A 272,611-nucleotide genomic window follows, 5' to 3' on the forward strand; every position below is an offset into this window, starting at 1 on the left:
TATATTATTATTGATAAAGATGGACCAGATAAGATGTGTGGATGACGATAATGAAATTTAACCCCCCTGTTCGGCCAGTTGGTTTAATCTATTGCGGACTTTCGTAAGTGTGGTTAGACGGTTAGAGCTCCAGGTTAGTGTCTCATTAAGTGTACTGGCAGATATTTTAATGATTTAGTTAGGTGGATTGTGTGAGTTGTGGCTAGTGTTTAAAATAAAAACGATAAAAAATGCTAGTAACTAATAAAACATGTCTTGTAAAGATAGGCACGGGAGTAGAATGAGATGTCACCGCTTAGCGTTATGGTCATTATTACACTCTTGGCCATTAAAATTGCTACAGCAAGAAGAAACGCAGATGATAAACGGGTATTCATTGGACACATATATTATACTAGAACTGACATGTGATTACATTTTCACGCCATTTGGGTGCAAAATCCTGAGAAATTGGTACCCAGAACAACCACCTCTGGCCATAATAACGGCCGTGATGCGCCAGGACATTGAGTCAACCAGAGCTTGGACGGCGTGTAGAGGTACAGCTGCCCATGCAGCTTCAACACGATACCACAGTTCATCAAGAGTAGTGATTGGCGTACTGTGACGAGCCAGTTGCTCGGCCAGCATTGACAAGAAGTTTTCAATTGGTGAGAGATCTGGAGAATGTGCTGGCCAGGACAGCAGTCGAACATTTTCTGTATCCAGAAAGGCCCGTAAAGGACCTGCAACATGCAGTCGTGCATTATCCTGCTGAAATGTAGGGTTTCGCAGGAATCGAATGATGGGTAGAGCCACGGGTCGTAACACATCTGAAATGTAACGTCCACTGTTCAAAGTGCCGTCAATGCGAACAAGACATAACCAAGACATGTAACCAATGGCACCCATACCATCACGCCGGGTGATACGCCAGTATGCTGATGACGAATACACGCTTCCAATGTGCGTTCAGCCCGATGTCGCCAAACACGGATGCGACCATCATGATGCTATAAACAGGACCTGGATTCATCGGAAAAAATTAAGTTTTTGTCATTGGTGCACCCAAGTTAGTCGTTGAGTACACCATCGCAGGCACTCCAGTCTGTGATGTAGCGTCAAGGGTAACCCCAGCCATGGTATCCGAGCTGATAGTCCATGCTGCTGCAAACGTCGTCGAACTGTTCGTGAAGGTGGTTCTCGTCTTGCAAACGTCCCCATCTGTTGACTCAGGGATCGAGACGTGGCTGCACGAACCGTTACAGCCATGCGGATAAGATGCCTGTCATCTCGACTGCTAGTGATACGAGGTCGTTGGGATCCAGCACGTCATTCCGTATTACCCTCCTGAACTCACCGATTCCATATTCTGCTAACAGTCGTTGGACCTCGACCAACGCGAGCAGCAATGACCGCGATACGATAAATCGCAATCGCGATAGGTTACAATCTGTCCTTTATCAAAGTCGGAAACGTGATGGTACGCATTTCTCCTCCTTACACGAGCCATCACAACAACGTTTCACCAGGCAACGCCGGTCAACTGCTGTTTGTGTATGAGAAATCGGTTGGACTTTCCTCATGTCAGCACGTTTTAGGTGTCGCCACCGGCGCCATCCTTATGTGAATGCTCTGAAAAGCTAATCATTTGCATATCACAACATCTTCTACCTGTCGGTTAAATTTCGCGTCTGTAGCGCGTCATCTTCGTGGTGTAGCAATTATAATGGCCAGTAGTGTAGAGGCCCTGAGTCAGATTAGCATTATTTATATGTTGCTCATAATGATGGAAGGTGGTGCCCTCGACTAACGATAGCGGGCTACAAGTCGCTCCAGCAGGGAGACTCGCCGTCGGGCGATAGTCCCTTGCTGACGTCACACGGTTTGGGCGGCTGGCCTGTGATGTGGCGGCGGCGCGTCCTGCAGCCGCAGTTGCAGCTGGCGATGGACTTCAGGGCGGTCGTGCTGTGGGCGGCGGTGCTGGTCGCCGTCTATGCTCAGGTTACCTCGCGTATCACGCACATCATTCATAGCCTTCGTTTAACTGTTATTGCAACTGTTGATGACTTTTTAATCATTTATATCTAAATCTACTTCCATACTTCGTAAGCCGCCGCAAAGTGTGTGGTAGACAGTATTTCGCGTACCACTGGATTTTGCTGCCTTTCCTGTTCGAGTGGATATAGGTGGACGGAAGGAGGCAATTGTGCTAAACTTCCGTTTGAAATCGATTGTCTCCAATTTCGCCTTCAGTCTTTTCCCGAGGTAACAGGAAAAAACTGTTGTTCGATTCTCCTAGGAACGACCGTTCTTGGTTTTGTAGCAGCGAACCACACCGTCGTGCACGAAGTGTCTCTTGTTGCGTGTGCCACCGGAGCTCGATGAGAGTCTGTGTGACGCTTCCGCGCAATGGTGACGAAACGCTAGCGCTTTTCCTCTGTCAGGAGGACAAGGGTACCAGACTGAGAAGAAATGCTCACGTCACGATAGAAAGAGTGTTTTGTAACCTTCCTCCTTCGTGTGTGATCTGTTCCTCCTCGTGATTCTTACAATGAATCTCAGTGTGGCATATGGCTTTTCTACGCTTAGTTTTATATGGTTGTTCTACTTTAAATCGCCTAGTACGCATACTCCCACATAATTAACGACTGCCACTGTTTTCGATGATCGTTTGGCAATTGCATAGTCCGTGCTTACCATACTAATGTTGTAAACAGGCTAAATAACTCTCTGTCTTACGTTTTCACAAAAAACAGTTGACCCAATTTTAATGACATTTGGTACGGAGATAGCTTGAAGCCGAGGAAGAAGACAGCCTAATTTAGGAAGTGTCTAGTAGAAGACATTCATTGATTTGAAAAATTTTACGCCCGGTGCTGAAAAACATTTCTTCCTCGAGTATAATGTCTTTTCTGGAGACTAGAAATCTACTCTGTAGGAATCAGCATGGGTTTCGAAAAAGACGATCGTGTGAAACCCAGCTCGCGCTATTCGTCCACGAGACTCAGAGGGCCTTAGACACGGGTTCACAGGTAGATGCCGTGTTTCTTGACTTCCGCAAGGCGTTTGACACAGTTCCCCATAGTCGTTTAATGAACAAAGTAAGAGCATACGGACTATCAGATCAATTGTGTGATTGGATTGAGGAGTTCCTAGATAACAGAACGCAGCATGTCATTCTCAATGGAGAGAAGTCTTCCGAAGTAAGAGTGATTTCAGGTGTGCCGCAGGGGAATGTCATAGGACCGTTGCTATTCACAATATACATAAATGACCTGGTGGATGACATCGGAAGTTCACTGAGGCTTTTTGCAGATGATGCTGTGGCGTATCGAGAGGTTGCAACAATGGAAAATTGTACTGAAATGCAGGAGGATCTGCAGCGAATTGACGCATGGTGCACGGAATGGCAATTGAATCTCAATGTAGACAAGTGTAATGTGATGCGAATACATAGAAAGATAGGTCCCTTATCATTTAGCTACAAAATAGCAGGTCAGCAACTGGAAGCAGTTAATTCCATAAATTATCTGGGAGTACGCATTAGGAGTGATTTAAAATGGAATGATCATATGAAGTTGATCGTCGGTAAAGCAGATGCCAGACTGAGATTCATTGGAAGAATCCTAAGGAAATGCAATCCGACAACAAAGGAAGTAGGTTACAGTACGCTTGTTCGCCCAATGCTTGAATACTGCTCAGCAGTGTGGGATCCGCACCAGGTAGGGTTGATAGAAGAGATAGAGAAGATCCAACGGAGAGCAGCGCGCTTCGTTACAGGATCATTTAGTAATAGCGAAAGCGTTACGGAGATGATAGATAAACTCCAGTGGAAGACTCTGCAGGAGAGACGCTCAGTAGCTCGGTACGGGCTTTTGTTAAAGTTTCGAGAACATACCTTCACCGAAGAGTCAAGCAGTATATTGCTCCCTCCTACGTATATCTCGCGAAGAGACCATGAGGATAAAATCAGAGAGATTAGAGCCCACACAGAAGCATACCGACAATCCTTCTTTCCACGTACAATACGAGACTGGAATAGAAGGGAGAACCGATAGAGGTACTCAGGGTACCCTCCGCCACACACCGTCAGGTGGCTTGCGGAGTACGGATGTAGATGTAGATGTAGAAGCTCTTTATCCATTGACTTTTGAAATTAATCGCTTTATCCTGTTTGTGAAAATGTTTTTATTGGATGAAATGTTCTACGTGATACGATTCAACGTAACGAATACAATACTTATTCCATCCTCAATTTGTTGAACCCATTCTCTTTCCTTTCTTCTTCTTTAGTAGCGCTACAGGCCTTGGTGAGCCTCGGCTCCTTCAACGATTTTTCTCCACATTTCTCGGTTGTCCCTTTCGCATCATCGGACTCCCATACTGGTGAGATCCAATATCACGTCGTCAATCCATCTTCTTCTAGGTCTCAGAAAATGGCTCTGAGCACTGTGGGACTTAACATCTGAGGTCACCAGTCCCCTACAGCTTAGAACTACTTAATCCTAACTAACCTGAAGACATCACGCGCATCCATGCCCGAGGCAGGATTCGAACCTGCGACCGTAGCGTTCTTCTATGTCTCCATTTTCACCTAGCTAAATGGATCGCACTTTTCATCATTTTCCTTGGATTTGTATCCTGTGCCATTCTCTTCACGTGTCCTAGCCGTCGTATTCGCTGTGATTTCACATAATTCACTATACCACGACCTTGTCTTAATACTTCTAATTCGGATTTCGAGCGTATTCTCCAGCCTTCGTCCTGCCTTGTTTGACCACCGATACTGTGTAGTAATTTCCGCTGAAAGGTTGTTAGTGTATTTTTGTTATGTTCTGTCCATACTCCTGACGAATATGTGTTAAATGGGAGGACCAGGTAGTTCTATATTGGTAGTTTTGTTTTTCTTGTAGCAAAACTCTTTCTGAAAAGCTACACATTTGCAAAGGAAACTCTGTGTTTATTTAAACCATTCTTCCACATTAAAATTACGAAACGCGAAAGCAATTCTGCTACTTCTACGCTACTAAACTGCTACATCGATTTCGATTAAATTTGCTCTGAACCATAAGGCAGAAAATAACTGTAACTGCATTTCATCTGGCCTTCACCCACCGTACTACCCAGTATCATTATGGCATTGATGTGTCCGGGAGTCACCCATGTTTCTTCGTAGACTTCATGTTTAATTTTGTTGATAGTTGCAAGTGTACAGCGGATAAGGCTGATGAGCGGGAAAACCATTTTGATTCCCGAACTACCGTTAACGATCTGTAGTGCTCTGCTAAGGTCTTTGCTAACCCGCGCTGCCTTTTGCTGATGCCACTTGCACATTCTTGCTCTATCGTAGTGACATGTAGATTGTGTCTTATCGCCGCTAGTATGTTAGTAGAATTTCTTTCATCGGCTGCTGTTCTTATTAGGTGGTGTTTTTTTATTCGCACTTCTAGTCTCTTGCACATTCTTTCTCTATCGTAATGACATGTGGATTGTGTGTTATCACCGCTAGTATGTTAGTTGAATTTCTTTCATCGGCTGCTGTTCTTATTAGGTGGTGTTTTTTTTTTATTCACACTTCTAGTCTCTTGCATATTTGGGGAGCAAAATAACTGATGATGGTCGATGTAGAGAGGATATAAAATGTAGACTGGCAATGGCTAGGAAAGCGTTTTTGAAGAAGAGAAATTTGTTAACATCGAGTATAGATTTAAGTGTCAGAAAGTCTTTTCTGAAAGTATTTGTATGGAGTGTAGCCATGTATGGAAGTGAAACATGGACGATAAATAGTTTGGACAAGAAGAGAATAGAAGCTTTCGAAATGTGGTGCTACAGAAGAATGCTGAAGTTCAGTTGCGTAGATCGCATAACTAATGAGGAAGTATTGAATAGGATTGGGGAGAAGAGAAGTTTGTGGCACAACTTGACCAGAAGAAGGGATCGGTTGGTAGGACATGTTCTGAGGCATCAAGGGATCACCAAATTAGTAGTGGAGGGCAGCGTGGAGGGTAAAAATCGTAGAGGGAGACCAAGAGATGAATACACCAAGCGGATTCAGAAGGATGTAGGTTGCAGTAGGTACTGGGAGATGAAGAAGCTTGCACAGGATAGAGTAGCATGGAGAGCTGCATCAAACCAGTCTCAGGACTGAAGACCACAACAACAACAGTCTCTCGCAGTTACTAGTAATATTTGTAACGTCAGATTGTGAGGGCTTAGCATGATCACGATACTTTGCAACGAACAACCGCGTCGCTGGCCTAACAGGTTAGCGATGTTCGCTAGAAAAGAAAATCATGTCCACTTGGTATACAATGTGATACTCTCAATGTCTTCTGGAGCGAATTGTCTCACCGCTACCGGTCTCAGTCTTTGCAGTCATGGACTGTGTGGCTGATCCCGGCGGAGGCTCGAGTCCTCCCTCGGGCATGGGTGTGTGTGTGGTTGTCCTTAGGATAATTTAGGTTAAGTAGTGTGTAAGCTCAGGGACTGATGACCTTAGCAATTAAGGCCCATAAGATTTCACACGCACTTGAACATTTTTTTTTCTCACCGCTACAACAAAAGGGCTCAAACTGATGGGCTTCAAGAGCATTAGTGAATACACTGTAGTGTGCTGCAGCAAGGTGGCGTATGTGGGACATCTCCTGACGGCAATACAGTGGTTTGCGGCACTGGTTTGTCTGTATTGTCGAAGGGCTAATCCGGTGCATCCCTAGTTGCAGGTTGCCTATCTAAAAGTCTTCCAGGTGCAACAAGAATTCGATTTTTGTCTTTCAATCAATTGCGGGCTGAATTTAAAACTCTAAAACGCCTTCGTTATCAGGTCATTAGGAGATACAGTCTTACGGTAAGCTTTAAATACAAGACAAATATTACAAACGTTGTATGTCTTGAGGCAAAGTAACTCATGATGTTCAAATCACGTAGTCTATATTGATACTCAGCAAGTGTTTGATAATGAGAGCATTTAGCGAATTTCAAAAAATTTTGCACAAAACTGCAAATCTTAGCTTTTGCTAGCTTACTCTCTTCACAAGTTAATGAAAGTAGCGTTTCCGCTGTTCACGCAGTAAAAATCAAGCACCAAGCAAGACGTTATTTTTTTTACTGCTAGCTCTATTCGAAACATATTTTGCAGAACGTGTCGACAAATATCATTGAATGTATCAGCAAAATTACATCACTGTGGACACATAGTTCAGCAGATATGAAGTCATAAACATGAAACTTCACAAATAATTTCGAACATTTCGAAATTTTTTCTCGCTTACAAGCTTAACATCAAACACTGAACTTATTAACTCATTTGTAAAGTAGTCACACCTTTGCAGCTGTTTTTTACATGGGAGTTCGATGTTTTAAAGAAAGTGGTTGTTAGTACTTCATCAAGCTCCAAACACATCATCTCGTTGAAGTCGTCTTGAGTGATCTTTCCATCATCATAGCCAAAATTATTTTGCATCGTTTAAAAAAAATATTAAGTATTATAATTCGGCAACTACTGTTTACGTACAACACAATTTTCTCCTCATTTTCTGCTTCACTTGGCGGAAACAGCAGCTCGGTATACTTTTTCGTTCTATATGTACTCTGTCAAGTCACATTAATGTGAAGACCTGTCAAAAGCCTGGATAACCATCTTTTACAGCAGGGACCGCTGCAAGACGTGTAGGAAATGGAAAATGGAAATGAGCTTTTGGTGTCATTGGCCGGGAGTCTCCTTACGGGGCAGGTCTGGCTGCCTTGCTGCAGCTCTTATTACATTCGACGCCACACTGGGCGACCTGCACGCCGGATGGGAATGAAATGATGATGAAGACAACACAACAGCCAGTCCCCGAGCGGAGAAAATCCCCGGCCCAGCCGGGAATCGGACTCGGGCCCTTTAGGACGGCTGTCCGTCACGCTGACCAGCAATCACCTTAAAGGTCACTTCTTTACACTTCCTTAAGATTCTTTCGATGAATCTGAGTCTGGTGTCTGCTTTTCCCACTAGCTGTTTTATGTGGGCATTCCACTTAAGGTCGCTCTGGATAGTTACGGCTAGATATTTTACGGCAGACTCTGTCTCGAGATGTTTCTCATCAATAGTGTAGCTGTACAGTAGAGGATTTCTTTTCCTATGTATGCGCAACATGTTACATTTATTTACGTTCAGGGTCAACAGCCAGAGTATGCACCTTTCATCAATTCTCTGCAGGTCGTTGTACAAATTTCTTCTGGAGTTGCTACCTTGTCATAAACAACTGCATCATCTGCGAATACGCTTAAGGAACATGCGATGCTTTCTACTAGATCATTTATATATATTGTAAACAACAACGATCCTATCACGCTTCCCTGTGGTACTCCGGATGTTACCTTGACATCTGTCGATTTAGTTCCGTTAAGAGCGACGTGTTGAGCACTATCTGCAAGAAAGTCTTGAATCCAAACGCAGGTCTGCTCTGATGCTCCGTAAGCTCGTACTTTTTACATTAAACGGCGTAAAATGCCGTACTGATATCGAGGAACACGGCATCAACCTGAGCGCTGTTTTCCACTGGGCTGTGGGTCTCAGGAGGAACAGAGCGAGCTGAATTTCGCAGGATCTCTGTTTGCGAAATCCATGTTAAATTTTATAGAGCAGAGTTAATTTTCCAAGAACGTTATAATTCTTGAGCGTGAAATATGTTCCATAATTCTACAACAGATTGACGGCAACGATATAGGTCTACAATTGCGTGGATCTGTCTTACTGCCTTTCTCAAAAACGGGAACGATCTGCGTTTTTTTCCCAGTCGTTGGGTACCTTTCGTTGCTCAAGCGATCTACGATGAATAACTGCTAGAAGGGGAGCAAGTTCTTTCGCAAAATCTTTGTATTATCTTATAGATATCTCATCTGGTCCTGAAGCCTTTCCACTGCTAAGCGATTGTATCTGCTTTTCAGTTTCGCGATCGGTTATGGCAGTACTTGCCATTTGGACGTTCGCACGACGATTGGAAGGAGGGACAGTGTTACGATCTTCGGAGGTGAAATACCTTTGGAAGGCCGAATGCAGTAATCCGACCTTCTCTCCGTTATTTCCCGTTTCGGTGCCGGTGTGGTCGCTGAGAGAATGAATAGCGCTAGCAGTGGAGCGTATAACATTCGTGTCAGAGGGACCCGGAAAACACTACAGTCGTTTAAATTTCCTTTACTTTACGTCTATGGTCACAATAGATGTAAAGTAAAGGAAATTTATTGTATTTTCGAGGTACTGTTTTATTCAGACAATGTCGCAATTGTGAAACTACAGTCGCTGTCGTAATGTGGAAATGGAGCGATTTATCTTACTTCCAAAAGAGCGTGAGCATTGGACGTCGCACCAAGATTGATATCCGAAACGGCCTAGTTTATAAACTGTTCACTTGTCGCAGTTGTTCAAGTGTACCGTGCATGGAAAAATGGTGCTGTTCAACACCGCCGCTGAGGCAACTGTGGTGCACCGCTGGCCATACATGACAGGGCTGAACAACGGCTTTCAAGATGTGTGCGTGCAAATAGACGTGCAACTGTTGAGCAGCTGACCGCCCGGATGAATCAAGGGGCCACCAACAGTGTCTCTTGAACGACTGTTCATCGAACGTTCCTGTGTAAGGGCCTCTGTAGCAGGCGCCTGGTATGTACACCCATGCTGACTGCTATTCGTGGGTGACAAAGAATTGAATTTACACCCCAATACGCTGTAAGACGTTGTGGTCTCCTGACCTTCATTGCTTACATATTCCGCCCTCACAATCATATTCCGCACATCAAGACGCTTCATTCGAACCTAAACTCGATAAGATAAAGTCAGTGTTGTATGAATTCATGTAATCGATATGCAAATAACAAGTAAGCGCACCGTGGTTGAAATACTCGAGGCTGACGTACACACATACATTCCAGACACGACAGTCGCAGGGCTTTTAGTTCAAGAGAGGCAACCGCACGCCAGGTGGCCGGTTCCAACCCATCTACGTCGGCCGGTGACCGCCAGTAGAGCAGGCAGCGTTTCGCCGAGTGAAAGGACGACCCCGTGTTCGGCTTAAAAGCAAATTCCGCTACATTGAGTGGGAGCGGCCAGCCTACGCATTCTTTACACAAAGCACGCAGTTTCAGAGATTTTCATAGGGAGACAGCAAACGCCAAACGCCGATACTACAGATTTCGGGATTGGTCGCCTTAAACGAAACATCATTCTCCCATTTTAGAAGAGCAATGCTGATTGGCAGACGATTTTTCTGACGCCTTGAGCTGAAGGAGTAATGGAAGAGACCCCTTCACGTCTGGCGTGAAGAGGGGCCTTTCCGCTGTCGCTCTTGGAGCGAGAACACGTAACGAGAGCGTGCGCGCTCATACGTGTACTCAAAGAGCGAGAACAAGTCTCTCCTCAGTACTTCACAGGGAGAGCACCTCTGTCGACAGCGAATCGAGGTGTGACTCTATATTGAGTCCTTACGATTAAGTATCATTCACTGTGTTGGCTGCCACACTTATTGTGCGATGTGAACGGACACAGTTATAGTTAAATGCCTGCGAGCGAATTTTGAGTGGCATCATGGTGGACTGTTTATTTGACAGGTGTACCATGCCAATAGTTTAAGATCGAATAGGAGTCCTTGACTTCATCAAGGCATAGGGAGAGTTTGATTGGCGAAGGATAGGACCCACACGCCCACAACGCCAATACCCCAACTGGAGACCCATTGAGTTTTGTGAACTGATGGCCGTTAACCTGTATGACCTGTAACGAATGAAATGAAACACTCTGCGACGATCAAGGAGCATTATGGTTTGAGGAATATTTTCGTAGCATTCACGGGGTAATCTCGTTATTCTGGAAGGCACAAACGTGCATGCAGTTTGTACTTCCTCCACACGATGACCTCTACACGCAGAACAATGCGGCGGGTGACACAGCTCGCAGTCTACTTGCGTCGCTCGAAGAGTACCAAGACGCATTGTCTGTACCCCCTTGGCCACCAAACTCACCGGTTTAAAACCCAATCGAGAAACTGTGGATCCTCAGCGAAAAAACCGAGCATAGGTGACCACGACAATGGGGTCGGCATGTCTGCACATCCCTGTCGGTACCTACCAGAACTTGACTAGTTATCCAGGATTCTGACAGGTGGTCACATTAATGTGACTGGACAGTGCCGTTTAAGACCTTCTCTTGGCTGTTAGTGGAAAACCTAAGACTACTGTTTCGCCTTGATGAAGTCACTTGTGGTATTAGGCGTGGAATGGGAAGACTGCTGCTAAAAACAGCCACTGGTAGAGTAGAAGTAGGTCACAGATGTATCGTAAGGAATTAGAAGTCTCCGAACGTAAACAAATTTTTATCGACTCTCTATCGCAGCGTACTTTCGTTTTAATGATGATATTGAGGTGGTGGACATATACACGCCTAAGGTTTCTAGTAGTAAACACTAGAGAACCTACTGGAGAGAGTCAACAGAATTGTAGCTCTGTCTTCCTACTGTAGTGGTTCTGTAAATCTGGTTTCGGTGTAAGACATCCATTTGCGTTCCTAAAACAACTCTATTAACAGTCTAATGGACTATACAACTTTAGCAGGGTATCCGTTGATTAATTCGATGTCTCTCATGCTAACTTGATAAGGACTGCACATAACGAAGCTAGTTCTGCAATAGGTCGCATTAGAGTCTTTTTTTGCTATTACTTTTATGAATACACTGCACATTCCAGTTTTATACGCAACAGAAATAAGTCTTCCATTCGTCAAGTTCTAGTTTAATTTTAACCAGTTGCTTAATAAAATGTGGCTACAGTTAAAATTTACTCTGGAAAAAAAAATTTCGAATTTTGCCCTCCAGGTACAGATATGGAACTGTACAGCATCTCGTTGACACCCCCAGTGTTCATATTGAAGAAACTGAGTAAGCGACGGTTGTTTGACCTCTTTTGACCAAGTCCTCTTCCTAGTATATTACATACGGGAAGATATCTGTGCGTCTTCCTTGCATTCACAGCGCCAGATTTGCAACTGGTGGGCAAAATTTGAACACATTTTTACCAGTGTGAATCGGTTCCGAATTAACGCATTAGAATATTCTCCAAGTTTCTCTTTCGTACGATAATTACAGCCCACAATGGAATTTACTCATAACCACATGGTATACCCGCCAATAATGTCGAAAGTAAGGAATCGGCTCTAGAAGATTACAAGTACTTTGGAAATCGTAAACTATAGGGTTCTTCCGTTTTGTTGTGGGAATTAACTTGCATTTACCCAAATTCAAAGAGAGCTGCTATTCTGTACGCTGATTTAAATTCGTTTTCAAGTCATTCTCCGTTGTCCTCGCACCAACCATCGGCGATGGTTCTCTATAGTCAATTGTATTGTCAATGAATAACCTGATAATGTTGTTGACAACATGATGAATCGTTTAGCAAACCCGTTTTGCTTTCCTGAGACTCTCGCGGTGTTACATTCTTTTACACTGAAAATTCGTACTGAATTCTGCTTGTAAAAAGTTATTCAAGTCAACTTATCTGTATTACTAAAAAGCTAACATGTAGTTAGGTTTAAGTAGTTATTAGTTCTAGGGGACTGATGACCTCAGATGGTAAGTCCCATTGCGCTCAGAGCCATTTGAAGTAAAAGGCAAACACGGGGACCCAGTTCCAGTTAAAAGTTGCGTGTCCAGCGGCTTCCAGGGACAACGAAAATGGATATTTAGTATTGCATATAACTATTGGCTGAATTTACAATTTTAAATTCTGGTACACTCTACTCGTTAAGAGGCATAGGCTAATCTTAGTTGAAACCCTGAACACGATACATTAGGTATTGCATTTAGGAACTGTGGGCATGCCTTGAGGCAGCTAACTCAGAGCGAGCAAATTACCCTGACGAGGAGAACACGACAAGTGCCACAAACCGATTACCCAGAAATTCGGCTCAGTGGAAAGTGAGCTTATCCTAGATACGGGATAATTTCCGAGAAAACGACAGTCAAAGTTTGCGAAGTAATTTAAATACACTACTGGCCATTAAAAATGCTACACCAAGAAGAAATGCACATGATAAACAGGTGTTCATTGGACAAATATATTATACTGGAACTGACATGTGATTACATTTTCACGCAATTTGGATCCATAGATCCTGAAAAATCTGTACCCAGAACAACTACCTCTGGCCGTAATAACGGCCATAATACGCCTGGGAATAGAATCAAACAGAGTTTAGATGGCGTGTACAGGTACAGCTGCCCATGCAGCTTTTACACGATACCACAGTCCATCAAGAGTAGTGACTGACATATTGTGATGAGTCAGTTGCTCGCCCACCATTGACCAGACGTTTTCAATTGGTGAGAGATCTAGAGAATGTACTGGCCAGGGCAGCAGTCGAACATTTTCTGTATCGAGAAAGACCCGTACAGGACCTGCAACATGCGGTCGTGTATTATCCTGCTGAAATGTAGGGTTTCGCAGGGATCGAATGAAGGGTCGAGCCACGGATCGTAACACATCTGAAATGTAACGTCCACTGGTCAAAGTGCCGTCAATCGAACAAGAGGTGACTGCGACGTGTAACAAAAGGCACCCCTTACCGTCACGCATTGTACTCGTGGTCTAGGGGTAGCGTCTTTGATTCATAATCAACACTTCTTCCGTCCCGGGTTCGATCCCCGCCACTGCCTAAATTTTGATAAATAATCAGCATTGGCGGACGAAGACTTCCGGCATAAGAAGTCAGCCTCATTCTGCCAACGGCCTTTTCAAAGAGGGCGGAGGAGCGGATAGAGGTTCAGGCCACTCTCTTGTCCTAGCGGTGGGAAATGGCCTCTAAAGGAGGAAGAATCAGCAATGATCAACGACATGAGGATGCAGAAGGCAATGGAAACCACTGCATTAAAGACACGTAACGTGTATCCACAGGACATGTGGCCTGTAGTTGAAGAAGTGTCATGATAATCTCTCCATTGGCAAAAGTTTACGGAATAGTCCCCCATTCGGATCTCCGGGAGGGGACTGCCAAGGCGGAGGTTACCATGAGAAAAATATTGAATAATCAACGAAAGAATAATGCTCTACGAGTCGGGGCGTGGAATATCAGAAGCTTGAACGTGGTAGGGAAACTAGAAAATGTGAAAAGGGAAATGCAAAGGCTCAATCTAGATATAGTAGGAGTCAGTGAAGTGAAGTGGAAGTAATACAAAGTTTTCTGGTCAGATGAGTATCGGGTAATATCAACAGCAGCAGAAAATGGTATAATAGGTGTAGGATTCGTTATGAATAGGAAGGTAGGGCAGAGGGTGTGTTACTGTGAACAGTTCAGTGACCGTGTTGTTCTAATCAGAATCGACAGCAAACCAACACCGACAACGATAGTTCAGATATACATGCCGACGTCGCAAGCTGAAGATGAACAGTAAGAGAAAGTGTATGAGGATATTGAAAGGGTAACGCAGTATGTAAAGGGGGACGAAAATCTAATAGTCATGGGCGACTGGAATGCAGTTGTGGGGGAAGGAGTAGAAGAAAACGTTACAGGAGAATATGGGCTTGGGACAAGGAATGAAAGAGTAGAAAGACTAATTGAGTTCTGTAGCATGTTTCAGCTAGTAATAGCGAATACACTGTTCAAGAATCACAAGAGGAGGAGGGATACTTGGAAAAGGCCGGGAGATATGGGAAGATTTCAATTAGATTACATCATGGTCAGACAGAGATTCCGAAATCAGATACTGGATTGTAAGGCGTACCCAGGAGCAGATATAGACTCAGATCACAATATAGTAGTGATGAAGAGTAGGCTAAAGTTCAAGACATTAGTCAGGAAGAATCAATACGCTAATAGGTGGGATACGGTAGTTCTAAGGAATGACGAGATACGTTTGAAGTTGTCTAACGCTATAGATACAGCAATGAGGAATAGCGCAGTAGGCAGCACAGTTGAAGAGGAATGGACATTTCTAAAAAGGGCCATCACAGAAGTTGGGAAGGAAAACATAGGTACAAAGAAGGTAGCTGCGCAGAAACCATGGGTAACAGAAGAAATACTTCAGTTGATTGATGAAAGGAGGAAGTACAAACATCTTCCGGGAAAATCAGGAATACAGAAATACAAGTCGCTGAGGAATGAAATAAATAGGAAGTGCAGGGAAGCTAAGACGAAATGGCTGCAGGAAAATGTGAAGACATCGAAAAAGATATGATTGTCGGAAGGACAGACTCAGCATACAGGAAAGTCAAAACAACCTTTGGTAACATTAAAAGCAACGGTGGTAACATTAAGAGTGCAACGGGAAATCCACTGTCAAATGCACAGGAGAGAGCAGATAGGTGGAAAGCGTCTATGAGGGTGAAGATTTGTCTGAAGTGATAGAACAAGAAACAGGAGTCGATTTAGAAGAGGTAGGGAATCCAGTATTAGAATCGGAATTTAAAAGAGCTTTGGAGGACTTACGGTCAAATAAGGGAGAAGGGATAGATAACATTCCATCAGAATTTCTAAAATCATTAGGGGAATTGGCAACAAAACGACTATTCACGTTGGTGTGTAGAATATATGAGTCTGGCGACATACCATCTGAGTTTCGGAAAAGCATCATCCACACAATTCCGAAGACGGCAAGAGCTGACAAATGCGAGAATTATCGCACAATCAGCTTAACAGCTCATGCATCGAAGCTGCTTACAAGAATAATATACAGAGGAAAGGAAAAGAAAATTGAGAATGCGCTAGGTGACGATCAGTTCGGCGTTAGGGAAAGTAAAGGCACGAGAGAGGCAATTCTGACGTTACGGCTAATAATGGAAGCAAGGCTAAAGAAAAATCAAGACACGTTCATAGGATTTGTCGACCTGGAAAAGAAGGGTGTAAGAGAAGTCTGTAGACTTTCGCCCCTACTCTTCTATCTGTACATCGAGGAAGCAATGATGGAAATAAAAGAAAGGTTCAGGAGTGGAATTAAACTACAAGATGAAAGGATATCAATGATACGATTCGCTGATGACATTGCTATCCTGAGTGAAAGTAAAGAAGAATTAAATGATCTGCTGAACGGAATGAACAGTCTAATGAGTACACAGTATGATTTGAGAGTAAATCTGAGAAAGACGAAGGTAATGAGAAGTAGTAGAAATGAGAACAATTAAGAAACTTAACATCAGGATTGAAGGTCACGAAGTCAATGAAGTTAAGGAATGCTGCTACCTAGGCAGCAAAATAACTAATGACGGACGGAGCAAGGAGGACATCAAAAGCAGACTCGCTATGGCAAAAAAGGCATTTCTGGCCAAGAGAAGTCTACTAATATCAAATACCGGCCTTAATTTGAGGAAGAAATTTCTGAGGATATACGTCTGGAGTACAGCATTGTATGGTAGTGAAACATGGACTGTGGGAAAACCGGAACAGAAGAGAATCGAAGCATTTGAGATGTGGTGCTATGGACGAATGTTGAAAATTAGGTGGACTGATAAGGTAAGGAATAAGGAGGTTCTACGCAGAATCGGAGAGGAAAGGAATATGTGGAAAACACTGATAAGGAGAAGGGACAGGATGATAGGACATCTGCTATGACAACTAGAGGGGTTGAGGGCAAAAACTGTAGAGGAAGACAGTGATTGGAATACGTCAAGCAAATAATTGAAGACGTAGGTTGCAAGTGCTACTCTGAGATGGAGAGGTTAGCACAGGAAAGGAATTCGTGCCAGTCAGTAGCCTGATGACAAAAAAAAAAAAAAGTCACTCCTGGTGATACACACTTCGAATGTGCGTTCACCGCGATGTCGCCAAACATTGATTTGACCATCATGATGCTGTAAACAGAAACTGTATTCATCCGGAAAAATGACGTTTTGCCATTCGTGCACCCGGATTCGTCGTTGAGTACACCATCGCAGGCGCTCCTGCCTGTGATGCAGTGTCAAGGGTAACCGCAGCCATGGTCTCCGACCTGATAGTCCATGCTGCTGCAAATGTCTTCGAACTGTTTGTGGAAATGGTTGTTGTCTTGCAAACGTCTCCATCTGTTGACACAGGGATCGAGACGTGGCTGCACGATCCGTTACAGCCATGCGCATAAGATGCCTGTCATCTCGACTGTTAGTGATACGAGGCCGTTGGGATTCAGCACGGCGTTCCGTATTACCCTCCGGAAGCCACCTATTCCATATTGTGTTAACAGTCAGTGGATCTCGACCAACGCGAGCAGCAATGGCTCGATACGATAAACCGCAATCGCAATAGGCCACCATCCGACCTTTATGAATGTCGGAAACGTGATGGTACACATTTCTCCTCCTTACACGAGGCATCACGACAACGTTTCACCAACAACGCCGGTCAACTGCTGTTTGTGTATGTGAAATCGGTTTGGAAACTTTCCTCATGTCAGCACGTTGTAGGTGTCGCCACCGTCGCCAACCTTATGTGAATACTCTGACAATCTAATCATTTGCATATCACAGCATTCTGCTTCCTGTCGGTTAAATGTCGCCTCCGTAGCATGTTATCTTCGTGGTGTAGCAATTTTAATGCCCAGTAGTGTACGTTTTTAGCGCGTTTTCGACCGTTGAAAGAATGGCATAGTGACTAGCATCGCGGTGTCTTATTTTTGCGAGCCCTGTTCGAAACGCGATCACATTTTCCTATTTTTTTATCTTTCTACTCATGGACATAGAATGTTATCACACATGAATGTTTCTTACCGCGTTATAGGATGCAAGTATGTTATATTAATTATAACATTACAAATAGGTTGCACAAAAAATGTTATACGTTTATTATATAATATATGTGTGTGGGGTATTTTCAGAGGTTACAATCATTTAAAATTATGATATTCTTATATTTCACTCTTACATGAATTCTTATATTTTATTCTTACATATATTCTTCAGGGAGATTTGATGCATTCCCTTGTGGGATATCGACGATAGAAACATATGAGAGATGGGAACTGAAACGGCTGAGCGATCTCGGAACGAAATTTTTTCTGCTCATTTGTTAGCCGCTTGGGCATAAACCTCCTTCTGAGGTCCTAATGCTCCATTAAAATGGAATGAATGACACAAGTACTAATTTAAACATGTCTGCAAGTACTCTGACCGTGATTCGTCGCTACGGTCGCAGGTTCGAATCCTGCCTGGGGCATGGATGTGTGTGATGTTCTTAGGCTAGTTAGGTTTAATTAGTTCTATGTTCTAGGGGACTGATGGCCACAGATGTTAAGTCCCATAGTGCTCAGAGCCATTTGAACCATTTGAACCGTGATTCGTCTGTCCTGTATCACGACCTCATTTGCGGATATTGAGGACGTGCCTAAACGTGCTTCACTCTTCACTGATGAACGGCCATCTTTGAAGCTGTTGTACCACTCAGTGGTAGCCATTGTTTCTCCCAAAACACTTGTCGAATCCTGTGGATTGTTTCACCTTGAGAATCGCCAAGCTTAAAATTTGGTGCAATAACGTTGTTCAGCTTTCTCATTTTGAGCACAACACAGAATCCGACAACTACCACCTACACGCGTTCAGTTGTCAACAGCTAGCCAATGACGAGCTGTTCCCGCAGTCATGAAAAAAATCAGGTTTGCACACAGCGTACGTCTACAAACATAGAGAGAATACGCACCCAGTATCTTTGTTGATTTCAACAGTAGATAGTAATGTAGGTTACTTTTTGAACAGTCTTCGTGTAGAGTGATAAAAGAGAAATAGCGACATCATCTGTATATGTTATTTCTTTATTTTAAGTTCATTCGCCAGTATGTACTTAGTAGACCAGGACAAAGATAGTTCAATATACACTGGAAAACATTCTAGTAGTAATCTTCTATGGATGTGGGTAGAAAAATGAAAAATAATAATCGGAGTTCGAACACGGTGCACAAAAGCACGAAGCTGCGATGCTTGCTATTGCGTCACCAGTTACTTGGTGAAAGGTTATGTAAAGCTGACCGCTCTGGGAGCCGTGTGGTCTGAGCGACTTGCCACGGTTCGCGGGGCTCCCTCCGTCGGAGGTTCGAGTTCTCCCTTGGGCATTGGTGTGTGCGTTGTCCTTAGTGTAAGTTAGTTTAAGGTTAAGTAGTGTGTAAGCGTATGGACCGACGAACTGAGCAATTTGGTCCCATAGAACGTACCACAAATTTTCATTTTTATTTATTTATTTGTTTGCATATAAAGCACCTGGAAAATTTTGACCGATGTTTTCTCAGAAACTGTCGAATACCTACAAATAACCCGAGACACATGTTAGCTTATATTGGCCTCTATAAGTGAGCTAAGTTTCTGAGAAATCTGGTTATGACACTTGCCGCGTTCTTCTTGTGAGTATATTCACCCAATATTTGAGGATGAGTTTTCATTTATTACTTCTTTACTATTAACTTCGTTTGCAAGAAATTTTGCAGTGTCCACATACGCGTATACAATTGAACGCACCTGTAAAATTATATTACTGTACAACAAGTAATTTATTCTCCAACACAGCGAAATTGCTTTCTAATTCTATGCATTAGTTTTTTTACCTTTTTTTACACATTTACAGTATTAGTCACGCGGGGCTATCTGTTTTTCGGGACGTTCTTGGTAAATACGACCTGGGAAAGGATCTAGTACCGCAGCGTATCAGGTGTGAATTTTATGCAGATAAAATCATATCAGCATGCTGTCTTTTTCGACTAGAATGATCTTTGTTGTTTCTCAGCACCAGAGGTGCTTATTTCAATACCTCCCATTAGTGAGTATGTGCAGTGGTCAAATAGTGGAATGCTATTATCGACGTTGTTCAGTATTTTTTTGGACGGAATAATAATTTGGCTTTCGGCCTGTTTTCATTTTACACTATAGACTGTCCTAAAAAAATGGATAAAAGGTTTGAATCTGTTGACTGTCGTTACATAGAAATAGATATATCCAAGTAATTTGGGCTTGCGGTACGATAGCAGCCATGGACGGTGTTACAATGTGTCTACTGCATTTGTGTCAAATTTATTTGACATGTTAACAAGGCTATTTTGTGACTGTGGAAAGCTACTGCATTACTTGGCCTGAGTCTCTGGATATACATTAAACGGTACATTGTCTGGTTTTCCTATTCGATACGTTTGTCCACGTTAAGGTGTCACGTATTCCCTTATATAGCTGGCAATATTGTTCGAGGTTATTAACTGCTAATTATATTTTCACGCAATGTAAAGTCAAAAGCTAAAGCTATACTGTATAGTCTATATGTTATTTTGCAAATAGTATCACACAAAGATTATTCCATTAAGTGACACCTTTCAAAATCCGACGAATATTATGCTAGTTCTACATATTTGAAACGGATATATGTCTTCAAATGATGTGAATCAGAATAACTGGAAATTCTGTCCATACCTGAATAAGAGTCCGTCCTCTGAAGGGAAGGATATGGCCCGATAGCTGTTTCATACATGCATTGCAGATACCTGAACAACTGTCACTGAAAACGATACAGTAAGCAATGATATGGTTCAAATGGCTCTGAGCACTATGGGACTTAACTTCTGAGGTCATCAGTCCCCTAGAACTTAGAACTACTTAATCCTAACTAACCTAAGGACATCACACACATCCGTTCCCGAGGCAGGATTCTAACCTGCGACCGTAGCGGTCGCGCGGTTCCAGACTGTAAAGCAATGATACACTAATACTCTTTCCACACACTGACATTAACCCTAAAATGCAACGGAAGCTTTCTTCACTCGAAAATATTTTTCGTAACTCGTTGTCCTGTTCTAGCATAGATGATCGGAGCGAGGATATCAGCTGACTTAGGATCCGATTGCTATCACCTCGTTTGGGAGTAGCCACTTCTCTCAAAGAACGAAATTAAAAAGACAAACTAAGGGAAAAGACCTTGAGAGTCAGATTTATTACACGTTGCTGTGTCCTCGAGGCAGCGACAGCAGTAATATTTACATCAATTAGTTTATTATAGTAAAGCCACATCAGTATGGACATTCTTACAAAATATTGAAAGTATCCTGTAGAAAACGCTGATGCACCGACTACTGGAGCTGGAAAAGATTGTCTGGCAAGCCGTCACATCTGCCTTGTACAGTTAATTGAAGTAAACAAGGGTATCAAAACAAATGGAACACACGAGTGGATACTAACCATGTAGTATTAGACCATCTTAGATCGCATGATACCATTGCCCATACCGCCTGTACCTGTATGAAAGTTACTAAGAAATGTCAGACAGATAAGAATGTGGTATCATAAAAATGTATTGAACTTTTGTTAGCTTGTCACATTGGTGACAATACCACTGTTGGTGTTAGCTTTCGTTCTGCATTAATGAATCCTTAGTACTGGACCACTATGAATAGTATTATCAACTGCACAAGGAGTTACTAGCTTCAGAGCGTATAGGATAACCAAATGAAGTGCTAACCACATGGCGTACCGATTACAAAAAATATCAGAAGTATTTTATTTTATGATATTAATTCAGTTTACTGTGAATTGATTAAGCCAGCCAGAGTGGGCAAGCGGTTCTAGGCACTACAGTCGGGAACCGCGCGACCGCTACGGTCGCAGGTTAGAATCCTGGCTTTGGCATGCATGTGTGTGATTACTTAGGTTAGTTAGATTTAGGTAGTTCTAAGTTCTAGGGGCTGATGACCTCAGAAGTTAAGTCCCATAGTGCTCAGAGCCTTTTGAACCATTTGAATTGATTAATTTCGTTTTATGTCATAAAAAGTGCAGAGAGGGCATAAAATTCAGACTAGCAATAGGAAGAAATGGGTTTCGGAAAAGTGAAATTTCCTAACATTGAATATAAATGTAAGTATTATGAAGATCTTTCTGAATGTGTTTATCTGGGTTTTAGCCTTTTGTGGAAAAGAAATTTGGACCACGAAAAATGCGCACAAGAAGAGAACAGAGGCTTAAATGTGCTGAAGATTAAATGAACCATGGACATTTTCGTTGTTGGGGAGACTTGCGTGCCACAACGGCACAGATAGCCGTACCACAACGGAGGAGCACCTGTTGAGATACAAGGATTTTCAGTAGTTGCAGGTTCAACAGTCTTGATGATTGACTGATCTAGCCTTGTAACATCAACCAACTGCGAACTCCTGAAATTTTTCCCGAGGGCATGCTGCTTTATGCTGGTTAAACGATGATCGCGTCATCTTGGGTAAAATATTCCGGAGGTAAAACAAGCCCCCTTTCAGATCTCCGGACGGGAACTACTCAGGAAGACGTCGTTATCAGGGGAAACAAAACTGGCGTTCCACGGATCGGAACGTGGTATGTCAGATCTCTTAATCGGGCAGGAAGGTTAGGAATTTTAAGAAGGGAAATGGGTAGATTAACGTTAGATATAATGGGAATTAGCGAATTTGGTGGCAGGAGGAACAAAACTTCTGGCCAGATGAATACAGAGTTACAAATACAAAGTCCAATAACTGTAATGCAAGAGTAGGTTTAATAATTATTAAAAAATAGGAATGTGAATAAGCTATAACGAACAATATAGTGAATTCATTATTGTAGCCAACATAGATACGAAGCCCACGCTTACCATAGTAGTACATGTTTATATGCCACCCGGCCGTTGTGGCCGAGCGGTTCTAGGTGCTTCAGTCTGGAACCGGGAGACCGCTACGGTCGCAGGTTCGAACCCTGCTTCCGTCATCGATGTGTGTGATATCTTTGGTTAGTTAGGTTTAACTAGTTCTACGTTCTAGGGGACTGATGACCTCAGATGTTAAACCCCATAGTGCTCAGAGTCATTTGAACCATTTGTTTATATGCAAACCATCTCCGCAGAAGATGAAGCAATTGAAGAAATGTACGATGCGATAAAAGAAATTATTCAGATACTTAAGAGAGACGAAAATTTAATAGTCATGGGGGACTGGAATTCGATAGTAGGACATGGAAGTGAAGTAAAAGTAGAAGGTGAATATGGACTGGAAATCAGGAATGAAAGAGGAAGCAGTCTCGTTGAATTTTGCATAGAGCATAAATTAATATGACTAACATTTGGTTTAAGAACCATGAAAGATGGTTATATACCTGGAAGAGACCTGGGAGACTGGAAAGTTCAGATAGATTATGCAATGGTAAGAGAGAGAGTAACCAGGTTTTAAATTGTAAGAAATTTCCAGGGGCAGATGTGGACTTAGACCACAATTTATTGGTTATGAACTGTAGATTAAAACTGAAGAATCTGCAGAAGGGTAGGAACTTACGGAGATGGGACCTGGATAAACTGCAAGAACCAGAGGTTTTGGTGAGTTTCAGAGAGACCATTAGGGAACGGTTGACAAGTACAAGGAAAATTACAATACAAGAAGACTGGGTGGCTTTGACAGATCAAATAGTGAAGGCAGCAGACGATCAAGTCGGTAAAAAGACGAAGTGTAGTAGAAATCTTATGATGACGAAAGAAGAGATATGGAATTTAATTGATGAAAACATAAAATATAAAAACGCAGTAAATGAAGCAGGAGAAAAGGAATACAAACGTCTAAAGAATGTGATCAACAGGAAGAGCGAAATGGCGAAGCAGGGATGGCTAGAGGAGAGATATAAGGATGTAAAACCATACATCGCTAGAGGTAAGATAGATACTGTCTACAGGAAAATGAAAGAGATTTGGGAGTAAAAAGAACCACCTGTATGAATATCAAGAGCTCAGATGGGAAACCAATCCTAAGCTAAGAAGGGAAACCAAAAAGGTGGAAGGAGTATGTAGAGATTCTATAAAAGTGCGATGTACTTAAGGGCAATGTTATGGAGATGGAAGAGGACGTAATTGAAGATGGAATGGGAGATATGATACTGCGTGAAGAATTTGACAGATCGCTGGAAGACTTAAGCCGAAACAAAGTCCCAGGAGTTGACAACATTCCATTAGAACTACTGATTGCTTTGGGAGAGCCAGCCATGACAAAACTCTTCCATCTGGTGAGCAAGATGTATGAGACAGGTGAAATACCTTCAGACTTCAAGAAGAATATAATAATTCCAATCTCAAAGAAAGCTGGTGTCGACGGATGTTAAAATTACCGAACTATCAGTTTAGTAAGCCACAGCTACAAAATACTAACACGAATTCTTTACAAACGAATGGAAGAACTGATAGAAGCCGACCTCGAAGAAGATCAGTTTGGATTCCGTAGAAATGTTGGAACACTCGAGGCTGTACTGGCCCTACGACTTACCTTAGAATATAGGTTAAGAAAAGGCAAATCTACGTTTATAGCATGTGTAAACGGAAAGAAAGCTTTTGACAATGTTGACTGGATTACTCTCTTTCAAATTCTGAAGATGACAGGTAGAAAATACAGGGAGTGAAAGGCTACTTACAATTTGTACATAAACCAAATGTAAGTGCAAGACTAGATGGGTAGGAATGAAACAATAGAAAACTTAGGAGTAGGAATAAAAAGCCATGGAGAAGAAATAAGAACTTCGAGGTGGCCGACGACATTGTAGTTCTGTCAGAGACAGCGAAGGACCTGGAAGGTCAATTGAACAGAATGGACGGTGACTTGAAAGGACTATATAAGATGAACATTAGTAAAAGCAAAACGAGTGTAATCGAACGTATTCCAATTAAATCAGGTGATGGAAGGTATTTAGATTAGGAAATGAGTAAAAGGGTTTTGCAATTTGGGGAACAAAATAACTAATGATGGTCGCAGTAGAGAGGATATAAAATGTAGACTGGCTATGGCAGGAAAAGCGTTTCGGAAGAAGAGATATTTGTTAAATCGAGTATAGATTTAAGTGTTACGATGTCTATTCTGAAAGTGTTTGTATCGAGTGTAGTCATGTATGGAAGTGAAACATGGTCGTCAAACAGTTTGGACAAGAAGAGAATAGAAGCTTTGAAATGTCGTACTACAGAAGAATGCTGAAGATTCGATGAGTAGATCGTGTAACTAATAAGGAGGTACTGAATAGAATTGGGGAGAAGAGGAATTTGTGGCACAGCTTGAGTAGCAGAACGGATCCGTTGGTAGGACACGTTCTGTGGCATCAAGTGATCACCAGTTTAGGACTGGAGGCAAGCATAGAGGGTCCAAATCGTAGAGGGCGAGCAAGGAATGAATCATTAAACCGATTCAGAATGATGTAGGTTGCAGTAGTTGTACTGACCTTGGAGCGCCAGAGAGGCTCCGTCCCCGCTGCAGCCGCAGTGGTTCACAACCCCACGACGAATACAGCAGTCCACTTCACCCCTCCGCCCCCGGACACCGAACCCAGGGTTGTTGTATGATTAGACCCTAGGTGGACCGCCCCCCCCCCCCCCCTCCCCTAGCCCCCCAGGGAACGTCTCACACCAGACGAGTGTAGCCCCTATGTTTGCGTGGTAGAATAATGGTGGTGTAGGTGTAGCCGGCCGGTGTGGCCGAGCGGTTCTAGGCGCTTCTGTCTGGAAGCGCGTGACCGTTACGGTCGCAGGTTCGAATCCTGCCTCGGGCATAGATGTGTGTGATGCGCTTAGGTTAGTTAGGTTTAAGTAGTTCTATCTCCTGGGGGACCGATGACCTCAGATATTAAGTCCCATAGTGCTCAGATCCATTTGAACCATTTTTTTAGTACAGGCATTCGTGGAGAACTTGTTTGGGCAGCAATCACCAACGTAGTGAAGCTGAGGCAGAATAAGGCGAAACAGCCCGCATTCGCCGAGGCAGATGGAAAACCACCTAAAAACCATCCACAGATTGACCTCGACGCAAGTCCGCCGGGCGGATTCGTGCCGGGGATTAGGCGCTCCTTCCCACTCCGGAAAGCCGTGTGCTGGACCACTCGGCTAACCGGGCTTGCATTAGTTATTCGGAGATGAAGAAGCTCACACAGGATAGAATGGCATGGACAACTGCATCAAACCAGTTCCTGGACTGATGACCACGAGACAACCAATAATTAAGCAGGAGGTATGGAATGGAATGGAGGAGAAACGCAAGTGTGGCATCTAGCTAACTGGAAGCAGAGAAACGCTAGCAGAAATTCTGACACATCAAGAAATTGTTGATTTGGTAATGGAAGGAACTGTGTGTGTGTGTGTGTGTGTGTGTGTGTGTGTGTGTGTGTGTGTGTGCGTGCGTGCGTGCGTGTGAGTTTGTGTATGTAGAGGGAGGTGGTTTAAAATTTGTCGAGGGACACCTTGGGGTGACTGCAGTAAATTACAATAATCATATTCAGAAAGGTGGATGATGTTGATATCTTAGCACAGAGACGAAGATGTCTGCGTATGACGATTTCAGATGGGTTCAAAAATAATTGCCAAGAGGAGGTGAGCTACCAAATTTAATAAACTCTAGAGGAATGTTGTCTGACCCAGTGTAGTAAATGTAGGACTTCGTTTTATTTTTGTGTGTGCTGTTAGAGTTGGCATCCAGTTGTTCAGGAAACTGACGAATATTAGAAAGAAAGTCCCGTGAATCAATAGAACTTCGTTTGGAAGAGTGGGGAAATTTTACCTTCAGAGTTCCAGAAAGTCATGACTGACAGGAAGTGGTTCTCAGCTTGTTTCAAAGTTCCTGTTGAATAGCGTATTGTATCGAATGTTTCTTCTAACCCTCCGTAGAAACTCCTGAGTTTCTGTTGCCACAACTCGTTCTTTATTTCACTGTTTAGCATTTGCAATTGAGTTATAAGAAAGTTTTAATTCCTCATACTGGGTTTCCCACTGCGCATCTATCGAAATTTAAATTTTGTTATTTTTCACATCGGACTAGTCTTACCTGTTCGTTTACACAGAACGAATGGTTTCCTTAGCAGCCAATGTGACTAACTTTCGAAATATCGTCCAGTGCAGTTCTTTTTTTTGTGTATTTTTGCGACTGCTCTATCCAAGGGGCAATGCGACCTCCTGCTGTACATCTGTGTCTGCAAGACTGCCTGCTCTGTAGACGTAAGCAGCGTAACTACAACAGAAGAAGGCGTCGGAGGATGTCACAAAGGAGCTCAATGAAGTCATCCCTTCACTTGGTGTGTTGACTCCCTCAAACGACATTACGCAGTGCCCTGAACAACAGTATGAAGTTATTGACAAATTTTGACACTACTGGCACACTCTGAGGTTGCAATCCCACGATGTCATTGGAGTAGGGTTGAAACTCCCAGGGGGTGATAGCAGTATCAATAACGTCGTTCTGTCAGCGTGCAGCGGCAAGACAATTTTCACGGACTGAATTTTATTTTACAGGGACTTCAACAACCGAGGGTCTACAAACTGCATGTGTCGTCCGAGGTCCGCAACCGTTATGCTAAAACGCTGATTACCAGCAGGATTGGCAACCCTGCAAATCAAGCACAAGAAGTATCTTTCGACGCTGTGTTGCCTGAGAACGCCTTTATCTCCCGCTTCGTTATGTGAGTACATAGAGACCTGGGCAAGTAACAGCAACAGAGTGCTGTGCGGAACTTCGTCCCTTCCCATTTTCTCTATATTGAGATCAATAAGAGGTTTCGAGATATTGACCAGATTTATTTACTGTAATAATAAACTTTATTATTAATTTGCTTACTTAATAAGTTTAGAGGGAGCAATGTGTTGACATTGGATGACGCATTAAGTAGGTCTGAGCTGCTTCATTCTGCAAATCGAAGAAACACAATTGCAAATATCTGAAAAATACCAGAAAAAACGCACCTGGTGGCTCTTCGGAGAGAAATCCTGTGTAATGTTTCCGATAATTCAATTTACATATACCAAAATAGTTTCCAATGAGGTCTCTTTTCTAGGAGACGATGTTACAAAAGGCTGTTGGGTGTGATGATATCTGCTACTGCACTTACTGATGTCATCCTTTCCATCTGTCATAGTAACTGTGGAAAGAAGTTAAAATCACCTGATATGAAATGAAGGCCTTGAGGTGTATGCTGAAATTGCTCCCAGCCAGATTTCAAGGTCTCTGAGCGTCGTATGTGAGTGTCGGCACTGATTTAGGCTTTCCGAAATTAACCATAACATTTTTTTGAAAAGGAAAGATTATATTTACTTCTCACTCTTGTTGTTCCCATATTTGTATTACATCTACACTACTGGCCATTAAAATTGCTACACCACGAAAATTACGTGCTATAGATGCAAAATTTATCCGACAAGAAGAAGATGCTGTGATATGCAAATGATTAGCTTTCTCAGGGCATTCACACAAGGTTGACGACGGTGGCGACACCTACAACGTGCTGACATGAGGAAAGTTTCCAACCGATTTCTCATACACAAACAGCAGTTGACCGGCGTTGCCTGGTAAAACGTTGTTGCGGTGCCTCGTGTAAGGACTGGCAATGCGTACCATCACGTTTCTGACTTTCATAAAGGTCGGATTGTAGCCTATTGCGACTGCGGTTTATCGTATCGCGACATTGCTGCTCGCGTTGGTCGAGATCCAATGACTGTTAACAGAATATGGAATCGGTGGGTTCAGGAGGGTAATACGGAACGCCGTGCTAGATCCCAGCGGCCTCGTATCACTAGCAGTCGAGATGACAGGCATCTTATCCGCATGGCTGTAACGGATGGTGCAGCCACGTCTCGATCCCTGAGTCAACAGATGGGGACGTTTGCAAGACAACATACATCAGCACGAACAGTTCGACGACGTTTGCAGGAGCTTGAACTATCAGCTCGGACACCATGGCTGCGGTTACCCTTGACGCTGCATCACAGGCAGGAGTGCCTGCGATGGTGTACTCAACGACGTACCTGGGTGCACGAATGGCGAAACGTCATTTCTTCGGATTAATCCAGGTTCTGTTAACAGCATCATGATGGTCGCATCCGTGTTTGGCGACATCGCGGAGAACGCACACTGGAAGCGTGTATTCGACATCGCCATACTGGTGTATCACTCGGCGTGATGGTATGGGGTGCCACTGGTTACACGTCTCGGTCACCTCTTGTTCGCATTGACGGGACTTCGAACAGTGGACGTTACATTTTAGATGTGTAACGACCCGTGGCTCTACCCTTCATTCGATCCCTGCGAAACCCTACATTCCAGCAGGATAATGCACGACCGCATGTTGTAGGTCCTTTACGGGCCTTTCTGGATACAGGAAATGTTCGACTGCTGCCCTGGCCAGCACATTCTTCAGATCTCTCACCAATTGAAAACGCCTGGTCAATGGTGGCCGAGCAACTGGCTCGTCACAATACGCCAGTCACTACTCTTGCTGAACTGTGGTATCGTGTCTAAGCTGCATGGGCAGCTATACCTGTACACGCCATCCAAGCTCTGTTTGACTCAATTCCCAGGCGTTTCAAGGCCGTTATTACGGCCAGAGGTGGTTGTTCTGGGTACTGATTTCTCAGGATGTATACACCCAAATTGCGGGAAAATGTAATCACATGTCAGTTCTGGTATAGTATATTTGTCCAGTGAATACCCATTTATCGTCTGCATTTCTTCTTGGTGAAGCAATTGTAATGGCCTGTCCTGTATAATATTTACTTTACTTATTCACGTGTGTAACTTGATCTGATTAGGGACATCAGACTCCTTTACATAGGAGAAGGGTTCCACACATACAGTAGATGATTTAGTCATTGTTACCTAACAAATAACGTTTTTAATATGACAACTGCTGTAAAATGATTTTAATGTCTGATGTGGCAATGTAAGTACTACTGACTACGAACTAATTAAGTTAATACTGGCAGTACTTGTACTTTTTCTGCTCCTGCCGCTATTAGTGATAAAAGGATCAATAAAAATAATGACAATAATAACAATGATGATAGCGGATGATATAAAAAGCATTTATAAATGTTAGAATATACGTTTACTAATATGGTGAAGTGTGAGGAAAGGAAATTTAAGGAGGCAGCATCGGCTGCAAACACTTGGGATGAGAGGAAGATTTGGTTGGAAGGAAGGATGTACGAGGGTAACGAGTGCGTATAGAGACTTAATGTTGCTTTCGTAGATACGTCATTAACTTGTTTCTCGCAGCCTCTTCGTTGATGACTCTAAACCATACTCGTCCTTCCTTTCTTCCTTCACAAGTACTGTAACGCGTCCGATACAAGTAGCCATTACTAAGATACTGTTCAGCTGTTTCTGACAAATTCCAAAAATTTCCGTCACATTTCTGTCATTCTTAAATTTTTTTATATTGCACTCATATAGCTGGCGACTAAATTCCACTGAAATTTGCTGTTGTTGATCTTCTCTGGGGTTATAAATATTTGACAAATAACAAATGTGGGAAAATGGTATTATTGATTTCCACGGCTGCGACGGATAAAAATATCCACTGTAGGGGTTGGGTTGTTTCGGGGAGGAGACCAGACAGCAAGGTCATTGGTCTCATCGGAATAGGGAAGGATGGGGAAGGAAGTCGGCCGTGCTCTTTCAAAGGAACCATCCTGGCATTTGCCTGGAGCGATTTAAGGAATCACGGAAAACCTGAATCAGGATGGCCGGACGCGGGATTGAACCGTCGTCCTTCCGAATGCGAGTCCAGTATGCTGAACACTGCGTCACCTCGCTCGGCCCACAGGAATGATGCATTTTATATGACTGGGTAATTTCCAACTAGCATATGCACGTTACATTGTACATTAAGACATGAAAGTAATTCACAAGTTGTTTCTTCATTATCTATAAGCATTAGTTACATGCACACTAAATACGATTAAAATCCTACAAAATATGTAAATAAAATATGCATGGTTCTTTACGTGAAATAGTAAACGAGACTGAATGAAACTGTCTTGTGTCCTCTACACACTACTTACGGAAGGGAGAGGGAGGTGGGAAAGAAAGGAGTACGGGAAATTGGCATTTTATTTACATCTACATCTACATCTACATGACTACTCTGCAATTCACATTTAAGTGCTTGGCAGAGGGTTCATCGAACCACAATCATACTATCTCTCTACTATTCCACTCCCGAACAGCGAGCGGGAAAAACGAACACCTAAACCTTTCTGTTCGAGCTCTGATTTCTCTTATTTTATTTTGATGATCATTCCTACCTATGTAGGTTGGGCTCAACAAAATATTTTCGCATTCGGAAGAGAAAGTTGGTGACTGAAATTTCGTAAAAAGGTCTCGCCGCGACGAAAAACGTCTATGCTGTAATGACTTCCATCCCAACTCGTGTATCATATCTGCCACACTCTCTCCCCTATAACGCGATAATACAAAACGAGCTGCCCTTCTTTGCACCCTCTCGATGTCCTCCGTCAATCCCACCTGGTAAGGATCCCACACCGCGCAGCAATATTCTAACAGAGGACGAACGAGTGTAGTGTAAGCTGTCTCTTTAGTGGACTTGTTGCATCTTCTAAGTGTCCTGCCAATGAAACGCAACCTTTGGCTCGCCTTCCCGACAATATTATCTATGTGGTCCTTCCAACTGAAGTTGTTCGTAATTTTAACACCCAGGTACTTAGTTGAATTGACAGCCTTGAGAATTGTATTATTTATCGAGTAATCGAATTCCAACGGATTTCTTTTGGAACTCATGTGGATCATCTCACACTTTTCGTTATTTAGCGTCAACTGCCACCTGCCACACCATACAGCAATCTTTTCTAAATCGCTTTGCAGCTGATACTGGTCTTCGGATGACCTTACTAGACGGTAAATTACAGCATCATCTGCGAACAGTCTAAGAGAACTGCTCAGATTGTCACCCAGGTCATTTATATAGACCAGGAACAGTAGTGGTCCTAGGACGCTTCCCTGGGTAACACCTGATATCACTTCAGTTTTACTTGATGATTTGCCGTCTATTACTACGAACTGCGACCTTCCTGACAGGAAATCACCAATCCAGTCGCACAACTGAGACGATACCCCATAGCTCCGCAGCTTGATTAGAAGTCGCTTGTGAGGAACGGTGTCAAAAGCTTTCTGGAAATCTAGAAATACGGAATCAACTTGAGATCCCCTGTCGATAGCGGCCATTACTTCGTGCGAATAAAGAGCTAGCTGCGTTGCACAAGAGCGATGTTTTCTGAAGCCATGCTGATTAGGTGTCAATAGATCGTTCCCTTCGAGGTGATTCATAATGTTTGAATACAGTATATTCTCCAAAACCCTACTGCAAACCGACGTCAATGATATAGGTCTGTAGTTAAATGGTTTTGCAGTCCATCACTGTGTCCGACATGAGCAACAACGTAGTGGACAAGTGATGTTCTGTAGTGGCATTGCATGAGGTCACCGTACGCCTCTCGTTGTTGTTGAGAACAATCGCACTGCTATAAGGAACAGGGAAGCGATTCTGCAACCAGCAGTGCGATCGTATCGCCAACAACTTGGTGACAGTTTCGTCTTGAGGGGTGATCACTCGCGTGGACATTGCGCTGTACTCGTGAACTCGTTGCTCCAGCATGTCGGATCACGAGAACGGAGTAGCCAGCGTGTTGCCCGAATGCGGGTCCAGTCGAACATTTGCGAGCTCGATTGAAACGATCTGTTTTCCCATGTCGACAACAACCACATACACTGTGCAGCTTATGCAGAATCGGCGTTCAAGAGTGGGTTAATTTATATCAGGATTGGTTACATGGTCGCATCGATGGTACGCCACGACGAATTCAAGCCTGCACCCGAGTAAGAGGACATTCCACTACGTGTTGATCCATTGCTCAGAAGTGGTGTAAAAAAAAAAAGGCCATTGGAAACAGACGATTTTGTCTTTATATAAGTTTCCATTTTTTTCTTTTTTGACTTGGTGACCTGGATATATTGAAAACGATTTTATACTCATACCTCAGAGCCAGTTTTTCTTTTTTTTGTGCAATGTAATTAGAAAAACAGATGTTATGCAGAATATGATGCGCCTGCCGGCTCACAAGGGCACTGCACTGTGGGCTCTGCTTGCAGTATTGATTGTTTCTTCTCTCTATGTTTCTGAATGAGTATGGTCCTGCAATAAATTTATTTTTAATATGCTCACGTATAACATCTTTGGTATGTCACACTACATATAATTTAACTTACAATGTTAGCTTAAACGCAGAAATTAAACATGACTCGTCCGGTTGGAACCATGTATAGCATTAACAAATTGTTGCAGCATCTGTGTGTAGCGCTCATTGTTCGCTGTGACGTGATAGAATATGACAAGGAAATGTGACCCAGAATCACCTATGTGGTATCATACACCAAACACTCAAATACTGGGAGTGCACAGAGGGCATGTGCAGCTGATTACGATTTTCAGTAGCTCAAATGCATGAAATCTGTACAATTACATATCCAATCTAGGTGAAATCGTGCTCAACAGGTCGTCATATGAAGACCAATCACCGACATGTTACCAATCCGAGTTGCAGATGACATCAAACGCTGGCAGGAAGTTACGAATTTTCAACTATCTTTGGGTAACAAGTCATGAAGAGTACTACTTCGGTTACGATGCATAGTTGAAGACTTGCACAATGTCCTCTGGTCATTACCAACAGGAAGGTCAGACTGGCAAGGATTGCAACCCACAGACTTAGCACATGTAGCTTCCACGTCGATCAAACTTCCTCTGATCGACACATTCCGTCGATCGCTTCTTGGTTGTACCTGCGACGTTTCCTCTCTTCTGGAATTTGTCGTGCAGTTGCTGGTGGTGGTCTTGTTAGGTGTACACTTACCATACTTTTCAGTGAAGACATTCTCAGTGAAAATATGACTGGCACATCGGGAGTACCGAAGGACACTGAGTACTCTCTGATATAATTAGTCACAGTTTCCACATCAATTAAACAAGCAGCTGACTGGCACAGGAAAGAAATATTCTTCGATAAGGTTGCGTCACTTTTTTGATATTCTATAGAATGAATACAGAGAAGAAACACTGAACAGTGCAGTGTAATTCTAGATCATTCAGGCCATTGCCTTACTATTCCAATAAAGAAATGGCCATGAGCTCTTCCAGCTGGAGAACGACTGTATATCGATAGATAACTGCAGTAGTAACACTCCGAACGCGTTTTCTGGAGGACGTACTTAAATTCCCCATAGCAATCGACTCGCTATTGACCCCGGTAAACTGAATGTCCTGTCATTGCGCACCCTATATGAGAGTACGTTTTATAATAAGTTTTTAGTTACTGTTCAAGAGAAATACTGTAGCCGTTACCCTCTGACTGAAAACTTCCTCGTATAAGGCTTCATATTCATTGCTACCATATGAAGAAGAAGAAAAATCCTCCAGAATATAAAATCATCAGTAATGTCAGATCATGTCTTTTCGCATCTCCAGACCATTCATGCTTGACTACATCTGTCACTAAAAGGAAGTAAACCTTGTTTTTTTTTACCAATTATATACAGAACAGAAATCGGTATTGAATTTGTACTGAAAGATGAAGTATTATTTCCTCTAAAATGGCAGGGAGAGCTACAAATAATTTGCGTTGAACCAACTGTTGAACTTGGACATGATATGACAGTACATGGTCATATGCAGGTATATTTATACGGAATGAAGAGCAAAAAAGCAACTCAGGTGTGTGTGCGGAGCTACTAGCACACCTATCCACGTCATACTACAATGTTTGCTTTATGAAACCATGATAGCAGAAGAGAGGCAGCAAATTTATTGCAATTCTGTCTATGGGGTATTGCAAAATGAGTATTTGCTTCTTCAACAAAATAGGCTCATAATTTTCATGGAATCAAAAGAGAGCAACCTGAAGAACTGCCCAGAACAGAGGAATGAGACTGGCCATGTGGAAAGGGTACGTCTCGATCAACAACCACACACATACTCCAGTAGTTACCATACGGTGCACGGTGGCGGGTACGTTTAAACATCTAGAACAGAATTAAAAGAACTAGCCCAGGATCTGCCTTCCTTTAAAAGTATCAGCAGTAACAAATACTCTGATAACGTTTGAAATTAGAACTAGCAGTTACACCAAATGACATTCGAATCAGTCGAAAAGAAGTATGGTAAAACACTAGTTTTAATGTCATCATGGTCTCTCAGTAGCCCACAGAAGGTAACATAAGGTCCCATGAAGCCGATTAATAATGAATGCCAGCATTAGTAGTAAACACGTTCACTTCGTGTCATTCGACAGCAGTGTACATAATACAGCTTGGCATGATATACTTTATATTGATCTACACTCCTGGAAATTGAAAAAAGAACACCGTGAATTCATTGTCCCAGGAAGGGGAAACTTCATTGACACATTCCTGGGGTCAGATACATCACATGATCACACTGACAGAACCACAGGCACATAGACACAGGCAACAGAGCATGCACAATGTCGGCACTAGTACAGTGTATATCCACCTTTCGCAGCAATGCAGGCTGCTATTCTCCCATGGAGACAATTGTAGAGATGCTGGATGTAGTCCTGTGGAACGGCTTGCCATGCCATTTCCACCTGGCGCCTCAGTTGGACCAGCGTTCGTGCTGGACGTGCAGACCGCGTGAGACGACGCTTCATTCAGTCCCAAACATGCTCAAAGGGGGACAGATCCGGAGATCTAGCTGGCCAGGGTAGTTGACTTACACCTTCTAGAGCACGTTGGGTGGCACGGGATACATGCGGACGTGCATTGTCCTGTTGGAACAGCAAGTTCCCTTGCCGGTCTAGGAATGGTAGAACGATGGGTTCGATGACGGTTTGGATGTACCGTGCACTATTCAGTGTCCCGTCGACGATCACCAGAGGTGTACGGCCAGTGTAGGAGATCGCTCCCCACACCATGATGCAGGGTGTTGGCCCTGTGTGCCTCGGTCGTATGCAGTCCAGATTGTGGCGCTCACCTGTACGGCGCCAAACACGCATACTACCATCATTGGCACCAAGGCAGAAGCGACTCTCATCGCTGAAGACGACACGTCTCCATTCGTCCCTCCATTCACGCCTGTCGCGACACCACTGGAGGCGGGCTGCACGATGTTGGGGCGTGAGCGGAAAACGGCCTAACGGTGTGCGGGACCGTAGCCCAGCTTTATGGAGACGGTTGCGAATGGTCCTCGCCGATACCCCAGGAGCAACAGTGTCCCTAATTTGCAGGGAAGTGGTGGTGCGGTCCCCTACGGCACTGCGTAGGATCCTACGGTGTTGGCGTTCATCCGTGCGTCGCTGCGGTCCGGTCCCAGGTCGACGGGCACGTGCACCTCCCGCCGACCACTGGCGACAACATCGATGTACTGTGGAGACCTCACGCCCCACGTGTTGAGCAATTCGGCGGTACGTCCACCCGCCCTCCCGCATGCCCACTATACGCCCTCGCTCAAAGTCCGTCAACTGCACATACGGTTCACGTCCACGCTGTCGCGGCATGCTACCAGTGTTAAAGACTGCGATGGAGCTCCGTATGCCACGGCAAACTGGCTGACACTGACGGCGGCGGTGCACAAATGCTGCGCAGCTAGCGCCATTCGACGGCCAACACCGCGGTTCCTGGTGTGTCCGCTGTGCCGTGCGTGTGATCATTGCTTGTACAGCCCTCTCGCAGTGTCCAGAGCAAGTATGGTGGGTCTGACACACCGGTGTCAATGTGTTCTTTTTTCCATTTCCAGGAGTGTATATTTGAACAAAATAGATTGGACCATTGCTCGAAAAATAGGTTGGACCATTGCTCGAAATCATATGCTGGCTGCAGAATCCTTGTGTAGGTCCCACTTCTCGCTCTGTCAGCACAGGCTCATCCATCGCAGGTTGTCGCCTCTATCTTAGCTCGTTGACCACTAGGCAGGAAGTGAGGCCACTGAGAAAGACAGAACCAATGCAGAAGCCATGGATGGCACCCTGTTTAGGTGTGACCAAGGTCTAAATTACTTCAGCACGTGCGCTGGACGTGCCGGACCTGCTGGACGGATATTCAAATATGCTCACGAATGTGGCAGATTTTAACTGTCATATATTTATGATTGTAAGTAAAAATTTTTCGTTGATAATTTCTAAAATACTTGAGTTGCTAATTGGATTGCCATAGAAATCTGAAAGGTGCATCCACCGAAGGGTTAATGCTTCAGAGTTTTCATTTCTATTTCATACCAGTTATAATGCAGACATCGTTTTTCATAATTTCGTCACCTCTTCGAATAACGAATGTTGACCGTGGGTGAAACAGCCAGCCAACACCGTGTTATAACTAATAAAATACAAACACATTTTGTTCAAATGTTGTGTTTTAGTGACTTTTATGAATATAATTTATGCAAATTTGGCGAATGTGTTATCAGTAGGCTACAATGAGGTCCAACAACACTGTTATTTCATGTAATACCTTGTGCAACAAATAACATGCCAATATTACGCTGAACCCATTTACCCAGACGCACACGGAATAATTACTATGGAAACAAAATAGAAACAAAAATTCAGAGTTCACAATCAAAATAGTAATGAAAATAGTTTGTAATATTTATAGTGTTACGAAAGACTGTGATGGCCTTCTGACTTTAGGACCAATAGTTACTTAGAAAGGACTACAAGAGTCCCTACTAGAAATTTTTATTTACTCTTGTGTGAAATTCATATGAAATACTTTGACAATTTTCAACAGTTAAATTTTCACAATTTAATCACAGATGAATTAATTATTTCGACTTCAGTAGATTTCACTGAAAATAATAGTCACTTTCAATTACTTCCGTTGAAGTGAATTGATTTAATAAAATAATTTTTTGCCTCTTGTGTGTTTGTCGATAACGAGACCGTTTGTTATAATCCTCTCTGCAGCAATGTACGCATTGGAATGTCTCTCTTTCCCCATACTGCAAATGAAAACAAGTGCAGTAAAAATCTTGAAAGAATAGTCAGAACAGTACATTTCAGTAATTAATACAGTTTTAGTGAAACGAAAATTCAGAGTTCAGTTTGTTCACAACAGACCGAACAAATTCTCAGGGGAGAGCACCTTCCAGCACTTGACTGCCAAGTGGTGTAGGGGGGAATCAGGCCGCTTTCGTCAAGCAATGCTGTCACCACACATGTGCCTACTGGTTTTTCACCGTACGGTACAACAGCCACTTCGTAACAGTTGCGGCAAATAAAGACACTGTATTGTCAGATCTTCGGTATCGGCAGAGGCAGGACACAAAATATTAGTTGACATAGGTCGCGTGACTTAAACCGATTTAGTACTAGGAGGGCCTGAATCAGGACATTATGAACAGACAGTAACGGTAGGGTATTTCAGTGACCTGTCGTTAGCCAGAAGAAAGTTTATGCTCCCACACTGACAGATAACGCTGTTGCAGTATTATCAATGACTCTATAGGTTTTGCCATGTGATGAAGTGGCTTCAGTCTTCTCACACACATTCATACGTCATATACATACAATCATATATTCACAAACAATACATATTCACACAATTTTAACTTAAAACTCATTGCCACAGAAACAAATTAAAACATTTCCAATCTGCGGTGTCGATCCATTGTTCAGGGAAGTTTCCCTCGGGCATCAAGCGAATGCTAGAACTGGAAATCTTCTGCCAAATATTTCCAATTGGGATTACTTCTGTCCCGTCCAATATTTGTATGGAAAAAGCCAAGTTCTACATTAACCCGCCTTGCTCGGACGAGTTGGATTGTTGTTGTTGTGGCCTTCAGTCCTGAGATTGGTTTGATGCAGCTCTCCATGCTACCCAATCCTGTGCAAGTTTCTTCATCACCCAGTACCTACTGCAACCTACATCATGAACCTGCTTTGTGTATTCATCTCTTGGTCTCCATCTGCGATTTTTACCCTCCACGCTGCCCTCCAATGCTAAGTTTGTGATCCCTTCATGCCTCAGAACATGTGTTACCAACCACATTTCGAAAGCTTCTATTCTCTTCCTGTCCAAACTATTTATCGTCCATGTTTCACTTCCATACATGGCTACACACCATACAAATACTTTCAGAAACGACTTCCTGACACATAAACCTATACTCGATGGTAACAAATTTCTCTTCTTCAGAAACGCTTTCCTTGCCATTGCCAGTCTACATTTTATATCGTCTCTACTTCGACAGTCATCAGTTATTTTACTCCGCAAATAGCAAAACTCCTTTACTACTTTAAGTGTCTCATTTCCTAATCTAATTCCCTCAGCATCACCCGACTTAATTCGACTACAATCCATTATCATCGTTTTGCTTTTGTTGATGTTCATCTTATATCCTCCTTTCAAGACAATGTCCATTCCGTTCAACTGCTCTTCCAAGTCCTTTGCTGGATATGAATGACGTAATAAGAACTGTCAAGAGTGGGTCATGGGATACCCCCTAACAATGTATTGGACCTCCGTTTGCCCGACGTAGTGGAGCAACTTGGCATGGACTCAACAAGTAGTTGAATGTCCTCTGAAGAAATAATTAGCCATTGTGCTTCTATAGCCGTCCAGAGAAACGAATGTGTACCGGTGCCGGGTTTTGTGCATGTGTATGAGGTGACTGAAGGCATTTCATTACATGGCAAAACCTATAGAGTTATTGATAATACTACAACAGAGGTATCTATCACCGTGGGAGCATGAACTTTGTTCTGGTACGATGGAATTCATCTCGGACTACTTGGGTAGCCAAATCATTCACTTGAACTTTCAAAACGGTCTTCTCACGAATTGCGAACAACTGTGGCTTGTTGACATAGGACACTGTCATGAATAAAAATTCCATCGTTGTTTGGGACTTGACGTCCCTGAATGGCTGCAAATGATCTCCAAGCAGCCGAACAACCTGAGGATCCAGTCCATTCTATGTAAACACAACCCACACCTTTATGGAGCTATCAGCATCTTGCAAAGTGCCTCGCTCCCAATCTTGGTCCATGGCATCTTGGGGTCTGCGCTACCACCAGCTCTTACCAACAGAATTCTGGATGCATCTGACAAGGCAAGGCCTTTCCAGGCGTCTAGGGTTCAACTGATGTGGTCACGAGCCCAGGAGCGGCGTTACAGGTGATGACATGCTGTCAGCAGAGGCACTCGCTTCGGTCGTCAGCAGCTATAGCCTATTAACGCAAAATTTCTCCTCCCTGATCTAACGAATATGGTCGTCGTACGTACCATACTGATTTGTGGTGTTATTTCACCCAATGCTGCTCGTTTGTTAGCACTGACAACTCTACACGAAACCCTATGCTATCGGTCGTTAAGTAAAGGCCATCGGCCTTTACGGTGTCCGTGGTGAGAGGCAATGCCTGAAATTCGGTATCCTCGACAAACTCCTGACACTGTGGAACTTGGAACATTCAATTCCCTAACGAATTTAGAAATGGAGTGTCCAATGCGTGTCCGCAGCTCGTGGTCGTCCGGTAGCGTTCTCGCTTCCCGCGCCCGGGTTCCCGGGCTCGATTCCCGGCGGGGTCAGGGATTTTCTCTGCCTCGTGATTACTGGGTGTTGTGTCATGTCCTTAGGTTAGTTAGGTTTAAGTAGTTCTAAGTTCTAGGGGACTGATGACCATAGCTGTTAAGTCCCATAGTGCTCAGAGCCATTTGAACCATTTGTCCAATGCGTCTAGCTCCAATTACCGTTCCGTGTTCAAAGTCTGTTAATTCCCGCCGTGAGGTCTTAATTACGTCTAAAACCCTTTGACATAAATCACCTGAGTACAAATGTCAGTTCCGCTAATGTACTAGCCTGTCATAATTTGTGTATGTGGTAAATACCGCCGTCTGCGAATCTGCATATCGCTATCCCACGACACATTCACTCCAGTGTACTACTGAATACAGAATTTTGTTTTTTATTATCGAATACAGATATTTTATGTTCAATGCATAATGCTGGTTGGTTTTACACGCCGCTCATCGGTGGCATCTCATTGCTATTGTGATTGTACATCAGCTTGTATACAAAATAAGATGATTTGAAGCAAATTTATAACAAATTAAGAGAGAAATAAATTGATGTACCTGTAATGAGGATTTACTGTGCCTTTAGATTCTGCATGAAGAGGGGTTTTGAGCTGATGAAATGAAGTTTATCGTTCATGCGTCCTGTTCTGCTATTATCCTTCGACACATAAACTGACTGCAAATTTTGTAGGAGGAAAGTGAGAAACGTGCGTGACTGTTGTTGCAGAGAGATGGACGACGTGGCGTATGAGGCGTTCGTGCGAGGCAAAGAGGAGGCCCGGCAACAGTACCAGGCAGCGGTGGCGGAAGGGCGAGGCGCAGCACACGTCGCTGTCAGGTGGGTACACACACACACACACACAGCTGTAGTAACGTCTCAGAGGCTGCGGCACATGCCAACAGCCAAGCAGCTGCCAGATTTTCATCCAATAATCGACTGCAATAACAATGCACTTCATAGCAACCTAGGGTCTTGTCATCATAAACGTGTGTGTGTGTGTGTGTGTGTGTGTGTGTGTGTGTGTGTGTGTGTGTTTGTGTGTTTGTATACGTTTCTTTATGTGCTTTATTTATCATATTCATGACCACCCGCTACGATGTGGAACATACCAGTGTATTCAAAAAGAAGATATTTTTTCTCTGTGAAGATATATCTGCATGCTGGCCACGTACAAAACAAAGTTTTTAAAGTTCTACAACTATTTTTCGTAAGTGCAACGCAATCACAAACGTATATTATCTGCCCAGGAGTTCATTTGTTGAGTAGAAAGAGCTGTCAGGCAGGAATAATCTCAACTTTTTTCTAGAACTGCCGGCCGCGGTGGTCTAGCGGTTCTAGGCGCTCAGTCCGGAACCGCGCGACTGCTAGGGTCGCAGGTTCGAATCCTGCCTCGGGCATGGATGTGTGTGATGTCCTTAGGTTAGTCAGGTTTAAGTAGTTCTAAGTTCTAGGGGACTAATGACCACAGATGTTAAGTCCCATAGTGCTCAGAGCCATTTGAACCATTTTTTTTTTCTAGAACTTTCCTTAGATCACGGCTCGTTTAGCAGACAAGGTTGGTGACATGATATTTTCCAATTGCCCCTGACTGGTAACAAAATAACTCCTTAAGCAAGTAAATCTGTTGTGAGTAAGTTGTTAGTGTTCCTAGTTTTTAAACGCTCACCTAAATGAAATATGAGAGCCAACATAAGATATTATTATTACAGGATGTCTCCTTGCAATGAATAATTTGTATCTACACGCGAAATTGCCCCATAAAATTATTTCTCATGACGTTAATGAAAAAACGTATAAGAAAAGTAAGCTACTTTTAAAATGCTTTTATATCGAAAATCAGCAATTAGACCAATAGAAACTGTCCCTGAACTCAAGCGTTTGAGAAGATCTATAACTCATGGTTAGATCAATCAGTTTTCCGTATTTCCTCTCCTTCAAGCTGTATTGTTATTTATGATTTGCCTCATAAAGAATTGAATAAACGGTGCTTATAAATTAAGTAGTAGACTATTTGGCCAGAACCAATCAATAATACATTTGAACTTTTCATTTATTGCTTCTTCTTCTGCTGTTGCTCATCTAGTGAGCTTCGTTATGCCGCTCATATTACGACGAAAGTTCACTATTTCGGCTTCATCGCTTCAACGTGGAGGGTCAGTGGGCCCCAGAATCGAGCCCTGCAAGTCGCCAGTAATAATTTCACTACCTGCGACATTGTTGTGAATAAAAACAGAGATCCAGGAAGTGTAGATTATGTTTATTTTATTATAGTCAGTGATCACAAATTCTTTCTTTATCCTCAGGTGAAGATCTTTCTTTGTTATGATCATGGACTGGATCAAGCGAAACAAATACTGCAGATCATTGATCACAAGTTTTCATTATGTTACAGCTTCTGACACTACCGCCATGTCTTGTTTACACAAGAGTAAAAGGCTCCGTGAACTAAAACAAAAAATAAGTTCCGAGATAATCAATATTAGGAGCAACAAGCAATGTATTGGAGCAGGTGCCGTAAGCCAAGGTGAAAATTAAACAGGATTCAACATTTTCTTTATCAGTTAAAACAAAAACTGAGATTAACAGAATGAAGGTCTAGTTACATGAACCGAAAAAAGGTATTTAATAGAGAAGTTTTTGAACAACATTTACAAGTAAGTAAAGAATATTTTTGTAACAAATTTCAACCTTTGTGACAAGAGATTTCTGATAGGGTTCAGAATAATGTTAAAAAATCGAAAAGAAGTGAAATAAAAATTTTAGAAAACTGTCGAAATTTCAGACTTCAAATATTGCAAAAACTAAGTTTGCCTTTGGTTAACATTGCTTCAATTCCGAAGTAACTGACTAAACAAATATCAAGCTGAATGATGGTGAACTTAGTTTGCTGCATAAATGTAAAGAAGAAAAAGTCAGGCGTGTCTTAGTTCAGACTAAAATTACATGTGAAGCAGCAAAGATGCACGGGGTTGTATTGATAAAACAGAAGTGTTATTTGCAAAAAATGAAATAATTGTTCACAAAGACACAACTATCTAAACTGAACAGCAAAACAGCAAACCAACTTCTTAAAGAATTCGAAAAGAAATCGCTGAAACTGATGAATGCGGAACTTCTACACCTTCTGTTTCAGATTAAAATGCCAGTCGTGAACAACGTATCATCACCAGACTATAAACTAAATAGATTTATTTGACGATTCCACACCGAATTTATTAATCAGGAAATGTTTTGAACAGGCGTGCTTCATCACATTTTAAGCACATATTTCATATGTATGACAGTAATGCTTTTCATTGTAACATAATACTTGATTACAAAGTATAGACTGTCCACAGCTGTGTTTGGCTTCCTTGTTTTCTGCAGATCTGAAGACGGTCACTACTGACAGAAATCAATAGTCTGAGGACAGTTTTCTTTAAATTGTAGACTAAAATAAAATTAAGTATTCAGTAGTAATTTTTGTCACTCGGGAGATTCATCGTAAAAGCTGCATGAGCTATGAAAAATGAGCCCTGCGTCTTATCGGTTAAATATGACGTGATCCACTTATTCATTTTTCCGTAAAAGCATTAAACTTTGAGTTTCTTCAGAATAGTGTTGCGAAATGCAGAGGCAAATTCCTTAGATAAATCTCAAAAACTCCTAGTAGGTGAAATCAGATATCTTAATACATGGTAAGAGACATGGTACGTGGTATATTCAGTGACGAGGCCCTTCTGAAACCACCATTGTAAGTGACACAGAATCTAATTTACAGACATGTTCATTCGGGAGGACGACGGTTCAAATCCTCGTCCGATCATCCTGATTTAGATTTTCTCTGATGTCACTAAATCACTTCAGGAAAATGCCGGGATGTCTTCTGTGAAAGGGCACGATCGATTTCCTTCCCCATTCTTCCCTAATCCGAGCTTCTGCTCACTCTTCCGTCTTTGACGACCTCGTAATCGACGGGACGTTAAACACTAATCTCCTCCACAGATATGTTCAACCATTCTTAAGTGCGTCACGTTTTCCGAACTTTGGAGAAAGAAATTGACAATGAAATGAATCCAGATTTACTGATATCTCTCCTAATAGTTATCTAGAAGAGGGATCTAAAAGGTTCATGGATATTTGTGTTTCCTTGTGTTCGTGTGTGTGTGTGTGTGTGTGTGTGTGTGTGTGTGTGTGTGTGTGTGTGTTTGTGTGTGTTTTTCCTAGCGTGCGCGGGCGCGGATGAACGAGTTTGTGACTTTCATTCACCATATTACAAATATCTTACGTTATTTTTACTTGTTAGCGTAATGTTACCATCGAATGTTGCAGTGCACGCGATTCCAAAGTGGTACACGTGTTGGTGAATGTTGAGGCGCAGAAAAAAGTAACCTTCAACTTGACGTATGAGGAGCTATTGCAGAGAGAAATAGGGGCCTACAACCTCCGCATCAACATCAACCCTCGACAGGTATGCCCACCACTGGCAACGGGGCGCAAATGCCGCTTCACAGGCGACTGTTACTTCTGTTATACTGACCATGATACCTCTAATGTGGAACTATGTTTGTACTAGGAACAGTAAGAGAGCTTCCTTGGTACTAGAGTGAACTTCTTTTTTGTGAAAATTTGGAAATTTGTGGTAAGCTCCTTTGGGACCAAACTGCGGAAGTCATCGGTCCCTAGGCTTACATACCACTTAATCTAACTAACTTAAGCTAAGGACAACATACAGATCTGTGGCCGAGGGAGGACTCGAACCTCCGACAGGGGGAGCCGCCCTGTTTTGTAACAGCAGTCTTCTGAATGGTGTGATGCACCTCGCCATGAATTCTTCTCCTGTAACAACCTCTTCACTTCAGAGTAACTCTTGCATCAGACGACCTTAGTTACTTGTGTTAGTTGCAATCAATATCTGTCATCATCTACAGTTTTTACCCTGCACCATTCACTCGAAGAAACAATTACGGAAATAAAAGAACGGTTCCAGAACGGAATATAAATTCGAGATGAAAAGATATCAGTGCTGACATTGCTACGAAGTGAAGAAGGCTTAAAGAATCTGCTGAAAGGGATGAAGAGTGTAAACAGTAAGAATATGGATAAGGACTGAGGGTAAATCGAAGAAAGACAAAAGTAATGAGAAGTAGCATAACTCAGAACAGCGAGAAACCTGATATCGATATTGGTGATCACGAAGCGTTGAAGTTAAGGAATTGTGCTACCTAGGCAGCAAAATAACACATAGCAGACAGAGCAAGGGGGACATCGACAACAGACTAGTACTGGGAAGGAGGCATTCCTGGTCAAGAGAAGTCTACTAGTATCAAACATAGGCCTTAATTCCACGAATAAATTTCTGAGAGCATATGCTTGGAGAACAGCATTGTGTGTTAGTGAAACATGGGTTGTGGGAAAACCTGCACAGAAGGGAATCGAAGCATTAGAGATGTGGTGCTACGGGAGAATGTTGAAAATTAGATGGACTTATAAGGTAATGAATGAAGATTCTCTCTAAAGAATCGCCGAGGAAAGGAGTATATGGCAAACATTGACAAGAAGATGGACTGGATGGCAGGACCTCTGTTAAAACATCAAGGCATAGCTTCCGTCGTACTAGAGGGAGCTTAGAGGATGAAAACTGTAGTGGGAAGCAGAGACTGGAATACATTCAGCAAATAATTGAGGATGTACATTGCATGTGCTACTCTGAGATGAATAGGTTGGCATACAAAAAACTTCTCTCTGGTACCATGCTGTCTTAACACATGCCGTGTACTTTTGTCAATACTTGTTCAGTGTTTTCCATACGTTCTTTTCTTCGGCGATTATACGAAGAAACTCTTCCTAACCTTGTCATCCAGCTAATTTTCAACATTTTTCTGTATTAGTATATCTCAAACTCTTCCATTATAATCTGCTCCGGTTTTTCCACAGCACATGTTTTACTTCCACACAATTCTGTGCTCCAAACGTATGTTTTCAGAAATTTGTTTCTCAAATTAAGACCAGTGTTTATACTAGGAGACTTCTTTTGGCAAGGACCACCCATTTTGTCTTTGCTATGCAGTTTTCTCTTTCTTGCGAGGTTTTTCAATCTGAACAGTGATGGCCATCGTGCAGAATTAAAGCTAGTGCAAACCTGCGAAGTCAACTTTTATCATCAGATAAAGGAGTACGCCAGAACTGGTCTTATCTCATTGAGGGAGAAAAAGAAATCATTCCGTCGTACATGTCCAGCTAGCTATCCTCGCCAATAGTTGCTGAAATAACGTTACAAAAGGTGCTACAACCTTTATACAAATAATTCTAAATTATACAAGAGACCTAGCGATCATAATAATACAACAAAAGAGATAAGTGCACGTACACAGGTATATATAGATAGCCATTTGATAGCATGGAGTTGCAGTGGATTGTCGATAGATACAGAGACTTTGTGGTAACAAATTTAACATGCCTCACAACAATCATTTGATAGCAGCGAACTGATGAGGATTGACGATTGATACAGATACTGGATGTAAATACATGTAACATGTTGTGCATAATGAGGCGAATAGGTCCAAGTCATTACACTATTGGTAATAAGCCATTAGAATCAGTAACTACTGTCCTGACTGTGCTTGAGTAGAATAATCACGTAATATAACTTGTAGGACAATAGGATACTCTGTAGCTGTTTGTTGTAAGACTCTTAAGTAAACGTAATTAATCGCCCATGAAAGAATCGGTTTATAAAACATCTGTTCGACCGATCTTTGTTTACGTGTATTTGCTCGTCATCCTGAGACCTTGTCGTTCATCACTAGTATTGTGATTTTACACTACTTGCACTTCACTGAAGGTACTAATTCATAATTAGATCTAAGTACAAGACTATTTGCTTAAGAATGAGAAGAAGTTGTTGACCAAGATATTCCCACCATCATCCCCCCACTTTCCTCCCCCTCCCTCTCTCTCTCTCTCTCTCTCTGTCTCTGTCCCCCCCTCACACACTCACTCACTCACACACACGCATACACACACACACACACACACACACACACACACACACACACACACACAGATTTTGGCTATAGGAAATGGCATATGAAGTGAAAGTAATAACAAATACAATGTACAGGACCCAGTATAGAAAAAAAAGGTAACCGATAAAGGAAGATAGGAGAATATGTCCCCTTGACAAGGAAGTTATTGGAAGCAGAGTTCAAATTCACATAAGTTAGGGACAGGTAACGAAATCCGTTTTGCTCTTTCCACATGAATTGCCTCGACATTTTCTTTAATTCATGTAGGGAAACTATATAGCCAGATGGAGATTTGTACCCAACTCCTCCTATACCTGAGTGAAAGAAGTGTGTTGGGAGACTATAGAGCGAGAAGAGAGTACTATCTCTTGCTTGTTGATAAAGTCAAGTAGATAATACTAACATAAACAAATACAGAAAATTCTCTGTCACCGACCAGGTTCAGACCTGTGGTTACCAGCTGGATCACAATGACAGTGACAACAAAAGCTCTGTCTGTTGCGATGGAGGAGATTGAGATAATGGAAGAGATAATCCAGTATAAAGATCCCTCTAGCCATTAAAGCGAGTAACAGCGCCGTAAAACCTCGGATTTTGCGTGACCACGAACTATGTAAATTGTCGGAATACATGACGAGGATGGTTTCTCCGGCCTTAAGAACCTTGTTCGATGCATGATTTCCATTCCCTTATTTCAAGAAACTGCATAGTGGGTGTTATGTTAATGTCAGATTCTACTACTAACGAATTTTAGTTTCAGCGTTTCTGTATAGCTATCAGTGTTTTTCGGTGTAACTAAATAATGACTCCCAACATTTTCTTGTTGCAGCTAGTAGATGACCTGGTGGTTGAGGCGCATATAGAAGAGAAAGCGCCTCTGCGTCTGGTGGAGGTGCCCACACTGCGACAGAACAACGAGGTCCTGGAGTCGCTGAACAATGATTGTAAGTCGTCATGAAGTGCACTGACCGAAGTATCACTCAACTGCAAGCTCAGCTTGGACGAAGTGTTCGGGAATATTGACACAAAGTGTTTCAGATGTAAGGTATCGTGTCGCTGAGCAGTTCAATACTGACTCTCTCTAACTGAGATTAACACCTGATGGATAATTTCAGCCCCAGTTTCCCAGCATCGTCGTAAATCACGTACAGGAATCCAAAAAAAATGTCTGCAGTTGCCTCACTAATAAACATAACACATTGTTATAATATAGACGGTTTTTAACCGTGCTGCAACTTACGTCCTTCTGAACCTACTTAATGTATTCATCTCTCGGCCTCCCTTTCCGATTTTTACTCTCCACGTTTCCCACCAGTACTAAATTAGTGATACCTTGAGGCCTCAGAACTTGTCCTACCAACCGATCCGTTCATCTAGTCAATTTGTACCACAAATTCCTCTTCTCCCCATTTCTATTCAGTACCTCCTCATTAGTTACGTGATCTACCCATCTAATCTTCAGTATTTTTCTGTAGCAAGAGGTCTGGAGAGCTTCTATTCTCTTCTTATGTAAACTATTTATCGTCCATGTCTCACTTCAATACATGGCTGCACTCCACTTCCTTAAAAATAGCAAGTCTACATTTTATATTCTCTCTACTTCGACTATCATTAGTTAATATTGCTTCCCAGATACCAAAACACCTCTACTACTTCTTTGCGTCTCATTTCCTAATATAATTCCATCAGTATCACATGATTTAATGCGACTACATTTCATCATCCTCGTTTTGCTTTTGTTGGTTTTCATCCTATATTCTCCTTTCAAGATGCTGTCCATTGCGTTCAACTGCGCTTCCTCATCCTTAGCTGTCTCTGACAGAATTACAGTGTCATCGGCAAAACTCAAAATTTTTATTTCATCTCCATGGACTTTAATTCCTTCTCCAAAATTTTCTTTTGTTTCCTTTACTGCTTGCTCACTATATAAATTGAATAACATCGGGGATAGAGTACAACATTGTCTCACTCCCTTCTCAATCATTGTTTCCCTTGCGTGTCCCTCGACTCTTGTACCTGCCATTTGGTTTTTGTACAAATTGTAAAGAGCCTTTCGCTCCCCTCACTTTACCCCTGCCATCTTCAGAATTCGAAAGAGAGACTTCCAGTGAACATTGTCAGAAGATTTCTCTAAAATCTACAAATGCTAGAAACGTAGGTTTGCCTTTCATTAACCTATCTTCTTATTTAATGCGTAGGGTCAGTATTGCCTTGCGTGTTCCAACATTTCTACGGAGTACAAACTGATCTTCCCTGAAGCGGGCTTCTACCAGTTTTTCCATTCGCCTGTAAAGGTTTCGTGTTAGTATTTTTCAATCATGACTTATTAAACTTATCGTTCAGTAATTTTCACACATATTAACACCTGCTTTCTTTGGGATGGAAATTATTGTGTTCTTATACAGGGTGTTACAAAAAGGTAGGGCCAATCTTTCAGGAAACATCCCTCACACACAAATAAAGAAAAGATGTTATGTTGACATGTGTCCGGAAACTCTTAATTTCCATTTTAGAGCTCATTTTAGTTTCGTCAGTATGTACTGTACTTCCTCAATTCACCGCCAATTGGCCCAATTGAAGGAAGGTAATGTTGACTTCGGTGCTTGTATTGACATGCAACTCATTGCTCTACTAGCATCAAGCACATCAGTAGGTAGCATCAACAGGTTAGTGTTCATCAAGAACGTGGTTTTGCAGTCAGTGCAATGTTTACAAATGCGGAGTTGGCAGATGCCCCTTTTATGTATGGATTAGCACGGGGCAATAGCCGTGGCGCGGTACGTTTGTATAGAGACTGATTTCCAGAACGAAGGTATCCCGGCAGGAAGACGTTCGAAGCAATTGATCGGAGTCTTAGGGAGCACGGAACGTTCTTGCCTATTACTCGCGACTGGGGAAGACCTAGAACGACGAGGACACCTGCAATGGACGAGAAAATTCTTCGTGCAGTTGACGGTAACCCTAATATCAGCGTCAGAGAAGTTGCTGCTGTACAAGGTAACGTTCACCACGTCACTGTATGGAGAGTGCTATGGGAGAACCAGTTGTTTCCGTACCATGTACAGCGTGTGCAGGCACTATTAGCAGCTGATTGGCCTCCACGGGTACACTTCTGCGAATGGTTCATCCAACAATGTGTCAATCCTCATTTGAGTGCAAATGTTCTCTTTACGGATGAGGCTTCATTCCAAAGTGATCAACTTGTAAATTTTCACAATCAACTTGTGTGGGCTGACGAGAATCCGCACGCAATTGTGCAATCACGTCATCAACACAGATTTTCTGTGAACGCTTGGGCAGGCATTATTAGTGATGTCGTGACTGGGCCCCATGTCCTTCCACCTATGCTCAATGGAGCACGTTATCATGATTTCACACGGGATACTCTACATGTGCTGCTAGAACATGTGCCTTTACAATACGACACAACATGTGGTTCATGCACGATGGAGCTCCTGCACATTTCAGTCGAAGTGTTCGTACGCTTCTCAACAACAGATTCGGTGACCGATGGATTGGTAGAGGCGGACCAATTCCATGGCCTCCACGCTCTCCTGACCTCAACCCTCACGACTTTCATTTATGGGGGCATTTGAAAGCTCTTGTCTACGCAAACGCGGTACCAAATCTAGAGACTCTTCGTGCTCGTATTGTGGACGGCTGTGATACAATACGCCATTCTCCAGGGCTGCATCAGCGCATCAGGGATTCCATTAGACGGAGGGTGGATGTATGAATCCTCGCTAACGGAGGACATTTTGAATATTTCCTGTAACAAAGCGTTTGAAGTCACGCTGGTAGGTTCTGTTGCTGTGTGTTTCCACTTCATGATTAATGTGATTTGAAGAGAAGTAATAAAATGAGCTCTAACATGGAAAGTAAGCGTTTCCGGACACATGTCCACATAACATATTTTCTTTCTTTGTGTGTGAGGAATGTTTCCTGAAAGTTTGGCCGTACCTTTTTGTAACACCCTGTATATGAATATGGATACGAGAATCATATTCAACAGTGTGTGTGTGAGCTGGTACTCTACATCGAGGGTCAGTATACAAAGAAGCATATCCCATATTACATGTCGATGGAAACTAAAATGCGGCTAATGACATTTAAGTGTTGCTGCCGGAGTCAACTGAAGTCGCAGTGTGTACTAGTGCATTAATTGCATCTGTGCGATACCGTATTCTGCGATAGTCAGTTGATTTCTTGACGAAGAAAATTGTGAATTTTGTCAAAAGCTCTTACTTTCACAGAGAATTAACGTTACAACTGTGCTGAGAATATCTAATACAATATTCATTAACAGTTGTGGAATCAGTAGGAATATGCTAGCTAAGGGAATATGTGAGAGCAAATTACCATTTAGTTTTCCTAAATATTTCTTAACATTCGCCTCGTTTGAATTCTTTGTTCTGAATATGGATTACTGCGTTTAACCTACATACTTGTTCCCTGCATACTGCGTTCACAGGGAAAAAAATCTATATCTTGGTCTTATACAGTAGAGTGATCCACTTCCCCTCGTACACCGTCAGTTAGCAGTTTACGAAACGAAAGCTCTAAACATGTGGGCCTCCATCGCCTAGTGTAGTGAGACAACGTTCTGGCCCCTAGTTGCAGCTTTCGGCTCCCATCTCGACATTATTCTACATTCATAACTGCAGAAGCCGAAAATAGAATTTGGGAAACAGTATTTTAAGTCATATCTCCACGTGTTAGGCCTGAATCGATAGCTGAGAGTCAGTCGTCTTACTTAAATGGTGCCTACAAATAAGCTGTTGCGTGTTGTTCAGCACGGCGGTGAGGATATCAATAACATCCCAGTTACCTTGCTGATGTCTGTGTTTTCGTAAAGAGAAGGAAGCGAAGACTGTCCATGAATATGTTTAAATGTCTTAGCCAAGACAATTATTGCGTAGAACTTCTTTTGCTGCAATTACCTAGACGAAGATGTCGTGCATAATGGCAAAAGTGTGCAGTGATCACTGGTGGAATACTACTGCACTCTGAGATTTTTTATTGGCCAGAAAACTTCCGAATTAATAAAGGCACAGTCCTATTCCTGTGAACGAAACGTTTAATTACCAACCTTTGATTGCATACGAAAGCCTTTACAGTTAAAAGAAACAGGAAGCAACAAATTTACCAGGAATACAGGATATAGAGTTGTTTAATTTAGTACTACAGTAAATACAGGATGCAATTGGTATATAAGCCGGCTGTGGTGGCCGTGTGGTTCTAGGTGCTACAGTCTGGAACCGCGCGACCGCTGCGGTCGCAGGTTCGAATCCTGCCCCGGGCATGAATGTCCGTGATGTCCTTAGGTTAGTTAGGTTTAAGTAGTTCTAAGTTATAGGGGACTGATGACCACAGATGTTAAGTCCCATAGTGCTCGGAGCCATTTGAACTATTTTTGCAATTGGTATAAAAGAGACATTGCTGTCGGTGATTAGGGAGAGGGTGCAGAATAACATTACATAATTTTTAAAACTGTTCTTTATAGCTAGTAGCTTTGCTATATTTTTAGGTTGGTTAGTGCCAAGTACATCTGGTAACAGTAAGCCATTAATACTTCTATTACAGTAGGCTGGTGGTCAGGTGTTGTGTGGACGACAAACAGCTACTATGTATTGAGAGGTGTAGTTCACTTAATGGTGCAGTTAATATAATGCTGAAAACATCAAGTAGTAAAGTTTGTGGGAAGACTCTTCAAAGCAGAGAAAAAACAATCAACATAGTAATGTATGTACATCTTAAGGGATCACATATAAAAATATCTGCACTTTTACCCACTAAACCAAGTATATCAGCATTACAGTTTTCATTTAATAAAGATAAAATGTTCTTTTCCTCATTCAACTAAAGGAAATGAAAAACTTCGTGGCCTGTTCAATACTCCACCATTTACTTTACTCCACAAAAGATCACTTCGTTCACAATAACACAAATTTTGAAAAAGATAGCACGATCTCAGGACGCAATCATATCTCAAATATGGTAGAGCCTTTACATGGACGGAAATTCTATCGCGAGAACAGAAATCCGGCAACAAAACTCTTATTTCCAATTTCGCTAATGGAATATTGACATTTTAAATCAAACACAATATCTGGAAAACCAGACTTGGGAACCTGTGTGAAGTGACTAACAGGTATAGCACTTAGGCACAATAGTATTGTGCGATGTTTCATCACTCTACGACGCAGACAGTTTTATGGGTTGTCTTCGTTAGAGTTAGGCGTAGCGCAGGTTTCACTCCAAACCAGTCCGTTTCTCGCGCACTGTCCTGTATGGCCCACGCGCTAGTGGTGCAGACAGTGGGGTGCTGTTGCAAGCTAGTCATGTCTGAAGCTGAAGTTTTACTGCATCACCAGTTAAATGTAATAAACAATTAACGCTTTTCATTTCACCTTTTTAAAGGCTTTGTGAGGGAGGAAATGTTTCATAAAACTTTGAAATTTTATGTGAAATTTGTTGGAAGTCGAGCTCATTCTCAAGTACTGCATGAGTATAGTCTGGATAATTTGTATGCCACGGACGGCCGGAGTGGCCGTGCGGTTCTAGGCGCTACAGTCTGGAGCCTAGCGGATCCTACGGTCACAGGTTCGAATCCTGCCTCGGGCATGGATGTGTGTGATGTCCTTAGGTTAGTTAGATTTAATTAGTTCTAAGTTCTAGGCGACTGATGACCTCAGAAGTTAAGTCGCATAGTGCTCAGAGCCATTTGAACCATTTTTTTTTATGCCATGACTTACAGTGCCTCAAGACATATACAGTTTCAAACGGTAGTACTTGACCTGTTGCGTTAAACATTTAACATAAGATTACAGCTCTATATAAGCAGATTATGACAGCAGTTAATTTTTACAAATTCGGTCAGTAGCGGTATGAATTATTGAAAATCAAATCTCTGTTGCCCTACAAGCCGTGAGACATGCAACCTACGAGTGTGACCGTTCTCCACGGACGAGGCCGCAGACGCCTGGACTAGGCGCGATTCCGGTCAGTGATCTTTGTTTGGCGATCGAGCAGAGTATAACCAATGCGACGTCGTCATATTTTGGACGAGGGAAGGCGCAGACCGGAACCCCCTGATTGTTGCCTGTTGCAGCGGACCCCCTGGCTCGCATCGAGCGGCCCACGCCGTCGTCTGCCATCGTGCGCTGGTCGCCCACCGAGGAAGAGCAGCGGCAGCGGGGCGCGGAGGGCGTCTCCGGCCAGCTGGTGGTGCGCTACGACGTGGACCGCGACGCCAGCCCCAGCCAGATACTCGTGAGTGTCCGCACTGCCCGCTGACAGTTGCTAACTTCTATTTGTCCCATACCAGTGTCACAACTCCAACCGAAAAAGAGAAAACTCAAGTACCTGCTATCAGGATCTAATTTAATGTCGCTATATGCGCCCTGCACTTACTCTCTTCTGAAGATACATCACAGACCCACGAAGATGGAAATCGAAAATTGATGCTAAGTAAGAGACGTGAATCGAGTATGAAATTACTTTACTGATTTCCAAGTGCGACGGTTCGCAACCCAAGTAACCTTCTCATTTTACATCCTACGATACTTGTTAGTATTAATACACATATCATGCAACATAAGTAAAAGTGACGGCCATGGTGGCCGAGCGGTTCTAGGCGCCACAGTCTGGAACCGCGCGACCGCTACGGTCGCAGGTTAGAATCCTGTCTCGGGCATGAATGTGCGTGATGTCCTTAGGTTAGTTAGGTTTAAGTAGTTCTCAGTTCTAGGGGACTGATGACCTCAGATGTTAAGTCCCATAGCGTTCACAGCAATTTGAACGATTCATGTTGTGTAGTATGACACAACGTATTCGTACCCACTTCCTTTTATAGATGCGCAGAGCCCCTAGAGGAAACACCAATAAAATCCATGTTCACTTGTTCAGGCTTCAGAATGGAGCTACATACTTTTGTGGTAAGATATTAAACAAGATCCTGTCTAACATAGAGCAAGAAATTGAGAATCCCTACCAATTAAAAAAGAAAACTGTAAGCTCATTTCATTAACCGTTCTTTCCACGTATTATCTGAATATGCGTCCAGAATGAATTTATCACTTTGCAGCGGAGTGTACGCGCGTATGAAACTTACAAGCAGATTAAAAATGTGTGCCGGAACAAGAATCGAACTCTGGAGCTTTGCATTCCGCGGGCAAGTGCTCTACCGACTGAGCTACCCAAGCACGACCTAGGACTCGTCCTCACAGCTTCAATTCCGCCAGTACCTTTTCTCCTACCTTCACAGAATCTCTCCTGCGAACGTTGCAAAATTAGCACTGCTTGCATGCAGCAGTGCTAGTTCCGCAAGGTTCGCAGGGGAGCTTCTGAAGTCTCGAAGGTAGCAGACGAGGTACTGGCGGAATTGAAGCTGTGATGAGGGGTCGTGAGTCATGCTTGGGTAGCTCAGTCGGTAGAGCACTTGCCCGGGAAAGGCTCCGACACACATTTTTAATCTGCCAGGTAATTTAATCTGAATACGTAGACTGACTGTCTTAAAATGCCTGTTACCTAGGTGACAACTAGCAGTTTTGTTATAAACTTATATGATAAATAATATTGTACTACAAATGGGACTCAGTATTGCTCATAGCAAATAAACTACAGCTATACCATGAAACTACGGAGGCAACAAACTATTTCAACGTAGCACCCTTACATCACCCCCTGGTATTTCTCTGAATGCTGTTTCCTGCTCAAGGCGAAACCAAAATCGTTTACCACGTACCACTCACCATCATGACTTCTGGTGTATTGCTTTAATAACGGTATAGGAGCGGAGTGGGTGCCTATAAGAAACTTCCTGAAAGATTAAAAATGTGAGCCAGACCAAGACTCGAATTCTAGACCTATGACTTTTGCGCACAAGTGCCTTACCGACTAAGGTATCCAGGCACGAATCACGAGAGGTCTTCGCATTATTACGTCCACCAGTACCTCATCTCCTACCTGCAGAGTGAAAATCTTACTATGGAAACATCCATCAGGCTGTGGCGAAGGCATGTTTACGCAATATCTTTCCTTCTAGGAGCGCTAGTCTTCCGAGAACTTCTGCGAAGTCTGGAAGTAGGAGATGAGATAGTGGTGGAAATAGAGCTGTGAGGAAGGGTGGTGATTCGTGCTTGCGTAGCTTAGTCAGTAATGTAGTTTCCCACAATAGGCAGTGGTGATTCAGAGTTCGAGTCTCGATGCGCCATAAATCTGCCAGGAAGTTCCATCGTATACACTACCTGTTCCATTTCTTACCATACTAATTACATTTCACTTCAGAAAAATAACGCCTCTCATCTACACTAATTTGACGACTCGTGTATCGATTTTACATTAAGATTAAAATTTACATTATTCTGCGACGTACACAGTATAGTGTGTACGCGAAGGTTCTCTGCTCACTCAACTCAGAAAACAATGGAGTTGCCACATTTCAAGACAACATATAAGATGATCACTTCGTAGCAGCGGACTTCTCTGCAACTGATATAACATAGGGCTCAAAAGTAACGTGATACATCGACGCAAAGCAGTTTGCCATTGTCCTGCCAATTCCCCCTCGTGTGCAGGTGAGCGAGGACGGCTACTTCGTGCACTTCTACGCGCCTCCCGGCCTGCCGCCGCTGCCCAAACACGTCGTCTTCGTGCTCGACGTCAGCGGCTCCATGCGCGGCCGCAAGCTGGAACAGCTCAAGACGGCCATGCACACCATCCTGGACGAGCTCAACGCGGGCGACGTCTTCTCCCTGATCCCATTTTCTAATGAAGTCCATGTAAGGAGAACCGCCAGCAGTTAGTCACAGATGGTGTAAAACTACGTTATGAGCTGTTGATGGATGGCTGAATGCTTGCAGTATGCTTCCGAGGGCTCTAACTAAAATTTTTCCAATGAATGTAGATAAACTGTTGGAGAGACCCATTTTAAACTGTAGTATCCAACATTAATATGTTGTCTAAACTTTCCCATGCCCATTCGCATCCTCTAGCAATTTTATTTCAATGTATGTAATACTTAATAGAGCAACATTCGATATTCACTGGAATTAGAATCTTTTCCTTCCGCTTGTTCATGGCAGTGGCATCGTACACATTATTTTTATTTTATTAAATTATTGGATTCATCAATATCACGTCTCTTTTTTCCATAAGAACAGGAGGCTCTCATTATACCTACGTCAAAGTCACCACCAATGAAGATTATCATATATAAAAATGTATGTATGTACACTATGTGATCAAAAGTATCCGGACATCTCCAAAAACATACTTTTTCATAGTAAGTGCAATGTGCTGCCACCTACTGCCAGGTACTCCGTATCAGCGATCTCACTAGTCATTAGTCATCGTGAGACACGGACTTTTAACGTGGTCAGGTGATTGGGTGTCATTTTTGTCATACGTCTGTACACAAGACTTCCACACATCTAAACATCCATAAGTCCACTGTTTCCGAGGTGAAAGTGAAGTGGAAACGTGAAGGGACACGTACAGCACAAAACCGTATAGGCGGCCCTCCTCTGTTGACTGTCAGAGACCGCCGACAGTTGGAGAGAGTCGTAATGTGTAATAGGCAGATATCTATCCATACCACCACAAAGGAATTCCAAACTGCATCAGGATAAGTACTATGACAGCTAGGGGGGAGGTGAGAAAACTTTCGTTTCATGGTCGAGCGGCTGCTCATAAGCCACACATTTCGCCGGTAAATGCCAAACGGTGCCATCCCCCACCCCCCTTCTGGTGTAAGGAGCGTAAACATAGAAGGATTGAACAATGGAAAACGCTGTGTGGAATGACGAATCACGGTACACAACATGGCAATCCGGTGGAAGGATGTGGAATGGCGAATGCCCGGTGAACATTTGCCAGCGTGTGTAGTGCCAACAGTGAAATTCGGAGGCGGTGGTGTAACGGTGTGGTCGTGTTTTACATGGAAGGGGCACCCCTTGTTGTTTTGCGTGACATTATCACAGCACTGGCCTTCACTGATGTTTTAAGCATCTTCTTGCTTCCACCGTTGAAGAGCAATTCGGGGATGGCGATTGCATCTTTCAACACAATCGAGCACATGTTCATAATTCAATGGAATGGTTACACAACAGTAACATCCCTGTAATGGAGTAGCTTGCACAGAGTCCTGACGTGAGTCATACTGAATACCTTTGGGATGTTTTGGAACGCCGACTTCATGCCAGGCCTCACCGACCGGCATCGATACCTCTCCTCATTGCAGCACTCTGTGAAGAATGGGTTGCCATTCCCCAACAAACCTTCGCGGACCTGATTGAACGTATGCCTGCAAGAGAAAAAGCTGTCGTCGAAGCTAAGGGTAGGTCAACATCATATTGAATTCCAGCATTACCGATGGAGGGATCTGATGACCTCAGAAGTTGAGTACCCTAGTGCTCAGAGCCATTTGAACCAAGATTCCTATCAAATTTGATACACATACATAGGAAGAGCTACTGTGGGCAGATAAGAACCACCTTGCTTCCCTAGGGGTAAGGGTGGACATGGAATGAGCTGGCAACCTGTGACATCTAACCCGTCCTGTAAGTCATGCTTCTTGATCAGATAGTTTTGGAATACTTTGCTGAGAGTATATATATAGATGAGCATGGCTGAGCAGACAGGGACGGGGGGGGGGGGGGGGGGGGAGAAGGAGGCGCTGGATAGTGAGAAGGGTGAGGATTAGATGGATAGAAAGGTGGAAGGTGGGGATGGGCAGGCAGAGAAAAGAGGGGATATGACGGTAGATAGAGATGGATGAGATGAATTTCAAAGAAGAGAGGCGGAGATGGACTGAAATATTGGGAGGAGGACATAGACAGAGAGAGCCTCAAGAAGAGCATGGACAGAAAAGCAGAGGTGGAGGAGATAGGAAGAGGATAGTGGACGAGACGGACAGAGAGAGGATAAAGGAGGAGATCTACAGAAGAGGGGAGAGAATGAGATGACAGAGAGAGAGGATAGAGGAGGCGGTGGATTGTGATCTGCGGTACGAGGAGATGAGTGGATTCGGGGGCAGGATGAGAAGGGATAATAAAAGGTCAGAATAAATAAATACACACGCAAAGGTCGCCACTCAGCAAGCCTCCTATACATTCATTTTGCTATTGTACATTCTGAAGACTGGTTTGGGACCTGTATATCAGCGATTATTTCAGTCTTTGGACACTACACGGTTGTTCATAAGTACCTTTTTCGTTTCAGAAGACAACTGTATGAAAATTAAAAGAAATACAGAAAACAGAGAAATGCCAATGGACAGAGCTCCTCTCCAAGTTTTAGTCACATTACATGTGCTCATTGTTTGTGATGTGGCATGTGAGAGTACATGTGTGTAATTCACTGAAGTCACTACTAGTTCTGCTGCCCTGGAAGGTAAAACAACAGGAGTGCACTTTGTTAATACGTTGCCGTGCGGGATTAGCCGAGCGGTCTATGGCGCCGCAATCATGGACTGTGCAGCTGGTCCCGGCTGAGGTTGGAGTCCCCGCTAGGGCATGGGTGAGAGTGTGTTTGTCCTTAAGATAATTTAGATTAAGTAATGTGTAAGCTTAGGGATTGATGACCTTAGCAGTTAAGTCTCATAAGTTTTCACACACATCTGAACATTTTGTTAATACATTCATTTGTTTGCCTTACTGTAGGAACCAAATGATTCGATACAACAACAAGGGTTGTATGCACGTTCTCACACTGCTGTCCCCTAGTAGTGCCCTCCGCATCACCGCCACGGCATCTACTACTAAGCGACATTCCACTCATATGTGCTATTATTCTGCTTGTCTTTTTTAGTGCAGTCGTCTCCTGAAACTCTAGAGATATTTATGAATAGCTGTGTGTTGTAATCTACATCAGCTTGAATCTGTTTGTTGAAACCTTGGTTTCCCTCTAAGATACTAATCCTGCACACATTGATAAGTTACCAAATCGACTATTCATTGAAGCTGTAACAGAAAAGCTCTCAAACAGTGTACACTGTCCGGTCACATTGTTACGACGCAGTTGGTACTGCAGCAGTACTTGGAGTAAGAGAGTCAGTGAGCTTCTGCAAGGTACTGTCAGAGACGCCTACTCCAGTGCTGTGGCCAGCTGCGTTGGTTTACTTGATTATGGTCCCAAAAATACTCGATTCTGTTTAATGAAGCGGAGTTTGGCGGCCAGGGAAGTGCAGGTAATCTCATACTGGTACTCTTAAAACGACAGACGTATACTGTGAGCTGTGTGACACGTTGCATTATCCTGCTTGTAGATGCCATTGCGACGAGGAAGAGCAGACTGCATGAAGATGCGGATATGGTCTCCAAATTTTTTTTTCGTTATTGTTTTTCAGTTTGCCCCGAAGGGGACGGGCTGGCAGCAGCTTAGTACGCTGCTCTACATCCTACAGACTTTTTTTTAAGAAATGGAAGAAGAAAGAACAACGAAAAACAGGCGATAAAATTATGACTTAAAGTGTAAAACGGCGTAAAAATGCGGAAAGTTAAAACAGAAAGCAAAAGGGGTTGGCAATGTCGATAAAATACACAGGAATCAGACAAGTAACATAGTAGACACACAACTAAAAAACATGGCGACAGTCTGGTTTCTGTTCGCAAGAGATAAAAAAATCACACCCAGCGACAGTATGATGGCTGTTCGCTACACTTCCCTAAAGACACACCACGGAACACTCACTGGAAAACACTGCACGAAAATGGTGGCACAAATATGACACTCCTGAGCCAAAGGCAGATGGGGGGGGGGGGGGAGTGACCTGGAGGAGGGGGAAAAACAAGGAAGGAGGAGAGTAGAAAACGAAAGGGGGGGGGGAAACAAGGAGGTAGAGGACTCATAAGGGGGAAGGGAGAGAGGGGCAGGGCAGACGCGAGAAGGTACAAGAAGAGGCAGAGGAGGGAAATGCAAAAGGACTCGGGTGAGAGATGGGGGCAGAGAGAGGAGAATGGTCCACATAAATAGATGCATACTTTTGTTGATTCAGTGTGTCTTCAGAATGACGAAATCACCCAGGGAATGCCATCCACCATGGAATGCCACGATAGTACTCTACTAACCATAATACTCTCTCCTCTGGCCTGAACACTTCCGATCATTCTTCCAGGAGTGTTTGCTTTCAGCCGTTCTACGCTGTACATGTCATCTGTCCGATGGAGCATATAAAGTGACTCATCTGAAAAGGGCCACCTGTCGGCACTCAGTGGGAGTCCTGTTGGCGTTAACTGCGTGCATATGCCATCCATCGCCACCGATGTACAGCAGTCAGCATGGGTCTATGAACCAGGGGCCTGCTGCAGAGGCTCAGATGCCGAAGCGTTTGCTGAACGATGGTTGAGGTGACACTGTTGATAGCGCTCGGTTACTCGGGAGGCTCAGTTGCTCAACAATTGAACTTCTACTCGCCCGTACACATCTCCGCAGCCATCGTTCAGCTGTGTCGTTTATGGCTCGTGGTGCACCGCATTGCCTTGCCGTCGGTGTTGGATAGCACCATTTTGCAACGCGCGAAATTATTTAACCACGGCGGCACGCGATCAATTTACAAACTTAGCTGTATCGAAAATGTTTTCACCCTTGTTACGAATTCTAGAGATAATTATTTTTAATTGTTTTTCGAAACGTGCCCATTCAGTCATCTCAATCGTTAAACGTGATGTATGGCGATACGAACGTCAGGACAACACAATACCCAGTCCCCGAGAGGAAGAAAACTACGAGTTGGCCAGGAATGCAACCCCGGCGCCTTCGCTTAGCAATACGCTGCACTGACAGCAGCTACCGAGGCGGACCCTATTTATCAGGCAGTTTTGGATGTTAGATAAATCGTTTCGTTTCTGCAATCTGACAACGGCTGCATTGCTTTCCGCGTCCTCCCTCCCGACACGCGTTAGATACTCTCCACTGGTAGTGCTGCCACCTGCCGTCTGTGAGTGGTTACTGCATGTGGACGTCGAACGTAGGCAGTAATGTGACTCGACCGACTATAATGTACTACACGATCTGTTTTCAGTAATGTCTCTTGCAAGGTATAGTTATCACAATATAAGAAACGCCTTTTTAAAGTAAAGCTTAATGCCTTAAAAATTTAATATTGTGAGCTATTGCTACAATTTGTGATAAAAAAGCCCAATTATAGTATTGCAGTGCACAGGAACACATTTGTTTTGGTCTCTCATCCGAAGGGTTAATTAATGAAGGCTGTCAAGTTATCGGGGCCGGATGGGGCGTGTATATTCATTATTAACATATAATCACACAAAAACCTACAAAAATTGCATAAAAATAACGCATACGACCTACAGAAGTGCAAGGATATGACAAAAAAATGTACCGTCATTTCACTGTACAAGTTACAAGGTGTAATACAAAGCAAACAGATTTAATAAAAATGGTTCAAATGGCTCTGACTTAACTGCTGTGGTCATCAGTCCCCTAGAACTGAGAACTACTTAAACCTAACTAACCTAAGGACATCACACACATCCATGCCCGAGGCAGGATGCGAACCTGCGACTGTAGCGGTCGCGCCGTTAAAGACTGTAGCGCCTAGAACCGTTCGGCCACTAAGGCCGGCAAACAAATTTTATAAAACACTTTTATATAAAAATGTAATTATGGAGTTAGTGGATACAAGTTAGCAATTCCGATCCATCACACCGGTTTACTCATAACACAGATAACGAAATGTAGCAGTATATTCAGTTTTACACTTACGACAACAATTCACACTGTATCCATTAGATCACAATCATCCTACACTGATAATAAATAGTTTGAAGAATACGCCCTACAGAAGTGCAAGGAAATGACGGTCATTTCACTGTACAAGTTACCAGGTGTAATACAACATTACTTTTGACGTAGTTGTCAGTAGTCAGCCATAGTGCCAGTAGTATCAGTGTCGCCCTAACCGCCGTCTGCTTCACGTCTTCTGTGCAGCGAGCTACCTTAATTTAAGTATTATCTGTATTTTTCTTACTTGTCACTTCTTCTTTTGCGTGTTTTTGCTTTTAGGAAGCTTTAATAGTAGAGTGCTATTAAGTGTTCCATAGATCTCGTGTTTGTTTTGAATACAGTCAGAGAGTCCCTTTAGTCAGCCATAGTGCTAGTAGTGCTAGTGTTTGTTTTCAATACCGTCCAGAGACAGGTAGTGCTATTTTCCTTGTTTCTACAAGAAGTGGTTAGCAATCACAGTTTAGTCAATAATCAACCGCCTTTAGTGAATTAGCAGTCTAGTTAAAAGCTGATTAACACTCTATAGTAAATTGATTTCTTAGGATGGCTAGGATGTGTGGCTGCTGTGTACGGACGCAGGAGGAGCTGGCCACTCTTCGCGAACAGCTGAGCGTGTTGATGGCCGCGGTCAGCCGTCTTCAGGCTGCTGCCTCGGAGTGTAGCGGCAGTGGGGAGTCTGGTGCGTCGCATGGTGCACCCCAGGTCCCTGCTGTCGAGACATCTTCGCGGGTACCGGGCGCGGTTGGGCCACCCTCTCCCCAAGGGGAGTGGCGGGTTCAGCGGCGTTCGCGGCGCACGAGGCGGAGGGTCAATGTGGAGGCTGGCCGTGTGGCATCGCCCGCTCTGCCTGTGAGTGGACATGTGGCTGCTCCTTCAGCAAGGTCCGAGCAGGCACACGGGGGGAGGGGTTTATTAGTTATTGGGAGCTCCAACGTTAGGCGGGTGATGGAGCCCCTTAGGGAAATAGCGGAAAGGTCGGGGAAGAAGGCCAGTGTTCACTCTGTCTGCTTGCCGGGGGGTCTCATCCGAGATGTGGAGGAGGCCCTACCGGCGGCGATAGAGAGCACTGGGTGCACCCGACTGCAAATTGTTGTTCATGTCGGCACCAATGACTCTTGCCGTCTGGGTTCAGAGGTCATCCTCAGTTCGTACAGGCGGTTGGCGGAGTTGGTGAAGGTGGAAAGCCTCGCTCGCGGGGTGGAATCAGAGCTAACTATTTGTAGTATCGTTCCGCGAACCGATCGCGGTCCTCTGGTTTGGAGCCGAGTGGAAGGCTTAAACCAGAGGCTCAGACGATTCTGCGGAGAGCTGGGGTGCAAATTTCTCGACCTCCGCTATCGGGTGGAGAAATGTAGGGTCCCCCTGAATAGGCCAGGCGTGCACTACACGCCGGAAGCGGCTACGAGGGTAGCGGAGTACGTGTGGAGTGCACATGGGGTTTTTTTAGGTTAGAGAATTCCCTCCCTAGGCCCGACAAGACGCCTCCTGAGACGCGGCAAGGCAGGAGTAGGCAAAATGCAACAAGGAATAACAATATTAATGTGCTAATAGTAAACTGTAGGAGCGTCTATAGAAAGGTCCCAGAACTGCTCTCATTAATAAACGGTAACAACGCCCATATAGTACTAGGAACAGAAAGTTGGCTGAAACCAGACGTAAACAGTAATGAAATCCTAAACTCTGATTGGAATGTATACCGCAGAGATAGGCTGGACAGTGAAGGGGGAGGCGTGTTTATAGCGATAAGAAGTGCAATAGTATCGAAGGAAATTGACGGAGATTCGAATTGTGAAATGATTTGGGTGAAGGTCACGGTTAAAGCAGGCTCAGACATGGTAATTGGATGTCTCTATAGGCCCCCGGGCTCAGCAGCTGTTGTGGCTCAGCACCTGAAGAATAATTTGGAAAATATTTCGAGTAGATTTCCCCACCATGTTATAGTTCTGGGTGGAGATTTTAATTTGCCGGATATAGACTGGGAGACTCAAACGTTCATAACGGGTGGCAGGGACAAAGAATCCAGTGAAATATTTTTAAGTGCTTTATCTGAAAACTACCTTGAGCAGTTAAACAGAAAACCTACTCGTGGCGATAATATATTAGACCTTCTGGTGACAAACAGACCCGAACTATTTGAATCAGTTAATGCAGAACAGGGAATCAGCGATCATAAAGCGGTTACTACGTCGATGATTTCAGCCGTAAATAGAAATATTAAAAAAGGTAGGAAGATTTTTCTGTTTAGCAAAAGTGACAAAAAGCAGATTACAGAGTACCTGACGGCTCAACACAAAAGTTTTGTCTCAAGTGCAGATAGTGTTGAGGATCAGTGGACAAAGTTCAAAACCATGGTACAATATGCGTTAGATGAGTATGTGCCAAGCAAGATCGTAAGAGATGGAAAAGAGCCACCGTGGTACAACAACCGAGTTAGAAAACTGCTGCGGAAGCAAAGGGAACTTCACAGCAAACATAAACATAGCCAAAGCCTTGCAGACAAACAAAAATTACGCGAGCGAAATGTAGTGTGAGGAGGGCTATGCGAGAGGCTTTCAATGAATTCGAAAGTAAAGTTCTATGTACTGACTTGGCAGAAAATCCTAAGAAATTTTGGTCCTATGTCAAAGCGGTAGGTGGATCAAAACAAAATGTCCAGACACTCTGTGACCAAAATGGTACTGAAACAGAGGATGACAGACTAAAGGCCGCAATACTAAATGTCTTCTTCCAAAGCTGTTTCACAGAGGAAGACTGCACTGTGCTTCCTTCTCTAGATTGTCGCACAGTTGACAAAATGGTAGATATCGAAGTAGACGACAGAGGGATAGAGAAACAATTAAAATCGCTCAAAAGAGGAAAGGCCGCTGGTCCTGATGGGATACCAGTTCGATTTTACACAGAGTACGCGAAGGAACTTGCCCCCCTTCTTGCAGCGGTGTACCGTAGGTCTCTAGAAGAGCGAAGCGTTCCAAAGGATTGGAAAAGGGCACAGGTCATCCCCGTTCTCAAGAAGGGACGTCGAACAGATGTGCAGAACTATAGACCTATATCTCTAACGTCGATCAGTTGTAGAATTTTGGAACACGTATTATGTTCGAGTATAATGTCTTTTCTGGAGACTAGAAATCTACTCTGTAGGAATCAGCATGGGTTTCGAAAAAGACGTTCGTATGAAACACAGCTCGCGCTATTCGTCCACGAGACTCAGAGGGCCTTAGACACGGGTTCACAGGTAGATGCCGTGTTTCTTGACTTCCGCAAGGCGTTTGACACAGTTCCCCACAGTCGTTTAATGAACAAAGTAAGAGCATACGGACTATCAGATCAATTGTGTGATTGGATTGAGGAGTTCCTAGATAACAGAACGCAGCACGTCATTCTCAATGGAGAGAAGTCTTCCGAAGTAAGAGTGATTTCAGGTGTGCCGCAGGGGAGTGTCATAGGACCGTTGCTATTCACAATATACATAAATGACCTGGTGGATGACATCGGAAGTTCACTGAGGCTTTTTGCAGATGATGCTGTGGTGTATCGAGAGGTTGCAACAATGGAAAATTGTACTGAAATGCAGGAGGATCTGCAGCGAATTGACGCATGGTGCACGGAATGGCAATTGAATCTCAATGTAGCGAAGTGTAATGTGATGCGAATACATAGAAAGATAGGTCCCTTATCATTTAGCTACAAAATAGCAGGTCAGCAACTGGAAGCAATTAATTCCATAAATTATCTGGGAGTACGCATTAGGAGTGATTTAAAATGGAATGATCATATAAAGTTGATCGTCGGTAAAGCAGATGCCAGACTGAGATTCATTGGAAGAATCCTAAGGAAATGCAATCCGACAACAAAGGAAGTAGGTTACAGTACGCTTGTTCGCCCAATGCTTGAATACTGCTCAGCAGTGTGGGATCCGCACCAGGTAGGGTTGATAGAAGAGATAGAGAAGATCCAACGGAGAGCAGCGCGCTTCGTTACAGGATCATTTAGTAATTGCGAAAGCGTTACGGAGATGACAGATAAACTCCAGTGGAAGACTCTGCAGGAGAGACGCTCAGTAGCTCGGTACGGGCTTTTGTTAAAGTTTCGAGAACATACCTTCACCGAAGAGTCAAGCAGTATATTGCTCCATCCTACGTATATCTCGCGAAGAGACCATGAGGATAAAATCAGAGAGATTAGAGCCCACACAGAAGCATACCGACAATCCTTCTTTCCACGTACAATACGAGTCTGGAATAGAAGGGAGAACCGATAGAGGTACTCAGGGTACCCTCCGCCACACACCGTCAGGTGGCTTGCGGAGTACGGATGTAGATGTAGATGTAGATGTAGATGTAAATGGATTTCTCTGGAACAACAGTGGCTCGTGATTCATGATTATAGTTCATGACATAGAAAACAAATTTAAGTTCGAGATAAAATGTTTCCTACGAACAAAAACACAGCTAAGCGTAATGTGAAGCAATGTAGGCCCCTTGTAATGTCTATAAAGTTAGTGAACGGTGTGACGTCCCTTCCCTCCTTCTTTACTCGCCGGGAAGAGGCGCGACTCGTAACGATGTTCGTCCGCGTCGGCGTGACGTGGAACAGCACCTGTAACTTTCGTAAGAACACAACTCCTCGCGTGGTTTAGAAATATTCTGTTAGCTGTCCGCAACAGTCTTCTCAGTTTGTGCGAACTAGTACACTGCAATCGTTCATTTTTATTTTCATGCCCGGTTAGTTCCGTGATGAAATAATATCTTGATTCGTGATTTCATAATTGCGGTCGTTTTTCACATCATACATAGCGAGGATGCAATTTGCTGTCTACTATTCCGTTGCTATGCCGTTGCTACGTCCACTTATTAACAACGGTCCGACGTAACTTCTGATATAACTGATGTTGGAGTAGATGTTTTTTGATACGCCGTAATACTGGTTTAAACTAATCATCTTCATTGTCCATTATTCATGCACGCACTTAGTCACTTAAAATGTTTAAAGAATTAGGTGAAACGTAAGATTTACCTTTTGACTCAGATTTTATTGTTCTTTCTGTAGTTAATTGTTTGTCCCTACAGCACACGCACACCGATATGTCATTCAAGAGTAACTTATGTTCAGTTCAGTAACTTTGTTCAGTTCAGTAATCGTGACGCTGACGACAACCTTTGACTAATCCGCGTACTTGTCTTTCTTCGCATCTTCATTTTATTGTGTCCTACTCAAGACTATGAATTGTTTTTCTGTCGTTGATCCATTGCTCTCAAGGTTTGTAACTGTTCGTCAGTACGAAGGCAAAGTCCGATAAACCAGTATCACTCAATCGAAGTCTAACACTTATCTTACTATACCATCGCGTTGAGAACGGTAAAGATTAATTTCATCAGTCGCATGACTGAGCAATACTTCAGTCTCTACCTCAAGAGTTATCAAAATTCCAAAACTGAAACAATCAAATACTTTTTGCGTCCAGACAACTATCGCACAAGTACTCTAGAGCGACTCAAGAGCAACTATCTAACTGAACATTTCCGTGTCCGAGTTGCATTGTAGTGGCATTACATTTCCTTTTCGATTTTGCTACAACTCTCTTCCATGGTAAATGTTGTCTTTGACTGAATTGCTTTCTTAGATTTAACCTTCCTTCATATGATTTTGAATTTATTATATAGATGTTTGATAGAGAATCTATGATAATTCTTTCCTTTTATCTCCCCTTTTTGTATGCTATTCTCAGTATCTAGATAATATACGTGTTAATCAAAATATTACCAGTGTAGTAGATTATATCGTCAATAGTTTCCCTCACTGTCAAGATGACTCACTTCCTTACTTTCAGTTTCCACAATGTTTGTTAATTGGGATTTTCTGTCCTTAGGGCGTTACAGTGGTCAGTTTCGTAAACTGAGTTGTGCATAACTGAGTTACGGTAGTTCTTCAGCGTGTTATTGTAGCTCTTGATATCTAGAAAGATGTTACAAGCACGTCCCGTTTCGTCGTTGAACAAATCCTCAGTTACTTTATTGCATTGTATTTCCTTTAGCAACAGTATCAACATCTTCTCCACACAAATAATACACTTGGTATTGCCCATTTACAGATGCTTAGCATTCTGTCACATGTCCATTAGTTTTCCTATTTAGCCACACATATCCTGCTCTGCATCTATCACGCCCCATACTGTTATTTCCAAAATTCTACAATTCTCTATAGACCACTCCAATATAAACTTTTCAATGTAAAGACTTCCATTTGCTTATGTTCTTTTATGGCAAATGATTCATATCTTGATTTACAAAAACTTAAACTTAGGTATAAACAGACACTAGATGGCTCTGTAAACACAACTCTGAAAAGATACAGGTAAAAGTAATAATACGTCAAGTTCTGTCCCATCAACCAAACTTTTACTCATGTTGTGCAGAAACACATTTTTCTTTCGAGTTCAGTTCAGTTGCTACTCATTAGTTGTTCAAAGTTTCCATCTGTAGCATCACATTTCAAAAAGTTTCAATTGTCCTATCGCGCATACGACGTATCGTCCACGTTTCTACGTCGGCATCTACACAGATGCTTCTTTCCTTTTCCATTCTCAAATAGAGTGTTGTCGTAACTGCCGTCTGCGTCACGTCTGCTGTGCAGTATTAATTCAAGTATTAACTGTATTTTTCTTACTGGTCACTTCTTCTTCCGTGTGTTTTTGCTTTCAAGAAGCTTTAATTGTTGAGTGCTAGTAATAGTATTCCGTAGATTTCGTGTTTGTTTTGAATACAGTCAGAGAGAGTCCCTTTAGTCATCCATAGTGCCATTAGTGCTAGTGTTTGTTTTGAATACAGTCCAGAGGCAGGTAGTGCTATTTTCATTGTGTTCTACAAGAAGTTTCTAGTAGCCACAGTTTAGTCAACTATCAGCCGCCATTATTGAATTAGCAGTGAAGTTAAAAGTTGATTAACTCTCTATAGTAAATTGATTTCTTAGGAAGGATAGGCTGTGTGACTGCTGTGTACAGACGCAGGAGGAGCTGGGCACTGTTCGCGAACAGCAGAACGTGTTGATGGCCGCGGTCAGCAGTCTTCAGGCTGTTGCCTCGGAGCGTATCAGCAGTGGGGAGTCCGGTGCATCGCATGGTACACCCCAGGTGTTACATGCTTCACCCACTATCGCTGCTGTCGAGACATCTTCGCGGGTACCGGGTGCGGTTTGGCCACCCTCTCCCCAAGGGGTTCAGCAGCGTTCGTGGCGCACGAGATGGAGGGTCAATGTGGAGGCTGGAAGTGTGGCATTGTACGCTCTGCCTGTCAGTGGACATGTGGCCGCTCCTTCATCAGGGTCCGCGCAGGCACACGGGGGGAGGGGTATATTAGTGATTGGGAGCTCCAACGTTAGGCGGTTGATAGAGCACCTTAGCGAAATAGCGGAAAGGTCGGGGAAGAAGGCCAGTGTTCACTCTGTCTGCTTGCCAGAGGGTCTCATCAGAGATGTGGGGGATGCCCTGCCGGCGGCGATAAAGAGCGCTAGGTGCACCCGACTGCAAATTGTTGCTCACGTCGGCACCAATGACTCCTGCCGTCTGGGTTCTGAGGTCATCCTCAGATCATACAGGCTGTTGGTGTAGTTGGTGAAGGCGGAAAGCCTCGATCGCGGGGTGGAATCTGAGCTAACTATTCGTAGTATCGTTCCCTGAACCGATCGCGGTCCTCTGGTTTGGAGCCGAGTGGAAGGCTTAAACCAGAGGCTCAGACGATTCTGCGGAGATCTGGGATGCAAATTTCTCGACCTCCGCTATCGGGTGGGGAAATTTAGGGTCCCCCTGAATAGGTCAGACGTGCACTATACGCAGGAAGCGGCGACAAGGGTAGCGGAGTACGTGTGAAGTGCACATGTGGGTTTTTTAGGTTAGAGAATTCCCTCCCTGGGCCTGACAAGACGCCTCCTGAGACGCGGCAAGGTGGGAGAAGGCAAAACGCTACAGGGAATAACAATATTAATGTGCTAATAGTAAACTGCAGGAGCGTCTACAGAAATGTCCCAGAACTGCTCTCATTAATAAACGGTCACAACGCTCATATAGTACTAGGGACAGAAAGTTGGCTGAAACCAGACGTAAACAGTAATGAAACCCTACACTCAGATTGGAAATTATACCGCAGAGACAGGCTGGACAGTGAAGGGGGAGGCGTGTTTATAGCGATAAAAAGTGCAATAGTATCGAAGGAAATTGACGGAGATTCGCATTGTGAAATAATTTGGGTGAAGGTCACGGTTAAAGCAGGCTCAGACATGGTAATTGGATGTCTCTATAGGCCCCCTGGCTCAGTAGCTCTTGTGGCTGAGCACCTGAAGGATAATATGGAAAATGTTTCGAGTAGGTTTCCCCTCCATGTTATGGTTCTGGGTGGAGATTTTAATTTGCCAGATATAGACTAGGAGACTCAAACGTTCATAACGGGTGGCAGGGACAAAGAATCCAGCGAAATTTTTTATTGTGCTTTATCTGAAAACTACCTTCAGCAGTTAAACAGAAAACCGACTCGTGGCGATAATATATTAGACCTTCTGGTGACAAACAGACCCGAACTATTTGAAACAGTTAACGCAGAACAGGGAATCAGCCATCATAAAGCAGTTACTGCATCGATGATAAAAAGGTATGAAGATTTTTCTGTTTAGCAAAAGTGACAAAAGGCAGATTTCAGAGTACCAGACGGCTCAACACAAAAGTTTTGTCTCAAGTACAGATAGTGTTGAGGATCAGTGGATACAGTTCAAAACCATCGTACAATATGCGTTAGATCAGTATGTGCCATGCAAGATCGTAAGAGATGGAAAAGAGCCACCGTGGTACAACTACCGAGATAGAAAACTGCTGCGGAAGCAAAGGGAACTTCACAGCAAACATAAACATAGCCAAAGCCTTGCAGACAAACAAAAATTACGCGAAGCGAAATGTAGCGTGAGGAGGGCTATGCGAGAGGCGTTCAATGAATTCGAAAGTGAAGTTCTGTGTACTGACTTGGCAGAAAATCCTAAGAAATTCTGGTCTTATGTCAAAGGGGTAGGGGGATCAAAACAAAATGTCCAGACTCTCTGTCACTAAAATGATACTGAAACAGGGAATGACAGACTAAAGGCCGCAATACTAAATGTCTTTTTCCATAGCTGTTTCACAGAGGAAGACTGCAGTGTAGTTCCTTCTCTAGATTGTCGCACAGATGACAAAATGGTAGATACCGAAATAGACGACAGAGGGATAGAGAAAAAATAAAAAAAGAGGAAAGGCCGCTGGACCTGATGGTATTCCAGTTCGATTTTACACAGAGTGCGCGAAGGAACTTGCCCCTCTTCTTGCAGCGGTGTACCGTAGGTCTTTAGAAGAGCATAGCGTTCCAAAGGATTGGAAAAGGGCACAGATCATACCCGTTTTCTAGAAGGGACGTCGAACAGATGAGCAGAACTGTAGACCTATATCTCTAACGTCGATCAGTTGTAGAATTTTGGAACACGTATTATGTTGGAGTATAATGACTTTTCTGGAGACTAGATATCTACTCTGTAAGAATGAGCATGGATTTCGAAAAAGACGATCGTGTGAAACCCAGCTAGCGCTATTCGTCCACGAGACTCAGAGGGCCATAGACACGGGTTCCCAGGTAGATGCCGTGTTTCTTGACTTCCGCAAGGTGTTCGATACAGTTCCCCACAGTCGTTTAATGAACAAAGTAAGAGCATATGAACTATCAGACTAATTATGTGATTGGATTGAAGAGATCCTAGATAACAGAACGCAGCCAGTCGTTCTCAATGCAGGGAAGTCTTCCAAAGTAAGAGTGATTTCAAGTGTGCCTCAGGGGAGTGTCGTAGGACCGCTGCTATTCACAATATACATAAATGACCTTCTGGATGACATCGGAAGTTCACTGAGGCCTTTTGCAGATGATGCTGTGGTGTATCGAGAGGTTGTAACAATGGAAAATTGTACTGAAATGCAGGAGGATCTCCAGCGAATTGAAGCATGGTTCAGGGGATGGCAATTCAATCTCAATGTCGAAAAGTGTAATGTTCTGCGAATACATAGAAAGATAGATCCCTTATCATTTAGCAACTAAATAGCAGGTCAGCAACTAGAAGCAGTTAATTCCATAAATTGTCTGGGAGTACGCATTAGGAATGATTTAAAATGGAATGATCATATAAAGTTGATCGTCGGTAGAGCAGATACCAGACCGAGATTCATTGGAAGAATCTTAAGGAAATTTAATCCGAAAACAAAGGAAGTAGGTTACAGTACGCTTGTTCGCCCACTGCTTGAATACTGCTCAGCAGTGTGGGATCTGTACCAGATAGGGTTGATAGAAGAGATGGAGAAGATCCAACGGAGAGCAGCGCGCTTCGTTACAGGATCATTTGGAAATGGCGAAAGCGTTACGGAGATGATAGATAAACTCCAGTGGAAGATTCTACAGGAGAGACGCTCAGTAGCTCGGTACGGGCTTTTGTTAAAGTTTCGACAACATACCTCCACCGAAGAGTCAAGCAGTATATTGCTCCCTCCTACGTATATCTCGCGAAGAGACCATGAGGATAAAATCAGAGAGATTAGAGCCCACACAGAGGCATACCGACAATCCTTCTTTCCTCGAACAATACAAGACAGGAACAGAAAAGAGAACCGATAAGGTACTCAAGGTACCCTCCGCCACACACCGTCAGTATGGATGTAGATGTAGAATGAGGTAGAACTACTGTCTTTACTGTCTCTAAGCCTCCGTAGGCTTATGTTCGCGGTCCTTACGCGGAATATGCGTTGGAGGCAGTAAAACTGATCTGCAGTCGGCTTCAAATGCCGGTTCTCTAAATTTCCGCAGTAGTGCCTCGTGAACAAAGAGTCGTTGTTCCTGCAAGGAAGTTCACTTAGCATCTGTTTACTACTTGCGTGCTGGTCGATCCTACCGGTAACGAATTTAGAGCACGCCTCTTAATTGTTTGGATGTCTTCTTTTAACTCGGCCTGCTGGGCATCGCAAATCCTTAAGCGGTACTCAAGAATTGGTCACACTAGTGTTCTTACGCCGTATACTTTATAGATGCGCTATGCTTTCCCAAAATTCTCCCAATGAAACGAAGTAGAGCGTTCGTCTTCCCTAGTACCACCCTAATGTGCTCATTCCATTTCATATGGCTTTGCAACGTTACGCCTAGATATTTAATCGGTGTGACAGTGTCAAGTAGCATGCCACGAATGCTGTATTTGAACTTCACATGATTCTTTGTCCTGCTAATCTGTTTTAACTTACGTTTACAGAGAAAGTTGCCATTTATCATACCGACTAGAAATTTGTCTAAGTCGTCTTGTACCTCCCTACAGTCACTCAACGACAACACTTGGGAATATACCATAGCTTCATCGTCAAACGGCCGCATATTGTTACTACATCATTTATCTGTATAAAGAGTAATAGCTGACCTATCACACTTACCCGGTGAACTCCTGACGATACTCTTCTCTTTGATCAACACTCACCGTCCAGGAATATGAAATGGGCTCTAATAGTTAAAAGGACTTCGAGCCCTCATGAACCTGGGAACCTTGTCGGTAAGCTCGTACCTTCGTCGACAGTCTGCAGTGGAGCACTGCGTGGAAGGCATTTCTTAAATCTAGTAAGATGGTATCTGTCTGTTGCACTTCATCCATGGTTTTTAGCATATAATGTGATAAAAAGGAGTTTCACATGAGCGATGCGTTCTAAATCCGTGCTGATTCGTGGTCAGTAGGCCCGGATATAGGGGTGGGGGGAGGGGACGCAAACTGGTGTATCTGCCTTGAGGTGGCAACTTCAGGGGGCGCCAAATTTATTTTCTTGAAGAAAAAAGCCTTGTTTAACAAAGTGCCTAGCATCCAGCGTACGTTGGTCTATTGATTATCCACATGATTTTGAAACGTATCCCCGTTGGGTTTTGAATATTTTGAACTCATTCTGAGTTAATTTCTGAACGAATCGTATGTTAATTTTTGAATGTGTGCATAGTGTACGTGATGTCTCTGCCGGGGGAATCCCCGTCGGATCTACAGATAAAAAACATTCCCGCAAACAAAAGGGGATGGCGCTATACGAGCTGAGTCGAATAACCCCAACGGGTGAATGCCAAAGGCTGTTTGTTAATGTGGTTGATTGGGTGTGCGAATGATCAGCGTTGTTATAATTACTAGCGAAATCCGTAGAATCAGACTATCAGAGTGCAATAAACAACTAACAGGAATCAAAGGTAAGAAAGATATTAGTCTTATCGGTGTATCCAAGAAAATGAAATGTCGGAAATTTTGCCATATCGCTACACTACTAAGGGCTAGTTCTACAATCCCTAGTTAGCAGCCGCTTAAGTTCTGTTCTCGGAATGGGGCGGTAAACTCGTTGTACATATATTATGTGGAAGAATATGACGATTCAAAATGTATATAAAAATTTCGTACTACTACTTTTCGATCTCATGCTTGAGAAACTGGAGCGCATGAATGAAATGTAAAACACAAAACGTTTTGCTTGTAAAGGGCCTAATAAGCATTTGACATTGGTAATTCGTGAATTATATTCTATCGTGTTATTTTAAATGAGGTAGATGTAAATGACCATTTGTGCCAAAACGGTCTCGTTTATTTGGAGTGTGTTTCAATTACTGTAATATTAGAAAGTCCGATTTCGTTTTATCTAGCAGACAGTGAGAAAATTGACGTGATCAAATCGAGAAACCGCACCAGCGTTGATTACTATTCGTATTAACCAGCTTTTGCAGTATTAGGCAATTACGTTTTGACTTTTTACGTAGCAAACCGTTCGACGAACTTTGACGACGTAGTACATTTTTTCGCAGAAAGTTAAGTAAGCCATGTAAAGCTGTAGTAAGACTAGAGATTAAAATGCTGCGACCTAAGGATTGACGAAATACGTACTGTCTTGCTTGTCTCTTGTCTTTACTGGTTTTATGCTTCCTGCATTTAATTTCATGACACACAAAAGAGAAAGTTATGAGCCAATAGGCAACAAAGAGTGCAAATTTTCTGAAGTGTTCTTATTCTCTCGGTTACAAATAATCCCACCCAGTAATAATTGTGAGTTTCTTTTAAAGAGGGGGCAGGATGTCAAACCGGCCAACTAGAAGCAGGAAAGACACCGCAGGACATTTTAATTTCCACCTACATAAATATAGGTTTGATGGCTTCCATTACAAGATATACACGGTTGAATTTCACAGAGCGTAATATAGTGACATGGTATAGAAGAATGCTTTGTGAAGACACCTGGCACTGCACTTTGTCACCCTTAAGCCCAAATAAATATATTCTCGAAAATGTCGTACATCGGGGCCTAGTGAACAGAAGTTTCTCTGTCTCATGGACATTTATTGTGTTCGAACTGAGAATATGTTCAAGAATTCTGCAGCAAACCGATGTTAAGAATACTGGTTGGTAAATGTGTGGGCCCCGTCACCTGCACCTTTAACCAACGCCTGCGATTCGCCTGGAGGGGGGGGAGGGGGGGGGGGGGAGATTCGCAACAAAGGCAAGCAAATTAAGAGATCAGTGCCGCAAGGTATTGTAGAACTGAACTAAGATTCCACCTGCACATGGCAACGTATTCGTTTTCAACTCTTTCAGTTGCTTCTTTACGTAAGAGATATCTATTTTTACGTCCTCCATGGGAGTCAGTGGGATTTGAAATGACTGTACGTTTTTGCATGAATGATAACTTGAACATGTGATTTTACTCCAAGTAAGGGTACAATACAAACAAGTCTCATCAGAGAATACTTTTTAATACTAAAATTTCTCCCTTTTAGAAACGATTTTATTGTTATGGTCAATTTGATTTTTTTGTCCTCTTTACTTATATTTATAGCAAGTATTTTGTCGCCAAGATTTTATTCTGTTACTTCCTAATATAATACTCTCAGCATCACCGAAAGCAGTTTTACAGCGTTTCAGTATCCTTGTTTCACTTTTCTTGATGTTTATTTTATGGTCTGTTCTCAAGTCATACATGTGTGAATATATACATATTTTGGGTCTGTGAGTGAATGTTGTAAACGCTTATTGAGGGTGAGAGTCAGATAATGATCCTCTGTTGCAGGTATGGCATCCAGATGTGACGCTCACATTTGAAGCTACGTCCCAGGAGATTCTGGACCCCGCGTTCAACTCCAGTGCCACCGTCGAAGCCACGAGTGAGAACATCGCCAAGGCCAAAAGCTGCATTAACTCTTTTGAAGCGAATGGGGGTATGTACTAGTCTAGTACAGAATTTTTAACATACAAAAATCAGGATACAATGAAGCAATTTCACTTAACTCTCAGATATCGCCTGCTGTGTTTTCACTATTAAATTTATGTCAAAACATGCTTTTCATTAAATAAACAATACACATAGTGAGCACAGAAACCCCATTGTCTCTATGTCAAACGTGGAACTTTCAGTGATTTAAAACGGTTCATTTCGCCTGAAACGATTCTTGCATCTCGTCCTTGAACCTTCTATGATGTCGGAGTCCCATTCTCAGCCAGATTCCACACACACTTAAGGTCGGTTCACACTAGAGTGCGGTGCGATGGCGTACTGCAGCAGCAAGCGCTTTCCGTAGCTTCAAAGCGGCACGCGGAATTGGCGTTCCCATCCGAAACGGCAATCAGTGGTAACCAGTGATAGACGGGACAGAGCTGTGAGGGGAGAATCAGTGACACGCGGTCAACAAGTGACATATCAAACATAGGTAAGCACGACAGTATAGTTCAGAATGGGGAGTTAGAACGTGTATCTATGACAATTTTAAATTCGATCATGTTGGTCGATTATTTTGTGTTAATGACTGCTGAAAGTATGTCAGTTTATGTGATTCACAGTACCATGAGACTACATGAAAGAAGAAATTGCTGGGAGAAGATACACAATTCTTCATTTTTTCACTATGCATACTTTCGTAAATACATCAAAAAACTTTTGAATCAACCAGGTTCCAAGAACTCCTAGAGATAGATGATGACCGTGGGTATTGTATCACACACACACACAGTCCCTTTGACAGTTCAGAGGTGTCACTAAAGCCGCTCAAAGATGTAAACCACCGTGCATGAGCAGCGCCTATTAGACGGAGGGGCCCGACAGCCGATCAGCTCCAGGCATTCCACGGCTCGTGTTGTCTGTAGTTCAGTCATGCCCAGACGGTCAATGCCGCGGTTCGATCGCGTCACCATTGTTACTTTGTGCCAGGAAGGGCTCTCAACAAGGGAAGTGTCCAGGCGTCTTGGAATGAACCAAAGCGATATTTTTCGGACATTGAGGAGATACAGAGAGACAGGAACTATCGATGACTTGCCTCGCTCAGGCCGCCAAAGGGCTACTACTGCAGTGGATGACCGCTACCTACGGATTATGGCTCGGAGGAACCGTGACAGCAACGCCACCATGTCGAATAGTGCTTTTCGTGCAGCCACGGTACGTCGTGTTACCTGTCAAACTGCGCGCAATAGGCTGCATGATTCGCAACTTCACTCCCGACATCAATGGCGAGATCCATCTTTGCAACCACAACACCATGTAGAGCGGTACAGATGGGCCAAACAACATGCCGACCGGACCACTAATTATTCGCATCACGCTCTCTTCACTGATGAGTGGTGCATATGTCTTCAACCAGACAATCATCGGATAAGTGTTTGGAGACAACTCGGTCAGGCTGAACACCTGAGACACACTATCCAGCCAGTGCAGCAAGGTGGAGCTACCCTGCTGTTTTGGAGTGGCATTATGTGGGGAAAAGTACGCCGCTGGTGGTCTAGAAGGCGCCGTAACGGCTGTACGATACGCGAATGCCATCCTCCGACCGACAGTGCAACCATATCAGCAGCATATTGGCGTGGTAATCGTCTTCATGCACGACCATTCGCGCCCCAATTATGCACATCTTGTGAACGACTCCCTTCAGGATAACGACATCGCTCGACTAGGCTGGCCATTATGTTCTCTAGACATGCCTGGGATGGATCGAAAAGGTCTGTTTATGGACGATGTGACCCACCAACCACTCTAATTGATCTACACCGAATCGCCGTTTGGGAGTGGGATAATCTGCACCAACAGTGCCTTGATGAACTTTTGAACAGTATGCCACGACGAATACAGGAATGCATCAATGCAAGAGGACGTGCTACTGGGTATTAGAGGTAACGTTGTTTACAGCATCTGGACCACCACTTCTGGAGGTCTAGCTGTACGGTGGTACAACAATATGTGGTTTTCATGAGCAATAAAAAGAACAGAAATGATGTTTATGTTGATCTGTATTCCAGTTTTCTGTATAGGTTCCGGAACTCTCGAAACCGAGGTGATGCAAAATTTTTTTGATGTGTGTATTTCATTATTTATGTTTTCTTGTTCACCGTCAATGAAAATGGTGATTTATCATTCATTTAAGTTTACATGCCTATTAACTCCACAGATGATGAAGAGAATGAAAAAAAATCTACGACGAGACAACAGAAGTAATTGAGGTCCTAAATAGAGAAGAACTAATTTAGTGGAGGACCAAAATTTAATAGTAGAGCAAGGACGGGAAGGAAATAGAGTAGTGTCAAAAACTGATTGAAAGAGGTAATCGTGTTAAGCATTTTTGCACAGAGTCGATTTCATTCATAACTAATACTTGGTTTAAGATTCGTAAAAGAAGGTTCATAGACGGAATATATCTGGAAACATGGAAGGATTCAAATGCATTATGTAATGATATGATATGGTTTTCAAAACCGGATTTTAAACAATAAAACATTTTCAGTAACAAATGTGAACTGTCCATAATTTATCGATTAAGACTGGCATATTAAAACTGATAAAATAGCAAAATGGTAGTAAATTAAGGAGATCTGACCTGGATAAATGGCAAAGTTATCCAGAATCTCAAAGTGAGCATTAGGTAATGACTGGCTGAAACTGGAGGGGGGAATGCACTACAAGACGAATGTGTAGCTTTGAGAGATGACATAATGAAGATGGCAGAGAACAAAAGTGGGAATAAGTACAGTATAAATCCTTTGATAACGTATGAGGTATTGAAAACAGTTGACAAGAGGGGATAATACAAGAATGGATCAAATGAAATATTCAAAAAGGAAATACATACGTCTAAGAATGAGGTAGACAGAAACTGGAAACTGGCAAAGCAATAATAGAATGAAATTCTCACTCTGCATCGGAGTGTGCTCTGATATGAAACTTATTGGCAGATTAAAACTGCGTGCCGGCCCATAACTCGAAATCGGAACCTTTGCCTTTCGCGGGCAAGTGCTCTACCAACTTTTTTGTTCGCTTTCGTTCATTGCATCTGCTTGGGACCGACGTCGCAAGACACCCGTTTTAGTTCGTTGTTGATCCATTAACTCAGTTCTTTTAATACATAGGGGAGATAATCCTCTGACCAAACACGCCGAGATACCGTGCCGGCACCAACTGAGCTACTCAAGCACGACTCACGCCACGTCGTTACAGCTTTAATTCCGCCAGTACCTCGTTTCCTACCTACCAAACTTGACAGAAGCTCTCCTGCGAACCTTGCAGAACTCCCTTACAACTCAGAGCCATTTGAACCAGAGCTAGATTAACATTGATGAAGTGTGTGCTTTGACTAAGCTACCCAAGCACAACTCCCGACGTGTCCTCACAGTCTTACTTCCGGCAGTACCTTGTCTCATCTGCCAGAAAGTTTCATGTAGGTGGACAGTCGGCCGGCCAATCACAGCTGTGACGGCAGTCTATGGAGTGGCGGTACGCCACCTATCCTTCGAACAACAAGGTGAAAGCCACAAATTCAGCAGGCAGAGTCATACGAAGGTCTTCTGTGACTCTGAACGGGTTAATCTGTTTGAGATCCTCCTCACGGTGCAACGATTAACCGCGAAGTGTTGTATGGTCCAATGAAGGATGCGCTTTGCAGGAAGCAATAAGTGGATGATGGAGATGTTATTGGTGAAGCAAGACAGTAGAGTGGTACAATGCGGGCATAGAGGAAATAATATCATGTATTGGAATCCTGAATAAGACCATCTCGCTTCCAGGACAAAAAAAAAAAATGGTCTGTTACGTATTGAACGCTTCTCTTACAGCCATCGCAGCCATAAAATGTTCTAAAGGTTCTTCATGCGGGCCGACGATATAATTAAGGTATGTAGCTAATTAGAGATGAAATCTTGTGCAGTATCAACAAAGGATTTAACTGAATCTCAGGAGCCCACTTTCAAGTTCGTAAATACGCTCTAAGACGAGAGAAAGGGACGCATCACGAAGAAATTACCCGAATGGAACGGAAATCGGTAGACATACCATAGATTTACGAAGAAAAAATTATTAAAATTCCAGAAACATTGGATGATTTATTCAAGAGAAAGACCTTCGCAAATTGAGCAAGTTAGTAAAGAGTTCGTCCTTTTTGTGTCCTTATTCAAGCAGCTTTCCATGTTGGATGTCCTCCCAAATTATGTGCAAATGGGCCTTTAGACCGTCAAAATCCCGAACTGGTTTGAGGGCCCTGCTCATAATGCTCCAAACTTTCTCAACCAGGGAGAGATTTTGTGAGCTTGCTGGACAGTGTTTATCAAGCACGAAGACAAGCAGTAGAATCTCTCCCCGTGTGCGGGCAGGTATTATCTTGCTGAAGTGTAAGCCCAGGATGGCTTGACATGAAGTGCTACAAAACGAGGCGTTAAATACCGTTCACCTACCGCTGTGCTGCATGGGTGCCGCGGATGACAGCCGAAGTGGTCGTCCTATGAAACTAAATAGTACCCAAGACCATCACGTCTGGAAGTCGAACCGTATTGTGGGCAACAGAGTATCTTCAAGCACGTCTTTTCTCGTTATCGGGGTTCATCTCGAAGCGGGATTCATCACTGAAGACAATTCTACTCCAGTCAGTGAGATTCCAGGCTGAACGTGTCCGACAGTACTGCAGACGGCCATGTTGGTGTACAGAGGGTGCAAGGGCGCTGTGAGCTCAGGACCCTGCCTTTGAGCTGCCTATTAATGGTCCTTGTAGTCACTGAAGCACCAGTTGTATGGGGTGTCGGATCGCTCATAATAATGAATTCAGTTCTCTGAGTGACTTTCTGACGATTGCTCTGTCCTGACGTTCTGTCGTCTCCCTGTGTCGAGTGCTTCCATCTTGAGGCTGTATTTGGCCATGGTTCACCCATTCCTGCCATTATCGTCGAATAGTGGCATCGACGGTATTGAAAATGTCGAGCGATTCGCCAATTACTCGAACCGGCGTCTTTGAACCCAATTACACGTCCTCTTTTATATGCATATATTGCTCACGGGCCTGTCTGTGAGGCATAGTTACTGTTCAACTAACCCATGGAATGAAATTTGCAAAGATTTTTTCTTCTGGTATCGACGTATCCTCTGTTTACTATCTTTGCCGGCTGTGTGGAGTAAGTGAGCTGCAGCATCACATATTTACTCATAGGGCACTGAAGTTTTCAGTTTTTCATTTTCTGTCGATACCTGTATGGATATCAACTTGTGGCCAAAATACATAACTACTTAGTTGTGCATCTTTTTTTTTTATTAACATGTCCCATACCACAGTACTCTTCGTTGTCCTTCTAGTGTTTCGCTGTAGCGTGCTTGAATCAAATCGTCTCGATATTCAAGCAGCGTCAATTCACATAAAATACTCGAGATTAAATGGCTATTTTCGCCATCGCCGTCACTGACAGTCAGTATTATTTCACTCCTGTGGTGGAAATAGCCATAGAAAGTTTTAGTATTTAATTCGACTTGACGTAGCTTTAAAACAGAGAAAATCTTATTCAATACTCTTCTTTGACTGGATTAACTAGATATTCAGTGCTTTTAAAAATGTGTATCACTACACCAAACAAGCTATAGGTACCTATATTACTTGATTTATAAAGTTTTGGGTGTCAACAATACAACACGATAATTGACGCTTTGTGTGCTGTAATTTGCAAAAACCTTTATGAGAGCTGTTATGACTATGTAGTTCACGAAGCACATGAACATTACTGGGCGCACTGCGTGCGAACTTTTCGTCTGAGATACAAATCAATATCTCGAGAATGGAAATAGATATTATTCTGCTCTCAGGTTGCAATACAGTTTCGATAAGTTAGGTACACTGAACGTGGTAGAGAAACTAGAAAATGTGAAAAGGGAAAGAAGAAAAAAGAAGACAAGGATTTCTGGTCAGATGAGCAGCAGCAATTGGTATAACGGGAGAAGGATTCGTTTGAATAGTAAGGTATGACGGAGGGTGTGCTACTGTGAACAGTTCAGTGCCAAGATTGTTCCATTCAGAATCGACAGCAAACCAACACCGACAACGATGGTGAAGGTATACATGCCGACGTCGCAAGCTGAAGATGAAGAGGTACAGAAAGTGTATGAGGATATTGAAAGGGTAATACAGTATGTAAAGGGAAATGAAAATCTAACTAATGGTCAAAGGAGAGTGGAATGCAGCTGTAGGGGAAGCAGTAGAAGAAAAGGTTACAGGAGAATATGGGCTTGGAAGAAGGAATGAAAGAGAAGAAAGAATAATTGAGTTCTATAACGAGTTTCAGTTAGCAATAGCGAATACTCTGTTGAAGAATCACAAGAGTAGGATGTATACTACGAAAATCCCTGGTGATACGGGAAGATTTCAGTTAGATTACATCATTGGTAAACAGAGATTCCGAAATCAGATACTGGACTGTAAGGTGTACCCAGAAGCAGATATAAACTCAGATCGAAATATAGTACTGATAAAGAGCAGACTGAAGTTTAAGACATTAGTGAGGAAGAATCAACACACTCACACAAAGAAGTGGGATACGGAAGCACTGAGGACTCACGAGATACGGTTGAAGTTCTCTAAGGCTATAGATACAGCAATACGGAATAGCTCAGTAGGCAGTACAGTTGAAGAGAAATGGACATCTCTAAAAACGGCCATCACAGAAGCTGGGAAGGAAACATAGGTACAAAGGAGGTAACTGCGGACAAATCATGGGTAACAGAAGAAATACTTCAATTGATCGATGAAAGGAAGAAGTACAAAGATGTTCCGGGAAACTCAGGAATACAAACAATACAAATTGCTGAGGAATGAAATAAATAGGAAGTGCAGAGAATCTAAGACGAAATGGCTGCAGGAAAAATGTGAAGAGATCGAAAAAGAAATGATTGTCGGAAGGACAGACTCATAATACAGGTAAGTCAAAACTACCTTCGGTGGCATTAAAAGCAAGAGTGATAACATTAAGAGTGAAACGGGAATTCCATTGTTAAATGCAGAGGAGAGAGCGGATAGTTGGAAAGAATTCTCTGAAAGCCTCTATGAGGGGGAAGATTTGTTTTATGTGACAGAGGAAGAAATAGGAGTTGATTTAGGAGATATAGGGGATCCAGTATTACAATCAGAATTTAAAAGAACTTTGGGGAACTTAAGATCAAATAAGGCAGAAGGGATAAATAACATTCTATCAGAATTTCTAAAATCACTGGGGGAAGTGGCAACAAAACGATTATTCACGTTGGTGTGTAGAATGTGCCAGTCTAGCGACATAACCATCTGAATTTCGGAAAAGCATCATCTACACAATTCCGAAGGCGGCAGGTGCTGACAAGTGCGAGAATTATAGCACAATCAGCTTAACAGTTCATGCACCCAAGTCGTTTACAAGAATAATATACAGAAGAATAGAAAAGTAAATTGAGGATGCGCTAGATGACGATCAGTTTGGCTTTAGGAAAGGTAAAGGCAAGGGAGAGGCAATTCTGACGTTGCGATTAGTAATGGAAGCAAGGCTAAAGTAAAATCAAAAATATATTCACAGGATTTGTCAACCTGGAAAAAGCGTTCGGCAGTATAAAATGGTGCAAGATGTTCGAAATTCTGAAAAAAGTAGCGGTAAGCTATAGGGAGAGAGGTGTTATATGCTATATGTACAACATCCTAGAGGGAATAATAAGAGTGGACGACCAAGAACGAAGTGGTCGTATTAAAAATGTTGTAAGACAAGGGTGTAGCCTTTCGCCCCCAATGTTCAATATGTACATAGAAGAAGCAGTGATGGAAATAAAAGAAAGGTAATGGGGTGGAATTAAAATAAAGGTGAAAGGATATCAATGATACGATCGCTGATGACATTGCGATCTTGAGTGAAAGTGAAGAGGAATTACATGATCTGCTAAACGGAATGAACAGTCTAATGAATACAAAGTATGGATTGAGAGTAAATCGAAGAAAGACGAAGATAGTGAGAAGTATTAGAAATGAGAACAGCGAGAAACTTAACATCAGGATTAATGGTCACGAAGTAGATCAAGTTAAGAAATTCTGCTACATAGGGAGTAAAATAACCAATGACGGACGGAGTGAGGAGGACATCAAAAGCAGACTAGCAATGGCAAAAGGGGCATTCCTGACGAAGAGAAGTCTGCTAATATCAAATATCGGCCTCAATTTGAGGAAAAAATTTCTGAAAATGTACGTCTGGAGTACAGAATTGTATGGTAGTGAAATATGGACTGTGGGGAAACCGGAACAGAAGACAGTCTAAGTATTTGAGATGTGGTGCTACAGACTAATGTTGAAAATTAGGTGAACTGATAAGGTAAGGAACGAGGTGGTTCTGTGCAGAATCGCCGAGGGAAGGAACATGTGGAAAAACTGATAAGGAGAAGGGACAGGATGTTAGGATATCTGTTAAAGTATGAGGGAATGACTTCCATGGTATTAGAGGAAGCTGTAGAGGGCAAAACCTGTAGAGGAAGACAGAGATTGGAATACACCCAGTAAATAATTCAGGACGCAGGTTGCAAGTGTTACTCTGAGATGAAGAGGTTGGCACAGGAGAGGGTGGCAGGCCGCATCAAGGCAGTCAGAAGACCGATGACCAAAAGGTACATTTCATACACTGCAGTGTATGACCTATAACATTGAGTGAATATTTGAAAGTATAAGACACGAAAAATCAGTGTTATTTACCAAATAGTTTTTTTTTTTAAAATCGACAGAGTATTTCATAGCGACTGGCATGTGTAGCTTGCGACACAAATTCGACAAAGTATTGCTGTGCAGCTATACTTGCAAACGTTTATTAGTGTACCAGTGTATTAGTGTATCTGCTATTACACTATTAAATCAGTCCATGGAATTGTCACCATCCCCGGCTTTACGTGCGAGACTAGGTTAGAACTTTGACTTCTCCCTTGCCATTAATAAATACCTGTACAAATTCAGTTACTTCCAGAAAGACAATCAGATCCAACCAGTCATTAAACTGCCTTCAGTTGATTTCTAGTAACTCCCAGCGATAATCTCCAGAAAACAAAACAGACTAAAGTGTCAAAGTCAAAAGGGAATTAATCACGAAAGTCATCAGACTGTAATCATGGATTGGCCGTTTCATTCCTTTTTTTTTACTTTTTTGAATTCCGTACTTACTAGCAAATTAAACAGTTAATTAGTTACTGGCTGTGTAAAAAAAAATTAAAATGAGTTACAGGCATATGAAATGTTTCTTTGTTTAACTCTGTAGAAATAAAAATTATTTAATTTTCTGTTGGATTTTGCCATTCTGGTAAGAAATTAATTTTTTGTGCTTTTTCATGTAAATAGTTACTAGAAAAAAATGATATTATTTTGAATGAAATTTGGGTGGACAATATTTTTATTTGCAACGCATGTCCGGAAACATTTTTGCTTCGTCGGTAAGTAGTAGGCAGTATGTCGGATAGGATGATGTCATTTTACGTCTATCCTACGTTTCGGACCTGGTTCGAGCCATATTTGCGTGTCTTTGAGCCTTAGAGCGACACGGTTAAGTACACGTTTGCAGAATATACCGACACGTTCCTTCTGTACGGCAAAGGTCACGGTAATGGAAAAACTGCCAGTCGCCTTTATCAAGATGGTTATCCACGACGTCCGACTCACTCGCATACTCTTTTCATCACAATTACGCAACATTTTTGAGAAAGGGATATTTTCACTCTCAGCAGGCGTGCTGTGGTGCTCAAAGGAGACGCCGCATACTCCAATTGAGAGAGGCTATACTACATCATGTTGAAGAGCACCCATCAATAAATACACGAGCAATTGCGCGTGAGGTAGGCATTGCTACAATTATCATCTGGTATGATATTAGGAAGAACTCCGCTTATAGCATCATCAGACGAACCTACACGGTGAAAAGCGAAGTACAATGTCCCCACGTTTTGTGGATATTAAAATTAGCACGGGAATGTCTAAAATATACTCCCAACGAAATTTACTGTTCAGAGAATATCATCAATACTATGGCGAGAGAAAGGTAAAGAAGACGTGCCCCATTCTTAAAAATTTGCCCGAATCCAAAAAGAAAATTTTTATAGTGAGCGGACGATTTTTTTTAAAGAGACTGGATTGGCGATAAATAATTGTCATTGTTATCACGATTGGTCGCGGCACACGCAAATTACTATGTGGAAAGAATCAGGTGGCAGTGTATTACCAGTGTGACAGCTCATTACAGGGAAAGGCAAAAGCGGCCCGCATGAACGACAAAGAGAGACTAGCTGGCTGGCGCAGGGGAAGCTATCCATGTGGACAGTGCGACGTCATATACTTATGACTAGGAGCGATATGTCGTTACCTTTACAACCGAGAATAGTACAGAATTTGATTACATACTAGCACCTGATCATACAAACAATGAAAGTTAGCCAGAATGCATAGTATTGATGATGTTCTCTGAATAGTAAATTTTGATTTGTGCCTACGATCTTTTTACGTTCTGAGTATACTTTAGACATTTCTTTACTAATTTTGGTATGTAGGTTCCCCTGATGACGCGGATTGAACCCGCGAAACCGTGTTTTAACTAACGACAATTTTACCAGCTGTAAGCGGAGTTCTTCCTAACACTATGCCTTTCAACAGCTGCGGTTGCCTGTAATATAAAGTATTTTGTGAGCGTCTATATGACCAATAACTACATCCATACCACATCCAAAGAGTACAATCATTAATGACAGCCAATTTTCCACGACTCGTTGAGTTCTGTATGCAGTTTCTGCGCCGCCCATAGTATTTTCACGCTGCACAGATCAACGTAAATTTACTAGGGAATGTGTCCTCGATTCTCGAAATATCAGGGTCTTTGCAGTCGAAAAGCCACGTTTCACACATAGGGATCCCACACAGTTTTGGTATCAAAGTGTGGGCAGGTATTCTGGATGGTCATGTGATGACTGTATTGTACATTCTTCTACACAGGTCCTGTGTACTTGACCTTCCTTCAACAATTACTGTGCGTGTTGTTGGGTGCTGCGACACTGAACGTCGGTCAATACATGTGGTTTCAGCATGACAGCGCATCAGTTCACTTTTCGAGTCATGTTCGGGAACATCTGGACCATCGATCTGCACAGATGGATAGGCCAAGGAGGTCCAATGACATGGCCTCAATGATCACTGGATTTGGCTCTACAGGACTTGTTCCTATGGGATTGAATGAAGAGTTTGGTTTAGCAGACAACTGTAGAGACAGAAAAAGATCTGGTGGCCTGAGTTATGGTCAATGCAGGACGGGTTGCAGGTGTGATGGAATGTGTGTTCCACAAAATCAGTCGTAGGTACAGCGCGTGCACAAAACTTTGTGGTCGCCAAATCCAGCCTTAGCTGCAGTGCATTAGAATGCTAGTCTTCCTTTGAGAAGGACAAGACCAATTCAAATTTTATTATAAATAATAGTGTTCGAGAAACCCGATTAAGTTTCATTTTTGCTTCTTTGGTTTCAATGACTGGAATTGTAAAACAAGTAATGTACTGGGTAACACTAATAAATTACTCGTAACAGTAGTCGCACTTCTAACTTGTTTTCAGAAAGTCATAACACATAAAAGGAACGTTTTCGGACATGTTTTCCAGTTCAATATATTGTCTAATCAGTCCCCTTCACAAGTCCTAGAAGTTTGTAAGGGGAATTTTAGAGGACCCTGTATTACCTTATAAACTGATTAATTACACTACTGGGCATTAAAATTGCTACACCACGAAGATGACGTGCTGCAGACGCGAAATTTAACCGACAGGAAGAAGATGCTGTGATATGCAAATGATTAGCTTTTCAGAGCATTCAACAAGATTGCCGCCTGTGACGAGACCTTCAACGTCCTGACATGAGGAACGTTTCCAACCGATTTCTCATACACAAACGGCAGTTGACCGGCGTTGCCTGGTGAAACGTTGTTGTGATGCCACGTGTAAGGAGGAGAAATGCGTACCATCACGTTTCCGACTTCGATAAAGGTGGGATTGTAGCCCATCGCGATTGCGGTTTCTCGTATCGCGACTTTGCTGCTCGCGTTCGTCGCGATCCAATGACTGTTAGCAGAATATGGAATCGGTTGGTTCAGGATGGTAATACGAAACGCCGTGCTGGATCCCAATGGCCTCGTATCACTAGCAATTAAGATGACAGGCATCTTATACGCATGGCTGTAACGGATCGTGCAGCCACCCACGTCTCGATCCCTGAATCAACAGATTTTGCAAGACAACAACCATCTGCACGAACATTTCGACGACGTTTGCAGCAGCATGGAATATCAGCTCTAAGACCATGACTACGGTTACCCTTGATACTGCATCACAGGAAGGAGCGCTTGCGATGGTGTACACAGCGACAAACCTGGGTGCACGAATGACAAAACGTCGTTTTTTCGGATGAATCCAGGTTCTGTTTACAGCATTATCATGGTCGCATCCGTATTTGGCGACATCGCTGTGAATGCACATTGGAAGTGTGTATTTGTCATCGCCCGGCGTGATGATATGGGATGCCATTGGTTACACGTCTCGGTCACCTCTTGTTCGCATTGACGGCACTTTGAACAGTGGACGTTGCATTTCAGATGTTTTACGACCCGTGGCTCTAACCTTCATACGATCCCTACGAAACCCTACATTTCAGCAGGATAATACACGACAGCATGTTGCAGGTCCTGTATGGGCCTTTCTGGATACATAAAATGTTCGACTGCTGCCCTGGCCAGCACATTGTCCAGATCTCTCACCAGCTGTAAACGTCTGGTCAATGGTGGCCGTACAACTGGCTCGTCACGGTACCCCATTCACTACTCCTGTTGAACTGTGGTATCGGGTTGAAACTGCATCGGCAGCTGTACCTGTACACGCCATCCATGCTCTGTTTGACTCAATGTCCGCCCGCATCTCGTGGTCGTGCGGTAGCGTTCTCGCTTCCCGCGCCCGGGTTCCCGGGTTCGATTCCCGGCGAGGCCAGGGATTTTCTCTGCCTTGTGTTGGCTGGGTGTTGTGTGTTGTCCTTAGGTTAGTTAGGTTTAAGTAGTTCTAAGTTCTAAGGGACTGATGACCGTAGATGTTCAGTCCCATAGTGCTCAGAGCCATTTGAACCATTTGACTCAATGCCCATGCGTATCAAGGCCATTATTAAAGCCTAAGTGGTTGTTCTGGGTACTGATTTGTCATGATCTATGCACCGAAATTGCGTGAAAATGTAATCACTTGTCGGTTCTAGTATAATATATTTGTCGAATGAGTACCCGTTTATCACCTGCATTTCCTCTTGGTGATGTAATTATAATGGCCTGTAGTGTAGTGTGTTAGCTGCCAGTGATTAGGAAGCTAGATGCTAAAAGTTAACTCACGTGTGTGCTGGGTAGCCACGTACATGTTCAACGCACTGAAGACGGCGTTGCGCGTGTTGGAAGCGAGGACCGCCAGCGGGGGCGGCAGATCGACGCCAGGGCGACTTCGGCACGCGCCCGTGCTGCTGCTGCTGACAGACGGCGTGCCGAATGGCAGGGTCAGGATCTGGGACAACTTCGTGGACCGCGTCACCGAGTGCAACTCAAAGACGAAGGCTGCCATCTTCACGCTGGCCTTCGGCACCGGCGCCGACTACGGCTTCCTGCGCCGCCTCGCGCTGCGCAACAGCGGCGTCGGCCGCAGGATCTACGAGGCCGCAGACGCGCACCTGCAGCTGCGCAACTTCTACCGCCAGATCGCCTCGCCGCTGCTCGCCGACGTCACGTTCAACTACGACGGCCAGCAGGTAGGCTTGCGCACAGCTCTCTGCGGAAGTTTCGTCACAGTTGTTACTCAGGTTGGAAGGCTGGTTTGATGCAGTCCTCCAGCTAATCTGTCGTTTGCAAGTCTCTTCCTCTCCTAACACCTACTGCAATAGACAACCATTTGAAACTTCTTACTTAGTACTTCCATATGTCTCACTCCATTATGAAATTCATGAACTCCTTTATAACTCAGCATCTATCTTACCTACTTATACTTCCCTTTATCCAGTTGCCGGCCGTTGTGGCCGAGCGGTTCTAGGCGCTTCAGTCTGGAACCGAGCTGCTGCTACGGTCGCAGGTACGAATCCTGCCTCGGGCATGGATGTGTGTGCTGTCCATACGTTAGCTAGGTTTAAGTAGTTCTAGGAGACTGATGATCTCAGATGTTACGTCCCATAGGGGTTTTAGTCATTTAAACGATTTTAGCCAGTTGTGCCACACATTTGTTTTCTCCCAAATCCGAGTAAGCCCCATTAGCCACTTCATCTTTGTATATCTTCCTGTGTATTCTTCTGTAACACCACATTTCAAAGGCTTCTATTCTCTTGTTGTCTGAACTGCACTATGCCACAAATGACAACAAAAGTCACCTGCTATTATCAGATGGAGGATTAGCTCAATTCAGAGATCTGCCATCAACCACCCCATCGCTCTCTACAGCTCTCTACTGATTTCTGGCCAGCAACAAAAGAGTTAGAACGACGACTGGGAGTCATGGAGATGAAGATGTTTAATGGCCAGGTGCCGACACACACCAGGATCACATTTCGAACGATAGAATCAGGAAACATTTTGGAGTCGGACTGATCCAGAAAAAATGTGAAAAAGAGTTCTGTGATGGTTTGTACATGTGGCGCACACACGGGACGATGCTGTAGCAAAGACTGCCTACACAGTGTAACTCATGAAAAAGAGACCCAAGGGCCAATCAAGACAGTGATGGCCCAATTCATTCAAATATGGCCCACGATCAAACAAAATGGAGACGACTCAGCGGACTCTGCCGCCAATTGGAACAAATGATAAAGGAGAAGAAGAAGAAAGAGAAGGAGAAGAAGAAGAAGAAGAAGAAGAAGAAGAAGAAGAAGAAGAAAAGCGTTGTTTTCATAGAAATCCGCAGTGATGCCTAATAGAAATATGATCAAGATGGAGGAAACAGAAATTCGAAGCATTACTGTAAGCATAGTCTATTACTGACATAAGCTGGCAATATGTGAAACAGCCTGGCTTAGCCTTATCTTTAGAATAAACTTAGAAAGCTTAGTAGTAGGTGTGATTTTGTGACTCTGTGAGCTGTCGAACAGTAATCCACTGTCAGTTAATGTGATATGATACAAATGCAAATGCAAAACATATGTACACACTGTAGTCTGGCTGAATAGAAAACTTTTCACAACTTATCCCGCACAAGAAGTGAGGAGATATACGACGCTAATGGAACCAGAACTATTTGTGTAGTGGATGAGAGTCTCCTAACATCGTAAATAAAAGAAACCTATGGAACGATATTTTTAGAAAGTGTTTTAAAGAGTGTGCACCCCTCCTCATCTCCGTGCTATTTCGGAAAGCTAAAAACGCTGCGCAAGTTTTTCAAGCTTTTGCGTGTTTCTGAGAGTTGAATCCAAGAGTCCACAGAGGCCGTCAGATGCAGAGTATGGAGTTGAAGTGTTACGAACAGAATGTGGGATATTGATGTCTCCAGTTCCATGCTTCAAAGGCATTATTTCCAATTGCATATCTGTGGAATGACACATTGCATTATATACATGAAGTACTCAATGATCATGCAGGAAGAAAAGCCTACTTTATAGGAAACAGACTTCACAATATGAACATTAATAGCCCACTTTATAGGAAAGAGACTTCACAATATGATCATTGATATCATGATATTTTTGCTGTAAGACACAATACATGGTTTGGCGTAAGTTGAAGGGATATGTGCACGTCTAATTCACTGTTGGAAGAGCATGGAAACCGAAATCGGTCCTTTGACAGCTGTCGATGTGGGTGTTTGAAGCAGAATGTTTATCGATGTGTGGTCGGGATTGGGAATGTTTTACGATCTTTTAATACCTTGGAAGATAGTAGATTGGACTTGTTGCGGATCCACACGAACCACAGCTGGTAGCGGCGCCCAATGGCCGTGGTCTGGTATTAGCCTGTCAATAAATGACCACAGTATGGTTTGGCTCATTGCGGCTCAGCATACACAGATGATGATTATAAAGAATCCGCCTCGACTGCAAACTGAAACCGGATGTTGACCTAGATTTCGGCGTGGATAACCACGCCTTCTTCGGAACACACTAAAACTACAAACTGCATAAAGAGGGCGTTCTGTATTAATGTTGGACCATGCCTCTTTAGGTAGTTTGTAGTTTTAGTGTGTTCCGAAGAAGGCTTGGTTATCCGCAACGAAACCTAGGTCAACATCCGTTTTCAATTTGCAATCGAGGCGGATTCTTTATAATCATTAAATTATTCACGATTGCTGACACGCTGCAATGTTAAAAGTTCTCATACACTGATGATGTAAGCCGAAAAATCTGGTATTGGGAGAACTACTTGATCTTCTCCTTTCTGTCCGCAGGACCCAGTCCTCTTGGTAATATGGCTCTCCATATCTGCTTAGCAGTTGTCTCGGAATTGTTCTGCAGCATCTTTCTCTACATAGCTCTAAGTCTCCTGGCTAGCCTTTTAACTTTGCCTTTGTCTATAGAGACCTGAAAATTTTCTAATTCCAAAGGGGAGCTAATCTTTTGTCCACGTGTATAGCTTCATAAGAAGTGTGGCAAGCCGACTCACCAATCTGAATGTTGTAGGTAGAAATGAGATACAAAAGGTAACCACCCAAATCATTGTAAGTTTTAACTGAGAAACCATCCTAGTGGTGGTCTTATGTTACCCTCAACCACCCCATCAGTCTTGCATCAGAATTACTAAAACGTAAGACCCAAATTTGTAACAAAAATTTTTGATAATATCTCCACCGATAAGAACCATGATTTGGTAATGAGAACTGATCAGTAAATGATCATGTATTATGGTTTTCTTGATGTCGTTGATGAAATGGTCCTGAGGTGTCAAAGGTTAGTATCTCAAAGGATCTGGAGGCCTCAGGTAGGGTTTGCAGGGGAATTTGGGGTTTAGTGTCATGTGCTCACTATGTACAAAGAATGCTAGGGTAAATATAATCTTCAAATATTTGGTTGCCCCCTGAGCATTTGTTGCTAGCTTTCGACTCTGGGAAGCTTGAATTGTATCATGTCATTTTGTAACAATAAGGTGCTGGAGAGCTATTGGTGTTATTAGGTAATTCCCTTGCAGTGTTTTATGATATACTCCAATACTATTTCCAGTACAAAAGCAAATCTTTGACTTCCTCATCTCGTTCCTGTGCCTTCCGTAATTCAGCAATAAGTGCATCATCTGCTTGTTTTATAAAGTCTTTTTGATTAGCATAGGTAATTTAGTTTATTCTGTTGGGATTGTGGTGGACCTCATAATTATACTCCATCATCTTTAAATTACATCATGTCAGACGACTACTTCTGTCTTTTACATTTAAAAGCCAGATTAAGGCAGCTTGAGCAGTGCCTTATGTGTATAGATCGGAGCAGTATTAGTTTACACCAAATTCCAGAGTTAACTCCTGTTTTTCAATGATGCTATAATTAACTCCTGATTCAATTAGATGATGGAAAGTATAACATGCTGCCTTCTCTACACCATCTTGCTCCTGGCTTTTAACATAACATGTGCTTTCAAGACAAAATAAATGGTTTTTCAAAGAATGGGTAAATTAATAGTGAGAATTTTCTCAGCAAATATTTAATTTGTTTAATTGCTGTTTCACATTCTGCAGTCCAGTTGAAAGATACTCTTTTTTTCAGTAACTTTGATAAAGGCTTCTTTCACAGGGTTTGATACAAGAAGAATTTCAACTGATTCGATGAGTTTCATATCCGGTTTTAGGCCACCAGAATTCGTGTCAACGTGACTCAGACATAGTAACCGAGATACCATAAAGGAACACTTGTCCAAATTTAAGCTTAAGTTAGCACCTAGTAAATTTGAAAGTCCACCTCTCAGCTATTTGTAATGTTCCTCCATATTCCACAAAAAGAGAGTCATATCATCATGACACCCTAATAAATCTACAACTTGCTGAAAAATATTTGTCACAACTAAGAAACTGTTAGTTTGATCCCTTAGGAGGTGCGATTGAAATTTAGTGATATCTTCATATATAGAGTAATAAATATTTGCACTTTCCTAATCAGTCGAGGCATCAACAACGCAAAGAAGCAGAAATGTGTCTGAGGTGGTTACGTGATTCACTGTTCCCATGTCAACACGAGAGTGGTAGTCTTTCTCACCACTAATATTTTTTTTTATTTACAGTAACAGTAGGTGGTGCCCAAGGGTTTGACAATTATTTCTGCATCTAATTGCTGTTGAATTCCTTCCTCCATGACCAGCTGTAGATGATAAGAAACGCAGTTTGCCATGCATTCCCTGCTGGGATTTCATACTGTGTAACATTTGTAAATGTTGAGTCTCGTTAAGGACGCAAGCACATTCCTCGAATATAAGATGTAGCAGGTTTTTGTCCGATTCTGACAATTGCAGTAATTTTTCTTTCAACTGATTTCTAATGGATGATGTGATTGCATACATTTCTCAGTTTTGCAGTGTCTTTTCATTCTTTGCAGGATACTTACTGCATGTTTTCAAAATTTCCGGAAGTTCTAATCCTCCTGCCTGAGCCTGTTCAATATCATCTATTTCTTGTATACGGGCCGGTACTGTTCTGCTTAGTACAGTAACCTCTTACATTCTAAAACTACGTAAACAAACCAAGATTTACTGATCTGATCTAATTAAATTTTCATTGAGACATTTGATTATTATCTTTATGTTCTCTAATGCCCGAAGCTTAATAAATAAATTAAAATGTGTGCTGTGGTTGGGACTTGAACCTGAGATGATCCTTGCTTACTAGGCAGTTTTTTTAAATAATTACACGATTGCAGCAGTATAGCATAGTAAGCATAGTATAAGGGCCCAAATTTTAATTTATTTCTTAAGCTTCTATCGTTATTGTAAACAGGGATCCCTTCAATTTTTTTTCCCTACAAAGACATCATTCTGCGTTAACCTGAAAGTGGTCTGTGACTTCCTTCGAATTAAGATGGATCAATGAAAAATATAATTTCGGTAAGTTCTAGATTTCCGGTTGCCTTTCAGAGAACTTTCCCTGTTCAGGGCCATTAGCTTTTAACACTAAGATACATACTTCAGCATTGTCTCGCAGAATAGGTCTCTTCCATGAGATAGTGGCGTGGTTGTCACGACGAAACTGGTACATTTCGTCACGAAATTGGTTGGTTTGCGACTAAAAGTCAAGTGCCGTGAAGTTGGTGCAGGAGTCATTCCTTGTATGACATCAAAATCCTGTCCCCTTTTTCTAAGCACCTCCATATTTTAAAACTTATTCCCTTGTTTCGGTTTCTAGCTTGGCCCAGGTTGTTCCCATAGGATTAATCATATCTGCCCCAGTCCACTAATGTGATGTGACAGTGAGAAAATTTCAGTGCCTGCTTCTCACCAGGGAGTGAAAATAGTTAGCTCACTTGAGAGCCGATGACCACTAAGGCCTTTGACAGGTTGCCTCTCACAATCAAATTTGCTATCACTGTTAACCCATTAATACCAATGATGTTGACTGCTATCAATGGGTGTTCGATGCAGTGTCCCTCTCCCATTTCTCAGTCTGTATCTTACATTACTTAATCATATTTGTTAGCATTGTTATGCCATGGATATCAACAGGGTTGACTGTTATTAATGGGAGTTTGATGCAGAGCCGCTGTCCCATTTCCCAGTCTCCATGTTACGTTACTTCTAGACCCTAGAAATCTTCTAAACTCTCGGTCTTACCTATTATGTGAACAGTTGCAGTTGGCACTTAACAGACTGACTTTTCTACAGAACGTGCAACAATGTGCCCAGGATGTATCATCAGTAAGACCCAATTGCTTGCAACGCTTGGAATCTTCCTTAGTTGTGAACAAAGGGAAAGGCCAAAAAACAAAGCAATCGGCCTTCTGTTGCAGCATGGAAATGGTAATGTGACACGATGCAGCGTGACAAGTAAGGCACTGGACGATGAACACAGGCCCGGCATGATGGCCAATAGGCAATGCAGTGTTAGACTCCGAGGAGTTGCAGAGTTATGGCTGGGAGGATTGGCAGGAGAGAGGGCATCCAAGGGGAGCTGTGCGAGCACATTGAGGAGACAGAAGTCGTGGGCTAACAATATCCGCATATGCATATCGCGGAAGAACTGCGTACAGAAATGGCCAGTGCATTGACGGAGCTGTGAATTGTACTCGATACATGTGAAAAGGTTTCCGACGTGATTATGGCCGCTCAATGGGAATTGACAGATTTTGAACGCGGAGTGGGAGTTGCAGCTAGACACATGGAACATTCCATTTCGCAAATCGTTAGTGAATTTAATATTCGGAGTTGCACAATGTTAATAATGTGACGAAAATACCAAATTTCAGGCATTACCTGTCACCACGGACAACGCAGTGGCTGAAGGCCTTCAGTTAACGACCGAGAGCACCGACGTTTGCAAAGAATTGTCAGTGCTAACAGACAAGCACGAAATAATTGCAGAAATAAATGTGGGGGTATGACGAACGTATCCATTAGGACACTGCGGCGAAATTTTTCGCTAATGGGTTATGGCAGCGGACGCCTGACGCCAAGTCCCATTGCTAACAGCACGACATGACAAGCAGCGGCTGTCGTGGAATCCTGACCATACCCTAGACGACTGGAAAACCGTAGCCTGGCCAGATGACTACCGATTTCAGTTGGTAAGAACTAACGGTAGGTTTAGAGTGTGGCGCAGACCACAAGAAGCCGTGGACCCAAGATGTCAATAAGCCATTGTGCAAGCTAGTAATGGCTCCATAATGGTGTGAGCTATGTTTACATGGAATCGATTGGATCCTTCAACTGAACCGATCACTGACTGGAAATGGTTATGCTCGGCTACTTGGAGACCATTTTCAACCATTCATGGACTTCATAATCCCAAACGACTGTGGAATTTTCGTAGATGACTACGTGATGTCAGAACACTCTGAACAATTCGAGCGAATGATTTGGCCGCCCAGGTATCCGGACATGAATCACATCGCACATTATGAGAGCTCCGTTAGTGCATAATATCCTGCTCCGGCAACACTTTCGCAGGTATGGACGGATATAGAGGCAGTATGGCTCCATATTTTTCCAGGAGACGTCCATCGACATGTTGAGTCCATGCCACGTCGATTTGCTGAACTATGCCGGGCAAAAGGAAGTCCTACACGATATAATGTGGTATCCCATGACTTTTGTCACAGCAGTGTAATAAGACAGAAATTTAAATGTTAAAACTCAAAATATATTCCATTGTATGTTTAAAGGTTCAAAAATTAATATTTAAAATCTATTCCAGAGTATGGATTATAATCGAGGGTGCTCCGGGGCTATAGTATAGACCATCAGCTTTTCAGGACGTCCATGGCAGATATCATATGGTAAGAGAACAAAGTTCGAAGACCATCAAGATAGAAAGGACAGGAAAAGACTTCAGACTTCGCTGAAATCTACTGTCAAAAAGCTCTTCTGGTTGTCATTTAATGCTGCAGCCGCGCCTCGGTAGCGGCACACGATTTATCTCATACACTCCACGGAGGGTCTGAGGCTTGTTTAGACTTGCCAGTCAGCGTGTTTATGGGAACAAACATCCCTGCTAATGCAACACTTTCACTTGGCACGCACACTGACAGAAACAATTCAAAACACAAAAAAATAATTAATGAAGAGTAATGACATTTCTGGAAAACATTATCTGGATAGAATATTTCAGTGGTTAACATTGCAAGATCACAAGTTAATGTAAGTGCAAGATAAGCAATTGTAAATCTGAATAGCTGATACATTAATAGCTGGTATAACCGTCAGAATGTTCAATGTAAGCATGCAGACGTGCATGTATTGTGGTGTACAGGTGCGGATGTCAGTTTTTGGAATGGAGTTCCATGGCTGTTGCACATGTTATTTTAATATAGGGACGGTTAATGCTGTTTGTGAATGACGTTGCAGTTGGCGTCCGTTTATGTCCTGTAGGTGTTCGACTGGAGACAGATCTCATGATCGAGCAGGCCAGAGCAACGTGTCGATACTCTGTGGAGCATGTTGGGTTACAACAACGGTGTGTGGATGAGAGTTATCCTGTTGGAAAACACTCACGGAATGCTGTTCATGAATGGCAGCACAACATGTCGAATTACCAGACTGACGTACAAATTTGCAGTCAGGGTGCATGGGATGACCAAGAGAGTGCTTCTGCTGTCATACGAAATCCGCACCCCAGACTGTAGCTCCCTTTATGCTGTAGGTCCAGTGCGTCTAGCAAGACGCAGACAGGTTGGTTGTAGACCCTCAACTGCGTCTAGGTAACACACGACCATTACGGCTACCGAGGCAGAACCAGTTTTTAAAGGAAAACACAGCAAATTTCCCACCTGCCCTCGAACGGGTTCTCACTTGGCACTGCTGAAATTGCCAATGACGGTGCTTTGGGGTCAGTGGAATGTACGCTAAGGCATCTGTCTCGGAGTTGCCATTGCAGTAATCGATCTGTAACAGTTCGTCGTGTGAATGTGGTGCCAACTGCTGCTCAGAATGCTGCTGCATTTGCAATACGACGCGCCAGAGCCGTAAGCCGAACACCACTGCTAGCAATCATGAACCGCGGGTTGGATTCCTGCCAGATCTTAGTGCAATATCGCAGAAACAACATTCAGCTTCTCGCAGCCCTGTTACACGACTCGTTCAATCACGGTGAGATGTTGGTAATAGTGTCTTTGTCGCCTTAATGACATTCTTCACTGACATCCATTCACTACTCAAAGGTAATTAATACTCACAGCGTGTATTTAAAGCGAAACTGATTTGTATCGCAAATCAGATTTGTATCGTTGTAGTAAGGTTACTAACGCAAGTCTTGTGCGAATGGGGCGAAATTTGAATAGACCTCGTCTTTGAGATATAAAAGGACGCCTTCCAACTTTCCTTTTTGTTGCTCAACTCTTTCTTGGGGCTACCATTTTCTGTTATCCGTCAACGTACGCCACAATAACCATATGAGTACTGAAAGCGATAACTGATGAAGTAGTTCCTTTAATAAAATGAATAATCAATATCATCAGACTGTATCATTAGACTGACAACGTAGCTGGTACGTATATAAAGTTACGCAATCAAATTTCTTTTGGATTTCAGCTACTTGTTGTAGCCCTGGTACGCACTGAAATCCCCGCACCACAAAAAATGGTTCAAATGGCTCTGAGCACTATGGAACTTAACTTCTGAGGTCATCAGTCCCCTAGAACTTAGAACTACTTAAACCTAACTAACCTAAGGACATCACACACACCCATGCCCGAGGCAGGATTCGAACCTGCGACCGTAGCGGTCGCGCGGTTCCAGACTGTAGCACTGGGAACGGCTCGGCCACACCGGCCGGCTCCCCACACCACAGAACCGTAGCAAGCATTTACAAGAGCCAAAAGAAAATGGCGCACTTTTTGGTAAAGTATAGACGGGCTGCACCATTGCTTTAGCCTCCTCTAGTGGCGTGCTAGGGTACTGACACACATGTATTTCAGTGCGTACCAGGCATATAGACATGTTGGTGCAGATATTGGATGTAAAAATTAAATTTTATTACTACTCCCGTAGAGTGACAACGTAGCTGGTACGTATATAAAGTTACGCAATCAAATTTCTTTTGGATTTCAGCTACTTGTTGTAGTCCTGGTACGCACTGAAATCCCCGCACCACAAAAAATGGTTCAAATGGCTATGAGCACTATGGAACTTAACTTCTGAGGTCATCAGTCCCCTAGAACTTAGAATCGGTCTATAAAATTCCTAAAACGTAGAAGCGTGCGTAAGCTGCTTAACAAAACGAGTTTTTTAACAGGTGGATGTGGACGCACTGACGAAGGTGAAGTTCTCGACTCTGTTCGACGGCGGGGAGCTGGTGGTGGCGGGCCGCCTGTCCCCTGGGGCCAGACGGCTGTTCTGTGTCGTGTTGAGCAAGTCCCATAACACGACGGACCGTGTACGAGAGCCAGCCGTGGTCAACGTGGCGTCAGCAGAGCGGCTGTGGGCCTACCTGACGGTGCGGCAGTTGCTGGACCAGGACGCCGCTACGCCCAACGAGACATTCCGCACCAGGGCCAAGGACATCGCTCTCAGGGTAACACGCCGGTCAATAGTATAGAGCAGGGGTTCCCAACAAAATTTTCTCGAGGACCCCCCTCATCGAGCATGATTGGTACCTTGTCATATCACAGTATCAAGTACATAAGAAAGTCAAATTGAGAGTCTTTTTACACGTTTTGTAGTTTCGGTACATAGAAAAAAAATTGACACAGTCATCATTGAAAAAATATTGAGTTTAAAACTTTTCCAATTTAGCCGTCATTGCTACTGTTAAATTTTTGATTTTTGCTCAAAATCTTGGCTTCAAGTCTGGGTGTTTAGTATAACAGACTCCTTAAACAATAATCACACGAAATGTATCATACGAAATGTATTTAAAATATTTTTTATTCTAATAGCATCTTGCGGACCCCTCTGGCATAGCTCGCTGACCCCAGGGGGTCCGCGGACCAGCTGTTGGGAGCCACTAGTGTAGAGCATCAACTTTTTAATCTAAAAACGTGACTGGTATTACCCGGCAATGCGAGCTGAATACCTAACTGGCACTACAGCATCGTACTTACGCGCTCCTCCTTGGTATCCTGCTTTGTATAAAATATTAATTTCAGCAACCTTCGCAAGAAACGGGTGATTAATATAATCTTAATTAATATTGTGTTTATACTAGTTGCTGGTGAGGAAGAAAGTTACTTATTAGTATTTTGTTAATGATCTCATTCATAAGCAGCCATATCACAGTCATCACAGTCGCTCAAGAAAGTTATTCTTAAGCTTTACTTGTTTAATCAGAATCCTTGTCCGCAGTCTCGAAGATTCGAAGCGATCTGCAATCCTGTGTAAATAAAATGTCTTGGTTTTCTTGCGTTGCGTAGTCAGTCGGGAAACCTCAGATCAAGCGGAATGTTTGCTCTGAAAGAGATTAATTATCCGATGGAATAAAGGACTTCTTGGATTTAATAATTACCGGTTCGTTTCCAATTCATGGGAAGTTCCATTCTGATTACCAACAAAACGACACCTCCGTGCCAATTTCCAATCAGACAATACACATATAATGAAATTCCTTACACACCTTTGATGTAAATGCTCAGTATATATTTTCTTGAGTAGCATACAATATATTTTCAATCTCTTTCTTCCAGTAATCTCGATAGCAAAATTACAATTATTTAATACAGCTATTCGGCACGGAGAAGATCCTAGAAGTCCACTCAACACACCAGAGAGAATATTACAAAGAGGAATTATGCACTCATGGAATAGTTATAGTACTGTACTACTTTGCGCATGTATTCCGCGAGTATATAGATGGTCAAGTAGGAAACGTAATTCACTCATAGAATTGTGCAGGGATAATTAGTAAAATATAAAGAGAGATTAAATTATAAATAAAAACCGAAGTAACTCACGGGGGTCCAGTGTGAACTGCAATTAACGTAAGGCAGCGAAATTTGGTAAGTATGCTAATATCCTAATGCGGAACAGATTTACGCTGGGAAACAAATTAGTTAAACTTGTGGCTACAAGGTGCAGATTTTTTGTTTGACGACATGGCATCCTTGCTATCATCTGACAAGCCATAACGTGAGTGAACAATAAGGCTGTCAAGAAAAAAATCCATGAGATCTCTGTGAAACTCTTTTACGTGAACGGCAGAAATTCCAGTGCTGCGCTGAGAGATTGTCGCCGACGGAAATATCTGAGGAGAAACCCAATATTATATGGTTTAATGAAAATGGTAATGAAATTCGAAGAAACGTTGAGTTTGATGTGGTACCTTTTAGAAGAAGGCGTCCTATTCCGATGGAAGTTACTGACGAGGTTGCTGTTGCAGCACGTGCCTTGGGTAGTGTTAGTGCTCGTGCAGTTGGACGAGAAGTGTCCATCTCTTGGTCAGTAGTACGGAAAGTTTTGCAGTTTATTTTATACTGGTACCTGTACAAGATCCAGACGGTGCAGGAACTGAAAGCTCATTATCAGCAGCAAAGTTCTGATTTTATTCTTCGGTTTCTACCACGGTCCGTAGATGGCATGTGGCCGGGAAATATTTTGTGGAGTGACGACGCATAGTTTACGCTACGGGATGCTGTGAATACACAGAGCTGCCTCATTTGGGGGTACTGCGCGCGAAGAACCATTGCACTCTCCGTATGTGACTTTGTGGTCTGGATTCATAAGCACGTTGTCCTCGGTCCGTTCTTCTTGAAAACATCACAGTCCGTCAAGTGTTCCTTGACAGCTGTACGTTATCGAGGCCTACTAGTGCAGCATGTCATCGCTCCTTTGGAAGAGAGGAAGTGTGTGGAAAGCACTGTTTTCATGCAGGATGCAACACATGTACTCGCCCGGTGAGAGATGTTCTTAATGCAACCTCCAACAACGTTTTATCTCCACAGAGGTTTCCCAGATTTATGGCTTCCAAGACCACCTGGTCTGAATCAGTGTGACTTTTACAAGGAAGACATTCTGTCTCTACCTGATCTGAAGACCAGCATACAGGAACAAGTTGCTTAAATTCCATTGGAACTCCTTTGGGAAACTGTTGATCACGTCGTTGTATGGCTGTGGCATCTCCACGACGCAATCAGGGTTCATATTGAACAAATTGTGTAATCGGCGTTTATTTATAAAATCAACATTATGCCTTCCTCACTTACTTGGTATTTTCTGCCCAAGTCCCATTCATAATCCATTATATACGGAAACATTTCTATACGTTTTTCTTGCATTCACAGACAGATTTGCATCTGTTGGGTAAGATTGGAACTAAACTTTATCCCTAGCTAAATCGGTTCTGTATTAACGTATTATAATATCTACCAAATTTCGCGGCAATGCAATAATTAATCCCCACTCTGGATCTCTGTGAGTTGCTACACTTATATTACAGCCATCCGCTACTAGACCAGACTCACTTTCGTGATACCAAGCGATGCGCAAGCAATCTGTTGTAAGTATCGCATAAAAATACACTATATTCGACACAGCAAGTAACAGTTAGTTGCACTGTACGAAAGTCAGCTGCAAATGACGCCATATGTTCTTTATTTGTGCAAAGTCCTCAGACAACATGTATAAGCAAAGAATCTACATTGTACTTAAAATATAATAGGCAGTTACGTTTCCACATTAATCCCTCTGTTCCCTCCCAAGTGTCAACGATGTTCCTTGCCATGTGTCAACGGTAGTTGTTGTTGAATCGTAGTTGACGGGCAGAAGCAGTTGTAACTGGAGGCAGACGACGAGGTAGTATACGACATGGTGGTGCTGGCGTGGTGATAATATGAAGGACAGTTGAGTATCATCCTGGTGTTCGCGTGGTGACGGATGGGCGATTTCAGGAACTGACGAAAGAAATCATTGTTGGTGAAACTCCATACATAACTTTTCGTAGGTGTGCATCACTAATGAATACCAGCAGTCAGGCATAGCACGTCGGAGACAATGAATCTCCATACGAATTCACGTCGATGATTGAAGTTGAGTTGCGAAGTGACATGGCTGTACGGCTATGAACATTCATTTGTAGCATACAGGTGATTGCCATCGGTTTTTCGCTGCGAAGGACGAAAAGAAGGACACATTTGGACATCAGCACCTGAACAACACAGGATCTGAATCTTGGTGGATGCTCTGTTATCAGCAGTCGACGACAGCACTAAAAGTTTCCGAACTGACAGCCTGTGGTCTATGTGTAAAATGTTTCCCGGAATTTTCATCGCCGGCTGCAGGAAGTGGCTAACTGAAATCAGAACTCGTGCGAGCTCCGAATACATAAGCTGTACAGAGGGCGCCACAGCCCATAACGTGACGCTGACTACAAGATTATCTCTGACAGCGGCAACATTCTCGGTTTAAAGTTACCGATCGTCGTTTTGTCGTTTCAAAGTCTACGTCCATATTTTACCTAATTTGACAACTATCTCTTCTCTGTTAGAATTGTGACGGTGTTTATGAATCTCAATAGCCTCTCTCTTCAAGCGCGCACGACAGTGCGATGTTCTCGGTATGACGCTCCTGGTACACATGTTCCGCTACGTTCGATTTATCCATACGTTCTAGACAGAGATTCATCTTACGTTCAACTAAACTGAAGAGCCAAAGAAACTGTTACACCTGCCCAATATCGTCTACATCCCCCATAAGCACCTGGAAGTGCCACAGCAATGTCTGAAGTAGTGTTGGAGATAACTGACACCATACATTCTGCAGGGGTGTCCATAAATCAGAAGGAGGACGAGGGGGTGGAGATCTCTTCTGAATAGCACGTTACAAGGCACTCCAGATATTATCAATAATGTTTATGTCTGGGGAGTTGGGTAGCCAGTGGACGTGTTTAAACTCAGAAGAGTGTTCCTAGAGCCACTCTGTAGCAATTGGGGTGTCGCATTGTCCTGCTGGAATTGCCCAAGTCCATCGGAATGCACAATGGACATGGATGCGTGCAGGTGATCGACCGGGTGCTTATGTACGTGTCAGCTGTCAGAGTCATATCTAGACTATTAGGCGTCCCTATCTCTCCAACTGCACACGCCGCACACCATCTTGAACATTCTCCTGCTGACATGCAGGGTTCACGGATTCGTGAGGTTATCTCTATAGCCCTACACGTCTATCCGCTCGATACAATTTGAAACAAGACTCGTCCGACCAGCAAACATGTTGCTAATCATCAAGAGTCCAATGTCGGTGTGGACTGGCCTAGACGAGGTATAAAGCTTTGTTTCGTGCAGTCATCATGGGTACACGAATGGGTCCTCGTCTGCGAAAACTCATATTGATTATGTTACGTTGAATAGTTCGCCCAGCATTGAAATGTGCAAGAAGTTGCGGAAGGGTTGTACTTCTGTCACGTTGAACGATTCTCTTCAGCCCTTGTCTGATCTTTTACCGGCCGCAGTGATGTCGGAGATTTGATGTTTTACCGGATTCCTGATATTCACGGTACAATGGTGACACGGTCGTTCGGGAAAATCCCCAGTTCATTGCTACCTCGGAGATCCTGTGTGCTCTCGCTAGTGCGCCGACTACTACACCACGTTGAAACTTACTTGCACGTAAATCTTGGTAACCTGCCATTGTAGCAGCAGTAACCAATCTGACAACTGCGCCAGACACGTGTCTCATACAGGCGTTGCCAACCGCAGCGCTGTGTTCTTCCTGTTTACGTATGTTGTATTTGAATACGTATGCCTATACCAGTTTCTTTGGCGGTTTAGTGTAAACAGATGTTTCGATTTATTTTTGTGGCAACAATATGTACTAGACCACAACTACAACGAATTCTACATAATTTATCGTGACAGTAAGACCACAGTCTGAAATTTCTTATTATATCGATAGATTTATAACTTTTACTGAGAGACGTTGCTAAATATTGGGCTTTACCTATCGGAACTGGTAAAACCGAATTAGTTTTAAAAAATTACCTTAGCATTTACTGAAACAGTTTGTAGTGATTAAATAATTACGTTACTTAAATATTCTTCCATGCCAATGTGCTTATAATGAACGGTGTTCCACACTGAAATTAATGAGGAATTTTAGAGTTGTACAAAAAACGCTATAAAAATATTACTATATGAATGTTATTTTTTGGTGCAACAAGTTTGGCTTTAGTGGCCTTTAGCATTACAAAATATTCAAGATGAACTGTGCAAGCATTGTTTAATTGAACACTTTTTAAACAGTTGCACTTACTGAAACCATGTCCTCCAACGGAAGATAGTTTGGCAACCACTTCCCATACATTAAATTCTTCTCTTCCTACTTCTTCGATGCTGATGGAATACTCCTTGCAGAATGGTTCTTAGTTTTTAATGAATTCAGTTTGCCAACTTTTAATTTTAATCACCTGTGCTATTATTGATTTTGCATCAGTTTTAGCCCAGTCTACTCCAATACTTTAATTCTCAGGTTCTGTACAGCTGAAGGTTTTGGAATTTTGATACATGAGGCTACTTTCATTTCTTTATTTGCAATAGAAGACGTTCTTTGGTATTTTACAAAACGTACTTCAAGCATCAGCTGTTTCTTTGTCCCATTAGTCATCTACAGGTTTCGGTTATTAACCATCGTCCAGGATGTAAGGTACAACAGATTTGTTAAAGCATTCTTTGAAGATGAACAATATCGAAATTATCCAGTGAAATTGTACAAACAGTTTGTCTTAGAATACTGAGAGTCATATCTTATGTCAAACATACAGGCATCAGACACCACACGAGCTTTGGTAGCCTCTTGGACCCGCTTAACTTTATTAAGACTGCTGGAGGTAGTCAGTGTCTCGTCAGAACTGTCAGTTGGAGCTAGTGTCTTGGTATTAACTGTTGTCAGGTCATGTGTTTCTGGTGCTTCTTGACCCGCTACTACCACACTTTCTACCTGCGGTTCTTCTGTTCCAATATTTGATTTACTTCAATCAATTCCTTGACCGTCGTCTTCCTGCTCTTGTGAGTCAGCTTTTGCGGTGTTTACCATTGTTTCCTCATCTTCTCCAGTGTTCGCATTTTTTTATTAAGTCACATGGAACAATTGAGCTGACAATGCCCATTTTCATTGGAATACCAAATATGTCTTCATGTAGTGACCGTCTGATCCCATCGTGATAAGCCCTCATTGCGTGCACAAATTTTAACCTTTCAGAAAATTTTGAAGTTGTATTTGTTTCCTTTCACATTGATAATATATTTCCAATGTCTTGGTTTGCTCTGTCGACAGTTTCCTGGGACTGGATATGCCTCGGCTTCCATGGGCATCAATCCACAATCCACATAAACTTGGTTACAAAACTCTATACCAGTGCAATATGGTGAAAATATCTAAAAGGTGACATGCTGCTTCGTCGGCCCTTTTCGAAGTTAGTAGTCAAAGGATAACAAATTTTGTCATATGAGCCTGGTATACAATTATGAATTTCGACATATCGTCTGGGTTCGCCAGCAAGTCGATTAAGTCAATTTGGCATCGTGAACTCATTTCAGTATATAAAATGTGTTTCACTACAACACCCCTTACGAAGTTTCTTGTTTTTTCTGTAATTGTATTACCTCAAACATGTTACGTTTGATTCAACAATCATTCGGCCGCCATGGCGTTTAGCAACGTGGATCTCCTGTATTATGTCTGTTGACATTAACGAACTAAAAGCAGAGTAAATTAGAACGTCAGTGGTGTTTGTTGTAGGATTCTCGTGCGAGTCGTTTTTTGACAAGTTTCCTCACCGACACTTGCTTTTGCCGTTCAACCTGCATAGTTGCTAGGTTCGATGTTGTTATGTTTGCTTACAGTATGCTCGTGTGTCCTTTGAGCACATTGCGACTTGCTAATCAGTTAGCGTGTAATACTCTGAGCAGTAGGTCGTGAGTGGACGATGGGAATTACCAATGCAGAAAAAGCCGACATTTTCATGCTGCATGAAGAGGAAGAATACAGTTCGTTCATGTACGGTGTATGCGACACGATATCCCAATATACGTCAATCATCTTGGCAGTTATTTATCAACCTCTTCAACCAGTTACGTGAAAGTGGTAGTTTAACACCTAGACAACGTAACGGAAGGAAGTACGTGAGCACAGAAGAAGGGGAATTAATGTTGTCGTTGCTGGTGCTGCAGTTGATCCTCACATTAGCTACCGCGCAGTCGCACGAGAAAGTGGCACTCGTCACGCAAGTGTTCTACGCATTCTCAATCGACATAGATTTCATCGCTATCACATCTCTCTCTGGAGCTGCACTGAAACGATTATGAGATTCGTGTTAACTTCTGTACATAAGCATTAAAACAAGATACTCAAGATCATCATGTACCTGGTTTAGTGATGAACCCACATTTACCAATCATGGTCCAGGTAAACCACTAAAACATACATTGTTCGTCTGTTGTCCATCCCCGTTGGCTTCCTCGGAACGACGTCTATGGAGTGTAAATGAGCTTTGTGGGATAGTGAACCACCAGCTCATAGGCCTGTGTTTCATAGACAGAATATTGAACTCGCACAATTATCGCAGCCTGCTAATAGAACATCTTCCATAGATGCTAGGAACCTGTCCAGCCCTTAGTGCATGAAGTACTACAGAACGTATCCACGAATAGTTTCCAAATCGTTGGACTGGACGTAGAGCACATGTACCTTAACTAGCCCATTCCCCGGATCTGGCGCCTGCAGGCTTCGTTGGATTACGTCATGCTCAGACAGAGATTCTGAAGTCAGAAACTGAATTGTAAAGTGTATCCAGGAGCAGATATAGTCTCAGATCACAATATAATAGTGATGAAGGGTAGGCTGCAGTTTAAGACATTAGTCAGGAAGAATCAATCCGCAATTAAGTGGCAAACGGAAGTACTGTGGAATGACGAGATACGGTTGAAGTTCTCTAAGGCTATAGATACAGCAATAAGGAATAGCTTAGCAGGCAGTACAGTTAAAGAGAAATGGACATCTCTAAAAAGGGCCATCACACAAGCCGGAAAGAAAACCACAGGTACAAAGAAGGTAACTGTGAAGAAAACCTAGTTAACTGAAGATCGATAAAGAAGGAAGCATAAAAATAATAAGGTAGATTCAGGAATACAGAAATAAAAGTCGCTGAAGACTGAAATAAACAGGAAGCGCAGGGAAGCCAAGAAGATATGGGTGCAGGAAAAATGTGAAGACATCGAAAAAGAAATGATTGTCGGAAGGACAGACTCGGCATACAGGAAAGTCAAAACAAACTTCGGTGACATTAAAAGCATGGGTGATAACACTAAGAGTGCAACGGGCATTCTACTGTTACATGCAAAGGAGAGAGTGTATAGGTGGAAAAATACCTTTAAAGCCTCTAAGAGGGGGAGGATTTGTCTGACGTGATAGAAGAAGAAACAGGAGTCGTTTTAGATGAGATAGGGGATCCATTATTCGAATTCGAATTTAAAAGAGTTTTGAAGGATTTATGATCAAATAAGGCAGAATGGATAGATAACATTCCATCTGAATATCTATAATCATTGGGGGAAGTGGCAATAAACCGACTATTCACGTTAGTGTGTAGAATGTATGAGTCTGGCAACATGACCATCTGACTTCCGAAAAAGATCATCCACACAATTCCGAAGATGGCAAGAGCTGAAAAGTGCAAGAATTATCTTAAAATCAGCTTAACAGCTCATGCATCCAAGTTGCTGTCAATAATAACATACAGAAGAATGGAAAATTGAGGATGCGCTAGATGACGATTTGTTTGGCTTTAGGAAAGGTAAAGGCACGAGAGAGGCATTTCTGACGTTGCGGTTACTAATGGAAGCAAGACTAAAGAATAATCAAGACACATTTACAGGAATTGTCGACCTGGAAATAGCGTTAGACAATGAAAAATCGTACAAGATGTTCGAAATTCTGAAAAAAGTAGGGGTAAGCTATAGGGAGAGACGGATCATACACAATATGTACAACAGCCAAGAGGGAATAATAAGAGTGGACGACCAAGAACGAACTGCTCGTATTAAAAAGGGTGTAAGACAAGGATGTATCATTTCGCCCCTACTGTTCAGTCTGTACATCGAGGAAGCAACGATGGAAATGAAAGAAAGGTTCAGGAGTGGAATTAAAATTCAAGGTGGAAGGATATCAATGATACGATTCGCTGATGACATTGCTCTCTTGAGTGAAAGTGAAGAAGAATTACATGATCTGCTGAGCGGAATGAACTGTCTAACGAATACAGAGTATGGGTTGGGATTAAATCGAAGAAAGACGAAGATAATGAGAAGTAGTAAAAATGAGAAGGGCGAGAAACTTAACATCACGATTGATGGTCACGAAGTAGATGAAATTATGGAATTCTGCTACCTAGGCAGTACAATAAGCAATGACTAATGACTGATGGAGCAAGGAGGACATCAAAAGCAGTCTAGCAACGGCAAAAAGGGCATTCCTGGCCAAGGTAAGTCTACTAATATCAAATATCGGCCTTAATGTGAGATTTCTGAGAATGTACGTCTGGAGCACAGCATTGTATGGTAGTGAAACATGGGCTGTAGGAAAACCGGCACAGAAGAGAATCGAAGCATTTGAGATGTGGTGCTACATACGAATGTTGAAAATTAAGTGGACTGATAAGGCAAGGAATGAAGATGGGAAATGCAGATGTGGAAAACACTGATAAGGTCAAGGGACAGGATGATAGGGCATTTGTTAAGACATGTGGGAATGACTTCCATGGTACTAGAGGGACCTGTAGAGGGCAAAAGGTGAAGAGGAAGACAGAGATTTGAATGGACCCAGTAAGTAATTGAGGATGTAGGTTGCAAGTGATACTCTGAGATGAAGAGATTAGCACAGGAGAGGAATTCGTGGGGGACCGCATCAAACCAGTCAGAAGACTGATGACCAAAAAAGAGAAGACTGTTTATGCCAGTGAAAGATGCTATCTACAAGGGAATACCAAGTACACCCGATGATATGCAACGACGTATTAGTGCATGCTGCTCGAACACCTCCGCTGAAATACTAGCACCTGTGGAAGAGTCGTACCATACCTGCTGATGGTCATCAAAATGACAACTTGTAATGGTCAATTTTCTTGTTACTGGTCAGAATTTAAATAACTAATGTATGCACTTGTGTTATTCTTTAGTGTGTGCCGCGGCAGGTATCGTACAGTCGTCGTTACAAAATACGATATCTCGTAAACGACTCGCACTAGAATCCTGCAACAAACACCACTGACCACTGAATTTCTAATTTATGTTCTTAGTGTCAATAGCCATTGTTCCTTTTAAAAAGTATGTGTTTTCACAGAAAGTACATTTCCTATGTGAGATTATATTCTGTTCGTTGGTTATCATTATAAGGTCCTGACGCCCAATCGATTCTGTGAAAACCGTACATCAATAGCACTTACCATTTTCACAATATTTTCCATGTAAGTTTTAGGTAATTCACCCTGTTTATTAGGCGCTCCGTCGAGCTCCGGTTGCAATTTCCGCCTAGTCTCTGAGGATGACTCCCTGAGCCAGAAATGAAACGTTACAGGAAAGCTTTACATGTCGACCACGTTCTGGAAGTTTGAAGTGAAGTTAATACCAACGCTGAAAGCTTACATTGTTTTATCAGACGACAATAGTCCGGTTTGAAATGAGACACCGTCGCTACTGATTTTTAGTGGCGATCCAAGTCGCAGAGTGGTCAATACTTACTGACTGCACCGAGAAAGTTTCTGTAATACCTTGAAATTTTTTCCCTGGCGCTTGTTTATGCTGGAAGTCAATCATTGTTGTGACGCTCGGATGTCACCAAGACATCCGCAACCAACTACAATTTTCGTTTCTTATCTGATATAACTGTACTTTTTATTAGTAAGGATAGGTATGGTACTTTCCAGTAATAGAAAGTAAAGACTGTTTTGATCCCTGGCTTTCAGGACGTCACGTGAGAGAAGCGCGAGTTGTGGTTTGCATGACTATGTTTTCGAAATCCATACTAGCTGCTGGCATTGAGGAGGTCATTCCTTTCGAGATGACTCGTTACGTTTCAGCTCAGAAAATTTGCTCAGACCCTACATCAGAAGGATGTGACACTGGACGGTATTGCCATTTTGAATCCATGTGGATTATGATTTGACAAAATATGATGGACAGAGGGGTATTGTGAGAAAATAGGATACAAGATTAGGGAACTTGTAGACAAAAATTGTATCTATTTGCAGTACGAAATTCTGAGATGTATTGGTAAGTGTTCACAGTCCTTCGTAGCTGATGCCACTGACGCACGATAGTGCAGTAGCGCCTGGTGAGGAACTCGCCGGTTCCGATGATGGTGGCTAAAGACATTTCCATCAACACTATTCTTCCACCAGTAGTAACAAAGGAGGCGCCTGATCACCAGATTATGCCACAGCGTTCTGAGATAAATCCCGCCTCAAGTGTCTAGGAGTGATGGCATGTTACAAGGACGATTCATCTGTGGAAAGGTGACGTGAAGGTCGATATCATCCTTAGACTGGGCTTGTACCACTTTTTGGAATTTAAATTTGTGGGACCATACTGCTGAGGTCATCGGTCCCTAACCTTACACATTACTTGATCAAACCTAAACTAACTTACACTAAGGACAACACACATATCCATGCCCGAAGGAGGCCTCGAAACTCCGAGGGGGGGGGGGGGAGGGGGGGGGACCGCGCAAACCGTGCAGGGCAACCCAGACCACGCGGCTACCCCGCGGCTGCACTCTTTGATTTGCGTACACAACTACAAACACAATATTACTGTCCGAGCTCTTATCATAGCCATTCGTGCAATTTGATGGGTAAAAAAGATTGGAATTACCTACATGTAACGTAGGTTACAACATCTAGTTTCGTGCGAATGACTAGGCAAGCAGTAGGAATAGCACATCATCTGTACAATGTATCCAGGTAATCAGAATGAGATTTTCACTCTGCAGCGGAGTGTGCGCTGATATGAAACTTCGTGGCAGATTAAAACTGTGTGCCCGACCGAGACTCGAACTCGGGACCTTTGCTTTTCGCGGGCAAGTGCTATAACATCTGAGCTACCGAAACATGACTCACGCCCGGTACTCACAGCTTTACTTCTGCCAGTATCTCGTCTCCTACCTTCCAAACTTACAGAAGCCCCAGGCTGTGGCTAAGCCATGTCTCCGCTATATCCTTTCTTTCAGGAGTGCTAGTTCTGCAAGGTTCGCAGGAGAGCTTCTGTAAAGTTTGGAAGGTAGGAGACGAGATACTGGCAGAAGTAAAGCTGTGAGTACCGGGCGTGAGTCGTGCTTCGGTATCTCAGATGGCAGAGATACCCGCGAAAGGCAAAGGTCCCGATTTCGAGTCTCGGTCGGGCACACAGTTTTAATCTGCCAGGAAGTTTCATATCCAGGTAACCTTTTGATCTCTTGTGTAAGTAAGTCCCTTAATTCTAATTTTCTTTCTTACAGTACTCCTTCGTGACACCTGTTACGTCACTCTTGGTAGTCAAGCCAAACGCTACGTCTGCAGTCAACCTCGATGCGTCTGGTGCCCCACGACAAGGTAAAGATCACCCATTGATCTCTGGTGTGTGTAACGAATAAATACTATCCGATTTTTTTTTCTACTAAAGATAATTCTCTGTTACTCCTTTAGGCAGTTACCATCATCACTATGTCTTAAACTTATTTAAACACTACTTGAAATAATAATGTGATAAGTCAAGCGTAATGTAGCATTCTTCTGTGAAAGATTTAAGTGGAACGGTCAAACTGTCCATTGTCCTCGTTGTGATGCACAGTGTGTCATTCTTAGACAAGGAATGTCTATGGAGTGCGGACAGAGTACGTTCTCCGCATGTCGCCAGTACGAAACCGGTATTGGCACGTGACTTGAGAATAGCGTTGTTTGTCTACATTTTGAAGTATGGCTATTTCCACACATTATCAGTAACAATATTGATGAAAGCAATTACTGTTGCTGCCACGAAAGGAAGCCGAACATACGTAAAAGTAGGAAAAGTTACTTATCGTAAATAACTGCCACAGAGACCTAGTCATTGTAGTCATAACAGTAGAAGATGCATTTTGTGTTATAAATATCGAGATTAATTTATGTCACTGTGACAACATATCTATGGCGCAAGTACAAGATAATTTCGGAAATGTGGGTGTGGGCTACCAATCATTCCGTTGAATATATAAATACACTCCTGGAAATGGAAAAAAGAACACATTGACACCGGTGTGTCAGACCCACCATGCTTGCTCCGGACACTGCGAGAGGGCTGTACAAGCAATGATCACACGCACGGCACAGCGGACACACCAGGAACCGCGGTGTTGGCCGTCGAATGGTGCTAGCTGCGCAGCATTTGTGCACCGCCGCCGTCAGTGTCAGCCAGTTTGCCGTGGCATACGGAGCTCTATCGCAGTCTTTAACACTGGTAGCATGCCGCGACAGCGTGGACGTGAACCGTATGTGCAGTTGACGGACTTTGAGCGAGGGCGTATAGTGGGCATGCGGGAGGCCGGATGGACGTACCGCCGAATTGCTCAACACGTGGGGCGTGAGGTCTCCACAGTACATCGATGTTGTCGCCAGTGGTCGGCGGAAGGTGCACGTGCCCGTCGACCTGGGACGGGACCGCAGCGACGCACGGATGCACGCCAAGACCGTAGGATCCTACGCAGTGCCGTAGGGGACCGCACCGCCACTTCCCAGCAAATTATGGACACTGTTGCTCCTGGGGTATCGGCGAGGACCATTCGCAACCGTCTCCATGAAGCTGGTGTCGCGACAGGCGTGAATGGAGGGACGAATGGAGACTTGTCGTCTTCAGCGATGAGAGTAGCTTCTGCCTTGGTGCCAATGATGGTCGTATGCGTGTTTGGCGTCGTGCAGGTGAGCGCCACAATTAGGACTGCATACGACCGAGGCACACAGGGCCAACACCCGGCATCATAGTGTGGGGAGCGATCTCCTACACTGGCCGTACACCTCTGGTGATCGTCGAGGGGACACTGAATAGTGCACGGTACATCCAAACCGTCATCGAACCCATCGTTCTACCATTCCTAGACCGGCAAGGGAACTTGCTGTTCCAACAGGACAATGCACGTCCGCATGTATCCCATGCCACCCAACGTGCTCTAGAAGGTGTAAGTCATCTACCCTGGCCAGCAAGATCTCCGGATCTGTCCCCCATTGAGCATGTTTGCGACTGGATGAAGCGTCGTCTCACGCGGTCTGCATGTCCAGCACGAACGCTGGTCCAACTGAGGCGCCGGGTGGAAATGGCATGGCAAGCCGTTCCACAGGACTACATCCAGCATCTCTACGATCGTCTCCATGGGAGAATAGCAGCCTGCATTGCTGCGAAAGGCGGATATACACTGTACTATTGCCGACATTGTGCATGCTCTGTTGCCTGTGTCTATGTGCCTGTGGTTCTGTCAGTGTGATCAGGTGATGTATCTGACCCCAGGAATGTGTCAATAAAGTTTCCCCTTCCTGGGACAATGAATTCACGGTGTTCTTATTTCAATTTCCAGGAGTGTATTACATTATGAGCTTTATATATTTCTATCAACATCAAGATGAAACTAGGAACAATCGCTATGAGAAGGCTTTCATTTTGCTTCGCGACCTAATTGTATCATATCAGTACATTTTCCGAGGCTGCAGGCCAAAGATTTTTCTCTAAAGCCGGTGGATACTTATGATTCATTATGGGCAAAGTTAGATACGGATCCGATGGACACAGCTGCTTTTGCAAAATAAAATAAACATTGAGGCCTTCCTCATTTTTGTCTCCAACAGAACTAGTGATAGGTCCTGTCTGCCACGTTTTACTTAACATCTCGTGAGTAGGACGCAAGTTATCAGTACTCGTTGCGATCTAACATTTCTTCTTGTGTTGCAGCATCACTGCCTCTAGAGTTCCAGCATACTGCACTACGCGGGCGTCATAGGATGTCGTCATCGAGGCTGAGACCAAGACCCGCACGGCTGCGACCGCGTGAGTATTGCGAATATACTCTACATGCCCACCTCAAGAAAATTCGAGACTTAACAAGACAATGATGATGGTGCTTGTCAAAAGGAGGCTACAGTTTTCTTCACAGTAGCCGGTACTCTCCGCTAACAGACTTGAGTCTAGTGTACAGTTGTTGAAGGTGTTAGTCAGTCATGCAGGAGGCAGGTTGTAGTCCCTCCAGGTCGTGTCCCGGGCTCTACTTACAGGTACAGGCCACTGGCTAGCCCAATTAGCCAGCTGGGCCTACCAGCTGAGTCTACAGCTCTCCGACAAAAAAAATCTGAAACATTTGGCCACACTCTGGATACACTTTGCTTTGAGTGCTGAACATGGATTACGCACTACCTACCATGTATCTTCAAGTATGTTCAATAAGAATTGCAATTTCTATTGAATGTCAAAATGCAAAGTGTAAGAACTTTTATGTCTAATAGCTGCACTACATCTGCCAATTCTAACTAAATAGTATACATCCAGATCCTCGGAGAAATTAGCTGTAAAATGAAACTGAACATTTTTCAGTGCTCACATATCGTCCTCCTCTGTCTCATCAATGGCCACAGTGCAAAATATGCGTCGTGTAATCACTATTTCTCGCGTTAAATAAAAACCATATTTCTGGAAGCTGAGCCCTTACTGACCTGATTTTGATATATAACCATATTCAGATGGAAGGTCAGTCATTTACTGGCATTGTTATGGTCTTCAGTAAGCAGATTGGTTTGATGCAGCTCTCCATACTACTCTATGCTACTGCAACCATATCTTTCTGAATCTGATTACTGCATTCTTCTCTTGGTCTCCCTCTACGATTTTTACCCACCTGCCCCAGACTCACCCTCCTACACAAACACACACACACACACACACACACACACACACACACACACACACACACACACAAAAGAAAGAAATTAGGTAGTATTAGACTGGTGCTTAAGTTTGTATAGTTTTTCCAGAGGTTTAATAAACACAACAAACACACATAACAGAGACTCTGGTCATGAATAATATATTCTCCTTTACTATTTACAACAGCCTGCCAATGCTGGGGTAACTTCTCGATTTGGCAACTATAGGAACCATATGGTTTTGAGGCGAATAACGCGTCGAGCTGAGTTCGGAGCACATTTTTATCCGGAAAGGAAGTTACTTTAAGCGTGCTATGAATTAATGGACTTTAAATTAAAAATAAAAGTGTGACTTCTTTCTAAAACTTAAGAATAATTAAAAATTTTCATTATTAAGATTCATGCCGTGATGTCACCTACATTCATATTTCACTACTTACTTGCTTCTGACTTTCGAAACGGAACCCACCAAATTCATTGTGGTCGCTTGCTAATAAAAAATTAAAGAACACTCGGAACAGAAACTTGGAAAATCTGAAAGTGTATCTTCGTGATATACAATTTTAGATTGGCATAGAACTACACCTTACAACTCTACGGTATGAGAAGAAGCAAAAATTCACCTTAACATTTGAATAGGGTTACAGTACTTCTGTTGTAATTGACGTAACAGTCAACCTTTCTCCAGTAAAGACAACTATAAAGTTGCACCTAACAAAACCAACTGTAGGCAGGAATTTAAAGTCTTCCTAGCTTTGACAGAGTAGCTTGAAAACTTAAGTTAATTAGACCACTCCTTGCGCTCTTTAAGATAACAAGCATTTGCTGGGCCGGGTTACGTTGGTTTAAATCCACACACTTGCGCTCTTTCTACGCTGATTGACTGCCGTTTTATATCCGTAGCCTAGGAGATGAAAAGCAAAGAGTCCGTATCATGAAAAGTGACGAAACTGTCAGCTCCAATAATGTCAAGCAGAAGTTGTATTTCAGTGTATGATATGCTTTAGAACAAAGTATTCTCGATGTGACTAATTCCAGTTCCATATGTTTCAGCACGCAGGCGTAATTCAACCAAGGAAGCCACAACAGGTAAGTGTTTCGCCGTAGTACGCATTTGTTTATTACATAGATTTCTTTATGATTGTGCTTGTACACTGTCTTGCATAAATACTAATTGCTTTAGTTACATCTTGTTGCTGCTGTTGTCTTCAGCCCAGAAACTGGTTTGATGCAGCTCTCCATGCTACTCTATCCTGTGCAAGCTTCTTCATCTCCCAGTATCTACTGCAACCTACATCCTTCTGAATCTGCTTAGTGTATTCACCTTTTGGTCTCCCTCTACGATTTGCACCCTCCAAGCTGCCCTCCAATACTAAATTGCTGATCCCTTTATGCCTCAGAACGTGTCCTACCAGCCGATCCCTTCTTCTAGTCAAGTTGTGCCACAAATTTCTATTTCCTCAATTCTATTCAATACCTCCTAATTAGTTATGTGATCTATCCATTTAATCTTCATCTTTCTTCTGTCGCACTGCATTTCGAAAGCTTTTCTATTCTCTTCTCGTCTAAACTATTTATCTTCCACGTTTCACCTTCATACATGGCTACACTCCATACAAATACTTTCAGAAATGATTTCCTGACACTTAAATCAATACTAGATTTTAACATATTTCTCTTCTTCAGAAACGCTAACCTTGACATTGCCAGTCTACATTTTATGTCCTCTCTATTTCGACCATCATCAGTTATTTTGCTCCCCAAGTAGAAAAACTCATTTACTACTTTAAGTGTCTCATTTCCTAATCTAATTCCCTCAGCATCACCGGATTTAATTTGACAACATTCCATTATCCTCGTTTTTCTTTCGTTGATGTTCATCTTATATCCTCCTTTCAAGACACTGTCCATTCCGTTCAGCTACTCTTCCAACTCCTTTGCTGTCTCTGACAGAATTACAATGTCATCGGCGAGCCTCAAAGTTCTTATTTCTGCTCCGTGAATTTTAATTCCTACTCCGAATTTTTATTTTGTTTCCTTTAGTGCTTGCACAATATACAGACTGAATAACATCGAAGTAGGCTACAACCCTGTCTTGCTCCCTTCCCAACCACAGCTTCTCTTTCATGCCCCTCGACTCTTATAACTGCCATCTAGTTTCAGTAAAAAATGTAAATAGGCTTTCGTTTACTGTATTTTACCCATACTACCTTCAGAATTTGAGAGAGAGTATTCGAGTCAAAATTGTCAAAAGCTTTCTATAAGTCTACAAATGCTAGAAACATATGTATGCGTTTCATTAACCTAATTCCTAAGATAAGCCGTAGGGTCTGTATTGCCTCACGTTTTCCAACATTTCTACGGAATCCAAACTGATCTTCTCCGAGGTCGGCTTCTACCAGTTTTTCCATTCTTCTGTAAAGAATTCGCGTTAGTATTTTACTTATTAAACTGATAGTTCGGTAATTTTTACATCTGTCAACACCTTCTTCCTTTGGGATTGGAATTATTATATTCTTCTTGAAGTCTGAGGGTATTTTACCTGCCTCATATATATTGCTCACCAGATGGTAGACTTCTCTTTCGGCTTGCTCTCCCAAGGCTGTCAGTAGTTCTAATGGAATGTTGTCTATTCCCAGGACCTTGTTTCGACTTAGGTCCTTCAGTGCTCTGTCACTCTTCACGCAGTATCATATCTCTCATTTCATCTTCATCCTCATCCATTTCCGTAATATTGTCCTCACGTACATCGCCCTTCTATATACTTTCAGTATACTTCTTCCACCTCTCTGCTTTCCCTTCCTTGCTTAGAACTGTGTTTCCACCTGAGCTCTTGATATTGATACAATTGGTTCTATTTTCTCCAAATGTCTTTTTAATTTTCCTGTAGGCAGTATCTATCTTAGCCCAAGTGATAGATGCCTCTACATTTTTCCTCTAACCATCTCTGCATAGCCATTTTACGATTCCTGTAGATCTCATTTTTGAGACGTTTCTATTCCTTTTTGCCTGCCTCATTTACAGCATTTTTATATTTTCTCCTTTAATCAATTAAATTCAATTTATCTTTCTGTTACGCAATGATTTCTGCTAGCCCTCGTCTTTTTACTTGTTTGATTCTCTGCTGCCTTCACTATTTCATCTCTCAAAGCTGCTCATTCTTCTCCTAGTGTATTTCTTTCACACATTCTTGTCAATCGTTCCCTAATGCTCTTCCTGAAACAGTCTACAACCTCTGGTTAGTTTATTCAGGCCCCATCTCCTTAAATGTCCACATTTTTACAGCTTCTTCAATTTTTTCTACAGTTCATAACCATTAGATTGTGGTCAGAGTCCACATATGCCCCTGTAAATGTCTTACAGTTTAAAACCTAGTTCTTAAATCTCTGTCTTACCATTATATGATCTATCTGAAACCTTCCAGTATCTCCAGGCCTCTTTCATGTATACAACCTTCTTTCACGATATTTGAACCAAGTATTAGCTCTAATTAAGTTAAGCTCTGTGCAAAATTCTGCCAGGTGGCTTCCTCTTTCATTCCTTACCCCCATTCCATACTCACCTATTACATTTCCTTCTCTTCCTTCCCCTACTATCGAATTCCAGTCAGCAATGATTATTAAATTTCCGTCTCCCTTCACTATCTGAATAATTTCATCAGTCTCTTCGTCATGTGCGGAGCTAGTTGGCATATAAACTTGTATTACTGTGGTAGGCGTGGGCTTTGTGTCTGTCTTGGCCACAATAATGCGTTCACTATGCTGTTTGTAGTAGCTTAATTGCAGTCCTATTTTTTATTCATTATTAAACCTACTCCTGAATTATCCCCATTTGATTTTGTATTTATAACCCGGTTTTCATCTGACCAGAAGTCTTGTTCCTCCTGCCACTGATATTCAATAATCCCACTATATCTGATTTTAACCTCTCCATTTCCCTTTTTAAATTTTCTAACCTATCTAAAGGATTAAGGGATCTGACATTCCAAGCTCCGATCCATAGAACGCCTGTTTTCTTTCTCCTGATAACGACGTCCTCCCGAGTAGTCCCCACCTGGAGATCCTAAGTTAGTGTTACAAGGCCAGATCAGTTAATCATCCAGACTGTTGCCCCTGCAACTGCTGAAAAGGCTGCTGCCCCTCTTCAGGAACCACACGTTTGTCTGGCCTCTCAACTGATATCCCTCCATTGTAGTTGCACCTACGGTACATCTTTCTGTATCGCTGAGGTTCGCATGCCTCCCCACCAACAGCAAGGTAAATAGTTCATGGGTGGAGGGAGGGGGGACGGCAAAAGTTACTTGGTCAACTAATTCATACTACCTATAAAATGCAAATTATGGTTTGTAAGGACATAAAATACACATTCGACTGACGCTCAATGATGTGGGGTTCAAATTATGTGCAAAAAACCAAACAAAACTCACACAGATGTCGCCCTCTCCTAGATTCCATCGCACACATTCATTTGTCTTTCTACCAATACTGTCAATACTATCGGTAATTCTACCATTTGCTACGTCATTTATGTACTCGATCAAAACTGCCATGCTATAGTTTTGGTATAGCGCATCTCTAGCCTTGGTAACATATTCAGTTCGGATAGGAATTTCATACTTGTCATGATAATGTGAGAAAAAGGGCAACTCGTAGTAACCGACAATACGGAAAGAAACGTTCTTATTCTTACCCATAGTAACCTGAAAGGATGTATCAAGCCATTTTAGAAGACACATTCCCAAAAGTTAACAGAACCTCCTCGGAGTTTTGTTACGACTTTCACATAGCGGAACTCAAGCGCCCCATTGGACTCAAGGAGCACTCGATGTCTTGTGTTATTCGAGAAGAAGCAAGCTGACAGAATACGTCTCCAATCAGCTACTGTCCAATATCTGTGTTATTTGACCCACTCAATACGTGCATCTTTTTATGCCGCTAACATCAAAGACATTTTGCTAAGCAACCATCAACTGCGAACAGTTTCCTTCGCAATGTTCGCTCGGAAACAACTGGGGTGGACCTGTAGTTGCTGAGAGCAATTCCTTTCTGGTTTGCAACCGAGTATCATTGACGACGCATGACTTTTGTCTGCGTTCCCTGTCGGCTATAATATCTTTAGAATCACTGTCCTCAGACGAGTTACATTGCTTTGGGCAGTAGGACAGCAACTAATATTTTGGCCAGTACGCTTATTCTGAGTGTGAGGTCATATTACTAAAACACTGTGCAATGTAATTAAAGTGTCACTTTTTTGAAATCCCATTTACCCCCACTGCCACGCAAACGTTTACGTTTGGCTCACAGCTGCCTAAACTGTTACCCTTGTAATCTTTCCCTCCCACATATATATTTGAACCTTTCTTACTGTATTAAAGTCTTGGTTTCCCTTTAGAATTTTTATCAGGTACACTTCCTTCCAGTACCAAAACGAAGATTTTCTTGATGCCTCATTGTGTGTCCTATCAACCGATAGCTTCTTCGAATAAAGTTCAGCTTCACATTTCCTTCATCCTGAATTCACTCGAGCTCCTCCCCATCAGTTAGTCGGTATATCTATTTACTTCTTTCGTAGACCACTAGACCACATTTCAGGAACTTCTTCTCTCTTCTCTTCCGAACCGCTTATTGTCCAAAAGTCCTATATGAATATTATCAGAGAAAGCTTCGTAACATTGAAGTCTATATTCGACGGTAACATGTTACTCTTTTTCAGAAACACTGTTCTAGCTATAGCCAGTCTGCATTTTATATCCTCTCCACTTCGAGTATTGTCATTTATTTCGCTACCCAAATACCAAGACTCGTTTGCTACTTTTAGGGGTCTCTCAACATCGTCTAATTTAGTTCCGCTCGATTCTATTTGAATTTTGTTGATAGCCATCCTATACCCTCTTTTCAAGGCACTATCCCTATCATTCGACAGCTCTTGCGAGCCTCAGGTAGAAATACTGTGTCACCAGCAAACTGGAAACGTTTATTTTTTCTCTCTGAACTTTAGTTCCTTTCTCAAATTTCTCCTAGAAATACTGTGTCACCAGCAAACTGGAAACGTTTATTTTTTCTCTCTGAACTTTAGTTCCTTTCTCAAATTTCTCCTAGAAATACTGTGTCACCAGCAAACTGGAAACGTTTATTTTTTCTCTCTGAACTTTAGTTCCTTTCTCAAATTTCTTCTAGAAATACTGTGTCACCAGCAAACTGGAAACGTTTATTTTTCCTCTCTGAACTTTAGTTCCTTTCTCAAATTTCTCCTTGTTGCCCTTTAAATCCTGTACTATTTGCTAATTGGACAAAGTGAGTAGCACTGGTGCGACGCTACGAACTATTGTCATTCCCTTCGCTTCAACTGGTTCCCACTTATGTCCTCTGACTCTTATGGCTGCAGTCTGGTTTCTGAACTAAAAACAGTAAACGGTATATATTCGTTAAAGCGACGAGAAAGTAAGCTGTAACATAGTTATGCAATATTGTAGTTCAGTGGATGATGTGTATTAAAACATACTAATCTCGATTTGATTCTAATGAAAATTCCATGTGTTTCAGTGCACAGTTCTCAGGCAGCTGAAGAAGTCACAACAGGTAATTCTCTTGTGTTCTGGTTTTCCCATAGTCCACGATTCGCTATTTACAATGCTGTTTCCTAAATGCACATTCTCAGAATATTTTTCTTCAAATCAATGTCTGTGTTTGATACTAACAAAAACAGAAGAAATGTTAAACAGGTTTCTTAAAATTATCATAGATTGGTTTTCTGCGAATGGTTTCACTCTCACTTTCAAAGAGACACGACATATTCAGTTCTGCATATCTAGGTGTACTAAACCAATGATAAGTGTAACACATGGTGATAAAATGATAAACAGGGTGGACTCTTCAAACTCATAAATGTCCATCTTGCTGAGAATTTAAACTGTAAAATTCACATTTTGGAACCCCTAGAACAACTTATTTCAGCCACATTTGTACTTATAATCATTGCAAATCTTGGGGAGAGATGAGTAACTAAGCTGACATACTTTGCATATTTCCATTCTATAATGTTATATGGAATAATGTTCTGGGGGCAAGAGAGAATATCTGCCAAGCTCAAAGACATGCTGTAAGAGTAATATGTAGTTCTCCCCCACGATAATCTTGTAGTTCTCTGTGTAAGGATTTGGTCATCCTGACTACAGCGCAACAGCTCCTCATGAAGTTTGTTGCAAATAATTCACTTCAGTTCAATCGAGGTGATGATAAACATAATTACAATACGAGAAGGAAAAAGGTATTCATTATTCCACATTAAGGTTATCATTAGCATAAAAATAGATGCACATTGCTGTAAGTAAGAAGTTTTGATCACTTACCCGGAGATATAAAGCATCTGGTAGGCAGCACAGTGAAATTTCAAAAGAAACTAAAGTTTCTCCTTAACAAGTCCTTCTATTCTGTAGAAGAATTTGTATTACTGTAATGTTAAAAGGTGGTGGGTAGGAATTACTAACTATCATTTGTATTTTTTTAAATCTGCATATAGACTGGAAATGTGTATCAATTTTAAATGTTGTTTTGGAACATGTTCCTGGCTTTCTTTCTTTTCTCTGACTCTCTCCACACTGGCGACAACATTTTACGTAGTTTATTTCCATCGTCTTAGACGCTGTTTGTTGTACTGTCTGTTACTTTATATCTAGAGATGAGGACCTTTAATGATATGTGATGTTGCATTACTAACAGTCGAAAGTTCACACGAACAAAATTGAAGGCGTGGTCGTTTACGGTAGACTAAAATAAATTTTGGATTAAGCATGCAGCCATATTTACCAATTAATTTGTAATGTGAATGTAAAATGACTCGTTCCACATCATTACGATGTATCCTGCTAAATGATTAATGAAATATGAAACTTATTAACTCTCTTGTATAGGAATGCCCGCGTTGTCTCTGCTAGTCTGCCTCTCATGTCTTTCACGATTCATCTGCTGCGTCTCACAAGCTATGACATGGTCGCGAATAAAACAGTAACCTGAATATAATAAAATAAATTTCCTTTACTTTACGTCTGTGGTCACGACGTTTTTTTGTCACCAGACTACCGGTTTCGGTCTATAATGACCGCCTTGAGATCTGTTCTACAAAAATAGGTCCTAATGTAATGGCGCCACTGTGGAATTGTCAAAAGTTAAACACAAAATTAGCACCAGCATCGTCAAATACGCATAAAAGCATATGCAGGAGGCATCTTGTCGCCTGCTGATGGCAGCAGTACATTAGGACATGTTCTTATAGAAAAGATCTGAAGATGGTCGTTGTAGACCGAAGCTGGTATGTTGTTGTTGTTGTCTTCAGTCCTGAGACTGGTTTGATGCAGCTCTCCATGCTACTCTATCCTGTGCAAGCTGCTTCATCTCCCAGTACCTACTGCAACCTACATCCTTCTGAATCTGCTTAGTGTACTCATCTCTCGGTCTCCCTCTACGATTTTTACCCTCCACGCTGCCCTCCAATGCTAAATTTGTGATCCCTTGATGCCTCAAAACATGTCCTACCAACCGATCCCTTCTTCTAGTCAAGTTGTGCCACAAACTTCTCTTCTCCCCAATCCTATTCAATACCTCCTCATTAGTTACGTGATCTATCCACCTTATCTTCAGTATTCTTCTGTAGCACCACATTTCGAAAGCTTCTATTCTCTTCTTGTCTAAACTAGTTATCGTCCATGTTTCACTTCCATACATGGCTACACTCCAAACAAATACTTTCAGAAACGACTTCCTGATACATAAATCTATATTCGATGTTAACAAATTTCTCTTCTTCAGAAACGCTTTCCTTGCCATTGCCAGTCTACATTTTATATCCTCTCTACTTCGACCATCATCAGTTATTTTACTTCCTAAATAGCAAAACTCCTTTACTACTTTAAGTGTCTCATTTCCTAATCTAATTCCCTCAGCATCACCCGATTTAATTTGACTACATTCCATTATCCTCGTTTTGCTTTTGTTAATGTTCATCTTATATCCTCCTTTCAAGACACTGTCCATTCCGGTCAACTGCTCTTCCAAGTCCTTTGCTGTCTCTGACAGAATTACAATGTCATCGGCGAACCTCAAAGTTTTTACTTCGTCTCCATGAATTTTAATACCTACTCCAAATTTTTCTTTTGTTTCCTTTACTGCTTGCTCAATATACAGATTGAACAACATCGGGGAGAGGCTACAGCCCTGTCTCCCTCCTTTCCCAACCACTGCTTCCCTTTCATGCCCCTCGACTCTTATTACTGCCATCTGGTTTCTGTACAAATTATAAATAGCCTTTCGCTCCCTGTATTTTACCCCTGCCACCTTTAGAATTTGAAAAAGAGTATTCCAGTCAACATTGTCAAAAGCTTTCTCTAAGTCTACAAATGCTAGAAACGTAGGTTTGCCTTTTCTTAATCTTTCTTCTAAGATAAGTCGTAAGGTCAGTATTGCCTCACGTGTTCCAACATTTCGACGGAATCCAAACTGATCCTCCCCGAGGTCTGCATCTACCAGTTTTTCCATTCGTCTGTAAAGAATTCGTGTTAGTATTTTGCAGCCGTGGCTTATTAAACTGATAGTTCGGTAATTTTCACATCTGTCAGCACCTGCTTTCTTTGGGATTGGAATTATTATATTCTTCTTGAAGTCTGAGGGTATTTCGCCTGTCTCATACGTCTTGCTCACCAGCTGGTAGAGTTTTGTCATGACTGGCTCTCCCAAGGCCGTCAGTAGTTCTAATGGAATGTTGTCTACTCCGGGGGCCTTGTTTCGACTCAGGTCTTTCAGTGCTCTGTCAAACTCTTCACGCAGTATCGTATCTCCCATTTCGTCTTCATCTACATCCTCTTCTATTTCCATAATATTGTCCTCAAGTACATCGCCCTTGTATAAACCTTCTATATACTCCTTCCACCTTTCTGCCTTCCCTTCTTTGCTTAGAACTGGGTTGCCATCTGAGCTCTTGATACTCATACACGTGGTTCTCTTCTCTCCAAAGGTCTCTTTAATTTTCCTGTAGGCAGTATCTATCTTACCCCTAGTGAGATAAGCTTCTACATCCTTACATTTGTCCTCTAACCATCCCTGTTTAGCCATTTTGCACTTCCTGTCGATCTCATTTTTGAGACGTTTGTATTCCTTTTTGCCTGCTTCATTTACTGCATTTTTATATTTTCTCCTTTCATCAATTAAATTCAATATTTCTTTTGTTACCCAAGGATTTCTAGCAGCTCTCGTCTTTGTACCTACTTTATCCTCTGCTGCCTTCACTACTACATCCCTCAGAGCTACCCATTCTTCTTCTACTGTATTTCTTTCCCCTATTCCTGTCAATTGTTCCCTTATGCTCTCTCTGAAACTCTGTACAACCTCTGGTTCTTTCAGTTTATCCAGGTCCCATCTCCTTAATTTCCCACATTTTTGCAGTTTCTTCAGTTTTAATCTACAGGTCATAACCAATAGATTGTGGTCAGAGTCCACATCTGCCCCTGGAAATGTCTTACAACTTAAAACCTGGTTCCTAAATCTCTGTCTTACCATTATATAATCTATCTGATACCTTTTAGTATCTCCAGGGTTCTTCCACGTATACAACCTTCTTTCATGATTCTTAAACCAAGTGTTAGCTATGATTAAGTTGAAGCTGGTAGTGTGATGACAAAAATAATTGTGACCACAGACGTAAAGTTAAGGAAAATTCATCTGCCGTGTGTTATTTTATATGTTATTTTACTTGCAAGGTAGCAGAATTCATTAACTTATCTCGTGCGCATCTTTATAATGTCTTCAGTTGGGCTATAAAGGCATGTCCACAACGTTACCATTATGAAGATGCAGAGAAAAGGCCAATCTTGATCAAAGACAATACAGAAATAAACGTTCTGTTTCATATGTCCTGGAATGGGCGGACACAAGCACTAGTAACCCCCGCCCAAAAACATCACGGAATCAATTTCATGATGAACTACAGTGAAGCGCTGAAGAAACTGGTAGAGGCAGGTGTATTAAAAAAAAGAGATTTTAACAGGCAGAATATGGGACTGTGGAGGGCAACGACCACATAAGACAAAAAGCGCCTGGCGCAGTTCTTAGATCGGTTATTGCTGATGAAGTGGCAGGTTATCAAGATTTAAGCCAGTTTGAACGTCGGGTTACAGCCAGCGCATGAGCGATGGGACACAGCATCTGCGAGGTAGCGGTGAAGTGGGTGTTTCCCCGTAAGAATTTCACGAGTGTACCGTGAATATCAGGAATCCGGTAAAACATAACATGCCAGACACCACTCAGACCGTAAGAATAACTTGCAAGAACGGGACCAACGACTACTGAAGAGAATCTTTCAACGTTTTAGAAGTGCAACCCTCCCACAAACTGCTGCAGATTTCAGTGCTGGGCCATCAACAAGTGTCAGCTGGCAGACAGTTCAACGAAACATCAGCAATGTGCACTTTCGGAGCCGAAGGGCCATTCGTGTACCCTGCACGAAAGAAAGCTTTACGCCTCGCCTGGACTTGTCAACACCGACATCGGACTGTTGAATAGGAGAAACATGTTGGCTGGTCGGACGAGTCTCGTTTCAAATTGTATCGAGCGGATGGACGTGTAACGGTACGGAGACAACCTCATGAATCCATCGACCTTGCATGCCAGCAGTGGAGTTCACAAGCCGCTGGAGGCTCGGTAATGGTGTGAAGTGTGTGCAGATGGAGTAATATGGGACCCCTGATACGTCTAGATAGGACTCAGACAGGTGACGTGTACGGAAGCATCCCGTCTGATATCCCCATCCATTCATGTCCGTTGTGCATTCCGACGGACTTCGGCAATTCCAGCAGGATAATACGACATGCGACACCGCAGACGTGCAGAATTGCTACTTAGTGGCTCCAGGAATATTTTTATGAGTTTAAACAGTTCCAGTGGCTACCAAACTCTCCAGACATGAACAGTATTGAGCATATCTGGGATGCTTTGCAATGTACTGTTCAGAAGAGATCTCCACCCCCTCGCACTCTTAAGAATTTATGGACAGCCCTACATGATTCATGGTGACACTTTGCTCCAGCATTATTTCAGACATTACGCGAGTCCATGCCACGTCGCGTTGCGGCATTTCGCTGGGGCCCTATACGATAATAGGTAGGTCTACCAGTTTCTTTGGCACATCAATGTATATCTTCCATATCCGGCCGTCTAAAAACGCCACAATGGATAGACGGTGAAGTTCACACCTTGCGTCGTCTGTACCATAAAAATCTCGATTTATCGCCTGGTTAAATCACCTGTTGTGCAGCATCTGTGTAGCCTGGCCTACTGCAGAAATGGTTCAAATGGCTCTGAGCACTATGGGACTTAACATCTGAGCTCATCAGTCCCCTAGAACTTAGAACTACTTAACCCTAACTAACCTAAGGACACCACAGACATCCATTCCCGAGGCAGAATTCGAACCTGCGACCGTAGCGGTCACGCGGTTCCAGACTGAAGTGCCTAGAACCGCATGGTCACAAGGCCGGCACCTACTGAAGGGGTGGAGCTTTATGTGCAACTGTGAGCAATGGCTTTTTATGAAGTATTCGCTCACTGTAAGCACTTCCCTTCACTATGTTCGATTGCAAAATACTTGTGGCGGCCTTGTGTTTACAGACAGCAACAATTTCTGTCAGGTCTGAAATCGGTTGTCGTTGGCAAAACATGATAACCTGTCTTCATTCTGTGTAGGTTAAGATATGCTTACGACCACTGTTCTCACAACTCGTTAGATTCATGCGAATGCTAAACCATTCCTTGTAGACACCATAGACAGTTCATGGAACTTGAAATGTGGAGTGGTCAAGGGCACATCCAAACATGATGTCTCAATTGTGACATTGTGCCGCATATCCACGACGACCTATATTACTGAGATGATAACTTACAACCAAGCAGCATTTACAGTGCGACATCCCATTGTCTTTTCGTTAAATATTTTTGATTAACAAACTTAACTTATCACTACTCACGATTAGCCAAGAAAACGATGAATTAGGAAGGTATTATTCGAATGGAACTGAAATCAGTAGATGTGATGTACAAGAAACAGTTGATTACAGTTTCAGAAAAATGAGATGATTTATTCAAGAGAAAAAAACCTCACAAATTGGGCAAGTCAGTAACGAGTTGGTCAACCAATGACTCTTATGAAAGTATGGCATTGAGTGATACAATTGTTGGATGTTGCGTCAAACTCTGTCTACCTGGTGCGTTAGATGATCAAAACTCTGACTTGGTTAGAGGGCCTGCCCACAATACTTCAAAAGTTCTCAGTTGGGGACAGATTCGACGAACTTGCTGATCAAGATAGGGTTTGGCGAGCACGAACACAAGCAATAGAAATTCTCATCGTTTCCTGGAAGGTATTTTCTTGCTGAAATGTAAGCCCAGGATGGGTACCATGAAAGGGCGTAGAATAAGGACGTACCGCTATGCTGGAAATGTGCCGCAGATGACAACCAAACGGGTCCTGCCATGAAAAGAAACGGCACCCCAGATCATCACTCCTCGTTTTGGTGCCATATGGCTGGCAGGAGTTATTCTGGTATCCCACCACTGTCTGGGGCGTCTCCAGACACGTATTCGGCCTGTAATCTCATTAGCTGCAATAGAATTGTCTGCAGGGCCTGGTTTCGCTAGAATTGAGCCACAGTGACCAGTGAAGACGTGTCTGGAGTCACCCCGGATAGGGTGGGGTACCAACCCGACTGTCGACCGCCATAGGGCTCGACAACCAAGAGTGATGGTCTGTGGTGTCATTTCCTTTCACTGCGGGACTCCTTTGGCTGTTATCTGCAACACTCTAACAGAACAGCGGTACGTAGACGATTTTTTACATCCTGCTTCTTTGCCTTTCATTGGAAGCGACCTTTCGCTTACTTTTCAGCAAGACAATGCCAGCCCGCGCACGGCAGGGGTTTCTACTGTTTCTTTTCATGCTTGCCAATCCCTACCAAACCAAGAAGATAGCCAAATCTCTCCCCAATTAACTTTTGGAGCGTGAAGGTGATTACTCTCCAACCACCTCTTACCTTTTTTTAGTATAGTTCGCGTAATCTGCTAATGCTAACGACCACTTTGTGAAATAATTGGCGAACTTTACGAACTGTATCGATGATGTAATCTATTTCGTGGTCATAGTTAATTCTAATTTGCGCTAGTATATGGCCCCGTGAGAACTGTCAGCAATGTCGCTTCAGGCTGGCCCATACACCTGTTGCGGACATTTCGCATATCTGAATTTTTTATGGCTCACTTTTACTTTCATGGCCTTGTTCTTCGTAGAGCTAGTGTCCCGCATCGACCTGACCCACAATCAGCAGGAAAGTCTAATTCACCAGCCGTATGATTGTTCAGCTATCGTAATAGGATGGAGTGGCACTGTACCACACCCTTCACTTCCTTGCATTCATCTGAAAACTATCATAATAACTGCGACAAACTTCGAGTGGCTGTAGCGAAAAAAAACCTATCCAGAAACATCATGCAACGACGCAACACGGCGTTGGTGTCTGCCACTATGCCACACCTTTGGCAGCGGACGTGACTTTATACGCTAGCGAACCGTAGGCGGAACGTCTCGAAAGTTGTTTATTATTCAGTGATCGGGCCTGATTGTCGCTATCGCCAGTGGAGAAGATGGAGCTAACTGCCGCGTAGAACAGTCTTGTACCCTATGAATGCTGTTCTACGGTACCACGGCGAATGATGGTCTCTAATACGGGTTTCCATCCGTAGTTTATTTTTTCCTGGAACCCTCCGAATCTCCAACGTTTTCCGGTATACAGGAGGTAAATGAACTGCAGGTAGAAACCGGCGCCCGAAACCGTCATCCACCGAGGCAACAGAGCATCGCATTCATAGGACACGCTACAGCTATCTCCATCTTCTTCACTGGCGATCGTGGCAATCACTTGCAATCAGTAATTATCAAGGAGATCGTGGAAATCAATGGCAATCACTAATTAACAAACAATATTGCGAGATTTTCCGCCTACCGTTTGTCAGCGTAGAAAGTCACGTTTGCTGCCGAATGGGTGGTCAAGTGTCAGACGGTGGCGCCTATAACTTCGACGCTGTGTAGTGTCGTTGGATGACGTCTGCAGACGGGTTGCTATTCTAAAGACACGCTCTGAAATCCCTTGAAGTTTGTCACAACATTTGTAGGACACCCTGCATATTAAGAGTACTAAGCTATAGTAAACTACAAACTGCTTCTGTCGTGAGAAGTTTTCAAAAATACGAGGGATATTCGGAAGGTAAGGAACGATCGTTCGCGAAATGGAAACCGTAGGGAATATCAGAACTGTTTTGCTTACCTACACCTTCCAGTTACTTGTCTACATAGCCGCCGCTCCCAAAAAAATAAAAAAATAAAATAAATAAATTAATTAATTAATTAATTAATAAATAAATAAAAATTTTAAAAAATGTTCAGATGTGTGTGAAATCTTATGGGACTTAACTGCTATGGTCATCAGTCCCGGCCCGGCCGAAGTGTCCGAGCGGTTTTAGGCGCTACAGTCCGAAACCACGTGATCGCTACGTCCGCAGGTTCGAATTCGAATCCTGCCTCGAGCATGGATGTGTGTGATGTCCTTAGGTTAGTTAGATTTTAGTTCTAAGTTCCAGGGGACTGATGCCCTCAGGAGTTAAGTTCCATAGTGCTCAGAGCCATTTGAACCATTTTGAACCCAAAGCTGACACACTACTCAACCTAAATTATCCTAAGGACGAACACACACACCCATGCCCGATGGAGGACTCGAACTCCGCCGGGACCAGCCGCACAGTCTGTGACTGCAGCGCCCTAAACTTCTCGGCTAATCCCGCGCGGCATCGCAGCTCCAACTTTGACATCTGTCGTAGCTTTGTTGCAACTTTTCCATACCCTTGTAGTAGGGCGCCCTCCTGTGCTTCCCAACAATTTTGTACGCTGGACTGCAGCTCCTTGCCTGTGCCAAAATGTCTTCAGAATCAGCGGTTTACTTGAAAAGAGATCGTAGGGAGCCAATTCCGAGCTATGTGGTGGGTTGTCAAACACTTCCATCGAAAACACTGCAAGGAAGTCCTTTTGCCCCTGCAGGAGTCCATACACTGTTCTTATATTTGATATTTCTGATTATGAACAGAACCCGAAACACATCAGTAAACCAGTTCTGAATGGCAAAATCAATAGTTATTTTAATGACACATTTAGCAGTGATAGAGATCAGGTGATTTCAGTGTTTCGAAGTAAATATATTGCATCTAGATAGAGATCCCTTCAATACGGAAACAATATCTATTGGTCAATGTGACGAAGTGAGCCGCACGCTGATTTAATGAACGTCTTCGCTTAATGTTTTGCCACCTAACATTGCCGCGTACTCTTCATTATTATCATAGAAATCGTTAAGAACCGATCTCTGTTAAGAGAAGTATTGTTCTTCCGTACGTAACTACGTTTTAGGGCTTGCGTTTGGGGATTACGGTTTACTGCTACACCTTCACTCACCGTTTTGTCAACCGTTTACAAAAATACGTCTCACACATTTTCAAGATTTACAACACTGCAATTAAATCTCACAATGACTGTCCACAGAGTTAAGAAAATTCTGCACTAGCTTTCTTTCACACGCTCGAGAAGCAACTCTGGCAGTCGCCGTTGTCCACCCTTCTCCTGAGACAGCATGTCTAAGTCCTGTTCACTACGTCACAAGACGTTTCGACTGTTGGCTTTTCTTCTCGCCGGAACTGACTCGTCATCTTGTCTTCCAATAGATTTTGTTCTGTGTTTTCGAAATTGTCTTCATACATGAATCTAAATAATTTACATAATCTATCTCGATTTTTAACTTTCTTCTGTTGTACCACATTGGAAAATCTTCCATTCTCTTCTTCTTTGAACTGGTTATCGTCCATATTTTTTTCCCGTTCAAAGCTACTCTCTCTACAAATACCTTCAAAGAAAACCTTCCTGATACTTAAATTTATATTCTACGTTAGCAAATTTATCTCTTTGAGAAACAGCTAATGCAAGTCAGTTTCGAACATCGTCAGTTATCTCGTTGCTCGAATAACAAATCTCGTCTGCTACTTTAATGTCTCGTTACGTTACCCACATTGCTTGACAATTACCAATGAATAACAGACACTTTGCTAAAATACAAGGCGAATTGCTACGGAACAGCCGACAATTGCTACGGGTCGCCCGACCATTAGTAGTAAAAGGAAATGTAGAGGGTGGGACGTGTTAACTGCAACGAAGCCTTTGCACGAAAGCTCTATATCCACTCGACAATTCATGTCATATGGTGTGTGATGATGGTTAATTTTAGAACGGATTAGTGTGACATGTGGCAACATGTCTGCCAGAGATTGAATGTTTCCGATCGTGGACGAGCAGTTGGACGGCTCTACTGCGATCACTGTAATGTGTGCGTCGAAAAGTGTCTTTTGCTACTAGAAAAGGTTGCTGAAGGTGGAAATGCAATGCGCAAGCATGCCACAGATTGCAGACGGAACATCATACCGACGAGCATCGATAAGTAGTCCTGGTAGCTAAAAGGAACAGACATCTCACTCCTAGCAGATGACTGGATACCTTCAGACGGAATTTGGCACGATATCCCTCAAAAGGACATCCAACGGCTCTATTAATGAATGCCAAGGCGAATAACTGCTTGCAAAAGTTTCAGAGGTGAGCCAACACTTTATTGGCTTGGTCAATTTTTGACGCCTTTACTCTTGAACAGGTTACCTATTTTTTTCTGAAATTGTAGTCGTTTGTCTTTAATGTAGATCACATCTACACATCTACTCATTTCCGTTCCAGTCGTATAATTCGTTCTTGTTAAACACTTTTTCTTTGTCTTGTCCTCCACCAGATGTACAACAAACATCCAATCGGATGTAAACTCCTACACTTTTCTTCGCAGGTCTGGCGTTAATGTAATCATTGCTCTTGTTATGCTGTGATGCACTTCCTCAAAATTACAATAGTAGGCATACCATCGGGGTCTTTCACAATCCCCCCCCCCTTTTCTCCACACACACACACACACACACACACACACACACACACACACACACACAAAAAGTGGCATATCTCGAGGTCAGGCCATCTTGTACCCAATGGTGCAACCGACGAATACTTTCAGTCTACCTTCAATCTAGCATTTGCCTGTCAACAATGTCAGCAGTCGCCAGACACGATACGTGGATAACTGGGATGATTATGGCCACCCAATGTGCCAATGTGGTGGTAGTTGAATGTCATGCCCCTATCCAGCGAGCCTCTCGAATTATTGCTCTTGTATACAGGTGACAGTGAGGTTGTGCTCCCTATTGTGGAGAAATTATATTTTCGTCGTGCTCTCGTAATTCTGTAATGAAGAAGTGAGGGAGATAACCAACACAGGGAGGTCCCTACTGGCAATCAGGTAAACTGTTAGTTTTTGTTATGTAATTTAAAAATTACCTCGAGTTTACCTTTATTAATTTGGAAGAGACAGTGTTGTAAAAGAGAATGAATCTTTTGGAAGCACACTATATTTTTAATGCATTTGGCTTAAGAGTAGGATGGTTATGCCGCTGAAAGCCCATCCCCTACGACTATGATGCGAGTAGTCGAAACAACAGTAGCACTGAAATGACGTAATGTATAGGAATGCTGAAATATGCATTAAATAACATTTATTATGTGTATAGCTAGAGAGCTGACTAGTTGACTTCACTTTGTAGTCTTTGTTTTCCAGGATCAATCCCTACACTGGCTGATATCTCGTGGCTGGGCCCGCTGCGGAACGGATCTCAGGTCGCACTGAATATTAACGGCACAGACCAACACCTCAAGCTCGCTCTCAGCCAGGTAAGTCCTCGCTTTCAGTGTGCTGTCTTAGCAAGACTGCTAACGCTGATGCTGATGCATAACCCCTCTGCAATGAACAACTGTCAAATTATGAATACGACGACAGGTTTTCAAAGGATGAAGCCCGTGACCGTCTCCATACTAATACTCCTGCTACAGTGACTGATTCAATCGTTTCGGTGTTCCTCGATAGTGTTGTGGCATATTAGTGAACAAACAATTTTGTGGAGACAACGATAGCTGTACTTGGTGAAATGTTCATTGATGTTGATGAATGGTCGGATCCTTTTAATCCCTCCAAATACCACTGGCGACCTTTCCATTCTTTTGGGATTTACGTGAATAGAGCGTATTTTGTGACTAAAATGGGCAATATTCCAATGCTGATGGCACATGAATAATTTACGGCTTCTACACAGAGAATGGACATGTGTAAAAACATGTGCTGAGAAAACTATGTGCATATTCATATGTTCCTCTTAGCTGACGAACAGAGGATAGAGAGTTGCATAGACGATTTAAACTTGCTAATCCCAACCTGTTTGCACCCAATGTACGGAACTGAAGGCAGATATACAGTATATACAGTACAAGATGGTCCAGATGCCCCAACCTATGCGTTTTATGCAACCCACAACGCCTTCAGAAACCAAGTGCGAAATTTTCACATTTTCCCGCTAGCTAAGTGCAGACTCTTAGTCTTACAGAAAACAGACAGTACTTTTTGTAGTAAATTTAATATAGTTAAATTTTGTACTGGGATACGTCTTAGCTGGAGGCAATATTTTCAGGTTATTCAAGAAAATCGCGCTTGAAAGTCATTTCCCTGTGCGTTTTTTTTTTAAATTTTTTTTGAGTAATTTAAAAACTGTGGCCTCTAATGTAAACGTATCGCTGTGCAAAAATTAACTACATCCAATTTCCTATAAAAAGTTCCTGTTCATTTTTTCTTTAGGATCAACAGTTTGTCTATAGCGAGCGAGAGAATACAAACATTCCATGTGTAGTTTTTTGAACGCATTACAGGCTACATTAAACTCACACCGAGGGGCACCTAAACCATCTTGCACATTTGAGTTTGAACTCACATGCGATGATACACAAGCGCAAGCTTTGACTGACATGTTTGCTTTCAAGTAGAATGGAAAGGGAAGACATTGAGCAACTGTGCACTTCACAGCTTGCGGATTCAGTGTCGAACTGATTTCACAGAGGAAGAAGATTATGGCAACTTAGTGCAAAGATCAAGTGGAAGTTTTAATTGAACAGCAGGAAATGAAGTCGTATATTTTTATACAAAAAGTTAACTTCGTCACAACAGTAGTAAGCGCTAAATGAAGTCTGCATTGCTTTAAAAGTGTGTGGGCTACAATCAGCAGTGGACGAAATTGAAAGGAAAGAAAACCTCTTAGTTCTCAGAGTTGACGATAAAAATTTTCTGTTGAAGTCTCAAAGAGAAGTGGTTCTGGAGAGAATGTTTAGGTGCCAAAAATATGACAGCGAGGCAGTAAGAGTGAACTTCTGCTAGATTTAAACTTTTTATCAGCACGATGACCAATTTCGTTAATTTTATTGCAAAATATCCGGTAGCAATTGAAAATTCTCTTCACTCATCCTCAGTAAATATTCGTTATCTAGAATTATTTTTTCATCGAAGAGATGTCCAGCTTCCCTTCTTTTCCCGTTCGCTCACTCGTTTTACCACCCGTAGTGAGAGTTTCCTTCTTTCCATGTAGTTCACAGCCACGGCACATACTGTGGCTGTCGTAGAGAGAGCCAGAACTGCCAGTTTTCTTTTCGCTTTCGACACAGTGATAGTGTGCAATACCGACATGTGGCTTGCAGTGCGTCTAAACACACACGACGTTTTCCCATATCCTTTAGTGGATGCCTCTTTGCCAACTTCATGGAAGGCTTGAACAGGCACTAATGGCACACTGATTTATGGGACCTGTCCACAGCGGTACATGTAGCGCCCCCTCTTACAAGTACATGATTCATAAATTGACCAGTCATGTTGCATTTCGTCTACTGTACTTGTGTCCCCACGGCGTGCTACGGCGTCCAATCTCTGTGCTCAATGAAAGCACAGATTATACACGGTGAATAGCGTAGAACCCTTTTCATTTCGCAAATGGTTCAAGACATCGAAACGAGGTTTCCGGTAAATGTAGTACGCAGAGGGACACGTACTAGGGGCGTTCAGTAAGTAATACAACACATTTTTGTGAAAACAGCTTTGCTTTATTCAGGTTTCCAATATACCACATCATTCCCCGCTCTTTTGGATAGAAAATCCTATTTTTTTTAATAAAATAGCCGTCCAGAGCGATGGCCTTCCGACAAATTACTAGGAGAGCCTATATGCAGGCATGGTACCACTCTTCTGGTCGACGTCCGAGCCATCATCTTGCTGCATCAATACTCTCCCACTTATCAACGTACTGCCTCCCGCCAACTTCGTCCGTCAGTGGGCCATAGAGCAAGACAGATGGAAGTCGGAAGCTGCGAGGTGCGAGCTGTAGTGTAAGCGAGAAAAAACAGTCCAATGTAGTTTTGTGACCACCTCTCGATTGCGCAGAATTCTGTGAGGGCTTGCGTTGTCATGGAGAAGGACAATTTCGTTTGTATATCTGTGGCGACGAACATGCTGATGTCGTTTCTTCTATTTCATGGGAGCAGCACACTGCACCATGAGGGGGGCGGGGGTGCGGGTGGGGGAGGCATTCAGAGTTACAGAAGAGCGTGCCATAACTTTACCAGGTGAGGGTGTGGCTTGGAATGTTTTCTTCAGAGGAGAGGTGGTGTTCGGCCACTTCATAGATTGCCGTTTTATTTCCAGTTCGAAGTGATGATGTTTCATCATTTGTAACGATGTTCGACAAAAATTGTCACCATCAGCATTACAACTCACAAGAAATTCCGCACAGGTGGTCCTTCGTTGCTCTTTATGGTCTTATGTTAGATGGAGAAAAATTCAGCGGGGACACATGTGTGAATAACGCAAATGGAGTACGAGGGTATCAGTACTACCAACAGGGATGTCCAGCTGCGCAGTGAGGTGTGTTATTGTGATCCGTCGATCGCCTCGAATGCGTGTGTCCGCACATCCCAAGACTGCAGATGTCACAGGTGTGCGAGGCCGGGCGAGCACGCGGGAAATCGGACTGGTTTGCGCGACCTTGTTGCGATGGTGCTCAGACGCCTCACTCAACGACTCACCGTGATTTTGTTCATTGCCAGGTCTCCGAGACATCCTGAATACGAATATCTGCGATACTTTCGTTTTCCGTCAAAATAAACAAAATGACAACTATCTACTTGGAATGCACCTCCACTACAGAGGCAGCTCGCACCTGTCGGAACTTCATGAAACTATGTAAATTTAAATTACTAGTGTCAATGAGTTGCTGCTTTGCCTGACCGTGACCGACGCTAGCAGTGCGTATCGATCTATCCCCTCTCATAGTATCTTCGCTCAACTGCTACACTTACCGGTCGTTGTCTGTCTGTCGTAAGCGAGTTCGGGGTCGCGGCTTCGGGCGGCCAGTCAGTTGGAACGCGTCTGGAGAGCAGTCGGCACCTGTCAGTCTGGGAGCTGCAATGCGGCACTAGTGCAGTCGGTTGGAGCTGTGACGTCTGTCTCGATATGGCTCGCCCCACCATTGCCGCCACGCATCACTTGGGCCGGGCCATGGTCTTGGTGGATCATCGGTTGGTCGTCCTACCAGACGTGTGTTGGGTATCGTTCAGGTCTTCGATCAAGTGTTTGTCAGGTTGTGTGAGTAGTTGGTGTTATTTCCACTGGCGACGATTTCAGATGCTGTCGGCATTGTGGAGGAGTCGGTCGGTTGCTGAAGACAAGCGAATTTCTCCGCATGGTGCAGTCGGCTGGGTCCGCTGGCGGTCCCTGCGCAGAGTCGAAGCGTGTGTATTGGAGCTATCGTATTGCTGCGAGATTCGTGTTTAATCGACCCAGGACATTAAAGTTGCGTAGTGGTTTCAACTACCCAAGCCACGTCCATTCATGTTGTGTGATTCGTTTCGGTGGTTCACTCTTGGGAAGTTTCCCTGTGAGCAACAAAATGGCTCTCAGTACAATGGGACTTAACATATGAGGTCATCAGTCCCCTAGAACTTAGAATTACTTAAACCTATCTAACACACATCCATGCCCGAGGCAGGATTCGAACCTGCGACCATAGCGGTCGCGCGGTTCCAGACTGAAGCGCCTAGAACCGGTCGGCCACACCGCCGGACTGTGAGCAACACCGAGTGTTCCAATTGCTGATATTTAGCCATCGTGTGGTGCAATTCACTATATTGGTTGACTACAATTCAAGTGCACCAGCGGAATTTTCTGCCTTGTGGCCGTTAGTGTTCCGGTTACCTTCCCTGGACACTAACGTAATTTCGGCAGTGTCCTTTCCTCGCCTGTTGTCGCTGTCCAACATGGTGCGTAGTTTTGACAACTAATACACATTTCATTGTGGATAATCACGTTCGTATCTTTTTGAGTTTGAATTTTTATGTACCTACTGGTGGCAAGCAAGTCGTTTTGTTTGTCTGTCCGTGACTGTCCCATGGTTGAGTTCCGACGGATCAAGTGTAGCTCGGCTCACCACCTGTCTCACCTAACTGAACGAAGGCAGACCGACCTCCCTGTAGGCTTCTGAGTGCCGTTCTCTTTATTCTCCTTCTCACCGGTGTTGATTGTATGTTTGTAATCTATCATAGCAAATGATTTAAAAAATTCTCGATTTTACGTATTTTTGAATTTTGGAAAATGAATTGTGGGCATTCAGTCACTTAAATCCTTATTTTAAAAAAGGGGGGGCTTTGTGCCTTTTAAAAGTTATGGGAATGTATTTTAAAATCTTGAAAATTTTCTTGTGGGCCTTCAGCCGTTTTTATTGCATCTTGTTTATCTTTGTCTATTCACCCTTGCCTTGAGGCTCTCAGCCTCTTTGTGTATGTCTATGTTAATTATTTTATTGGCAATTTTAACTGCATGCTTTTACAACTTGAGATTTATCTTGTTGCTTTAACATTTCTGGCTTGGAGGCCTTCAGCCTTGAAGCAATTGCTTTTTTGAAACTCGTAGTTCTAAAGTTTCGGCTATGTGTCGTTTTGGTTTAAAGGTGTTATTAAATTACAATAAATTACAATTTTGAGTGAACCTGACCGCACCTTATTTGGTCCTTTGCACAATCCTAATGACCTGTTCTGCCCAGCGGGTTTCGCGGGCGACTCATGGGCTAAAGCGGGCATGTTACACGAAGTCTGACAACTAACTCCGCATTTTTTCTAACCGAAATTAGGCGAGAAAAAAGGAGTTGCAACAGTTATTGAATGCCTCTCTTAAGTGTGCTGCCTGGTCGTCACTCCTAATTCTCGTTTCAACTTAGTGTGATGGAAGCAGCTGCGACTTTTTAAGTAGGTGGTTTCAGCCCAAACAAATGCTGCTGATAAGGTCTTTCATAGTACAACCAGTGTAGACGGAAACCGCTGGTTAATTTCCCATTACAAAGAAAATTTCTCTTAAAGAAGAATTTTAGGTTCCCACTAGATAGAGCTGCCAGCAATTAGTCTAGTGGGACATTCGTTTTCTTTATACATACAGACGCACTGAAAACCAAGACTAACCAGTACTCCACCACCTACTGACTTTCGCTACTGTGTAGCGCTAGCAGTCAGCATGCACCAGGGCAGTGCTGTCGTTGCTGCAATACTGGTTAATCTTTGCGTTTGTAACCTTTAATTCACGTGAGAATTTTCTAACTTGCTCCGCTTGGTTAAAGCCCGTGTCACCTAGATCTGCGCTTCCGCGCATAGAGTTTTGGGGGAATGCTGTTGTACCATCCCTATCCTCCTTAAATCGCGAGCCAAAAAATGTTCTGCCGTCGGTTTCACTGTCGTCTTCTTTGTTTATTGACACGTGTTGCGGTTTCCTAGACCGCGCTTCGTGGTCTACGTATCTCTTTTATGAAGTGCAGTACAAAATGTGTTCGCAGGAGATTGTCAGTTTTAACGCTCCTAAATTCAATAAAATTGTTAGTCGGTGGATAGAATAAGACGTGAGTGATATAGATGAAGATATAGACGATGACTTTGCAATCGCCAGTGATCACAATTTTGCTAGTGAACAAGAATATGTTTCAGAGGAAGAATGGCTCAGCCCGCATCTCGTGGTCGTGCGATAGCGTTCACGTTTCCCGCGCCCGGGTTCGATTCCCGGCGGGGTCAGGGATTTTCTCTGCCTCGTGATGGCTGGGTGTTGTGTGTTGTCCTTAGGTTAGTTAGGTTCAAGTAGTTCTAAGTTCTAGGGGACTGATGACCGTAGATGGTAAGTCCCATAGTGCTCAGAGCCATTTTGAAGGTCATCAGTCCCCTAGAACTTAGAACTACTTAAACCTAACTAACCTAAGGACATCACACACATCCATGCCCGAGGCAGGATTCGAACCTGCGACCGTAGCAGTCCAGTGGTTCCGGACTGTAGCGCCTAGAACCGCACGGCCACAGCGGCCGGCTCAGAGGAAGAACTTCAGGAGCATGTTAACGGGAATCTTTCTCGACGTTATGTCAATCTACTTTGTGAGTTTGCGCTGAAATGCTAACCGTTTGGATATCCAAGCATCTGTTACACTGCATGCCAGTTTGACGTTTGTTCAGCTCTGCCTTAATGATATTGCCGTTTTAGTGGCCAGTAGTGATTATCTTTTAAGGCATGATAAGATGATCACATGATGACTACATTAATCTAGTAAGGTGGCCGTTGTTAACTGCCACAGATCACTGAAACACATTGACTGTTTGCATACAGGGTGTATCGGAACTTCCTGGCGGATTAAAACTGTGTGCCGGACCGAGACTCGAACTCGAGACCTTTGCCTTTCGCGGGCAATTGCTCTACCATCTGAGCTACCCAAGCACGACTCACGACCCATCCCCACAGCTTCAATTCTGCCAGTACCTCTTCAGCGCACACTCCGTTGCAAAGTGAAAACCTCATTCAGGGTGTAACGTGTATAACTGTAGATATTTTTATATGTGACGCATTGATATGTACACACGTCAGTGCGTTGTTCGTTTTTCCTCTGCACCTAACAGTCTTCTCACAAACACACCAAAAACTTTATGACGTGATGTTTTCCGAATGGTCGTTACCGCACCTCTAGGTGCGTATGCCTGTCAGTACTGACTATCTATACAGCGTCTATGCATCAGCACTCCAACACTTGACCTGCTGCCTGGGGGGATATAAGCATTAATGGCTAGCTCTTGCCATATTTTCTTGGAGGTACTACTGAACCTAAAAACATAGGACTTGTAATATCAGTAATTATTAGTCTGTAAGTGACGAAAATACTGATGTAATGTTGTTCAGTACGCCACCCTCAGTCATCAATAGAAACATCTGCAATTGTACCTTTTACACCCTGTATATGTTCTTGAAATTGTGTCTACATGGGCATTTCTTGTAATGTTTATCATATCCGTCTGTATATCATGCTAAAAATAGCATAATTTGACCACCATACTAGAATTGCTCCGATGCACACGCGTGCAAGATGTGGCAGCTGACTGACTTCAGCGTGGGCTGTGTGTTCCAGACGGAGGGCAGCTTCCAGAACTGCACCACGCCGCCCGGCGGGTCTGGCGTTTGCCGACACCTGGCCGCCTGTGTTCTCCCCGAGTTCAAGGAGAAGCTGGACGTCTTCCTCTCCGGTTGGCTGTGCGTCGTAGCGGGAAGGTGAGACTGGCTTTGTACACTTATTGTGTTCAGTCCCAATTCAAGGTCGAGTGAATCCGTAACACTGATAAACTGCTGGAGTCCATTTAACTTTATTATTAGATGTAAAATTTTACATCCATATATGATTGGAAGTGAAACATCAAATTTTACTTCACTACTTTGACCACTAAGAGAAACCATGTTCATAGATTTATAAAACAACTAGGTGGGGTACCCGGCATCCCTCAGGAAGTTACTAATCGAATTTTTCCATCCAAGTAACAGAATCCTGGTATTTCTCTACTGAATTTTTCGCCTTCCAAAAATGGCTGATCTTACCCATTTTTCCGATCACGACATGTTTGTGTTTGTTATATTCTTTCGTCGAGTCGCGGTAGAATGCTTAATTTGTTAAGTAGTACAGTTCACTTGTCCCCGTCCGCACTTCTCGCAGGGTGATATTTTCATGTCTGGCTTGAGTTCACAGTCTTGTATTATAAGATTGTGTCGCAATTCTTGAATCTTCATTCCGTTCATTTCGTTGTTCTTAGATTTCTCTGTTTCCATGGTTCTGAGTCTCGTTCGTTGGGAACTTAAACGTGCTTCGCGCTCGTCATCTTTCGTTTTTCTTTCTGTTTTCGCCTTTTTCCTTCAGAAATGGCAAGATCTCCTCCTCCTTTACGTTTGGACACTGTCTAAAACGATAAAGTAAGTTTTCATTAACAAATACACTAAACATATTTTACACTTCTTTCACACTTTTTTTTCGGTTTATATTCAGTTACTGTATCACTTTGACTACTCACACTTCACTGTTTTATTAACTCACTGCACTATTTTTTCGTTTCCTCCCTTCGTCTCTGATAAGAAACTATTGTTTGAACCCCCGGTATGTCTTTCTTTTTTTTTACGCCTACCAATGATTAGCCCACCAGTGACCAATTCCAGAACATATCATAAAGGCTTCGAATGGTACAAAAAGTTCCAGAACATTCCGCAACATTTGAGAATGTTCCACGATGATCTGGGACGTTACGGGATGTTCCCGAACATTTTGGAATGTTCTCGAATATTCCAGACTATTTCCGAATATTCCAGAACATCCAGGATCATTGCGAAACATTCCAGAACATTCTAGAAGGTAGGAGAACGCTCTCTAATACTCTCGAATGTTATGGAATGTTCTCAATACTCTCGAATGTTCTGGAATGTTATAGGAATTTCTAGAGCGTGAAACTTTCAGCTCTTACATTTTCAAAAGTCCGCCCTTCAGGAAAAAACGGGACTTTCTTCATGGATAGGGGCAGGGGGGTGGGGGGGGGGGGTAAATGGTTAACACACTATATGACTCTTTGGTCGCACCGGGAATCGTTTCTGAGTTTTAGCGTCACGTACATTGTACACTTTTATAATGTATATTGTATGTTGATTAAACTAGCAACAAAAGGAAAATTTTTCAAACCACTGAAACAAAACGTACAAAACGTACAATTGACTCTTATTAGTTTCGGACATATCGCAAGGAATAATTAGTCTCTTCATGGAAATAAAATTTTAAGACCTCTCCCTACTGAGGCCACGTGTACAGCGAAAACTGGACAAATGAATTGTGTGTCTTTACTCGAGCTTTCACAACGTTCGAAGATAAGAGAAGCACTACTGCAGATTTCTAGCATCACTAGAACCACCGCCGAGGACAACTGCAGATGCTGACGCTTGTACACTGTCTAGAGGTTGGTTATAAAATAAATTCACCTTACATAATGCATAGTATTAGAAACCTGTCTAGGCGTCACACGCTCCATAGGACCATCATACACAGTAAAAAGTCACGACACACATTGTGTTTAGCAGTGGAAGATGCAAACTTAGCAGTACAACATTCGGTTGATGAGGATAAGCGCACTGGCCTGTTTGAAAGGGTTAAGCTTTAAAGCGCACACGATAACTAGAAACCTTCTGGCTGATTAAAACCGCATACCGGGCTGGGACTCGAATCTTTGACAACCACAACACGACTCACGAGCCACCGTCACAGATTTACTTCTGCGAGCAGCTCTTCAACTGTGGATTGTGCTTTGATAGCACATGCTAAGGTCAGAAGTTCGAGTCCTGGCCCGGCACACGTTTTTATCCGGTAATAAGTTTCAAATCAGCGAAAAAACCGCTGCAGAGGGAAAATTCATTCTGACATGCACGAAAATTTTACAGAAATGCGATTGAACTTGGTAGACAAACATACTACAAAGACATACTACTCTTTAACTCAAAATTAGTTGAATGAACGTAAAATAAGTTCGCAAGAACAGTAATTATACGTGAGCAAGACTGCTGTTAATGTTAATTCAAACAAAAGTTCGCAGAGTATGAGAGTATTCTCTGAGCACTCGATGTCGTTTGGTTCCAGTGTATGATAACAAAAGATTTTAGGTAACTTTCACTAACAATGTAAAGTAGTGTAAGATAACATCGTAGTAACGCACATCTGACGACATTGGAACAGAACTTGTGTACAGTGTGATTCAAAAGTAACTGCGCAAACATAATATGAATCGAAATAAGAGTGAAAAATTAAATAAAGTTTTGTCTAAAAATGCTTTATTTCCGAGTTATGACGCACAGTGTCATTTACGGCACCCATTACATAGTGGGCCAGCACATTTTTTTGGCGTGTCGCCTTCACCTCCATATCGAATAATGTTGCTTTGTACACCATCTGCGCTCCTCGGTTGATTCTGGCAAGAGACACCTTTGTTTACTTGGCTTCGGTGTGCTACGTTGTGCAGAATGAGATGAACGTAGCTTGAAACATGCCGAGAGCACAAATATATCGATCACGTCACTGTCTTCGTCTATATGGACATCGTTTTGAACATGTCTTGGGGCAAACGTACACTACGTAGTCGTATTGAATATCGAGTCCCTTCGTGTCGTTACAAAATTCAATTGGCTCTGAGCACTACGGGACATTACATCTGCGATCGTAAGTCCCCTAGAACTTAGAACTACTTAAACCTAACTAACTTAAGGACATCATACACATCCATGCCCGAGGTAGGATTCGAACATGCGACCGTTGCGGTTTCTCGGTTCCAGACTGAAGCGCCTAGAACCGCTCGACCACAGCGGCTGGCGTATTGTTGCATTCCGAGAATAATTAATGGTGTGTTTGTGTTGCACTTGTGATCTCTATTCTACGGATTAACTTTAAAGTAAAGCTATTTCAGACAAAACTTTATTTAACATTTTACTCTAATTTTGATGCATGCATTACACCTTTGAAGCCTGTACAGTCACTGTTGATTCCCCCTGTATAATAAACGTCTTCTATCGATTTATAATATCGAAAACTTGTTTTAAAAAAATAGAATTAGATCCAACGTATTCTTCAAACATCCAAAAACACGTACATTTTTATGTCATATGTTTCCAGTGCTTTAAAAGCATGTTCTGCATGTGCTACGTGTGCTATATGTGCTATCTGAGCATCCTGTGGTTCTGTTGGCTTTTTGAAGTTCTCTGTACGAAATGTTTCAGTGCTTGTTTAAAATAATCGCGGTTTGTTCATGATCTCAGGTTTGCAGCCGTGCACGCATTCTGACGTCAGTGGGTTAAGCCTAAACATTTACCCAGACATGAGAATGGAATACAACTTAAAGTTTAATTTATGTCTTGTGGGAAACAGTGTCATGCTTACCATCGAAAAAGCTATTATCTCAAATATGAAAACGATTAATCGAGTGTCTGCTGTGTTAGATTCCCCATAGGAGAACTGTTCAAGTTCTAAGTCCTCTGACTTTCTCTTCACAAACTAGTCACACAAAACATTTGAAACTTCAGTTATTTCCCAAAGTAATCAACCGGAAGCTGTACATACCTTCACAAAATCGACGCTATGGTTCTATAGCAGCTGCGAACGCTTCTTTTGGAGTATCATTTTACCACTGGCAAGTTGGTACTGTGACGACAGCACGACTGGAGAATGCGCGACCGAGGATTTTATCTTTTACCGTTGTAATAAGCCACATAATAGCTAGGAGCCAGGTCACTTGAGGAACATGATAAACCATTTCTAAGTCGTTTTCATGAAGAAACTACTGCATCACGTTCGCCGGATACGCTAGTTCATTGTCTTAGTGAAACAGTCCTTTGAGAACATTTTTCTCAAAAATAGTTCAGATGGCTCTAAGCACTATGGGACTTAACATCTGAGGTCATCAGTCCCCTAAAACTTAGAATTACTTAAACCTAACGAACCTAAGGACATCACACCCACCCATGCCCGAGGCAGGATTCGAACCTTCGACCGTAGCAGCAGCGCGGTTCCGGACCGAAGCGCCTAGAACCACTCAGCCACAGCCGCAAGTTGTCGTTATCCTGCAGGAAGTCATTTACAAGATGTGCACAATGAATTATCGTCCACGAAGACGAATGCCTTGCCAATGTGCTGCCGATTACGACGTGTTTGCGTTTGGTATATTCTTTCGTCGGGTCATGGTGCAATGCTTCATTTGTTACGTTGTGGGGTGGTATTTTCATGGGTGGCTTGAGTTCACAGCCTTTCATCGTAAGATTGTGCCTCAAGTCTTGCTTCTTCATTTCGTTCGTTTCGTTATTCTTCGGTTTCTCTGCTTCACAGGGTGCTCATTTCGTTTGTTGGGAACTCAAACGAGCTTTGCGCTCTTCGTCTGTTTCGTTTCTTCGGTGTTCTTTTTGTTTTCGCCGTTTTGCTTCAGAGCTGGCAAGATCTCCTTCTCTTTTGCGTTTGGGCATTGTCTAAAATATGTATCAAATCAACATTTTACTAACAAGTACGCTAAGTACACTTTACATACTTTTCACGCTTTATTTTCAACTTATATTCAGTCACTGTATCATTTTGATTACTTACAGTCCACTGCTTGTTTTTATTCACTTACTGTGCTGCTTTTTCGGTTCCTCTCTTCGTCGCATATAAAGGATTCGAACCTGCGGCCGTACCGGTCCAGGCTGTAACGGTCGCGCGGTTCCAGACTTTAGCGCCTAGAACCGCTCGGCCGCCCTAGCCGGCGAACATTTTTCTCGAAATGTTTGTAAAAGGTTCTTCTTCAAATCACGTTGGTAGCTCGTACCTGTCATCGTACTGTCCTTTGAAAAACACTATGTATAAAGATCATGTTCGACGACTTCCGTTTGACAGTGATTGAAGCAGTGAAAACAGAGATGAGGTTGTGTCTCCGTCAGCAAAATTAAACATTCTACAGTGACGGTATCAACAGACTGGTTGGGAGAAATGCGTTCGTCACAACGGTGACTATTTTCAAAAATAAATATGTAGACTTGTAGAATAAAGATGTAGAATGTTAATAACGTTTGTTGTGCTTATCAAAGCTTTAAGACTTTTGCGCTTAAGTAATTCCTAGTCATTACTTTTCAGTGCGCAATGTATTTGCAACAATCCGATTTGGTCTTTCATATGTTGTAGAAATGTTTACAGTTTGCCTCATTAAATTAAATTCCTCCCCGCTGACAATCAAAGAACCGAAATTAACTATGGGAGAAAGATATTTCTTGTCGAACTTAGAAACACAAAAAAAAAACATTAATTTTATGACGGACGTTATCAGGAGAAAGAAAACTGGCTTTCTACGGATCGGAGCGTGGAATGTCAGATCCCTTAATCGTGCAGGTAGGTTAGAAAATTTAAAAAGGGAAATGGATAGGTTAAAGTTGGATATAGTGGGAATTAGTGAAGTTCGGTGGTAGGAGGAACAAGACTTTTGGTCAGGTGACTACAGGGTTTTAAATACAAAATCAAATAGGGGTAATGCAGGAGTAGGTTTAATAATGAATAAAAAAATAGGAGTGCGGGTAAGCTACTACAAACAGCATAGTGAGCGCATTATTGTGGCCAAGATAGACACACACCCAATGCCTACTACAGTAGTACAAGTTTATATGCCAACTAGCTCTGCAGATGATGAAGAAATTGATGAAATGTATGATGAGATAAAAGAAATTATTCAGGTAGTGAAGGGAGACGAAAATTTAATAGTCATGGGTGACTGGAATTCGTCAGTAGGAAAAGGGAGAGAAGGAAACATAGTAGGTGATTATGGATTGGGGCTAAGAAATGAAAGAGGAAGCCGTGTGGTAGAATTTTGCACAGAGCATAACTTAATCATAGCTAACACTTGGTTCAAGAATCATAAAAGAAGGTTGTATACATGGAAGAATCCTGGAGATACTAAAAGGTATCAGAAGGATTATATAATGGTAAGACAGAGATTCAGGAATCAGGTTTTAAATTGTAGGACATTTCCAGGGGCAGATGTGGACTCTGACCACAATCTATTGGTTATGACCTGTAGGTTAAAACTGAAGAAACTGCAAAAAGGTGGGAATTTAAGGACATGGGATCTGGATAAGCTGAAAGAACCAGAGGTTGTACAGAGTTTCAAGGAGAGCATAAGGGAACAATTGACAGCAATGGGGGAAAGAAATACAGTAGAAGAAGAATGGGTAGCTCTGAGGGATGAAGTAGTGAAGGTAGCAGAGGATAAAGTAGGTAAAAAGACGAGGGCTAATAGAAATCCTTGGGTAACAGAAGAAATATTGAATTTAATTGATGTAAGGAGAAAATATAAAAATGCAGTAAATGAAGCAGGCAAAAAGGAATACAAACGTCTCAAAAATGAGATCGACAGGAAGTGCAAAATGGCTAAGCAGGGATGGCTAGAGGACAAATGTAAGGATGTAGAAGCTTATCTCACTAGGGGTAAGATAGATACTGCCTACAGGAAAATTAAAGAGACCTTTGGAGAGAAGAGAACCACGTGTATGAATATCAAGAGCTCAGATGGCAACCCAGTTCTAAGCAAAGAAGGGAAGGCAGAAAGGTGGAAGGAGTATATAGAAGTTTTATACAAGGGTGATGTACTTGAGGACAATATTATGGAAATGGAAGAGGATGTAGATGAAGACGAAATGGGAGGTAAGATACTGCGTGAAGAGTTTGACAGAGCACTGAAAGACCTGAGTCGAAACAAGGCCCCCGGAGTAGACAACATTCCATTAGAACTACTGACGGCCTTGGGAGAGCCAGTCACGACAAAACTCTACCTGCTGGTGAGCAAGATGTATGAGACAGGTGAAACACCCTCAGACTTCAAGAAGAATATAATAATTCCAATCCCAAAGAAAGCAGGCGCTGACAGATGTGAAAATTACCGAACTATCAGTTTAATAAGTCACAGCTGCAAAATACTAACGCGAATTCTTTACAGACGAATGGAAAAACTGGTAGATGCGGACCTCGGGGAGGAGCAGTTTGGATTCCGTAGAAATGTTGGAACACGTGAGGCAATACTGACTTTACGGCTTATCTTAGAAGAAAGATTAAGGAAAGGCAAACCTACATTTCTAGCATTTGTAGACTTAGAGAAAGCTTTTGACAATGTTGACAATTCTAAAGTTGGCAGGGGTAAAATACAGGGAGCGAAAGGCTATTTACAATTTGTACAGAAACCAGATGGCAGTTATTAGAGTCGAGGGGCATGAAAGGGAAGCAGTGGTTGGGAAAGGAGGGAGACAGGGTTGTAGCCTCTCCCCGATGTTATTCAATCTGTATATTGAGCAAGCAGTAAAGGAAACAAAAGAAAAATTTGGAGTAGGTATTAAAATTCATGGAGAAGAAGTAAAAAATTTGAGTTTCGCTGATGACATTGTAATTCTGTCAGAGACAGCAAAGGACTTGGAAGAGCAGTTGAACGGAATGGAAAGTGTTTTGAAAAGAGAATATAAGATGAACATCAACAAAAGCAAAACGAGGATAATGGAATGTAGTCAAATTAAATCGGGTGATGCTGAGGGAATTAGATTAGGAAATGAGACACTTTAAGTAGTAAAGGAGTTTTGCTATTTAGGAAGTAAAATAACTGATGATGGTCGAAGTAGAGAGGATATAAAATGTAGACTGGCAATGGCAAGAAAAGCTTTCCTGAAGAAGAGAAATTTGTTAACATCCAGTATATATTTAAGTGTCAGGAAGTCGTTTCTGAAAGTATTTGTTTGGAGTGTAGCCATGTATGGAAGTGAAACATGGACGATAACTAGTTTGGACAAGAAGAGAATAGAAGCTTTCGAAACGTGGTGCTACAGAAGAATGCTGAAGATTAGATGGGTAGATCACGTAACTAATGAGGAGGTATTGAATAGGATTGGGGAGAAGAGAAGTTTGTGGCACAACTTGACTAGAAGAAGGGATCGATTGGTAGGACATGTTCTGAGGCATCAAGGGATCACAAATTTAGCATTGGAGGGCAGCGTGGAGGGTAAAAATCGTAGAGGGAGACCAAGAGATGAATACACTAAGCAGATTCAGAAGGATGTAGGTTGCAGTAGGTACTGGGAGATGAAGAAGCTTGCACAGGATAGAGTAGCATGGAGAGCTGCATCAAACCAGTCTCAGGACTGAAGACAACAACAACATTGCAATAAAAGCTGTGCTCGGTATGAGAGAATACCAAGGCATTTCCACGATAATTTCAATCCGTTTCACAAGCAGGTCACGGCAGCAACGGCTATCATGAACCATATGCGTACATTTATATTAGTAGTTTCGTACCTCATTCATACTCAACAATTGTAATTTAGAAACATAAATCACATATATCTATTTAACAGCAACCAACAATTTCAACTGCCAATTATAGTATCTGTTTAAATGAAATAAATGTAATTGCAATTCAGGTAGTCAAATATCACTTCTCTTATAGAGTTTATTTTTGTTGATGTGCTAGGTGTGAAATTTTGTAACGTACAACGGTGAATTATAAAATAGCAGTGTAAAACGTGAATGGAAAAATGATTTAGTGGGCAAACACATTTTGCGATACAGAACGAACGTAACTGCTTTGAGGTGAGTGAACTACAGGCTGTTACAGTTTTAACGGAATCAGTTTAATCGGCGTCATTTTAGCTTCGGTGCGACGTTTACATCGTCACAAGCGCTATCATCGTCACCCAACGAAATTCCCCATGCGTTCAGACTAATGAACGCAACCTCATCGAGTGGTATTAACTGGCCGTAAAAAATACTGATATGATAATTTCGACAACTGGTCACTGAATAGGCAGACATGGCAGATTCATCTCAAGGCAGGTCACTGACTCCGTAGTTATTTTTGTGCATGTTGATTATAGTTAAAAATACTGGGACACACCTTAAAAAAAATGTCACTTTTACATAGCCTGTTTAACAGAGCGTTTGTTTATAGAAGTCACAGTGGTTACCTGCAGAAAATTTGTTGAAGGTTTTTCACAGTGAACTATATCACAGATTTTACGTTTAATTGTGTCTTTATTTTTCAGTTATACGAATGTATTAATTAAATTGTGTATTATAATACATAAATCAAAAATATTAAAATGTCCCCTTGAAAGGCAAATTTTATTTTGGCAGAAGTGTTGTATACCTGCGTCTTATCTGCAGCTCATTAAACACATGATAACTAGGTGCTCGCTTTCTCAGAGATCCTTAACAATCATCTAAGAAAGAAGAGTCTGATATAACTTATTTGACAGCAGATCTTTAAGATTCAAAGCTGCAACGCCATCACGGTTACTGTTTGAAATGCGCCGCCCAGGCACTCGCCTCTCGCTGGTGTTAGAAAAGCTAAAATCGTGTAAAACGTCAGCAAATAACGACTGGTACGGGTCTTTATAGTGCCTCTAAGTATGTCTGAATCTGTTCTTGATCTTAATCTGAGCTAGAGTGAAGTTAATTTATTTTGAAAGTAGTGATATATTACCGACCGGGAAACAGTTTCAGTGTTACGGATCTACCACGAAAACTTTCGAACTCACTGACACCTATATTTATTCGTGGATTAGAAAAATAGCATGCTCGGCAAAGGACATTTACAAAATTTCTTATTTTTTTCTATGTCGGGTAACAGCTTTTTTTGACCTTTTTGTCCGAAATTAACTTCTTGTAACAAGCATGAAGTTAGAAGCCTATCCTATCGCTTGCGCCTTTGTCCCGCATTTTGCACGGGGTTGGCGAGGTTAAATCTGATTTGGCACGTTAATGTGAAGGGGTGGCCGGATGCACTTCCAGCCGCCATCCCGTACCCCCCGGGACGGAATCAGAGTACCCCATCTGTCTGCGTCCAGAGTAAATCATGGAAAGGTGCGGATGTGTTTCAAATGTCTGTGAGTCGTGTAACTGAGACGGGGCATGGGGACGAGCCCGGTATTCACCAAGAAGGATGTGGAAAACCGCCTAAAAACCACATCCAGGCTGGCCGGCCCACCGGCCCTAGTCGTTACTCCGGCGCGTGGATTCGATCCGGGGCCGGCGCACCTACCTTAGCCCAGGACCCAGCGCATTAGCGCTCTCGGCTAACCTGACGGCTTGAAGTTTGAAGTTTATATCTGCTACAAAAAAGCAAGTAAAAATCGTGAAATTTACTGTTAGTGTAGATCACTATACTGTCTCCCTATGTCCCTCTTTCAACTCTTCATCGCACATAGTAATGAGCGAGAGACTACACATTGCATGGATCTTCTACTGCAACGGCCCTCTAAGAAGTGGCAGCAATTATGCTTTGCACAGCAGATTTGCTGACACAGTGGGAGCAGACACTGCCAGCACCGCTACCGTTTGTGTGCACTGGTGGGTGGATACTTCAGCCCGCTAGCTGTCTTACTCCCACCATTTTAAATCACACAGTAAGTTCGCAACTGTTCTGTCGATGGTCACTGGTAACGCTGTCAATTTATTATTCCTCCTTTGTTGCAGCCGCATGATATATTCTCTCTGTCAAAATGAAGCACTAACCAAAGAGAAAATTATTTTGCGTCTGAGGCCTTTTGATTTTTCTAAAGTGGTTTATGTGATCTGAAGTGAAAAATGGTAAGACCAACAAGCAAGGAAGCCCACACCCAGGGCCAAAATTTCTCCCGCACCCCTCCCCCCCTTCCCCCTAGCTCTCGAGAAACGGAAAAAATATAGTGTAGATAGGTGTTTTTCTGTCAAGAAAAGTGCCTGAAAATTTTTATTAAAAGTTTTTAACAGCGTCGGAAATGGAAATTTTTGTGCCTACTTGCAAATTAGATTTGTCTTCCAAAAAATTAAAACTACTCCACTGCCCCAGGTCTTGCTCCCGACCCTACAATAAACTATAGTATGGGTCCCTTGGCAATAATCCAGGGAAAGGGCGTTATCTGTCTTAGATTTTCACTATTGCAAGCTGTAGCCTGAGCCGTTTGTAGATATTTATCTCTAAGATGTGTCTGAAGCAGTATTTTCTTCCCTCGGGCATGTGTGTATGTGTGTATGTGTGTGTGTGTGTGTGTGTGTGTGTGTGTGTGTGTGTGTGTGTGTGTGTGTGTTTGTCCTTAGGATAATTTAGGTTAAGTAGTGTGTAAGATTAGGGACTGATGACCTTAGCAGTTAAGTCCCGTAAGATTTCACAAACATTTCAACATTTTGAAGTAGTTCCTTTTTCTCCAGTTTCCTCGGCGTATGTTGTCCTGACACCACTGCATTACCATGACCATTCTATGGAATAGCGGCCTGGCGAAAGAAGACAACCGCTCACATGGAAGGTGGCAGCAAATCTACAGTAGCTGCGCTGCTACAGTAAGGAACTCCAGAGAAAGCTGTACAACTCTCGGAAGCCAGACACCCATATGAAGATTGTGTCGAGTTCAAACAATGCAGCATGCTCCACAACTGTACACTGTACATAGCAAACACTGCGTAAATATTAAATACTCTCATTGTCACGTGTAGTTCACAACCGCTTTTACTGATAACAAAATATTAATTCTCTGTAGATAGTACACTTTGTTCTTCATTGCAACGAGTCCAAAATCGCTGACATCGCATCCGTTGATTACACGCCGTTTCATGTAATTTACTTTTTGTGAGTCATTTATTACCAGTAAAAAGCTACTACTTTCTATTAATTCCCTAAATGCAATCCTTGCTAATGGTGGAATGACTTATCAATTTGTTTTTTTTAAAGGAGACAGATTTTTGTGTGTAAACTCACCAAATATTGGTACCCTATTTGTGAACATTTGTTTTATTATAGCTTGGAAGCTGCTTTTTCAACATATTAATGAAAACACAAATTGTGGTTGTTTTACACTAATATACCGTGTTAATATGTGTTCTCCTTACAATTCGATTATGAGACAACGACTATCGTCGAGCAAGATAATGTGCTGGTGAACAGTGTTCTCGAAGATACACCAACCGTAACGTACTCGTGATAACTTGTGGAGTTAAAATAGTCTCGTATAGTGAAAGCGTGAAAGAATAAATAACGTTACTTCTGAACTGCGAATAAATGTAAAGAGAGGGCAAGACGTCAATCTCACTTGAGAACAATTACATTATACGTTTCAGTCGTCCTATAAATTAATCGATTCAAATAATGAACGACTGCAATAGACTCACCAAGCAACCATTCGGGTACATTAGAGAAGAGAAATTAACAAATATATGGATTCAGCAGGTTATAAGAAGTGTTGGAAAGACAGACTTTTAAGAAATACGTTTTAAAACTGGAAGGATTCCAAGGCTGGAGAAAAAAGAAATCTGTCAAAGTAGTCTGAAGACAGGAAAAGAAACACAGTAAAACAATAAAGGAATATTGGAAGCAGAGGACAGAACAAAATAGGATTACGAACTGAAAATGGAACGTTTTCCCTGATGTGTCAGCACAGTATGGAATTCAGCCTTTTACACAACGACACAATACGCTGTGTGGTGGCAGGACTGGACCAAGTGATACGTAAGGTAATCACCATCCACAGCTCCACTGAACACTTATTTGGCACATTTAAACAAGACAAATAACAAATAAAACCACTCAAAAAATTTTAAAATCACAATTTAGGTGCGAGCAAGTTACTTCAACATTTAAACATTCATAAACCACGGCACCTATTACACATTTAGTGAAATGAGTTAAAAATTATTTACTCAAAAACTATGATCAGCCTGAAGAACAATTTACAAAAATTTAATGAGTAAATGCAGTCTTTCGTTACTGCAGTGATTGGTATTACCAAAGTGATTCAGAGTACAGGCAACAACAAATCAGATACCACGGCGCACAACCACGTTACTTAAATGGCAGGCACTGTACAATGTACGATATAAAACATAAAATTTCATGTGACCAAGCAACCTCGTGGGAGTCAACAAACTGCGCCCAGAAGCGGACCCCCGCTCACTCAGCTGTTTCCAATACAGGCTCGGCATGGACCCCCAAACGGGAGCAGCAACGGTCACGAATAGGCACGAAAAATCCCAGTATTATTGAGTATCTACAACAGACTGACATCTGCCTTAAGTAACTAGAAACACAATAATTCATTACAGCACATCATTTATAGAATTAATATATTAGTGAACATCAGCTAAGCAGTACAAATCTATTATCTTATGTGCGTAAGGGCGATTACACATTAAGCCGCGAGCGAACTAGATACACGGCCAGCCGTCACGCGCGGTCAAAGGGGGCGGAAAATACACAACAGCTCAAGCAGAACGCAACCCAGGACCCCGCACCCGCTACCAAGAAAAACAACAGAAGTCACGATAAAACGAAATCAAATGCAAGCAACTAGCGCACAGGTTAACGGTGTATCGAGACAGCCCCCCACCCCCCGACGCAAAACAAAAGGCGACTTACAGGAAATGCAATAGCCACATTTAAATTTATAATTAAATCAGAATTAATTACCATACCCACATACTGTCACTGAAGGAATTCTTATTCTTTCGTTAATAGATTTAGTTTCAAACTACATAAACACACAATAATAACTGGCCTCACAGTAACTTGTAATAATTTATGAAACTACTCATTTAGAATGAGACACGTGTTTCTCAGACACACTATCACTTCGGATATTGAAAGCGCACGGCCGATTTTCTTTCCAATCCTTCCCTAACCCGAGCTTGCGCTCCGTCTCTAATGACCTCGCTGTCGACGGGACGTTAAACACTAACCACCACCACCACCACTTCGGATGGAAACGTAACTGTAATTTTATTGCAATTCGCAGCAAAATATATCCAGGGAAAATTTTATCCATGTAGATCTATAGCAATTGGCCAGCTTAACTCAGTCAGTTAACGAGGCGGCACTTAAACAAGGACCAGGCAAACTATTTTCAATGACGGTTAAACACTGACAGTAGCAATATACAAACAGAATTTATCAGCACTCCAGGCCTTAGTAAATGTTAATCATCACATCACGTACAGCTCTCACTAGAAACTTGCGTATTAAGCAAGTGGAAATTAACACATTCGAGGACAGACTAAGTAGGAGTAGCAACGGCTGGCCAAGAAAATGAAGTCAACAGCACAGAACCCAGTAGTCGATTGCAGCACAAGCAAGGCCCTTACCCTCTTGCTTGTTTGACGAAGCCAGCCGCCGCTGATCCCGGTGCCAGGAGACATGCAAGAAGCGAAATACACAAACGGTTTTCTAGTAACGTGCTTCCACGCCGGGGAAACAGCCCCTTTTAGATGTGCCCTTCCTGCTGCCTCGCACGGCACCTGTAATGTCCGATAGACTTTCCAAACGACGCTACTGCTAGCCGTCCCAAAAAAAAGAAAAATAAAAAAATCCTCGCTACTTGCTAGAGCTTACCCCTCGCTCACCGATCGGCCCGGTAGGTGCCGCCGGCGCGCGCTCTGAGTACTATGGGACTTCTAAGTTCATCAGTCCCTTAGAACTTAGAACTACTTAAAACTAACTAACCGAAGGACATCACACAAATCCATGCCCGAGGCAGAATTCGAACCTACGACCGTAGCCGTCGCGTGGTTCCAGACTGTAGCGCCTAGAACCGCTTGGCCACCCCGGCCGGCGCCGGAAAGATGACCCATACAGGCGGCGGGGATATCGCTAATCGAGCCACACGGCTCAGTCAAAAAATGGTTCAAATGGCTCTAAGCACTATGGGAATTAACATCTGAGGCCATCAGTCCCCAAGAACGTAGAACTACTTAAACCTAACTAACCTAAGGACATCACACACATCCATGCCCGCGGCAGGATTCGAACCTGCGACCGTAGCAATCGTCCGGTTCCGGACTGTCGTGCCTAGAACCGCACGGCGACAACTGCCTGCAGGGCTCAGTCACTAGAAGCCTTTACCCAAGAAGAAAAACAGGATACCAGTACAGATAATCGTATGCTGAAGCCACATAGAAGCTATTAATTTAGAAGACACTGAAAAAAAAAGAGTCAATGTTATACACCATGGCAAAGTGCCTGAGACCAAGCGCTGCGTATACAGTATAGCTAACGATAAAAATTACGGTCACTGAAGTGAATAAAATAAAGAAGAAAGTATAACTATTGATTTATCGTCATAGATACGAAAGTTTCGTGTGGTTACGGATTGGGAAAATACTCTCTTCCTTGTATGTTAACATTCGCCAAAATCTCGTTTCGATGTCTCGAGCGGTTTAGGAGATATGAGGGCTATTGTGAATATTTCATTCTCGTCGGCATGAGATCGGGAGTGAGGACGCTACATGGGATCCATTGTCTCGAGATCGGAGACAGATAGACATCCCACCAAGTCTACAGAAAAATTCAACATGTAATCTCATTTTATACAGAGCCAAACATGGTGTAAAACGCACCAAAATCAAAATCATAGAGACCCAAGATTTCATTGCAAACTTTTCGAATTGTGAGTAGCGTCTTACTAAAATGTGTATATCACAATAAGTACAGGGTGTTTCAAAAATGACCGGTATATTTGAAACGGCAATACAAACTAAACGAGCAGCGATAGAAATACACCGTTTGTTGCAATATGCTTGGGACAACAGTACATTTTCAGGCAGACAAACTTTCGAAATTACAGTAGTTACAATTGTCAACAACAGATGAGTAGCAATAATATGGCGTAGTCTCTGAATGAAATTACCCAAAACCTTTGACAACGTGTCTGGCGGAATGGCTTCACATGGAGATGAGATGTACTGCTTCAGCTGTTCAATTGTTTCTGGATTCTGGCGGTACACCTGGTCTTTCAAGTATCCCCACAGAAAGAAGTCACAGGGGTTCATGTCTGGCGAATAGGGAGGCCAATCCACGCCGCCTCCTGTATCTTTCGGATAGCCCAAAGCAATCACACGATCATCGAAATATTCATTCAGGAAATTAAAGACGTCGGCCGTGCGATGTGGCCGGGCACCATCTTGCATAAACCACGAGGTGTTCGCAGTGTCGTCTAAGGCAGTTTATACCGCCACAAATTCACGAAGAATGTCCAGATAGCGTTATGCAATAATCGTTTCGGATCTGAAAAATGGGCCAATGATTCCTTTGGAAGAAATGGCGGCCCAGACCAGTACTTTTTGAGGATGTAGGGACGATGGAACTGCAACATGGGGCTTTTCGGTTCCCATATGCGCCAGTTCTGTTTATTGACGAAGCTGTCCAGGTAAAAATAAGCTTCGTCAGTAAACCAAATGCTGCCCACATGCATATCACCGTCATCAATCCTGTGCACTATATCTCTCGTGCAGCAATGGTAGTGGCGCTGAGGGGTTGCCGCGTTTGAATTTTGTATGGATAGAGGTGTAAACTCTGGCGCATGAGACGATACGTGGACGTTGGCGTCATTTAGACCGCAGCTGCAACACGGCGAACGGAAACCCGAGGCCGCTGTTGGATCACCTGCTGCACTAGCTGCGCGTTGCCCTCTGTGGTTGCCGTACGCGGTCACCCTACCTTTCCAGCACTTTCATCCGTCATGTTCCCAGTCCGTTGAAATTTTTCAAACAGATCCTTTATTGTATCGCTTTTCGGTCCTTTGGTTACATTAAACCTCCGTTGAAAACTTCGTCTTGTTGCAACAACACTGTGTTCTACGCTGTGGAATTCCAACACCAGAAAAATCCTCTGTTCTAAGGAATAAACCATGTTGTCCACAGCACACTTGCACGTTCAGAGCAGCACACGCTTACAGCAGAAAGACGACGTACAGAATGGCGCACCCACAGACTGCGTTATCTTCTATATATTTCACAGCACTTGCAGCGCCATCTGTTGTTGACAATTGTAACTACTGTAATTTAGAAAGTTTGACGCCTGAAAATGTACTGTTGTCCCAAGCATATTGGAACAAACGGTGTATTTCTATCGCTCCTCGTTTAGTTTTTATTGCCGTTTCAAATATACCGGTCATTTTTGAAACACCCTGTAAGACCATTAGCGAGATGATGGGGACTTCACCATGGAGCTGACGTAAACGTTAGAAGCAAGGCAAAAGTCAAATATTTTTACTGAGTAGTTCCTGTAAAATCGTTTGAGAAAGATCAAAATGTGCTCACGCTTCGTTTCTGTCATCGCAGAGCGCCGCCAACCAGAGCGTGCAAAGTACGGGTATGTGTAAGCGTCTCAATATGCTTTGGACCAGCGCTATACGTGCGGAACGAGCGCGTCGCGTTGTAGAGTCGTGTCACGTGTCGCTTCCTATATGCGTCTCAATTTGCGCGTAGCCTTCGTGTTGTACTGACAGACAAATTCACAACGATTGCATAGCTAGGTGTAACGTGGGAAAGCGAATTAAATGGAGCGTCAACTTAAGTATAAAAGGGAAGATAAATTGCCGCTTTCGATTTACTGGGAAAGTACAGATCTAATTAAAAGAATACATCGAAGCAACTCAGAGGTCCGGTGCTAGATTTCTTTCTTCATCTCAGAGTAGTACTTGGAACTTACGTCCTCAGTTATTTGCTGGATGTATTCCAATCTCTGTCTTCCTCTACAGTTTCTGCCCTCTACAGCTCCCTGTAGTAGCGTGGAAGTCATTCCCTGTTGTCCTATCACCCTGTCCCTTCTCCCTGCCAGTGTTTTCCACATATTCCTTTCCCCTCCGATTCTGCGCAGAATCTCCTCATTCCCTTCCTTATGAGTCCACCTATTTTTCAACATTCGTCTGTAGCACTACATGTCAAATGCCTTCTGTTCCGGTTTTCCCACAGTCCGCGTTTCGATACCATACAATGCTGTACTCCAGACGTACAATCCCAGAAATTTCTTCCTCAAACTAATAAGTCTCTTTGATACTAGCAAAATACTCTTGGCCAGGAAAGTCCTTTCTTCCAGTGCTAGTCTCCTTTTGGTGTCTTCCTTCCTCCATCCGTCATTGGTTATTTTGGTGCCCAGATAGCAGATTTGCTTAACTTCATCTACTTCATTACCATCAATCCTGCTTTTAAGTTTCTTGCTGTTCTCATTACCTTCTGATTACCTTCCTCTTTCTTCGATTTACTCTCATCCATAATCTGTACTCATTGCACTGTTCATTCCATGCAGCATCATGTAATTCTTTTTCACTTTCATTCAGGATAGCAATGTCATCAGCGAATCGTATCATTGATCTCCTTTCACCTTGAATTTTAATTCCACCCCTGAACCTCTCTTTTATTTTAATCATTGCTTTTTGGGTGTACAGATTGAATAGTACGGGCGAGAGGCTACATCCCTGGAGCACACACTTTTTAATCCGACCACTTCATTCTTGGCCGTCCACTCTTGTTATTCCGTCTTGTCTCTTGCACATATATTATCCATCTCTCGCTATAGCTTACCCCTATTTTTCTCAGAATTTTGAACATCTTGCACCATTTTACACTGTCGAACGCTTTTTTCAGGTCGTCAAAACCTATGACAGTGTTTTGACTTTTCTTTAGTCTTGGTTCCATTATCAACCACAATGTCAGAATTGCCTCTATTTGTCTTTGCCTTTCTTACAGACGAACTGACCGTAATCCAACACATCCTGAATTTTCTGTTGTATTCTTCTGTACGTTATTCCTGCACTTCCTATTTATTTCATTCCTCAGCGACTTCTATTTCTGTATTCCTGAATTTCCCTGAAAATTTTTGTACTTTCTTCTTTCAACGATCAAGTAAAGCCCTTCTTCTGTTACCTTCTATGTCCCTATGTTTTTTCCATATTCTGTAATTGCCCTTTTTGGAGATGTCCATTCATCTTTAACTGTACTGCCTACTGAGTATTCCTTATTGATTTATCTATAGCCTTAGAGAACTTCAAGCGTTTCTCGTCATTCATTAGTACTTCCGTATGCCACATCTTTGCGTGTTGATTCTTCCTAACTAACCTTTTAAATTTCAGCGTACAGTTCATCACTACTATATTGTGATCTGAGTCTATACAGGGTGGTTCATTGATCGGGCCAAATATCTCCCGAAATAAGGGTCAAACGAAAAAACTGCAAAGAACGAAACTTGTCTACCTTGAAGGGAGAAACCAGATGGCGCTATGGTAGTACCGCTAGATGGCTCTGTCATAGGTTAAACTGATATCAAATGCATTTTTATAAAATAGGAACCCCCATTTTTTATTACATACTAATGAAGTACGTAAAGAAATTTGAATATTTTAATTGGACCACTTTTTTTCCCTTTGTGATAGATGGCGCTGTAATAGTAACAAACATATGGCACACGAACAGTTGGTAACAGGTAGGTTCTTAAATTAAAATACAGAACGTAGGTACGTTTGAACATTTTATTTCGGTTGCTCCAATGTGATACATGTACCTTCGTGAAATTATCATTTCTGAGATCTTTTTATGAAATTTCAGTCACCATCTTTCTCTTCCGAATGCGAAAATATTTTTTTGAGCCCAGCCTACACAGGTAGGAATGATCATCAAAATAAAATAAGAGAAATCAGAGCTCGAACAGAAAGGTTTAATTGTTGGTTTTTCCCGCGCGCTGTTAGGGAGTGGAAAGGTAGAGAGATAGTATGATTGTGGTTCGATGAACCCTCTGCCAAGCACTTATATGTGAATTGCAGAGTAGTCATGTAGATGTAGATCATGTAAATGTAGATATCGTTACTGACAATGAATGAAGAGACGTTAAAAATAATATAAAAGCTCATGCTAAATCCTGAAAAGACGTTAAGAAAATTTTGTGCCGAATCAGGACACGAACCGCCAAACGCGCCTTACGTGGAGAATTTGAGGAGTTTAGAATCTTGAGCAAACAACGGATTGACATTATGTGGTCTGCGAAGGGCTCAAATTCTGTGAAACCAGAACCAATGTATTCAACATCTCAAGGTGAAGTAAGAGATAGAGTAAATGCCCCGTGACGTTACAAGGCATTTGGCTCTTCAATTTAAATAAAAATGTTGATATAATAAATATTACTCATAACAGATTTTCTACAGGCTGCCACCTACGCCTGTTTGGCGGCCGGACCTAAGCTATGGTCGTTAGCGAAGGAAGATCACCTTAATGTGAATTTGGAACGACACTGGATCTACTACTGTCTATTAAAAATCTTATCTTGAACCGGGAATCGAGCCATGACCCTGCGTATACTAACCTAGTACCAAGCTCCCAGACCCAGAAACTTCATGTTTGGCTGGGTGATGATTTTGTTGTAGCACTGGTGCCCCACACTTGAGGAGAACTCTGGCTCTGTGCAATGAATTGTTTGATTTTTTAATCAGTGAAACAAAATCACACGACGACCGTCTACACACACTGCCAACACAGGAAGTGTTGCTTCTACTTAACCTAATCTCCATCGTAAATGTCGCGCAATGCAAGAGAAAACCTAAGTTACTCAACCGATTTTTTCGTAATTTAGTAAAATACAACTCTTCGGTCTGTAAACAGTAACTCAGAAATAATTTATTTTATAACCCACCAGTAACAGCAGAACCGCAGGGAAACGTTTCCGTGAAGAGCTCGTGGCTGTTGTCTTGACTACATTAATTTCTGCTCCACTGGCCTACAGTGGCCTGACCTTACCCGGTGTCCGCGCACATGATAGTGACGGATCGCGTCTTGCCCTATGATCTGTAACGGACGGTTGTACACTCACATTAAACATAAAACTATGTAATACTGTCGTTTGCTCATCAGTGTGAAATGTTTTCAATAAACAATGTATACATCATGCAGCAATAATAACATAGTAACCCGTATTCTCGTGGCATATGACGTCAAGAATACTAAGTATCTACGAGTCAGACCAAAATTTGCCATGGAAAAGGAGGTAGGAGCACTGGTTTGTGGAGACTCTGGATCTAATAAAATGTGGAAGGCAGGAAGTTCAAACGTCTGCGCTCTGTTCGGGGTGAATATCATCGAAGAAAACAAGTCGGATAATATCACTCGCCTGCCATGTAGGTGATTTTAACATATATGCCACATTCAGGAAACAGAATCAATGTAGCTCTGTCGGACAAAAAGTTAAAATGTTTGTTTCTTGTGAGATTAGAACCTAGAACGAACGCATCTTTAATATCACATTGCGACATGTTTGCCACTGACCTACCGACATACTAGATGCCTGGCTGTTCCCTCATAGTGCTAGTAATACCCAATGGAGACAAAATTAATTGTTTGTGCGCATTCGTGGAATGACTATCGTGGACTGAAAGGATACATTTGATATTTCGATGACACAACACAACTGAAAATCGTTGACAATATTTAATTTAAATACGAAGACCATATCAGATGAATTTAGCAGGCCAATTCTGTCGCTCTCCGAGAAGTAACTCGGCTGTCACAGGGTTGTCAGACATAATCTACAATGTTGCCAAGTATAAATTATCCTTCATCGGGAAGTAATACATTTGTTCAGCCCAGGAATAGAAATTGCACTTTAAAGACGCAGCAAATAAATGAAATGCGAAAGGTGAAAGCAAATGTGTGTAAATAAACAGAAGAGCACAACAAATGAAGTGGATTGCCTTCCTCTTCGTAGCTGAGTTTTATTTATGATTTAGTCTGTGGATTATCAAAATATTCGTATGAGAATTATAGATGGGCAGACGGATTCGGAAGGTGTACAGACTACCAAGGAGCTGCTGTTGTATTATGTTAAAATATTAGGCTTCATAGTGTTTGTTGTCAACCAGATTATTATTCTAACTTGCTTGACAATGCTTGAAAGGCATTGATACGCCATCGTCTCATGCTATAGTAGTAACTACTGAGCACGTCTTTTTTCACTGTGTAAGTAGTCTGTTTGTGTCTTAGGAGCACTATAGATTGTGTTAATATCGCTGACAGCGCTCTGCGCCCTCGGCAAGAAATTCTATGGTTGGATGGATTAGCAGTTGGCGAGTGGATAGGGAAGTGTATGGAAATGATATTCGTAGTGGAGACTCTGTACTGGTAGGACATGCATTGTAAAGTGAGATGAAATAATGTGTTTATAAGAAAATACGCAAGGAAATGTATGAGGCACTTGGTGCAGGGAGTGGCAACTGACCCTTAACATAGACAAATGTAATGTATTGCGAATACATAGAAAGAAGGATCCTTTATTGTATGATTATATGATAGCGGAACAAACACTGGTAGCAGTTACTTCTGTAAAATATCTGGGAGTATGCGTAGGGAACGATTTGAAGTGGGATGATCATATAAAATTAATTGTTGGTAAGGCGGATACCGGGTTGAGGTTCATTGGGAGAGTCCTTAGAAAATGTAGTCCATTAACAAAGGAGGTGGCTTACAAAACACTCGTTTGACCTATACTTGAGTATTGCTCATCAGTGTGGGATCCGTACCAGATCGGGTTGACGGAGGAGATAGAGAAGATCCAAAGAAGAGCGGCGCGTTTCGTCACAGGGTTATTTGGTAACCGTGATAGCGTTACGGCAAGAGAGGCGCTCTGCATCGCGATGTCGCTTGCTCGCCAGGTTTCGAGAGGGTGCGTTTCTGAAAGAGGTATCGAATATATTGCTTCGCCCTACTTATACCTCCCGAGGAGATCACTAATGTAAAATTAGAGAAATTCGAGCGGGCAAGGAGGCTTTCAGACAGGCGTTCTTCCCGCGAACCATACGCGACTGGAACAGAAAAGGGAGGTAATGACAGTGGCACGTAAAGTGTCCTCCGCCACACACCATTGGGTGGCTTGCGGAGTATAAATGTAGATGTAGATGTAGATGAGACTGCATATATGGTTGATAATGTTTGGACAGTGGAAGAATTAACAACTATAAAATTTTTTGGAACTTGATGTCACATGAATAAGGTAAAATTTTCTAAACACATTGCTAACCACATACCTCCTAGTACTTAGAATGTATAGTAGTTAGAATCTTTTTATTTCGATGGCCGTTGTTGCTACTTGCTATATTGCTGTAGTTCGTGTTATGAAGATTTTCTGTGAGGTGACTAATAAAGAACAATGGAGTTGTACTATCAGGGTTTGTGACTGAAATGAGTTTAGGTAATTAACAGAGTTGTAAGTAGGTTCACATTTCTTTAATTTCATATTTTTTGATTTGTATTATTGTTAGGATTTCTTGCAATTCAGGCCCATTCTTTTGGGTTAATTGTTGGAAGTCATGTATAGCAGTCAGATGGCGTTTGGCTTGTTTATTATGGGTCATAAATGAATAAGTTAAGTTTGAGTTGACTTTGTCATTGTCAGGCAAAATTCTGTAGGTCAGCGTTTGAAAAAAAAATAATTGAAGACTTAGTTTCACCTTGTGACCCTTAGCCGAGGATACTTCACTGTAATCTTCTAATTTCCTTGTCGTTTAAATAATACGTGCATGATTAGAAATTAGTTATTGTTACTGCTAGCTCGTAACTGCATGTATGGAATTTACTTTGTAGTTGTAGCTTCTTATTTTTGTTCTTTATTGTCATTGTAAAAGTAGTTGTGTCATTCATGTGGGATTGCACTAAGCATCTCGCAGTCGGTTTTGTAACTAATTATAATTTATTATGTTTGTTTTTCAAATTTTATTTCTGCGTTATTGTGTAAAATTTTGTGGTAATCATGGCGTGTAAGAAGCATAACGGTAAGCTGCAAAGCAAATTGAGAAATGAAAGTGACGACGAGCGTAGCTTGTTGGCACTACCTAGCAACGAACTGATAGTTGTTCAATTTGGTATTAGTGCATAGGGACATGGATTAGACAGTAAATAACGGGATGGAAATTTGAAACAGTGATCAGGGAACTATTGACGATCGATCGGTCGGTAACAGTTTGCCTCAGGAATGTGAAAAAACAGAACAAAATGTTGCAAATACCGTAGATTCAGGTTTTGCATCAATATAATTTTCTCATTTAAGTCAAGACACACTCTCTGCTTTTCAAAATTAAAATATTGCCGGTGCAGACGCACTGACTAAAAACACAAATGAACTTGTTTCAGTTACTACTGCATTGTTATTGCAAGTGATTCAAAAATTTGATCAAACAGACGAAAAGCTACAAAAGTTAGAGACAATGGAACAAAATAAGAAACAAACATAGCAACTTCAAAAGTTAGACACAAATGACGAAATTAAACAAACACTTGAACAAACAAGTGAAGATTTAACCGCTGAGATACACAAAATCGAATCGAAATATCAATACATTTCTGAAGACCTAAAAATACAAATTATGAGCATTTTCAGCCTATTTTTTCGAGACATGAGGACACATTACAGAACCAAGAAGCAGCAATAAAAGAACTGCAGACCATTGTACATGAAAATCATAACACCTTGCAAGCTAAAATTGACTCTGCTGTATCTACTGATACGGTTGCGCAACTTGTAAAAAATCAGGAAGACTTAAAGGACACAATAGATACGATTACGGCACAAATAGACACTCTAAAACTTGGTTCAGAAACACACACAGAGGAAATCAGCACATTTTCTAAAAAAAAAACCTTTCGGATCAGTTAAGAAATTTATCTACGAAAGTAGATGAATATTTTAATGATACAAGACCGGTGGCCCTTACTGACACAGAGGAGTACGAGGAAATTAGAAAATTTAAACAGAGTCAGGTGAAAAATTAATACGCAACCCGCAAGAGAAATACTGGAGGTACTATATCAGTTGGCTCAGGTGATACAATAATACATATTTCTGACGGTACGCTCCGGCACGGGAAGAGATTCAGAAATACAGAAAAGCCCCACAGTAGTAATACAGGGTATTTCAGAGATCTTGAAAGGAGTCGGCAAGAAGCACCGAGCCTTGAGATGGAACCGCCCACACGAAGTAACAATGAACGATTTGTGACTCGCCGACACGATGACTTTGACTATAAGGTTTTCATCATAATGCATAAATTTAAAACATCCAAGAAATCTAGTAATGACATACATCCACAAGCTTGACTTCATCAATTTTCTCGTCGTTTTTTCTCCTAAATGGTCATTAGAGCACAGATTAGAATTATGTGTAGTTATTTCGAAAATGAACCGTCTATAAGAATGCGATCGGTTATTCGTGACTTGTCACAGTGAAGGAGATATTTATCGTGCCTTCATATCTGTATGTTAGTCTCAGGCTTCACAAGAGTAAAACACAGTATTATAATAATGAAGCATTTGGAACAGTCTGAATTTTCCAGCCCTGTAGAATATTTTGAAGATATCACTCAAGAATCAGTTTTTTGAAACCCATACCGCCCTTCGGAACTTATCTGCATTTGCTTAATTAAATTGCCTGACATATTATTTTGGTTGGACGTCGTAAAGATGATATCGAAGCTTTTCAGGGACTTTTTCAAGAACTGGAAATCAACATAAACAATCGTATGATGCGAAAACAGGAAAACAACAATTACAGGTCACATCCATCACAATTTCGTGACGACAGAAACAATAACCGTCAGGTCCACCGTTATAACGCAAATCGTGAGCAAAACACACACCACCAGTATGAGAACCATTGTCAGAGTAACATTAATTACAGGGACAGATGACATTTCCATGGAAATGATTATGACAGAGACAACCTCAGAAACAGACAATATGAGAACCAAAACAATTATTATCATGGAAGACAAAATGTCTTCAGACACAACAGTCCACCCCCTAATTACGTTTCCAGGAGAAATTCTGCACCACTTAATCGACAAGAAAGAAGCTACAGAAAATACCGACAAGATGACAGACGCTATAGTCATGATAAGAGACCTGAATTTAGTCAGAACCGGCGTGATTCAAATAGGGCAGGGCCCTCTTGACAAGCTGAAATTGTAGAAATTAGACAGCTAAATCCCAGTAACGACGTGCGACAGCAAAGAAATAATAATGACTCGCACCACAGGCAGCTGCAAAACGTATATACAAGGCCGACAACGTTGCTGCCATGACTATCAATTATGTGAAAATGTAAGTCATAAGGGACATTTTACTACAGGAACATGAGATGAACCAGAACAACAATGCGTATCCTATAATTCACATCACAACAAATGACATAAAATTTACGGCAGCACTTGACTCCGGCAGTTCTATTTCGGTTATAAGTGAAACAGCTTTCAGTAAATGAAACAAATCGAATGATTGCCCCACACTCCCTTTACGTAAAATTAAATTACAAGGTGCAAATTTTGGAAGAAGTGTAGACGTATGCCAGAAAAGTAACTTAGAATTCTGTTGTCAAAGCCACAGATTTATTACGAATTTTCTTATTGTTCCATTATTGTCAAAGGAGTTTATATTGGGTGTAGATTTTTTAAATAAGTATAAAACAATTTGTAAACTTTCATGATGCTGAAATAAGTCTAGAGAAAGAAGGTAGGTCACTAGCTTTGAAATTTGAAGATTGGCTTTCAAACTATGACGAGGAAATCATTCGTCTTTGCCGTATGTCAGATCACAATTTGGAACTTTCGGCGGAATTTGACACTAATGATTACAAGTACTGACGTCGATGGTATTGATGACGTATGATGTATAGTATCAAACAGACGACACAATCTTACTGTGAGTACATTTTCGCTTGTCAGTTGCACGATTACATCATGACTATAATGTCCACATTCCTGTAACATATACTGCTAATGAGTTGGGAAAAATGTATTGAGAAGGTGTAAGGAAAGGGTCTGGCCAAAGAGTATTGTATAATGAGGAACAATTACTTTGAAAGAGGACATCTACATCTACATGAATACTCTGCAAATCACATTTAAGTGCCTGGCAGATGTTTCATCTAACCACATTCACAATTCTCTATTATTCCAACCTCGTACAGCGCGCGAAAGGAACGAACACCTATATCTTTCGGCACAAGCTCTGATTTCCCTAATTTTATCGTAGTGATCGTTTTTTCCTATGTAGGTCGGTATCAAAAAAATATTATCTATTTGGAAAAGTGATTTGAAATTTCGTGAGAAGATTCTATATCAACGATAACGCCTTTCTTTTAATGATGTCCAGCACAAATCCTGTATCATTTCACTGACACTTTCCCCATATATCGCGATAATAGAAGATGTGCCGCCCTTCTTGGAACTTTTTCGATATGCTCCGTCAGTCCTATCTGGTAAGGATCCCACACCGTGCAACAGTATTCCAAAAGAGGACAGACAATCGTAGTGTAGGCAGTCTCCTTAGTAGATCTATTACATTTTCTAAGCGCCCTGCCAATAAAACGCAGTCTTTGGTTAGCATTTCCCACAACATTTTCTATGTATTCCTTCCAATTTAAGTTGTTCGTAATTGTAATTCCTAGGCATTTTGTTGAATTTACGGTCTTTAAATTTGACGATGATTTTACCCTTTTCGTTATTTAAGGTCAACCGCCAATTTCCGCGCCATTCACATATCTTTTCTAAATCGTTTTGCAAGTTCTTCTGATCATTTGGTTACTTTACTAGTCGATAAACGACAGCGTCATCTGCAAACAACCTAAGACAGCTGCTCAGATTGTCTCCCAAATCGTTTATATAGATAAAGGAACAGCAAAGAGCCTGTTACACTAGCTTGGTGAACACCAGAAAGCACTTCTGTTTCATTAAATGATCCTCCGTCAATTACTACGAATTGTGACCTCTCTGACAGGAAATCACAAATACAGTCACATAACTGAGACGGTATTCCATAAGCAAGCAATTTCACTACAAGCTACTTGTGTTGTACAGTGTCGAAAGCCTTCCGGAAACCCAGAAATACGGAATCGATCTGAAATCCCTTGTCAATAGCACTCAACACTTTATTCGAATAAAGAGCTAGTTGTGTTTCAAAAGAACAATTTTTTCTTAACCCATGTTGACTGTGTGCCAACAGACCATTTTCTTGGAGGTAATTCATAATTTTCTAACAAAATACATATTCCAAAATCCTGCTGCATATCGTCGTTAACGTTATGGGCCTGTAATTAAGTGGATTACTCCTACTACCTTTCTTGAATATTGGTGTTACACGTGGAACTTTCCAGTCTTTGGGTACGGATCTTCCGTCGAGCGGACGGTTGTATATGATTAGTAGGTGTGGAACTAATGCATCAGCATACTCTGAAACGCCCAAAAGACTTTCTTTTATTAAGTGATTTTAGTTGTTTGTCTAATCCGAGGATATTTACTTCTACGTTACTCATATTGCCAGTTGTTCTTGATTCGGATTCTGGAATATTTATTTCGTCTTTTTTTGTGAAGGCATTTCGGAAGGCTGTGTTGATTAACTCTGCTTTGGCAGCACTGTCGATAGTATCTCCTTAGCTATCGCTCAGAGAAAGCAGTGATTGTTTCTTCCCGCTAACATACCTCACATACGATTACAATATCTCTGGATTTTCTGTCAGGTTTCGAGAGAAAGTTTCGTTGTGGAAACTGTTATAAGCATCTCGCATTGAAATCCGCGCTAAATTTCAAGCTTGTGTAAAATCTTGCGGATTTTGCGTCTATTTAAATTTGGCGTGTTTGTTTCGTTGTTTCTGACCCGTTTTGTGTACCAAGGAGGATCAGCTCCGTCGTTTATTAATTTATTTGGTATAAATCTCTCAATTGCTACCGATACTATTTCTTCGAATTGAACACATATCTGGCCTATACGTCTATTATTAATTTGGAAGGAATAAAGATTGTCTCTCAGGAAGGCGTCAAGTGAATTTTTATCTCCTTCTTTGAATAGGCATATTTTTAGTTTGCTTTTGGAGGATGTTGGATTACAATATTCAGTCTCGCTGCGACAACTCTGTGTTCACTAACCCTGTATCCATTTCGATGCTCGTTATTAACTCAGGATTATTTGTTGCTAAGAGGTCAAGTGTGTTTTCCCAAAGGTTTACTGTTCCCCTGGGCTCATGAACTAACCGCTTGAAATAATTTTCAGAGAGTGTGTTTAACACAATTTCGGATGATGTTTTCTGCGTACCACCGCAGTTCTTAACCATTGCCCGCATATCGTGGTCGTGCGGTAGCGTTCCCGCTTCCCGCGCCCGGGTTCGATTCCCGACGAGGTCAGGGATTTTCTCTGCCTCGTGATGGCTGAGTGTTGTGTGTTGTCCTTAGGTTAGTTAGGTTTAAGTAGTTCTAAGTTCTAGGGGACTGAAGACCATAGATGTTCAGTCCCATAGTGCTCAGAGCGTCTCCTTCCTTCCTTCTTAACCATTTACTATTCCCGTGGGCTCATGAACTACCTGCTCGAAATAATTTTCAGAGAGTGCGTCTAGCAAAAGTTTGGATTATGTTTTATGCGTACCTCCGGAATTAAACTCAGTACAAGACTAACGTTCCCTCAAAAATATTCTGACATTTTCAGTAGCTGACTTTTTAAGTCAGCTACCCAGTCTGAAAGCGTCATAATGCACTGTGAACGTTAGTTTACTTGTACAAATGTCAGTAAAAAGGGTGTTCACGTCACCGTGGTCTTTGACGTGACAGTCTTTTCACTTTCGTGAAAGTGTACTCTCACTGAATGGCTGCTACGTAAATTCAGGATTCCCTCAAGAAACATGTAAGACTTCTTAGCTTTGGCTAGAGTGCACACGTTCCAGAACACTTCATTCTAGTAACCCAGCTAATCATCTCGTTCGGGAATCATGATACGTGAGAAATATCAGTGCGGAAAAGCTGTTTTCCGCTCTTACTATGACATAAGCTGCTGCGACAGGTTCCAGCTTTGATCAGCTCTGGCCCCATTTGAAACGTGCCCTGGGACGGCGACGGTGCAGGCAGGGCACCGCGACACGGAAACTTCCTTCCTCGACCGCCTGCTCATTCTCGACTCCTGCTGTGTGGATGGCCGCTCATACTGTCTCTATGAACCTTTCTTCAGTTTACATTACTTTCTGCACCGCATTTCCATACATTTAATAATAGCGTGTCCGTAATCTTTTCCATTTAGAGGCGATCTCGTGGGAGTAAAAGTTTTGGGAAACATTAAGGCTTCGATATTACAAGGGTTGGCCTGGTGGAGAAACTACGAAGTAGCTAAACGGCGTACAGCTCTGTAGTTAGTGGCGTTGCTGTTTTGTTTAATGACGATCTCTGGCCGCGCTTACAACAATGCTATATCGTCTGAAGTGTCATGTTCCGTTGCCTAGCAATTACTTCCGTATTCTCTCGAGTACTTGAAGTATCGATACCAATACGCTCTGTATTACTGTGTGAAAGAAGCTTCAGTTCTGTTTTAAGTATTGTTTGTTGGATTTTGTGTTTCGAGTGCAACCAGCTAAACATCCTAAAGCTCTTTGGCAGCTTTAAAACATTGAACGAAGCGGAGATCCAGCTTCAGAGTAAGTGCGTCGCAACCTCAAGAGGTATGAGCCACATTGTTGTAACTGTCATCTGTTCTTTTTTTTTTTTACCATAGAGAATCATCTGTAGTGAGAGTGACGTGTAAAATTTTAAATAACTGTCTGTATGTGTAGTGGAGAATTTTTTTCATATTGATACGTATAGTGGAGTCTAGCGTGGTGTAGCTCACGTAATTAGTGACAGTATACTCTGTGAAAGAGGGCACTGTTTTCATTTTTCACGCAGTGTCAGTGGTTAGGTGCCTGAGTTGTAGGGACAGACTGCCGTAATTAGTTTTCGGCGATGTTCATGTGCTTTTATCGTGTATCTCAAATTTAGGTAATTTACAAGAACAGTTGTAGCGATATATATCAAACGCGCAACTATCTCGGAGCAATATGCCGACTGTGTCTATAGCGATTACACTTAATCTGCGGCAAAGACTGTCACTTCAGGCGACATAATTGATAAATAATAAGTGTTTAAGAACTTTGTTTTCAGTAGTCTCGTCGTAGAGATGACCGAAGCAGCTACGGTTACCAGTAGTGTTAATACCACGTGGCGTAATTTGGGTCTCAGCTTGATTGCCATTGAACATTGTTTAGACTTCTGTTGGGAGTACCATCTGCTGCCGAATCATCATTCCAGAAATTGCATCGATTGTTATGGAGAGAACTGCATCAAACTTGATTAAAAAAGTAGAGTTTATGAGTTCCCATTCATTTATATTATAGCAAATGTCGGTAAGGAACAAATATAAGGAAAAACACATGGGTTGATAATTCTAAACTGACAATACAGCAGAACATCATCTTGGTTTCTTGCTGGATTAGAGATTACATACTGGAAAACACAGCGTCGGAAACTAGTCTGTTGATTAATACTGTTTGTGACTATCACGGTTTATGTAGTGAAGTGTGTTACATACTTGTGACTAATGACAGTGGACCAATAGGAGACGTCAATAGGATTGTGTTAATAGGCGAGTCGCACATAACCACTAGAAAATACGGGGAAGGACGACTACTCAAGAACGAAACTGAACAGATTTGGTTATTCAGAGGCACGGAAAAAGACATAAGAAAATGTTTCATTGTGAATGTGTATTCCAGGACTAAAGAAACATTAGCGCCTCTTAGTAAGAACATCATCTTGTACGGTACCAGTCATTACGCCCAAAACCTCGAAGTAAGAGACATTTCACAACGAGTCTGTAGACCATTCTGTCGAATTCGTGTCTTTTTATTATATTTCCCTGCACACACAGAATATCGCGCGATAATTGAAATCCCTGAAATCATTCACCAAACGAGAAGCACGACCGGAAGACGGAAAAGAACTGTATTTTCACTTGTATCTGTATCGAATTTCAGCTTGTAGAACCATGTCTATGACGGAGTATGACCTGAACTTTGTGCTGCACGATGATATAATTTTTCATACGCATCGAGTAGTATATGTGGTAACCGAACGCGAAAAGTATTGTGAATAAAGTTATAAGTATAGAGGTACTAAATTAAAACTTCATGCAAGATGCCGCTGTTTTTCGTGCGTCTCAGTGTTTGACATCATGTTTCATAAACTATGTGTCATACAATTATTTTTTTTCAGCTACAATTAGCGACATATGTGGATACTATCAGCCAAATGTGTCGCGAATAGAGTCATACGTGCTGAAGTAATAAATTAATATGTCATACCTGATGCGGCAGTTTATCGCTCATCTTACTGTTTATGGCATCATATCCCCTGCGATATTTACGATGCAGTGATATTATTTTTTGGTAACGTTAATGGTACATGTGAATACTATCCACAAACGCATCGGGAACAAAACTAGTAGTAAAGAAATAATAAAACGTCATGCTTCATGAGGCAGTTTTACTAAATGAACAGCAAAAATTTAGTAAACATAAAAACTTTTTTCGTTTCATAATTTTGTGTGGTTGTCAGCGAGAAAAAGTTTCCTAAGTGTTTGAAGTGAGAACGTTTGATGCAGTTCACTAAGTGCAATGAGTCTGAAATAATTGGCTATTTGCGCGTCTTGAGTTGGTATACTTCTTCACTTCTGTCCACATCCCTTTGGCATCTAGATGGTCTGTGGTTCTTATCCCCACAGTGATTCTTTTCAAACAGAGTAACATGTTTACCAAGTTTAGTTAAAGTCGTTCCAGTGCGTTAGAAGGAGATATGGAATAGACAGACATACATACACACAATAATATATACGAATATCGACTAGAAGACATGCATGGATTTCATTAAGTGCTTAAACGACGTTGCTAAACTGTGATTGACACTATAGTTGCAAGCGATGCTGCTGAACGTCCATCTAACGCAACGTTGCCAACAATGAATGCTGCTTCGCCTAAAGCACCGTTCTCCGTTGCCTAGCAAATACTTCTGTATTCTCTCGAGTACTTGAAGTACCCATACGAATACGTGCTCTGTGTTCTTGAGTGAAAGAAACTTCAGTTTTGGTTCAAGTATTGCTGTGCTTGTTTTGTGTTTCCTTTACAACTTACGAGACATTCTAAAGACCTTAGCTTGCTTAAGCTTTGAAAGAAGCGGTCATCCGACTTCACAGGGGAAGTGCGTTGTACCCGCTCGAGGTACGAGCCATTGACTTAACTGTCATTTATTTACTTGCCATGTAGAATCAAATGCAGCTAGAATATCGTATAAGATTTTAAATGACTGTACATTTAGTGGTATTTCCAAAACAATGCGTGTGGTGGATTGTGACGTGATTTTAGAACATGTTGTTAGTAACAACATGCCACATGAAAGAATACTCTGCTTTAATTTTTTGAGTTGCTTCAAAGATTACATGGTTGACTTGTAGAGGCACACGCCTATACTTAATTATTGAAGATGGTAGTGTGCTTTTTGCGTCTATTCTCTGATTAATTACTTATCTCACGGTGACTGTTGTGGTTGGCAGGAGAGCCAACACCGTGTTACTAAAGGAGGCCGAAATGCACGCGTTTTAGCTCACGCAGGCTGGCGTGAGGTCTGGAACATGACAAGGGAATTAGAATTGAGAAAAGCGGACGTAGCTGGTGGAATACTTAACTTTAATCCATTAATGATGAACGTTGCTCGTGACATTACATGAGCCGGCCGCGGTGGTCTCGCGGTACTAGGCGCGCAGTCCGGAACCGTGCGACTGCTACGGTCGCAGGTTCGAATCCTGCCTCGGGCATGGATGTGTGTGATGTCCTTAGGTTAGTTAGGTTTAAGTAGTTCTAAGTTCTAGGGGACTGATAACCACAGCAGTTGAGTCCCATAGTGCTCAGAGCCATTTTTGACATTACATGATTCACAATATCAATGGTAACTGATAATGGCGCCTTGCTAGGTCGTAGCAAATAACGTAGCTGAAGGCTATGCTAACTATCGTCTCGGCAAATGAGAGCGTAGAAGCCAGTGAACCATCGCTAGCAAAGTCAGCTGTACAACTGGGCGAGTGCTAGGAAGTCTCTCTAGACCTGCCATGTGGCGGCGCTCGGTCTGCAATCACTGATAGTGGCGACACGCGGGTCCGACGTATACTACCAGACCTCGGCCGATTTAAAGGCTACCACCTAGCACGTGTGGTGTCTGGCGGTGACACCACAGTGAGAACGGAGTCAACGACCTTCCTTGCATGTCGATTACAGACAAATATTGTCTGTAATCATTGTATGGTTGTGCTTTTGTAATTTTCTTCTGTCTGTGAAGGAGAAGACACTTTGGAAACTGGTGCCAACTGAATAGAGTTTTGTTGAGTCGAGGAGGCACCGTAACAAAGCAACTTTCCTCTCCTGTTGGTTAATTAAATTAAATTAATGTATTCGAGTATCGTTAGCTGTTAAGTCCATTGGGACTGTAGTAGCCATTCGTGTGTTTTCAACCTTTAGATACTGGTGCATATCTTTCAGTCGCAAAACAAGATTATTTCGTCATATATACATTTAGTTTCTTGAAGTGCTGGTTTAAAGATTGCTATCGACATTGCTAAACTGTGAAGGACTCTGTTGTTACTGGCGTTGCTGTTTTATCTTCGGTCTCAGGGCATGCTAAGAACAATGTTACTTCGTCTAAATTCTCGTGCTGTGTTGGCTAGCAATTACTTCTATATTCTCTCGACACTCGAAGTATCGATACGAATATTGTATTTGTGTCATAGAGTAAGAGAAATTTTAGTTTTGATTCAGGTTGTGTATTATTGCATTGTTTGTTTGGAGTACAGCTAACGAAATATTCTAATGTTCTTGTGGAGCTTTAAAATCTTTGAACGAAACTGACACCCAGCTACAGAACGGGGTGCATCATACCCGCAAGAAGTACGAGCTACATTGACTAAGCTATCACCTGTTCATTTACCATATAGATTAATCTGCAGTAAGAATATCGTATAGCATTTAAAGTAACTGCGTGTTTGGTGGAGAAGCATTTCCAAATTGATACGTGTGACACGATGTTGGAAGATGTATTTAATAACAGCATGACAAGTGGAATAGGGTACTGTCTTCATTTTTCATGCAGCTTCGAAGGTTAGCTGCTTGACTTGTAGGGGCAGACCTCTTTACTTAGTTTTTGACGATGGTCACATCCTTTCATTGTATATTCTGATTTATTTGCTTGGTTTCAAAGTTACATTGTCAGCGTTATCTCCGATCTATCTCGCTTTTCGATTAAAATTACATATTGTGGCTCATGCAGAGGTGGATGCCGAGAAATATGAGAATGCTTAGAGAGAGCGCAAAAACCAATAGCAGCACACGTAATATGAATGACACAATAACTTGAACTTGTGATTCGAGAGAGAGCCCGTTAATTGGATCTTAATTGTCGTAACGGAACGCGACACAGAAACGCTTCCATAAATTGCTGAGGCTTCGGCTAACTTCGTTCGTAGACTGCTAGTAGACTGCGTGGCTCGTTGTGGAGTCTTCGTAAGCCAGATTGACGGTGGCGCCACTTGGGCCTACCGCCGCAGGTGGAGCTTCAAGACGGCCGTAGACTGTAGAGGCTGTCACATGGTCCACTGCCAACCTTGGGAAGCGCTCTGCCTGGTGTGGTATCGATACTGTACGACACCACAGGAGAGTCCTACGATTGGTTTATCTTCCACCTGTGAAAGAGAAAACACTTTTAAAATTGGTGCATCTGCGTAGAATCATGTTTAGCAGCGCTGCCAGCGTATCAATGCAAATTTTTCTGTCCTATTGCTTACGGAAACTGGATTAATATCCTGGAGTACAGTTAGCTGTTAAAATCATACGGTTTTATTAGGTACTCGATTGTTTTCGTCATTTAGATACCGCTCGATATCTTTCAATGACGAAACATGTATATTTCATCCTACAAGTGTTTCAATTATTTAAATTTTACTTCAGTGCTCATTTAAGCTTCGCTATCGTCGTGCTAAATAGTTAGGGACACAGTAATTATTCGCGTTGCTGTTTAATGTCGATTTCCGGCCACGCGAACAACAATGCTATGTCGCCTTGCACTTCGTTGCCTAGCAATTACTTTCGAATTCTCTCGTGTACTTTAAGTACCGTTACGAATACATTCTGAGTGAAAGGAAGTTCACTTTTGGTCGAAGTATCGCAGTGTTGGATTTTGTATTTTTATACAACTAACGGAACATTCTAATGTTCTTGGGGAGCTTTAAAAGCTTTGAAAGAAGCTAACACCCTGTTTGAAGGCGAGGTGCAACGTACCCGAAATAGGTATGAACCACACTGTCTAAACTCTCACCTCATTGACCATAATGAATCACACGTAGCTACAATATCTTAAATGACTGGGATGTATTAGCGTTGCGACAGAGCGTGATGTAATTTTGGAGACATGTAGTTAGTTACGGGATGCCACGTGAAATAGGTCATCGTTTTCTCTTCCCATGTGATTTCAAAAATTGTGTGCTTCACTTGTAGAGGCACAGCTATTGACATAGGTTTTGATGATATTCATGTGCTTTCATCACGTATTATCAAATTGATTGCTTCGTTTCACAGTTACAATGATGCCACCGATCTTTCTCTCTTAATTAAACGTACATGTTGTCTGTGAACATTTTAGGTGCGTATTGCTGTAATTTTATGACGTCTGCGAAGAAAGAGACTCGTTAGGAACTCGATCCAGTTGTGTAGAGTTGTACTGAATAGAAATAACATCTCAGGAAAGGCAGTGGCGGATACATGTGGGTGGCGTGCGGGCCGCGATCTCCCTTCCACCCACTCCCCCCCCCCCCCCCCCCCCCCCTCCTCACACACGTACACTGCGTGGCCACCTACATTGGCACCCGCGTCGCCCCCGCTAGTCAGCCCGCACGCTATTCGTTCGTTTCTTTTGTCAGTCGACTCGACTGATTCGAGTTATCGAGTAGTTGTACTTTCCCATGTAGCACGCGCTTTCGCGCCATCGTACTTTATACGTTTCTGCATGGCACATAGATACAGTAGTTAACACATGCCTATGAGAAAAGTCGCTGCCATTCTAATGATCTCGACACATTATTCTGTCTTTCATTTGTTCAAGAAAAGTTGCTAATATTCTGCTTTTTTCTTGTGTCATAGAACCTGCGATATGTAGCCATTATAAATACGGACTATTCGCCAAATAGGAAGTTACTTTACATTCAGAAGTAGAAATATTAAGAATGAAGAATGAATAAGTAAAAAATCCTAGTTGTAGCAACTTCTGGTGTAAAGATTAGTCAAGAGTGAGAGTGAGCAGTTGATTGTGTAGTATTAATAATAGTAATTCATAGTAATTTATTATTTTTTGTTAGATGTTTTTTTAAATAGCTGAATAATTTGTAATTAGGAATATTTAATTAAGCAGAGTAGAAAAGATAAAATGAAAGAGATGTTCATTGGGTGGACATTGTCGTAATGTAACGTCATTGCGTTGTTCGGTTGTTAAAACAAGTCGTTTGTGTTCCGTTCTGCTGTTCGGTTGTGCGCGTATCTGAAATTAATTAATTCGGGGACTACAATAAAATTTCACATAATAGTTACGATTCGATGTTCCGACAAAAGGGGTTAACGTCAGTGTTAATTTGAATTGTGGGCAACAGGATTAGTTTTGACAGATACGTGAAAACGAACGAAACGAAAGTTGTTCGCATATCATCCTTGAACGTGACTTTCTATTTAATTAACGATTGCGGGCTCATTGAAAGCTATTATCTCATGATTAGGATCAATCCCTCTTTCCTCCTAGATTGTGATGACTCATTAACATTTACGTCATAAGAAAAAGGATTATTAATAAAAGTGATAAATGACAATTACGTGTTATTCCGTTAGTGTGGAACAGACGTAATATCTCTGAATTGCTACTGATATATAATTTGTGTTAAATACTGAACTCAGATAGGAAGTAAATTGAAATTAGTGAACATTTGATACTGAGACTATAGAAGCAAAAGCGCTTAAGGTTTCTCTTCTCTAAAATGGCAAAATAGGTACGAACTTTAACTCAATAGTCGACATTATGTATTGCAAAGACATTAGCATTTCATTCTTATTTTAAACTAAGGAACGTTGAGTCTCTGTACGAGTAATAAAATTAAAGCTAAGAAAATAATTAATAACGGCGAACTCAGCTTTAACAAACTGTGTTGCGTGTCGTCATCGGGCAGAAACTGCTCAACCCTGGAGACTTGTGTGATGAAGTTCAAAGTCGCGCATATAAAAATAAACTTAAAAATCCACGCAAGCTACAGTGGAGTCGGCAGAAGACGTGGGTAGTTATAGTATGGAAAACTATTGATGCGGATATCATCGGCAAGAGTGACTTTCGAGAAGATTCCTAAAACCGCATCGTTACTATATAGGCTCTCTGTCAAAGGTATTAGAAAGGAACGGCTTAGCTCTGTTGGACGCTCAACCTGACATTTATTATCCTATTGACGATGTAATTAACCAATTTGCCAGGAAGAATAGGTGCACAGTATTCATCATTTCAGAAAGAGAACCACAATTGTAACTTTTTTTCTATCATAATATAGCATTGCCTTGCATATGTATATAATCAGTTTAAACGAAACTTTCTTAGACTCTGCATGTGACTTAATAGATTATTTTTTTATAACGGTAAAAGCTAAGGGCGCTCAAAATATCTTGAGCATCCCCTCCTTGAGGTTTAGCTGTTTCCGCCACTGAGAGAAAGTGCTCTCTCTTGCTGTTGTTTGGCGCAATTGAATTAAAATGTTGAAGCAACGTTAGCTCTTAAATGCATCGGGGATTTGTAAGATATCGGGGATTTTGTTCATTTAGATATCGCTGGAAATCGGGGATTTTGTTCATTTAGATATCGCTGGGTATAATTTAATCGCAAATATGGATATTGTGTCTTACATATAATTGCTTAACTTACATGGTGGTAAAGACTAGTTTTAGGTTCAGTATCGCACTTACGTTGTTGATGACTATGACACATGGTAGGAAGACGTAACCCCCGCGAGAACAAACCGACTAAGCCAAATGGGTCCAGTGCAAATCTTAAGCTTGTCAGACACTGAGGAGAGATTTAGGATTTAAGTCAATTCATCTTGCAAATTGTATACTTCTAACATATTGCAATACATACATACAAATGAAACTGCGGATTCTGCCCCACATCGCTATAGTGAGCGAACGTAATGTAGTCAGCCAATCACGCTGTAATGTCTGGCCAGCTGTCAATACTGAGCTATACTACTAGTATAGTGGAGTACTGGCTTGCTTATCACTGTTCAATCTAACAGGGAAGCTTTCAAATAACGGCTACAAAAACAAAATTATTCTTCGCTGAATAAATGTATCACATTTTGAGAACACCTTCACCTGCCTTCGAAGAAATACTGTTAATTAGGTTCATCCATTAGTAATTACTAAGAACGGATTAAAATAATTAACAGTTGACTAGTCACAAATGGATAAGCTTATTCAGATAAAACAATATTTCATCGATCTGTAGGAAGTTTGTAAAACTGGCACCTATTTCATTACAAAAGCTAAGTGTACAGACGTGCCGTCACAGTCCCAAGTTTTCCTTGCGATCAATTTGTGAAACATTGCGATAAGATTTATTCATGGAGACGGTCTGCCCACATCTAACATGCTGCCCGTTTCATTGCAGCGATGTTCCGGCGCATAAGGAGGTTTTTCTCCCGGTGCGTAGGAGGGGAGAGAGACGAAGTTCCTCGACTGCAGGGGAACTTAGCTGCTGTTCGAGGTACTTTGGAGGTGAGCCATGTCATTCTGCGTTACTGATAATGTTATATACAAAGCTGTAAGGTTTGAGACCTATCTCGTTGTACATAGCATAGCCAATCGCTATTTCAAAGTACCACGATTTACTGTAAATAAATTTCTGGTTAAATGTACTATGTGGGAAGACACTACAAATAATACGTCTTAGACAGGTATCTCTCAATGAGTGTCAGTTACGAGGGTTATATGTTGGATTCGGTGCACGAAAGCCAGTGCGTTTATGAGACGAGGATGGTTTAAAGAGGTAAAACAGTAAAAATACAACAAAAAATTTAAATCTAAAATTTCTGTAAGACCTTATTTACACTGGAACAAAAGGCGATGTGAGAGAAGCTCAGTATAACACAAGAGCCTAAAACCTAGAACTTGGACTAATGTCCACGTCCAGTACAAAATTTTGAAACTTTACCGTGCTCTTTTCGGCTTTAGCTAAAATTAAAGCAGGCCTTGTAGCATTGTTATCAAGAGACGACGTAAACTTGAATTGTGGCGTAAAAGAATTTGTATGTCACAGGCATCACAAATTTAGTGGCCGTCTCCCGAGAGTATGAACCCATTAGTTGGAGCTTTGTCCTTTGTGCAGGGAAGTCAGGTCGACTTCATTGCATCGAAATAATTTGGTATGAGGTGTGACTTCTCTGGATGATGGGCTAGTCACACCTTCTCTCACAGAAGTTTGCCTCTCTGACCCGCTTGTTGATGGCTCGTTGTGTCATGGTGTGTTCCCCACAGGGCTCCTTGGCTCCAAAAATTTTCAGCTCCTCTTTCCAGATTCCATATGCCCTATTTTTCCTCCTCCATGTTATTAGCATATTGTATCCGATCTTTTCACATTAGGTAGCATTGTTTGATAGTCTTGCCCTAGTGCCGAAAAAATGGTTGTGTGAACTCCACTGAGGACATTAAATTTATCACTGACACAGGACATAGCGAGTTTAGACCAACCAAATGCGTTATCATGCTACTAATTTTTGTGTGTCATTAGTTTAGAGTGCGTGAACTATAATGATCATACGAATTAAACTTGAGAATCGAAGTGTCCCTTTTAAGTAGTAGAGCTTTATGCTGAAACGTCTTGTAAGAAAGGAGATTCACTTGATTTTCGGTAATACGAGAGAGTGGTTGATGACGGCGTTGTTAAAATGGTTCAAATGGCTCTGAGCACTATGGGACTTAACTTCTCAGGTCATGAGTCCTCTAGATCTTAGAACTACTTAAACCTAACTAACCTAAGGACATCTCACACATCCACGCCCGAGGCAGGATTCGAACCTGCGACCGTAGCGATCACACGGTTCCAGACTGCAGCGCCTAGAACCACTCGGACACCTCGGCCGGCTGACGGCATTGTTGATCATCTGGTTGATCTATCAAGTATCATCTGAATATCTGATGACCAAAGAAAATGTAGACTTTGATTTGAGAAATACAACCGTGTTGCTGGTTTTCGGAGTTATACTAGTTGTGTCATTTGTGGAGTGAGAAAATAGAGGAAGTGCAACTGTTAGTAAACAGTCCCTGTTGCTTTGCCATGAGAAATAAAAACAAGGCGGTAAACGGTTAAAGAGATAGCAGAGTCGCTGTCCCTCAAGTAGTTCAGCTGTGATCCTCTGCCCTTCAAGGTGAACGCTACCTTCTGCCGGTCGTGGTGTTACATTACAGAGTGTTACAACAATAAAAACAGAAAAACCGTGAAGAATATTTGCAACACATACGTCAGGAAAGCTTGAAGAGCCAAAAAATGTTGATAGTTAAATCGAAATACGTTCGGGCGTTCATACACCTAGAACCGATCTTCAGCTCTAAAAAGGGGCTAGAAGATTGGTGTAACTTGGATATTAGTCAGCCAGTGCACACTTATTACCGTTTTTTCCAACCATAAACATTTATGATAATCGTAAAAATTCGTAATTACAGATCACAGGCTGTTACCAGTTTTTTAATATTAATGTTTGTTGAGAAATGTATTTGGCAGTGATATTACGTGGATAGTAAATCAGTCACCGTATCCTTCAAATCGGCACCTGTAGGCTGCAAAATTCGTGATAATCGTAACATTTCTTAACACTTGTACATGTTAGGAACTAGCAAAAATTCTGAATTACTCCAGTTGTTGGGTGTCACAAAAGTAATAAATTCTTTTCCAACAGGAGCGTCAGTTTACGCTTGACGCGTTTTTCATGGAGTTGTTGCAGAAACGGCTGCAAGAGGAGCAAGAGAGCCGTGCTGCTATGGTGAGTTTAAATTCGATCAATATAGGAAACAATAGATTTGGTTTCAAAAGAAATTTTTTATTTCGTGAACACATCGCCACTCACTTCATAACGTGATACAAGTTAATGCTCTACTTCTGGATACTTTTCCGATATGTTCTTCTAATTTTGTGCACAATACCTCCAAGACAACCTCAAATGTCTCCCTCCGGTGTTGCGAGTTTTGCAGTTAAGTGCATTACTGCCTGAATTCCCACCACTCAGCAAACGTCGCCCCACCCGAAGAAGGTGTCTCTGTTCGTCATTAAAACACTGCGAATAAAACAAAAAGTACAACTCATCATAAATCCCGAAAGCACCCTATCAACTAATCGCATGGAGAAAACTTAGAGTTCACAGAATATTAGTTCTTTTTAGAATTAATGTTTGCTGAGAAATGGAATTGGCAGTGATGTCACTTGAATAGTAAATGAATCACTGTATATTTCAAATCGACAACTGTAGCCTGCAAAATTGGTAATAAATGTAATATTTCGTAACAATTGTACATGTTAGGAACTAACAAATGTTCTGAATTACTCCATAAAACTAATAAGTTTTTTTCCAACAGGAGCGTCAGTTCACCCTAGACGAGTTTTTCGTGGAGTTGCTGCAGAAACGTCTGCAGGAAGAGGAATAAAGCGATTATGTTACCGTAAGTGTACTCTCGATCGTTATTGAGAAAACTATATGTATGTTTCAATGTATATTACAAGTGTTCATAATCACGTGACATACACTTCAGAATGTGATACTAGTTAATGTTATGCTTCCGGTTGTTTTGCGGAGTTGATGTTACCATTTTGTGGACAGTAGTTCGATGAGCGTCCCAGCCATCTTCTTCAGGTGCCATGAGTTTTCCTGAGATGTGTATTCTCTGCCTGAACACCAACCCGTCAGCGAATGGCGCACTTCCTGAAGAAGTTGACTCAGAAGGTCGTTCAAATATTATGCCTGAGATAGGAACAACAACTGGCTTGACCGACAGAAGCAGAACATTAACCAGTCACACTGAGGAAACCTCAGAGATCAAGGGATATAAGTTATTTGTTAGTATCGCTAGTTACTGAGGCACTGCCTTATCAGTGATGTTTTTTAGATATGAAAATCAGTCAGTGTATACATAATATTGGTAAGCATAGCCTGCAAAATAAGTGATAAATGGAACACATCGCAAAATTTGTACATGGTAGGACCAGCACATTTCCTAAAATACTCCACATGTTATTTATAGTAATACTAATAAGTTCTTTTCCAACAGGAGCGTCCGTTTACCTTTGGCGCGTGTTTATGGAGTGTCTGCAGAAACGACTGCAGGTCTAAGACGAAAACCGTGCTGCTATAGGTGAGTGGAAATTTCATCAGTATCGGGAGCTATTTATTTGTGTTTCAAAGTGTATTTTACGTTTCGTGAACACATCATTACTCAACTGACGACATAAAGCTAGTTAATACTTTGCCCCCCGCATCTCACTGAAACGCTACCAGTTTGGATACGTCGACTATCTTAACAAACTTAAGTGCTCAAAACTCTGTGACAGAAATCGCCCGTTAAGAGCCCTGTGAAATGTCTTATCCTCAGTTTTATTAATTCAATGCGCCTTACGCGTTTCAACGTTCTATCGTTATATATGTAATGAAAGAGAAAACTGGTATGCTTGTTACCGCAAGATGTTACATTTTCTCTGATTAGGTGAAGCCATAATATAGAAAGTTTAAATATGGTTTAAAGCTTACCAAAATATTAATGTCCAAATGGATACATAGCATGTAGACAACATTTCTTCACAGAAAGTAAGTGCAGACTGACTTCACGGTTCAAGATGTACACAAAGTCGAATAAATTGCTAAGTGAGGCAAAGTAGTGATGTAAAGAGACAATTGTCTGTGAACAAGAAGAAGTGTTTAACAGGTTACATCGCATAAATAATTGTCAGAAGTATTTATAAAATAAGGTCGTACTAAAGTACAGGTGGCGCTTATGAAACACAATGTCAGCTACTAACATGCTGGGGTGAAAATGAATAACATTTATTCTGGTAAGAAATGTCAAAAGAAAATTATTCCCCAGTATTGCTTAACTTTGTCGTTACTTTCCTTCCGTTTCACACCCATCTTAGGCATCAACCTGTAAGATACTACTTAGCGCTTGACGCTTTATGGAATAAGTTGAAAGCTCTTATTTACAATTAAATGTTCGTTTCTTTCTTTCAAGATATAATTTAATCATGATAAACACGGTTGTTTTTATAATAAAAATAAAGAATTTTGTAGGCAAAGAGCTACAGCCAGTTTTATAAAAAATTTTGAAGCATATACCCACCTTAGTCCTGTTGATATATTTCCCGTTTCGCCTCTTCTTTTACTCTCCTCTCCTTCGCCCCTTTCCCTGCAATCTCGACCTCTTTTATCACACTTAATAATTTAGGATACAATGTCTATGAATGCAAGATATGTTTCATTATATGTTGATTGTAATCTTCAAGAATTCACCTTTATTCCATGAATTTCAAAAAATGTAACATTCAAATGTAAACCAGTTACGACAGATTGTATAACTGTGTCGTTATTGTTGTTTGTTAATTTCGGAACAGTTTTATGCAGTGTAACCTGGGTTGTTGGTATTTTATTACTGGTTAACTATAGTATGTCATGTTCAAAGTTTACTTCTTGGAGAACAATTTTAGTTTGAGTCGTTCCATTCCTTTATAGCGCTCATTCATTTGTTCCCAGTTATGAAATTTTACTCTTAATAGTAGATATAGCGGTACATAAGCGCCACCTGTTCTTCGATATAATTCATGTATTCCACGACATACGTTTTAAGAAAACTTCTTGTAAACTACATTATACATTTAATGTATTTCGGATGAAATTATTTAAGCGATGTAATAGTTTAAACACGTATTCTTGTTTACAAACAAATGCCTCATTATACCGCGACCTTAGCGGCTTATTGCGTTTAGTATCAATCTTTATCCTTGAAGCTAGTTTGCACTATTCTCTTGTGAAGGAATGTTGACTAGATACTATATACCTGTTCTTGTACGTTTATAATTAGTTGCAGGAATAACATTAAGCATTCGGTGAGCTTTAAACCATATTTGTTCGTTCTATAATGTGGCCTACATTTAATTTGTGAAAACGCAACACATCTTGTATTTCTAGTGATGCTTTGTATTTTGATAGCTTTTGGTTGCAACGTAATGTCGAAATGCTTAAGGGGGTACTGAAACAGTAAAGTTATTTCCAAGACACGTCAAAGTGTTTACTTGGAATTTATTGCTTCGCGTATTTATAGTATCATTTAAGATTTCGAATACATGCAGTATAGTTCTCAGTTCGGATGAATACAACCCTCAATCAGGGGACACTGAAATGGAACGTGCTGACATGAGAGCACTGTCGAAATACATATTTGTCTGCTCTTCTATAATAGTTGTGAATATGTGAGTAGATACTTAGTTCTTTTGCAAAAATACAGTTATTTCACTGAAACTTTGGTATAATCTATTCAAACTCAATAATCAAAGGTTCACCATGGTTACGTACACTCTTACAGTACCGAGTGCGGTTCAGAAAACATTCTGCTGTACGTCCTCCTTCCAATTAAAACTGTTACCGATGTTTCAGTATAGTTCCACCTTCCTTGTCTCACCTTTTGCTTTGTCTTCTGGTTCCTTTCTTTTATACTGTATCAACGTTTATTTTTCTGACATATAATTGTCAGTAAAGCCCTTCTAACTTTAACAGAACATTTGTGGACTGTATTTTAAGATATTCTATGATTCTGTTACGGGTATATACACCATTACTCACAGCTGTCTCGGTTTCATCGTGCATAGAACTTAATTCGGGATAGTGCACAATTTTCTGTGAGGTTCCTACTATATCAGATTTATTCTGATACTTATTGCAACTATCTGCCACCATTACACAATGATTTTGTAGTCTATTTTTAACACAAGAAACTGTATTCAGGGAGCATTGTAGAGTCAAATCGTCACTACTAGTTGTTTCCACGTTTAAGTTCATGTCTACGTGTGTCCTATCAGCCCACCATATTTAGAAATTCAAATTTGTCGTAGATCACGCCAGCCACCTCCTCGCCCACCACGGAGGCTGCGCACTTCGCACCCCGCAGCTGTTCAGAGCCGCCGCGTCAGACGCTTCGTGTGTGGGGGCGTCGCCGTCAAGTCGGCGCCTGTGGAAGACCGCCAGGCTGCCAGACTGTGCGACTATGGCACTGCGGCCAGTTCCACCTGAAAGCGCAACTACCGATTCAATAAAAAAATCGGATTAATGTGATAGCATGGTGTCGTTTTTTATTTTAGGTTAAGCAAGGTGGCGTTGTGGTAACACACGGAACTCCCATTCAGGTTGACGGTAGTTCAAAACCGCCGTCAACCATCAAGATAGGCCTATAGGTTTTCGGTGGTTCCTCAAAATACATTAAGACAAACGGATGAATGGTTCCTCCAACCCGCCAGGGTAGCTGTGCGCGCAAACGCTCTGCTTCCTGGACTCAGTCGCCGGATCGAATCCGCCAGGCCGATTACCGACAGCCTGGATGTGGTTTTTAGGCGGTTTTTCACATCCCGCTAGGTGAATATTGGGCTGGCCCCCACGTTCAGCCTCGGTTACACGGCATGCTGACATCTGAACACTTTCGCACTAATCCATGGATTACACTCGATGCAGACAGTTGGGGTACACTAATTCAGTCCTGGGGGGCATTAACATGCCAAATCCGATTAACGATGGCTGACCCTGCGTAACTACGGGACAAGGCTCAAGCGATAGAATAGAATTAATGGTTCCTCCGGAAAATCATCTTATGATTTCCTTCTCTAATGCGAGCTCCGTCTGTCATTACATTTCCGGCGATGGACGTTAGCTCCGAATATTTCGACTTCTTCTTTTTATTTGAGTAAGAAACTGATTTGAAAATATATGTTGACCACAAAATCACTGACACCAACGATAACACTTGAAAGAGTAGAATGGATGCATCTAAGGATAGCAAACTAGTATGTGTAATCCTCAGTGAGCCATATGTATCATAATCCTAAACTTTGCAGAAATTCAAACGCAATCAACATTTGATGCCCTCTGTATACATTGTTCACCGCACTCGGTTACTCTTTACTCTTTGGTGACTACCTTTACTCCTACGTAGAAAACTATATGTGGGTGTGAAATAGTAGGTATGTTGACACACACAGCAACTGGTCATTATAGAATCTTGACGAGTGTCTTTGCGAGTAGGAACATAGATTAAAGCTTTCTTAGTGTACTCAAAATGATGCTACATTTCACAGAACTCCATTGACCTAATAGCGATTGATTAGAACCCCTACGCAATCCCAAAGAAGTACACGAAATAATCATTGCGTAGCATACGTATCTGGGTCATTTTGTCAGGTTAACGTTTTGTCACTTTCCGTACTGTTCCGTAACGTTGATGACCGTACAATTAATTACCACCCAAAATATTTAACGAAGTAATTCTGTCCCAAAACCAAAAGAAAAACTTTAGGTAAACATCAGCAACTTTAAGCTACTTCGTTAAGTAATTTCGACAGATAACTTACTTTGTTAAGAAATGGTTCAAATGGCTCTGAGCACTACGGGACTTAACATCTGAGGTCATACGTCCCTTAGAAATTAGAACTACTTAAACCTAACTAACATAAGGACATCACACACATCCATGCCCGAGGCATGATTCGAACCTGAGACCGCAGTGGGTGCGCGGTTCCAGACTGTAGCGCATAGAACCCTCGGGCACCCCGGCCGGCGAGAATTAAAAGGTAAAACGTGTAATAATTAAGTGATCCAGTACTGCAACTGATATTGCAGAACTACTGAGAAAAGTGGCAGCACATTAATTCTTCTTCCTAAAGTGCTGTAAGAATTATCCAACACAATACTGGAATTGTAGTGGAAAGTCTATTCAAAACATCTTTGTAAATAACTTTCAAGGTATTCGTGGCTACGCTTAGCTTAGGATATGCCAGATCGAAACTCTTTCTTCCACAATTATGCGATCGCAAAATCATCTATTGCAGAATACAAACTAACTTTCTCCCCTACGCTATATACTTTTTCTTTCTTTCTTTCTTTCTTTTTCTTCCACCTTAAATGATACTATGTCTTATGCAGATAAATTACCTCGTATGGTTATTTATAAAAAGTAAGATATAAGACTCAAATTTATTTATTCTTATCTTGAAAACCTTTCAATGGATTTCGTTCACTAAATAGGTATACATGTACCTTTTTAATGTACTAGTGCCACAAAAGCTTGCACTCTCTGGAATGTACAGCATTGTGTCTGAAGCACGGTGGATTATTGGGATAAACGGAGTGGCTTCGACGACATTCGTCCGCTTTGACCAAAGATATCATCACGATTCCGAAAATGCAGTCAAAATTTCATTTAAAAATGACGGTTAGGACACCACAACCCCCCTTTCCCATCATAAAAATCAATTACAAAATCGTATAATTGGCAAATAATAAAATTTGAAACTAAAAGCAAAGCCACGGGAAATTGGAAGTTATTGACGGAGAAAAATTGAATTCTTACACAACGACTACAAAATCAAGAAAAGAATAAAACATATACACCTAAATAACCGGAAGAACGCAACTGCAACTGTTGGTACGAAAGATGCAAGGTACATCAAATTAGCGTTATCCAACTCTAATGGAAAATATCGCTTGACGTATGTAGCGCAACAGAATATGCATGAGAGATTTAGTTTTACCACTGAATCTTTATTGATTTAACGTATTCTTTCGTTTCACACCAGGTTTCTTCTTAAGTCACTGTCCAGTGTTACCTATATAGAAACCACTGAATAATCGCTTAAAAACCTTAAACCGGTCGTGAAACGAAAGAAAATTTTGGGTAATTAAGAATCTCTCTCTGGATTCCAGCGGCTATCTGATTTGGTGAAGGCTGCCGGTCTTGCTTACGAGATGAAGGCAGAGCTCACCATCTGCAGCATCGTTGACAGAACCGACTGCGGACCTTTGGTGCAGAGCCGGGTGGAGGGTCTGAATCAGAGGCTCAGTCGGTTTTGCGAGCGTATTGGCTGCAGATTCCTTGACTTGCGCCATAGGGTGGTGGGGTTTCGGGTTCCGCTGAATAGGTCAGGAGTTCACTACACTCACCTGGCGGGTACACGGGTAGCGGAGGCTGTGTGGCGTGGACTGGGCGGTTCTTTAGGTTAGAAGGCCTCGGGAAAGTGCGGGATGGGCTGCAATGTCAAAGGGTGCTTGGCAATTACAGGACGTGCTTGGATCAAGGAACAGTCGGAATTATAGTTGTAAATTGTTGTAGTTGCGCTGGAAAAGTCCCTGAGCTTCAAGCGCTAATAGAAAGCACAGAAGCTGATATCGTTATAGGTACAGAAAGCTGGCTAAAGCCTGAAATAAGTTCTGCAGAAATTTTTACGAAGTCTCAGACGGTGTTCTGGAAAGATAGATTAGGCAGAATTGGTGGTGGAGTGTTTGTGTCTGTCAGTAGTGGTTTATCTTGTAGTGAAGTCGAAGTAGATACTCCGTGCGAATTGGTGTGGGTGGAGGTTATACGTAACAGCCGAATTAAGTTAATAATTGGCTCCTTCTACCGACCCCCAGGCTCCGATGATACAGTTGCGGAACAGTTCAGAGAAAGTTTGAGTCTCGTAACAAATAAATACCCCACTCATACGGTTATAGTTGGTGGGGACTTCAACCTACCCTCGGTATGTTGGCAAAAATACTTGTTCAAAACCGGTGGTAGGCAGAAAACATCTTCCGAGATTGTCATAAATGCTTTTTCCGAAAATTATTTCGAGCAGTTAGTCCACGAACCCACGCGAATTGTAAATGGTTGCGAAAACACACTTGACCTCTTAGCCACAAACAATCCAGAGCTGATAGAGAGCATCATGGCTGATACAGGGATTAGTGATCACAAGGTCAGTTAGCTAGACTCAATACCATTTCTTCCAAATCCATCAGAAACCAACGCAAAATAATTTTATTTAAAAAAGCGGATAAAGTGCCACTAGAAGCCTTCCTAAAAGACAATTTCCATTCCTTCCGAACTGACTATGCGAATGTAGACGAGTTGTGGCTCAAATTCAAAGATATAGTAGCAACAGCAATTGAGATATTCATACCTCATAAATTGGTAAGAGATGGGACAGATCCCCCGTGGTACACAAAAAAAGGTCCGAACGCTGTTGCAAAGGCAACGGAAAAAGCATGCGAAGTTCAGAAGAACGCGAAATCCCGAAGATGGGCTAAAATTTACAGATGCGCGAAATTTGGCAAGTACTTCGATGCGAGATGCCTTTAATAGGTTCCACAACGAAACATTGTCTCGAAATTTAGTAGAAAATCCGAAGAAATTCTGGTCGTATGTAAAGTACACAAGCGGCAAGACGCAGTCAATACCTTCGCTGCGCAGTGCCGATGGTACTGTTATCGACGACTGTGCCGCTAAAGCGGAGTTATTGAACGCAGTTTTCCGAAATTCCTTCACCAGGGAAGACGAATGGAATATTCCAGAATTTGAAACATGAACATCTGCTAGCATCAGTCTCTTAGAAGTAGATACCTTAGGGATTGCGAAGCAACTCAAATCGCTTGATACGGGCAAGTCTTCAGGTCCAGATTGTATACCGATTAGGTTTCTTTTAGATTACGCTGATACTATAGCTCCCTACTGAGCACTCATATACAACCGCTCGCTCACCGATAGATCTGTACCTACAGATTGGAAAATTGCGCAGGTCGCACCAGTGTTCAAGAAGGGTAGTAGGAGTAATCCATTTAACTACAGACCTATATCATTGACGTCGGTTTGCAGTAGGGTTTTGGAGCATATACTGTATTCAAACATTATGAATCACCTCGAAGGGAACGATCTATTGACACGTAATCAGCATGGCTTCAGAAAACAACGCTCTTGTGCAACGCAGCTAGCTCTTTATTCGCACGAAGTAATGGCCGCTATCGACAGGGGATCTCTAGTTGATTCCGTATTTCTAGATTTCCGGAAATCTTTTGATACCGTTCCTCACAAGCGACTTCTAATCAAGCTGCGGGCCTATGGGCTATCGTCTCAGTTGTGAGACTGGATTCGTGATTTCCTGTCAGGAAGGTCGCAGTTCGTAGTAATAGACGGCAAATCATCGAGTAAAACTGAAGCGATATCAGGTGTTCCCCAGGGAAGCGTCCTGGGACCTCTACTGTTCCTGATCTATATAAATGACCTGGGTGACAATCTGAGCAGTTCTCTTAGACTGTTCGCAGATGATGCTGTAATTTACCGTCTAGTAAGGTCATCCGAAGACCAGTATCAGCTGCAAAGCGATTTAGAAAAGATTGCTGTATGGTGTGTCAGGTGGCAGTTGACGCTAAATAACGAAAAGTGTGAGATGATCCACATGAGTTCCAAAAGAAATCCGTTGGAATTCGATTACTCGATAAATAGTACAATTCTCAAGGCTGTCAATTCAACTAAGTACCTGGGTGTTAAAATTACGAACAACTTCATTTGGAAGCACTACATAGATAATATCGTGGGGAAGGCGAGCCAAAGGTTGCGTTTCATTGGCAGGACACTTAGAAGATGCAACAAGTCCACTAAAGAGACAGCTTACACTACACTGGTTCGTCCTCTGTTAGAATATAGCTGCGCGGTGTGGGATCCTTACCAGGTGGGATTGTCGGAGGACATCGAAAGGGTGCAAAAAAGGGCAGCTCGTTTTGTATTATCACGTTATAGGGGAGAGAGTGTGGCAGATATGATACGCGAATTGGGATGGAAGTCATTAACAGCATAGGCGTTTTTCGTCGCGGCGAGACCTTTTTACGAAATTTCAGTCACCAACTTTCTCTTCCGAATGCGAAAATATTTTGTTGAGCCCAACCTACATAGGTAGGAATGATCATCAAAATAAAATAAGAGAAATCAGAGCTCGAACAGAAAGGTTTAGGTGTTCGTTTTTCCCGCTCGCTGTTCGGGAGTGGAATAGTAGAGAGATAGTATGATTGTGGTTCGATGAACCCTCTGCCAAGCACTTAAATGTGAATTGCAGAGTAGTCATGTAGATGTAGATGTAGATGTAGAATTCTGTGGGGGAAAACTGCCATATACATACAATATGTATATAAATCTGCTACCCTCATGAATAAGAGTTTCACCAAATAGTCTTAGGAAAAAACGAACTTAATACCAACAGCAACACAGAGAGCAATAAATCGGAAATCCAAAAGCGATACCAAGTCACGAAAATTCACTACAATTACCGCAACACGGTAACAAGTGCTATAGAGCTAAACTGAATATTCCAATGCCAACAAGAAACGTGGTATCTAAAACACAGCTTGGTTGAATTTCACGCACGGCAGCGCCGGCGTTGTGTGCTTATGTTGACAACGACCGTTGAATGCTGGGGATTATGTGACGTTTATACCAACTCAAACATTTTGTTATGAAATGTTCGCTAACGGACAGGGGTACATACAAGAACATGTTAACCACAGAGCACGAACAGCATTACTTACTCTCTTCATCCCCGGTCCTTGACTACTTCAAACACGACGCCGCAGCTGCCGTAAGTGAAATTTTACCCATGGCTTCCACTAATACAGCTCAGCTGAAAATTACAATATTACTGGAACTAAATCTGCTTGGTATCATTGAGACATGGGTTGCTGCGCACTCTTCTGAAACTGACGATTGTTAATTACTTATTCCATCGCTCTGGAATGTGTTATCCGCTGCCCAACTAAGCTGATTGTGGTATACGTCTGTACATTACTTCCAGTTATCAACATTGCTTTCTCCACACTTTACTTTCAAACATTCAGTCTTGATTTACAGTTAAACGTTTGCAGACTGACATAATTCACATTGGTCGAAGGGTTAGCTTTTCTTATTTCAGTGATATTATAATTCACTAAATTATTATCATTATATTGAATGTTGGCCCACCTTTGAGAAAAGTATGCGTCGACAGAAATTATAAGAAATTCGAAGTCACACATGTTGTAATCTCTGGTTACTCTCGTTACTAAGGCAACCAAGGACAATGTTTTTTAAGCTTTGCCTGATTAGGAGGGTAAGCGAAGTCCAGCATACTCTCGTTATTTTCTGTTAAGTAGCTAAACTTGTGGAGTCAATAACATGTTCGCAGTTTCAAATCTGGCAGCTCCCTCTAGAAACGTAACACGAAATACGGCTAGTCTTGATCAGTGCCAACAGCAGTCACGGCGGTGCTTATTTGCTGCTCATAGGTTGGCAACGTGTCAGTTTCGCGGACCCAGTGACATGATTCGTTGACATAACCAAAGCGCCAGAGCTGAAGGCATTGTCTTGTTCGCTGATTTTCGGTGTATTAGTCAGAATAGAGAGAAATATTTTGTGACTATACCAGCGAGTACTACAAAGTGGAGGGATTAAGATCAAAACTAATTGCAAAACTATTTAGAAAAGATATCTGTATGGAGCGAAAATTGGAAATTGACCCCCAATTATGAAATGTGTGAGGTCATCCACTTGAGTATTAAAAGAAACCCGATAAACTTCAGTTACACAATAAATAAATCCAATATAAAGCTCATAAATTCATCTAAATACCTAAGAATTATATTTGCGAACAAAGTAAGTTGGAAAGAAAGCACAGAAACTGCTGTGGGGAAGACAAAGCAAAGACTACGTTTTACTGGCAAAACACTTAGAAAATGTAACTGATCTATTACAGAGGCTGCTTACACTACGCTTGTCTGTCGTTAAAAGGATTAACGGAGTTCATCGAGTAAGTCCGAAGAGGGTAAGCACGTCTTGTATTATCGTGAAATAGCGGAGAGAGTGTCACTGACATGATAGAAGATTTAAAGTGGACATCATTAAAACTAAGTTGTTTTTAGTTGTGACGGAATCTTAAAAAAATTTCAGTCACAAACTTTCTCCTCCGAATGCGAAAATATTTTCTTCATTCCGACATGCACAGGCAAAAACGATCATTATAATCAAATAAGGGAAATAAAAGCTCGCACTGAAATACGTATACACGTGTTCATTTCTCCCGCGCGCTGTTCGAGATTGCAATAATAGTCAATTATTGAAATGGTGGCTCGATGAACAATCCGAAATACGTGAGGTTTGCATAGTATCCATGTATATGTAGACATGTAGATTTAGATTCAAGTGATTTAGTTCGGTACGGCCAAGTCGTCCGTTGGGGCATGTCTCATGGCTTAATGGCAGAAACACAAAAATATATCAAATGGCTGCTGAAATGACTCTTATAGAATCAAATGTTTTTGGAGATGGAATCATCTGGAAGGGCAGCAAAAGCTGTCACTTTGGCTAAGTGGATCAATGTTTTGTAAATGAATTATGAGAGAGGGTAGGTGGATCATAGTTTATTAATAAGAGTTACACGTTCGATATGTAGATAAACATTGATCCCCTTGCCTTCTCCCATGATTTAATTGAAAAAGCATTGATCTACTTACTCAATGTGCTCGCGCAGATCGACTGCATAGCAACGCAGAGCAGAGAAATATGTCACTGCTTATTCGAATATGTCATGTACTGCGACGCTGTCCTTCCTTTGTAGATACTATAAAGACAGCTGCGACTCAGACAAGAAAGAATTACGTTCACAATCGTGATTTTCAACAATGTTTCACCCTTTGTTCCAAATGTATCGCTTCGAATCAAGTCATCTACCGTAAGCTCTCTCATTAAATGTGTAACACAAATTGCTCGCATACCTTTTTTCCCACCATATCTTAAGGCAAGCATTGAAAACATTCGTGTATGAAACAGATAAGTAGATCACTGGCCCTAATCAAATTTTTTACCCAAGAAACACACACAAGATGATGTCATCAGCGATGCCACTGGCACGTCAGAGCTCAGACACGACAGGCGGTATCGAACTCTCAACTTGAGCTAACTACTGTGCTGCCATACCTCGTGCCTCCTGTCTTTTCCACACCAATATGTTTTAGTGGCCGAGCTAACGCTACAAATCTTTAGTTCAAGCTTGTAATGACTTCTGACATCCGTCTAGTGCCGGCGGAATCTTTCGCGAAACAAAAAACATTCTTTGCAGTTCATGCAATTATCCAGTTCAGCTTGCTGGTGATAGATATGCTTTTAACTGTTTTAAGAGTACGGGAGGCATCCGACGAGAATTTGTGTTTCGCCGGAACTCCTACGCTAGGCAATGCAATTTTGCCACTTAAAAATATGTGGCTATGGTCTACATGTTGTCCCAAGGCTCTATATGCATAATCTTGTTTCTTGAGTCACCGTACAATGCTTAACTCTGAATTTTTGTGGCTACTGTTGAGTGTGCTGCAGTTTCCCAACTACACTCCTGGAAATTGAAATAAGAACACCGTGAATTCATTGTCCCAGGAAGGGGAAACTTTATTGACACATTCCTGGGGTCAGATAAATCACATGATCACACTGACAGAACCACAGGCACATAGACACAGGCAACAGAGCATGCACCATGTCGGCACTAGTACAGTGTATATCCACCTTTCGCAGCAATGCAGGCTGCTATTCTCCCATGGAGACGATCGTAGAGATGATGGATGTAGTCCTTTTGGAACGGCTTGCCATGCCATTTCCACCTGGCGCCCCAGTTGGACCAGCGTTCGTGCTGGACGTGCAGACCGCGTGAGACGACGCTTCATCCAGTCCCAAACATGCTCAATGGGGGACAGATCCGGAGATCTTGCTGGCCAGGGTAGTTGACTTACACCTTCTAGAGCACGTTGGGTGGCACGGGATACATGCGGACGTGCATTGTCCTGTTGGAACAGCAAGTTCCCTTGCCGCTCTAGGAATGGTAGAACTATGGGTTCCATGACGGTTTGGATGTACCGTGCACTATTCAGTGTCCCCTCAACGATCACCAGAGGTGTACGGCCAGTGTAGGAGATCGCTCCCCACACCATGATGCCGGGTGTTGGCCCTGTGTGCCTCGGTCGTATGCAGTCCTGATTGTGGCGCTCACCTGCACGGCGCCAAACACGCATACGACCATCATTGGCACCAAGGCAGAAGCGACTCTCATCGCTGAAGACGACACGTCTCCATTCGTCCCTCCATTCACGCCTGTCGCGACACCACTGGAGGCGGGCTGCACGGTGTTGGGGCGTGAGCGGAAGACGGCCTAACGGTGTGCGAGACCGTAGCCCAGCTTCATGGAGACGGTTGCGAATGGTCCTCGCCGATACCCCAGGAGCAACAGTGTCCCTAATTTGCTGGGAAGTGGCGGTGCGGTCCCCTACGGCACTGCGTAGGATCCTACGGACTTGGCGTGCATCCGTGCGTCGCTGCGGTCCGGTCCCAGGTCGACGGGCACGTGCACCTTCCGCCGACCACTGGCGACAACATCGATGTACTGTGGAGACCTCACGCCCCACGTGTTGAGCAATTCGGCGGTACGTCCACCCGGTCTCCCGCATGCCCACTATACGCCCTCGCTCAAAGTCCGTCAACTGCACATACGGTTCACGTCCACGCTGTCGCGGCATGCTACCAGTGTTAAAGACTGAGATGGAGCTCCGTATACCACGGCAAACTGGCTGACACTGACGGCGGCGGTGCACAAATGCAGCGCAGCTAGCGCCATTCGACGGCCAACACCGCGGTTCCTGGTGTGTCCGCTGTGCCGTGCGTGTGATCATTGCTTGTACAGCCCTCTCGCAGTGTCCGGAGCAAGTATGGTGGGTCTGACACACCGGTGTCAATGTGTTCTTTTTTCCATTTCCAGGAGTGTATTCCTGCGGTTACCAGTTAATCAGCAAGTGAAGAACTGAGTAAGTGGTAACCCAAATTAACTTTTCCTGTCCAACACGAATGCTGAACTTCCTTATGAGAGCCGTGGAGTATCTTTGTTGTTGTTGCTGCTGTGATCTTCAGTCCGAAGATTGTTTTGATACATGTCTCCCCGATGTAAGCCCTATCATCTCCGATTAACTTGTGCAACCTACATCTTTCTGAATCTGCTTATTTTATACGTCTCTTGGTCTCATTCAACACGTTTTACCCCCATACTTGCTTCCAGTACTAAGCTGGGGAATCTTTAACGTCTGAATATATTCTGTCAAACGAACAGTTCTTCCAGTCGGCTTGTACGACAAATTTCCTTTCTCCACGTTTCTATTCAGTACTTCCTCATGTGTTACGTGATATAGCCTTCTAATCTTCGGCATTACTCTGTGGCACCACATTTCAAATGTTCCTATTTTCTTCTTGTCTTTACAGCATGTAAATTTCGAATACTTCTAGAACAGAACTCACACACAGGAACACTTTTAGGCTACGTGTAATGTGTGGATAACTGCTCCTCTTCTAATGGCAGTAAATCGTAGGTCCATAGAGCAAACGAAAGCTACTGAGCAATTGGAAAAGGAGCAAGTAAAAGTTGGTTTCAAGGTTATAGACCTATAACCCTGGCGTTATTTGGCTGTAGAATTATGGAACGTGTTTTATATTCAGTCATTATGACCTTCTTGAAAATGGAGAACGTCTTCTATAAATATCAGTACGGATTCCATAAACAAAGACGTTGCAACGGTCACCTCACTGTGAACATCCAAGAGATGTGGAGCACCTTAGACAACGGCGCCTTGTTTTATGGTATATTCCTTGACTTCAATGCAGTCCAAAACTGATGTTTAGTGAAAATCTTAGCTTACCTAGAACCGGACGTAATGGCAGTTTTCAAAAACACATGCAACTTCATGGGACTAAATAGACACACGCAGAGGTAATTTCGGGAGTTCCCCAAGGGAGATGTACATGCTCTTTAATATTTGGAAAACATATAAACGGTGCAGTCAATAAGTATAAAGCTCAATGGCTGGCAGGCAACCTGTCTGTCAACAACGCCGGCTTTAAACCGTCATGTCAACCACGAAATAAACTTACTGCTGATATCTCTCCGGGCGACAAGGGATTTATAGATATAAGAAAGAAAGCTTTCGTCTACTTTTCTTTTCTACTTTTATGTCTTTGGCATCATAGGTATGTAGTGGAGTCCATGCTACTGAGATACTTGTTGAATGAGTATGCTTTTCAGGCGACACGTAAACAATAACAACAAAGGAAATAGCCGTCAGTGATGCAGCTTCTGTAGCAGCCATCACTTAAGATGTGTTTATCTACGTAACTTTTTTTAGTTCTTTTCACTATTATTTTTTGAGTCAAAGAGGCTAATACTGACGTTCGTCAATAAACAAGAAGATGGTCTGATCCATTAAATGGGACGTCTTTCATAAAACCTAGATGTCTTTATCCGCATCGAAATTTCCGTATCTCATGAACGTTAGGAACTTATTTCACTACGGAGACCTCATCTAATCTTGATGCTTTGAAGCTGGTAAAAAAGCACACTGGAATACATGATTGAATTATATAAGTGATTTTGATACGTAGCAACAAATCTCAGCCCCTCATTTCCTAAATTCGGTGGGCTGACGAGATGGTCTCGTTTCATCATTTTACCTTGTACAACATAATGAACGTATTGTCCTATTGTTATTTCTCAAAACCAGTTTCTAAAAATAAATATTCGTCATAAATAACTCGAGTATGTTCATTCAATCTCGCAAATACGCCATTTAGTCCAAAACGCTTCGACAGTTGACTAATAAGAAAGAGAGCTATAGTTACGATGGTGCTTTTATTGTTTCATACACTTTGTGATCAAAAGTATCCGGACACCTGCCTAAAATAACCTACATGTTCGTAGCACCCTCTATTGGTAATGCTGGTATTCAGTATGGTGTTGGCACACCCATAGCCTTGATTACAGCATCCATTCTCGTTGGCATGCGTTCAATCAGTTGCTGGAAGGTTTCTAGGTGATGACTGCCCACTCTTCACGGAGTGCTGCACTGAGGAAAGGTATCGATGTCGGTCGGTGAGGCCTGGCACGAAGTTGGCGTTCCAAAACATACTAAAGGCGCTCTGAAGAATTCAGGTCAGGACTCTGTGGAGGCCAGTCCATCACAGGGATGTTATTGTCGTTGAATCCACTCCGCCACAGGCCGTGCATTATGAATAGATGCTCGATCGTGTTGAAAGATGTAATCGCCCTCCCCGCATTTCTCTTCAACAAGAAGGTGCTTAAAACATCAATGTACGCTTGTGTTGTGATAGTACTTCGCAAAACAACAAGGAGTGTAAGACGCCTTCGTGAAAAACACTGTACCACCACTGCCTCCGAATTTTATTGTTGGCACTACACACGCTGGCAGATGACGTTCACCGGGAATTCTCCATACCTACACTCTGCCATCGGATCGACACATTGTGTACAGTGATTCGTGACTCCCCACAACATTTATCCACTATTTAAATGTGCAATCTTTACGGTCGTTGTACCAAGCTAGGCGTCGATTGTCATTTACCGGCAGGATGTGTGGTTTATGAGGAGCCTCTAGAACATGACATCCAAGTTTTATCACCTCCCACCTAACTGGCATAGTACTGGCAGCGGATTCTGATGCAGTTTGGTCTTCCTGTGTGATGGTCTGGATTGGTGTCTGCCTGTTACACACTACGACCCTCTTCAACTGTCGGTGGTCTCTGCCAGTCAACAGACTAGGTCAGCCTTTACGTTTTTGTACTGTACGTGTCCCTTCTTGTTCCCATTCAACTATCTCATCGGAAACAGTGGACCTAGGGATGTTTACGAGTGTGGAAATCTCGCGTACAGACTTATGACACAAGTGACACCCAGTCACTTGACCACGCTCGAAGTCCGTGATTTCCGCCGAGCGCCTCATTCTGCTCTCTCACGATGTCCAAAGACTACTGAGATCGCTGATATGGAGTACCTGGCAGTAGGTGGTAGCACAATGCACATAACATGAAAAACGTTTGTTTGTGGGAGTGTCCAGATACTTTTGATCTCATAGTGTATGTTCAACATATCCCCTCCCCCCATATGAGTAGATCGCTCAGAATGCTCATATAGCCAAGTGAAACTGTCAAAAACGTCCTTAACTGGGATGTTGCTGAGCTCGTGCGTCACACTCGTACCTTCATCGTGCTTGGAACACCATTAGAGACCTATTTTGTACGTTGTCATTCTGTGGTACGTTCAAAATAATGACACAAAGTCTCGTCACCCGTCATGATGTTTTACAGAAAGCAAATGTCCGTATTGGTGCATGCGTCCAGGCGTTAATGGGATTTGTTCAGGAGTCAAGGTGTGCGGGAAAAAGTTTGCCCAAGCTATTCTCATCTTGAAAATATTGTGGATAATTTCTTCATTACTTGACTGAGAGACGTTCAGTTCTCTGTTCGATTAGAATTTGTGACACAACATGACCGCACGCCCACTACTTAATGCTGCCTGCTCGCAACTGACTGGTCTGATACACATCTTTTGTTAACTGTTGTTAGTTGCGACTGTACTTATTACTCTGACGTCGCTTATATACCAGGAATAAACTCAGTGTCAGAACCTTTTAGATGTGATATATACTGTTACAACGGACATATCGCACTAAATTACATCATACGCTTCATTAAAATATTTTATTGTAAACGAAGTACGAGTACGTGTCACACACGTTATCCACTGACTGTATTATAATACAATCGATAACTTCCAAAGAAACGAACTTGGGTATGCTTGTAGTGAGTGATCAACAACAAAAAACACTTTCGAAGTTTAAGAAAGTTAAAGCTTATAAGTCTGAGCAAATAAGAGGCCGAAGAGTGACATAAAGTTCCGGAATTACTTGAACAAGTTCAGTTCTGAAATAGGAACCAAACGTTAAGTGCGGACTATTGAGCAGACGTTAACGTACAAAAGTTGTAACGGAATTACAATACTTTGAATTTCAACGGTCGTACTTCTGATGAAGACCCGACGAAAGAACCAGAAAAATCATCTAAGTTTATGCATATACTACCAGCACTATGACCGATACTGTCAAAGTGGTGAAGAAGTAGTGAAGCAGAGTATACCAAGGTCTCCCAGCACGACACGGCTACACTGACGAAGTCTGCTAGCTCGGTGACGTCCAGAATGGAGAGGCGTCCGCGTTGTGGCGAGTGGTGTCCTGGCGAAGTATTTCCGGGGCTGCTCGCTGCGCCGGAACTGAGCTCTGGAGGTGGAGCGCAAGCTTGAGTGTTTGCCTGAAATAGTGATACCCCTTGTATGATTGGCTGCAATCGATTTTCACAGAAGTAGGATATACACCCACAGAAAGAGACTGCAACACCATATAATATTTAATGTAGAGTAATGGAATTTCGGGAATATATTTGCTAGGATGCGATGTGCTGGGGTGGAGAAAAGTTTGTACCTCTTTAATTCTGACGAGTTTTTCAGGAGAACGAGACATGCACTCGACCCCCTCATTACATACCAACTAATTAGTTATGTGCACAACGGTAACGAATTGAAATTATTGTGAACCCAGCTAGTTGGTAAAATAAGGATTGCACACTCTCAATAATTTAAAAAATATCGTAATCTACTCAGATAAAAAAAATAACTTTATCATAATGAACAACAGGAAATGGGATTCTGCATAATCAACAGGAAATGGAATTCTGCATATATCTACGAAATGATATGCAGCTTAAATGTTACAATGAGATTTATTATACATCAGAACATAAAGACACATGATTGTCGACACAAACAGCAGGTTAAAGGATAGGGTATTCTGAACTATTATGCAAATAAGAGTTGGCTCGAGAACAAGGGATCCTTCTCTCTGTGATGCAATTTCTTGACGATAATGACTGGAGGTCCTAATCAATCAAATACTACCCTCTCGACTATGTTTCAGTAACGCGATTAGCAGTGAGAACTTAAAATGAGATCACATGGAGAAACAAGCAAGGTGGACTTGTGGCACAGTGAGCGCGCGTGCTGCTGAGGACTTCAGTATATAACTGGTAGGTCTTACAATGCTGGAGAAGGCGAAATTCTAACCAGTCCTGAAATTTGTAGCTGGTCGTCGGTAGACAACTTCATGATGATGTAGGCGCCGACCTCTGGTGTGCAGCAACTGTGTTTCAACCCCTGGCCTCAAAGATTGTCCATGATTTCTAAGTTTTGCCGAAAAAAGGTGCGACTAATCGCAAAACCATCCAACTCCGACGAAGATCGGATCCTGAATCCTCACTGCCAGCACAATTCAAGAGCGAAGCCAACATTGCTCATCTCCCTACTCTCCTCGAAAACCACGAATCAGCATTCAGTCCTGATTCCAAAATTCCACCACACTGTCTCAGAACATCGCTCGTGCCAAAAGCAACCGTTCCCTCCAATTTCGAGCAGGTCATTATGATGTCAACTAGTCTCAGTTTAAGTTGACCAATCATGCCTCTGCCATTCAGCTGAGGACACTGAACTCGCCGTTTGACCGGCTACGAAAACAACCTGCCTAGACCACCGGCCACCCGGCGCCAGACAGTCGAACCCAGCAGGGCACGGTCCACAAGTACTCTCAGAATCAAGAGCACAATGCAGTCAGTCGGTGCCACGAGTCTTCGTTCCAGACACACCGGAACGGAAGAAACACGTAAACTGTGGCGACACTCAGACGTCTCACAGTTCGTTTCGCCCTGCATACAATAACCGAAATTCGACCGCCGTCAGTCATTCCGCCAGGCGCTTAAGCCCATTACCCTTCAGTCACTTTATTTTTGGTAGTGGTTGACTCACTTGATAGACGTAGTGTGTCAATCACTCAAAAAGAATCAGTCTAAACAGTTTCCAAAATGTGACAACAAATTGGCAGATTAAATTGGAAATTTATGATAAAATGAAAAGTTGGAATTTTTCTTATGACTTTCCCAACATCTTACATTGAAGAATAAGTCACACGCAACACAGATTCACCCCCAGGGAGCCAACTGTCATTCATGGACATACTCGCACAGTCATACAAATGGTGAACACATGCGAGGAGGCGAAGTTCGAAGGTGCAGCAAAACGTTGACCTATTGCATCTGAAAGCTTCTCATTAAGGTAACATTTACGAATTATCTACTGGTGCCCAACTCAAACTCACACGTACTCCTGCATCAAGCCAAAAAGACAAACAATATTTCTATGCTTCATGGTTGAAACATTTAACCACACTCATGCCGTTTCCCTGAACAGAAAGTATGATAATAATTATTATTAATTTTTTACAGTGATAGATTGACTGATTGTCCATTCACCATTAACCATAATTGTAACTACAGATATCCCACTCACATACACAAACAAAAATACTCTCGTGTAACTGTAGCATATTATTGTGTATAATATTTTGTAACTACTGACACATACACAAGAAATTTGTAAACATAGTGACAATTGACAGGCATCAACATAAAGTGAGATAGAAAGACATAAATTTTGTAAGTATACCTGTGTGATGGAATATTAGGTGACAGTGTGCATCAGCAAAAAAACTTTTGGTTTGGTCACCACGTTGGTGCGGGCGTGGAGGGATCCAATCTCTATATAAACTTCCCTCACCGTCTCTGATCCGAGAGACCTCAATGGATCCCTGAAACTACTCAAGACATGGCGGCCTCACACAAATACGCAATAAACACATATTTGAGGAGATAAGATTAGCTGCAATTGCCTTAGTAACGTAAATTAATAAAACTGCCATATGTAACAGATTTACGACACATGCGACCTGTCCTGCTCCGCTGGAAAAGTCGATGGATGTTGCTGTCTCTGGCGTGGCCCATACGCTGAGTTGGTCGCTACTCATCTGATATGGAACTGGATGTACTGAAACTTACGGTGGAAAATTTACACACACGCAAGTTATAATGCAAAGACTCTACCTCTGAAAACAAATTTTTATAAATATCATCCTTTTGGACTCCACTTGTGCGCTAGGTCAGACACCAAGACACCAATTACCGGACTTGTTGAGGAATCCCATACCTTCTGTATTACACAGCTCATAACATAAATCAAGACGACCGTACACGTTCAGAGACGTCATGTACCATCGTACGAGAAACTCGCCACACTCCAGAAAGGTTTAGGCCAGCAGCAGCGGCATGGGCGGGCACAGTGGCCACCTTTGTAGATCCGCCTCCAAACCCTAACAGTATTTTGCAACGAGCTGTGGCGTGCCCAACGCGCCAACGAAAAAAAGGCTCACTGGAAATAGGTGCAACACTACAACTGTGTGCCCATAACGCCAGTGACAAATACCGCGAGAACAAACAAATGGTACAACGCTGTAAGGCGCCTAGAACAACAGTTGATATGTAGCCAGTCTCTCTTCCTCAACAAAAACACAGTAATACGTATGGTGTAAAGACAAAACACACATGAAGATTGAGCCTGTGTTACCAGTGACTCGGAAGAGTGGTAGCACCCCCATGTAACGGAAAGTCCGGAAAAGTGAGTTAGACCGACACTTCGCTTTCTCAGTTAACCAGTATCGCGCAAGATCATGTCACTTCGTAGCCCCTACAAGTTACGCATTTACGTGGTAAAGAATGTAAATAACACAAATTAGCACACTTAATGTCTAATATAAACACAACAGAAAGATATTTTCTAACCCAGTTTATTTTACAAATGTTTCCCTTTTGTTTCACACACAGGCACCAATTTTTTTCCTATACGAAAACTACGCTCTGGCGCTCGTTACATTTCAACATAGGTATGTAAACTTCTTTGTCCGAGTCTTTCAGCGAATTTTCCCGGAGCCGAATCCGCACGGTCCTGGCTTCAATGTCGCCCTCCACTTCCGTTTCGGTGATTGGAACTCGAATTAGGACCACGTATTTCGATTGACTCGTCTCACTGTTCATCTGAATCACTACGCCTCCAGCTCGTCTCCTACTGGCGGGTATCATTTTGTCTCTGCAAGTAACTCTCCGTCCTCGATTTTGTCTCCCATAGTCCTGCCTCCCGGATGTTCCATTACGCTCATTCCTCCTGTGATTGTTGTTACTACGCGGAGTAATACGAAAGCCGCCAATGTAATGGTTATATTGCCCTTTACTTCGATCACGTGCTGCTTCTTTTTCAAAAACTAACTCCTATTTTTCGCAGAAGACCTTTGAATATTTCAATATTCGATCCGTACTTTCCTACAAGTGCTTGCTGGTAGCTGCTTGGCAGATTCGCGAAACATAACTTGATTACTTCAGCATCACTATGTGGCACACCAAGAAACTGATTCTTTTTAATTAATTGCTCAAAGAGCTTCGTGCGGCTCTTGTATCCTGATGCCTCCAGATCTGGACACAAAATTATTTCCTGTTTTATTTAGTCTTGCACTTCGCTCGACCAATACGTACCGAGAAACGCGACGAAGAATTTTTGGTACGTTCGGCAAGTACCCGCAACACCGCGCATTTTCTCAGCTGAGGTACCCTCAATATGCCAGCAGATGAATTCTAATTTTGCTGCCGATGTCCAAGATATTGGCAGCGTGTTAGAATATTTTAACAGCCACCACCATTTTTCCGGAAATTTTGGAATTTGAGGACCGATAAAAAGTGTTTGTAATCAAACTCTGGTTCCTCTTGCACATTTATATTGGTTCTAGTATCAAACGCACCCGTCCGTTCGACGCGAGCAGACATCTCCTGATGGGTTCTGTGACTACAGATCGTTGATATTGTTTGCAGTCCGACGAGTCGTAGTTAACTAAGTTATGGAAGAATCGAGTTCAGTAATTCGGCTTTCGTTCTGCACTGCGTGACTTTTACTATGGAGAACAACTTAAGTGGAAGCAGCACTTCCTGAGTTGCCAGTGTGTGCTGATGGCCATTATGTGAATTTATTTCAGTGATTACAAAATAAAATAATTGACTGAAGGGAGTCAGGATGCCAGATTTCTCATCCTGTTTGGCGCACGAGTGCTACGACAAAATCATGGCCCAGTCAAACGTGCACCTCTGTGGTGTGCAGGCATAGTATTAGATTAGTATACGTAGGGCCAGAGCTCGATTCAAACAGGAGAAGAGTTAAGAGTCTCTGGTAGTTCTAGTTTCCCTTGATTATGCCAAATGAAGAACATACGAGTCCAGTGTGGTTCCAAATTCACATTAAACGGTATGCCCCTTCGCTACAGAATACAGGTCGGGTCGGCCATGACAGAGGCGAAGATGGCTGTATGATAGGAACTCAGTCACCAGTAGCCTTTCTTACACTAGTACATTCATTTCAGTTAAAGAGTCATCGCCATGTAAGGTCACAGGACACTTATTCTGGCTCTTGTTTCAACTTGAGATGTTGAATATATTGCTAGTGGTTTCACAGGATTTGATACCTTCGTGACCACATAATGTCATCGATTCGTTGTTTGCTCAAGGTTGTAAGCTCCTCAAATCCTCCAGATGAACGGCGTGTCAGAGTTAGAAAACTGGTTCAACATAAAAACTTTCGTGATATCTTTCGGGATTTAACATGAGCGCACTTGTCTGGTGGTCGAAATTTGTATCATTAACGTCTCTTCATTCATTGTCACTAACTACGCAGAGTGGTCCATTGATCGTGACCGGGCCAAATATCTCACGAAATAAGTGTCAAACTAGAACGAACTAAAATTGTGTATCTTGAAAGGTGAAACGGCGCTATGGTTGTCCCGCTAGATGGCGCTGCCATAGGTCAAACGGATATCAACTGCGATTTTTTAAAATCGGAACCCCCATTTTTATTACATATTCGTGTAGTACGTAAAGAAATATGAATGTTTTAGCTGGACCACTTTTTTCGCTTCGTGATAGATGGCGCTGTAATAGTCACAAACATATGACTCACAATTTTAGACGAACAGTTGGTAACAGGTAGGTTTTTTAAATAAAATACAGAACGTAGGTACGTTTGAACATTTTATTTCCGTTGGTCCAATGCGATACATGTACCTTTGTGAACTTATCATTTCTGAGAACGCATCCTGTTACAGCGTGATTGCCTGTAAATACCGCATTAATGCAATAACTGCTCAAAATGTCCGTCAATCTCAATGCATTTGGCAATACGTGTAACGACATTCCTCTAAACAGCGTGTAGTTCGCCTTCCGTAATGTTCGCACATGCATTGACAATGCACTGACGCATGTTGTCAGGCGTTGTCGGTGGATCACGATAGCAAATATCCTTCAACTTTTCCAACAGAAAGAAATCCGGGGACGTCAGATCCCGTGAACGTGCGGGCCATGGTGCGGGCCATGGTGCTTCAACGACCAATCACCATGTTATGAAATATGCTATTCAATACCGCTTTGACCGCACGCGAGCTATGTACCGGACATCCATCATGTTGGAAGTACATCGCCATTCTGTCATGCAGTGAAACATCTTGTAGCAACAGCGGTAGAAAATTACATGGGAAATCAGCATACATTGTACCATTTAGATTGCCATAATGCCGCACCATACATTAACCCGCCAAGGTCACTGATGTTCCACTTGTCGCAGTCATCGTGGGTTTTCCGTTGCCCAATAGTACATAATATTCCTGTTTACGTTACCAGTGTTGGTGAATGACGCTTCGTAGCTAAATAGAACGCGTGTAAAAAATCTGTCATCGTCCCGAAATTTCTCTTGTGCCCAGTGACAGAAATGTACACGACGTTCAAAGTCGTCGCCATGCAATTCTTGGCGAATAGAAATATGGAACGGGTGCAATCGATGTTAATATAGCATTCTAAACACCGACGTATTTGAGATTCCAGATTCTCGCGCAATCTCGCGCCATCCAGCGGGCCAACCATAGCGCCATTTGGTTTTCCCCTTCAAGCTAGACAAGTTTCGTTCCTTGTTGTTTTTTCGTTTGATGCTTATTTCGTGAGACATTTGGCCTGGTCACTATCAATGGACCACCCTGTATGTGACAGTTGCGACTCCCAGAGAGACAAATAAATTTCGTCACATCAATTCAGCTTCAAACATAGCACTCCTAGCTACAGGCGAAAAACGATTCGGCAGTTAACATGCCTTCTTATATAGTCAACAACGATATGTGCGGAGTTCGATTCCCAGTCAACACAGTACCCTTCGTCACGTCATTTCTGGTTCAGACATGCGCACATCTCGGCTCTGGTGAGAGAAATCTATAATTAATGTCCATTCGTGAGTAGAAAACAATGGCAATAGGTGCCGATTTCGAAACCCAGGATAGTAGAAATTATTCATTTTTCCCCTCACTGCAGTTTCAGACATCTCGCGATGCTGAGAAAATTCGATATACGACTTCTGTCTGATTAGATGCGTGTTCGAATAGACATAGAACACATATATTACATCATGTCAAGGTTGTTACTCGGGAATGAAATCATACTTAACAACAGATGTGGTTACAGTTTCTGGATGACGATTAGCAGTGCGGTTGAATCTCATTACATATGAATAACTTTCATTTTTAATGTCACTTTGTGTTGCATAACAAGGACGATAGGTGGTTTTGAAGTGCATATAGATCAACGTGCCCTTATGAATACAGTGAAATTACTAGTGAAATGTTGTAAACGGTGAGGTTTCCACAGAGCGGCTGCCGCTGTTTATCATGGGTTTTGTGTGTGGTTAGTTCAATAATCAGTTCATGCAACGCACTCGCCAAGTGGACGACGGTTAACAGATGGTTGAAAATCTTTTAGAGAACAAGAACTCAAGAACGAGTGAAGTGCAAAGGTTACAATCATTTTTTGTGTCGAGTAACAATGAGAATGGTGAGGCTCTACTGATGCCATTTCTTGTAATAATTTTGAGTTTACAAGCGTGAGTACTGTCTCAGGTGTTTCCTGATATTTGTTGTGTAGTGGTCTTATATCTGAATTTATCATGATACAGAGAAGTTTTTTCTAGTTGTCGTTTGCGGTAACCATTCTGTACAGGTAAACAAGTGGACCGAAATTAAATTAGAGGAACTGCAAAACAGTTACATTATGTGGGCTGCTTGCAAATCAGGCAAAAAGTAATTCATATAGTTGGGATACTTTTCAGCATCATAGTACATTTCGCTTAAATATCGTATAGACGAGGGAAAGTAGAGCTCTTATGAAGGTGCATAAACAGTCGCTTGTCTCTCACTCTACTTGCGAGCGCAATGGAAAGGCAATTACTGGTACTGGCCGGCCGCTGTGGCCGAGCGGTTCTAGGCGCTTAAGTTCGGAACCTCGCTGCTGCTACGGTCGCAGGTTCGAATGCTGCCTCTGGCATGAATGTGTGTGATGTCCATAGGTTAGTTAGGTTTACATAGCTCTAAGTCTAGGGGACTGATGACCTCAGATGTTAAGTCCCATAGTGCTCAGAGCCATTTTGAACTGGTAGTTGTACTACATGGTACCTCCGCCATACACCGTACGGTGGCTCGTGGGTTATAAACGCAGAGATAAATGTATATGGAATAACGTCTCAAAGGTCAACTGGCAAGCCCAAAGTTCCACCGCCACTCAATGGAACAACGTTGGTATGACTAAGTAGATCGACATCAGTCTAGATCCCAGCCTCGAACTAGGTCCCAGCGTCGAACTAGATCCCAGCATCGAACATCACTACGTCATCTGGTCTCTGCTCTTGAGGAAGGATGGACAGTCATTCCACCACAAACACTCAGACTCCTCACTGGAAGTGTCCCCAGTAGTTTTCAAGTCATCATAAAGGCGAGGGGTGGACGCACACCATACTAATGTCCACTAATAAGTCCTCAGATAGTGTGTATTCCATATATACAACGACGACATGCTCAAATTGTGATAAGAGGGAAAACAAGCCGAATGGAATGCATTGCCTCGAATCTATTTTCCGAGTATCTGGCTCCGACCAAAGATCCTTGATTCAAAATGTTTGTTACAAGAACGCCGCCTCTCTTTGGTTATTAAAGAGTGTAATACCTCGAATTTTTAATGAGAATTAACTGTTGCACCTATTGGTTGTCGGACTGAGACACCTAACAGCAACCAAGATACGAATTATTAGACATATACATCATTATTGTGTGTTTATGCACTACGATTGGATTTTCCTTTGACATATCTAACGGGGGAAATTGCATCAAACCAGTCTTCGGTCAGAAGGCAACAGCAACGACGTATCGTGTATTGCAGATTTACTAGTTTCATAACAATAAAAAAAATATTCACTGCATATTCATTTGCTGTGTGGGTCAAGGACGGGAGGGAAGGAGCTTCTATTCAGTATATGACGCAGAACTTGTAACTTATTACTTTTATGCGATTCAGTTGTGTATTATGAAGAAACATTTCTGATCTCGATGTAGTAATATGAGTAATATGAGCATCATATTTTCTTTCGTCTTTTATATAAAAGAAGCTAGGTTCTTTCGGGTCCTTTGGACACTTTCTCTCATGTTCTTTCGTAAAACTAAGGATTCCATATTTGAACTCTGCCACTAATTGCTATTAACAATCATATTTTGAGATACATTGAGTTAACATTAATTAAATACACGGATCATCCGGAACAGTATGACCACCTTCCTAACAGTATGTCCACCTCTCTTTGACGCTTCGTGGTACAGATGCAGTGACGCCTTTGTAGGTCGTTGGAGGGAGCTAGCACCACATCTGCACACCCAAATCAATTCCCGTAAATTCCGGGGAGGGGGAAGGGTGGTGAGAGCTCTAACGCCACGTTCAATAACATCATAGACGTGTTCGACCGGGTTCAGATATAGTGAATTGGAGGGTGAGCACATCAACTATAACTCGCTACTGTGTTCCAAGAACCACTGCGAAATTGAGCGTTATGAGTGCATGTACAGGGTCTGCAATCAGTGAACCACTCCCATAGGCCCTCATGGTGCATTGCACGAACTCCGCGTGACCCATGGATGTCCACGTTAATGTTCCCCGAGAACAATGCAGCCGCCGATAGCTTGTTTCCATGTCACTGTACAGGTGTCATGGAGCTGTCCCCCTGGAAGACGATAGATTCGCATCCTCCCATCGGCATGACGAAGGAGGTATCGGGACTCATCAGACCATGCAACACTGTGCCACTACGCCAATATAAGGTGCCGATAGTCACGTACCCATTTCCGTCGTAGTTGCCGATGTGATGTTAGCACTGGCACATGCATGGGTCGTCATGTGCGAAGGCCCATCGTTAGGAGATATCGGTGAACTGTGTGTTCAGACACAATTTTACTCTTCGCGGCATTAAAATCTGAAGGTGTGCATTGAGTGTGTATTGAACAGGGGACCTAGAAAAGACGGAGAGACTTCGTTCCGGAACCCAGGGTTATTCTGCAGTTGGTCCCCAGTGGACCCCCCGGGAACTTCTCATACCAGACGTGTGTAACCCCAATGTTTGCGTAGCAGAGTAATGATGGTGTACGTGTACGTGTAGACAGTGTTTTTGCGCAGCAATTGCTGACGTAGTGTAACTGAGGTGGAATAAATGGAACCAGCCAGTATTCGCCGAGTCACTTGGAAAACCGCCTTAAAAACCATTCACAGGCTGACCAGCACACTGGACCTCGCCAGTAATCCACAGGGCGGATCCGTACCAGGGACGGGCAAGCCCTCGCGCTCGGGAAGCAGGGCGTTAGACCGCGTGGCTACCCGGGCGGCGGGAAAATCTGGAGTTATTTGCGCTACAGTTCGCCGCCTGTCCTATTTTACCAGTCTGCCGAGCCTACGTACCAACATCTGTAAAGAGGCGTGTCTGCCCATCCCCACGACGTCTGTACGTGGTTTCATCTTGGTTTCAACACATATTGAAGACACTCACCACAGCACACCTCGAACACCCGACAAGTCGTGCAGTTCCTGAAATGCTCGTGTCGAGCCTCCCGACCACACAGTCTGCCCTCGGTCAAACGCAGAAATTTGGTGCGGCTGCCGCTTTCTACACACGGACAGCACGTCACTGATACTACACTCCTGGAAATGGAAAAAAGAACACATTGACACCGGTGTGTCAGACCCACCATACGTGCTCCGGACACTGCGAGAGGGCTGTACAAACAATGATCACACGCACGGCACAGCGGTCACACCAGGAACTGCGGTGTTGGCCGTCGAATGGCGCTAGCTGCGCAGCATTTGTGCACCGCCGCCATCAGTGTCAGCCAGTTTGCCGTGGCATACGGAGCTCCATCGCAGTCTTTAACACTGGTAACATGCCGCGACAGCGTGGACGTGAACCGTATGTGCAGTTGACGGACTTTGAGCGAGGGCGTATAGTGGGCATGTGGGAGGCCGGGTGGACGTACCGCCGAATTGCTCAACACGTGGGGCGTGAGGTCTCCACAGTACATCGATGTTGTCGCCAGTGTTCGGCGGAAGGTGCACGTGCCCGTCGATCTGGGACCGGACCGCAGCGACGCACGGATGCACGCCAAGACCGTAGGATCCTACGCAGTGCCGTAGGTGACCGCACCGCCACTTCCCAGCAAATTAGGGACACTGTTGCTCCTGGGGTATCGGCGAGGACCATTCGCAACCGTCTCCATGAAGCTGGGCTACGGTCCCGCACACCGTTAGGCCGTCTTCCGCTCACGCCCCAACATCGTGCAGCCCGCCTCCAGTGATGTCGCGACAGGCGTGAATGGAGGGACGAATGGAGACGTGTCGTCTTCACCGATGAGAGTCGCTCCAGCCTTGGTGCCAATGATGGTCGTATGCGTGTTTGGCGCCGTGCAGGTGAGCGCCACAATCAGGACTGCATACGACCGAGGCACACAGGGCCAACACCCGGCATCATGGTGTGGGGAGCGATCTCCTACACTGGCCGTACATCTCTGGTGATCGTCGTGGGGACACTGAATAGTGCACGGTACATCCAAACCATCATCGAACCCAGGTGGAAATGGCATGGCAAGCCGTTCCACAGGACTACATCCAGCATCTCTACGATCGTCTCCATGGGAGAATAGCAGCGTGCATTGCTCGCGAAAGGTGGATATACACTGTACTAGTGCCGACATTGTGCATGCTCTGTTGCCTGTGTCTATGTGCCTGTGGTTCTGTCAGTGTGATCATGTGATGTATATGACCCCAGGAATGTGTCAATAAAGTTTCCCCTTCCTGGGACAATGAATTCACGGTGTTCTTATTTCAATTTCCAGGATTGTACATGCACCGTGCGCGTGTCTGACGAGAAGTCATCCCTCGCCAGGTGACGCAGCTATACCTGCACGAGTTTATATCGATAGCAGGTTGGTGATGACAGTGTTCTGGCTGATTAATTATCTGTATAAGTGCTTTCTATGTTTCAGCTATTTGTTTTCTCTGTGAAGCATAAGTTCGGTAATGTGGTGATTGCGCGTCATCCGTGTACTACTACAAGCTCAATGACATCGTGTGTTTTAGAACTTTCAGTCTGATTTGTTTTAAAATCTGAAGTCCAATTATACGGCCGTGCACCGCGTCATATTTCGTCCGACACTTTCAAACAGTCACGCATCACCTAACTTATCGCTCTGCAACAACGATATGTGCCCCTAAACTTATCAGAATAGGACCAAAAAGCGGTAACATCCATAGTGTCAGTTACAGTGGGAATTCATTCAAAACATATCTGAATTCAAAATTAAAAAGCGTCATTTTCCTCCCGATGCGGCAGAACAATTAACATTCCACCAGAATATTGCTAACATTAACGAGAGCTATATTAGAAATTATTTTAAAATATTACAGGAGGATACGGGGGAAATGTGTGTAACGTGTCTGTAAATGTAACACAAAAGTAATCATCAATGCGGATACTGGTCAGAACATCATGCTAGTTTAGTAGGCATTTTCCTATCACAACGAGCTTTTAACTGATTTAACTGTCAGTTTAACACGGAATACGAACCATGGTTTAACTTCGCATTTCTCACATTAACAAAACCAGTATGAAGCTTGGACCGTCTTGTTTGTTGTCTGACATATACCCACTGAACCACCGGGCAAAGTGAAATAATAAAAAATGTACACTTTTATTAATTATTGAAACAGACCGTCTTTCACAAATAACGTTATTAACTGCCTGTGGTTTCGACAAAATTAAATATTGGCGGTGCATTTACAATGGCTCTGAAGCACTTCACTTCACGACACCTAATCGCAGAACGTCCCCGTTTAAAGTGTAATCTGGTTACAGGATAAAAGGCATAGCGTGGCAATGGACATGAAGCAGGAAAATTTGGGCTTAAGGCTTAACAACCCGCAACATTTTGCTGTACACCATTGTGACTGGCGCGTAAGCTTTGTTGTTGTTACATAAATACGGTGACGATTCGACTCAGATGCTTTCCTAAATTCAGTTTTTAGTAACTTATTAGTTGGAAATGTGCACAATTCGTCCTCTCATTTTAGGAGTTAGGTAGCGAAGCTATATTTCTAGAGACATTGGATGAATACGGGTAATGATCTACATTTCACAGTGTCGATGTGATTTACCAAGGAGCCTTTATCATCGGCTTTGTAAAGGGCAGACTTACATGAAGTTTCTCCTAATTTTCCTTAGATAACTATGTTAATTTGAAATTATAGCCACTGTATAAAGTATTCCACATGAAAATATATTCACTACCCTTTTTTTTAGTTCCTTTTTCTGGATTTCTATCGTTGTCTTTGCGAGATGTCTCCTTGCTAATGAAATCTCAATACGTCTATATAAATATTGTCCTCATTATCATTTGTATAGAATTCGCTGCAGCAGTTGACGTAGATATTTCTTTGATGTTCTCGCCAATTTAGACACCACTGTTAAGATTTTTGGGCACAACAGTGCTGTGTCATCGAGAAGCTGGAAAAGACGCAACGTTACCTCTACGGCGTGTCGGCGCCGGGCTTAGTTGTTCTTCGTATACCTGGCACCGATGGAAGTACGTACTGTCCGTTGCGTCTCCTATTCAAAGGAGATAGTACACAAGATTGGTAAACTGCCAGAGAAGCACTACCTCCCGTGACAAGACTAACGTTCCCCCAAAAATATTCTGACATTTTCAGTATCTGACTTTTTAAGTCAGCTACCCAAACCGAAAGCGTTATAATGCACTGTGAACGTTCGTTTATTATACAAACGTCAGTAAAAAGGGTGTTCAGATCACCGTGGTCTTGGACGTGACAGTCTTTTCACTTCCGTGAAAGTGTACTCTCACTGAATGGCTGCTACGTGAATTCAGGATTCCGTCGAGAAGCATGTAAGAATTCTTAGCTTTGACCAGGACACTTCATTGTAATAAACCAGCTATCCATCTCGTACGGGAATCATGATACGTGAGGAATACCAGCACAAAAAAGCAGTTTTTCAGCTCTTAGTATGATGGAAGCTGCTGCGACAGGCTCCAGCTGTAATCAGCTCTCTTCCCCCATTTGAAACTGCTGCCCTGGGACGGCGACGGCGTAGGCAGAGCACCGTGACACGGAGATTCCTTCCTCGACCGTCTGCTGATTCTCTGCTCCTACATGTGTGGACGGCCCCTGATACTGCCTCTTTGAACCTTTCTTTAGTTTACATTGCTTTCTACACCATATTTCCCTACATTTAATAGCGTGTCCGTAATCTTTTCCAGTTGGAGGCGATCACGTGAGGGTAAAAATTTTGCGAAACAGAAAGACTTCGACATTACAAGGGGTGCCCTGGTGGAGAAATTACGTAGTAGAAAAACAGTGTACATCTCTGCAGTTAATGGCGTTGCTGTCTTGTTTAATGACGATCTCTGGCCACTCTTACAACAATGCTATATCGTCTGAAGTGACGTGTTCCGTTGCCTAGCAATTACTTCCGTATTCTCTCGAATACTTAAAGTATCGTTACGAATACGCTCTCTGTGTTACAGTTGAAAGAAGCTTCAGTTCTGTTTTGAGTATCGTTTGCTGGATTTTGTGTTTCGAGTACAACTAGCGAAACAATCCAAAGCTCTTGGTGAGCTTTAAAAACTTTGAGAGAAGCGGACATCCAGCTTCAGAGTAGGTGCATCGCAACCTCAAGAGGTATGAGCCACATTGACTTAACTGTCATCTGTTTCTTTATCATAAGGAATTATCCGATAGTTAGAATGACGTTTAAAATTTTAAATAATTGTGTGTGTAGTGGAGAATTTTTTTTCAAATTGTTACGTATGGTGGAGGGTGCCGTGGTGTAGCTCACGTAATTAGTAACAGCATCCTCTTTGAAAGAGGGCACTGTTTTCATTTTTCGCGCAGTATAAGTGGTTAGGTGCCTTAGTTGTAGAGCCAGACTGCAATAATAAGTTTTTGAAGATGTTCATGCACTTTCATCGTGTGCCTCAAGTTTAGGTAATTTACAAGAATGGTTGCAAGCGATATGTATCAAATGCGCAACTGACACGGAGACACCTCGACTGCGTTTACAGCGATGACACGTAATCTGCGGCGAAGACTCGCACTTCGAGCGATATCACTGACACATACATAATAAGTTTTAAAGAACTTTGTTTTCCGTAGTCTCGTAAAGATGACCGAAAGAGCTACAGTTACCTGTAGTGTTAATCTCACCTAGCGTGATTTGAGTCCCGGGTTGGGTAATTTGCAAGAATGATTGCCTATCGACGACTCGAGGTCCGAACGATACATATCGAACGTGCGATCGTAAATCGGTCATGCGACTCCAGTAGCAAGCGTTGTGATCAGTTAGTTGTGATCGTCATTTTTATCTATTTCTCGTTGTTCCCGTTGATGCTCTAAATTACATATCTCCGCGAATTATTTGTTAGATGCTAGGGAAACCCAGACGATATATGTCTTTAGTGAGTGGGATGTCTGGTGTTCTTGATGTTTCTTCAGCGGATTATCCCACAAGGAAAAATCTAATTCCATGTTTATCCATCGTAGAAAATTGTTTGGGTTTTTGTCGCAAATATGGACTACTACCGGTCGAGGGAAGAAGGGTCTGTGTAGACTGTGGTGGTGCGAAGAGTGTAAAACTTCGTAAGAACCGTTTCGATGCTGAAATACCGTTACAATTTCATTGCGGACAGTGCGGAAAACGAAGGAGTATCAGGAAGAATACATGGCTCGACTCTTCCAAATTATCCATCCAGACCACCATAAGGTACTAACATGACGACAACACCCACGACGAGTAAGGTAAGTCGTCTCCTTTGCAATTGCAAGTATTTTTGTAGTGCTCTGCTTTTGTCATTGCTATAGTGATCCCGTAAACTTTTCATAATGCCTGCCACCAGAGTCGCATGATCGATTTATGATCTCACGTTCGATATGTATCGTTTTGCCTCTGCGGATTCGATATTCAATCATTCTTGGAAATATTTACTATGAAAACTGTCTTGATCACGATTTATTTTTTAAATTATTTAATTATTAATAAATAAATCGTGATAAAGACTGTTATTATAGTAAATATTTGTAACACATTGATCACTGTTACTCCCATAATTTATTCAAAAGTAATTCTTGGAAATAGCCCCAGGTTGATTGCCATTAAAAATTGTTTAGACTTCTGTTGGGAGTGTAAGCTGCCGAGTCACGATACTAGCCTGTGCATGAATTGTTATTTTAAGAACTGCGTCAGACGTGATTAAAATAGTAGTGATTATGGGTTTCCATTCAGTTATATTGCAGTAAATGTTGGTAAAGAACAAATATAATGAAATACACACGGTTTGATAATTCTGAACATACAATACAGCTGAACATCATCTTGATTTCCTACTGGATTAGAGATTACGTACTGGAAAATACAGCGTTGGGAACTGCATTGTTGATTAATATTGTTTGTGACTAATACGGTTTCCCGTAGAGAAGTGACCTACATAATTGTGATTAATGACACTCGATGAATGTGTCAAGAATACTGTGTTAATACACACATAACCACTCGAAAGTATGAGAAAGGACGACTACTCAAGAACGAAACTCCACAGATTTGAATATTCGGAGGCACAGAAATAGACAGAAGAAATGTTTCATTGTGTGGGTTAATTCCAGGACTAAAGAAACATTAGCGCCTCTTATTAAGAAGTTCATTTTGGACGGCACCAAAGTCATTACACTTCTAAGTAAGAGGCATTTCACTACGAGTCTGTAAACCATGCTGCAGAATTCGTGTCTTTTGAGTATATCTCTGTGCACACACAGGATATCGCGCAATTATTGAAATCCATGAAATCATCCAGCAAAAGAGAAGGACGACCGGAATACCTAAATGAACTGTATTTTCACTTATATCTCTACTAAATTACACCATGCAGAACTATGTCTATCACGGCGTATGTCCTGAACTTTGTGCCGCACAATGATATAATTTTTCAAGCAACTCCAGTGGTATATGTGGTAACTGTACGCGAAAAGTATTGTGAATAAAGTTATAGAGGAACAAAATTAAAACGTAATGCAAGATCCCGCTGTTTTGCATGCATCTCAGTGTTTGACCTCATGTTTCATAACCTATGTGTCATACAATGATTTCTTTGCAGCTATATTTAGTGACATATGTGGATACTATCAGCGAAATGTGTTGCGCATAGAGTGATAAGTACAGAAATGATAAATTTATATGTCATACTTGATGCGGCAGTTTATCACGCACCTTCGTGTTTGTGGCGTCATATATCCTGCAATATGTGCGATCCAATGATATGATTTCATTGGTAAAGTGAACACTATCCGCAAACGTATATGGAACAAAGCTAGTAGTAAAGAATTAATAAAACGTCACGCTTCATGAGGCAGTATTACTGAATGAGCAGCATAGATTTAGTAAACATTAAACTTTTTTCCTTTCATCAATTTGTGTGGTTGTCAGCGAGAAAAAGTTTCGTAAGTGTTTGAAGTGAGACCGTTTGCTGCAGAAAGCACCGTTCTCCGTTGCCTATCAATTACTTCTGTATTCTCTCGAGTACTTGAAGTATCAGTACGAATACGTGCTCTGTGTTCTTGAGTGAAAGAAGCTTCAGTTTTGGTTCAAGTATTGTAGTGCTGGTTTTGTGTTTCCAGTACAACTAACGAGACATTCTAAAGATCTCAGCTTGCTTAAGCTTTGAAAGAAGCTGCCATCCGGCTTCACAGGGGATGTGCGATGCAGCCACTGGAGGGACGAGTCATTGACTTAACTGTCATTTATTTATTTACCATGGAGAACCATCTGCAGCTAGAATATCGTATAAGATTTTAAATGACTATGCATTTAGTGGTAAGTATTTCCATAACAGTGCATGTGGCGGATTGTGATGTCATTAGAACATGTACTTAGTATCAACTTGCCACGTGAAATAATGCTCTGCTATCATTTTTCGTGTAGCTTCATTGATTAGATGCTTGACTTGCGCATTTACATATTTTTTGACGACATTAATGTGCTTTTAGAGTGTTTTCTCAAATTTATTACTTAGTGTCACGGCGGCAACGTAGACAACGACTTTCCTTCCCTGCATGTCGACTGCAGACAAATATTGTCTGTAATCATTGTAGGGTTGTGCTTTTGGAATTTTCTTCTGTCTACGAAAGAGAAGACACTCTGGGAAATGGGTCCAACTGCACAGAGTCGTCTTGACTCGAGCAGGCACCGTAATAAAACTATTTTCCTCTCTTGTTGCTTAATGAAATTAAATTAATATATTGGCCAATCCTTAGCTGTTAAATCCATTGGGACTGTGCTAGCTGTTTATGTATTTTGGACATTCAGATCTGGTGCACATGTTTCAGTCAAAAACAAGATTATTTCGCCTTATATACATTTATTTTGTTGAAGTTCGTGTTTAAACATTGCTATCGACGTTGCTAAACTGTCGAGGGCTCTGTTGTTACTCGCGTTGCTGTCTATCGTCGAACCCAGGCCATGCTAACAACAATGTACTTCATCTAAGTTCTTGTGCTGCGCTGGCTCGCAGTTACTTCTGCATTCTCTCGACTGCTCGAAGTATCGATACGACTACTTTGTATGTGTGGTAGAGTGACAGAAACTTCAGTTTTGATTCTGGTTTGTATTATTGGATTTTTTGCTTAGAGTACAGCTAACAGAACATTCTAATGTTCTTGTGAGCTTTAAAATCTTTGAACGAAACTGACACCGAGCTACAGAACGAGGTGCATCATACTTGCAAGAAGTACGAGGTGCATTGACTAAGCTATCACCTGCTTATTTACCATATACATTAATCTGCAGTAAGAATATCGTAAAGCATTTAAAGTAACTGAGTGTTTAGTGAAGAAGCATTTCCAAACTGATACGTGTGACACGATGTTGGAAGATGTATCTAACAGCAGCATGACAAGTGGAACAGGGGAGTGTCTTCATTTTTCCTACAGTTTCGAAGGTTAGCTGCTTGACTTGTAGAGGCAGACCTCTTTACTTAGTTTTTGACGATGATCACATCCTTTCATAGTATATTCTGATTTAATTGCTTAGTTTCACAATTACATTGTCTGCGATGTCACCCTACCTATCTCGCTTGTCATTTAAAATTACATACTGTCTGCGATCATTGTAGTGTTGCTCCAGAAGTGTGAAACGAAAATATGTGGATGCTTAAAGAGAATACAAAAATCATTAGTAGCATACGTAATGTGGATGGCACAGTAACTTAAATTGAACTGCAGATTCGAGAGAGAGTCCGTTAATTGGAGCTCAGTCGTCGTAACGGAACGCGACACAGAAACGCTTCCATAAATTGCTGAGGCTTCGGCTAACTTCGTTCGTAGACTGCTAGTAGACTGCGTGGCTCGTTGTGGAGTCTTCGTAAGCCAGATTGACGGTGGCGCCACTTGGGCCTACCGCCGCAGGTGGAGCTTCAAGACGGCCGTAGACTGTAGAGGCTGTCACATGGTCCACTGCCAACCTTGGGAAGCGCTCTGCCTGGTGTGGTATCGATACTGTACGACACCACAGGAGAGTCCTACGATTGGTTTATCTTCCACCTGTGAAAGAGAAAACACTTTTAAAATTGGTGCATCTGCGTAGAATCATGTTTAGCAGCGCTGCCAGCGTATCAATGCAAATTTTTCTGTCCTATTGCTTACGGAAACTGGATTAATATCCTGGAGTACAGTTAGCTGTTAAAATCATACGGTTTTATTAGGTACTCGATTGTTTTCGTCATTTAGATACCGCTCGATATCTTTCAATGACGAAACATGTATATTTCATCCTACAAGTGTTTCAATTATTTAAATTTTACTTCAGTGCTCATTTAAGCTTCGCTATCGTCGTGCTAAATAGTTAGGGACACAGTAATTATTCGCGTTGCTGTTTAATGTCGATTTCCGGCCACGCGAACAACAATGCTATGTCGCCTTGCACTTCGTTGCCTAGCAATTACTTCCGAATTCTCTCGTGTACTTTAAGTACCGTTACGAATACATTCTGAGTGAAAGGAAGTTCACTTTTGGTCGAAGTATCGCAGTGTTGGATTTTGAATTTTTATACAACTAACGAAACATTCTAATGTTCTTGGGGAGCTTTAAAATCTTTGAAAGAAGCTAACACCCTGTTTGAAGGCGAGGTGCAACGTACCCGAAACAGGTATGAACCACACTGCCTAACCTTTCACCCATTCATTTGCCATAATGAATCACACGTAGTTACAAGATTTTTAAATGACTGGGATGTATTAGCGTTGCGACAGAGCGAGATGTAATTTTGGAGACCTGTAGATAGTTACGGGATGCCACGTGAAATAGTTCATCGTTTTCGCTTCCCATGTGATTTCAAAAATTGTGTGCTTGTAGAGGCACAGCTCTTGACATAGGTTTTGACGATATTCATGTGGTTTCATGACTTAGTATCAAATTCATTGCTTCTTTCCACAGTTACAATAGTGCCATCGATCTTTCTCTCTTAATTAAACATACATATTGTCTGTGAACGTTGTAGGTTCGTATTGTTGTAATTTTACGCCGTCTGTGAAGAATGAGACTCGTTGGTAACTCATTTCAGTTGTATAGAGTCGCACTGAATAGAAGTAACATCTCAGGAAAGGCAGTGGCGGATACATGTGGGTGGCGTGCGGGCCGCGACCTCCCTTCCACCCCCTCTCCCCCCCTCCTCACGCACACACACTGCGTGGCCACCTACATTGGCACCCGCGCCGCCCCCGCTAGTCAGCCCGCACGCTATTCGTTCGTTTCTTTTGTCAGTCGACTCGACTGACTCGAGTTGTCGAGTAGTTGTACTTCCCCATGTAGCACGCGCTTTCGGGTCATCGTACTTTATACGTTTCTGCCTGGCACATAGATACAGTAGTTAACACATACCTATGAGATAAGTCGCGGCCATTCTAGTGATCTCGATACGTTATTCTGTCTGTCGTTTCTTCGAGAAAAGTTGCAAATATTCTGCTGTTTTCCTATGTCATAGAACCTTCGATATGTAGCGTTATTAATACGGACTATTCGCCGAATACGAAGCTAGTTTATCTTCAGAAGTAGAAATATTAAGAATGAAGAATGAATAAGTGAAAAATCCTAGTTGCAGCAATTGCTCGTGTGAAGATTAGTCAAGAGTGAGAGTGATCAGTTGATTGTGTAGTATTAATAATAATAATTCATAGTAATGTCTCAGTAAAAATATTGTTACGAGACTCGTCACAATATTTTTACTAATAACGTAACAATAGTTTTCCATACCTAACTTATATACGAGTTAGGTATGGGAAACTTTTGACGCGTATATCTCCGGTAAGAGTGACTTTCGAGAAGATTCTTAAAACTTCATGGATACTGTATAGGCTGTCTGTCAGAGGTATTAGAAAGGAACGGCTTAGCTCTGCTGAACACTCATCCTGACATTGATTGTCCTATTGACGATGTAATTAACCAATTTGCCAGGAAGAATAGGTGCACAGGATTTATCATTTAAGGAAGAGAACCACAATTGTAACTTTTTTCTGTCACAATATGGCATTGCCTTGCATATGTATATAATCAGTTTAAATGAAACTTTCTTAGACTCTGCATGTGACTTAATAGACTATTTTTTTATTATGGTAAACGTGAACGTCGCTCAAAATATCTTGAGCGCCCCCTCCTTGAGGTTTTTCTGTATCCGCCAACGAGAGAAAGTGCTTTCTCTTGCTGTTGTTTAACGCTATTGAATTAATAGGGTAAAGCAAGGTTAGCTGTGAAATGCATTGCGTATTTGTAAGACATCGGGGATTTTGTTCATTTAGATATCGCTGGGTATATTTTAATCGCAAATATGGCTAGTTTCTCATACATTTAATTGCTAAGCTTACATGGCGGGGAAGAGTACTTTTAGGTTCAGGGTCGTACTTACGTTGTCGATTACTGTGACACAAGGTAGGAACAGTGAAGCACCGCGAGGACAAAACGACAAAGCTAAATGGGTGCAGTAAAAATCTTAATCTCGTCAGACACTGCGGAGAGATTTAGGATTTAAGTCAATTCATCCTGTAAATTGTATACTTCTAACATATTGCCATACGTACATACAAACGAAACTGCGGATCCTGCCCCACATCGCTATAGTGAGCGAACGTAATGTAGTCAGCCAATCACGCTGTAATGTCTGGCCAGCTGTCAATACTGAGCTGTACTACTAGTATAGTGGAGCACTGGCTGGCTTATCACAGTTCAGTCTAACAGGGAAGCTTTCAAATAACGGCTACAAAAACAAAATTATTCTTCGCTGAATAAATGTATCACATTTTGAGAACACCTTCACCTGCCTTCGAAGAAATACTGTTAATTAGGTTCATCCATTAGTAATTACTAAGAACGGATTAAAATAATTAACAGTTGACTAGTCACAAATGGATAAGCTTATTCAGATAAAACAATATTTCATCGATCTGTAGGAAGTTTGTAAAACTGACACCTATTTTATTACAAAAGCTAAGTGTACAGACGTGCCGTCACAGTCCCAAGTTTTCCTTGCGATCAATTTGTGAAACATTGCTATTAGATTTATTCATGGAGACGGTCTGCCCACATCTAACATGCGGCCCGTTTCATTCCAGCGATGTTCCGGCGCATAAGGAGGTTTTTCTCCCGGTGCGTAGGAGGGGGGAGAGACGAAGTTCCTCGACTGCAGGGGAACTTAGCTGCTGTTCGAGGTACTTTGGAGGTAAGACATGTCATTCTGCGTTACTGATAATGTTATATACAAAGCTGTAAGGTCTGCGACCTATCTCGTTGTACATAGCATAGCCAATCGCTATTTCAAAGTACCACGATTTACTGTAAATACATTTACGGTTAAACATACTGTGTGGGAAGACATTACAAATACTACGCCGTAGACAGGCATCTCCCAATGAGTGTTCAGTTCCGAGGGTTATATGTTGGATTCGGCGCACGAAAGGAAGGACGTTTATGAGACGAGGATGGTTTAAAGAGGTAAAACAGCAAAAATACAACAAAAAATTTAAATCTAAAATTTCTGTAAAATCTTGTTCACACACATACAAAACACACACACACCCACCCACACACACACACACACACACACTTTCACACACACACACACACACACACACACACACACACACACATTTACACACACACAGAAATACAAAAATCATATTCAAAACCACTCCTAAAGTTGATGATAAAATTGATAGCGATTCACTGGTTCTTTCGAAGTACCGAAAATACCGCAACAGATGAATGTCGCTGGTGTGTGGATGGATTTATTAAACACTGGAGCAAAATGGGTTGTGAGGGAAGCACAGGACAACACAAGAGTCTTATACAAAATTTTCAAACTTAATCGTGCTCTTTTCGGCTTTAGCTAAAATTTAAGCAGGCCTTGTAGCCTTGTTATCAAGAGACGACGTAAACTTGAATTGTGGCGTAAAAGAATTTGTATGTCACAGGCATCACAAATTTAGTGGCCGTCTCCCGAGAGTATGAACCCATTAGTTGGAGCTTTGTCCTTTGTGCAGGGAAGTCAGGTCGACTTCATTGCATCGAAATAATTTGGTATGAGGTGTGACGTCTGGATGATGGGCTAGTCACACCTTCTCTCACAGAAGTTTGTCTCTCTGACCCGCAGGTTGATGGCTCGTTGTGTCATGGTGTGTTCCTCACAGGGCTCCTTGGCTGCAAAAATTGTCAGCTCCTCTTTCCAGATTCCATATGCCCTATTTTTCCTCGTCCATGTTATTAGCATATTGTATCCGATCTTTTCACATTAGGTAGCATTGTTTGATAGTCTTGCCCTAGTGCCGATAAAATGGTTGTGTGAACTCCACTGAGCGACATTAAATTTATCACTGACAGAGGACTTAGAGAGTTCAGACCAACCAAATGCGTTATCATGCTGCTAATTCTTATGTGTCGTTAGTTTAGAGTGCGCCAACTATAATGATCATACGAATTAGACTTGAGAATCGAAGTGTCCCTTTCAAGTAGTAGAGATTATTTATGCTGAAACGTCTTGTAAGAAAGAAGATTCACTTAATTTTCGGCAATACGAGGGAGTGGTTGATGACGGCATTGTTGATCATCTGGTTGATCTACCAATTACCAGCTGCTTTGGGTGAATATCTGATGACCAAAGAAAATGTAGACTTTGATTTGGGGCATACAACCGTGTTTCTGGGTTTCGGAGTTATACTAGTTGTGTCATTCGTGGAGTCAGAAAATAGAGGAAGTGCAACTGCTAGTAAAACGTGTTACAGTCACCGGTACTTCGCTTTGAGAAGTAAAAACACCCAGAAAAACGATTAAAGATATAACAGAATCGCTGTCCCTCAAATAGTTCCGCTGTGACCCTCTGTCCCGCGCCCGGGATCCCGGGTTAGATTCCCGGCGGGGTCAGGGATTTTCTCTGAATCGTGACGACTGGGTGTTGTGTGCTGTGCTTAAGTTAGTTAGGTTTAAGTTCTAGGGGACTGATGACCATAAATGTTAAGTCCCATAGTGATCAGACCCATTTGCAACATTTTTTCTTAATCGTGGTAGTAAATTACAGAGAGTTTCAACAATGAAATGTTGGTAGTTAATCGAAATACGTTTCGGCGTTCATACACCTAGAACCAATCGCCAACTCTCGAACATGGCCAGAAGTGTGGTGTAACTTGGATATTAGAATCAACCAATGCACACTTATTATCATTACTCATAAAAATTTATGATAAACGTAAATATTTGTAACTTAGAGATTACAGGTTATTACTTGTTTTTAATATTAATGTTTGCTGAGAAACGTATTTGGGAGTGATGTTCTTAGATAGTAAATCAGTCATCGTATTCTTCAAATCGACAGCTGTAGCCTGCAAAATTCGTGATAATTCTTAACACTTGTACATGTTAGGAACTGGCAAAGAATTACTACACATGTTGGATGTCACAAAAGTAATAAGTTCTTTTCCAACAGGAGCGTCAGTTCACCCTAGACGAGTTTTTCGTGGAGTTGCTGCAGAAACGTCTGCAGGAAGAGGAATAAAGCGATAATGTTACCGTAAGTGTACTCTCGATCGTTATTGAGAGAACTATATGTATGTTTCAATGTATATTACAAGTGTTCATAATCACGTCACATACACTTCAGAATGTGATACTAGTTAATGTTATGTTTCCGGTTGTTTTGCGGAGTTGATGTTAACATTTTGTGGACAGTAGTTCGATGAGCGTCCCAGCCATCTTCTTCAGGTGCCATAAGTTTTGCTGAGATGTGTATCTGCCTGGACACCAACCAGTCAGCGAATGACGCACTTCCCGAAGAAGTTGGCTCAGAAAGTCGTTGAAATTTTATACCTGAGATAGGAACAACAACCGGCTTGACTCAAAGAAGCAAAACATTTACCAGTCACACTGAGGAAACCACAGAGATCAAGGGATATAAGTTATTTGTTAGTATCGCTAGTTACTGAGGTACGGACTGATCAGTGATGCTTTTTAGATACGAAAATCAGTCAGTGTATACATAACATCCGTTATCGTAGCCTGCAAAATAAGCGATAAATGGAGCACATTGCAAAATCTGTACATGGTAGGGCCAGCACATTTCCTGAAATATTCCACATGTTATTTATAGTAATACTAATAAGTTCTTTTCCAACAGGAGCGTCCGTTCATCTTTGGCGCGTGTTTATGGAGTGACTGCAGAAACGGCTGCAGGTCTAAGAAGAAAACTGTGCTACTATAGGTCAGTGGAGCAATACATTTGTGTTTGAAAGTGTATTTTTCCTTTCGTGAACACATCATTGCTCAACTGAGGATGTGATGCTAGTTAATACTCTGCCTCCGGATGTCACTAAAACGCTACCAGTTTGGGTACGTCGACGATCTTAACAAACTTAAGTGCTTAAAACTCAGTGAGACAAATCGGCCGTTAAGAGCCCTGTGAAATGTGTTGTCCTCAGTTTTGTTAATCGAATACGCCTCACAAGTTTCAGCGTACTATCGTTATCTATGTAAGAAAAGGGAAAACTGGTATCCTTGATACCGCAAGATGTTACATTTTCTTTGATGAGGTGAAGCCATAATATAGAAAGTACAAATACGGTTTAAAGCTTACCAAAATGTTAATGTCCAAATGGATACATAGCATGTAGACAACATTTCTGAACAGCAAGTAAGTGCAGAAAGACTTCACGGATCAAGATGGATACAAAGTGGAATAAATTGCTGATTGAGGTTTAGTAGTGATGTAACGAGACAGTTGTTTGTGAACAAGAAGAAGTGTTTAACCGATTACATCGCATAAATAATTGTCAAAAGCATTTTTAAAATATGGTCGTACTAAAGTACAGAAGGTGCTTATGTGGTGAAAATTAATAACATTTATTGTGGGAAGAAATGTCACAAACCAAAATCATTACCCAGTATTGTTTCATTATGTCGTTACATTTCTTCCGTTTCACACCCACTTTGGTCATCAACTGATAAATACTTGTAAGATACAATTTAGTGCTTGACGCTGTATGGAATAAGTTGAAAGCTCTTATTTACAATTAAATGCACTTTTCAGTTCTTTCAAGATATAATTTAATCATGATAAAATGTGTTGTTTTTATAATAAAAATAAAGAATTTTGTAGGCAACGGGCTACAGCCAGTTTTATAAAAAATGTTATTTGAAGCATATGCCAACCTTAGTCCTGTTGATATATTTCCCGTTTCGCCTCTTCTTTCACTCCCCTCTCCTTCGCCCCTTCCTCAGCAATCCCGACTTCTTTTGTCTCACTTAATAATTTAGGATACAATGTATATGGACCCAAGATATGTTTCATTATACGTTGATTTTAATCTTCAAGAATTCGCATGTATTCCATGAATTTCAAAAAATCTAACATTGAAATATAAACCAGTTACGGCAGACTGTATAAATATGACTGTGTCGTTATTGTTGTTCGTTTATTTCGCATCAGTTTTATGCAGGGGTTCAGAAGGATGTAGGTTGCAGTAGGTACTGGGAGATGAAGAGGCTTGCACAGGATAGAGCAGCATGGAGATATGCATCAAACCAGTGTCAGGACTGAAGACAACAACAACAACAACAACAAATTGCGTTAATGCTATTTTATTACGGGTTAACTGGAGTATGTCATTTTCAAAGTTTACGTTTTGCAGAACAACTTTAGTTTGAGTTCTTCCTTTCCTTTATAGCGCTCATTCATTTGTTCCTACCGCGACCTTAGCGGCTTATTGCATTTAGTATCAACCTTGATCCTTGAAGCTAGTTTTCACTATTCTCTTGTGAAGGAATGTTGACTAGATACTATATATCTGTTCTTGTACGTTTATAATTAGTTGCAGGAATGACATTAAGCATTCGGTGAGCTTTAAACCATATTTGTTCTTTCTATAATGTAGCCTACATTTAATTTGTGAAAACGTAACACATCTTATATTTCTAATGATGCTTTATATTTTGATAGCTTTTGGTTGTGACGTAATGTCGAAATGCTTAAGGGAGTACTGAAACAGTAAAGTTATTTCCAAGACACGTCAAGGTGTTTACTTGGAATCTATTGCTTCGCGTATTTATAGTATCATTTAAGATTTCGAATACATGCAGTATAGTTCTGAGTTCGGATGAATACAACCCTCAATCAGGGGACACTGGAATGGGACGTGCTGACAGGAGAGCACTGTCGAAATACATATTTGTCTGCTCTTCTATAATAGTTGTGAATATGTGAGTAGATACTTAGTTCTTTTGCAAAAATACAGTTATTTCACTGACACTTTGGTATAATCTATTCGAACTCAATAATCAAAGGTTCACCACGGTTACGTACACTCTTACAGTACCGAGTGCGGTTCAGAAAACATTCTGCTGTACGTCCTCCTTCCAGTTAAAACTGTTACCGATGTTTCAGTATAGTTCCACCTTCCTTGTCTCACCTTTTGCTTTGTCTTCTGGTTCCTTTCTTTTATACTGCATCAACGTTTACTTTTCTGACATATAATTGTCAGTAAAGCCCTTTAAACTTTAACTGAACATTTGTGGACTGTATTTTAAGATATTCTATGATTCTGTTACGGGTACATACACCATTACTCACAGCTGTCTCGCTTTCATCGTGCATAGAACTTAATTCGGGATAGTGCATAATTTTCTGTGAGGTTTCTACTACATCAGATTTATTCTGATACTTATTGAAACTATCTGCCACCATGACACAATGATTTTATAGTCTATTTCAACACAAGAAACTGTATTCAGGGAGCATTGTAGAGTCAAATCGTCACTACTCGTAGTTTCCACGTTTAAGTTCATGTCTACATGTGTCCTATCAGCCCACCATATTTAGAAATTCAAATTTGTCGTAGATCACGCCAGCCACCTCCTCGCCCACCACGGAGGCTGCGCACTTCGCACCCCGCAGCTGTTCAGAGCCGCCGCGTCAGACGCTTCGTGTGTGGGGGCGTCGCCGTCAAGTCGGCGCCTGTGGAAGACCGCCAGGCTGCCAGACTGTGCGACTGTGGCACTGCGGCCAGTTCCACCTGAAACCGCAACTACCGATTCAATAAAAAAATCGGATTAATGTGATAGCATGGTGTCGTTTTTTATTTTAGGTTAGGCAAGGTGGCGTTGTGGTAACACACGGAACTCCCATTCAGGTTGACGGTAGTTCAAAACCGCTGTCAACCATCAAGATAGGCCTATAGGTTTTCTGTGGTTCCTCAAAATACATTAAGACAAACGGATGAATGGTTCCTCCAACCCGCCAGGGTAACCGAGAGCGCAAACGCTCTGCTTCCTGGACTCAGTCGCCGGATCGAATTCGCCGATTACCGACAGCCTGGATGTGGTTTTTAGGCAGTTTTACACATCCCGCTAGGTGAATATTGGGCTGGCCCACACGTTCAGCCTCGGTTACACGGCATGCAGACATCTGAACACTTTCGCACTAATCCATGGATTACACTCGATGCAGACAGTTGGGGTACACTAATTCAGTCCTGGGGAGCATTAACATGCCAAATCCGATTAACGATGGCTGACCCTGCGTAACTACGGGACAAGGCTCAAGCGATAGAATAGAATTAATGGTTCCTCCGGAAAATCATCTTATGATTTCCTTCTCTATTGCGAGCTCCGTCTGTCATTACATTTCCGGCGATGGACGTTAGCTCGGAATATTTCGACTTCTTTTTTATTTGAGTAAGAAACTGATTTGAAGAATATAAAAAAAAGGGGAACTATTCTGCTAATGGTACACGACATAAGCATTTAGAAGTCATACCACTATCTTTTCAAAACATATTTTGACCGCAACATCACTGACACTAATGATAACACTTGAAAGAGTAGAGTGCATCTATTGATAGCAAACTAGTTCGTGTAATCCTCAGTGAGCCACATGTATCATAACCCTAAAGTTTGCAGAAACTAAACCGGAATCAACATTTGATGCCCTCTGCATACATGTTCACCGCACTCGGTTAGTCTTTTGCTCATTGGTGACTACCTTAACTAGTAAATAGAAATCTATTTGAATGTGAAATAGTAGGTATGTTGATACACTCAGTAACTGGCCATTATAGAAGCTTGACGAGTGTCTGTGCGAGTAGGAAATATAAATTAAAGCATTCTTAGTGTACTCAAAATTATGTTCCATTTCATAGAACTCCATTGACCGAATAGCGATTGATTAGAATCCCGACACAACCCCAAAGAAATAAACGGAATAATTGCGTAGCATACGTATCTGAATCATCTTGTCAGGTTAACATTTTTTCACTTTACGTACCATTCTGTAACGTTCTTGGCCGTACAAGTAATTACAAAGCGTAAAAATTTAACTAAGCAATTCTTTCCCAAAAATAAAATAAGAAAAACCTTAGGTATCACAAAGACAAAATAAGAAAATATGATACAGGTGAGCTACGTTGCATAGAAGATAGGAGGGTATCAGGATTTGTGACTTAAAAGAAACTGAGTTCAAGGTAATATTGCTAATAATTTCAGCCATTTCTCCTCAGTTGCTGCCTCTCTTATGCTTCATCAAATAGATTGTTATTATAGATTAAGTATAACTGAGCTGAGAGAAGGTAGAAAGAATCATAAAGAATCTAAATGGCGGTTAATAACTGCTATCCTACAACCCACAGCACGAGAATTAGGAGTTAAAACGTATAATTATCAGTGATACAGTACTTCAGCTGGTATTTTACAGCTACAGAAAAAACATAAGCAGCAACAATTAATTCTTCTCCCTAAAGTGCGGGAAGAGTTATCCAACGCAGTACTGTAATTGTAGTGGGAGCTGTATTCAAAATATCTTTGTAAATAACTTTCTAAATATTCGTGGCTACGCTGTGCTTAGGTTATGCCAGATCGGAATACTTTTTTTCCACAACTATGCGATCGCAAAAACATCTATTGCAGAATACAAACAAACTTTCTGTCCTACGCTAAATACTTTTTTTTTCTTTCCTTCTTTTTCTTCCACCTTAAATGACACTATGTATCATGCAGATAAATTACCTCGTATCGATATTTATAAAAAGTAAGACATAAGACTTGAATTTATTTATTCTTATATTGAAAAACTTTCGACGGTTCTCGTTCACTAACTTGGTATGCATGTACCTTTTTAATGTATTAATGTGACCCCTAGTGCCATAAAAGCTTGCACTCTCTGGAACGATGTACAGCATTGTGTCTGAAGCACGGTGGATTATTGGGATAAACGGAGTGGCTTCGACTGCATTCGTCCGCTTTGACCAAAGACATCATCACGATGTCCAAGATACAGTACAAATTTGATTTAAAAATGACGATCAGGCCATCATAACCACCCTATCCCATGGTTAAAAAGCATAGAAATCAGTGACAAACTCATAAAATTTCTAAATAATAAATATTGAACCTAAAAGCAAAACCGCGGGAAACTGGGAGTTATTAGCGGAGAAAAATTGAACTCTTAAATAACAATCACAAAATCAAGAAAAGACTAAAATATATAAACCTAAATAACCAGAAGAACACAACTGCAACGGTTGGTTCCAAAGATGCACAAAAAAGAACATAAAAAAGGTACATCAAATTAGCGCGATGCAACTATAATCGAAAATATCTCTTGACGTATGAATATGCATGAGAGACATTGTTTTACCACTGGATCGTTATTTAACGTATTCGTTCGTTTCACACTATGTTTCGTGTTCTTAATCGAATGTTCAGCGGTTACCTGTATAGAGTCCACTGAATAATGGCACTTAAACCGGGTGTGAAACGAAAGAAAATTTTCTATGTAATTAGCAATCCGGTGGGGGAGAAAAGGCATATACATTCAATTTAACTCTGCTACCCTCAAGAATAAGAGGTTCAACCGAATAGTCAGTGGAAGAAAAAAACTGAAAACCAATAGCAGCACAGAGGCAAGAAATAGGAAAGCCAAAAGCGATACCAATACAGATAGTTAAAAGTCACCAAACGTCACTACAATTATCGAAACACGGTAACAAGAGCTACATAGCTCAACCGAGTATTCCGATGCCAATACAGACAGCAAGAAAAGCGGCATCGAAAACGTGGCTGGGTTAAATTTCACTCACGGCGGCGGCAGTGTAGTGTGCTTATGTTCGCAACGACCGTTGAATGCTCGAAATTATGTGACGCTTACACCGACGCAAACATTTTGCTATGAAATGCTCGCTTTGCGAGGATAATTTATTGAGCGGACAGGGGAACATACAAGAACATGTCAACCACAGAGCATCACTTCATCCCCGGTCCTTGACTACTTCAAACACGACGCCACAGCTGCCGTAAGTGAAATTTTACCCATGGATTCACTAATACAGCTCAAATGAAAATTACAAAATCGCTTTAACTAAATATTCTTGGTATAACTGAGACATGAGTTGGTGTGCATTATTCTAAATCTGATGATTGTGAATCACTTTATTCTACCGCTCTGGACAGTGTTATTGGGTGTCCAACTAAGCTAATTGTACATTATTCTCAATTATCGACTTCGCTTTCTCTACAGTTTACGTCAAAATATTCAGCTAGATTTACAGCTAAACGTCTGCAGACTTACCCAATTCGCATTGGTCGAATATGCTTTTCTTATTTCAATGATTTATTATTCACTAAATAATTATTATCATTATTTTGCATGTTTGCTCACCTTTGAGAAAAATATGCATCGAAATAAGATATAAGAAATTCGAAGTAACCCATGTTGTAATCTCTGGCTACTCTCGTTACTAAGACAACCAAAGATAATGTTTAAACTTTGCCTGATTAGGAGGGTAGGCACAGTTCAACATACGCTCGTTATTTTCTGTTAAGAACCTAAACTTGTACAATCAATAAAATGTTCGTAATATCAAAACTTTCAACGCTCTCTACAAACCTAAATAAAATACGGCTAGTTTTGATCATGGCCACCAACAGTCACGGCTGTGCTTATTTGCTGCTCATAGGTTGGCAATGAGTCAGATTCGCGGAGCCAGTGACATGATTCCTCGACATAGCCAAATCGCCAGAGCTGAAGCCACTGTCTTGTTCGCTGTTTTTCGGTGTATTAGTGAGTTTATAGACAAATATATTGTGATTATGGCAGCCAGTACTACAAATTGCAAAACTAAATAGAAAAGATATCCATATGGTGCGAAAATTGGAAGTTGACCCCAAATTATGAAATGTGTGAGGTCATCGACACGAGTGTTTAAAGAAATCCGATAAACGTCGGTTATACGATAAGTCAGTCTAACCTAAAAGTCGTAAATTCATCTAAATACCTAGGAATTATAATTACGAACATGGTAAATTGGAAAGAACACACAGAAAATGTTGTGGCGAAGGTAAAACAAAGACTGCTTTACTGGCAGAACACTTAGAAAATTTGACAGATCTATTACAGAGACGGCCTACATTACGCTTATACGTCCTCTTTTGTAGCACCACGTCGCAGTCTTGGATCCATACCAGATAGGATTGACGGAGTACATCGTGTAAGTCCAAAGAAGGGAAGCACGTTTTGTACTATCGCAAAATACGGAAGAGAGTGTCACTGAAATGATAGAAGATTTGGGGTCGACATCATTTTAAAAAAAGGCGCTTTTTGTTGCGACGGGATCTCACATAATTTCAATCACAAACTTTCTCCTCCGAATGCGAAAATATTTTGCTGATGCCGACCTACATAGGCAGCAGAAACGAACATCATAATAAAATAAGAGAAATAAGAGCTAGCATGGAAATACGTATACACGTGTTCATTTTTCCCGCTCGCTGTTCGAGATTGAAATAACAGAGAATTATTGTAAAGGTGGATCGATGAAACCTGTGCCAGGGACCTAAGTGAGGTTTGCAGAGTATCCACGTAGATGTAGACATGGAGATTTGGTTTTAAGTGATTTAGTTCTGTACGGCCAAGTCATCAGTTGGGGCATGTCTCATGGCGTAATTGCAGACACAAAAGTATATCAAATGGCAGGTGCAATGATTCTTAAAGAATCAAAGGTTTTTGCAGATGGAATCATCTAGAAGGGCAGCAAGAGCTGTCACTTTGGCTAAGTGGATCAATGTTTTGTAATTGAATTATGAGAGAAGGTAGGTGGAACATAGTTTATTGATAAGAGTTACGCGTTGGATATGTTAATAAACATTGATCCCCTACCTTCTACCATGATTTAATTAAAAAGCATTGAATCATTTAGTCAGCAACGTAGAGCGGAGAAATATGTCTCTGCTTTTTCGAATGTATCATGTACTGTGACGCTGTCCTTCCTTTGTAGATACTATAAAAACAGCTGCGGCTCAGACAGGAAGCTATTACGTTTATAATTCTCATTTACAGCAATGTTTCGCCCTATGTTCTAAATATATCACTTCGAAACAAGTCGTCTACCTCGTGCTCACGCATTGGCTGTGTAACAAAAACGGCTCGCACAGCTTTTGTTCCCATCATATCTCAAGGCAAGCTTTGAAAGCATCGTGCACGAAACACTTAAGTAGACTACTGGCCCTAATCAAAACTTTTACCCAAAAAATACAATAAAGCTGACACTTTTTAGTACCCCTAAGCAAAATAAACCAACACTCAGCACACCCATGACTTCATCCACGATGCCACCGGTACATCAGATCTCAGACACGACGGGTGATATCGAACTCTCAAGTTGAGCCAACTACTATGCTGACATATTGCGTACCTCCTGTCTTTTCCACACCAATATGTTTTAGCGGCCAAGCTAACGCTACAATACCTTCGATCAGGATCGTAATGACTTCTGACATCTGTCTACTGCCGACGGAATCTTTCACGAAACAACCAACATTATTTGCAGTTCATGCAGATTTCCATTTCAGCTTGCTGGTAATAGATATATCCATGCTTTTAATTATTTCGAGAGTACGGGGGGCATCCGGCGAGAATTTGTATCTCTCCGAAACTCTTAAGCCAGGCCATGCAATTTTCCCACTTTAATATTTGTGGCTTTAGTCTACATATTGTGCCAAGGCTCTATACGAATAATCTTGTTTCTGGAGTCACCGTACAACCCTTAACTCTGATTTTTGTTGCTTCTGTTGAGCTTGCTGCTGTTTTTCCATCCGTTCCTAGTGTTATCAACTTACCAACAAGTGAAAAACTGAATTAACTTTTCTAGGCTAATACGAATGCTGAACTTTCGTATTAGAGCCATGGAATATCTTTGTTGTTGTTGTTTCTACTGTGGTATTTAGTCCGAAGACTGTATCCTCTATCCTCTTCAAGCCTCTTCATCTCCGAATAACTTTTGCAGCCTATATATTTCTGAATCTGCTTACTTGATACGTATGTCTCTTGGTGTCATTCTATGAATTTATCCCCGCACTTCCTTCCAGTACTAAATTGGTGAATGTATTCTGTCAAACGACCGCTCCTTCTAGTCGGCTTGTGCCACAAATTTCTTTTCTCCCCGAATCTATTCGGTGCTTCTCCATTTGTTACGTGATATAGCCTTTTAATCTTCGGCAATATTCTGTGGCACCACATTTCGAAAGCTTATATTATCTTCTTGTCTTTACTGCATGTAATTTCGAGTACTTCTATAACAGAACTGACACACAGGAACACTTTCCGGCGACGAGTAATGTATGGACAACTGCTCCTCTTCTAATGGTAGTTAAACGTAGGTCGCTAGAGAAACGAAAACTACTGAGCTATTGGAAAACGCGCAAGTGAATCTTGTATTCAATGTTACAGACCTATAATACTGGCGTTATTTGGCTGTAGAATCATGGAACGTGTTTTATATTAACACATTGTGACGTTCTTGGAAAAGGAGGACGTCTTCTATAAAAATCAATGCGGATTCCAAAAACAGAGACGTTGCAACGCTCACCTCACTCTGAGCATCGAAGAGATCTGGAGAACCTCAGACAACGGCGCCTTGGTTTATGGTATATTCCTTGACTTTAATTCAGTTCAAAACCGACGTTTATTCAAAAAATTAGGAGCTTACCTAGTACCGGACGTAATGGTTATTTTCAAAAAAAAAAAAACATGCAGCTTCAAGGGACCAAATTGACACACTTAGAGGAGTTTCCCAAGGGAGCTGTACATGCTCGTTAATATTTGGAAAATATATAAACGATGTAGGGGATAGGTATAAAGCTTAATGGCTGGCAGGCAACCTGTCTGTCAACAACGCCGGCTTGGAAACCGTCATGTAAACCATGAAATAAACTTAATGCAGATCTTTCTCTCGACGACTAGGGATTTATAGATGTAAGAAAGAAACCTTTCGTTTACTTTTCTTTTCTCCTTTTATCTTTTTGGCATCACAGGTGTGTAGTGGAGTCCATGCTACTGAGATACTTGCAGAATGAGTATGCTGTCATAGTGAGTTTTCAGGCGAGACGTAAACAATGACGTAAACAATGACAACAAAGGAAATAGTCCTCAGTTATGCAGTTTCTGTAGTAGCCATCACTTAAGAGATGCGTTTATCCACGTAACTTTTTTTAACCCTTTTTAGTGTTATTTTCTGGGGCACAGACGCTAATACTGACGTTTGTCAATAAACAAGAAGATGGACTATCTGATTCATTAACTGAGATATGCCGGCCGCGGTGGTCTCGCGGTTCTAGGCGCGCAGTCCGGAACCGTGCGACTGCTACGGTCACAAGTTCGAATCCTGCCTCGGGTATGGATGTGTGTGATGTCCTTAGGTTAGTTAGGTTTAAGTAGTTCTAAGTTCTAGGGGACTGATAACCACAGCAGTTGACTCCCATAGTGCTCAGAGCCATTTGAACCATTTTGAACTGAGATGTCATAAGAACCTAGATATCTTTATCCGCCTCGAAATTTCGGTATCTCTTGAACGTTAGGAACTTACTTCACTAAGGAGACCTCATCTATTTTTGAAGAAATGAACCTGGGAAAAAAGCACAGTGGAATACGTGATAAAATTATCGAAGTGATTTTGATATGTAGCGGCAAATCTCTGTCCCTCATTTTCTAAATACGGTGGACTGACGAGATCTTCTCGTTTCATCATTTTACCCTGTACGGCGTGATGACACCTAACGTAATAAACGTATTGGCGTATTGTACTTCTCAGAACCACCTTCTAAAAAGAAATATTCGTTTTAAACAAGTTGAAAATGTTCATTCAATCCCGCAAAGTACCTTGGTCATTCCAAAACGCTTCGACAGTGAAAGTGAAAGGGGGTTTTAGTTAGAATAGTGATTTTATCCCTTGATACACACCGCCCGCTGTGGTCGAGCGGTTCTAGGCGCGTCAGTCCGGAACCGCGCGATCACTACGGTCGCAGGTTCGAATCCTGCCTCGGGCATGGATGTGTGTGATGTCCTTACGTTTAAGTAGTTCTAAGTCTAGGGGACTGATGATCACAGATGTTAAGTCCCATAGTGCTCAGAGCCATTTGAACCTTGATACACTATGCGATAAAAATTATTCGGACACCTGGCTAAAATGTCTTAAAAGTTCGTGGCGCCTTCCATCAGTAATGCTGGAATTGAATATGGTGCTGGCCCACCCTTAGCCTACATGACAGTTTCCACTATCGCAGGCATACGTTCAATCAGGTGCTGGAAGGTTTCCTGGGGAATGGCAGTTCATTTTTCGACGAGTGTTGCACTGAATAGAGGTATCTATGTCGGTCGATGAGGCGTGGCACAAAGTCGGCGTTCCAAAACATCCTAAAAGCGTCCTGTAAAATTCGGGTCAGGAATCTGTGCAGGCCAGTGCGTTACAGGGATGTTATTGTCGTGTTATCCACTCCGCCACAGGCAGTGCATTATGAATAGGTGCTCGATCGTGTTGAAAGGTGCAATCGCGATCCCCGAATTGCTCTTCAACAGTGAGAAGCAAGAGGGTACTTAAAACATGCTGTGATAGTGGTGCCACGCTAAACAACAAGGGAGGAAGTTCCCTCTGTGAAAAACACGACTACACCATAACACCACCGCCTCAGAATTTTACTGTTGGCACTACACACGCTGGCAGACGACGTTCACCGGGCATTCGCCATACCCACACCCTGCCATCGCATCGCCACATGGTGTACCGTGATTCGTCACTCCACACAACGTTTGTCCACTGTTTAATCGTCCAATGTTTACGCTTCTTACACCAAGCGAGGCATCGTTAGGCATTTACCGGAGTGATGTGCAGCTTATGAGCAACCGCTCGACCATGAAATCCAAGTTCTCTCATCTCCCGCCTGTCTGTCATAATACTTGCAGTGGATGCTGATGCAATTTGAATTTTCTGTGTGATGGTCTGTATAGATGTCTGCCCGTTTCACATTACGATCCTCTTCAACTGTCGGCTGTCTCTGTCAGTCAACAGACGAGGTCGACCTGTACGTTTTTGTGCTGTACGTTTTCCTTCACTGTCACATCGAAAACAGTGGATCTAGGGATGTTTAGGAGTGTGGAACTCTTGCGTACAGACGTATGACACAAGTGACACCCAATCACCTGACCACGTTCGAGGTCCCATCCTGCTCACCTATAACGTCTGATGACTACTGACGTCACTGATATGGAGTACCTGGCAGTAGGTGGCAGCAAACTGCACCTAACACGAAAAACGTTTGTTTTTGACGGTGTCCCGATACTGTTTATCACATAGTGTATGTTCAATACATTCTCCCCCCCATTTGAGTAGATCGCTCAGAACGCTCACATAGCCATATGAAATTGTCAGGTTGCTCAGCTCGTGCGTCGCATTCGTTCCTGCTTCGGGTTTGTAATGCCATCAGAGATGTATTTTGTACATTGTTTTTTTTTTGTGGTACGTTCATATTGATGACACAGAGTCTCGTCACCCTTCATGATGTTTTATAGAAAGGAAATGTCCGTGTTTTTCATTTCAGTCGAGTTGTGACATGCGTCGAAGCGTTTTTGTTCGAGAGTCAAGGTGTGCGAGAAGTTTGCGCTCGCTATTGTCATCTCGAAAACATTCTGGATAATTTATTGAGTACTTGATTTACAGACATTCAGCTGGGTGTCCCATTACTATTTGTGACTTAACGACGCTGACACCATGGCCGCAAGTCCGCTGCTTAATGATGCCTGCTCACAACTGACTGGTCTGATGCACATCTTTCGTTTACTGTTGTTAGTTGCCACAGTACACAGTACTCTGACGTCGCTTATATGCCAGGAATAACATCAGTGTCAGAACTTTTCAGATGTGATATATACTGTCCCAATTGACATGTCGCACCAAAATACATCATACACTTCATTGAAATGTTGTATTGCGAACAAAGTACGAGTATGTGTCACACACGTAATCCACTGGTTTTATTATAACAAAATCGATAACTTCCAAAGAGACTTACTTGGGTCCGCTTGAAGTGACTAATCAACAACAAGAACAGTTTCGGAGTTTCACAATGTTAAAGCTTATATGTCTGAATAAATCAGAGGCAGAAGTGTGACATAAAGTTTGGGAATTACTTGAACAAGTTGAGTTCTGAAATAGGTACCAAAAGTTAATCGCGGAACATTGGGCAGACGTTAAGGTACACAAGTTGTAAAGGAAAAATAATACTTGGAATTTCTTGGGGTCGTACTTCGCAGATGAAGTCCCAACGAAAGACTCAGAAAAATCATCTAAGTTTATGCAGATACTACCAGCACTAAGTCCGACACTGTCAAGGTGGCGAAGAAGTAGTGAAGCAGAGTATACCAAGGTCTCCCAGCATGAAAGCGCTACAGTGACGACGTCTGGTAGCTCGGTGACGTCTAGAGTGGAGAGGCGTCCGTGTTGTAGCGAGTAATGTCCTGGCGAAGTCTTTCCGGGACTGCTCGCTGCGCTGCAACTAAACTCTGGAGCAGGAGCGCAAGTCTGAGTGATTGCCTCGAATAGTGGTATTCCATGTATGATTGGCTCCAATCAATTTACGCGGAAGTAGGAAATACACTGACAGAGAAAGACTGCAACACCAAAAAATATTTAATGTAGAGTAATGAAATTGCAGGAATATATTTGTCTAGGTAGCATCTTTAAGGAATACCACTAGTCAATGTTAAACTGAGATAAGTCGTTGCAAATGTAAAATGGTGGTACATTAATAACCGGTATAACAGCAATAATGTTGAATGGAAGCATGCAAACGTGTGGTGCAGATGCCTAATGTTAATTCGTGGGATGGAGTTCCATGACTGTAGCACTTGGTCGGTCAATAGAGAGATACTTAATACTCGTTGTGGATGACCACGGAGTAGTCGTCCAATGATGTCCCATACGTTCTCGATTGGAGATAGATCTGGTGATCAAGCAGGACACCACGAAATCGCTAATGGCCGTGGCTTGTGGTCAGTTGAATGCACGCTACAGGGCATGTGGCTCGGAGCTGCCCCTTGAAGAAACCGATTTGAAACAGTTAGTCGTATCACTTTGGTGCCAATCGCTGATCAGATTGCTGCTGCAGGTGCAGTACTAAGCGCCAGAGTCATACGCCAAACACGATGGCCTTCCATCTCGGTTGAGCCGCATAGACGTCCGGAGCTCAGTCGCCTCGTGGCTGTACATTCTCGTGACATTCATTGCCAGCACTCACGTACAGTGGCTACATTCCTATCAAGTCTTCCTGCAATATCGCAGAAGGAACATACAATTTCTCGTAGTCCTACTACACGACTTCATTCAAATTAAGTGCAAAAAAAAAAAAAAAATGCACCCACCGGCCTCCTTGTCATCCTGAGCCCTTAGACGTCACCTGGTGCAGATACAGTGGGCCATGTAATCAGTACACCGTTCTCCCGGATGTTGTCAGCTTTCGTGACCAGAGCTACTACATCTCAGTCAAACAGCTCCCCAATTGGTCTCACAAGGGCTGAGTGCAACCCTCTTGCCAACAGTACTAGGCAGACTCGGCCCAAGTGAGTGTCGATAATGGCGTCTTTGTCAAGTTAAAGTCATTCTTGACTAACACCACCTCAATTCTCGAAGGTGACTAACCCTCATGACCGATGCACTTTCTATTTAACGCAAACCTGATTTGAATCCTCATAGTGGCGGAACTAGTGCCACTCTTACGCTACTGGCATGAAATCTGAGTTGGCATTATCTTTCAGATGCAACTTCCTTTTTTGTCGCACCAATCCTTCTTGAAATTGCGTTGCGCTTTTTTCTGTCAGTGTATATTAACTAAACCAAACTGCAGTAGTAATTTAAACTAATCATTTCATGGTGTAGTTTATTCCCGATTTTCTCAGTTGCATACGGACTGCTCAGTCCATTCAATAATTCACGTCAGTTTAGGCATTCTTAATTTTACAAAATAAAATTAACTCTATCTACTACATTGATGACCTACCATTCAATCAAGACGAAGAAATAACTTGTCTATCTAAATAGTTGTGTACATATTATTGTAATGTTATATTTGTAACCGGTTTATATAAGAGCTTCTGTGTGTATACACCTATCAACTTACTACAGAAGATAGACTTAGAGAAGGCAATTTTTTACAGCCTGATTCAATTGACGAAACAGTGGCTTGCTTCCACAGGTAGCTTTTCAAGTATTGGGTATCGACAATGACATTTTGCAATCCATCAGGCATTAAGTCACATCTTTATTGGTGGAAGAGTAGTATTCAGTCATACTCCAGTGGTACTGCAGCCTACTAGATCGGTATTGTTCAGTGTTATTTAGGTAGTCCATCAGGTACATTTACTTCAGATCACTTTTACGACAGCCCCTCCTCCCCGCCCTCCCCTCCCCCCTCCAGACAATGAAACCAGCACTACTTATCCTTTCTATCGAATGCAACCCAACCTCCCTATTCTCACCCCCCTCCCCCCTCTTTTGTCGTTCTATACTTTAATTTAGCTCTCTCTGTAACGATAACCCAGCCTCCATTCTAATTCCCCCTGACCCAAATCTTATGTTTAGAGAGTTATCATTCCCAAATACTAACACACTAACTTTATTTTCAGCCACTAACCAATGTGTTACATTGATCTGACACTGGACTCGTATTCAGGAGGGCAGTATTTCAAATTCCTGTCTTGTCACCCATATTTAAGTTTTCCATACTTAAGCAAAATCGCTTAAGGCAAACGATTGAGTGGTAATTCGAATGGTCACTGCTGACTTGCCCGTGATCCATATGTAAGTAGCGCTTACTTTAAACCCTAATGTTCCTTCTTACTTGCCATTGCCACCCCAGTCTTAAAATCTTGTGCCGTTCTCCGTTCTCATCATAAGGAGTACCCTCAACATCTGATTTTTTAAAACAACAAAATTGATTTATGGTCAATGTATCACTGCGTTTTTCGGTAATTAAATTAACTGTATGTATTTTTTATATTGTAAATACGGCTCGGTAGAGTCAGTGTTCAATTCCAACAGTTGGAGGTTCTACGTCAGACTGGCCTAGCTGTTTTTTGTGCCACTTAGCGCGTCAATGACATATGACCAAGTTAAAAGATGAGAGGGTGCACCATGGTTCAGATTGCACCTTGACTGGTTATGTCAGTTCAAAGACTGAAGCAAGGCGAGGGCATGACAACTCGAATAGGATCAGGCATACTAACGCATCGTGGTATTCAAACGAGCCTTGAGGATGACAACAGCTTCATCTATGGGCTACCTTTCCATTTTGTGAGTTATTCTTATATATTCAATTCATTTTGGTAAAAGGTGGAAACTGTACTGCTCCCAGCTCACAGTCGCCCCTCACATCAAAGAAAATTGTCTTCATTCATATTGTTTCTTCTTTCACCTTGCCTTATCCCGCAGCTTCATGGGTTCTTCAAGATATTTAGGGTTTGGTACGTAAGTAGTAAAGGGTCGCCACCCTCCCTCCACCCCCTATCGGTACAAAATTTGTGTACCCCATCTTCCTGTTATCTCATGTGAAAGTGTGAGAACGTTTTTGAAATGTTCGCCAATCTTGTATCTGTGGTGGGACCTGGATATCGGCCCGGTATACACCTATTTGCAGATAGGAAACGGTCTAAATATCACATCGAGGCTGGCAGGCAAATTGGCCCTCGTTGTTAATCTGTGGACTGTTCTATCTGGAGCCAACGTGCTTCGTCGGATACAGAAAGCGAAGTGCTACTATTTGCAGTTATCCAGGGAAGTTCGCCAATAATTATATTAAACCGAGGAAAACACAAAAGGAGTGGCCAAATATCAAGGGAAGAGTTTACTCATTGGAAGATGTGCCGTGTGTGTTATCCGAATATTGTGGCAAAGTGTTGCGTATGATACGAGTGTAGATATTACATTTGCACAGTATGTCAGAGACAGGTGTGTGGTGAACGTGGCAGTCATTCGCGAGTTAACTGATTTTTAACGTGAGATGATAATCGACAGACGACGCTTTGCCAATAGCTTACAGGAGTTAACAAAAGAATTGAGGTGACCGAGGCCAAGAGTGTGAAGGCTGGACTCCAATATCCTAGAGACAAGCCGGCCGGAGTGGCCGTGCGGTTCTAGGCGCTTCAGTCTGGAACCGCGTGACCGCTACTGTCGCAGGTTCGAATCCTGCCTAGGGCATGGATGTGTGTGATGTCCTTAGGTTAGTTAGGTTTAAGTAGTTCTAGGGGACTGATGATCACAGATGTTAAGTCCCATAGTGCTCAGAGCCATTCGAACCTAAAGACAATGTTAGCCCAAGCGTAAACTGGGTCGACCGCAAGGTTGTTAATGTAGATACATATGGTCCAAAAGACGGTCTCTTGTGAGTCGATAATTGTCTGTTTGAATTCGGGCAATCAGATTACATTTCTACCAAGATTGTACCGATTTAAATGCACCTGAAAGACTAGCTTCTAGCAAGTATCTTGGTACGAAAATGATGAATCGAGTCCCTGCTGTGTGAATCAAAAATATGTGTGTTCAAGTTCTAAGACGTCAGATTTTCTTTTTCAAAAAGACGTTTCGCAAAATGTTTGAAATTTCTATCATTTCTCAATGTATCTCACTGCACTTGCACAGAATTTTCGTAACGTCGATCGATGCCATGGTTCTGCCAGTTGCAACAATAAAGTAATGAGACTGATAACACAAAAATGTTGCTTACCGTTTTAGTCAAGTTTAGTGTTGTCTCCTTCAAAGCAGTTCCCTTCTGGTTGCACACACTTTTTCCATCGCTTCTGCCATTAATGGTAACATTTCTGCAACTATTGCAATATCCTCAAAGTCCGCGTCACAGCTTTTTGGACATCTTGTGTTGTTTGAAAATGGTGTCCCTTGGCCGCCATTTTGACCCTTGGAAATAGGAAAACGTCGCACAGAGCGATATCTGGTGAATAAGGTGGCTGTGGTATCACTGAAATGTGTTTTGAGATTAAAAATTGCTGTACTGACAGAGCAGTATGGGATGGCTCATTATCGTGATGTAGAATCCAATTATCAGCAATGTTGGCACGGACACGAAGAACTCTTTTACAAAGTCTTTCTAAAATTTCTTTATAGTAATGTCGGTTAACTGTTTTTCCACGAGGCACCCAGTCTTTATGAACAATTCGCTTGGAGTCAAAGAAGCACACAAGCACGCATTTCACTTTTGACTTTGACAAGCGAGCTTTTTTTTGATCTGGGGTATTCCTTTGAGCACCATTGCGAACTTTGGCGTTTTGTCTCTGGATCTTACGGAAAAAACCAACTTTCATCACCAGTGATAACACGGCTCAACAATTCTGGATTGATTTCCGTTTGCTCCAACAGATCGGCTGCCACATTATTCCGTGTTTCTCGCTGTTGTGTTGTGTGATTTTTGGGGACGATTTTTGCACAAATCTTTCTCATGCCAGGATTTTGAGTTATTATTAGCCGAACCGTTTCTCGATTGATGTTCAGTTCCTCTGCAATCATTTTCATGGATAATCTTCAATCAGATCGTATGAGTTCACGCACCCTGGCCAAGTTGACATCCGTCCGTAAGGCTGATAGTCGTCCACTGCGGTCTTCATATTCAACATTCGTTCTGCCTTCGCTTAACATTTTATGCCAATAAAAAACTTAACCTTTTGACATAACCTCCTCTTCAAAAGCCTTCTGAGTTGTCGTCGCGTTTTAAACCAATTTAACGAAATTAGAAATGGCATACCATTGCACAATATTATGCGGTTCCATTCCTGTGACGAGAGACTCAAACACGTGTTAACTTATGACAGCACAACTCACGACTGAGCATTTGCATCGATATGCCGCTAGGACTAGAGGCAGCTTATAGACCAAGGTCATGGATAATGTGCCTCCGCAAGCCAGCAGAGTTGCCACATCTTGCAAAGAAAATCAGTCTCGTTACTTTATTGTCGCACCTCGTATGTTCGCTGCAAACGGTGTCTTCACCACCAATACGATCGGACGGTGACCGACCACGGTGTTTTTCAGAGTTGGAATAAGCCAAAAAAACCGCAACGAGCTTGACCATGTGAGTAAGAAGTATGGGAAACCAGTTAAGAGTTGTTTTCACGAATAAACCACTTCGTCACTTTCGCCCAATGCGCTGGTGCATTGTTTTGATGACAGAACGTACGTGCAAACTTCTCCGGCCGTTTTTTCCGCTATACTAGAAGGAGCTTGTTCCTCAGAACATCTTGGCAGCTCGCATCTCTCACCATAGTGCCCTCTGAAACAGTAAGAATTTTGCCAAAAGAGTCTTAAAAACAAGGGCACTGCTCATTTTTCAGTACTGGCCCCCACAAATCTCAAGGGAATGTCAACCATGGAAGTGATATCTTCCAATGCCAATCGGTGACTCACCTAAACAAATGTCTTCATTCACGTCTGCTTGTCAGATCTACTGGTGAAAGGCCGAGATTATTTTGGTCGATTCAGTATTTTTCGAACAGTGGGATCTACGAAGACAGAATCTTCATATTCGAGATACGGATCTGATCCAGCTGGCGATGAATTTCAAAGAGTGTCTTACCACAAAAGTCGAAAACAAAAATTACTCGCCGTTATTGTAATGTAAAAGAAGAACAGTCCTCTCACTCACAGCAGCCATTACAGATGTGCGTGTGATACAGCACTCTCATCTGTATCACGCAAGCGCAAAGAGCGCCCTGGTATTTTAAGCCAAATTGTACGTTTCTATCTTCCCCTAGTGCTGAGAAATAAGACCGGAACCTTAGAGCTTGAACGCATCTTATAGCATCAAAATGGACGGACACCAGTAAAGTGTGCACGCTGACGTCTGGTGCGGCGCGACCATTGGTGAAATGTGGACTGCAGGTACATTTTGTTTTTTAACTCTGTAGATGTTTTCTGAAACTACGCTGGAAATAAAGATTATTTGTATTAGCCGACAACGAAAAGCTAGCCCTGCCCACAGTGGCTGCACCACCAACGAAGAAAGAGACTATGGCGTACATCAGGTACACTTAGCTGTTGTTACAAGCGGGATGTTCTTACACGATTGTGTGTATTGTGTATTATAAAGGGGACCTAGAAACACCGGAGAGGTTTCATCCCACCGTAGCCCTCAGTGGTAGACAACCCCACAACAGGCCACAGCAGTCCACCCAGCACACCTGCGCCCCACACTGAATCCACGGTTATGGTGCGGTTCGGCCCTCAGTGGACCCCAAATGGGAAAATCTGATACCAGACGAGTGTAACCCCAAATGTTATGTTTGCGTGGTAGAGTAATTATAGTGTACGCATACGTGAAGGCAGTGTTTGCGCAGCAATCGCCGACATTGTGTAACTGAGGCGGAATAAGGGGAACCAGTCGGCATTCGCCGAGGTAGATGGAAAACCGCCTTAAAAACCATCCACAGCTGGCCTGCTAACCGCACCTCGACACTAATCCGCCGGGAAGATTCATGGCGGGGACCGGCACACCCGCCCGTTCATGATTCTTAAACGATACTCGGGCAAATGAGTACTCCAGTCAGTATCTAGTTGTTGCAACAAAGTAAGCAGGACGTATTCTTTTCCTGTGTTGCTCACAACATATTCATATCATTATCTATGCAAACAGTTCTTATAGCGACACTATACACAATCTGTTTGAAATGCAATGCTGTATTGATAACTGGGTGTCACGAGGGGCACTCCTGCGAGTATAAAACGAGGCAGAGAGTATTGTTGCGTCAGTAGAGATAAAGAAGCAGTAGAAGGCGTCAGTCAGGAGGGATCAGTGTCTTCGACTATTAGACTAGTCATTGGATGCCACCTGAGTAGTATACCCATCAGGAACATCCCAACAATTTTAAAACTGCCTAAGTCGACTGTTGATCGTGGAACAACCTCTGCTAAACCGACACCAGATAGACGTCATGTTCTGACCGAGAGGATACGTCGAATAATTGCGTAGGGTGATTGTGAACAGTCGCCTCGAATCAGCGGAAGGAAACACTCGTGCAAACTGCTACCAGCCGTCAGGCTAACACAGTGACTGAGCACAAGGAACTGAAAAAAATTTAAAAAATAAATAAAAATCGGTGTTAAGCAGCTCCTTGTGAGTCACATATTTTTTGAGATGATGTACAGATCTACGCCACTGGGCAGTGGATGAATGGAAACGGGTGACTTGTAGGAGTGATGAACCACGCTGCAATCGGATGGATCGGCTTGGGTTTTCCCAATTCCTGGAGAAAGTTATCTGCCGCCATGTGTAGTGCCAACAGTGATGTATGAAGGAGGTAGTGTTGGGATATGATCATGTTTTTAGTGGTTTGGGTGTGGTCGCCTTATTGTGCTTAACAAAATGCTAAATTCGTAAGGATAAGAACAATTGTTATAGAACTGTGTACTGTGTATGGTAGAGGGACATTTCGGTGATGGTGACTGTTTCTATTAGCATGGCAATGAAACTTATAAAGCAACATCTTTGAAGCAATGTTTTGTGAACTTACTATTTCTGAAATGGATTGGGCTGCCCAGAGTCCTGGTCTAAAGGCAATGGAAAACCTTCAGGACGAGTTAGAATGTTGACTTCAGTCCAGACGTCAGTGTCCAACGTCACTAACTCCTTCGGTTTCGTCCCTGGAACAAGACTGGGCCGCCATTCCTCCAGACACATTCGGTCACCTCACTGAAAGTGTCCCTAGATGAGATCAAACCGTCAAAAAGATGAAAGGTAAATTATCCCACATTAAATTCCAGATATTTTTGATCGGATAGTGTAGCGTTGGTTATTATACACACAGTAAGGTTGTGTATTACAATACGTGAACCTAAAATATCCTTAGGCTTGTTTCAGGGGCCTTGTAAAGAGTCGTACGGCTGATTCTTCTCTATAGTCCATGAGAGACTGGACGCCTAAGTACCCAGTTTATCAGACATTCTCAACACGCTAACTAAGAGATTGTATTCGGATGTAATTAGTTGGCATACGATGTTTACGGTACAAAATTGCTGCGTTGTCGCAACTACTGTCTCCGAGCAGTCGCCAAAGAGCTACAGTCTCTGCTGTGACAAGAAAATCGTTTTGAAGTCTTCAGCTACTACAAAAATCACGTAAAAGCTGAACTTCGGGTGTGATTTAAATCTATAGCAAACGTTAAAAATCTGTTTCTAATTCTAATTAGGGACATACATAAGACAATGTTTTCCGGAACTGATGAAATATTTCCAGAGGGAAGCTGCTGCGAAATTAATGCGTCTATCTTGGAAACTATCGAACCCATTGAAATACTGTTTTTTTCGTGGGTCATCAAGTTATCGTATTTGGCAGCGGCTCATTGCTAGTTTCATATGTGCTATGAAGGATGTATTCAACTCGTAACAAGTATCAAGCTTGAAGTCTGAATTCCCCACAAAATTCAAGTATAAACTCTGAAATAGACGTTTCGTGTAATCTCTTAAGTATCCTCCCACAGGTTATTCTGTAAGGGCTCAATGAGAACTGGCAGGCCTCGCGAAGTGGGAGAGGCAGCACAAGTGGAGCCAGCAGTGCCAGTAAAGCTGTATTGGTGGGTGGAACTTTACAGCCCTCTAGCTGTCAAATGACAATCTATTTAGAGTGAATCACACTATCAGGTCACTGGTAATATTTCGTGCGTTATTTTTCTTCTTTGTTACGGCTACTACAGTCTGCATGCTTTGTCTGTCGACTCGAAACAATCACCAAGAGAAAATTCTTTTATGGTTGAAAATTTTTGCATTTAGTGTCATATCTGAGTTACGAGGAGAAAAATGCGAAGAACCACAGGCTAGAGAGACATAATTGCTCATGTCCTAAATTTCCTGTATGGTGAGCTGTAATCGTGGTAATTTGTTGATATGCGTCAATGCAATGTGCCTACAGCAGTAATTATTTTTTTCCAGTTTCCTCGGTATATGTTGTCCGGAATACACTTCAGCCGCGCCACCAATCTAAGTGTTAGCTGTTCGACTGAAAAACTGGCCTGAAGGAGGACGAGGAGATTAATGTTTAACGTCCCGTCGACATGGAGGTCATTAGAGACGGAGCACAAGCTCGGTTTAGGAAAGTATGGAGCAGGAAATCCGCTATGCTCTTTCAGAGGAACCATCCCGGCATTATGGATAAATCGTAGTTCCTTTTATTCGGAAGAAGGTTGGCTTACCCAACTGAAACCTAGGTAAATCTAGGTAAACATTGCAACTGAGGCTATTGTTAATTTAAAATTAATGTTTATACAGTTGCTGACAGAGCCCCGAAATGTTGAAAATATTAGTAGTCAGTCACGTCTGTTCCATTAAATGACTGCCTTGAATATGGGAAATGTTCCATGTCGTGAGCCTCAAACTGATTTTTACGTAGGATTACTTTCTTTACGCAATATTTGTAACTCTCGTTGCATTAACACGATTAATGAATTCAAATAAATTGTGATGTCAACCACAAAAGATTATGTCACCACTCTACTTTACCTTAACTCAGTTTTTCTCCCTAATGGCCATCTTTAGTTCAAATAGCATTCACTGTCGTTCGTCAGGAGACACGTCCTTGTCCCTGCTGTTGTAATGACGTTCCAGTAAGTTTGTTTCGTGCTCATAACATTGAGATTGTATATCTATCACTCTGCATGTTTCTTAAACGATAAGAAAAGTAAGGCAATTCCCACTTGTCATTGAACGATGAGGCTTTCCCACTTTATCATTTTGCAGAAGTGTACAGACGTTCATAGTATTTCTAATGGAGAACGTAGATCTAATTTAACAGAGGTAGTACTGTCAGCCAAGTGCTTGGCATCTGACAAAGCGAGTGCCCGGCTCCAGCAGCGGCCACCAGCAGCCTACCTTTTCCTGTTCGTTGTTGCCCCTCAGCCCATTCGCCGCTGCTCTCGCAGCGCTGGACAGAAGCGCGGCCCCAGCGCTTGCGGACGGCTGTTTGGCCAGGCCTGTATTAAAGCTTGGATTGTGTGGCTGTAGCACAGTGATTGATCTCCGGGGACGAACGTGAAACCAGCCACAAATAAAAACGCCTGATATATTGTATATAACTCCAATGTTCTGCAATTGTAGGATAAATTGAGGAATCTCTATCAATGTTTACAAAAATCTCAAACCGTTCTGTATCAGTTGTAGTGCAAAATGGAAACCATAATAAACAGAGACTTGGAAAGTAAACCGAGTACTGGTAGTTCTATTGGCTATTGGCAGCAAGCGCACTTTGCAAACTTCCATCCCCCCCCCCCCCCCCATCTCCCATTCTCAACTCACCAGCGAAAGGTAAAAGTCAAAGTTCGACTCCGGGTTCCACAACAAAAGTCAACTCGTCATAAATACTTACTCTGGCCTATATATGCTCCACTAAAAATTAGAAAAATGCCTTGCTAAGACGTTCTCCTAACTGAAGTAATGTGCGAAATTAAAATTTAATCCTCAAAATGGTATTCAACAATAGAAAACAAAATTCCAAGAAGCTGAAACGGGTACCTAATTGGGACAAAAAGTAGGTGTTCATAGTATCTCAGCAAGGATGTGGGAAACAAGATACAACAAGAATAACTGTAGCAGCTGTCTTGGAATATTTCACTTTTCCCTAGATTCTTGAACGCCATAATTACCTCAAAGCAATGTCCGCCTCGATAGCCGGCACGGTAGCTCAGCGTGTTCTGTCACAGGACTGTTCGCCCTCTGCAATAAAACACTGAGTAAAGGAATCAGCGATCAACTTGAACGGATGTCTTGTGACGTCTGCCCAGACCAAACACAACGAACAATACCGAGCAAAGTGAAAAAAAATGAAGAAATGAAAAAATGAAAAAAAACTGAAAATGAAAATTAAAATTAAAAACTGAAAAAAAGAAAAAAAGAAAGAAAAGAGTCCTACTGGCGCCTGTTCAAGTCCCAGTGGGGTCGGAGATTTTCTCCGCTCAGGGACTGGGTGTTGTGCTGACTTCGTCACATTTCATCCCCATTCGGCGCGCAGGTCGCCCAATGCAGCGTCGAATGGAATAAGACCTGCACAAAGGTGACCGGACCTCCCACGCAAGGGACCTCCCGACCAATGACGCCAAACGCTCATTCCATTTCATTATTCACCTTAAAACAATTAAGAATTAACTACATGTTTGCAAAACGATATCTCATGCTCGTCAGTTTGATATCCAGTTTGTCCATTTCCCATCTTACTTTGGCTATGAACATTTGGACAAAAATTTTCCTTCAAATGACTAGTTAATTTTTCCTAATATGCAAATAAGTCCTATCTGGGAAAACTAGGTCTCATGTTCTTCAGTTTGATATTCCTTTCCTCCATTTTCCACTCTTCGTCTGGCTATGAAAAATCGGACAAAACACGTTTGTGTAATTTATAGTGAGTGTTGCTTTCGCTCCTCTTAAACGTCTGACCAAAGATCCAACTGGCATTGACACAGTTCCAAGTTGGAGTAAAATGGACGTAGAGTAATTAACGGACAATGTTTAAACGGATTGTAAATCGTACTCTCGACAAGTATTTACCTAGTAAGTGGAATCTGGACGAAAAAGACCCACCATTGTTTCACAACGAAATCCAGAAAATGGTGAAGAAGCAAAGGTAGTTACACTCTGGGTTCGAGCGTAACTCGCAAACGACGACAGGTGAAGGTCAGTAGAGATTCCTGCGTCTGTGAAAAGATGTAGGCGCGAAGAATGCAACTGGCACCGCCATGCCTTTACAAAAGATCTGGTCGATAACCCGGGAAAATTATGGTGCTATGTAAAACCGCTAAGCGGATTTAGGACTTCCATCCAGTCTCTCGTTGGCCTGCCTAGTGTTTCAGTTGAAGACAGCAGAACTAACACCCAAGTCTTAAACTTGGCATTTAAGAAATCATTCACGCTTGAGAATCGTGGAAACATATCATCGTTTGACCATCTAACAGACTACATTATGGAGGACATAGTAATAAGCATAGCTGGCGTACACAAACAAATGAAAGAGTTGAAAATAAGTAAGTGGTATGTCCAGTCGGAATCCCAATTCGATTTTACAGAGACTAACCTAAATCGTTGGCCCTTCAGTTACCTCGCATTTATCGTGAATCTTTCGCCCTGCGCAGAGTCTCAAGAAACCGGGAAAAGCTCGGGTGATTCCTTTTTATAAAAAGGGTGAAAGAACGGGCTCGCAGTATTACATACCAATATCCTTAACATCGACTTGCTGTAGAATTCAGGAATACATACTCAGGACGAATGTGATAAATTTCCATCGAGACCGAAAATTCACGAATCAGCACGATTTTAGAAAGCATCGCTCGCCTGAACTTCGGATTTCCCTTTTCTCTCATGATGTCTTGCGAACTATGGATAAAGGACAGCCGGCCGCGGTGGTCTCGCGGTTCTAGGCGCGCAGTCCGGAACCGTGCGACTGCTACGGGCGCAGGTTCGAATCCTGCCTCGGGCATGGATGTGTGTGATGTCCTTAGGTTAGTTAGGTTAAAGTAATTCTAAGTTCTAGGGGACTAATGACCGCAGCAGTTGAGTTCCATAGTGCTCAGAGCCATTTTTGATAAAGGACAACAACGTGCGGATTCCTTATTTCTAGGTTTCATGTACAGGTACACATGTACACGGATACTCTGAAAATCACATTTAAGTGCCTGGTAGACGGTTTATCGAACCACCTTCACAATTCCCTATTATTCCAATCTCAGTCGAGCGGTCTGAGGCGCCTTGTCGCGGTCCACCCACCTCCTCCCCCCCCCCCCCCCTCCCAGCCCTCTCCCGTCGTGCATTCGAGTTCTCCCTCGGGCATGGGTGTGTGCGTTGTCCTTAGTGTACATTAGTTTAATTTAGATTTGCTAGTGTGTGGGCCTAGCGACCGATGACCTCAGCAGTTAGGTCCCTTAGGAACTTATCACCTATTCCAATCTCGTACAGCGCTCGGAAAGAACGAACACCTATATCTCTCCGTACGAGCTCCTGTCTCCCTTATTTCAGCATGGCGCGCGTTACTCTCTATGTACGTCGGTGTCAACAAAAAAAATTTCACATTCTGAGAAGGAAGTTTGTGATTGGAATTTCGTGAGTAGAGTCCTCCGCAACGAAATCAAGCCTTTGTTCTAATGGCGTCCATCCAAAATCCTGTATCATTTAAGTGACACTGTCTTCCTATTTCATGGTAATACAAAACGTGCTGCCTTACTTTGAACTTTTTCTATGTACTCCGTCAATCCTATCTGGTAAAGATCCCACACGGGGCAGCAGTATTGTAAAAGAGAACGGACAACCGAGTGCAGTTCTGTTACATTTCCTAAGCGTCGTACCAATAAAATGCAGTCTTTGGTTAGCCTTCCCCAAAACATTTTCTACGTGTTCCTTCCAATTTAAGTTGTTCTTAATTGTAATTCCTAAGTATTTAGTTGCATTTATGGCCTTTAGATTTGACGACTCGTTTATCGTGTAACAGAAGTTTAACGGTTACCTTTTACGACTCATGTGGATGACCTCACACTTTTGGTTATTTAGGGTCAATTGCCAATTTAGCACCACATGTATCTTTTCTAAACAGTTTTGCAATTTGTTTTGATGTTTTGATGACTTTACTAGTAGATAAACGACAGCGTCATCTGCAAGTAACCTAAGACGGAAAACATTTGACAAGGTGCTCCATTGCAGACTGCTAACGAAGATATGAACATAAGGAATATGTTCCCAGATACCTGAGTGATTCAGTGACTTGTTAAGTAATAAAACACAGTATGTTGTCCTCAGTGGCGAGTGTTCATCAGAGGCCAGGGTATCATCAGCCCCGCGAAGAGTGATAGCAACGACATTATTTTCTATATACATAAATGATCTGACGCACAGTGTGAGCAGCAATCTGTCGCTGTTTGCTAACGACTCTGAGGTGTGCGGTATAGTGTCGTAGTTGAGTGACTCTAGGCGGATTTCTAGTCATTGTGATAAATGGATACTAGCTCTGAGTGCAGGAAAATGCCAGTTAGTGCAGATGAGTAGGAAAAACAAACCTGTAACCTTGAGATACAGCATTAGTAGTGTCCTGCATGACATAGTCAGGTCGTTTAAACATCTGGGCGTAACGTTGCAAGGCGATATGAAATGGAGCGAGGATGTGTGGTTTGTTGTAGGGAAGGTGACTGGCCGACTTCGGTTTATTGGGAGAATTACGGAAAGTGTGGTTCATCTGTAAAGGAAATCGCATGTATGACGCTAGTGCGATCTGTTCTTGAGTACTGGACTAGTATTCGGATGCACACCAGGTCGGATTAAAGGGAGGTATACAGTGAAGCGCCAAAGAAACTGGTATTACGCATGCGTACTCAAATACAGAGATATGTAAACAAGCAGCATCCGGTAAAACATCAAATCTCCGACATCGCTGCGGCCGGAAAAATATACTGCAAGACCGCGACCAAAGACTACTGAAAAGAATCGTTCAACGTGACAGAAGTGCCGCCTTACCACAAATTGCTGCAGTTTTCAGTACTGGGTCATCAACGAGTGTCATCGTGCGAGCCATTGAACGAAACATCGTCGTTATGGGGTTTCGTGACGGTACTCGTGTGCCCTTGATGACAAAAAGCTGTAAGCCTCGCCTGGGCACTTCAACACCGATATTGGACTGTTGATGACTGCAACATGTTGAATGGTTGGACGAGTCTCGTTTCAAATTGTATCAAGCTGATGGACGTGTACGGTATGGAGACAACCCCATAGATTCAGGGACCGTGCATGACAGTAGGGGACTGTTCAAGCTGGTGGAGGCTCTGCAGTGGTCTGGGATGGATTGGGTTGTTAGGGGGAAGAGACTAAACAGTGAGGTCATTGGTCTCATCGGATTAGGGAATCACGGGGAAGGAATTCGGCCTTAACCTTTCAAAGGAACCATCCCGATATTTGCCTGGAGCGATTTAGGGAAATCACGGAAAACCTAAATCAGGATGTCCGGACGCAGGATTGAACCGTCGTCCTCACGAATACGAGTCCAGTGTGCTATCCACTGTACCACCTCCCTTGGTCAGTGGGGTGTGGCATGTGCAGTTGGAGTGATATAGGGCCCCTCATACGTCTGGATACGACTCTGACGGGTAACACGTATGCAAGCATCCTGTCTGATCACCAGCATCCATTCATGTTGATTCTGCATTACGACAGAGACCCCAAACGTCCAGATTTGCTAGAATTGCTATAGAGTGGCTCCAGGAATACTCTCCAGAGTTTAAAAACTTCCGCTGGCCACCAGACTCCTCATATATGAATATTATTAAGGTATATCCAGGATGCCTTGCAACGTGGTTTGCAGAAGAGAAAGCCAGCGTATCGTACTGTTACGGATTTATGGACAGTCCTGCAGGATTCGTAGTGTCAGTTCCTTCCAGCAGTGCTTCAGACATTAGTCAAGTCCATGTCACGTCGTGTTGCGAAACTTCTGTGTGCTCGCAGGGGCCCTACACGATATCAGGCAGGTGTACCAGTTTCTTTGGCTCTTCAGTATAGAAGCAATTCAGAGGCGGACTACTAGATTTGTTACCGGTAGGTTCGATCAACATGGAGGTGTTATGGAGTATCATCGTGAACTCAAATAGGAATTCTTGGAGGGAAGGCGACTTTCTTTTCGACGAACACTATTCAAAAATTTAGAGAAACGGCGTTTCAAGCTGACTGCAGAGCGTAAGTACCACAAGGATAAAACACGAAAAATCAAGACTCATTCGGAGGCATACAGAGAGTCGTTCCTCCCTCGGCCCATTTGAGAATGGAACAGGAACTGAATGTCTAAAAGCGGTACAGGGTACACTCTGCTACGCACCATGCGATGGCTTCATGAGATGTAGATGTAGCTGCACGGTTGCTGACTAACGGCAAGTTTTGTACCTTACTTCTCAGATCCTGGAATAGTTCCTGTAATCTGCCAATCTGTGAGAGTGAATTATTTTCCTTAGTAGGCCGGTTGAGCCCTGATCTCATTCCTACACATTTCGATGTTCTGATGTGACACTGGTCCCTTGGAAAGATTCTGTTGCAGCAGTTACTTTTGCGTGGGAACCACACGTCAGGGAGTAGCGCCGCCTGGCAGAGTTCTAACGTAAGTGCCCGGGCCACGGCCGCGACCGCAGCACACTTAATCTCCTGACACCGATGACCTACTGTCTCATCTCTGCTGGAACACTGCACCGCGGTGCGCTCTCTCGCCTTCAGAGAAGTAGGGTGAAAAGTGTCTCGTGAGTAACAGAAGTTTTTCAACCTGGTAGTTTCGGTTACTCTCATTTCCTTGTCGTGTGCAAAGATACGCCGCTCACAGAATTGACAGTAAACTAGTAGTGGTTGTAATTTTAGTGTGTTGTCCACGGCACACCCTCCTACCACTGTAAAAGTACATTTGACTACACGAACTATTCCCCACATTCGATATTTACTGTCCTTACAAACTGTAAACTTGACGTTTGTGTAATTTACCTGTTTCGTGAATTTTAACACCGTAAAATAAACAATTACATCCTTCCCAGAACGAGATTTTCAGTCTGCATCGGAGTGTGCGCTGATATGAAACTTCCTGACAGATTAAAACTGCGTGCCTGACCGAGACTTGAACTCGTGAGCTTTGCCTTTCGCGGCCAAGTGCTCTATCAACTGAGCTACCCAAGCACGACTCACGCCCCGTTCTCACAGCTTTACTTCTGCCAGTACCTCGTCTCCTACGTTCCAAACTTTACAGAACCTCTCCTGCGACCCTTTCAGAACTAGCACTCCGGAAAGAAAGGATACTGCGGAGACATGTATTAGTCACAGCCCGGGGGATGCTTCCAGAATTAGATTCTCACTCTGCAGCGGAGTGTGCATTGATATGAAACTTTCTGGCAGATTAAAACTGTGTACCGGGCCAAGAGTCGGACACGGGACTTTTGACTTTCGCGGCCAAGTGCTCTGCCAACTGAGCTACCCAAGCACGACTCACGCCCATAGGTTACGAGTTCGAGTCTCGGTCAGGCACACAGTTTTAATCTGCCAGGAAGTTTCAATTACATCGTTGTTTTTGTCAGGCATTCCGACTACGAAGCCACTGTGCTTATAAGGGTTAAGTTTGGATCGAATCGTCATTTTAATTATTGTAGCCTAACGTTTACAAAAGTCGTTTTCCGTTCATTACCCTCGAAGCCACATTTAATTAATAATTCTAACGAAGCAGCCGACTGTGCTAGTGGCGTAATAGTGGAATCAATATAAACTAAAACAGGTCGAACATCGTGGATAGTTCGTACAGTCGTTAATTTTTGTATACTTGTTGTTGAGAGTGCTACGACCAACACAATAGAAAGCCTGACTGGTGGAGATGAATGTGGGGATGAAGTGCGTTGAAAAGTCACTTTTGCACATTTTTCTTGAATTACTCGAAAATTGTGGCCCTAGGCGAAAACGTATCCCAGTGCAAAATTTAACTACATTAAATTTCCTACAAAACGGCTTCGCTCATTTTTTTCTGTAGGACAAATAGCTTTCGTGCGTGGTCTATGTAGACCAGCTATAAGACAATGGAATGCAGTTTGACAAGTGTGAGACGGGTATCTGGCCATGGATTTACAGTAGATACCATTCCGACATTGTCCTGAAGTAATTTAGGGAAAACCTAAATTATCAAGATGACAAGCCAGAGTTTAGAGCTCCTCTCGAATACAAGCCCAGTCTGTTTAGAACTGTGGAACCTCACAAGGAACGTGCTCAATGTACAATACGTTTTGATAAGATGTTATTTACTGACTTAAAAAGCTGGTGCTGTCATGTGAATTAAGATCTGAATGCTGGTCACCATACACACTGCAAACAGTATACACACGTTATTTCGCACTGTAACACTACACACACTATCAGATGACGCCAGTACCATGACGACACTGTTTGGTTTCCATTGTTTGCACCACGGCTGTTGATTTATTTGGAAAACTGAGTCGGGATCCCTCCATAATGAGTAAGATACTGAGCTTTGAAGTAAGATTTACCAGCAATGTATTTGACTGCTAGTAAAGGCTCGGCAACTTACTTGAGCAATCTTGCTTGGACAGATATATGTTTAAAACCCAATCTCTCTGTCCAGCGTCTGTCTGGGTGGTTTATTCGTGAACACCAAACCGATTTCCTTGGTCATTATGTATCTAACCCAATCATGGTGACAGGCTTCCTTCGTTTCTTTCGAGTGTTCCACCTAGTAACAGTCTCTCTTTTTCCAAGCATTAATCCCGATTTGCGGGGATTTCTGTTATGGTTAAACGGACGTGGCATGTTTATGTTAAGGGGTGGGCAGATGCCTTTCTTGTCGCCACCCCATACCCCCGGGACGGAATTAGTGTACCCCAGATGTTTGCGTCGAAACAGTGCGAACGTTTTTCAAATGTCTGAGAGTCGTGGAACTGAGGCGGAACGTGGGAACCAGCCCAGTATTCACCTCGAAGGATGTGGAAAACCGCCTAAAAACCACACCCAGGCTCTCCAGCACAGCAGCCCTCGTTGTTAGTCCGCCGGGCAGATTCGATCCAGAACCGGCTCGACTACCCGAGTCCAGGAGCAGCACGTTGGCGTTCTCGGCTATCCTGGCGGGTCGATTTCACCTAGTAACAATAATACGAAAAAATGGTTTAGTGTCCAGTCAGTTAACTCCGATACACGATTCCAACCATTTTCATTCACTTGAAATGTGCTGTTGCAGTCTCTTGTAAAGTACTTAGATTGTAGGTAAAATATTTGCAAATGAATACCGATTGAACGATTTCGTTCAGTGATTATTTTGTGTTCTTGTACTCGAAACAACTCGGATGGTTTTTTTTTTCCAAATTCTCTTTCAAACAGTGAAATCACAGCACATTCGCCAATGTCACTGAACACAGCTAGTACGAGGGTCAGTCAAAAAGTAATGCCTCCTATTTTTTTTCTACGTTTAATTGTTAGGAAATTCAAATGCAATTACATAGGTTGAAAACCACAACATTGAGGATCATTTTGTCATTTTTCAATGTAATCTCCGCCCATCTCTACAGTTTTGGTCCATCTTTGAACAAGGGCATGTATCCCAGCACGGTAAAAATCACAGCTCTGCTTCCTAAGCCATTGACGCACGGATGTTTTGACGGCCTCCTCATCTTCAAAATGAATCCCACGATGAGCTTCTTTTAGTGGCCCGAACAGATGGAAGTCTGATGGTGCCAGGTCAGGGCTGTATGGGGGATGAGGCAAAACTTCCCATCCAATTTTGACAATCTCGTCAGAGGTGTGACGACTGGTGTGTGGTCTTGCATTGTCATGCAAAAGAAGAACATCTGCCATTGATTTTGTTGGGCGAACTCGCTGAAGACGTGCTTTAAGTTTTTTGAGGGTTGTTACGTATTGAACAGAATTTATTGTGCATCCCTGCTCCAAAAAATCAACCAGAATCACACCCTCTGTATCCCAGAAAACTGTTGCCATAACTTTCCCTGCCGATCGCACAGTTTTGAATTTTTTCTTCCTCGGCGATCTTGTGTGACGCCACTCCATTGACTGCCTCTTTGATTCGGGTTCAAAAAAATGCACCCATGTTTCGTCCCCGGTCACAATTTTTTTCAGAAACTCATCTCCCTCCAAACGGAAGCACTGCAAGTGTTGGGAGGCTATTGTTTTCCTTGCCTCTTTATTCTGATCGGTTAACATTCTTGGAACCCACCGTGCACAAACTTTTGAGTACCCCAATTGCTTAATAATCGTGATCACACTGCCTTTACTAAGAGAAATAATGCGACACACTTCATCTGCAGTCACCCGACGGTCACCACGAATGATGTCATCAACTTGCTGAATGTTGTGTGGAGTCACTGAACTCACCGGCCTGTCGCTCCGCTTTTCGTCAGTCAACGGTGTTTGCCCTTCAGCTTCCTTACAACGACGAACCCATCGTCTAACAGTGCTGACATCCACTGTCACAACACCATACACCTTCTTCAGTCTTTCATGAATGCGTATGGGCGTTTCACCTTCTGCATTCAAGAATTCAATCACACAACGCTGTCTCAAACGAACATCGATGTCGGTCATCTTACAAACTTCTGCTGTGCTGCCACCTGTTGACACAGAAAGTTACTACTGCAGTGGATTGCAGAAGAAGGTTTGAGGAATGGCGCCAAATTCAAATTTTTCACTTAACTTAATTTTTTTAAGTAGAAAAAAAATGGGAGGCATTACTTTTTGACCGACCCTCGTAACATTGTAGGACATAACATGCCGGTTTGAGATGTGATGGAAGTGGACCAAGTAAATGGCATGTGCACGAGAATTACGTCTCCAAACTTCTATAGGCATGTAAAGCTCATAAGTACGTAACATATACTACTAGCAACTAGCACTCGTGAAGATCATATCAATTACTTATGGTCAAAGCAGTATACTTGCCTGACCTTTACGCTGTAACAGAATGTAACAGGAGAAACAGTGTACTGAACCAGTTATTTATAGTCACAACAGTATAGTTGCAACAGGATGTAACAGGAAAAAAAGTATGATAGAACTATTCTCCAGGACGACATGTAATATTATACCTGGATAATGTCTGTTACCACCAACTGTTACGGCTCGCAAAAATCGAATTAATTATTATTTATGCCCAATGTAGAACAGTTACCCGTGGCCTGGTTTATAACAGAGCGTAATAGGACAAACAGTGACTGAACCGTTCTCAAGACAACGAGTAATAATATAAGTCTGTATTAAGGGATTACAGCATAACTGATACGATCTTTACGAGCTCTAGTTAATAGGGGTTTCTATCACGTACCTATAAGCTCTCCACCCTCCCCACCCCTCATAAACCACTGACCTTGCCGCTGGTGAGTAGGCTTGCGTGCGATACAGATAGCCGTACCGTAGGTGCAACCACAATGGAGGGTTATCTTTAGAGTGGCCAGACAAACGTGTGGTTCCTGAAGAGAGGCAGCAGCCTTTTCAGCAGTTACAGGGGCAATAGTCTGGATTATTGACTGATCTGGCCTTGTAACATTAACTAAAACGGCCTTGATGTATGAGTACTGCGAACGGTAGAAACAAGGAGAAACTGCAGCCGTAGTTTTTTCAGAGGTTATGCAGCTGTATGGTTAAATTATGATGGCTTTCTCTTGGGTAAAATACACCGGAGGTAAAATAGTCCCCCATTCGGATCTCCGGGCAGGGACTAGTCAGGAGAACGTCTTTATCAGGAGAAAGAAAACTGATGTTCTACGGATCGGATCGTGGAATGTCAGATCCCTTAAATGGGAAGATGGTAGGTTAGAAAATTTAAAAATGAAAATGGTTAGGTTAAAGTTAGATATAGTGGAAATTAGTGAAGTTCAGTGGCAGGAGGAACAAGACTTCTGGTCAGGTGAATACAGAGTTATAAATACAAAATCAGATTGGAATGATGCAGGAGAAGATTTAGTAATGAATAAATAAGTAGGAACGCTGGTAAGCTTCTACGAACAGCACAGCGAACGCATTATTGTAGCCAAGATAGACACAAAGCCCACGCCGACCACAGTAGCACAAGTTTATATGCCAACTAGTTCCGCAGACCATTAAGAGATTGAAGAAATGGATGATGAGATAAAAGAAATTTTTCAGTTATTGAAGAGAGACGAAAATTTAATAGTAATGGGGGACTGGAATTCGATAGTAGGAAAAGGAAGAGAAGGAAAAGAAGTATGTGAATATGGACTGGAGGTAAGGAATGAAAGACGAAGCCACCTGGTAGAATTTTGCACAGAGCATAAGTTAATCATAGCTAACACGTGGTTTAAAAATCATGAAAGAAGAATGTATACATGAAGAAACCTGGAGACACTGGATTTAAGAAAAATTATATAATGATAAGACAGAGATTTAGGAACCACGTTTTAAATTGTAAGACATTTCCAGGGTCAGTTGTGGACTCGGACCACAATCTATTAGTTGCGAACTGTAGATTAAAACTGAAGAAACTGTGAAAAGGTGGGAATTTAAGGAGATGGTATCTGGATAACCTAAAAGAACCAGAGATTGGAGATAGTTTCAGAGAGACCATAAAGGAAAGATTGAGAAGAACGGGGAGACGAAATACAGTAGAAGAAGAATGGGTAGCTTTGAGATATGAAATATTAAATGCAGCAGAGGATCAAGTATGTAAAAAGACGAGGGCTAGTAGAAATACCTAGGTAACAGAACTGAATTGATGAAAGGAGAAAATATAAAAATGCAGTAAATGAAATAGGCTAAAAGGAATATAAACGTCTCATAAATGGATAAGCATGGATGGCTAGAGAACAAATGTAAGTATGTAGAGCCATATATAACTAGGACTAAGATAGATATTGCCTACAGGAATATTAAAGAGGCCTTTGGAGAAAAGAGAACCACTTGTATGAACATCAAGAGCTCTGTTGGAAAACAAGTTGTAAGCGAAGAAGGGAAAATAGAAAGTTGGCAGCAGTATATAGAGCGTCTACACAAGGGTACGTACTTGAGGGCGATATTATGGAAATGGAAGAGGACGTAGATGAAGATGAAACTTAAGATATGGAACTGCGTTAAGAATTAGACAGAGCACTGAAAGATCTAAGTCGAAAAATGCCACTGGAGTACACAACATTCCATTAGAACTACTGATAGCCTTGGGAGAGCCAGCTCTGACGAAGCTCTACCATCTGGTGAGCAAGATGTAGGAGGCAGGCCAAATAACCCTCAGACTTCAAGAAGAATAAAATAATTCCAGTCCCAAAGAAAGCATATGTTGACAGGTGTGATAATTACCTAACTATCAGCTTAATAAGTCCCTGCTGAAAAATACTAACACTAATTGTTTCAAATGGTTTAAAGCACTATGGGAATTAACATCTGAGGTCTTCAGTACCCTAGACTTAGAACTACATAAAAGTAACTAACCTAAGGACATCACACACAACCATGCCCGAGGTAGGATTCGAACCTGCGATCTTAGCAGCTGCACCGTTCCGGACTGAAGCGCCTACAACCACTCGGGCACAGCGGCCGGCCACTAATTTATTACGGACGATTGGAAAAGCTGGTAGAGGCTGACCGCGGGGAGGATCAGTTTGGATTCCTTACAAAATGTGTAAACACGCGTGGCAACACTTATCCTACGACTTATCTTAGGAGATAGACTGGAACATTCTGTTCTGTTTACACACTTCTCTTCATGTGCGGCTTTAAAATTTGGTGTTATTCGATGTACAGGTTTTCTTCTTCCTTTTTTACTTCAAAAAAAAATTTCTTCTGCGAACCACTTAACTGTTATTTGGAAAACAATGTTAATAAATTCTGCTGTTGCTTTCTCTTTAAAATAATTAATTGTTTAAACTACCTAAAGCTCTGATCGGACCCTGTACCGATAATGGTGATGGATATGCACAAAGCCAGTCAGATAATCAGTGAATTTTAATTTCATAGAGCGATATAATAATGAAGATGATGAGATTTTACGCCTAATTGTCCCTGCAGCGATACAAGGTTGGCTCTTACTACAACAGAAACGAAACCAAAATCCACAGAAAGAGGGTATTCAATATCACCAAAGAAAGTGAAGTGCAAGCAAACAATTTTAGACCGACGAATCATTAACACTTTGTCTTAGTATACACACGAGCTGTTGCTTATACATTTTTCGTCTCTGAAATATTTTTGTGAAATCTTAACTTGCTTAACTATATACATATAGTAGATTGGCGCTTTCTTCTGCAAACGATTCTAATATTATAATAAATACCACTAGAGAGAAAGCAACAGAAGGGATTGTTAAAGACGCTTTTCAGAGTCTTATTAAACGATTTTCTGAAAATGGACACTCCCTACATTTTGAGGAAATATTCAGTTCAGCACAAAAAGTAGAGTCATACCAACAACTGATGCAGCATAAGAATAAGACTCAGTAGTAGGGCAGAATCCGCCAAATTTTTGGGTGTGCATATTGATGAGAACTTGAATCGGAACGTGGATATTACTGAGACTCTGAAATAGTTCAGTTGAGCTACTTTTGCTTTTCGTATAATTTCTCGTCCTGGAAATAAATGAATCAGCCTCCTAACATATTTTGCATATTTCCACTTACTAATGGAGTAATTTTCTACGGTAACTTAGCAAGAAAGTACTGATTGCACAAAAGAAAGGACTAAGGACAATATGTGATGTTCACCCAAGGACGTCGTGTAGGTACCTTTTTAACGAGCTAGGCATTTTAACTGCGTCATCACAAAACATGTATTCGCTAATGAAATTAGTCATAAATAATCCACGGTATTTTGACCAGAACGGTAACGTCCATATCTACAACACTGTACAAAAAATCATCTTTATTATCGATTTCTAAAGCTGTCAGTGGCTCAATAAAGTAATCAACATGCAGTAACAAAAATTTTTGGACATTTTTCCAATAACATTAAATGTCTGACAGGAAGCAAAGCATTGTTTAAATCTAACCTAAAATCAGTTCCCCTATACAGCTTTTTCTATTCCATTGACGAATATTAACACTAATCATGTGTAAATATACTGTAAACTGACTCATTCCACATCATTTCGGTAAAAGAATAGTTGAAGTGATCTATGGAACATGTAACGGACTAACTAACTAGGATATGATGTTTACAGTAACTTGATGGTGATGTGATATAAAATCTTTCCACAATCTGGACAATGTTGTCAGTGCACTTGGTAACGTTGCCTAGGAATTGTGTGAGGCGAGAAGTTTTGGAGAGAATGTGATTCGGAGAAGGATGTGACCTGTCTGTATGGACAGGAATTGACACGTGCCATGTAGATGTTGAAAGGTGTGTGGGGTGATAGCTGGGGAAGCAAAGGGCGCATTGGAGCTTTCATTTTGAATAGTGTGTTAATTAGATCACGATTAGAAAGAAGGATAGGTATATAAGATGAGTTCATGGTCTGCCAGGGTGTCGACGTATTTGAGGGGATGTGGAAAATTCATGCTTTGTTGCAGTTTATGGACGGTAAGAGATATCCGGATTCAGAAAGCGAGTTGTGGTGAATGTCGTTCAAGGATTTGGAGAGAGCAACAAAAAAGTCCAGACTACACTGACCCATGTACGGATCGGTCGGATAACAATTTCATATGAATGGACGATGGTCATGGGATGTAAAGCTCGCTAGGCCTGTCAGTAGTTTAAGTCTATTGTGGACTCCCACAAGCTATTCAGTCAGTTCATTTATATGATTATTGGATGAGGGTCGTTGATTAGATGTACACTATGTGATCAAAAGTATCAGGAAACCTGGTTGTAAATGGATTACAAGTTCGTGCCGCCCTCCATCGGTAATGCTGGAATTTAATATGGATTTGGCCCACTCTTAGCCTTGCTGACAGCTTCCACTCTCACAGGCGTACGTTCAATCAGGTGCTGGAATGTTTCTTGGAGAATGGCAGCCCATTCTTTACGGAGTGCTGCACAGAGGAGAGGTATCGATGTCGGTCGGTGAGGGTTGGCACGAAGTCGACGTACCAAATCACCTCAAAAAGTGTTCAATAGGATTCAGGTCAGGACCCTGTGCAGGGCAGTCCATTACAGGGATGCAATTGTCGATCGTGTTGAACGATGTAATCGCCACCCCTGAATTGCTCTTCAACAGTTGGAAACAAGGAGGTGATTAATACATCAGTGACAGTGCCACGCAAAACAACAAGGGGTGCAAGCTAGCTCCATGAGAAACACGACCACACCATAACACAATCACCTCCGAATTTTACTGTTGGTACTACACACGCTGGCAGATGACGTTCACCAGGCATTCGCCATGCGCACACCCTGCTATCGGATGGCCACATTGTGCACCGTGATTCGTCACTCCACACAACGCTTTTCCACTGTTCAATCGTCCAATGTTTACGCTCCTTATACCAAGCGAGACGTCATTTGGCATATGCCGGCGTGAAATGTGGCTTATGAACAACCGCTCGACCATGAAACCCAAGATTTCTCATCCATCGCCTAACTGTCATAGTACTTGCAGCGGATCCTGATGCAGTATGAAATTCCTGTGTGATGATCTGGATAGATGTCTGCCTATTACACATTACCACCCTCTTCAACTGTTGGCAGTTTCTGTTAATCAAGAGACGAGGTCGGCCTGTACGCTTCTGTGCTGTACGTGTTCCCTCACGTTTCCACTACACTATCACATCGGAGAGAGTGGAGCTAGGAATGTTTAGGAGTGTGGAAATCTCGCATACAGACGTATGACACAAGTGACACCCTATCACCTGACGACGTTAGAAGTCCGTGAGTTCCGAGGACCGCCCCAATCTGCTCTCTCACAATGACTACTGAGGTCGCTGATATCAAGCACCTGGCAGTAGGTGGCAGTGCAATGCACCTAATACGAAAAACGCATGTTTTTGGGGCGGCCTCTGAAACCGAGCGGTACTTTTGATCACATAGATAAGTCAACAGTACTACGGTGTTTAAGTTAGATGGATGCATTCACTCCTTTTTGCAGATGACCAAATATTTTTCGCAAGCAGCAGACAAGAAGTGGCATACATACAGAGTAACTTTTACAAGGACAAGGTACATCTAAAAATTAATTCTGAGAATACACTGTATGTATGTATAGGTAAAAAAGGAACTATTTGATTTTCAAGAAAAATATTTTTCAGAATGTGAAAATTTAATTTTTTAGGTTCTGTTATATCTTACGAGAAAGTTATTGAAATCAAAGTAACTATGGCTAAATGAGCGACGAAATCCCTACGTTGATTAATCTTGAACAATATAATTAGCCAGTAGACCAAGAAATGGGTTTTCCATAGTAATAGTGAGAATATAGTTGCTTATGGTGCAGAAATGTAGATACTTATGAAAAAAAGAATGGAAACCAGGACAATGGAAATAGATTTTATAAGATGATGCCTGGAGGTCAACCATGTAGATAAGATCAAAACATCAAATTTGTAGAGAGAAATGCAAGTGAC

At 42.2% G+C, this 272,611-nt stretch overlaps 1 protein-coding gene across 2 annotated transcripts; it reads left to right on the top strand.

Annotated features, from left to right (window-relative positions):
- The first annotated feature begins 1,905 nt into the window (after positions 1 to 1,905).
- Positions 1,906 to 156,386, top strand: LOC126339755 (inter-alpha-trypsin inhibitor heavy chain H4-like). 2 transcript variants are annotated; one of them, XM_050001659.1, is made up of 17 exons: positions 1,906 to 1,983; positions 27,179 to 27,345; positions 40,987 to 41,097; positions 44,572 to 44,710; positions 48,100 to 48,214; positions 54,382 to 54,542; positions 56,849 to 57,052; positions 77,128 to 77,275; positions 90,739 to 91,130; positions 101,210 to 101,488; positions 114,388 to 114,481; positions 116,844 to 116,939; positions 118,862 to 118,897; positions 124,351 to 124,386; positions 136,587 to 136,699; positions 144,316 to 144,455; positions 155,935 to 156,386. In XM_050001659.1, the coding sequence occupies exons 1-17, from the start codon at positions 1,927 to 1,929 to the stop codon at positions 155,975 to 155,977; spliced, it is 2,331 nt and encodes a 776-aa protein (XP_049857616.1). In that variant the 5' UTR covers positions 1,906 to 1,926; the 3' UTR covers positions 155,978 to 156,386. The 2 variants fall into 2 exon arrangements, with proteins under 2 accessions (XP_049857616.1, XP_049857617.1); XM_050001660.1 differs by lacking the exon at positions 116,844 to 116,939.
- Positions 156,387 to 272,611: the final 116,225 nt, after the last annotated feature.

This window comes from Schistocerca gregaria, chromosome 1, assembly GCF_023897955.1.
Source record: "Schistocerca gregaria isolate iqSchGreg1 chromosome 1, iqSchGreg1.2, whole genome shotgun sequence".
NCBI classification, from domain to species: Eukaryota; Metazoa; Arthropoda; class Insecta; order Orthoptera; family Acrididae; genus Schistocerca; species Schistocerca gregaria.

Coding starts and splice junctions, on each gene's coding strand:
- LOC126339755 (XM_050001659.1), top strand. CDS start 1,927: ATGGACTTCAGGGCGGTCGTGCTGTGGGCGGCGGTGCTGGTCGCCGTC. Junction 48,215..54,381: donor GGAGTCGCTGAACAATGATT/GTAAGTCGTCAT, acceptor TGCCTGTTGCAG/CGGACCCCCTGGCTCGCATC. Junction 136,700..144,315: donor TCAAGCTCGCTCTCAGCCAG/GTAAGTCCTCGC, acceptor TGTGTGTTCCAG/ACGGAGGGCAGCTTCCAGAA.